General features: G+C 43.2%; 3 protein-coding genes and 1 non-coding gene across 12 annotated transcripts; 3 read left to right on the forward strand and 1 right to left on the reverse strand.

The window, feature by feature from the left end:
• The first annotated feature begins 45,055 nt into the window (after window positions 1–45,055).
• Window positions 45,056–107,138, forward strand: LOC129696220 (solute carrier family 45 member 4-like). 5 transcript variants are annotated; one of them, XM_055633891.1, is made up of 8 exons: window positions 45,056–45,354; window positions 62,685–63,212; window positions 86,123–86,311; window positions 90,872–91,051; window positions 93,585–94,675; window positions 99,844–99,943; window positions 104,173–104,384; window positions 106,127–107,138. In XM_055633891.1, the coding sequence occupies exons 2-8, from the start codon at window positions 62,981–62,983 to the stop codon at window positions 106,484–106,486; spliced, it is 2,364 nt and encodes a 787-aa protein (XP_055489866.1). In that variant the 5' UTR covers window positions 45,056–45,354; window positions 62,685–62,980; the 3' UTR covers window positions 106,487–107,138. The 5 variants fall into 5 exon arrangements, with proteins under 5 accessions (XP_055489866.1, XP_055489867.1, XP_055489868.1 ...); XM_055633892.1 differs by having other exon boundaries at window positions 62,690–63,212; XM_055633893.1 differs by lacking the exon at window positions 45,056–45,354 and adding an exon at window positions 46,340–46,633.
• Window positions 107,139–130,487: 23,349 nt separating this feature from the next.
• Window positions 130,488–223,314, reverse strand: LOC129696221 (DENN domain-containing protein 3-like). 5 transcript variants are annotated; one of them, XM_055633896.1, is made up of 25 exons: window positions 222,916–223,308; window positions 208,901–209,006; window positions 199,690–199,972; window positions 199,036–199,151; window positions 196,496–196,632; window positions 188,144–188,255; window positions 186,564–186,683; window positions 181,378–181,596; window positions 179,281–179,402; window positions 174,753–174,908; window positions 173,421–173,517; window positions 171,885–171,988; window positions 166,253–166,434; window positions 159,629–160,150; window positions 152,212–152,316; window positions 145,544–145,803; window positions 144,243–144,410; window positions 142,832–142,958; window positions 141,883–141,981; window positions 139,481–139,620; window positions 138,431–138,591; window positions 138,101–138,243; window positions 137,176–137,291; window positions 133,526–133,663; window positions 130,488–131,003 (listed from the first exon to the last, which is right to left on the reverse strand). In XM_055633896.1, the coding sequence occupies exons 2-25, from the start codon at window positions 208,982–208,984 to the stop codon at window positions 130,809–130,811; spliced, it is 3,906 nt and encodes a 1,301-aa protein (XP_055489871.1). In that variant the 5' UTR covers window positions 208,985–209,006; window positions 222,916–223,308; the 3' UTR covers window positions 130,488–130,808. The 5 variants fall into 5 exon arrangements, 3 of the variants coding, with proteins under 3 accessions (XP_055489871.1, XP_055489872.1, XP_055489873.1); XR_008723289.1 differs by having other exon boundaries at window positions 130,867–131,003; window positions 137,172–137,291; window positions 222,916–223,313; XM_055633897.1 differs by lacking the exon at window positions 152,212–152,316 and having other exon boundaries at window positions 222,916–223,307.
• LOC129696831 (U2 spliceosomal RNA) lies at window positions 190,006–190,192 on the forward strand. Its single transcript, XR_008723412.1, has one exon. It is a non-coding gene; the product is annotated as a U2 spliceosomal RNA (small nuclear RNA).
• LOC129696035 (uncharacterized) lies at window positions 210,426–239,101 on the forward strand. The gene is made up of 3 exons (XM_055633444.1): window positions 210,426–210,547; window positions 223,162–223,673; window positions 236,964–239,101. The coding sequence occupies exons 1-3, from the start codon at window positions 210,426–210,428 to the stop codon at window positions 237,197–237,199; spliced, it is 870 nt and encodes a 289-aa protein (XP_055489419.1). The 3' UTR covers window positions 237,200–239,101.
• The last annotated feature ends 24,989 nt before the right edge of the window (window positions 239,102–264,090 follow it).

Genomic DNA, 264,090 nt, shown 5'->3' on the forward strand with positions numbered 1-264,090 from the left:
CACCCCCCTGCAGGAACTATACAACAGGAGGTGCAACTCCAGAGCAAACAAAATCATGAGAGACCTCTTCCACCCCTGCAACGGACTGTTCCAGCCGCTACGGTCAGGCAAACGCTTCCGTTGCCATGCAGTGAGAACGGAGAGGTTGAGAAGGAGTTTCTTCCCAGAGGCAATTCGGACTGTAAACGCCTATCTCACCAGGGACTAACTCTACAGAACGTTTTTCCTTCTATTATTTATTATGTAAAAGAATATGTGTGTTATGATTGTGTTTATAATTTGTTTGGTTGTTTTGTTGTTTGTCTTTTGCACAAAAGTCCGCGAGCATTGCCACTCGTATGTGTATGTGTCAAATAAACTTGACTTGACTTGACTTGACTTGACTTGAGGGGGGGGTGTCAGTCTACCCCATGACAAAAGGGGGAGGAGTTGTACAGTTTGATAGGCACAGGGGAAAAGGATCTCCTGTGGCGTTCTTTACTGCATCTTTGGAACCAGTCTATTGCTGAAGGTACTCCTCAGGTTGCACCCTGTACAATGTAATCTGATTTGATCTGTGACTTTAATCAGAGGCCTGAGCTGGCAATCTCAGCTCTCATCACACCAAACCAATTGACAAGACGAGCCAAAGCTTTTTAATTTTAAAAGGTGCTAAGGACATGTAAATGGGACAGGCCCTTAAGCTTAGCTCTTACGGCTAAAGGAGTCAATGGATATGGGGGAAAAGCAAGAACGGGATACTGATTTTAGATGATCATCCATGATCATTTTGAATGACCGAATGGCCTACTCCCACATGTATTTTTTCTATGTTTCTAAAATGTTGGTGAACCACAAAACAAATGTGGTTGCTCATAAAGTTACAATTCGGTCACTTTCAATATTAGTTTCAAGCTGCATATGAGTTGCATGACAAGCGCAAAAGGATGTTCTGCTGACGTTATAGTTTTCTGCAGGAATGTTGAGGTCCCAGATCAACTAACTGACCTTCGTCAACAACTTTGTGGCAGGGCAGTGGTGAAGGGAGAATCCTTTCTGGGGAAACTCATATGGATTCCATGTGTGTCCATTGATTTGTGTGGAAATTGGTGAACAATACAGAAGAAGATTAAATTACAATTTTTTTACTGTTTGTGTTTTATTTCATGATTTGTAAATATTTTAAAACGTTTTCAACAGTAATTTTCAATATTAATTTTTAGGATTATTCATTTCTTTTTTGGGGGGGTACAACGTGGAAACAGGCCTCTCGGCTCACCAAGTCCACGCCGACCAGCACTATCCTACACACCAGGGAGAATTTACAATTTTTACCGAAGCCATTTAACCTACAAACCTGTATGTCTTTGGAGTATAGGAGGAAACCGGAACACCTGGGGAAACCCCACTCAGTCATGGGAAGAAACATAGAAACATAGAAATTAAGTGCAGGAGTAGGCCATTCGGCCCTTCGAGCCTGCACCGCCATTCAATATGATCATGGCTGATCATCCAACTCAGTATCCCGTACCTGCCTTCTCTCCATACCCCCTGATCCCCTTAGCCACAAGGGCCACATCTAACTCCCTCTTAAATATAGCCAATGAACTGGCCTCAACTACCCTCTGTGGCAGAGAGTTCCAGAGATTCACCACTCTCTGTGTGAAAAAAGTTCTTCTCATCTCGGTTTTAAAGGATTTCCCCCTAATCCTTAAGCTGTGACCCCTTGTCCTGGACTTCCCCAACATCGGGAGCAATCTTCCTGCATCTAGCCTGTCCAACCCCTTAGGAATTTTGTAAGTTTCTATAAGATCCCCTCTCAATCTCCTAAATTCTAGAGAATATAAACCAAGTCTATCCAGTCTTTTTTCATAAGACAGTCCTGACATCCCAGGAATCAGTCTGGTGAACCGTCTCTGCACTCCCTCTATGGCAATAATGTCCTTCCTCAGATTTGGAGACCAAAACTGTACGCAATACTCCAGGTGTGGTCTCACCAAGACCCTGTACAACTGCAGTAGAACCTCCCTGCTCCTATACTCAAATCCTTTTGCAATGAAAGCTAACATACCATTCGCTTTCTTTACTGCCTGCTGCACCTGCATGCCTACCTTCAATGACTGGTGTACCATGACACCGAGGTCTCGCTGCATCTCCCCCTTTCCCAATCGGCCACCATTTAGATAATGGTCTGCTTTCCCGTTTTTGCCACCAAAATGGATAACCTCACATTTATCCACATTATACTGCATCTGCCAAACATTTGCCCACTCACCCAGCCTATCCAAGTCACCTTGCAGTCTCCTAGCATCCTCCTCACAGCTAACACTGCCTCCCAGCTTAGTGTCATCCGCAAACTTGGAGATATTGCCTTCAATTCCCTCATCCAGATCATTAATATATATTGTAAATAGCTGGGGTCCCAGCACTGAGCCTTGCGGTACCCCACTAGTCACTGCCTGCCATTGTTGAAAAGGACCTGTTTACTCTTACTCTTTGCAATTAACATTTGCAATTGTATAAACATTGTTGTATGTTTCTGAAGTTCAAAATTATTGGAAAACCTTTCATAGTTTTAACATCTGACAAGGCATAGCTTTGCAAACTACTGAAGCTTCTGAACAGAGTTCATGGGCAGAGCTTATCACCTTTTCTCCAGATATGCTGCCAGACCAGCTGAGTAACTGTGGCACATTGCACTCAAGGCTTTGTTGCTCAATTCAGAAATTGTGTGGACCAGAGGATCCGATCTTCCAGATCAAGAGAAAGTATGTTCAGGGGAAAAGGGAAAGTGAATACGAAAAATGCGACTCCTCTCAGGAAAGTCTAGGCCATTACTTTTTAGACTTTATACTTCAGAGATACAGCGCGGAAACAGTCAAGAATCAAGAGTAAAGAGTGTTTTATTATCATATGTCTCAGATAGGACAATGAAATTCTTACTTCCTGCAGCACAATAGAATATGTAAACATAGTACATAACGGGAGAAAAAAAAGTCCAGTGTGTGTATAAACACATACACACATACTCAACTTCGACTCACCGCAGTCCACACCGACCAGCGATCCCCATACACTAACACTATCCTACACAATAGGAACAATTTACAATTGTCTACTGAAGCCAATTACCTACAAACCTGTACATCTTTGCACTGTGGGAGGAAACTGGAGCACCCTGAGAAAACCCACGTGGTCACAGGGAGAACGTACAAACTCCGTACAGACAACACCCGTGTCAGGATTAAACGCGGGTCTCTGGCGCTGCAAGGCAGCAGCTCGACTATTATGCCACTATGCCGCCCATTATATAGAGCAAAAAATACATGCACAATGGGCACACTGCCTGTTCTGCAATCAACTGGCAAAGTTTAATTACATATCATTCACCTCCCAGTCATTTTCAGGGCATTCAGTTCCAGTCCCATTCTTTGTTTTCACCAAATAAATATCAGAGGTGCCTCAGTAAAGAAACACCTTGAACACTCTGGTCACATGACATCAGAGCACAAGGAACACTTGGGAGATAAGACTCACACTTTGACAGGAAGTCTGTGTCATTTCCCCAGCACCTCAACCCTCTTATCAAGAATGTTTGTTATTCTTACCGCTAGCGTCATAAACAAGTAGCATAAAGAACAGGCCTTGGCTCTTGAATAGATTACCTCTCATCCATTCCTCCCCCACTATACACCCCGGCCAAATCACCATAACTTATGTTTGATTTAGAGACAATAGACAATAGACAATAGACAATAGGTGCAGGAGTAAGCCATTCGGCCCTACAAGCCAGCACCGCCATTCAATGTGATCATGGCTGATCATCCACAATCAGTACCCCGTTCCTGCCTTCTCCCCATATCCACTATCTTTGAAAGCCCTATCGAGCTCTCTCTTGTATCCAGAGAACCGGCCTCCACCGCCCTCTGAGGTAGAGAATTCCACAGACTCACAACTCCTTACCCCTTATTCTTAAACTGTGGCCCCCGGTTCTGGATTCCCCCAACATCGGGAACATGTTCTTAAACTGTGGCCCCTGGGTCTGGACTCCCCCAACATCGGGAACATGTTTCCTGCCTCTAGTGTGTTCAAACCCTTAATAATCTTATATGTTTCAATAAGATCCCCTCTTGTCCTTATAAACTCCAGAGTATTACAAACCCAGCCACTCCATTCTCTCAGCATATGACAGTCCCGCCATCCCGGGAATTAAACTTGTGAACCTAAGCTGCACTCCCTCAAAAGCAAGAATGTCCTTCCTCAAATTTGGAGACTAAAATTGCACACAATACTCCTGGAATGGTCTCACTAGGGCCCGATACAACTGCAGAAGGACCTCTTTGCTCCTATACTCAACTCCTCTTGTTATGAAGGCCAACATGCCATTCGCTTTCTTCACTGCCTGCTGTACCTGCATGCTTACTTTCATTGACTGATGAACAAGGACCCCCAGATCCCATTGTACTTCTGCTTTTCCCAACTTGACACCATTTAGATGGTAATTTGCCTTCCTGTTTTTGCTACCAAAGTGGATAACCACATATTTATCCACGTTAAACTGTATCTGCCATGCATCGGCCCACTCACCCAACCTGTCCAAGTCATCCTGCATTCTCATAGCATCCTCCTCACAGTTTATACTGCCACCCAGCTTTGTGTCATCTGCAAATTTGCTAATGTTACTTTGAATCCCTTCATCTAAATCATTAATGTATGTTGTAAATAGCTGCGGTCCCAGCACCGAGCCTTGCGGTACCCCACTAGTCACTGCTTGCCATTCTGAAAGGGACACGTTAATCCCTATTCCTTGTTTCCTGTCTGCCAACCAATTTTTATCCATGTCAGCATTCTACCCCCAACACCATGTGCCCTAATTTTGCCCACTAATCTCATATGTGGGACCTTATCAAATGCTTTCTGAAAGTCCATGTACACTACATCCATTGGCTCTCCCTTATCCATTTTCCTAGTTACATCCTCCTCCGGGTGGCGCCAGCAATGGCTGCCTCACCAACAGTCTGTCTGTCCCTTCCTTCTTTGTGTTTTAATAGTATGTGTTAAATGTATGTTTTTAGTGTTCTATAGCTTGTTTTATGTGGGGGGTGGGGGAGTGGGTTAGGAGAAACTTTTTCTAATATCTTACCTAGACGGAGGTGTGATTTTTTTCCATATTGTATCTCTGTCCGCACTGCAGCCTAACATCGAGGAGTTGGCAGCCTTTGCTGGAGACTGATTTTGAAAGCTAGGGGTGCCTACGGGACTTTAACATCATGGATCCTGCAATCCCTTTGCCAGGGATCGAACTCCAATCATGGGTGCTTGTGGACTTAACATCACGGAGCTCGCAGTCTCCGGTCAGAGACTGACTTCGGGAACTCCAAGCTGCAGGAGCTTCGACCGCCCCACCGCGAGAGTTTCGATCGCCCCGACGCGAGAGTTTCGATCGCCCCAACACAGGAGCATCGACCGCCGGCTGCGGGAGCTTCGATCACCCTCGACGGATTGTTCGACTGCCCCGACCATGGGAGAATAAAGAGGAAGGAGATTGGACTTTTTTCTCTCGCATCACAGTGAGGAATGCGAGGAATCCGCTGTGGTGGTTGTTTATGTTAACTTTTTTGTAGTTGTGTGTCTTGTTGCTTTTTTTTCATATGGCTGTATGGTAATTCGCATATCACTGTACCTTAATTGGTACATGTGACAATAAAAGACCTTTGAAACCGGGTCTTCGGCCCACCGAGTCTGCACTGACCACAGATCCCCGCACATTAACACAAGTTTGCACGCACTAGGGACAATTTACACTTATACCAAGTATACAAACCCAAGCTAATTAACCTTTGGAGAGTGGGACGAAACCGAAGATCTTGGAGAAAACCCACGCGGTCATGGGGTGAACATACCAACCAAACAGACAGCACCCATAGTCAGGATCGAACCCAGGTCTCTGGTGCTGCAAGCATTGTAAGATTCAGATTCAGATTCAGATTCAACTTTAATTGTCATTGTCAGTGTACTGTACAGAGACAACGAAATGCAGTTAACATCTCCCTGGAAGAGCGACATAGAATATGATGCAGATGGTGCAAATCCCACAACCTCATTCTCAACGTGGGAAAAACTAAGGAGATGGTGGTTGACTTCAGGAGGGCGGGGAAACAACACCATACACCTCTGCACATCGATGGAGCTGATGTGGAAAGGGTCAGCAGCGTGAAGTTCCTAGGACTACATCTGTCTGATGACCTGACGTCCACGGCCAACACCACAGCACTGGTCAAGAGAGCCCAGCAGCGACTACACCCTCTCCGAAGACTACGTAAAGCAGGTCTCCCCACTACACACCTACAGACTTTTTATAGGGGGACAATCGAGAGCACATTGACCTACGGCATCACTTCCTGGTTCGGGAGCTGCAAGGCGTACGAACGGCACCAACTAGACAGGATTGTGAAGACCGCCAGCAGGATTATTGGTGCTCCACTCCCTTTCCTGCTGGACATATACAGGAAGAGATGTATCAGCAGAGCCATCTCCATCATCAAAGACCCCTACCACCCATCGCATCACATATTCTCCATCCTGCCATCTGGGAAGAGGTACAGGAGCATTAGCTGCAAAACCAGCAGGATGCTCCTCAGCTTCTTCCCACAGGCTATAAGACTGCTAAATGGACTTTGCCCCCTGCCAAAGTATCGCGCACCAACCACCAACCTGGACACACTGCAGCAGAGCCACTGTCGTGCCGCTGCCGATCGGAATGCCTGTTGAATGTTTAGTAGAGTGTTAAATTTGTTCATGATATATGTATTTTTATTTCTATTTATTTTTTAATGCACACTGAATGGACACTGGTTGAGCAACGTTTTTTTGTTTCCTCTGGGTATGTGAATACTCAGGAAATGACAATAAAGATATACAATACAATGATTTCAATAAATAAATATATTTACATGTTTACAGACATAGTGTTTTTCCAGTGGGAGGAGTGCCCGGGGGGTGATTGGCAGTCACCGAGGTGCATTGTTGAGTAGTGTGACAGCCGCAGGGAAGAAGCTGTTCCTGGACCTGCTGGTCCGGCAACGGAGAGACCTGTAGCGCCTCCCGGATGGTAGGAAGGTAAACAGTCAATGGTTGGAGTGAGAGCAGTCCTTGGCGATGCTGAGCGCCCTCCGCAGACAACGCTTGCTTTGGACAGACTCAATTGAGGGGAGCGAGGAACCGGTGATGCGTTGGGCAATTTTCACCACCCTCTGCAGTGCTTTCCAGTCGGAGACAGAGCAGTTGCCATACCATACTGTGATACAGTTGATAAGGATGCTCTCGATGGTGCAGCGGTAGAAGTTCACCAGGATCTGCGGAGACAGATGTACCTTCTTCAGTCTCCTCAGGAAGAAGAGACGCTGGTGAGCCTTCTTGACCAAAGTTGAGGTATTGAGGAGATGTTGACCCCCAGGAACCTGAAGCTGGAAACACGTTCCACGTCCGTCCCGTTGATGTGGATGGGGGTGTGCATGCCACCCCTAGACTTCCTGAAGTCTACAATGAGCTCCTTGGTCTTCTTGGAGTTAAGGGCCAGGTTGTTGTCAGCGCACCATGCTGCTAGGGGCTGGATCTCCTCCCTTTGGGCGACTCATCATTGTTGCTGATGAGGCCAATCACCGTTGTATCATCTGCATACTTGATGATGGTGTTAGTACCATGTACAGGTGTGCAGTCGTAGTTGAAGAGGGAGTAGAGGAGGGGGCTCAGCACACAGCCCTGTGGAACGCCGGTGTTCAGGGTGAGGGTTGAAGAGGTGTGCTTGACTAACCTAACAGACTGGGGTCTGTTGGTTAGAAAGTCCAGTATCCAGTTACAGAGGGAGGGGTCGATGCCCAGGTTACTGAGTTTGGTGATCAGTTTAGCGGGTATAATAGTGTTGAATGCTGAGCTGTAATCGATGAACAGCATTCTTACGTAAGTGTCTCTGTTATCGAGGTGGGAGAAGGCGGAGTGAAGTGCCGTTGAGATGGCATCCTCCGTACTCCTATTCTTGCGGTAGACAAACTGATAGGGATCCAGTGTGGGGGGTAGGCAGCTTTTGAGGCGTGCCAGGACCAGCCTCTCGAAGCACTCGGTGATGATGGGGGTAAGTGCAACTGGGCGAAAGTCGTTGAGGCTTGCCGCAGTGGAGTGTTTTGGCACCGGCACGATGGAGGTGGTTAAGGCAGCAACACTACCGCTGTGCCACCGTACCGCCCAGGAATGATGGAAGAAAGTAGCAAGATGCTTTCTTCCCCTCTAAATCTAAAGTAAAACTGAAGTTAATGGGTAAAAGGGAAAACACTGCAGTGATTGAAGTCATACTTCACAAAGAGGAAGATAGTTGTGGATGTTGGAAAACAATCTTCCCAACCTTGGGATGTCAGCTGTTTTATCAGTGACCTTCCTTCCAAAATAAGGATAAAAATGAAATGTTCTTTAAGTACAGTGCTTAAGTAAAGTAGGAACTTCCTCTTCTAGTTTGTGGCGTGCACAGCCTAAAGTTGTAAGTCAACTTGTTCTATTTGATCTATTTGTTTGTGCACATCGGGTTGATTGCATTAGTTGAAACAGGGTAGACCACGTAAAGGTTGCAATCTCCCACCCCAAAGTAGGAACAAACAGGGTCGTAATTTAACATCTCAATTTGAAGGGAGCAGCTACAGTACAATCTCTCAGTACTGTGCTAAAACCTCAGTAGGTGTCTGGTGGGATTTGAACCCAGAACATTCTGATTCAGTGCTACAACTAATTCAAAATAAGCTACTATTGACACTTAACGTTTTGTTGTGAACGTGAACTAGATAGAAAGGGCCATTTACGACATATAAGATTAATTTTAAGACTAGCAAGACCCAGATTGCAAGCAAGCACAGGTGACTGTTTTATTTTCTATTTCATTAGGTTACTATAATTCTCAGATAGACACAAGAAGCTGGAGTAACTCAACAGGTCAGACAGCATCTGTGGAGAAAAAGAATAGGTGACATTTCGGGTCGAGACCCTTCTTCAGACTGAAAGTCAGGGGAAAGGGAAATGAGAGATATAGAGAGATTACAAATGAATGAAAGATATGCAAAAGAGTAACGATGATAAAGGAAACAGACCATTGTTAGCTGTGGGCAAGGTGAAAATGAGTTAAAAACAATGAGACTCAACAAGACGTCTTTGAAACTAGAGCAGCAACTTGGGTGGGGGAGGGATGGAGCGAGAGGGGATGCAAGGGTTACTTGAAGTTAGATAAATCAATATCATACCCCTGGGTTGCAAGCTGCACAAGAGAAGTATGAGGTGCATGTAGATCAGTGTCACTCATGTTATGAGTCATACTTTGTAGATACACCCACTAGTTTAACAGAAAGCTTCTCTGCCCTTTCTCTCTCACTTTTTGAATTATGTGCTAAGATGAAGTGTGAATGTACTTCCGTCTGTGTCCAGCAGCAATAATCCACCTACACCAGCACAACAACCTACTTCTGGAGGGGCTGCTTTGCCAGTGGTGCCGCCCCCATCACCTGCGTCACAGTACCCTGTTTCATCACTGGGAATGCTGGTTTAATCTCCATCACCTGTGAAGCCGCCGGCTCTGTCCCCGGTGGGAAAAACGGAGATGGTCTTTGTTGCACACGTGCTGGTCGTGTTTGCAAGCCCACCGTGAAGTATCCGGGCTTTGTTTGACTTTCCTCAAGCTTATTATCAATTGCTTTGCATGCCTTAATTAGTCAATGGTTTTGTACTGACATTTCATTCTTTAAGAGGGAGGATGTAGATCAGTGTCACTCATGTTATGTCATACTTTGTAGCTCCGCCCGCTAGTTTAACAGAAGGCTTCTCTGCCCTTTCTCTCTCACTTATTGAGTTACGTGCTAAGATGAAGTTACATATTCTGTATCGCTAATAAAGTCTTTGGATCTTTATCACTGTGTGTGACTTAAGTTAGTCCAACAGCAGAAGCTCAACAGTGCAGTTCATTAGATTTCCGCTTGGCCTCACCTCATACCAGCACCTCATATTTCACATGGGAAATAAGGAGAAAACTGAAGCTGAGATCAAGATCAGATCACCCATGATGCATGAGCCAAGAATGTTTAATTATCATTAACGGAACAATGAATGTCTTACCTTCAGCAACAGAACAGGTCTGTAAACACAGTAATGCAAAGATAACATAATTAGAATAGAATAGAAACAAAGAAACATTGGTTCAGGAGTAGGTCATTCAGCCCTACGAGCCAGCACCGCCATTCAATATGGGTGATCATCTAAAATCAGTACCCCGTACCTGCTTTTTCCCCATTGATTCTTTTAGCCGGAAGAGGTAAATCTAACTATCTTTTAAAAAATATCCAGTGAATTAGCTTCCTCTGCCTTCTGTGGCAGAGAATTCCACAGATTCACAACTCTCTGGGTGAAATAATGTTTCCTCATCTCAATCCTAAATTGTCCACCCCTTATTCTTAAACTGTGACCTCTGGTTCTGGACTCCCCCAACATCGGGAACATTTTTCCTGCATCTAGCCTGTCCAATCTAAAATTGCACACAAATACACCAGGTGCGGTCTCACCAAGTGCGGTCTACAGCTGCAGTAGGACCTCCTTGCTCCTAAACTCAAATCCTCTCATAATGAAGGCCAACATGCCATTAGCTTACTTCACTGCCTGCTGTACCTGCACGCTTACTTTCAGTGACTGATGTACAAGCACACCCAGGTCTCGTTGCACCTCCCCTTTTCTGACCCGCGAGGTACTGGCGAGTGAAGCTCTGGGCCGCGAGGTTCCACTGGCGGCCTACAAGGCTTTGTCCTCGGCTTCTCAGCGGCAGCCACGGCTCCTCCAGAAGGCTTCTGCCGCTCGAGGCACCTCCGGAAGGCTTAAAAACAAACCCATAAAAAGAGTTGAATAAATGAAGAAAACAAATATTAGTGCAAATTAGTTCATAGTTCAAAGTTTAGTTGATGTTTGTAGTGTTAAATAGCATAATGAATGTGGGGAAGTAGCTGTTCCTGAACCAGGACATCACAGTTTTCAGACTCCTAAACCTTCTTCCCAAAAGCAGGAGTGAAATGAGAGCATGGCCATGCTGGTGTGGGTCCTTGACGATGCTGGCTGCCTTTTTGAGGCTGACCTCCCTATACTTCCCTCTACAAACACGGGCAAATGGGACTAACTTAGATGGGGCATGGTCAGCACGGACAAGTTGGGCTGAAGGGCCTGTTTCCATGTTGTATGATTCTCTGACATTATCAAATTGGGTCCAGGCACCCCAGTTTTTTATCAATGCACATTAGCAAAAGACAAAAGTGGAGCTATTGCTGTTGTCTCAAAGTACATACAAATTTGAAAAATTATCTTGGTCAATGAAGTGCAGAAGAACAAGAATAACTCTTGCTTCCCATTTGAAATGTCCCTTTTTTAGCACAAATCTATATAATTTCCTTTCAGCTGAGAACAAATACATGATTGTTTGCCACTGAGACCAACTCATAGTATTATCCACAGTCAGTTCAATAGATTAATGGTTTATATCATGAAGCATGTCTGATGACAGGTCACGGCGCTGAAACATTAACAGTGTCTCTATTCGGAGAATCTGCCTGACCTGACCTCAGTATTTTCATTTTTTTATCACAGATTTCCAGCATTTGCAGCATTGTTTATTTGAGCAAAATAGTTTGTTCTTCCTCAATTATGAAGTTCACATCCCTGATATTCATTTTGACCAGTTATTTTTTGGGGTATTCTGTCAAAGAAAAAAATGATTTTAAGTTAAATTTAGCACATTGCATAAACATAGAGCACTTTTTATAAATACCTAATTGCTAATAACGTTTCGACGTTTTATTGCTAGCAAGCTTTTAGGTCTTCTCCTTATTTTCGTGTCCATCTTGTTACAAATGTTGACCTCGCCATCATCGTCCGCCCTGAAAAGAATTTAGGTGTTAAAGAGCTTTATATTTTTGTGTGTAATCTAATGATGTAAAATATTTTGAAACTTTCAAATAATTACCCCCAAAAATACCTGGAAATATAATCTGTCACACATCTATCTATCTATATCTGTACTACAGGTGCACAACCTTTTATCCGGTGTTCCAGAAACCGAAAAGCTCCGAAAACCGGCCATTTTTTCCAGATGTCGTCTGCGCACCAAAGCTCGCGTTTGGCGCCAAACCTGACCCAAAACGACCCACGGTCAACCCAGGTCTGTACTACTGTAGCGGCTGCCTCCTCCCTGGAGACCGGGAGACGCTTAAACATCTGTAAATCATTGCTTAAATGTTAGTCAGTTAGTTTGGAGGGCTTTTATGTGAAGGGGGGTGAAGGGGTAAACTTTAATTCTTAGTCCCCTACCTGGTCGGAGAGGCGGGGAGCGGTCAATGCCTTACCGGGTCGCTGTGCAGTAAGCTCCGCAGCGCTGTGGCCGGTGGGGCCGCGGGCGGCGCCAGTTGTAGCTCCGACCCCGGCAACTCTACCCCTGGCTGCGAGGCGCTCCAAATCCAGCGCGGCCCGCGGCCGGACGCCCCAGCTCCGCGAATGTCGGGAGTCGGCGGCGTCGCAGCGCAATGCCTTACCGGGTCGCCGTGCGGCAAGCTCCGGAGCGCTGTGGCCGCCGACACACAACATCGCGGAGCGTCGCTGGATTTGGAGCCGCGCAGCCAGGGGTAGAGTTGCCCGGGTCGGAGCTACAACCGGCGCCGCCCGCGGCCGGACGGAGCCCCCAGCTCCGCGAGGTTGGGAGTCGCCGACCAGGTAGGTAGGGGACTAAGAATTAAAGTTTCCCCCTTCACCCCTACACCACCACCACCACATAAAATCCCTCCAAACTAACTGACTAACATTTATGCAATGATTCTCCCGGTCTCCGGGGAGGAGGCAGCTGCTCCAGACTTTTCAAACCGCCCGCGCTACCTACCTAATCTACGCTAAAAATCTTCCATTCTGAAATCCGAAAAAGTCCGAAATCCGACAAGTGTCTGGTCCCAAGGCTTTCGGATAAAAGGTTGTGCACCTGTATTATTAAAACTCTCATCTTGACCACTTCCGTTCTGCGTTGTTTTTAAATTTGCACAAAAACGGTACCCTATATCACTAGGATTTTTTCACCTCCTTACTCATCGTTCTCCTCTGCTCCAAGCGCACCGTTTTGTTCCGATCGGTGCAATATTAGAAAAGTTATGAAAGTTATGAAGGATTGGTCTTCTCACCTGTCCATCACCATGAAAATAACGCCCCTTCTAGGGGCGAGGACAATAAATCCCCGAAGGCCGGGCGTGAGTCAGTCAGCCCGGAAGCCGTCAGTGAGAGTTGAGTCCAGAACTGTAAGTCCACAAGACGTTAGTGAGTGATCTGTGAGTCCATAAGCCATGAGTGAGTGAACTGTGAGTCCACAAGCCGTAAACTGCTCACAATAGACTTTGATTTTGTATTTCATGGAATTGTGTAATATCTTCTCTTTATGAAGTCCGCACACAACATTAGAAGTTTTTCAGCCAGAGCTGAGCACACTTCTCGACATCTGCATACAATGGTGTCTGTCTTCCGCTTCTTGTGCTTCTTGTGCGTGGTGGAGGAAAGATTGGTGAAAACAGAGCCACGATGTGAACGCTCTTTCCTTGACCTCATTGTGTAATATAAAATTCCCCTAATGGAATACAAATGTTATGAATCATGCTTTTCGAAAAGCCTATACCACAGATTCTTATATAACTTTTTGTTGATGTAGCCCTAAACCTGTCCCTGTTCACTTGCTTCTTCAAGAAAGCATTTAGACTATGGAATTTAGAGATACAGCACGAAAATAAGCCTTTCGGCCCACCGAGACCGGGCTGACCAATGATCACCCATACACTAGCAGTATCTTACACACTGGGGACAATTTTACAACTTACTGAAACCAATTAATCTACAAACCTCTACTTCTTTGGAATGTGAGAGGAAACCAGAGCGCCCCGAGAAACCCCACGCGGTCACACGGCAAACGTACAAACTCCGTGCAGACAGCACCCATAGTCAGAATCTGGAATTTATCCATGAAGGTCGGAGAGAAGCAGCTCCCAGAAGCAGCGAGAGCGAGTATTGGCTGGAAGTAGGTGAGTCAGAGGGAAAGAAGATTTAAAAAGAGCACCAAAGGCCCGGTTCAAGTGTTTTCCGTGAAGGTGGAAAAGCACCAGCCAGAAGCAGCGAGAGCGAGTTTTGGCTGGAAGTAGGTGAGTCAGAGGGAAAGAAGATTCAAAAAGATCGCCAAAGGCCCAGGTACGAATAATTTACAAATTAGCCCTAAAGTAGTTGGTTAGGTAACAGATAAAGAAGTGCAGCTGCAGAGGAGCGTCCTTATTGAGGTGAAGTGCCTTGGTGAGTAAAGTATGAGTCTTTGGTGAGTAAAGCGTGAGTCTTTGGTGAGTAAAGCGTTCTTTGGTGAGTAAAGCGTGAGTCTTTGGCTTGAGAGTCTTCGACAAGGAGGCTACACTTGATCGAAATTTGTGATTTTTGTCCACTGAAGAAATGGCAGGCAGGTTAGTGCAATGTGTTTCCTGCAGGATGTGGGAAGTCAGGGACACTGCTGGAGCTTCTCGAAACTACACCTGCAGAAATTGTGTCCAGGTGCACTGCTGAATAAACCTGTTGGGGAACTGGAGATGCAACTAAATGACCTCAGGGCCATCTGGGAAAACGAGAGTTTCATGGACAGGACCTATAGTGAGGTTGTCACGCCAAGGATACAGGAAGAGTGAAGGTGGGTGACTGTGAGAAAGGGGAGTAAACGTGGAGTGCAGGAGACCCCGGCGGCTGTGCCTAATGAAAACAGGTACACCCTCTTGGGAGCTGTCGGGGCAGACGATGCTTCCAGTCCAAGCAATGGACAGTTCGGCTCCAATCCTAGCGATGAGATTTGACCGGCGAGACCGACGTCGGTCAGAGCCATAGTGGTGGATGACTCCATTGTCCGAAGTGCGGACAGGAGATTCTATGGCGGGAGGCGAGGCTCGAGGATGGTCTGTTGCCTCCCTGGTGCAGGGTTCAAGATGTCACGGACTGACTTCAGAACATGCTCGAAAGGGAAGGTGAACAGCAGGAAGTAGTTGTGCAATTGGGCACAAACGACGTCGGGAAGAAGAGGAAGGAGGTTCTGCAACGTGAATTTAGAGAATTAGGAAGAAGATTGAAAAGCAGAACTTCTACGGTGGTTATCTCTGGATTGCTTCCTGTACCTCGTGCTGGTGAGGGCAGGAACAGGGAGATAGGGGATCTGAATGTGTGGCTGTGGGGCAGGTGCAGGGAGCAGGGATTTAGATTTATAAACTACTGGGATCTCTTCTGGGATAGGGGTGACCTGTACAAAAGGGACGGGTTACACCTTAACTGGAGGGGGACCGACATTCTGGCAGGCAGGTTTGCTGGTGCTACACGTGTGGGTTTACACTAAGTAGCAGAGGGGAGGGGTTGACAGATTTGGAGTATAAAGATGGAATTGAAGGGGAAGTGAGTACAGGAAAAGTTACAAAAGACTCCCAAATTAATGGGAAGGAAAGTTCGAGAAGAGATAAGAGAGTATGATCAGGGCCAATCGTGACCGGTGTGAGGGGGGACGTGAATACTAAAGTTATAATGTTGTATATGAATGCGTGAAGTATAAGAAATAAAGTGAATGAGCTGGAGGCTCAGTTAGAAATTGGCAAGTATGATGTTGTGGGAATTACAGAGACATGACTGCAAGAGGACCAGGGCTGGGAACTGAATATTCAAGGGTATACGTCCTATCGAAAAGACAGACAGGTGGACAGAGGGGGTGGGGTTGCTCTGTTGATGAGTAATTAAATTCAGTCCCTTGCGAGGGATGACATAGAATCAGGAGATGTAGAGTCAGTATGGATAGAACTGAGGAATTGTAAGGGTAAAACGACCCAAATGGGATTCATCTACAGGCCCCCAATCAGTAGCCTGGATATAGGGTGCAAGTTAAATCAAGAGTTAAAATTGACATGTCGCAAATGCTACGGTGATTATGGGAGATTTCAACATGCGGTTAGACTGGGAAAATCAGGTTGTTACTGGACCCCAAGAAAGGGAGTTTGTAGAGTGCCTCCGAGATGGATTCTTAGAGCAGCTTGTACTGGAGCCTACCAGGGAGAAGGCAATTCTGGATTTAGTGTTGTGTAATGAACTGGATTTGATAAGGGAACTCAAGGTAAAGGAGCCATTAGGAGGTAGTGACCACAATATGACAAATTTTAATCTATAATTTGAGAGGGAGAAGAGAAAATCTGAAGTGTCAATATTACAGTTGAGCAAAGGGGATTATGGAGGCATGAGGGAGGAGCTGGTCAAAGCTGACTGGAAAGAGACCCTAGCAGGGATGACAGTGGAACCACAATGGAAGGTATTTCTGGGAATAATACAGAAGGTGCAGGATCAGTTCATTCCAAAGAGGAAGAAAGATTCTAAGAGGAGTAAGAGGCGACCATGGCTGACAAGGGAAGTCAAAGACAGTATAAAAATAAAAGAGAAAAAGTATAACATAGCAAAGATGAGCAGGAAGCCAGAGGAATGGGAAACTTTTAAAGAGCAACAGAAGATAACTAAAAAGGCAATACGGGGAGAAAAGATGAGGTACGAAGGTAAGCTAGCCAAGAATATAAAAGAGGATAGTAAAAGCTTCTTAGGTATAAAGTCAATAATTGTTATATGGTTATATGGTTATATGGTATGTGAAGAGGACAAAAAATAGTTACGACAAATGTGGGTACCTTGAAGACAGAAACAGGTGAATTTATTATGGGGAACAAAGAAATGGTAGACGAGTTGAACAGGTACTTTAGATCTGTCTTCTCTAAGGAAGACACAAACAATCTCCCATATGTACTAGTGGCCAGAGGACCTAGGGTGATGGAGGAACTGAAGGAAACTCACATTAGGCAGGAAATGGTGTTGGGTAGACTGAAGGGACCAAAGGCTGATAAATCCACAGGGCCTGACAGTCTGCATCCCAGGGTACTTAAGGAAGTGGCTCTAGAAATCGTAGATGCATTTGTGCTCATTTTCCCATGTTCTATAGATTCAGGATCAGTTCCTGGGGATTGGAGGGTAGCTAATGTTATCCCACTTTGTAAGAAAGGAGGGATAGAGAAAACAGGGAATTATAGACCAGTTAGCCTGACATCGGTGGTGGGGAAGATGCATGAGTCAATTATAAAAGATGAAATAGCGGCACAATTGGATAGCAGTAACAGGATCGGTCCAAGTCAGCATGAATTTACGAAGGGGAAATCATGCTTGACTAATCTTCTGGAATTTTTTGAGGATTTAACAAGGAAAATGGACAAGGGAGAGCCAGTGGATGTAGTGTACCTGGACTTTCAGAAAGCCTTTGATATGGTCTCATATAGGAGATTAGTGGGCAACATTAGAGGACATGGTTTTGGGCATAGGGTACTGACATGGATAGAAAAATGGTTGGCAGACAGGAAACAAAGAGTAGGGATTAATGGGTCCCTTTAAGAATGGCAGGCAGTGACTAGTGGGGTACTGCAAGGCTCAGTGCTGGGACTGCAGGTATTTACAATATACATTAATGATTTAGATGAAGGGATTAAAAGTAACATTAGCAAATTTGCAGATGACACAAGGCTGGGTGGCAGTGTGAACTGTGAGGACGATGCGATGAGGATGCAGAGTGACTTGGACAGGTTGGGTGAGTGGTCAGGTGCATAGCAGGTGCAGTTTAAAATGAATAAATGTAAGGTTATCCACTTTGGTGGCAAGAACAGGGAGACAGGTTATTATCTGAATGGTGTCAAGTTACAAAAAGGGGAGGTACAATGAGATCTGGGTGTCCTTGTTCATTAGTCACTGAAAGTAAGCATACAGGTACAGCAGGCAGTGAAGAAAGCCATTGGCATGTTGTCCTTCATAACAAGAGGAGTTGAGTATAGGAGCAAAGAGCTCCTTCTGCAGTTGTACACGGCCCTAATGAGATCACACCTGGAGTAAGGTGTGCCGGTTTGGTCTCCAATTTTTCGAAAGGCCATTCTTTCTATTGAGGGAGGGCAGCTTTGGTTCGCGAGGTTAATTCCCAGGATGGCGGGACTGTATAGACCAATATTCACCTCTCCACCATTCCAATATGGGGGGGGGGGCTTTCTGGAGCGCTTGTATGGGTGTTGTGGGGCTGAAGGGACTGGTTTCCAGAGGGCTAGTATGGACATTATGGGCCAAGTTCATTCTTGTGGTGGCAGCTCAGTCACTCAAGCCTGATGTGCTGGCAGCTCACTCACAGCTGGTGGGCTGGCAGTTGACTCACGGCTATTCTTTGAAATTCCATTTCAAGCAGGGTACAAGGCCACCAAATTCAAATGCAGTTCCTACCACTTCAAGCAGGGTGCAAGTCCACCAAATTCAAGTGCAGTCTCCTACCACTTCAAGCAGGGTGCAATGCCACCAAATTCAAGTGCAGTTTCATACCACTTCAAGCAGGGTGCAAGGCCACCAAATTCAAGTGCAGTTTCCAACCACTTCAAGGAGGGTGCAAGTCCACCAAATTCAAGTGCAGTTTCATACCACTTCAAGCAGGGTGCAATGCCACCAAATTCAAGTGCAGTTTCATACCATTTCATGCAGGGTGAAACCACCATAAAACACCACAAAACACCACATAAACACCACATAAACACCACACTCACAGTTCAGTAGACATTTAGTGTGTTCATTTGATTCACAGCTCAGACAGCGTCGTGACCTCTCCCTCCTCCATCTTGCAGAGACTGAGCCACACCCACACTTCCGGCTTTTATAATTCCTCCCCCCCTCCTAATGAACGGAGGGGGGCTGAGTAAGACGGCCAAAAATCACAGCCGTAAGCGGTAGCGTTTTATCTAAAATCAATATACAGTGCAAACAGGAAGTTGTTAAGTTTAGACTTTTAATCATTTGCCTTAGTTCAAACTAACCACCACAAACCATTTGCTGTGCTTTAGTTCAAACCAACCATATTTTCATTTTCAAACCACATTAAGGGCACTCAAGGTCAGTAAAACCAAACCATTTCAGTAGACATGTGTTCAGTGTTATTCACAGCTCAGACTGAGAGACGTGACCCTCTCACTCCCCCATCTTGCAGAGACTGAATGAGGCACTCAACACTTCCGGGTTTTATAGTCCCTGCGGAAGGGGCGTGGCCTTCAGGAGAGAGAATCTCAACATTTTTTAAACACTAATAACGCTTTTATTTTTCATCGATAGGAAAAATCCTCCTGTCCTGCGCAGCGGAGGGGGACTGAATAAGATGGCCAAAAATCACAGCCATAAGTTGCAGCGTTTTTTCTAAAATCAACATACAGAACAACAGGAAGTGGTCAAGATCAGACTTTTAGTAATATAGATTAAGGGATGGGACACGCTGGAGCCAGGAAACTAGTTTCCTATGTTGGGGTAGTCCAGAATCAGGGGCCACAGTTGAAGAATAAGGGGTAGGCTATTTAGAACAGAGATGAGGAAAAACCTTTTCATCCAGAGAGTTGTGAATTTGTGGAATCCTCTGCCTCCGAAGGCAGTGGAGACCAATTCTCTGGATGTTTACAAGAGAGAGTTAGATAGAATTCTTAAAGATAGCGGAGTCAAGGGAAATGGGGAGAAGGCAGGAACGGGGTACTGATGGTGGATGATCAGCCATGATCACATTGAATGGTGGTGCTGGCTGAAGGGCCGAATGGCCTACTCCTGCACCTATTGTCTATTGTCAAACCCGGATCTCTGGTGTTGCATGGCAACAACTCTAACACTGCGCCACTGTGCTGCCATATTCGAGGGGGGGTGGGGGGGGGGGGGGGGGGGGGGGGGGGGGGGAAAGCGCCTTGATAGAGTAGATGAGGAGAGGATTTGTCCAGTACTGGGAGAGTCGAGGACCAGAACTCACAGCATCAGAATAGAAGGACGTACCTTTAGAATGGAAATGAGGATGAATTTCTTTAGCCAGAGTGTGGTGAATCTGTGGAATTCGTTGGAGCGCAAGTCATTGGTTATTTTTAAAGCAGAGGTTTATAGGTTTTTGATTAATAAGGGTGTCAAAGATTACAGGGAAAAGGCAGGAGAATGGGGTTGAGAGGGGAAAATTGATCGGCCATGATCTGTTTTGAATTAGCAGTTGTTTGCAACAAGCCTTTGACATAAATTATCATATTTCAAGGTTTCAAGGTCAGTTTATTGTCACATGTACCAGTTAAGGTACAGTGAAATTTGAATTACCAAACAACCATACTAAGTGAAAAGCAATAAGCCACACAACCACATAAAAGTGAACATAAACACCCACCACAATGGATTCCACTGTGAACTTCACTGTGAACTTCTCAATAATCCCATTCCATCAGAATAAATCTCTGCTTTCCCATCCCTGGGTACCAGTGCCCAATGAATTGAAACCCTTTTCTCACATCTTTGAACCATGCATTTAACTCTCTGATCTTATGAACCTCATGCCAATTTGCTCATGTTTAACACGATTATCTTTTTGGCTCTGAAATGCTGCTCCTTGAGCTGAAGACGTAGTTTCCATCATCTCTCACATTCCACAGCTGCAACATATTATCTGCCCTGCATTTGTACTTGTTGTTCATAATTTTACATCTCCGATCTAGTTTACTGATGCAGTTCTGTATGTATGTAGGGGATTATAATTTAGAGTGAACGCTTTTAAGAAGGAATAAAGAAAATATGATCCCACCAGATAGATTCACTATCATTTTTAACTCACTGAATGAAATATGAACGTATTTTTAATTCTACTGTTTTCTTTCGATATAAATCTACACTTTTACCAAATCCCTTTTCTTGCCAATGTCCACACTCGTGTAAATGGCAGGATTAACCCTGAATAAAGCATAATTGGAAAACACAGAACTTACTAAGAAAATTAAGTTTGAAAGGTCAAAAGTGATATAAAATATGTAATAGCAACGAGGGATAAATATTTTGCTGCGTCAAAACCTGTTTTAGGTCACTAATCCATTTATAATCATAAACGAGGCACATTGGAGGCCTTTTATAGGTAACTATAAACATGGATATGTGTGAAAGCAATTACTTGTTATGTCCCACATAATTTCCTCTTTCATTAATAAGGCATTAGCATTCTTTTCTTAACCATTTTGTGGTCTGAAATCAGTCATTAATGTGACGAAGCTGAAATGCATTGTGTCATTTCCGGTGCTCTGATTTGACTCCTACCATCGGGAAGAAGTTAGAACAGTCTAAAAATCGTGACCATCAGGTTCGGGAATAGTTTCTTCCCGACAACCAACACTACAACCCGATTAAACACTACATGTCCCACACTACACAACACTAACCTCAACCATGAAATTCAATGAACTGTTATTATTATTATTATTAAACTTTATTTCAGACACAAGGTCCAGACAAGAGACAACATTACATAAAATACATTGCATATAAAAACATAATTTGAAGCTTTGTATATTACTTATGATCATCATAAATTATATACAAAAACACAATACATGATTTAATATCCAGAATAAAAAGAAAGACCAGTGTCCCACATCGAGACAACGTCTCCACAACTGGGTTTGGTAGCGTGTAGTGTTATGTTTGACAAGGCCACGATAATTACATTTTCAGAGTCATTTATCCTGCAAATGAATTTATACATATGATTTCTTAGGATAGCTTCTAAAGTACTGACTCCTGCAGCCACAAACTGTCTTTGTTGCACTAAGGATTTGCACTGGTATTGGGTTATTAATTTTTAAATGTTTTTTATTGTATATTATCTCTATGCATTTTATTTACGCCTGTGATGCTTCTACAAGTAAGAATAAGAATTTCAGTGTTCTGCTGTGGGTACATATGACAATTAACCACTTTTGAGATATGACATAAGTTAAACAAATTTGAATTTGAAAGTGGCAAACAACAAATGCTGCATTAATCTAACACGTAGAAATACAATACAATACAAATACAATACAATACAATACAATACAATACGGTTTTATTTCGTCACATTTGCACATAAAGTGCAAGTGAAATGAATTTGCCAGCAGCGGTACAATGAGAAAGAACACACAAAAACACAATAAAAATTTAACACGAACATCCACCACAGCATTCATCACTGTGGTGGAAGGCACGGAAATTGGCCAGTCCTCCTCCATTTTCCACCGTGGTCGGGATCTCAACCCTCCGCAGCTGCCGCTGCGGGCATCCAGTTGAATGAAAGTCAAGGTAAGTCCTGAAAAGGTGTCACCCCCACCGGAGACCGCGGCTTCAGGTTGGTGTAGGCCGCAGGCCGGCGGTCAGTGATTTAAAGTTTGCGCTGCAGCCAGAAGCACCGCAGACTGCACGGCCGGCAGTCGAAGTCGAAGCTCCCCTCCAGGGATCCCCAGCGAGGGACCCCGCTCCTGATGGTAAGTTCACGCTGCGCCCGAAGTAGAAGTTGGCCACGGGCCGGCAGTCGGAGTGGAAGAGGAATCCCTTCTTCCTCTCCCGGGTCCCCAAATAGGAATCCCAGGCTACAGACGTCGCTCTGGCCCGAGCTTCAGGCTGCCGCGGGCTGGGGATCCGCACCGCACCCAAGGAGTACTTGGTCTCCTCCTCCACCGAGTTGGTATATGGGTCCCTGTTGACGGTGCCCGGGGAGTTCATCCCGCCGGTACGGGGCCAGGTGGAGCATCCTTTGGATGATCTGCAACGTCTTCGGCAGACGGTGGGTCCTTCTGTCCGCACGTCCTCTCTGCTCTGGAGGACTGCCAGTTCGTCTTCCTCTCCATTGATGCTGCCTCACCTGCTGAATTTCTCCAGCATTTTTGTCTACCTTCGATTTTCCAGCATCTGCAGTTCCTTCTTAAACACAATATAACCAGTTGTCTTTGTTCATTTAGCAATCTTCTAAAGATAAAATTGTTTGTTAAAGGTTGAAATTCATGGCTGAGACAAGTTAACTAAATACATGCAAATATTAATCATGCAAAAGCTTTCAAAGAGAAGGCTGTATCTTGTACCTGATTGTGTATACAAGGAATAACAATGGTCATACAACGTTATGCTCTAAAGTAATAAGGCCAATCTATTATCAACATTAAAGTGTATGTCAATTAAAATAGACCTAGAATTAGCAATGCAAATAAAATTGATAAAGGCTAGGATCATGTGGATTTTATACAATCCCAGCACTTAAGGGCCTGTCCCACTGTATGACGTAATTCAAGAGCTCTCCCGAGTTTAAAAACAAATCAAACTCGTGGTAAGCACGTAGAATGTACGCAGCGGGTACGTCGGAGCTCAGGACATCTCTTAGCGGCAGGTACTCGGGAAACGCGGTAAGCTCATGAAGACTCGTGAAGATTTTTCAACATGTTGAAAAATGTCCACGAGAGCCCCGACCGAGTACCTACGAGCGGCTATTACCGTAATTCTCCAAGTTCAATCAGGGGAAACTCGGGAGAACTCTTGAATTAGCTCGTACAGTGGGACAGGCCCTTTACAGCTAAAATAGTGAACCTGTTGAATCGGGATTTGATTGTACCCATTTATATTCAAGGTCGCAAACCCCTCTCACACACATACACACCTCCCCTCCCACCCCCTAGTATTGGGCTACGAATTGGCGTGGTACCTTGAAAGGCAATGCTGGGTAGTAACAGTACTATGCAGTGTAAGTACTGTTCAACGCAGAGGTGAGATTGGCAGATTAACTTTAAAAATCTGCGCTGAGAAGCCAACACTGATATGTGCTGAGGATCAGTACCTTGCAGGTGGGAGGGTTGGAGTCCCGAGGGGTTTGCGTCCATGATTGGTACTGGGCATTGGTACCAAAGATTGGCATAGCTACTGTAAAATTCTGTAAAATTTGTCTGTGATAATTCTAGGACTGTGCTAAATTTTTAGATTCCAAATTTTGCTAACTTTGAAACGCTCATATTGAGTACTTTTGTTTATGATTGTGTGATATGCTCTTGTAATATACTCTTGTAAAAACCATTTGTTTACATTTTGTGATTTATAGACTGATCTTGTATTATAGTACAGGTAGCTGCCTTTATTTGAGTTTGTGGGAGTCTGTTCTTGCAATGTAACTGATTCTGTTCTTGTAATGTAACTAATTCTACTCTTGTGCTGTAGCTATTTGCTCTTAGAACTGTGGGCTTAAATTGTGTAATTTAGAACTGTGTAATTTATGCTTATATATTATATTGTGGTTTGTTTTTGCATTATAATTGTTAGTTGTATTTTCTCTTGCCTGAGTGTGATTTTGCTTTTGTGCTATAACTGTATTTGCCCTTGTTTGAATTCGAATGTTTAAGTTTGAATAATTTGCTGCTGTATTGTAATTGCTTGTTCTTTTGGGAAGGCAGTCCCACCTTAAGTCGGGGTGTGTTTACTACTTTAGTTTACAGTTTTAAAAATCCTGTGTGGATCTGTGTGTGAAGGATCTGTGCATGAATGGTTCTTGGGTACCTGTTTGAAAGGAGATAGAATTGTGTGAAAGACTTACCAGTGTGTTAGAAATGTTGCTATTGTTTTGTGAGTAGACTTGCTAGAGTGTCAGGGATTTTGCCATTGCGGTGTGAATAACTTGATCTATTGTCTATATTGTTAGTTGCAGATGGGAAATCATTTGGATGTTGCAACAGATCCCGAAAGCCCTTTACAGATACTTTGCATGAAATACCCTGAGGAAGCTGAACGATTGAAGCGTTTGTCTAGGACTTTGAATGAACAGTTAGGAGTTAGGAGGGGTTGGAACCATCGGAGGCATAAAATATGTAGAGGAAATAATCTGGAAGTACAGTCAGAATGCTAATGTTAAGAGGTTTATCAGTCTTTGGAGACTACATTATGAAGAGCTTAAGGAGGAAAAAGAAATGGCTATGCTAGAGAATTGGCAGAATGTGGCTTTAAAACTAGGCATAGATTTAGACCAAGAGGGATTGACTAAACCCATGGGACTATTAAAGGAAGAATGTACTTGTGTCTATAAAGAATGTAATGTACGGGATACTAAACACACCCCAGAGGGAATGAAGGAGGATAGGGAGAAAAAGTTGCTTGATAAGATGCATGGCATTGGCTTGGATGAGGGAGATGATGAAGATTTGGAAAATTGGGAAAGTGTCTGATTTATAAACCGTCCGAGATCCCCACCTTATGCACCCGAGGCACCTCCTGCATATGTTGAGTCCGTAGCACCACCCACGGTCCCTGCAACACCCACATAGTTCTGCTCACAGTTCTGTGACCCAATAAAACTAGTGCAAAAGTTCAACATCATTATCAATTAACATTAACATAACCATTAACATCAAAGACTAACTCAAGTTAGATCTTGCAGGCTGCAATTCTGCTTATGTCTGTGGTGGTGCCACCACAGACTGTCTCTGAAAAAAAGAGACATACCAATATTAACTGGAAGGCAAATACAATAAAAATCCTTACAAGCTGTGATTGACAAATAATTTAACGTCCAACTAAACTCACAAAAAGTATTATTAAAATAGATACCTGTTGAGCCTGCAGATGTGGTTGGACCATCATTTAAATCTGTTGTGGTGGCCCCATCACAGACTTTTTTTGCAACACAGACACATAAAGATTAAGTGGAAGACAAATAAATTTAAAGTTTTCACAAGGAGTTGTGTGACAAAGAATTTCAAGTGCAACTCTCAAAACGTATTATAAAATTAGATACCTGATGAGGCTGCAGATGTGGTTGTACCACCAGAGTCATCTGTTGTGGTACCATCTGTTGCTGTTCATGTGTACATTTGGCTGCTGAGTCTGCAACACACGTGAATCCATTGTGATTATTTCAGTTAAAAACACAAATTTTAAGGACAAATATTGAAGTCAAATGTTCTCAAAATTACACAAAAATTAAATAACATATTTACCTGCTTGGAGAAGTCATTTTGCAATGCCACAGCAATCATAGTTTGCGATGTTAATGCCCTTGTCCCATTTAGGAAACCTGAACGGAAACCTCTGGAAATGTTGCGCCCCACCCAAGGTTTCCGTGTAGTTCCCGGAGGTTGCAGGTGGTTGCCGGAGGTTGCAGGTAGTGGAAGCAGGTAGGGAGACTGACAAAAACCTCCAGGAACCGCATGGAAACCATGGGTGGGCCGCAAAGTCTCCAGAGGTTTCCGTTCAGGTTTCCTAAGTGGGACAGGGGCTTTATTACAAAACCTACCTTCAGTGGCGCTGCAGACCTGCCACTGGCTGTGTGTGCGACTCCAGAGCCTTTGGGGGGGTGGGATTAAAATGCAGGTTTGTATCAAAAATCTTATAGCAGAGCAAGATAGACCACTCCTCTCAAAAACACGTAGTATGACGTGTGTGATTGTCGACACCATTTTTTGAGGCATTTTATTGGGTAAGATCTTTGTATTGGGCTGTCATGACGTCCTCATCTAAATTTCATCTCACTGCTCTGCTATCAATTGTTCTAATCGTAAATCTAAACGACCAGATCTGTCATTCTTTAGGTTCCCCAATAAAAAAGAAAGGTAAGAAAATATTATTATTATTTCCTGTCGATATTCTGTCGTGAAAATGTTATTTTCTGTTCTCCCATCAACGGCCATTGGGAAACTGGGTTTGTCGGTACATTAGAAAGTTAGTAGACTTATTTTTAATAGATCTTTACTTACCACAATAATAAAGACAATTTTAACACTTCTGTACGTTTTTGGTTTTGTTCTTGTAAGGGATTGGTCTCCAAAATATGGCCCGCGGGGCACATTGGGCCCAGTGACCACGAGATTTTTCGAGCTCAGATTCGAGTCCGAGAACGCGACGGCTGTTACCCATTATATCCCTCGAATTGTCGAGACATCACAAGCAAAGATCACAAGCCCGCCGTGAAGAACGGTGCAATCAAAGATTATACAACTCTGCTCTATCATCTTTGGGTGCAATGGTGGTCCGAGGGGTTCGCGGGCGGCGGCGGCGGCGGCGGTTGCAATCAAAGATACTAGAGGAGCTCTGCTCTATAATCTTTGGTCGGAATTGGACGGCTGCACGTTATAACATGCTATCGTTCCACCCTCCCTCTCCCCCTTCTCCCTCTCCCCTTCTCCCTCTCCCATCTTCTCCCTCTCCCCCCTTCTCCCTCTCCCCTCTAGATCCCTCTCCCCTCTCGATCCCTCTCCCCTCTCGACCCCTCTCCTTTCTCTCGACCCCTCTCCCCTATCGACCCCACTCCCTTCTCTCGACCCCTCTCAATCCCTCTCCCTTCTCTCGCTCCCTCTCCCTTCTCTCGATCCCTCTCTCCCCTCTCTTCTCTCGATCTCTCTCAACCCCCCTTCTCTCGAATCTCTCTCTCCCTCTCTTCTCTCGATCTCTCTCTCCCTCTCTTCTCTCGATCTCTCTCTCCCTCTCTTCTCTCGATCTCTCTCTCTCCCTCCCTTACCTCTCTCCCTCCCTTACCTCTTTGTGAAAGTTGGCAGCTCTGCTATGGCTTGGATAGAGGATAAAAGAGGATAGAAAGAAAATACTTAATGGTCTTTGTAGGAAGATTTGAATAAGCTCTTCTACATTTAAGGTAAATTGACATATTAGAGGCAAAAAGCATCGTCAATATAGAGGTCTCACACAACTGAAAACAATTGCACTTAACTGATATGTCATCCATTGTGCAGTCATGTAGTTATGATCATTTTTTTCTTATTAGTTATTCCTAAATGATATCTCCTGTAATTTCAGATGTCAACGGTGGGTCCAGAATACTCGTCGACAAGATCTCCTACACCAAACTCCGGAGTACTTGTCAGCCAACTGTTGTCTTTGTTCTTTACACTTTGAACTTGACCAGTTTTCCAACAAGAATACCAAGAACAGGCTAAATTGGAATGCAGTTCCAAACGCTCTTCGACATTCCATCACAACGATGTGCGTATAATGGAAGATTGGATGTAAAATGTAAAGTATGTGTGTTCTTGGGTCTCTTTGTTCGGTCCTGTTATGTGCGCTGAGAACGGCATTTCGGTTGGACCTCAAGGGGTCCAAACTGACAATTAACTAGAAATCTTCAGAATCGTTGCAGATCTGAAGTCTTGCGTATACTATTGAGCGTAGGTGGCCAAAATAATGACAGCAGCCTGGGGTCAGCGGCAGGTTCGCTTCGGAATATCCGCAAGCAACGTTCACCAGAGGACAAAACCGTGGTCACAAGAACAGACTGTCCGCTAGAGATGATCGATTTTTACTGTAGTATATGTGTTTAATCGATATTTTCTAATGTAGTATGCTCGCGAGCCAATTCATGGCACCCTCTTTTCTTGTTATTCTTGATCGGCCCAGTGCCACACCACACATACAGGCAGCGACATTCTACTGCGTACCCGATGCAGACAAGTTCCGCACCGCTGGGAAGAAGGTCCAAGCGTGCTATACCAACACCGAAACACCTGATCTTACATAAAATTCCCCTGAGATCTCAACAAATATCATGTAAATGCCAGCAGAGCTCTGACACGATAGGAAATGCGCAGCGTTACTTCCGACCTCAACGACAACAATAGTAACAACAGATCAATTATCACATGGGAAAGAAGAACTACAGAAAGTAATAAGACATAATCAGTGACTTGATCACGACCGAGGTCTGCTTGTAGATTTTTCAAGGAACTAGCCACTGTCTTCTTTGCGTGCACGTGGTTAAATGAGCGTTGACTGGACGCTATTCCTCTTTTTTTTTTTCTTTTTTGACGTGCAATGAGGTAAGACGGTGGAGTTATCAGGACAAGGTAGTTGCCTTGTCCTCTTAGTAGCCAGCGCCAGAGGTCCCGAAGCATTTATCAGCTTCGGGCCAGGGCAGTTTTCACACGTCCGACAATCTCCAATCACTAGTAGTGCGTGGTTGTGCATTATATGTAGTTTGCAGGCCCTGGGTTTCTCCCCTAATGATCTTTGAACTTTGAATAGACAGGGTTGACGGGGAAGATGTCAAGAAGCGAGATACCTATGTGTAGTGTCTTCTCTTTGACTAGAATGAGAGTGTTACGTCGTCAACGCCTCCTTTAAACAAATTATTTCTGAGGCAGCACCAGTCGAGGCTTGAAGTACTTGGATCTCTCGGGAAGACGGTCAAGGGCCCTGGCCAACAGCTCTTGCTTGTCTCAAGGTTTAGAGGCTTGATGGGGTAGCGAAATTGAGAAGTCAACATGAGGTTACTTATCTCTCACGGGAATGCACAACGCATGAAAAAACTGAAAACATACTCAATGAATGTTTACAGAAGGTGGTAAGGCTAGTGGCATGAACAAGCCTAACGGCCGTTGTTTGTGTGACAAAGATCCAAGGCCCAAGCAATGTTCGACATAAGACTCCCAACATTGGGGTGTGACGGAAAGACATCCTTTCTTCGGTCCATCGAGGGGGAAAAATATCTATTGTCATTGCATGATACAACCTCAATTCTTGTGAACAACACTACTCGATACAAAATCATTGGGTGTAAGGAAGAGGAATCATATGTTTTGTTGAAGCTGTGACCAAGGGAGAAGAGAGGAGTGGCGAGAACAAAAAAACGATTAGTTGACACAAGGGCACCATATTTAGGGCATGTTATGAATCACTGACTTGATCAGTTTGCCCATTAGAAAAGCCCAGCTGAACAACCGTAACCCAGGGGGCCATTTAGGTTTTTTGTTTAGAACAGCTTCTCTAAAACTGATGAAGGTTTCAGATACTACTACGGACCGCATGCCGCAGTCGATTATGCGTCGTAGCGCATTTTCAGTATGTAGCAGCAGGTGGTGTTGTCCTACTAACTTATGCCAACTCTTGGAAAAACGATTGTCTAATATCTCACTGGGGCGAGGTAGTATACTATGACTCAAGCCAGACCCATTAGGTGATAAGTTCCAAAAAGTCAAAAAGTGGCTAGTACCTCATCATGTCAGCGAACTTTGATGAGGGAGTTCCGGGATTATGATATGGCTACAGCAGTCAGATTGGTCAATATTACTAGTCGAGTACAGCATGTGGTGGCGGAGCACAGCAGCTTCGTGACGGTGTGGTTTGCTCCGCTGATGCTGAATTAGTTATCGATGGTCCTTGGTACACATTACAACCAGCAATACGAAAAGCAGAGTTGTGTCTGGCTGAGAATGAGGAAGCGTGTGATCTGGGGTAATCACCAAGTGTGACGAAGCATTGAGGTGTCGGCACCCCCCTTCGCTATCGTCGACCAGAATCTACCCCTCACTTCTGCGAGTGTGTGGGTTAAAACAGTGTGATGGAGGGGCGTCATGACTGTGTATTTAAAGGCCGATTGATCCGGACTTCGAAAATACTAATACACAGATCTGGTTTCATCTCTGTGCTGTTTGTGTTGTCCAAGTGGGTACAATGAGGACCAAGAAGTTGGGTTTCGCGTCCAAGTAGTGAGCAGACGCACGTCGGGCTTATTCTGCAGTCTAGTGCGCACCCCACTGTGAATCTGCTCGTGGGGGCAGTAAGCAAAACGCGCCCAGTGGGTCTAGTTTTTTGATGCCCTTTTGAACGCAGGTGGGGAACTGGACCTACATGCACCATCAGGAAGTGAGCTGATTGAAAATGTCCGTATATAATTTAAAGCAACGTGCCGAAGCCAGTTGGTCGCGCTCCACAGACAACTGTTCCCCTGTAGGTCCTCACCTTTCACCCTACCCAAGCCCTTCACATAGTACACGAAAAGGGAATCATCCGTCAGTGGGCCACCGCCAACGTGAGCCCCAACCAACACTGACGCCACATCTTCCATGCTTGATCGCAATCCTGCCACGTAGTCTGCACTTTGCCGCAAATGATTTATCGGGTGTACAGCTCCCTCCATAACTCCCTTGTCAATTCTTCTTCCCTTCCCTCGCGTACCACACTCCCCTCACCGAGAGCCGCGCCACTATTCTGCACTTCTGCAAACCGATCATAGAGACAGTTGCACACCACGCCTTTGATACTCTTTACCGCCCGACCTCCACGCCACTTACACACATGGGATGGGACACACACCAGCAGTCGTTCAGGTGCACAGAGGGCCTGCTATCCTGACTGCCATAGCTACAATTCTATTGCATGGTGACCGGCTGCTCCTTAGGCATCTGTTCGTCATGAACCAGATCTAGATATCGGTCGCAGGGAGCCACAAGCCGGGAATTGGGTGGCCCCCCCGGATGCGTGCGCATGTTTCCACGAACACCTTCCGCTCGGGCCGCAATAACCAAAATGAACCTCCCGGTGGATCCACGCACCAGCTCACTCCATCCAACTCCGTCCCGACCTCTCTGCTCTGGGTCTCCACTCAATTCCGGTTGCACTAAGGCACTAGAATTTACGTGCCCGATAAGGCGACGCTAGAATAAGGTGTGTTTCGATTCGGAAAAGTGCGAGAACCCGCTCATACGTCTTCACGCTTGGGGGAGATGGTATGACAGTTTACCCTTGTGCGCGTACGGCCGGCCCTTGGGTGCCGAGTGGGGGATGATCTAATCAATCGGAAGTTTCGGCCATTTATGTCCTAGTGCATAGCGCGGGTCTACCTCCACAATTCATCATGTCCCGCGCTCTGCTGGCTCCCTCCATAACATCAGCAAGTTCCGGAGGTATCTCTGACCCGTTGTTTCCGTTTATCTCTTTTCGCTGTTATCCTGCTCTATCCACTAAAAGAGATCATTAGGGCTCTCAACATGTTTTGGGGCCGTTTCTGCCAGGATGCTCTGGAGTGACTTTACTTGACCAGGGATTCATCGTGAACCGCTAGTGGCTGGGCTGGTGTACTTCCTTGTGATTTGGCGTCCTGCCCAGGGCCCAAGAAAATCCATCGGCAACATAGTCCAACTAGCCCTCGGAGAAAATCAGTCACTTCAGGCCCACAACATCCGGCACATCCTAGGCTCGTCAACAGGAGGATACAGTCCGACCCCCCCCCCTAGATGTCGGGCCATGTCATAACTCTCCAGGCAATTGGTCAGGCCAGCTCTATAGTGTATGGAATATGGGTGGACATTGGCTGTGTGAACGTTCTCTCCCTATGCTGTTGAACTATTGGCGCGTGAGGACCCAATGGGGTGAAGTAGTCTCAGTGAGTGGTATAAGTTAGAAATTTTGTCCTTTGTTTGACATGTTATTGGTCGTTGATTTGAAATCTACTTATTATTAGAATTTGATTGGAGATTGCTCAAATCACGTGGATAAGCTCCCGTGTGTGATGTATGATCGTGAGCAACGCAAAGTAGGTGATGATTTGTCCGCGTTTGTAGTCGAGTTGATACAATATATTGTTGCTTGGTATATAGACTTGAGTCAATTTTAAAATCACATCTTGGATTAAATATTGGTTGTTCGCGTGGTGTTAGGGTTATAGCAAAATAATGTTGACCCACCATCTAGATCTGTTGTTTGCTATTCAGACTGACATTCATTATTGAAAAGAATCCAGTGATGTGTGTCTCAAAAAAAGGCAGAGAACCTACATGGTGCCCATGTTATTGAGCAAGCTGGAACCAAAGCGAATATTTAAAAATATACTCGCAAGACCATACACAATACATAACCAGTTTATTTGTCACTTGGATCGACCCTCGATCGAGGTCACCATTACAGAGTTGTTTTCTGCAGTCATACACACCGGATAATCCAAAATGAACCCAAGAAACACATACAAGACAATTTAGCACTAGACTCATCATCACATGGGAATCTCTTCGAGCTGTGAGGAAGGGCAAAAAACAGAATATAATCCCTCTCCACCGTGGGGGCACTCCCATTCCCCTCCGATTGTCAGAGTTAAAAGACCCCGTGGCTAAGGCATGCGCGCTCGCTGCTGAGCTAATTGAGTACGCCGCGACGTATGGGCGGGCGATGCACAGGCCACGACGCTATTGGGTTCCGTGCGTGGTTGGAGCGCCACCGTGTAGGGGCTAGCTAGCAGATATGTGCCGCATGGCGTTGGATAAGCACCGACTGGGCAGACTGAAACGTAAGGCCCACGCCCAGCGTCATCCTCGACCCGCTGCTCGGGGTCGGGAGTATTAGTCTGCCTGTAGTTGCGGGAAGGCACGAAAACCAGCGGTTGCAAGCAGGGACGCAAGCGAGGCTCCAGCATATTTACTGCTGCCACAGCAGGCCCTGTCGGTGGACTGTGCCACCGATCATTCTCACGGGTGGCCTTCGGGTCACAGCCAGCGCATGGGTACATATGTAAGATGTTTGCATAGTTTAGCTCCTAATTCCCTTTGCAATCCATTAATTATATTTGTGGTAAACAGTTGCGGCCCCAACGGACGCAAGCCTTGCGCAGGTCCCATCAGAAAATCCCAGAGCATTAGTCCAACAACAGCGGATTTCCCTTCTTTCAGCATAAGCCTATTGTGACTCTGCGGAACTGCTCTTTTTACTTCGCGACATATAGTTCGCAAATGCTACATAGGATGTATCTGTAATAAATTGACTTCCGAAGCAGCTTGCACACCCACCACGTGCCGGTTACACTGGTCACACTTGTGACAAGCTTCACCGTTTTCCATCTCACCGCTCCTTCTGAATACGTGGATGATAGGCGATTAGCCTTCCTCCAACTAACCAGGGAATCTTAATCGTAATCACATTGTGCCCTCGTTGGATAAGCATATCCAATTAATAGACACATTATATATGTATGGTATAATGCATGAATGTGTCTAATGCATGGTATAGTGTGTATCTCGTATGTATATATACGTATATGTATTAATGTTCTGTGTATAAATGTTCATGCATATAAAGTATCGAATTATGATAGCGTAGCCAGTTGCCGTGTGCATATGCTGGTTGTATGTATGATAGTGAGATGCTCGTATGTAGGTATAGATGTACGTGTTATATTGTGTGATACGAAATATACTAGTAGATATGCAATGTATTTATTGTATGTACTATATAATATTATATATAATTGCCCTTTATGGTTTACTAGACTCCAAGGGCAGACCTGTTGGGTCTGCTCCCCAACGCAGCCGTTCCTTACCCGTGAGACCCCAGGGAAGGACGTTGGTCCTCCAACTCAAGCGGCTCAGAGATGAAGCAGTGCGGCTGGTTTTAAAATGGCGGCTCTTTGAGGCGAGAGTGCGGGTGCTAGCCAGTAGCTCAGTTATGGTCGGGCTGGCCAGGTCAGGAGGCGACAAAATGAGTGAGTTGGGGGGTTGGGGGGATGTCATGAAACAAGTGGGCCACACATAACACAAATCATACGGAAATCTAATGAGGAGTGGATACGTTTTGCGAGTGAAAAGTGAAATGTCTTACTCCAAATGGCTGCTTCCTATGGGTGTAGAAGCCAGTTTATTTTTTGAAATTATTGGGGGTGGGGGGGGGGAGAAGGATTTGATTAAAAAACGAGTACTTAAAACATGACAAAAATGTAATGCGGAGCGATACTTAGAAAGAAGAAAGTGAAATCTCTACACGAATGGCAAAAGATCTCGGCCGCTTTGTGCGTCTGGATTCAGCGTGGGCAAGAAATCAAAGGAAGAAATGCAGCCGTCCTGCCGTACAGGTAGTAAATGGATCCAGTGGCGATTCATGAAAATCAGCTGTTCTTGGCGAGTATCGGCCATTCGATTGGTAGCATACTGCGAGCATTTGGGGCATTTGCGACATCCTACGCACGATGGGACACGAATAAAAAGGCAGGAAAGGCAGGCGGTTTCGGCGCAAGGTCGGGTATGGCACGAGGCGACGAGAGTTTTATATAATAATATGATGTAATAATGATAGATGTAGTATTCTACATCATCTTACAAACTAAATTATCATAAGTGATGATTTTAAATCAAAGTTGCTTCTGATACATGAGAATAAACTTTATTATCTCTAACTTGCCTCTCACACACAGACACACATTCATATAAATATATTAAATATACATACGTTAAATTTAATTATGTGCAGTGTGTGTTAAAGCAGTACAAGGGAAAGGCCTACACAAAGGAGAGGGGGCTGTTCCCGCTACAAGATACTCGAGGATCTTTGCTATGGATCAAAGATTATAGACAAAGATCTTAATTATAGAGGAGCTCTATAATCTTTGCTTTGGATTTCAGCGGGTGGCATACCGGAAGTCGCGTGTCGCATTAAGAAATGGCGGCCGTGATGTTCCGTCACGTACTACACGTCAGTCCATTGGATTTCGGAGGAGTGGTCTATCTTGCTCTGCTATAAGATCTTTGGTTTGTATTGCTTGTCGGAGAAGGATTTCCTCGGGCTGCTAGTTGATGATCGGACTTCCATTCCCGGTTTTAAAAGAAAAAAAAAATTGCTGGACAACTTAATCACTGGATTAAAGTAAAATGCGACTTCTAACGCCCTCAACATCACGGATCGCAATATCAGGCCAAAACAAATGGTAAGTCGTTTATTTCACATATAATCTTGCTTCTTGGGTTGGCTTTAGTCTAATTTTACGATGCAAAAATGTTATGTAGGCCCCATACGAATCGGCAGTGTCTTGCCTGCCGATATGGGCTTTAAATTCACGGCAACAGCAACATTCCAATCGATCACATTCCCGAAACACCCACTCGCAAGATGATTTAAATCCTGCCAGAAACCTGTACATCTTTGGAGTGTGGGACAAAACCTGAGCTCCTGGAGAAAACCCACACAGGTCATGGGGCGAACGTACAAACCCCATACACACAGCATCCGTAGTCAGGATCGAACCTGGGCCTCTGGCGCTGTCAGACAGCAACTTTACCGCTGCACCACCGTGCTGCCCCTACAGTCTATCAGTCTTTTTGTTCAGTTATCAGGATATAGCTGGCACTAGCAAGATCAATATATATTGCCCAACTTGCCCCAAAATATGTGGTAGTGAGCCACCTTCTTGAACCATTGTACCATCAATACACTTGAATAACTGAATTCAGAGGGGAGTTAAGAGTGGACCACATGACCATGATTCTGGAATCACACCTAGACAGACCAAGTAAGGAAAGCAGATGTCCTTACCTTAAAGGGCATAGTATGTTACATTGATATTTAGAACAATTCAGTGATATTTTGGTCACCATTACCAAGGCCAATTTTCGTTTAAAAATGGCAGGTTTTTTAATTAACTGAATTTTGATTTCCCAAGCAAATGGACCAGCGGCACGGTTGGCTGCAGAAGCTGGGTTCCAGTGGCACGGTTAGACGTTACACCTGGAAACTCCCTTGGGTGCAGTGGATGGCCATGTCTTCTTTTGTGCTTTGACATGCCCTTTGCACTCCACAGTTGCATTGCTGAGCCACCCTCTTGGCTATTGAACCTTCCAGTAGATTTCCTCCCCCCCCCCCCCCCCCCGCCCTCAATCCACCGGAGCAAACTTTGCATGCTGGGCTGAGCAAGTCTCTAAACTCACCGAGGGTTTGAGACCCGTCGGCTGCCCGCGCCTGGTTCAGCCCGCCAGTTGAAGTGATTTTCCAGGGTGTGGCCACTGTCGCATGCTAACAGCTTCTTAGAGTTACAGGTGAGAGCTGGGTGCCAGGCAGGGACCAAAGGTGGACAAACTACCCTCAAAGGAGCACAACTTGTCCACCACCAGAGGTGCTACCCCTCTCTGAGCACTCTCATACAAGGATATAAAATCGTCAAATAGCAAATTATACCATTATGTGATTTACTAATCCTGAATATCACAGCCACAGCAGTTAACCATGAAGTCAGTGATCAAGAATGCTGCAGTGCAGTGGTGCAGCTGCTGCCTCACAGCACCAGACACTTTGGTTCGATCCTGACGTTATCTCTGTACTGTACACTGACGATGACAATTAAAATTGAATCTGAATCTGAATCTGACCTCAGGTGTTGTCTGTGTAAATCCTGGCCAAAATGGAGCTGGAATAGAACCAAAGTTTAGCAGCGGATTCATGCATTGCAAGGCCATTTTGGTCAAGTTTGTAATTCTGTGTATAAAAGCCATAAGCTGCTGGCTGGTGCCAGGAAGTCTAGGTCGCAGATCAATGTTGTAAATAAGAAATGTCTTTAATAATTGTCAGTATGAACGAGATTCTTGCAGAGGACCTCCAAAGTAATGTAAATGCATGAGTTTGATTGGATTGCTGCAAAAGAATTGTAAATAATGTAAATAATGTTGCAAGACAGTTACCCTGTTGTTTGTTGATTGGCCAAAGTGTTAAGCTCTGGCAGGATTGTTTTGAATTCCGGGGTAAATGTTGCATTATTCAGCTTCCTTCCAGAAGCTTCTCCAAGAAACAATTTATGGGAGACTCTATAATTGGTTTGGGGAACTGTCAATAATGTATTGATGTAATTAATATGTTTGATTGGACTGTAAAGAGACCACCCCTATGTAGTTCAGCCCCTCAAGGTTCATGGACCTATATAAGGTAGCCCCCACGAGGTCCATCGTCGATCTTCTGGAAGAGTGCTTGGGACTGCGTGACCTTTTGGAGTGTGTCTGCTTGCACGAGGCTGAAAGGCTTGGCCAGACAGAGACAAGGATCAAACCCGCTGTGGTTTAGGTATCACATTAGGGTATTTGCTGTTAAATCTAAAAATAAAGTTTAGTTGTTCCAGTGCTTGAGTCAGTGTTTTTTACTGAACTAGACTAGGGGGGTAAGCTTTAGAAGAGCGTATTTACATCTGTGTGGAGTTTGCACGTTCATCATGTGACCACATAGGATTCCTCCGGATCTACCAAAATACATGCGGGTTTGTAGATTCACCGCCCCCTGTAAAATTGCCTCAAAATATGCAAGGAGAGGATGTGAAAGTGGAATAACATAGAACAAATGTGAACTCGCGATCGATGCGCAGCATGGACTCAGTTGACTGAAGGGCCTGTTTCCATGGCTGTATTTCAAAGCTAAACTAAATATTATTGATCTAGCAAGTTTGATCTATTTATTTGGCTGAACTTCTTTCACATACTGTTTTCTGGCATTGGCTGTACTTGTACTTTGACTGTGTTACTACAATAGCTCATTTATATGTTTTGTCCTCTGCTTCATCTCAAGAAACAATGTAAATTTTAATCCAGTGCATTTTTTTATATTAAAATACAATGAACGCAGATCATAGAAAATAATAAAGCATGACAAGTTAGTTTCAAATCTTCCCTTCATTCCTCCTTTTCCAAAATAAAAATAATGTCAACTGCCTATATAATATCTTTAAAGTAACAAAAACATCTACAGGAATAGTATAAAACTGCAACTGATACAGTACCAAGCCCAAAATGGAGATATTTGGACATATGATTGAAAGCTTGGTTTTAAGATTTTAATAAGGAGAGAGATGTGGAGAGATTAGAAATTTGTGTTCTTGGAGCCTTGGCACTTGAAGACATGACCATCAAGAGTGGAATAATTCAATTTATTGACAAGGTGCTACTTAAGAGCCCAAGTTATTGGAGGACGTTTGTTAGTAGTAGTGTCACATGGAAAACAAATAGTTGGAATAAGTGATTAGATTATTTTTAGGCTTGAGGAATGTAACTAGTGCTGTATCCCAGGGATCAGTTCTTCATCTGCAATTGAATATTATTCACCTAAATAGCCAGGCGGAGGGAACAACTTGTAGGTCTTCCAAGTTTGACAAAGATACAAAAATAAGCAAAAGAGCATGTTACGATGAAGGCATCATGATGCTGCTACAGGATATAGATTGATTGAATGATTGGGCAAACATCTGGTCACATTGGGCCTGTGGGGATGAGGGGGTGGGGGGGGGGGGGGGGGGGAGTGTGAGATCATACTTTTCAGTAAGGGAAATCAAAAGGTGGATTAACTAAATGGAGAGAGACTGCAAATAAGTGACGTTCAGAGGATCTATGTGTTCCAGTGTATGAATCACAAAATGTTAACAAGCAGGTCCAACAGGATGTTGCGATGTTGCTGGATCTACTGAGTTACTCCAGCACTTTGTGTCTTTTTCTGTAAACCAGCATCTGCAGTTCCTTGTTTCTCCAGGAGAGAATAGAAGTCTATTTTTCCAGATCACCGCGAGGTTATTCCACACACTGTTGCCATCCAGAAGAATTAGATGATTACCTTAGAAGGAAACATTCGGAAGACTAGTGGGGATGACTAGTTCAATTTTTGGACTGTTGGATCAAATATTGGAGATGACGAGGACCATAATGTAATCTATCTTCACTAACCTTTATCACCGTCTTTCAGCCAGCACCACATGACCACTTGCATCATTTCATCTCCCCTGTCTGCCACCCTAACACAGACCTTCCCTTATATTCCCCAGGTTGGGAATGTTATTCCCTTTCTCTATAATATTAATCCTGTTTGATTTACAACATTTTCCCAGTTCTGATGAGAAGTCGTTGGATTGAAACATCGATCGATTTCTCCTCTTCACAAAGGCTGCCTGGCCCTGTGGATGATTTCCAATATTTTCTGTTTTATTTCAGATTGTCAATGTCTGCAGTATTTTATTTTTGAGGATTGCTGTTTTGCAGGATATGGTGGTCAGGATTGAAGGGCCAAGAAGTCTTATGCAACCCTGGCAGAAGTGGGTCTCAGCAACTCCACAAACCTGTATGTTATAGTCCTGTGGATCCATGATAGGATTTGAATGTACTGTGCTCCCTCAGGATGTCAATATTTTTCCTCCCACCAAGAACTCTCATGTCCCCACTTGTGGCCCATCTTCAACTGTACCAGACTGTAGCTACTTTTAATGGGACACAGCACACAGATACTTTATAATGGGTGTCTGCGGAATTACACAAGGTTTACATCATAGTGTCTACTAGAACTTAAGAAATAGAAGCAGGTGTAAGCTATTTGCATGCCCCCCTTACCAAATCTGTCTTCCATTCAATAGGGCCACACCAAAATTACAGTAATTATAAATCTCAGTTTGGTTCAGTTAATTTTTATTTCTCTAAATACTCATTTGCAGGATGTGGGCTTTTCTGGCCAGCCCAGCATTTGTTAGGCATTATATATTGCCCCTAAACTGAGTGGTTTGATGGCTCTTTCAGGAGGCACTTAAGAGTCAACTATATAGACAGGGACAGCAGCACATGGTGTTGATGGGACAAATCTGGAGTACTGTAAGCAGATACTGGAATTTTGAAATAAGAGAGATAAGACTGGAAATACCCAGCAGGTTTGACAGCATCTGTGGAAAGAGAAATCTACAATTCACGCTGCCTCAGAAAAGCAGCCAACATTCCTTCTTCTCAATGCCTTTCCAAAAGCTAGGAGCTGTCCCATGAACCTCTAACCCACTGCAGACCTTGGACTTTGTCTATGGATCTGATGCGGTACAATGCTGAAAATTATATTCTGCACTGTATTTTCCCCTTTTTTCTACCCATTATATACATGAGTTTAACTCGACTTGAATGTACTTATATATAGTATTATCTGATCTGATTGGAAAGCACGCAAAACAAAGCTTTTTAGTGGACCTCACATGACAATAAACTAATTAAAGACCAAGATCCTTCATCAGAACTGGGAAAAATCGGAACTAGTCAATTTTCAGTGGCTGGGAAGGTGGGGATGGGATGGAGGGAATATCTCTGATCGGTGGAGTTGAAAGGGGTTAACTGGGCATTTATAAAACACATTATGATTCTTTGTCCATATAATGGATTGCTAATAGCCCAGCTGTGGGGCATGCCCAGCAAAACAACATTGTGAACAGAATAAGACAAGCTAAGCCAAGATGATAATAGGCAGAAATGACCAGTTCTAATGCAGAAAAAAAGGAAGAGTAAACACATGCACTGCCTCAATTGTAATCTACAATTCTTACACTCTTGCACTTAGGTATGATTGTGCTTATGTATAGTAAGATTTTACTGAATTGTATGAGAGAAAAAGTAATTTCATTGAACCTAGGTACACGTGACTATAAAGTACCATTGAACCATTGAACTTCCTAATTTTGGAGAATTTAATTTCACGTCCAGAAGACTGCAATGTGCCCAGACAGAGGATGAAGTATTGTTCCTCAAACATGTATTGGGCCGTGCTGTAACAGTGCAGGAGGCCACAGACGGAAAGGTCAGAGTTGAAATGGGATGGTGGAAAGTTTGGGGTTACTCCTGCAGTCTGAACACAGGTGCTCCATAAAGCAATCACCCAATCTGGTTTCTCCAATGAAGAAAAGGCTGTATTGTGACAATGGAATACAGTATTCTAGACTGGAAACATTACCAACAAATCATTGCTTTCCATACAACCATAGCACTTGTAATACCTTTACTTTCACCTCTACCCTTCCCAACATTCAGGGATCCAAACAGTCCTTCAAATGTGAAGCAACGGTTCACTTGCACTTCAAACCTAATGTACTTTGTTTGATGTTCACATTGTCGTTTCCTCAACAATTAAGAAATCAGAGATTGGATGATAGCTTTGTGAAGACCTGCGTTCAGTTGCAAAAGTGACTCTGAGCTTCGAATTGCCTCCCACTTTAATTCACCCTCACACTCAATATAATCTGCTCACTGGCCTCATGCGCTATTATAATGTGGCCAAATGCAAGTTTAAGGAATAACATTTTACCTTCCACTTGGGTACATTGCAATATTGTGGGCTTGAGGGCGAAATCTTCACTCTTCCTTAGAACTGGTCATTAGAGTCCATCATCATTTAACTAAGATGGTCTTGGTACATTCATATAGCCTGGCGCACTGCACTTGCCCCACAGCTTAGCTATTAGCAATGTAATAGAAAAAGAAGCATAACTTGCTTGTAACTGTCCCCATTATTTCATTTACACTCACCTCATATGGAGATATACTCTTTCTTCTATCCACCTCTCTCCCACTTTCCCACCTTCTGAGCTACTGAAAACGTGTCTTTCTCTATTAGTGTAGAAAAGAACTGCAGATGCTGATTATTTAAGAAGGAACTGCAAATGCTGGAAAATTGAAGGTAGACAATCGAAGGTAACTACACTTTTGTCTATCTGCAAATGCTGATTTATACTGAAGATAGACACAAAGTACTGGAGCAACTCAGCGGGTCAGGCAGCATCTCTGGAGAAAAAGGATGAGTGATGTTTCAGTTCGGATCCCAACACCCAACCTTTTTTGTCCAAAGATGCCGCCTGACCCACTGAGTTACTCCAGCACTTTGTGTGGATCTCTTCTTTCTCTTTTTCTCATGAATGAAGGTTGCAAGACTGGAAATAATGACTGTTTTTTTTCGACAGATGCTGCCTGACATGTCGAATATTTCCAGCATTTACTGTCTTTGTGTTAGATTTCCTGCATATGCAGTTTGTTGATTTGCATCTACAAATTGTTGAAGGTGTTTGCCCATTATCAGGCTGGATGACTCCATATTCTTATAGAGTGCCTTCTAGTAGCTTACTTTGTATAATGCACTGCAAGGGTGATGTTAGTTTAATTTCCCCTTTGACATCAAATGCATCAATAGGAAGTAGTGCTGCGTCAGGTTGGAGAGATAGAGAATGTTACAAATATGAGGAAGTTATGTTGTGCAAATATGGGTGGAAGGTTATGAGTCCAATATGAAGGAAGCTAAAGGAAGGATAAGGGTACTTTGAAAGCAGTCAACAGAACAAGACTGAATTATAATTTTTAAAGAACTGACCTACTTCTTGCAACAGATTTGGTGCAAGTCCATTGTCCTTTTATTATTATTACTACAAGATGAGAGTATCCCAGCATTTACTGCCTGTTCCGCAGTAGATCTTGAGGTGGTGATGGTGAACTATTACTTTGAACAAAAAATAAATAAAATGCTGGAGGAATTCACAGTATAAGCAGCATCTGTGGAAGCTGCGGTGGGAGATAGAAATTTAATGACTATCCTTCAAACTCCATACTTGCTACCTGACCCGCTGAGTTCCCCCAACAGTTTGGTGGTTTCTCCAGATTACAGCATCTGGTGTCTCTGCTGTTTTGAGCAGTTGCATTGTTTGTGTGAAGGTATTCTCTAAATGTTGTCGGTTACTCCCTCACCATTGCTTATGAAATTCCAGGATTTGGACCCTGCAAGCGATAAAGGAACTGTGCTATGTTTCCAAGTCAAGGTGGCGAGTTGCTTGAAGGGGAATCTGCCGGACACCGAGTTCCCTCTTGCTGTCAAAAATATTAACAAAATATCTATTTCATAAACTATTTGTAAGATAAGCATTCCTTGCCTTATGCTGAGGGGTTTTCCTTTAATTCCACAATCTTTCCAGGGTACTTCATGGAGTGTTATTACATCAGGAGCAACCACATACAAATACACTGCAGGACAAAATGTGCACTGAAAGGGAGAAATAGGTCCAAGGGAGGTACAGGAGAGGGGGGGGAGACAACTGAAGAAGTTGGGGTTTCTATTGTTCAGATGGGGTATTGAGATGGGGGAAGAGTAGTGAAAAATGAAATAAGAATGGGGAGAGGAGCTGGGTAAAGGAAAAGAAGTGAGAAACAGTCAGAGGAGAATGCAGTAGAATAGTGAGAGGTGACGCTACTACTAGAGGGGAGAAGGGTGGAGCAGAGTAAAAGAATTAAGTGAAGAAATATTAGGGGGACAGGTTAGTGAAAGGTGGAAGTAAATGAAGAAGGTATTTGGAGAGAATGATGCTGAAGACATGGAGAAGTGTGGTAAGAATGTGAGGTCATAAGAGTTGTTGTGTAAATGAAGGAGAGGGCAGAGTTTGGAGGGCAACAGACAAAATGCTGGAGTAACAGCAGGACAGGCAGCTCTGGATAGAAGGAATGTGTGATGTTTTGGTTCGAAACCCTTCTTCAGACTGAACATCAAGGGAGAGGGAGTTACAGAGATAAAGAAATGTAAGGGATCAAAAGAGATGCAGATCAAGGAAAATGTAGAATAGACCATGGTTAGCTAGGAGAAGGAAACAACAACAAAGCATACAGAGATACAAAGTAATCAAAGGGGCAGTCAGACTGGTCGGAGAACTGGGAAGGAGGGAGGGATGGAGAGAGAGAGAAAGCAAGGGTTACCTGAAGTTAGAAGTCAATATGCATAACACTGGGGTGTAAGCTGCCCAAGTGAAATATGAGGTGCTGTTCCTCCAATTTGCGCTGGGCCTCACTCTGACAATGGAAGAGACCCAAGACAAAGGTCAGTGTGGGAATGGGAGGGTGAGTTAAATTGTTTTGCAACCTGGACATCGAGGAGGTTTAGGCAAAACGATCGCCGAGCCTGCGCTCGGTCTCACCGATATACAGGAGTCCACACCTGGAACCTCAGATATAGTAGATAAAGTTGGAGAAGGTGCAGGTGAACCTCTGCCTCACCTGAAAAGACTTTGGGGGTCCTTGGACGGAGTCATGGGAGGAGGTATAAGTGGGAAGGAGGTGTGGATGGAGGTGATGGGGATGGCCAAGGTTGGAAGAAAATGTAAATGATGGGGATAGGTAGAAGAAAGGTGGGGGTCGAGGAAAACAGGGAAGACGATGTGTGAGGTGTGGGTAGATAGGGAGAAGGGTGGGTAGATAGGTAGGGAGGGGGGAGCGATGAAAAGGTGGGGATGGAAGATGACGGGGGAAGGAAGGGGAGAAGGGCGAGTAGGGTAGGGAGGATGGTGAAGGGTGAGTAGGTAGGGAGGATGGTGAAGGGTGAGTAGGTAGGGAGGATGGTGAAGGGCGAGTAGGTAGGGAGGATGGTGAAGGGCGAGTGAAGGGCGAGTAGGTAGGGAGGATGGTGGAGGGCGAGTAGGTAGGGAGGATGGTGGAGGGCGAGTAGGTAGGGAGGGGGAAGTGGGGATGGAAGATGACGGGGGAAGGAAAGGGAGGGCGAGTAGGTAGGGAGGATGGTGAAGGGCGAGTAGGTAGGGAGGATGGTGAAGGGCGAGTAGGTAGGGAGGATGGTGAAGGGCGAGTAGGTAGGGTGGATGGTGAAGGGCGAGTAGGTAGGGTGGATGGTGAAGGGCGAGTAGGTAGGGAGGATGGTGAAGGGCGAGTAGGTAGGGAGGATGGTGAAGGGTGAGTAGGTAGGGAGGGGGAAGTGGAGGGCAGAGTGAGGGTGACAAGAGGGGGGTGGAGGGATGGAACGCGCCTGCGCCCGCCCAGAGCACCGAGCTGGCCGTCGTCACCGGAAGTTGTCGTTAACGGCTGTCTCTTGTGTTTAAAAGTCGTCCCCCGGCGGAGCGCGGCCCCAGTGACCGGCGGAGAAAGAGAGAGAGAGAGAAAGCAAGCGCCGTCCGCCCGTCCGTCCGCCCGCCCATCCACCCACCGGCTCTGAGCGCGGCCCCAGTGACCGGAGAGAGAGCGCCGTCCGTCCGCCCGCCCGCCAGCCCGGCCGGCCGGCTCCGAGCGCGGTCAGCAGCGCAGCTTGGGCCATCTCTTCACCCACGGGGGGGTCGGGAGACCGAATCCACTCATAGGCCCCGTTTTACCTGTGGACCCGCGTGAAAGGGTGAGCGTCCGCGGACAGCAGGCAACCGGGGATGGATGGATGGATGGAGGGGCGGGCTGGAGGTCGGGTGATGGAGAGGGACATGTATCGCAGGTCACGGCTGGGGCAGGGTCGTTGGGGGATGGAGCCAGTCTGTATACAGAGGGTGGGTGGGAGACGGGTTGCAGGAGGGGGGAGGACAGGTTACAGGCTGTGGGTGGGGGAAGGCTAGGTGGTTGGGCCGGAGGGAGAATGAGAAGGTTGCTGGTTTGGGAGGGACAGGTTGCAGGCTAGGGGTGGGGAAGACTAGAGAAGACGGGTTGCAAGCCAAGGTCAGTGGGGGGCGGGGAGATTGCGGACGAGATAGGGTTGCAGGCCGGGGTTTGGAGGTAGGCAGGTTGCGGTGGGGCGAGGGGACAGGGTTCGTGTTGGGGGACGGGGGAGGTGGAAAACAGGTTGGTGGGGGACAGGTTGCAGACGGAGTGGCAGGTTACAGGCCGAGGGGTGGCAGGCTGGAGGCGGGGTAGATTCCGGAGCTGCTGCGGAAGGTCGAGGAGAAGGGGTGCAAGTTAGCACCAAGGAGGAGTAGAAGAAGGGGACGGAAGAGCAGATGAGGGTATCGGAAGGAGGGGGTGGTGGGGAGAGCAGTGGTGGTAAAGGATGAATGTGAGGGCAGATGAGGGTGGGATAGCAGTGGAGAGAGGATGAGGAGGGTTGAGAGCAGTGCAGCGAGGATTTGAATGGGGGGTGAGAACAGTGGAGAGATGATATTTGGGGCGGGAGCAGTGGGCGTAGAGGAAGAGGCTGGGGGTATGCGAGGGTGGGAGAACAGAGTGGTTGGAGAGAACGAAGTGGAGAATAGGAGGAAAAACGTAGAGGAGGAGCAAGAGCAGTGGCTGGCGGATTTTGGGGTGGGGAGGGAACAGCAGTGGAGGGCGGATTTGGAGGGGAGCTTAGGGGGCGGAGTCCGGCGGCTTTCTTTGGACGTGATCTCTCGGACACCAGATGCAGAGTGTGGATGGAATGGAGCAGAGGGGTCTCGGAGTTGGGGGCACGAGGGGTGAATGAAAGAGAAGGATGGTGATTTGGCATGTGGGGCATAGAAATCTGCAGCAAACCTGTTAGAGGACCGGGATGACAGACTGTCGGGAACCTAGCTGGGCGTGGGGCCGGTGGACGGTTGATTCCTTTTTACTGGAGCAGTGCTGCAGACTTTTCCAGGGAGACGCGTGCTGACTGGAGGAGTGCGATGCTGTTGCCCACTTGGACCTAGCTTCATCAGCCCCGCGGCCAGCCTGTTGTAAGGGCAATGTAAATCCAAACTCATGACTGCGGTGGGGTGGGAACGTCTAATGCAGATGTTTTGTTTGGTGTGAGGGGTGGGGGAACCGCAAGCACGTTGCTGAAGCGCCTAATACATTAAATGTTGCTGTTTGCTTTAATTTGTCTGTTCCCGAAATGATGCTTGTACTAATTCATGATTTTTTCTTGATCTAATGCGCCTGTCTAACCTGTGTCCTTGCAATTGAAGCATGGCAGTATTCATAGACTTGATTATTTGACAGTTGGGCATATTGCGTGTTTTTAAACTGTTACTATTCGATTGTTATTGAATGTTTGATTCCGATTCCGGTTTGATTGTTAATTAACCAAGCTTTTATAATATGTTGAATTGGGTTGCTTGTACATGGAATCTGTACGTTTCAGCTTATTTTAACGAAACTTTCATGATTTCTGTCCCGGGATCTATTTTCCTCGGATAATTTGATAGAATTAAAAAAAACCTCCGTAATTTTTCGACTCCAAAAATTGAAGCCAAGAGACAAGGCACACAAAAATGCTGGAGAAACTCAGCGGGTGCAACACCATCTACGGAGCGAAGGAAATGGGTGACGTTTCGGCCGAAACCCTTCTTCAAACTGAAGAAGGGTTTCGGCCCGAAACGTCACCCATTACCTTCACTCCATTGATGCTGTTGCACCCGCTGAGTTTCTTCAGCATTTTTGTGTACCTTCGATCTTCCAGCAACAGCAGTTCCTTCTTGAAGCCAAGAAACATGTTGATAGTGCGTGCTACTTTTAAAAACCCGGAACAATTGGGTTACACTTGTTTATTAAAATCCTGCCTATTGGGTGTGTTTTTAAATGCAGAGGGTGTGTTTTTAAATACATTTTTGTGCTTCTGTGGGCAAGCAGTGCATTATTTTATTTGTGTCACTTTTGACTGGGATTAGGTTAAACCATTCAGCCATCAAGATGAGGAAACGCTTGCACAAGATCACAATTCTGTTTGCATGATTGTTTACCACAAGAATCTGTTTCTAAACCTTCAATCTGCTGGTTTAGCATAATGTCGCTAACCCTGTGAGGGTTTTATGCACTGGGCTGAAGTGAGAATGCTGAGTAAACAAGAATGGGCTTGTCACTTGATTTAAAAAAAACTTAACTGGGATATAATATTATTGGGGCTACATTGTGGACTTTCCCGGTCCATGTCTGTTCTAGTGCCTTTTTAACTGGTAATAGTAATAGCAAAACACAAACTGCTAGAGTTACTCAGCGGGTCTAACAGCATCTGTGAAGGGAATGGATATGTGATGTTTCAGATGGTTTGCTTTGGCTCCTTAATTGTGATGTTGTATTCCGGTTGTCTTCTGAAATGGAGACATTTTGATCTTGACCCCTCAAATAATGAATAACATAACCATACTAATTAAGGCAAAGTTTATAAAACACTTTAATTTTATTGTCAAATTATAACCTTTTATGGATAATTTTGGAGATCATATATAACTACCTGGTTTCTAATATGCAATATTTTAGCTGATATCTGAATAAGGTCGTAAACCATTTATCAAAAATTCTTAATTATACCACAGATGTCAGATACTTGAATGCATATTTTGTTCCCTATTAGAGTTGAAATGTCTTCCAGAAAAGGACACATAACTATTTGTGTCCTATGCATTCAGATGAATGGGAAGGTTTTTGCACAAAACAGCATTTCCAAAACCTGTCTATGAATGTTTGAGTTGAGAAAACTCTAAGCATAAATTTGTTTTATGCCAAAACGCCCACTTGTTAATGACAACTTAAAGCATCTGTAATTTTGGAATATATGCACAGCTCGCCTTTTGTGCCTCTGAGAAATTTGCAATAGTTGAAAGATAAGCTCCTTAAATCCTCATATCTATCATTGATAATTATAACCAATGGCAGTATTACGTACTTATCCTTGTGTATAAAGCTTTTAGGATCATTTATTAGAATTGTAAATGATAATGTGGTAGGTCTTGAGCTACCAGAAATTGATTTGCTGAAGTCAGCAATAATTTTAATAACAATCCAAATATAATTTTACGGGGATATTTTTACCTAGGTGGTTAGTTTGTGTGGGGAAACTTATCAATAGGTTGGATGGTATTATTAAGGTATCTTGAGGTTTTATGTAGCATTTTCTGTGTTTGATTGACATCACATTTGATAGCTTTACTTTTTGCACTGGGATATTGTCTGTCTGCTCCAATCTAGGCCTTGTCACAAAATTCATAGTGACATTTCTGCACACTGACACAGCTCCTAGAACTGCTACCTCGCAGCTCCAGCAACCAGGTTTCAAATCTGATCTCTGGTAATGTTTGTTTGGAACTCTGAGCCCTTTGGGTTCCTCCTTTATCCCCAAAATGAATGGGTCAGTGGGTTAATTTGACTAATGTAAATACCAATGTATAAATGAGTGGTTAAATCTGGGGTACCTTGATGGGAGACTACAACGGATGAGGGCTGTAATGGTCAATTAATGCTTGATGATGGTCAGTATGGTCTCAGTGGATGGAATAACATGTCTCCATCCTTTATCCCTCCTTGATTCTAATGTACTGCCAATGCATTGCTGCATTACCATACTCTTTTTCGCAGTGCAACTCAAAGTACTTCTGTGAAACATAATGCGTCTAGAATGTATTCCGAGCATCTTGGAAATGCAATTTTCACCAATTATGCCATAATTCCACCTTTAAATTTAAAGTCGTGAGTAAAAGGTGCATGCTGATGTTAAAAAAAAGGGGGGAAAAAAAGAAAATGGATGGTTAAGAACAGTTAAAGTGAAATGTTAGTTCTTTCTCTCTCCATAGGTACTAATTTATGAGTATTTCAGCATTTAGTTTTTATTTTGGATTTCCAATATCTGCAGCTGCTTTTAAACAAGGGCATAGTTTGCTTGGACATCTGTGTGAATAGAATTTGTACAATTTGTTTATATAGGAATTGGAAAGATACTGGTGCTTGTGTTTTTAAAGTCAAAGATATGAAGGGATCATAATCTATTCCATGGTCTTGAATCCATTGATTTGGTCAAGTAGTGTATTGCATAGACAGCACTGTAGTTTTGCTTTGTGTTGTCTTGATCTGAACAAAATACACTTTGGACTTTGGGAGGTCAAATGCAAGGGGAAGGTGTATATTTTGTGGCCAGACCCTCAACAGCAATAATGTGCAGTGGGATGCTGGGTCCAGGTCCATAGCTTCCCTGTAAATGGCAACACAAGTAGATTGTGGTACAGAAGACATGGTATGCTTGCCTTTGTAAATTGAATCATTGAGCATGAATTTGGAAGTCAAAGATGCAGGTTTATGGGTTTTTGGTTAGGCTGCATTTGAAGTATTGTGTGCAGCTCTGGCTGCCCTGCTACAGGAAGGATGTGGAGGCTTTGGAGATTTGTGGTTTGGCAAAAGAGATTTACCAAAATGCTCCCTGGATTAGATGGCAGTAGCTACAAAGAGAAATTGGGCAAACTTGGTTTGTTTGCTCTAGAACACTGGAGGTTGAGGGGAGAGCTGATTGGAAGTGTATAAACTTGAGGGTTATTAATAGGATAGATAGTCAGAACCTTTTTCCCAGGATGGAAATATTGAATACTAGTTTAAAGGACCTGGGCATATATGCATGTGCAAGGTCAGGTACTGTGATTATGGGAACAAAGTTTCATTTAAATTTAAATATATAATGACAATGAATAACCCTTTGTGCATGTGGAAATAAGTTTAAAAGCTGACACTCATTTACATAGATGGATCCAAATTGCCCGAGTTGCTATTTCTGCTGAAAATTGAATCTATTTCTTCCCCACAATGGGAATTTGAATATGAAAACAGTACATAGTCACTTTAAATTATACAAATTCTATGTCCTTTTTTTAATTAAAAAAAACCTAGCTGATTAACCAATGTCACATGAGGATTTAAACCTGATCTTGCAAAATCTATGCCTCGTGTCAATATAGATGCATTTTCACTGTCCCCTGAAAGGTTGAGCAGATCAATCAGTTGATCTAATTTAAGATGTGGCATGAAATTTTCTCTCAAAATTAAGAATGCACTTTTAATGCTGGCTTAATAACAAGTCCTGTGTATTTGTATTTTTGTAAAAATGAAGCAACTAAAGAGTTCCACAACTAACTTAAGCTAGTAGCTTCTGAAGTATGTTATTATATTCTAAGATTGTCGCCTTGGGGGATAAGTGATCATTTTGTGCTATGTCACGGTCACAAGCTTATGGATTAAAGTCCCTTTTAATTTAAGTACAATACAGACTGGTGCTGAGGAGACTATATTTGAGGGGTCCCGTACTTTACATGAGGTGACATAGCAAGGAAGATCCCAGACGGCCAATTTCTCTTGATTTTTGTTATCTCTTAATTTGGCACCTAGAGGTGAGGGAAATGAAACTAGAATCTTGACATTGCAATTTGCATTTGTTATACACTTATTTGCTACCATGTTTCTACAAATAATAATCTTAAATGGCCTAGATTGAAAATTAATCCTAGTAAATCATGGAGTATTTTGGCTAGAGTGGTAGAGAAAACGTCTTATGTAGACGAGGAAGAAATCATGTCTGTAATGGAGAAGCCAGTTAAAAGCTTGGGTAGGTGGTATAACAGGAAGTTGGATGACACTGAACAGCAACTTAGAAAATATTATATTGATGGGTTAGAAAGGATAGAGAATCAGGGCTTCCAGTCAAGTTGAAGTTGTGATGTTTACAATTTGGGCTATTCCCTGGGTTGATGTGGCCATTAACATTATGAGGTGCTCATTTCTATTGGGGCTATTTATGATGTGCTGCCATCGCTGCTGAAATTCAAACAATGGGTAGGTGGGGACTTGTGTTCAGAGGTGGCAACTTTGAGGCATATTTTGTCAGGATGTAAGATTAGTCATTCTCAGCGTCGGTATACTTAGCGGCAGAACTAGATCTTGAAGTATTCAGTAAGCATCAGAACGAAGTGTAGTGATTAATTTTGTCTGAGGGAGGGAAAGGTGGAGGAGGAACGCTTTCAGACGGGTATGAGTTATGTCAGTTAAGGGAGCCAATGATTGTGAGAGGCAGGTAAATTTGGAAAGAAAACTTGCACCACGGGAAATTATTAGTACAAAGGATACAAAAGACATTTATTATCACATACACCAAATGGTGTAGTGAAATTTGACGCCAATGCAGCACATGAATAAAGATAAGACACAACATTAAAGAATTTAACAATAAACAAAAAACATCCCCCACAATGGTTCCCACTGTGGGGGAAGGCAGCAAAGTCCAGTCCCATCACCTGTTCACCCATAATCGGGCCTATTGTGGCCTCCGCAGCCAGTCCGATGTTTTTCAGGCCCCCTTGCCGGAAACCTGGAATTCTGGCGTCGGGTGAACACTCCTCAGCGGCCTGGAAATGTCTGGAGCGGCCACTTCCTCCCTGGAGACCGCGGCGCCCGTAGTCCTCGGGCAGCGCTGGCTGGAGCTCCGACTCTGGCGATCTTGGATCCCAGGCTCCGCGGTGTTTTAAATCCAGCGCCGCCTGCAGCCACAGCTCCTCGGATGTTGGAGTCAGCAGTCACCGCACTCCGGAGCCTATCGCACGGCGACCCGGTAAGGCATCGCCCGCTCCGTGATTGCGTCCCCGCACTGTGCCGCCGCTGAAGTTGCAGTCCCGGCTGGTCCCGACAGGAAAGGCCACTCCAGTCCGATGATAGGCCGCGAGGAGGGGGGCGAAGAAGCAGCTCTGAGGGAAGCTGCCTCTCCGACCTGGTAGGGACCAGGAAATAAAGTTTCCCCCTTCCCCTCCTCCCCACCCACCACATAAAAGACTAATAGGCCTTTCTCACGGGGCGACTTGACGCAAGATGTAACCAGAGTGAAGTGGTCGTGGTCTAGCACGATATCACACGATATAACGGGGGGGTAGACAAAGAGTTCCCACGGTACTCGGCATTTCTGTTATTTGTGCGAGTGACTTGTCCGTCTCCCGAGCTTTCCCGTTAAATCTTGAATGAACGTTGTGAACTGTCAAGTGTAATTAAATCATCACGTGGCACAAATGATGTCACTTTTTTTTTTCACACTATAAATATCCTCCCTTGGTTGAATTGGCTCATTTGGAGACATGCCTGTACTAATGCCGTGACTTTAATGCAGGAAGATGCCACATTAGGAGAGAGGGGGAGAGAGACAGAGAGAGAGGCACAGAGGCAGTGTGATTTACTTCGGGGTGACTGGCGGAAGAGAAAGAGCGCACATGAACTTGGTCTATCTGTGTGTGTGTGGGAGCGAAGAGAGACTAAGCAGAATACATCGGTCTTATTGTGTGTGGGGGGAGAAAGAGAGAGGTGGGGGAGGGGGAGAAATGAGGGGAGACGTGTATATACACACACAAAGAGTTTTACTGTGTATGTGGGAGACACTGATGGACTGAGCACAGTACCTCGGTCTTACTGTGTGTGGGAGAGGGGGAGAAAGAGACGTACACTCACAGAGGCAGAGTCTCAGCCTATGTGAGAGGGTGGGAGTGAGAGAGAGAGGCACACACAAGGTGGATGTGAAATCTCACCTGCCTGTTTCAGTGACAGACACCCGACGCCAGTAAATGAAGACACCCCCATCTGTCTCCCCCTCCTCTCCCCCACATTTCCCCCCCAACTCCAGTCCCGTCCCGACCCCCTGGGAAACTGAAGGGAGCAACAATTAACTGCTGCCTTCCCGCTGACTTAAAGAGTTCCCACGGTAGTAAGACGATGTTAATTGCGCCCAAGTTTAAATTTCCAACGTGTGTTTCAGAGTAAAGAGTCGGCACAGAATCCTTGATAATCAAAAACTGTCTGAATCAGCAAGTTAGACACAAAATGCTGGAGTAACTCAGCGGGCCAAGCAGCATCTCTGGAGAAAAGGAATAGATTCCATTTTTGGTCGGGACCCTTCTTCGGGATGATTGTAGGGGGGAACTGGAAGCAAGAAAAGACCGGGACAAATCAGGGCCAACAACAGATGACCTCAGCAGGGTATTTTGAAGAGGGGTCCCGACCCGAAATGTCGCCTAACCCTTTCCTCCAGAGATGCTGCCTGACCCACTGAGTCACTCCAGCACTTTATGTCTATATTTGGTTCCCTGATAGGCCAATTGTTGGCATGGGATAGTGTGATCCCAAGAGGGAACCATCGTTGCAAACCTTGGACTGGTTAACCGACATTTACTGCATGGGGGAGATGGGGGGGAGGGGGGGCAGGAGGGTGTGGGCGAGGGAGAGAGAGAGAGAGAGAGTGTAAGTTACCTAAAATTAAATAATTCAATGTTCATAGTGAACACAGACACAAAATGTTGGAGTAACTCAATGGGTCAGGCAACATCTCTGGAGAAAATGAACAGGTGGCGTTTGTGTCTATCTTCGGTAAAAACCAGCATCCGCAGTTCCTTCCTGCACAATGGATCTCAGTGTCAAGTCTCTGACTCCCGTTGGCAGGCCATTCGGCCCACAGCCCGCCCAGCGATGACTAACCCATGTCACAGGGGGATGGTGTGAAGGCCAATCACCCCCCCCCCCGGACACTTATTATTTATTTTTTATTCAAATCGTTTGCTATGTCGCTCTTCAAGGGAGATGCTAAATGCATTTCTTTGTCTCTGTACTGTACACTGACAATGACAATTAAAATTGAATCTGAATCTGAATCTGAAGGCGGAGTTAGACAGAGCTTGATTAATGTTACAGTTGGGGAATGGGCCATAATATGGCCAGGGAAACGCTGTTATTCGTGACGCCCCCTCCGCCCTTTCCCAGCTGTTCTCAATCGCACCCCTGGCCACACAAAAATTTATACCTTAAGAAGGAATACACGGAGCATTTAAACTCAGAACGCTTCTAACAGAGTGAGCCATGTGAGCACTTTGATCATTCTCCCTGTATTTGCATTTGACAAAATAGTCGGAAAAAAAGTTTAAAAGTGGTCATACCTTTTGCTATGCCTAATTGGCCCATACCTCTGCGAAAATAGTCTGATATTCGTAGGTGAAATGTCACCAACAATAATTGATTCTATTATTAATTGACTAATAATTGACTCTATTAGCAGAAAGATGCAATTCTGATCTAATATTATAAGTGCCTCTGTCTTTGGAAGCAACACCAGCAATTTATTAAATTTGACTACATGCGGCACAGTGGTAGTTGCTGCCTTACAGCACCAGAGACCGGGGGTTCGATCCTGACCATGGGTGCACCGGTTTCCTCTCACACACCAGAGATTACAGGTTTGTAAGTTATTCGGCTTCGGTAACATTGTAAAATTGTCCCTGGAGTGTATAAGAATAGGTGGTCGGCGCGGACTCGGTGGGCCAAAGGGCCTGTTTACGCGCTATATCTCTAAAATCTGAAGTTAGGTAATGTCTAAAGGAACTGCAGATGCTGGTTAATACGCACAAAAGGACACAAAATGTTGGTGTAACTCAGCAGGTAAGTCAGATCTGGGAAGAAAAACATAAAAAGCTGGAGTAAGTCAGCGTGTCAGGCAGCATCTCTGGAGAAAAAGAATAGGTGGCGATTCGAATCGGAACCCTTCTTCAGACATCCTAATCGGAATTGAGTCTGAAGATGTCTCGTCCCGAAACATCACCTATTTTTCTCCAGAGATGCTGCTTGACTCGGTGAGTTACTCCAGCTTTTTGTGTCTGTTTTCGTTTTAAACCAGCATGTGCAGTTCACTCCTTTACACGGGTCTCTGGAGAACATTGATTGGTAGCGTTCCGGACCCTGCTTCAGGAAAGGCATCGATCGCTGGTCGGCGAGGACTCCGAGCTGTATCTCTCAAAGAAGTACATGTGAAAAATTTCTCACGGACCATAAAAATGCGGGACCTTTCAGTAAAGTCCCTTTTAAAGATTATAGTTATTTTCTTGAATCTCATTAACATAACTCATGAATAAGTTGATGTCCATATGTGGATGCAAATCTTTATTTTTTTTAATTCAATCCCACAGAAGACAATTTTTACTCACCTTCTGTCCCCTCTGTCGAGCTTCCGGGTTCACTGTTCGCAGGAGTTCCCACGGTACACGCAAGAGTCAGTACGGATATCGCACTGGCCACTACGTGCACATAATGTTGCAATGTTCAACCACAAGTGTACAAGTCACTCTTGGAGAAATTCAAGCTTGTTTGAATTTTCTCCCGTGTCACCAAGTTACACGAGTACCTGCCGTTAGCGCCACGGTGGTCCGCGAATGCCGTACGGTTATCGCAAGAGGTTCCCACGATGTTCAACTCTGGTTAACTCTTGCGTCAAGTCGCCCCGTGAGAAAGGGGTTTAAAAGACCTCCAAAACAAACAAACTCGCTAAAAATAAAAAAAAACACAAACTCACACTAAAAAAAAATTTTAAATGGTGAAAAGACTAACAGCTACCGGCAGGGCAGTCATACTCGACAACGCCCCCTACGGACCACTAGTACTAGTTTGGAGCTTGATATAGTGTATGGTCAGTTAGTCAGCGGATAGCGGATTTTATCGAACTGACTGTGCCTTGGGAGAACTTAGTGGATGAGGTTTATGAAAGGAATAATCTTCGATATGTAGATTTTGCGGCCGAAGTTGAGAAGCGAGGATGGAAAGCAAGAGTGTGTCCGGTCGAGGTTGGTAGCAGAGGTTTCATAACGCGATCGACCATGCCGTTATTTGGAAGCTAGGAATTTGTGGGCAGAATTTGCATCGGGTTGTAAAGGCGATTTGTGTCAGAAACAGCAGAGCAAAGCAGTAGGTGGATTTGGTGGAGAAGTAGTAGTGTCGGAAAGCAAATGTATAACAAGTGATATGTGTATTTGTTTGTAAGTGTATTTTGCGCAAGTGTATCCCAGTGTTATGCGAGGTTGATATTTGTGGTGCTACGACTGTTTAATGATGGGTTAGGATAAGTGGAAGACTGTTTAGGATTTGTTTGAGTGAATTAATCGTCTGTAGTTTCCTTTAATTAGTAGAAATTAGTAACATTGCTGGTGAGAGCAAGTATTGGTTCTGGGATGCCAGAACTAAGTGAGCCTTCCCAAGGTATCATAGGCTTAATTCAATGAAACGCCAGTGAAAGAAGGTGCCCACTTGATAACCCCAATGATATACTTGCATCTACACATGCCTGTTAACATGTAGGTAGCTTATTATTGCCTATGGAGTTATTGTCCTGGGCATAACTTTGGCTTTGGGCTTGGCTTGGTTGAGTGCTTATCCTGATGTTATATCATGTAAATTAACTATTAGCCAATGATACTGGTCAGGAAACTTTCTACAGCACCAGAGTAGAAGGATTGAGGGATCCTCAGAGAGACTCTGAATTTCCTCAGCTGCCTCGGGTGGTAAAGGCGCTGCCTTGCTTTTCTCACCAGTGTGTGTTGTCCATGTCAGATCCTCTGTTGTGGACTCCCAGCTATTTAAAGCTGCTCACTCTATCCACAGTAGTCCCACTTATCCCCGGTGGCGTGTTTGTCCTCGGTTGTTGTGCCCTTCTAAAGTCAACTATCAGCTCCTTAGTTTTAGTGACATTCAAGAGGAGGTTGTTATTCTGACACCAGAGTGCCACAACAGCCACCACCTCCCGGTAGACCCTTCCCATCGTTATTGGAGATCAGGCCCACCACCACAGTCATCAGCAAACATGATGATGGAGTTGGAGCTGAACCTGGCCACACAGTCATGTCAGTAGGGGGCTGAGGATGCAACCCTGGGGGGATCCTGTGTTCAGGGTGAGGGGGTTGGAGGTATGTCTCCCCATCTTGACCATCTGGGGCCTGGCGATCAGAAAGTCCAGGACCCAGGCACGCAGGGGAGTGTTCAGTCCCAGTTCCAGCAGCTTCTTAACAAGTCTGGTGGGGGCTATGGTGTTGAAAGCTGAACTGAAATCAATGAACAGCATCCTCACATAGTGCCCCCCCCCCCCCCCCCCCCTTCCTGGCTGTCAAGGTGCGAGAGAGTGGTGTGCAAAACCTGGGAGACCGCATCATTCGTGGATCTGTTTGGACTATGCGAACTGCAGCGGATCCATGCTGCGAGGGAGGAAAGCGCAGATGTAGTCCTTGATCAACCTCTCGAAGCATTTCATGACCATCGAGGTGAGGGCGTAGTCATTCAAACAGGCAGGAGTGGCATTCTTAGGCACGGGCCAATAGTGGATCTCTTAAACGGGTAATGATCATGGATCTCTTGAAGCAGGTAGGGACCATGGATCTCTTGAAGCAGGTAGGGACCAGCGCGCTGACTATGTTGTTGTTAGCCGGCAAGCTAGGGGTGTTGCCCGTCTCAAATCATACATAAAAAGAGTTCAGGTCATTAGCTAATGAGGCGCCGGCACTCCCAGTTGAGCTACTCTGGTAATTTGTTATAGTCCGTAGCCCCTGCCATAGGCATCTGGTGTCACGCTGCTCCATCTGCGACTCCATCCTGTCCCTGTACCTCATTTTTCCGTCCTTCACCGCCCATCTCCACCGTCTACAGGATTCTGCCTTGTAGTCATCCATGTTGCCGGATGCCAGTCCGGAGTTGTAAGCATTTAAAGCAACACGAATGGACCTGTCCACCCAGGGTTTTTGGTTAGGAAAGAGGCTAACCCTTCCCGATGTTGTCGACTATTATTGCTATAAGTCCGTGACAGCTTCCGCAAACTCACTGACGTCTCTGGAACTTGATTGAAACGTATTCCAGTCAACATCACTCATTGCATCCTGTAGCATGGCCTCTGAATGGTTAGACCATCCCGTACTATCCGTTGTTTATACTCCGGCAGCAGGAAAATGACGGCGTGGTCAGATTTTCCAAAAGGAGGGAGCAAAACGACCTTGTATCCTTTCCTGAATGTTGTGAACAGTGGCCCAAAGTTCTTTCCCCCCTGGTGACCCACGTTATGTGTTGGCAGATGTTAGGCATAACTTTTGTGAGGTTTGCCTTATTAAAATCCCCGGCCACCACCATAGCAGCGTCAGGATGCTTGTTCTGATGCCGACATAACACATAGTGTTGGACCGATAGTGCCGTGTCAGTGTCCGCATGCGGTGGTATGTAGACGTCTGTTATGACTGTGCTGAACTCCCGGGGAAGGTAGAATAGACATATGCTGCTTCAGACTGTGATCGTCACGTGCTCCAGGTCCAGCGAGCAGGTGCGAGAAAGCGTCTTAATATTCTTAGGGTTGCACCAGTTGTTGTTGGTCATGAAGCAAACCCCTCCACCTTTTGATTTTCCCGGCTTCTTCCGTTCTGTTCGCACGAAAAACGGAGAAGGACTCGTTTGGGCATATCACTTGATCCGGCACCAGTGGGGTCAGCCATGTCTCCATCAGACAAAAGATGTAACGGTCTCTTGTGTCCCGCCATGTCTCCGTCTCTTGTCTAATCCTTGCCCTGAGGTCATTCATCTTGTTTTCCAGGGGTTGGATATTAGCAAGAAGAATACTGGGCAGAGGTGGACGGTAGGTTTGAGCTCTTGGCCTGCTCTGGATCCTCCCCCCCCACCCCGCTTACCTTGATGTTCTTGCACCTCGGAAAATGTGTGAAAGAAGTGCTGGTTTGTGATGTCCTGAGGTTGTAATGAAATACCTCCAACAAATACAACCAAGATATTATTTCGGTCCTTGGCACGTTTTCCCCTCCATTCGTCAAATGCTCTCTTGATGTCAAGGACTGCTACCGTCCCTCTGGAAGTATAATGTTTCTGGGCAATTAAAAATTTTGGATGTGCAAATATTGAAATCGTGCTAGAACAGCTTGGCTGGAAGTTGGGCGAGTTGTGCAAAACAAGTCTTCGACCTAAAATGTTTGTTGGTCTTATTGCTGTATTCATTGTTCTTCATCTTGATGTCACAGAATTAATTGAATTGGTTGAGAATTAATTGTTCAGAGTTTGGAAAAGAGTGAGGTAGGATTATCCACAATGCTTGACATTTCTCCCTAAATCTTGTTGCAAATGTTTTCAACCTTTTGGCACTGTTCTCTGCTCAGCTACTTAGTCATATGCTGCTTCAGGTTGGTATCTCCAAGTTTAGATATGCCAGTTGCCTTTGTGCAGTCATTGATCTGGAGTTGATCCCATGGCTTGATTGCAGAGGTAGAATGAAGAGTCCTGGGCCTTGGTGCTCTATATTATGGTGGCATATACATTTCTGCTGCTGTTGATCCATACTGCTTCAGTGCCAGATTTTTTTAGCCTTTGTATCGTTTGAGTCCATCAAATTGAGTACAAGATAGTGCCCTGTCATAAGGATAAGGGTGTACAGTGGTTTCATGATTACCATAAACTCTTACTTTAATTTGGTGGTTCAGACAATTATGATTGAAGTTCCCAGATACTTAACAGTTTGTTGTTAACTGTATATATCTTTCCAGATATTACTTGCAGTAAATTTGAGAAATTACCATTTCTGTTTGCACATCCGACTTGGTTTTAGGCATGCATTTAAAGAATGGGTTGTTGGGTGAAGGGTCTGAGCATTATCAAAACTTATAATTGTAACTGTGTAGTTATTTATTGAATCAAGTTACAGCCATATTGAGATCCAGTTACTTGACATAGTCTGTCTGGTTTGTATTATTTTGACCATAAGTTCATCATGTCAATGTGCCACATGTCCATGTAACATAAATTTGTATTACATCTGATGATGCAGATCGTAGATCTTGCAATGGGCTGTACTGAGGTCTATTTGATTACTGTTATGATGATGGGTGGCTGGCTTTGAGGTTGCTGGATTGTCCATTTTACCCAGCTGCCTTTTGGATTCCAGTGTGTTTCGGAAGCATTGCAAATAATTGATCATCAAAGTCAGGGCATCACAGTGGCACATCTAGTAGACCTGCTGTCTCAGATCACCAGAAACCCTAGTTTGATCCTGCCCTCTGGTGTTGGCTGTGTGGAGCTTGCACATTCCCTTTGTGACTTCATGAGTTTCGAGCAAGTGCTCCAGTTTTCTCCCATATCCCAAAGGTGCGCATTTGTGGGTTAATTAGCCTTTGTACACTGTCCCTAGTGTGTGGGCAGTGGATGTGAAAGTGGGATAACATGGAGCTACAGTGAATTGGTGATTGATGTCAGTGTGAATTTGGTGAGCCAAGGGCCATGCTGTGTCTTTCAATCAATCAAAAACAAATGCTCCCTGCAGCTAGTACAAAAACTCATCATAGATTACTTGGAGGCTACATTTTAAATCACTTTGGGGTAATATGAACAATGAAACCTTCAAATATTAGAATTCTACTAGCTGATTGAGGTTAGTGCCAAAGTCTAACTTGTGACCTGCCCTGGGATGCTTGTTTTACTATTTTAGACACTTTTTTTTGTTCAGGTATGTCGGCCTTTTGCTTTTCTAGGGGCTGGATCTGGTTTTAAATTTAGCAAACTTGCTTCAGGTTTGGTTTGTTGGGTGTGATCAAACTGGTGTATCAATGGCATGGCAAAATAACTGCTAAATTGAACTCTGAAATTTAGATTTTAACCTTATTTAATGTTTTGTCGTCTAACGGATGTTATAAAATTTGAATACCAATTAATGTAAGCATTGATTAAACACAAGGTCATAATTGATCGATTTTCTTTTAAGGTAACGTGGGCAAATGGGGGCAATGCATATGATGTCACAAACTAAAGTCGTATGGTAGGTTTATCAAAATGGAAAGTCGGATGGGGTGACAGAGCATCAATTAGCTTACGACACTGGCTCAGTGACAGGAAGTAGTGAGTAGTGCTTTGGTGTCTTTATCTTGAAGATTGACAGTGGGGTCACAAGGCTCGGTACACAATCTGTTGTATATAAAAATAATTTAGACTTTGAGCACATGATAAAGAAGATTGCACTTAAAGGAGAGTTGATTTTGGGAGGATGGGCAGTTTTTCCAGTCGGTCAGTAAAGTGACCATTTAACATGGGGAAATGTGTAACTACAAGTTCTGAAATAAGTAATTATTGGCTATAAGTATGCTTAATGTTTTGTGCTGCTGGGTGTCTATTCTGACAAAATTTCTGGGCAAGTGTCTAAAAGCTACATGGTGTTGTTATCAAACAATAGGATTTAGCACAGAAAGTCAGGGGAATTTATTTTGGGAGATAGCAGTTATAGCGGAGGAGTTGGGGAAAGCAATGGAATATGATAATGGTAAGATGTTAAAACATTTTTTTCACCTGGTGGGTAATGCTAATCACTGAAATTTGACTGATTTTTTTTGTGTTGTAAATGTTTTTAAAAACGTGGTTATAATCAATGGTGCTGAAAATTATAAATCTATTGAATCTGCATAAAGTTGTATTTGTATTGCTTATTTGGAGCAGTTAAAAAAAAAAAAAATTAAAAAAAAAGTTGGCACCCAATATGGGAGGCGGTAGGACAAGTAAACTAAAAGTGGATAGAGGCAAAGAATGTTTCCTTAAAAAAAGAGATGGAGATTAACTGCCATTTGAGGAAATTTTAGAGCTTTGGGCCAAGGCAACTGGGGTCAATTTGTTTTTCCAGTACTAGATGTGTGATGAATGGTATGCTATGAGAAATAATGAAGGGATTAAGTAAAGTGCGTGTGAGACAGCAATGTGACATTAATCAGGCAGAGCTAAATGCAAATTTGGAAAATTGCTGTTATAAACAGTAAGTAGATGATTCAAGCAACTTGGGTGTTGCCTGACCTGCAGACTTTTTCATCATTTTTTCTTTGTATTTGATAAAAATTCTATTGCTTAGAATTGCACTGTCAGAGTTTGTTTCCAGTCTTGCACTGGAGTGGTCCTGATGGTGAAGTAACATTATACACAGGTTGTAGGCGCACAATGCGCTTAATGGTTTGCTGTGGGCTTGCCAATCGTCAAATCAAATTTTCATTAGTGTTACTAAAACTGTTCACAATTATAATCTGTCAAGAAAAATCCTACACTTTGATCATAACTTTTAATCTTTCTTTGGATAGTTTTTTTTATATACTTGATTATATTAAGGAATTTGTAAGTCTTCTACAATGCTTAATAGTTTCCTACTGCGCTAAATGACTAAGATTTGTTTTTTTGTTTCAGAACAGTCGATCGATGGGGAGCAACAGAGAACTACCTCTTTGCGTCACTGCTTCATCTCTGTACTACAGAAACTCCTCAATAATGAAACTGATATTAACTGAATGGCAATTAATATGGATTTTTAATAGACAATAAACAAGCAATAATCCAAAGTTTCTACCAAATAGTTTGCATCTGGTGTATGGTTTTGAGTATACCTTTGAAGGAAATGGTGGAAGAAAACTATTAATCCTACAACTGAAACGGAAAACACAAGGAAAAACAAAAGTTTTTTTCAAAAGCAGATTTATTTTCTTATGGCAGCAATGGCTCCACAGAATGATGATGATACAGGACCTATGCAAACACAAGAATTGCTCACAAAATTGAAAAAGAAAGTCGATGAAAATGGTGATGAAGCAGTTAGTGAGGGATCAATCGATCATATTCCCATCAAATTGTGGGTGATGCATGGTGCAGTGATGTTTGGCAGAGAGTTCTGTTATGCAATGGAAACTGCCTTGGTAACACCAGTATTGTTGCAGATAGGTGAGTGCCAACAATCCAGGCAAGATTACAAAACTTTTCATTTCTCTATAATTTGACGTAACAAGTATTGGGATTGCTCTGATATGTTCTCATTAAGTTGTTTATAAATACTATCCTATACATTTTTGTTGTAAGAGAGTGGCTGTTTTAATGGTACATGAAATGTTTACAATCTCATTACAGCAAATAAACCACTTTGGAAGTGTATCTTATTTTGAAAAAGAAAATGCATGACTATATTGTGAACTTGGTGATGCTTTGTATTTTGTTATAATGTCAGATCCACAGTTTTAGACACTGATGAAACTGCTAACCAGTCCATTCCACTGTTAGAAAGATTGAATCATATACTATTTTGTATCATGGTGTCTAAGTATTTGATTTGTACTTCTGCAACTCTAACATTTTTGTCCACTTTAAAAATTGAATGAATTTACCAAGTAGAGGAACTCTGCACATATTGTGATATATTCAGTGATCATGAGTTCGCTTTTTGTTTGAGGATTGGTATTTGGTGGCATGAATGATTTTGCAAACATGAATGGATTTTAGATTGTTTCGAAGCTTTCACGCAATAAAGTGGTCAGATGATTAGGCATAAAGTTAAATGTAACAAAGCTTAATATTGATAAGTTAAGGGCCTTTAAAGAGTTAGCACTAAAAATCTGATTTGGTTTTTATTGCAAACTATTATTTGGACAAAATTCGTCAATTGAGAAGCTGCATTGTCACTTTCACTCTATTGTCCTTTGCAGAAAAAACCAAGACCCTTGCTTTTTCTACAAAGGAAAATCTAGTGAAAGTGTCATCCAGAAAATGGGAGGCTTTGAGTGATGGTAAGGTTTTACGGTATGCATGTTCCTGGTAAGGCAGGCACGAGTAGGAACCGTGGATGACTAAGGAATTGAGGCTCTGATCTGGAAAAAGGAGTTGCGACTCGGGTATACGCAACTGGGATTGGGATAGGACCTTCACCGTCACAATGAACCAGAGGGCTGTGCAGATCGTTGCAGAGCAGAGCAGAGTGATTTTGTGGTGCTAGTACATGGTCTGAAAGTGGCACTACGGGTCTTAAGGGAGCTTTTTTAGGTACATTGACTTTCATTAAGAAATTACAGGGAATTGTAGGTGTAACCCAGTCTATCACACAGACCAGACTTCCTACCATTGACCTCACCCACACTTTGCACTGGCTCGAAAAAGCAGCTAGCATAATCAAAGATTTGTCCAACCCCAGTCATTGCTTCTCCCTGTTCACAAATGCATTTCATTGTCTCTGTACTGTACACTGACAATGACAATTAAAATTGAATCTGAATCTGAATCTCACGCCGGCAGAAGGTATAGAAGCTTGAAGGGGCGCACAAGCAGACTTGTAATAGCCGCTTCCCCTCTGTTATCAGGCATCTGAATGGTCCTTCCATACTGTCTGATTCATCTCTACACCATTGCAGACATTAGACTGTCCATGGAACTAATGTGCTACAATGCTGAGAAATATATTCTGCACTCGGTATCTTCTCCTTTGCTGTAATGTACTTTAGTTTGGTTTGATTGTATTTAAGCATAGTATTATCCAATTGGATAGCATCATGCAAAACAAAGCTCTTCACTGTACCTCAGTACATGTGACAATAATAAACCTAAATCTTATCAGTTGGAGAATGGAGTTTAGAAGTTGGGACGTTTGTTACAGTTGTACGGTGCAATCGCACATCATTGTTTTTTAGCTTTGGTCACCTTTCTATAGGAAAGATAGCATCAAGCTGGAAAGGGTGCTGAGAAAATGTACAAGAATATTGCTGAGACTCTTGGGTCTTCTCTATAAGAAGAGGTGGGGAAGGTTAGGACTGTATTCCTTGGTGCACAGGAGGCTGAGGGGTGATCTTATAAAAGTGTATAAAATCATGAGGGGAATAGATAGGGTGAATGCTCAGTGTTCCCCTCCTCCCCTCTCCCCGGATAAGGGAATCAAGAACTAGAGAGCATGGGTTGTTTGAGGTGAAAGGAGAAAGAATTAATACGAACCTGTGGTTTTTGTTTTTAAACACAAGATTGAATAAATGGAAGGGGCTGCCAGAGGAAGTAGTTGAGCCGGATAGAATAACATTTAAAAGATATTTGAGCAGGTACGTCAAATGGCTTGTGGAGCTTAATTCAAATAGGTGTGAGGTGTTACATTTTGGGAAGTCAAACCAGCTCTGGACCTTCACAATGAATGGTCAATCCCTGGGGAACGTTATGAAGTATCTTGGTCAGCATGGACAAGTTGGACAAAATAGCCTGTTTCTGTGCTGTATAACTGACTATTTGATTATTCCTGATATTTGTCAACATTTGGTAAACTAGTATTCCAAATAGTTGTTATTTTTCATTTCAACATTGATTTCTGAGTAATGTTTTATCTAGTTATTTAAAGGTTGGGAGATCAGTGATCAAGCTGTCATAAAGGATTTAAAAACTCAACATGCCAAAGTAAACACTCCAAAACGTTATTCTCAAATCTTTTTTAATAACTGATTATTCGCATCTACAAAATGTGATCCTCTTTTTGATTCGCAGCTAGGATGTGAAAAATAGATATTTCTGTTCCTCATGTTCAATGTAAATGCAATATATGGAAATAGTTGCTCTAACCTATCACATCGCAACAATGGAAATAGAGATGAACTGAGCTGTTTTGATTTTTTACTTTTTCCACATTAAAAAAGTTAAATGAAATTATGCTGGTAATATTGTCTCCTTTATAATATATGAAGTTTTACTGCTGTGGTAAATATTGTGATATTCAGATAGTTGCTGGCCATATCCATTTCTGCCTTTCTTGCATTCCACCGTCAAATCATTTGACCATGGCTACCAATACAAATTCAAGTCCACAACAATAGTGCACTACAATATTATCGTTGTTAATCTATTGCCACGTTGTAGTGTTTGTATGGTACAGTGGCACTGACTAGTAGAAATAAACTGCAAACACTCCTGAGCTATGATCTAGTGTTATTTATATTCATTTGCCAGTGTTGTATTTTGAACCAAGTCTTGAAAATGCCAAATGTTTGTGTTGCTGCTTGGTTCTTAGCTAATTATCATGTGTCAAATCGGTCTGTGACACTGAAGCCAAATATAATCCCAATTGTGTAAAAGGTTTTATCTCCTGAACTATCGAGACGATGTATCAAATTTAGCAGGGCAAATGTTCAAGGCTTCAGTCTGAAAATTAATGTTCATTAAGGTCCTGATTTTTATAGAGCAGTGCAGGAATAAACATGTTCAGAACCGACATGTTTTTGCTGATGTTCTTTTTAAGCACGTGTGTTATTCACACTTGGGTTGAACTGAGCTTTGAGAGGGGATTGTCTGACTTCTGGAGCAAGTGATAAAAATAGGTGCAGGAGTAAATCTATCTCATCCCACAAGCCAAGCCCTATCGTTCCACATAACCAAGGTTTATCAATCTTTGGCCTCAACAACTTAATTTACTGATCTTTCAAAATGTATCTTCCTTTTTAAATACCTCCAGTGATTTTTAAACTCCACAACCCTATGGGATAGAGATTTCCAGAGATTTGCCACTCTTTCAGAGAAAACATTGCTCGGTTTAAATATCTGCCTACCTGTAACCATGTCCCCTTATTTGATACTCAACATATACCATGTTGTAGATCGTCGGATCTTTTTTCAATAAGATGACCCATATTCTTTTAAACTCAAATACATTCCTGATATTTTTTGCCATTTTTGGTATTTATTATCATCGCAGGAAATTTGCTTGGTGAATGTATTCTGGACTACCTCCAATGTTACTGCTTTTTATGAAAATGGAGGGAAAGCTGTACAGGGGACCATGTGGCTCTGCCAATGCCTTGTGCAATTGTAATGTACGAATGGGCTAAGCTTGCTTTGTTGTCATCACTAAATAATTGTCTTATTAATGAAAGGAAATGGACAGATAGTTTAATCTGAATGTTTAGTAGATGGAATGTCTGTAATACCAGTGATAGGAAAACAATTGTCAGGGAAGATGAGTGGTAATCTTGTGTTATATTTTGAAGGAGGATGGCAGGAGAGGGAGCGAAGGAATAGGTGACGTTTTGGGTCAAGATCCTTCTTCATACTGATGTGGAGGTAGGGAGCGGGATGAGGCGAAGACAGTAGGCTGTGGGAGAGCTGGGAAGGAGGGAGAAAGCAAGAGCTACCTGAAATTGGAGAAGTCAATGTTCATACCGCTGGGGTGTAAACTGCCCAAGCGAAATATGAGGTGCTGCTCTTCCAATTTACGGTGGGACTCACTCTGGCCATGGAGACCCAGGACAGAAAAGTCTGATTCGGAATGGGAGGGGGAGTTGAAGTGTTGGGCCACCGGGAGATCAGGTTGGTTAGTGCGAACCGCGCGGAGGTGTTGGGCGAAGCGATCGCTAAGCCTATGCTTGGTCTCACCGATGTAGAGCAGCTGACACCTAGAGCAGCGGATGCAATAGATGAGGTTGGAGAAGGTGCAGGTGAACCTCCGCCTCACCTGAAAAGACTGCTTGGGTCCTAGAATGGAGTCAAGGGAGGGGGGGGTAAAGTGACAAGTGTAGCATTTCCTGCAGTTGCAAGGGAAAGTACCAGGGGAGGGGTTGGGAAGGGACGAACTGACCAGGGAGTTACAGTGGTTTCTGTGGAAAACCGAAAGAGGAAGAGATGGGAAGATGTGGCCAGTGGTGGGATCCCGTTAGAGGTGCCGAAAATGTCAGAGGACCTCCCCTTCCCAGCTCTCCCACAGCCTACTGTCTCGGCCTCTTCCATTTCTCTTCTTTCCCCCCCCCCCCCCCACCTCCACATCAGTCTGAAGGTCTCAACCCAAAACATCACCTATTCCTTCACTCCATAGAAGCTGCCTCACTCGCTGAGTTTCTCCAGCATTTTTGTCTACTTTTAAAGATACAGCAAGGACTTTTGGGCCACTGAGTCCAAGCCAACCAGCGATCACCTGTACACTTTCTATTCTACACACCCGGGACAATTTGCCAACCCCAATTAATCTAGAAAACTGCACGTCTTTGGAATGTGGGAGGAAACTGGCGCACCCAGAGAAAACCCATGCAGTATTGGGGAGAAAGTATAAACTCCATATAGACAGCACTCATTGTCAGAATCGTACCTGGGTCTCTGGTGCTGCAAGGCAGAAACTCTACACTGCACCACTGTGCTGCACTTAAACAACTTAATGCTATTCAGTGAAATGGTCATGCTGTTCTGAATCCACAAGATTAGCATCTTGGTTTTCAGCAGCTTTTTTTTTTCTGATTTGAAGATTTATTTGAGGCTTTCTGCATAAGGTGGTGGAAAATTATGGATGGCATTTTGCTTGCCAAGGATAGCAATTGCTCATAATTGAATTTGAATAGCTAGTTGCAGCCAATGGCTTGCCCTCAGATTTACCAAAATTTGCAAATGTATGTCTCCGTGTTCAAAGGAAATAGTTGTGTGCTAATTTGATGTGGAAGGTGTTGTCATAATTCTTCATCTTATGGAATTGGGACAAGAACTTTGGTGTTTTTTTTTTTTAATCAGTTCTGGAAGATTCCATTGAATACTGCAAGGCAAAGTGCTATCACTGATGCATTATTTTGGCTGTTTTGAGGGGATGAATTTTACAATTGCAAGTTAGATATTTTCTAGGTACAGCTTATAACCTTTCCAGGACTATTTATATGCCTGCTGCAAATGAACACTGCATGTTTACATTAGAGATGAATTGGAGATGATGGAGGAGCGAGATGAGATCTCCTGGAAGAGATTGTGTGTCATAGTTGTCTGCAGGGAGGCATCAGCCATGGTTGCAAAAATACATTTGTGCTTGGTAGTTGGATGTTGCTCACATGAAGTTTACTAGCCAAAGACTGTATAGAAGTCTGTCATTGGTCAGAATGTAGGACATTGGTGGAAATCTTGCTCTGTCTCAATTGCAGACACGAGCTGCCGGACCGTGGAGATGGCCTGCTTTTCCATATTCAACAAGTAAGCATTGACAATTAACAGAGTAATCGCCTTTTCATGGTTTAGTGACCATTTGGTGGTTAGAGGTTTTGCAATGTGGATCATACCTCAACAGAATGAACACATTTTGCCTTTTGTAGCACAGAGCATCTTGAAGGAAAATACTTCTGATAACGCTCCATAGTTTGGATGGGTACAGTGTTACATTCCTCCAATCTTATCAAATTTGATGCAACTTAATTAAACCTCTCCTTATTCTTTTTGTCCCTTTGTGGATTGATCAGCATCTCCTTTGAACACAGAAGCAAGGGCTTTTTGAGAAAGGGTCCAGCAGTCTGAGTCATTGCTTCTCATGTATAGATTTGTGCCTTCCATACTCCTGAACATTCACAAGTTCATATGCTGAGAGATCCAGGATGTGGCTGAGTTTGCAACCTAACTTTGAAGGCAAAATTAGAGGAATGGGGAGGGAGGCAGGAAGATGGCAAAAGTCAGGAGGTTTGGAGCAACTAGTTTAATTAGAGGGACAGTAAAGATACTTTGAGTGTCAGTCTATGGAAGTTGTTAGATTCAAGAGCTCTGAGGAAAGTTAAGTGCAGGGAGTTAAACTATATGATGAAGATGTGCGAAGCATGATACAACAGAAGTGTTATCAATCAGTTGATATGTGCATATGGCAATCTGAACTCTACCATATAAGGTCATAAGTGATAGTGGAATTAGGCCATTTGATCATAGCTGGCCCACAATGCCCTCCATAATGTTTGGGACACGACTCAAGAGTGTTTTGTTGTCATATGTCCTAGATAGAGCAATGAAATGAACCTGGACGTTGCAGTTTTTAGGCTCCTGTACCTTCTACCCGATGGCTGTGGTGAAATGAATGTGAGGCCAGGATGGTGTGGTGTGGATGTTGGCTGCTTTTTTGAGGCAGCGACTCCGATAAATCCCTTCGATGGTGGGGAGGTCAGAGCCGGCGATGTACTGGGCAGTGTTTACAACTTTTTGCTGTCTTTTCCGCTCCCGGACATTCAAGTTGCCGAATGACAATGATGCAACCAGTCAATATGCTTTCTACTGTGCACCTGTAGATGTTCAAGAGAATGCTCTTTCACATACTGAATCTCCATAGTCTTCTCAGGAAGTTGAAGCGCTGATGTTCTTTCCTTATAATTGCATCAGTGTGCTGGGTCCAGGAAAGATTTTCAGAAATATGCACGCCAAAGAATTTGATGTTTTTGATTCTCTCCACCATAATCCCATTGATATAAACAGGATTGTGGGTCCTCGCCCTACCTCTTCCAAAGTCCACAATCAGTTCTTTGGTTTTACAGATATTGAGAGCCAGGTTGTTGTACTGGCACCATTTGGACAATTGGTCGATTCCACTTCTACAAACCCATCATTTATTTATTTATTTACCTCTGTACTCCACTATTTAAGATTTCTAAAAAGGAGAAAATCACATGTGGTAAAGTGCACATGGTCAGATTTTAATAAGGGCCATTTTTATACATTTTGGTTTTGCCATGTAGAAATTACAGCTGTGTTATACATAGGTTACCCCCCCCCCCCTTCAGATCAATCTAATGTGGAGTTTTAAGTTTCTACAATTGGAATTCCATGGATTCTGAAGTGCCTGGGATGATTTGGAACCACACTCTGCACAGAATGAGCAGTGAAATGGTGGGTGTGGTGCATTCCTTCCACTGTTTATGCTGGACCTGGGTCTTAATACATAGACTTCAAACGTTCAATGCCATTCTGGATGTGCCACTTTCGTGAGGACATGAGCCAGAAAATTGGTGAGGTTGTTACATTTTCCCCCCTAGAAGGCTTTGAGTTTAATTTATTGTCACTGTATACTGAAAAGCTTTTGTTGCATGCTAACCACACAAGTCTTTTTCCCTAAGAAGACTTTGAGGATGTTCCTTGAATATTGTCTCCTGTTTCGTCAAGTGTTTTATTATCATACGTCCTGAAACAGCACATTGAAATTCTTACGTGCAACAGCACAACAGAATTGTAAATGTATTAATCTGTAAAACCCCAAATAAACAACACCAAAAATCAATATAATATACTTTTTTTTAACCAAGCAGACGAATAGACAATAGTAGTGCAAAGTCAAAAATGTCCCCAAGTTTGCATAGTTTGAAGCCTATTTGGAGGTTGTAGGGAAGTAGCTGTTCCTGAACCTGGATGTTTGTGGGTTCTTACACCATCTTCCCGGTGGCAGGAGTGAAATGACAATGTGGCCAGGATGGTGTGGGTCACACTGATGGTGGGAAGGTCAGCACTCGTGATAGATGGTAGTACAGGTGCACAACCTTTTATCCGAAGATCCAAATAACGAAAACCTCCGAATAGCGGACATTTTTTCAGTCCTTGAAGAAAGGTCCTTGAAAGTTCACCGAGGGCGGCCCACAGAGGTGACAGCGGAACCTCCGGTCAGTCCTCGAAGAAAGGGGAACTAAATCCCCATTCATAAAAGAGAAGGTGATGGTATATTGCGCGGGAGGGTTAATAATTGTCAATATGCTGTTGTCTGCCCGCTGAGTTAAAAAGTTCCCACGGTAGACTCACGATACAGTCTTGCGTGGGAACTTTTTAACTCGGCGGGCAGGGAGCAGCAGATTGTCGCTCCCTTCAGTTTCACCCCACCTACACCCCTCTGCTTCCCGGCCATGTGTGTGACCCCTTCCCTCCCCTCTCCAGCTCCCCGCCCATTGCACCGGCGTGGGGGCTTTGCACTGTCTTCAAGTCGGCGATGCCAGCATACAATGCCAGTCACCGGACACGTCAAGACCAACGGGACACCGACCCCCAGGCCCACTGCAAGCATGGAGATCCCAGAGACCCACAGCCAGCAGCAGCCCAGCCCCGTTACAACTCCAGAGGAAAACTGCAAACTAGCGGGAGACATCAGGACCACCAGAAGCCGCTCCCCGATGGGCCGCTACGGCGACAAGTGGCAGTTCACCCACAGCCCGAGCTGTGCCCCCTCATCAGGACACCGACCCCCAGGCCCACTGCAAGCACGGAGATCCCAGATCAGCAACTCCAGCCCAGCCCCGCTCCAACTCCAGAGGAACACGCTCCCCCTGGGGCAGAAGCTGATGGTGTGCAAGGTACGGTACATCTTGGTCTTGGGGTCGCGCAGCTCGGGCTGTGGGAGAACTGCCACTTGTCGCCGTAGCGGCCCATCGGGGAGCGAATTCCTCTGGAGTTAGAGGGGGGTATTGTGCTGTTTGATCGCCCCTTGCTATCCCAGGGACAGGGAGATAGGACGTTCACCGAGGGCGGCCCCCAGAGGTGACAGCGGAACATCCGGTCGGTCCTCGACGAAAGGGGAATTAAATCCCCATTCATAAAAGAGAAGGTGAGGGTACATTGCGCGGGAGAGTAGGAATCCCAAGACAAAGTTGAGTGAGCGTTCACCGCGGGTGGCCCGCAGATGTGACAGCGGAACCTCCGGTCGGTCCTGGAAGAAAGGGGAACTAAATCCCCTTCATAAAAGGGAAGTGGAGGGTACATTGCCCAGGAGGGTATATCGCCTACCTGGAAGAAACCGGACATTTTTTCCAGGATGTCGTCTGCACACCAAAGCTCACGTTTGGCGCCAAACGCACGTCGCCTCTGCTGCACAAGGATATAAGAGTGTGAAAATGTCGCCTTAGGCCGCCTAAGGGCATGTAGCCCCGCTAGGGTGACATGAGTGCGAGAGGTGATTCAACGCTGCGGTCACATTTACAAATTCAGGAATTCATACAGACATTTATTCTGCAAGAAAAACTACATTGAAGACTCAAACTCGCGACCGAGGAACTGCCGGGATCAAGGCGCAAACTCACGACCTTGCGGATATGAGCCGAGCACTCTACCACTGAGCCAGCCATTAAAATCTATGCAAAAAAAATTCCATTCTGAAGACCGACAAATTCCGAATTACGAAAAGTGTCTGGTCCCAAGGCTGTCGGATAAAAGGTTGTGCACCTGTATTTCAGAGAGGTTGTGATTTATTTCTGAAGTCTGGTGATTAGAGTTAACTGAGTGTAATTAGGACCCTGATGGGGATTTTCTCCTAGAATGGGGCACCGATATTTGCTCACAATACTAGTAGGAGTTTTTTTTTCCAGCAGATCGAAACTACATTGTACTACAGGGACGCTCCTGTAAATCATTGCTTAAGTATCGGTAGGTCAAAAACACCGTGCGTGCCTCCGCATGTGGCCGGTTTTTGTAGCTCCGACAGCTGCGAAAATCCAGCGCGGCCCGCGGCCAGAAGCAAAATGTCGGGTATTGATCTTCAAAGCGCTGTGGCCGCCGACACACAACATCGCCCTTTTCCGGCAGCCAGGGGTTGCCGCAAACCGGCGCCGCCGGCGGCCGGACGGCTCCGCGGCTGCGACGCTGAATGTTGGGAGTCGGCGGCCGCGCTCCGGAGCTTGAATGTGCCCGCTCCCCGCTGCCGACGCCGCCGACTCTCCCGGAGCTGGGACGTCTTGGATTTGGAGCTAGAGTTGCAAAAAGGTGGCTCTAAGAATTAAAGAATTAAAGGCAGTAGCAGTTTGAATATATAGGGATCACTCATTTGAACATGTTAGTCTTGCTGTGTGAATAGGAAAAACTTGTAATTTGTTTTTAAATTAACACTTTTCAAAAGGGAAATTGGGAGATAAATTTTAAGACTGAGGAAATAGATTGAATGTAGCTAACAACTCCTTGATTGATACCCTGTTTCTGCCACATTTTACACTACATTAACTGCATCCGGCTGTTTCCTGTTCAGATTATTAACTGTATTCATAATAGCCAGTAGTACTGAGCTTATTCACCTGCTACTTATCATGGGGCCAACAGGAAATAAAGCGTTTCTTGTGCCAATAGGAAATAATATCATTGTTCTGGCTGAGATGTGGGATGGATAGTTACGAGTAGGCTGTCAGGCACTTTCGAGCCATTCTCTGTGAACTAGACAAACACAATGTGTTTTCCTGCAGTGTGAATTTATGCCGATATTATTGTTTTCAATCAGCAAATTGATGCTCAATACATTCTGTGTTGTGAGAAATGCCATTTCAACTAATCCCACTGCTTTCCAATTGTAGTAAAAGATCAGGCTTTCCTGTTTGTTATGAATCATCCATTTCCATTAAAATGATATAATTGCCATGGCAGATCTCCAAAAGGTGTTTTAAGCTGCTGATTTAGATATTTAAAAAAAAAACAAATCAACCATGGGAAATATCTAAACATTTTAATGAATGTATTTCTGAAATATACAGCTGTTAATGTTTGGGACGGAGACCCATTTATTTATTTGCATCTGTACTTTACAATTTGAGATTTGTAATAGAAAAAAAATCACGTGATTAAGTGCACAGATTTGATTAATGGGTGTTTTTATACATTTTGGTTTCACCATGTAGAAATTACAGCAGTGTTTATACAGTCTTTAATCTCCCCCCATCCCTCCCATTTCAGGGCACCATAATGTTTGGGACACATGGCTTTGCAGGTGTTTGTAATTGCTCAGGTGTGTTTAAATATAAGAGAGCTCTCAGCACCTACTTTTCTCCAGTCTTTCCATCACCTTGGAAACATTTATTGCTGTTTATCAACATGAGGACCAAATTTGTACCAATGAAAGTCAAAGAAGCCATTATGAGACCGAGAAACAAGAATAAAACTGTTAAGAGACATCAGCCAAACCTTAGGCTTACCAAAATCAATTGTTTGGAACATTATTAAGAAGAAAGAGCACTGGTGAGCTTACTAATTGCAAGGGGACTGGCAGGCCAAGGACAACCTCCACAGCTGATGGCAGAAGAATTCTCTCTATAATAAAGAAATCCCCAAACACCCGTCCGACAGATCAGAAACATTCAGGAGACGGGTGTGGATTTGTCAATGACCATTGTCTGCAGAAGACTTCATGAACAGAAATACAGAGGCTACTCTGCAAAAATAGGATGGCCAGGTTACTGTTTGCCAAGAGGTGCTTAAAAGAGCACCCACAGTTTTGGGGAAAAAAGGTCTTGTGGACAGATGAAACTAAGATTAACGTATCGGGAGTGATGGCAAGAGCAAACTATGGAGGAGAGAAGGAACGACTCGAGATCCAAAGCATACCACCTCATCTGAAACACTGGTGGGAGTGTTATGGCTTGGGCATGTATGGCTGCTGAAGGTACTGGCTCATTTATTTTCATTCATGATACAACTGCTGATAAAGTCCCACAAAGGAGATTAATTGGCAAAATTAGAGCACATGGTATTGGGGGTAGGGTACTGACATGGATAGAAAATTTATTGTCAGACAGGAAACAGAGTAGGGATAAATGGATATCTTTTCGGAATGGCAGGCAGTGACTAGTGGGGTACCGCAAGGCTTGGTGTTGGGACCGCGGCTATTTATAATATCCATTAATGATTTAGATGAAGGGATTAAAAATAACATTAGAAAATTGGCAGATGACAGAGCTGGGTGGCAGTGTGAACTGTGAGGGGGATGCAGAGTGATTTTGACAGGTTGGGTGAGTGGGCAGATGCAGTATAACGTGGATAAATGTGAGGTTATCCACTTTGGTAACAAAAACAGGAAAGCAGATTATTATCTGAATGCTGTCAAATTGAGAAAAGGGGAAGTACAGCGAGATCTGGGGGTGGTCCTTGTTCATCAGTCACTGAGAGTAAGCATGCAAATACAGCAGGCAGTGAAGAAAGCGAATGGCATGTTGGCCTTCGTAACAAGAGGAGTTGTGTATAGGAGCAAAGAGGTCCTTCTGCAGTTGTACAGGGCCCTAGTGAGACCACACCTGGAGTATTGTGTACAGCTTTGATCTCCAAATTTGAGGAAGGAGTGTAGCGTAGGTTCGCGAGGTTAATTCCCGGGATGGCAAGACTGTCGTATGTTGATCGAATGGAGCGGCTGGGCTTGTATACTCTGGAAATGAGGATGAGGGGATCTTATTGAAACGTATAAGATTATTAAGGGTTTGGACACGCTGGAGGCATGAAACATGTTCCCGATGTTGGGAGAATCCAGAACTAGAAGCCACAGTTTGCACAGAGAGTGGTGAATCTGTGAAATTCCCTGCCACAGAAGGTAGTTGAGGCCAGTTAATTGGCTATATTTAAGAGGGAGTTAGATGTGGCCCTTGTGGCTAAAGGGATCAGGGGGTATGGAGAGAAGGCAGGGATGGAATACTGAGTTGGATGATCAGCCATGATCATATTGAATGGCGGTGCAGGCTCAAAGGGCCGAATGGCCTACTCCTGCGCCTACAGTGGCTTGCAAAAGTTTTCATACCCCTTGAACTTTTCCACATTTTGTCACGTTACAACCACAAATGTAAATGTATTTTATTGGGATTTTATGTGATAGACCAACACAAAGTGGTGCATAATTGTGAAGTGGAAGGAAAATGATACATGGTTTTCAAATCTTTTTACAAATAAAAAACTGAAAAGTGTGGCGTGCAAAAGTATTCAGTCCCCCTGAGTCAATACTTTGTAGAACCACCTTTCACTGTAATTACAGCTGCAAGTCTTTTGGGGTATGTCTCTACCAGCTTTGCACATCTAGAGACTGAAATATTTGCCCATTCTTGTTTGCAAAATAGCTCAAACTCAGTCAGATTGGATGGAGAGCGTCTGTGAACAGCAATTTTCAAGTCTTGCCAGAGATTCTCAATTGGATTTAGGTCTGGACTTTGACTGGGCCATTCTAACACATGGATATGCTTTGATCTAAACTATTCCATTGTAGCTCTGGCTGTATGTTTAGTGTCGTTGTCCTGCTGGAAGGTGAACCTCCGCCCCAGTCTCAAGTCTTTTGCAGACTCGAACAGGTTTTCTTCCCAAGCCCTGTATTTGGCTCCATCCATCTTTCCCATCAACTCTGACCAGCTTCCCTGTCCCTGCTGAAGAAAAGCATCCCCACAGCATGATGCTGCCACCACCATGTTTCACAGTGGGGATGGTGTGTTCAGGGTGATGTGCATCGTTAGTTTTCCGCCACACATAGTGTTTTGCATTTAGGCCAAAAACTTCAATTTTGGTCTCATCTGACCAGAGCACGTTCCTCCACATGTTTGCTGTGTCCCCCACATGGCTTGTGGCAAACTGCAAACGGGACTTCTTATGGCTTTTTTTTCAACAATGGCTTTCTTCTTGCCACTCTTCCATAAAGGCCCGATTTGTGGAGTGCACGACTAATAGTTGTCCTGTGGACAGATTCTCCCACCTGAGCTGTGGATCTCTGCAGCTCCTCCAGAGTTACCATGGGCCTCGTGGCTGCTTCTCTGATCAATGCTCTCCTTGCCCGGCCTGTCAGTTTAGGTGGACGGCCATGTCCTGGCATGTTTGCAGTTGTGCCATACTCTTTCCATTTTCGGATGATGGATTAAACAGTGCTCCGTGAGATGTTCAAAGCTTGGGATATTTTTTTATAAACTAACCCTGCTTTAAACTTCTCCACAACTTTATCCCTGACCTGTCTGGTATGTTCCTTGGGCTTCATGATGCTGTTTGTTCACTAATGTTCTCTAACAAACCTCTGAGGCCTTCCCAGAACAGCTGTACTTATACTGAGATTAGATTACACACAAGTGGACTCTATTTACTAATTAGGTGACTTCTGAAGGCAATTGGTTGCACTGGATTTTATTTAGGGGTATCAGAGTAAAGGGGGCTGAATACTTTAGCATGCCACACTTTTCAGTTTTTTATTTGTAAAAAAATTTGAAAACCATGTATCATTTTCCTTCCACAATTATGCGCCACTTTGTGTTGGTCTATCACATAAAATCCCAATAAAATACATTTACGTTTGTGGTTGTAACGTGACAAAATGTGGAAAAGTTCAAGGGGTATGAATACTTTTGCAAGCCACTGTATTTTCTATGTTTCTATGTAATAAGGGGTAAGCCATTTAGAATGGAGATGAGGAAAAGCTTTTTCACAGAGTTGTGAATCTGTGGAATGTTCTACCTCAGAAGGCAATTGAGGCCAATTCTCTGGACACTTTCGAGAGCTAGATAGATTTCTTAACGATAGAGGAGTGAAGGGATATGGGGAGATGGCAGGAACGGGGTGCTGATTGTGGATGATCAGCCATGATCGCAGTGAATGGTGGTGCTGGCTCGAAGGTCCGAATGGCCTACTCCTGCACCTATTGTCAATTAATGGTAGTAACACAATGAATTCTGAAGTGTATAGACACATCCTATCTGCTCAAGTTCAACAAATGCCTCAAAACTTATTGGCCGGCGGTTCATTTAAGTCAACTTTATTTGTCACATACACATACTAGATGTTCAGTGAAATGCCTGTGGATTGTGCAAAAACAACAGAATAACAGAACATAATAGAACGGAACCAGTATTTGCATTTTAGATTTATTTTTTATTTTTTAAAGACACAACACAACAGTAAATTAATCCCTGGTGAGATCAGAGTTTACAGTCCTAATGACCTGTGGGAAGAAACTCCATCTCATCCTCTGTTTTCACAGCATGACAGCGGAGGCGCTTGCCTGACCATAGCAGCAGGAACAGTCCGTTACTGGGGTGGTAGGGTCATTTATTATGTTGCTGGCTCTGGATCTGCACCTGGTGTATAGGTCCTGCGGGGGGGGGGGGGGGGGGGGGGGGGGGGGGGGCGCGAGTGTAGCCGAACGCACTACAGAACCTTCCTGCCCTGGGCAGAGCTGTTCCCAAACCAGATTGAGATGTTATCGAACAAGATGCTTTCTACAGCCCCAGAGTAGGAACACTGAAGGATCCTCAGAGAGACTCTGAATTTCCTCAGCTGCCTGTGGTGGTAAAGGCGCTGCCTTGCCTTACTCACCAGTGCGGCAGTGTGTGTTGTCCATGTCAGATCCACTGTGATGTGGACTCGCAGATATTTAAAGCTTCTCACCCTATCCACAGTAGTCTCATTTATCTTCAGGGGCGTGCATTTCCTTTGATGTTGAGCCCTTCTAAAGTCCATAATCAGCTCCTTAGTTTTTGTTACATTCAAGAGGAGGCTGTTGTCCTGACACCAGAGTGCCAGATCAGCCACCTCCTCCCGGTAGGCCTTCTCATCGTTATCGGAGATCAGGCCCACCACCACAGTGTCATCAGCAAACTTGATGATGGAGTTGGAGCTGAACCTGGCTATGCAGTCATGTATCTAGAGGGATTACAGTAGGGGGCTAAGGATGCAACCCTGGGGGGGGATCCTACATTTAGGGTGAGGGGGATAGCGGTATATCTCCCCATCTTGACCACCTGGGGCCTGGCGGTGAGAAAGTCCAGGACCCAGGCACACGGGAGTGTTCAGCCCCAGTTCCAGCAGCTTCTCAGCGAGTCTGGTGAGGACTATGGTATTGAAAGCTGAACTGTAATCAATGAACAGCATCCTCACATAGCCCCCCCCCCTTCTGGCTGTCAAGGTGAGAGAGGGTGGTGTGCAGAACCTGGGAGACCACATCGTCCGTGGATCTGTTTGGACAGTATGCGAACTGTAGCGGGTCCATGATGCGAGGGAGGAAGGCGCAGATGTGGTTCTACAGCAAGACAATGATACCAAACATACTTCTAAAGCAACAAAGGAGTTTTTCAAAGCTTAAAAATGGTCAATTCTTGAGTGGTTAAGTCAATCACATGATCTGAACCCAATTGAGCATGCCTTCTGTATGCTGAAGAGAAAACTGAAGGCGACTAGCCCCTCCAGAACAAGCATAAGCAAAAGATGGCTGCAATACAGGCCCGACAGAGGATCACCAGAGAAGACACCCATGAATCGCAGACTTCAAGCAGTCATTGCATGCAAAGGATATGCAACAAAATACTAAACATGCCTACTTTCATTTAAATGACATTGCTGTGTCCCAAACATTATGGTGCCCTGAAATAGGGGGGACTATGTATAAACCCTGCTGTAATTTCTACATGGTGAAATCAAAAAGTATAAAAATGGCCCTTATTAGAAATCTGACAATGTGTACTTTTAACAACATGTTTTTTCTATTATATTTCTCAAATTGTGGAGTACAGAGGCAAATAAATAAAAGATGGGTCTTTGTCCTGAACATTATGGAGGGCACTGTAGTTCACTATTGTTTGTATATTGAAGGCATATACCGGTAATGACCATTAGAATTCACAATGTTAATATCTCAGCTGTAAGTTATAAGCTAGCTGTAGGTGACTGGAGCTGTCCTGCAAAAAGTGAGGATGTTTAAGATGAGACATTGTAAGGATGTTACAACATTTTGAGATGTTAAAAATCAAGCCTGTAATTTATCCCATCAGATAAAGCATAAAAATAACTTTAATTTGATAGCCAATTCACTGTCATGTCTTCAGTATCAAAAAAGTTATGGTCATTTTCATACTTGGAAATCAGCATCTTGTTCCCTATTGCTTTTCCATTAACTTAACACAAAAGCTGTGATCGAGGACAGTCAATTGACATAAGCCCATAACTTAAAAATTAAGAGAACTGAATGATGTTTTCAGTTATTATAGATTGAAGCATTCTGAAACAAACATGGTACATCTTACTTTGATGACCTGAAATCAAAGTATATAATTAGTTAATTACATAATTAAGTAGCTAATTAAAAAAATAATCGTTGTGACTGAAATAGTAATAAACACCCAGACTGCCTTAAATTCAAAAATGTGATATTCTCAAGATCAGAACTTTAATATTATTATATTAAATGCTGGAAGTCCATAACGGACAGGTAAAGAAATTACAATTTCTAGCAAAAGACCAAGTCTTCATGGAGAATAATCCTCAGACTGCAACCAATAAGCAACTCTGTGCACCTTGTTTTTCCTCAACTTTTGAATTGTGGTATTGTAAACTACACGTTTTTGCTCTTCAAACGATGCATGACACTCTTTTCTGCCCACTACTTTCCCCCATTAAGAATGTCCTGTAGATCATCACAGACTAGTCCAAATTCAGATAATCTCTGCGAATGCTGTCTAAATCGGTTTCTTTCAAATTTGTTTTCCAGTTTTTTCCTCTTTTGTGTCCTGCGCAACTCCTTGTCTTTCTGTCGCTTGGTGATTTCTGCTCTCAATTCTGTCTTTTTTTCTTCCGTCCGTTCCTCTGAACTCTCCCCCATTTCATTGCCTTACAGAGCACCTCCTTCCTATGTTGCCCCTCGAGATTATCAAGGAAGTTGTCTGTTTTATTCTTGCAGGCCAGCATCCTACATGACAAATAACACATGGTGGCATTGGGAGATTTCTGTTTTGATGTGCTAAACATCCCCATTATCTCCTCTGCATCGATGTTGTGTGATCTTGCAGATGCAGTCTCCTCCTTCAGTTTCTCAGTTGCATCAAGTTCAAAGTATTTGCTATACTGCCTTTCCAACACAATGATGACAGCTTGAAGACAGCTCCTCATCATTGAACTGAACTGTGGATATACTGATAGCTCCTGAAGTTTTGTCAATGTGGCATCAAGATGCACCTCCTCACCGAAGAAATCTTCCCTTGCCAATATCAAGTTCTCTGGATTTTCTGTGGCTTCCTTAGGGCAGCAATCACCCCTTTAACCACTTTGATGCCATCAACCTAGTTGATCTGATTCTGGAATTCTTGGAAGATCATCCAAAGCCCAGTCAGATATTTGCCAAGTAAGCCCAATATCTGAAGTTCCACTTTTGCTTCAGCCTGGGTGAAGTCATGGAGGATGGCGCTTCTCAACCCCCCACAGGATGTTCCACTATTCAGCATTATGTTCTATGAGCTTGCCACTAATATGGAAAAATATATGTAATCTGTTGCGACGGTACAGTGGAAGGACACCTCGGGGGATGTTCATTCATCTAAAAATGCAACAACTCCTTTTGGGTCCCCTTTTCCATTGTTGTAACGAAGTTTGTTCATCTGCAGTATGACATTTCCTGCTAGACAGTCCTTCCCAAACAAGACTGCCTCTGGATCATTTGTGCTTTTTGATGGCTGAGCGAACTGATGTTGCGATGGAGTCAAGAGGATGCAAGTCGCAGTAGAGCTCATTCAAAGATTTACCCCACTCGCTGTTCACAATCCTATTAGCAGCATGATTAGCTGCACACCTGTCACTCCGTGTATTTGTAATGTTGTCTATCATATTTTACCTGGTGTCTTGGAAATCTGCTTGTTCATTGAAATAAGTATAAGTTTCACACATTTTCAACAGTATCGCAAATATGTTGCGCATAGTTCTCAGCAGTCCCACCAGCCAATTCATTGACTGCTGCAGAAAGATGTTCATTTGTGGTGGTGAAGTGTGCACTGTTAATATGGGTCTCTTCTTGGGTGGTTGCATCAAAACCAACAGTTAAATCCTTTGTTGCTAGGATCATCTCTGCTGTCTAACTCAGCAATAGCTCCCAATTCTCGGGCATAAGTTCAACTGCACTGCGTTGAGGAACACTATCCAGACAAAGTCCACTTCACTTCTGCAACTGGCTTATCAAGTTTGGAATATTTGCTGTGGGAGTTTTGTTTACAATACAGTCAAACATGTGCATCCTTGTTGTTGAGGAGCAAGTCTTCTGGTCCACCTTTGACTTGACAATACTGGCAGCCTCCAGAGTTTTGATTGTTTCTTTGAGGACTAGATTGTCAAATTCGAAGCGTCTCATCCTCTTCCTTGTCCTTTAGTTTTTTCTGAACTTTTCTGTACTGGTGAATTAAAAGTTTTCCTCTTTTTCTTACTGCCACAAAACTTGAGCAATTGCTGTGTGCTTTTAAGTTTCAAAAACTCTGCCTTGGTTTCAGCAAGCTCTCGTGCCAAAGTATTCCCACGTAATTTGGTTTTGAGTTCCTGAATCTTTGTGTCCTTCAAATCTATTTGGTTTTGCTTTCTCTTTAAGGCTTGATTAACTTCATGTTTGGGAGTTTTCAACTGTCCTAAATTCACTGATTTTGTGCAATACTTTAGTTCAAGAGCGACCATGGATGTAGACAAAGTTGTCGTCTTCATTTTCTGTTTCTTTGGTGTAAGACTTAGAAGTTCTCTGTTACATCTTGTTGAAACACTAGATGTCAATGGCATTGGTTCAGGAGAGGCAGCAGCTATCGTTGGCGCTGCTAGATTCAGTGGAGAATGCAGATTATGACTCATTGCCCATGTCCTCAGTGTCTTGCACTTGGCTTTTGGCAGATGTCAAGGGTCATGAGCACCAGCCAGTGGAATGTCATCTAAAGAAATTTGTTGACTGCCTTCTGGAAGTTTAAAACTTTCATCACAAATTTCCATAAATGTTTCAAGTTTCTTGAGATTGCTGAGTTTTTTAAACTTGAGCAAAGTCTGGTTAATGAGATTCTTCACCCTTGAGTTAACAGCAGCAAATGAATTGCCTTCTGCAAAAAAACACTGAACAGCATTAAGTAAAAACAAGTTTTTATTTGCAGTTTAGGAAAAAAAGTATCAATTATTTTATTCAACAATGCCTAACAAATTAAATGTTAAAACAAATAGCAAATACCCAACAAAGTTCATAATTCATCAGTGTGATCCAATCAATTAAATTCATCTAAATTCAATTACTAGATCTAAACATCTATCCCATTCTTAAGAAAAGGCTAAAATTGAATTTTTAATTAGCCAAAGTATCTATAAAGTATCCAAATAACAAACTGATACCTTTCACACAATAATTCACAATTTAACATGATTTTTAGATCTCACATTTCTATGCCAAATCAGAGGAATTGAATTGAATGTTTACTTCCCATAAATTTTGCTTTGTTGGTTTATAACACTGCAGCAGGCAAGGACCATTTTACACAGATATATGTTCAAAATCACAAACATCCACTCTCAAGATAATCAAAATCATTATTTTTTTGCGCAATCATGTCTTAAGAACATCTAACTTATCTTTATTTGGTGTAATTGTCTATCCATCAATATTGTCGTATTAAATATCTGATTAAAAACTATGTAGTGGAAGTTTTTAGTCATATTTAGTATGCAAATATTGATCATGGATACACAATAACACAAAATATTTGTGGATTATGATACCGCCGCCATGATTTTGCTCACACTCACATTCTCTGCCTGAGAGGGCGGTGGAGGTAGGTTCTCTGGATGCTTTCGAGAGAGCTAGATAGGGCTCTTAAAGAGCGGAGTCATGGAGAGAAGGCAGGAACGGGGTACTGATTGGGGATGATCAGCCATGATCATGGCTCGAATGGCCGAATGGCCTACTCCTGCACCTATTGTCTATTGTCTCAGCCGCAGGCAGGACACAGCCGATATCTGGGCCTAAATAACATATTGCGCATCATCAGATTAAAATGAAATTGCACTGAAAACCAGATAAGATGTTAAATAAACATCCCACAGTATATACCTTTTGTTTTGTCCAAAACTTGCGATCCATGATTTTGAAGGCGTTGAAGTTGGGCCCGACTTTCATCCAGCAATTAAATAGTCAATCAATGTTTTTTTGTTTAAATCGCGAACGGGATGACAGAACAAAATTTCTTCATAAGCTTATCGTACAAGAAAAACCCTCCCTGTCAATCAATAAAAACCTGCATTTTACGCCACACCCAACACAGCTTCTCGAGTCGCAAGCACAGGCACCATGCAGATCTAGAGCGCCACTGATGGCAGGTATTTGTAACGACGCTAGACATTGCTCCTGTATTGATTTTTCTTGTCCAGAATGACAAGAGCATCGTCACATTGGAGCAACAGCTGATTGTACAACTGTATCAATTGCAATACAAAAGCTTTAATATAGGCTGCTATAGTCAGAGGTGAATTGGAGATGCAACGAACTGAAGATGCTGGAATCATGCCTATAATACAAAAGAGAAGGAAGGGGGTCTGAACCAAGATTGGAGACTTCAATATTCATACCATTAGATTGTAAAGCAACACGAAGTGCTGTTCCTCGAGTGCGTGCAGTCTTGCTCTGGCAATGCTGCTGTCCAAATGCATAGTGGAATAAGACCATTTGTAGCTTTGATAGCTTGCATGAAAATACAGCAAAAATAAACTAATTTTGGGGATAATGGGAAGTTTCCTATTTTAATGGACTTCTGTAATGAAAAAGATAATAATAGTATCTGGTGGGCTTGGGGACAGGGTTTAGGGGAAGTGCAATGAAATGGAATTGAAAATGTGATGAAACAAATGCTTCAAGATAGTTAAATATAATTAGATGTTGGATTAGATGAGTTTCTAGAGAGCCAACAGCCATCCATACTTCATTAGAGTTGCGATCACTGTCGTACATGGTATTGTAAGGAATGATGATTAAAACACACACACCAAAATCCTATACTTCCAGTAGCGAAGGTCCGCAGCAACTGGAGGGAAGAGATGTGTGGTGCATTTGTCACCGTTCCCGTCAGAAACCAGCACCACTGCATCGCTAATGTTTTTAATTATGATGAATGAAGATGTTGGAGAGGTGGGACATAAACAGGCCACCAACCATCCTGCTACTTATTTGCCCTTAATCCTAACCTGACCCGCTGTATTCTTCCCACACACCTATTACACTTGGGGCAATTTAGTGGTCAATAAACCCCCCCCCCCCCCCCCCCCATGGGTTTTTGTGGTGTGGGACAAAAATCAAACCACCAGAGGAAATCCACACAATCGCAGGAGAATTCTCATTTTTGTTCCTTGCCATGCACTGAACACGAACAGATGTATGTATCTTTTGCCTGAAATTCCTGCACCGATAACGGCTTCGGAGAGGACTTTTTGAAATTATTAATGTTGGTTCCTAATCCAGATTTGATTTTTTTTAAAGCACAGTCAGCTTCCTTGGATCATTCTACATTAAATTGCATAAGAGTGAGAAAACCTGAAATTGGATGAAAATATTTCTGTAAATGTTTAACTGTTTGTCTACTTGCTCTACTTACGAAGTTTCAATTTTGTTCTCGCAGGTCTTCCAGAACAATATTACAGCCTCACATGGTTTCTAAGCCCAATCCTAGGACTGATCTTCACTCCACTGATAGGTTCGGCTAGTGACCGTTGCACTTTGAGCTGGGGCCGCCGTCGCCCCTTCATCCTAGCTCTTTGTATTGGAGTCCTCTTTGGAGTTGCACTATTCCTAAATGGCTCGATCATAGGTAAATAATGGAACGATTGTACTTCAGTGGTCTCCATCAGCTATATTCATTCATGACATTTTAAATCATTTTGGAATAAGTTGACCACTTTTTTTGATATTGTAGTTATTTAAGCCACTTTATTTTGTAATTTGTTCAATCAACTTGACTACAAAAATTGTGCCAGAGAATCCAAACAACTCTGTGCCAAGCAGCAGAGAAATCAACTGTGCACGTTTGTGACTTGGTAGGCTAATATCCATGGGTTTATAAGAGACTTGCTATTTGGTTTCCATTCTGTTTGGCATATTAAAGACTAAGTAATTTAGATTTAAATATAAGTAGCTTGTGATAAATGTTTGCAGATGATACAAAACGATGGCAGTATGATTGAGTGGGAAGAAGAAAAGCATGGATGATCATGGCAGCTGAACAGTAAAGTGGGAAATGAAATAAAATCCAGTGAAACCTAAATTATTGCTGCTGGGGAGTAAGAAGGGAAATCTACAATAACTGGGAAGATATTGAGAAAAACAGAGGGACCTTTGTCTATGTCCACAGATATTTAAGTGTAGTAGAAGCGGAAGATAAAGTAATTAAAAAAGTATCCATTTTTTTTGTTAGCCAAGGTAGAAACCACAAGAGCAAGCAGTTTATGTTGGAATTGTACATGTTAGGCCACAGCATGAGTTTTGTACTAGGCACCACGTAACAGGAAATGTGTGATCGCACTGCATTGTTTCAAAGTCCCATTTGCCTGTACTTGGCCCATGTCCCTCAACACCCTTCTTATCCACATATCTGACCAAATGTCTTCTTATCCACATATCTGTCTTCTTATCCACATATCTGACCAAATTGTAATTGACTGAAGAAGGGTCTCCATATAATAACCATATAACAATTACAGCACGGAAACAGGCCATCTCGACCCTTCTAGTCCGTGCCAAACACATATTCTCCCCGTCCCATATACCTGCGCTCAGACCATAACCTTCCATTCCCTTCCCGTCCATATAACTATCCAATTTATTTTTAAATGATAAAAACGAACCTGCCTCCACCACCTTCACTGGAAGCTCATTCCACACAGCCACCACTCTCTTGAGTAACGAAGTTCCCCCTCATGTTACCCCTAAACTTCAGTCCCTTAATTCTCAAGTCATGTCCCCTTGTTTGAATCTTCCCTACTCTCAGTGGGAAAAGCTTTTCACATCAACTCTGTCTCGACCCGAAACGTCACCTATTTCTTCGCTCCATAGAAGCTGCCTCACCCGCTGAGTTTCTCCAGCATTTTTGTCTACCTTTGATATTTCCAGCATATGCAGTTCTTTCTTAAACACTTGATAAATTATTGATAATTTTAACAGAAGCAAGTTTGACTGTTGATTTTAAGAACAGACCTGGATATTTGTTACAATTTAGAAAGCTTGTGTCCCTTTCCTCCTTCCAAATAGATTGAGCGCTTTTTTTAATTTTATCTTAATATTCTCTTTCTGCAGCTGACATCCAGATATCTTGCTAGGTACCAATTTTGATTATTTTTCTTATTTAAAAACAGATATTGCTGGAGTAACTCAGCGGGTCAGTCAGCATCTCTGGAGAACATGGATAGTGGCCAGTGGGTTTCATGTTGGGACCCTTCAGATCAGTGTGTAGAAAGGTCCTGTCTTGAAAATGGATGTTTTTCCAACTTGAGGATTTAATATCTTATGATTGCAAGCATAATTCACCATATCCCATAATGTTTTTTTATTAGTCACTTTAATTTGAAAACAAATTACAATAGTGATCATGTATTCCATCAGGTTGGTAGTTTTCAGTCTAATTCATTCACACGCATTGGGGATTCCATAAATCTCTTTCACGTGAGAAAAAAACGGTAGGAAGCAATTCAAAGGAAATGCTTCCTGTTGTTTTCCTTTCATAAAAACTATTCCCAAGCAGCTGTCAAAGGCTATATTATTGGAACACTTGTTTTCTTATCAGATTCAAATCTTTAAAACGCCTCCTGTTTATGATGTTTTGAAAAACAAATAAATACCTTTTTCATATGTGTAAAAACAGGTTACTTTTTTTTCCCATGCCACTTTGGCACCAGTATGATGAACAATGTGTCTGCTGATCTTGTAATGGATGAAATTTCATTCACAATCAATGACTCTGGTTTAGTATAACTTGCTCTAAATATTTAATGTTTCATTAGATTGACTTCTTGCACGATTTAAAAGATCAAATTAAACCATATAAGAATTATAAAATTAAAGTTTTTAAAAATGTTTAAAAATTTGCAGCTATTCCTGGTGGTCAATAAAATTGTTCAAAAGGAAATGTGTCCCTTAAATGTATTTGGAAAATGAATATCAAGTAGATATTCAAGTGGTACTTTGATTAGGCTTTTGGCAGTGGGAGAGGAACAGGGAGTCTTTGAATAAAGTAGTCTTTGATTGGAGTATGCCGTGAACTCTCTCTCAAATCTCTTTAAATTATTTATTTCTGGCCATTCCTCTCAGAATTGGCTTTGATCTTCATCATTATGCTCAATTTGTGGATGTCTATGTCAAGTCCATGATACGACTACTGTATCTATGATACGACTACTGTGTGATTTTGTGAAAAAATTGACACAAAAATGGCATGGCAGGTGACTTTGTTAAACAAAACACAAAATCTTTATTAGTGTCTAATGAGTGAGTAGGGTGGGGAAGGGAGCGAATTCCTGGCCAGGTAAGGAGGAAATATTTTCTTCCCTATAGCACTAAGGCCAACTTCTATAAAATTCCAGATGTTATTAAAATGTCTCAGTTGCCAAGATGGAATTGAAATGTGTATAACTGGTGAATAGTCTAGTATTATTTTCCATGTGCTGCCATGTGCCTGGATTCCTAACTCAAACTTGCCGTGCCACGCAGCAATGTCACGACTGATTGTTTCGATGCCTGATCCTTGTATCCTCCCTGCCCAAAGGAGTCACGTCCTTGACTGTACCCAGACTGATAATCCACAGCCATCTGAGATGGACGATTGCAGTCACTTGTAACTTGTGTTCTTTCTTCTTAAAAGGTTGATCCATTGTCTTCACAACCTCCTCATCTTGGTTTGTGACTTTTGGTGGATGTGAAAACCTGAAGATGTAAACCATTTTGTTTTTCCTCTTAATAAAAATCCCTCTAAAGAGCTCTGTTTTTTCCATACTGGCCATCTAAGCCATGCTTTGGTAATCATAAGATGAGAATGTGTAGATGACTTCAGTTCTCTTATTTGGAATATATTTGGTTATTTATTCATAAACTTATTCAAAACAGCATTGATCAAATTTGCATTATTGAAATTATGATAAATTTTGATCATGGATTATTAGTGCCTTGTTTCTAAGCTGGTGCAACACTTTAATATGAAATATGTTGTTAATTCACCACACTTGTTATTAATTGTTATTAATTGAGTTGACTATCCATTAAGCCAAAAGCAACCTAAAATCCCATTTTGAATGCATTTACGAATGGTTATTTATGCAAAATAATCAACGAAAACATTTGGACATTGCTGATTCATATCTGCAGTCCTTTAAGTGTGAATGAAACCTTTCTAGTATAAGTACCTAATTTGAGGAATATTTTAAAATGGGCAATGAAAGTATTTTTGCAATATCAAAGGACAGCTTAATATCCAAAGATGATAATTGTTGGTTCAGTTCAGTTTAGAGATACAACTTGGCAACAAGCCCTTTGGCCCATCAAGTCCATGCCGACCATAGATCACCCATACGCAAATTTTATCCTATGCACTAGGAACAATATATGGAAGAAGCTAATTAACCTACAGACCTGCATGTCTGAAATGTGCGAGGAAACCAGAGCACCTGGAGAAACCCCATGCAGTCCCAGGGAGAACGGGCAAACTTTGTACAGACAGCGCTCATAGTCAGGATCTAACCCAGGTCTTTGGCATTGTAAGGCAGTAACTTTACCGCTGCATGGTGATGGTGTAGGTATTGAGGAGAGATGTCTAGAAAATGATATTAATCGGCTGGAAAGATGAGCAGTGACTAATGAAATTGTGTTCTAATGTGTAAAGTGATGTCTTTTGGGGGATTTACACCAGAAAGTATTGAGAAACAAAAGAGCCTTTATGTCCAAGTCCCAAGAGCTTGACAAGCATTTGAATCACATAAGCACAGCAGGACAAAACTACTGATAAATGGGATTTATATATGTGTACTTGATGGCTCTGTTGGGCCAAAGGACCTGATTCAGTTCTGTACAACAAGTGAATAATTTGTATTTTGATTTTTTTTTTCATTTAAATTGTGACAAAGCGTGCTACATAATAGTTTCATCTGTGATTGTACTTTAAAGGCAAAAGAGGTATGCAACATTTGATATGTCGACTGTTGAAATATCTAAGCCTGTGTCCTCTTCCCAAATAAAAAAGCTGATTTCAATCAAACTTTGCTGAAAACATTTAAATGTTTTGAATTGAAACATAGCCATTGTGGGTATTAGAAAATAGCGTGATAACTTTAGTGTACGCATGTGTTTCCGGCAATGCTTTTAATATTCAAAAATATCTGTTTCTCAGGTTTAGCCATTGGGGACATCCCTGATCATCAGCCAATTGGCATAGTCCTGACTGTTCTAGGTGTAGTAGTATTGGACTTCTGTGCAGATGCAACAGAGGGACCAATCAGAGCTTACTTGTTGGATGTGGCAGACACAGAGGAACAAGATCTGGCACTCAATATCCATGCATTTTCTGCAGGTTTGAAATTTGTATTTTTATTTAGCTGACCTTTTGGCTATAAAAATAAGACTGATAATTTATGATATCGAAAATAGGTGCAGGAGGAGGCCATTAAGCTCTTTGAGCCAGCACCGCCATTCATTGTTATCATTTTTCCTAATCTGACACCATTGAGATAATAATCTGCCTGGTTCCTGTCGCCAAAGTGGATAACCTCACATTTATCTACATTATACTGCTTCTGCCATGCATCTGCTCACTCGCTCAACCAGTCCAAGTCACCCTGCAACCTCTTAACATCCCCCTCGCAGTTCACGTTGCCACCCAGCTTGTGTCGTCTGCAAATTTGCTAGTGTTACTTTTAATTCCATCATCTAAATCATTAATATATATTGTAAATAGTTGTGGCCCCAGCACCGAGCCTTGCAGCAGTCCACTCGCCACTGCCTGCCATTCTGACAGGGACCCGTTTATTCCTACTATTTATTCCCTGTCTGCCAGCCAATTCTCTATCCATGTCAATACCCTACCCCCAATACCATGTGCTCTAATTTTGCCCACTAATCTCCTGTGTGGGACCTTAGAAAAGGCTTTCTGATAGTCCAGATAAGACTACATCCACTAGATCTCCTTCATCTATTTTACTTGTCACATCCTCAAAAAATCCCAGAAGATTAGTCAAGCAGGATTTCCCCTTCTAAAATCCATGCTGACGTGGACCAATCCTTTTACTGCTATCCTAATGCGCTGTTATTACTTCTTTAATAATTAACTCCAGCATCTTTCCCACCACCGATGTCGAGCTAATTGGTCTTTAATTCCCTGTTTTCTCTCGCTCCTTTCTTGAAAAGTGAGATAACATTAGCTACCCTCCAATCCACAGGAACTGATCCTGAATCTATAAAATTTTGGAAAATGATCACCAGTGGGTCCACAATTTTTAGAACCACCTCCTTGAGTACCCTGGGATGCAGACCATCAGGCCTTGGGGATTTATCAGCATTCAGTCCCATCAGTCTACCCAATACTATTTTTCACCTAATATAAATTTATGTCCATTACTCTGTCTCCCTAGATCCTCTGTCCTCTAGTACCTCTGGGAGATTGTGTCTTCCTTCGTGAAGACAGAACCAAAGTACCTGTTCAACTCTTCTACCATTTCCTTGTTCCCCATAATAATTTCACCTGCCTTCAAGGGACCCACATTTGTCTTTACTAATAATTTTTTCCAAACATAGCTAAAGAAGCTTGTACTATCCTTCTTTATATTCTTTGCGAGCACACTTGTAAACAATGTAATTGATCCATTTGTAACAGGATACAAAATACCAACATTATGAAAGTGTACTGGACTACACGTCTTCCCACCCTGCCCCATGTAAAGACTCCATCCCCTACTCCCAATTCCTCCGCCTACACCGCATCTGCTCCCAGGATGAGACGTTCCACACCAGGGCATCGGAAATGGCCTCGTTCTTCAGGGAACGGGGATTCCCCTCTGCCACCATAGATGAGGCTCGCACCAGGGTCTCATCCATACCCCGCAACACTGCTCTCTCCCATCCCCGCACTCGCAACAAGGGCAGAGTCCCCCTAGTCCTCACCTTTCACCCCACCAGCCGGCAAATACAACAAATAATCCTCCGCCATTTCCGCCACCTCCAACGTGACCCCACCACTCGCCACATCTTCCCACCTCCCCCCATGTCTGCCTTCCGCAAAAACCGCTCCCTCCGCAACTCCCTTGTCAATTCTTCCCTTCCCTCCCGTGCCACCCCCTCCCTGGGCACTTTCCGTTGCAACCGCAAGAAATGCAACACCTGTCCCTTCACCTCCCCCCTCGACTCCATTCAAGGACCCAAGCAGTCGTTCCAGGTGCGACAAAGGTTCACTTGTATCTCCTCCAACCTCATCTACTGCATCCGCTGCTCTAGATGTCGGCTGTCGCTCCTTTCTTGAAAAGTGAGATAACATTAGCTACCCTCGAATCCACAGGAACTGATCCTGAATCTATAAATTCGGGGAGACTAAGCGGAGGTTGGGCGATCGTTCCGCCGAACACCTCCGCTCAGTCCGCAATAACCTACCTGAACCCCCGGTGGCTCAGCACTTCAACTCCCCCTCCCATTCCCAATCCGACCTCTCTGTCCTGGGTCTCCTCCATTGCCAGAGTGAGCAACACCGGAAATTGGAGGAACAGCACCTCATATTCCGCCTGGGTTGCTCTGCTCCATAGATGCTGCTGCACCCGCTGAGTTTCTCCAGCATTTTTGTGTGCCTTATGAAAGTATTACCAGTTTTCTGCTTTTATCAAAGTATATTCTTAAAGCCATTATCTTCGGAATATTTTTTTTCTCTATATTTGAAGTCCATTACTACAATTCTTCCTGCTGATGAAGTACTTGCAACATCTTGACTCTTTTTGCACATGCCCATCATTTTTGTTGAAGTTGCATTTATTGAAGATCTACATTTTTTTTCATGTTATGGATACAAATTAAGAATGTAATTTGCTTTTACATTTGTTTTTTTGCTTTCAATTTCTCTCTAGGCCTTGGTGGAGCTATTGGCTATATGCTGGGTGGCTTAGATTGGACGCAAACTGCTCTGGGCCAGATCTTCAAGTCACAACAACAAGTCCTCTTCTTCTTTGCGGCCATCATCTTTTCTGTCTCTGTTGTTTTACATCTTTTCAGCATCGAGGAGGAGCAGTATAACCCCCAACAAGACCGCATTGATGAAGAAACAGATGCACACTCGAATGCTAATGCAAATGAAAGTCTTTCACCCCTCCCTCGGCTGGACCTGCTCCACAAAGAACGGCATTGCAACACTGCAGTTTTTCCTGATGAAACTTGCTCTATGCAAGATGTCAACCTCGACTTCCTGGATGTAAATATTGGGCGGAGCCAAAGTGACTCTGTTTTGCACATGTCTGATGCGACAATAGAAATTGAATCAGAATTATTTTTTTTGCGAGACATCGAACCTTCTATTTTCCAGGACCATTGTGATAGTCTCTGTCAATCCTCGGCAAGTATACCCAAAAGTTGCAACCATGAGATTATATCCAAGTTCAATCACATCACTAGTTTACTCAGGGAACAAGAATTTGAAGGTGTTTTAAAAGATGATCTTAAAACTTCCAAAGTGGCAAATGGGGTATCTGAAGACGGCACAAATGATAACATTAACCACCATACTTGTATGGTTGGAATGAAACCATCAGCAACCAGCAGTTCCATGCGCAGACGGAGGCATGTGTTCTACCGGCAGTCATCTCACACCTTCTCGTACTACGGCAAGATGGGATCGCATCGTTACCGCTTTCGTCGTGCCAATGCCATTGTCTTGATCAAATCCTCGCGCAGCATGAATGACTTGTACGATCTGCAGAAGAAACAAAGGCAACGTCAGAGACTACGGAACCAGAGTGGGGTGACCAATGCAAGCAGTGATACAGAAAGTGAAGGAGGAGAGTCTGAGACGACTGTAAAGCTTCTGTGGTTGTCTATGCTGAAAATGCCAAAGGAGCTTATGAGGCTATGTATTTGCCATCTGGTAACATGGTTTGCTGTCATTGGAGCTGCTGTTTTCTACACAGACTTTATGGGGCAAGTTATTTATGGAGGAGATCCAAAAGTAAGTTTTAAATCTAGCCATTTTCTTTTTGCAATATTATGTACTGACGAAAGAGAGTTCAGATGATGGAATCTTGAGCAAAACTATGGAATGATGGAGGAACTCAGTGTGTCAGGCAGCATCTATGGCGGGATTTGGAGAGACAGATGGGCCTGTCCCACGTAGGCGATTTTTCAACGGACTGCCGGCGACTTTCAAGTTGCCGGCAGTCGCCTGAAAAACCGGGAACTGGAACTGCGACTGTCAGAGCGGAACACACACACACACATGCAAAGGCCAGGGCCAAGGGGAGCGCTGTCTAAAAAATTCCCACGGTGCAAAGCCAAGGTTAGGGCACACACCATGATGAACAGGAAGGTTGGCGCTGTAATTAAGACAGCTAAAGCACAGTGTACAGCAAGTCCTTTAAAAGAGGGGGGGAGAAGGAGCAGAGACAACATTTAAGAAGCCAGAGATACGCGGTTGTGAAGTTCGGCAGACATTTAACATTACTGGTCCATTCCCAGGTTCTGAAAACTACTGCTTACCTTTAATTCCCCCCCCCCAATTAGCCAATGAAATTCACCGGTCAACACCGGCTCCAACCTACAAGAACCTCTGAGAACCTTCGACCTCCTGGCAACTCACTAGGACCGCTTTGCGACCCACCGACAGCTCGACAATTCTCGCTAATCTCCACAGCGACTTCATTCTAGTCGCCGCTAATTTTTCAACATGTTGAAAAATTCTTGGCAACTATAATGAGGCCGCGACTAATTTCCAAAATGTGGGAACTCCTCACGACCATGAAGGCGACTCCCCGGCAACCACCCGTGAACATGTGGCGACTGCAAAGTCTCCTGCAGTCGCCTAAGTGGGACAGGTCCAAGAAGCTTCCAGACAGGACTCTTCAAACTGCATAAGAGTTCTCACACAAAACATTATCAATCCGTTATTTATGCGCTGCTTTTCAAAATCTAAGCCATTAATCCTGTTTCCATGAAAAATCGGCTTCTGAAAATATCTGGTATTAACTGCTTACATTAGCAGTCTTCGTGTATGTCGTGAGAACAATTTTATTTAGGTGGCCATTGATAAAACGTGTCATCTGTCTAAAAGTTCACCACTAGTTAGCAATGCTAAATACGCCACATAGCAGAATCAGTTTTGTATTGTGTCTCTGATATTTTGTCCAATTGCATTTCATTGACTATAGTACAGATAGCGCTCCCAAGCAGAGTTGAATTTCAGGACAGTCGTGTTACATTTTGGTGGCATTGACCATTCACCTGATTTAGGTGGGATTTTAGTTTTAAATGTTACAAAATTCAAGTTGCACTATTTTCCATCTATTTATATAACCAGAGAATAAATCAAATGAAATAAAAATGGTAAAGGTAAAGATGTGTTATAAGATTAAGAGCTGAGAATGCTCGCACTCATGACATCAAAAATTCTGGTCCATTATACCATCGTATCCCAGAATCTCAATGATTCCAGAATAGAAGGAAGACCTTTGTGTCATTGAATCCATACCGGCTCGAACAACAATGCACTCAGTCCCTCTCCCCATAAATCTGCAGGTTCGTTCCTTTAGCTTCCGTTCTGAATTTACAATTGAATCTGCCAATAATTTGAACCTTGGCAGTGCATTCCAGACCCTATCCATTCACTGTCTTTATGTTTAAAAATATATTTCTTCATGGTCTCTTGGCATCATGATTAGCACGGACATTGTGGCCCAAAGGACTTGTTCTTGTGCTATACTGTTTTATGTTCTACATCACATTTGGCTCTTTATATATTTTTTCCATGCTGCTACTGTTCAATGGCTTTCAGTCTTAATGGAAAGAGGGAAATGTAGTTGGCGTATTACATATTAAATTACTTTTGCAAGTACATGCTTACCGCATCAACCATGCTTTACTGACATTGTTGCTTCATCAAAAGGGTGGCACGGTGGTGCAGCCTGTTGAACTGCTGCCTCACGGTGTCAGAGACGCAGTTCGATCCTGACCTTGGGTGTTGTTTATGTGGAGTCTGCATGTTCTTCATGTGACCCTGTGGGGTTTCCTCCAGGTGCTCTGGTTTTCCCTGGATGTTCAGGATTCCTTCCACATCCCAAGGGCGTGCAGATATGTATGTGGCCTCTGTGAAATATCCCTTAATTTGTCAGGAGGGGAAGGGAAAATGAGATAACATACAACTTGTGTGAACCGGTGGGTAATCAATGGTGGGCATGGACACGTGGACCAAAGGGTTTATTTCTATGTTCTATCTAACAAAAAATCAAATTAATCAAGAATGTTTTGCTTTCACTCAATTCCCTGCTGGTTTTCTTTAAGCCACATATTATTATTTCTCAAACTGAGTGGTTCATAATTTATCACTGTGATTTTGAAAAAGCATGTAATACTTATGGTATTCTGATCAAAATGCACCCCTTTGAACCGACGAATGTTTTGAAGATTATGGGTCGGGACTCTGCAATTTCCTCCTCACTTCCTTCAATGACTTGCCTATCTAGTTAATTTACCCACCTAAAGCTGATAACTTTCCTTGTACTTCATCAATTGTTAGCTTTCCCAGCTATTTGTTTGAATTCAACTGGCTTCTGTTTCCTGTACTCTCACTGTCACCGTCCTGCAGCTTTCTTCCTTGCATCCTTTTTGTATTCGGGGAGGGAGGAGGGGGGGGGAGCTATGTATAAACACAGTTGGAATTTCTACTTGGTGAAACCAAAATGTATAAAAATGGCCTTTAATAAAATCTGACAATATGCACTTTAACCACATGTGATTTTTTTTCTATTACAAATCTCAAATTGTGGAGTACAGAGGCAAATAAATATATGATGGGTCTGTCCCAAACATTATGGAGGGCACTATTGTTTGGAAATTGATACATTTTAGTTCTGCGTTGAGATACTAATTAAGATTCTTGAGGCCACCAAGTTCGGTTCTAGTACAAACTCTAGTACAAAATGAATAGAATTAATGCACCCTTACTTGGACCACAATAAGTTTGTTTTTGTAACTGGTGATTAATCTTCCACCTTCTGTTATTGTAAGTTTTGTAACATAAAAAGTCAGAAAACAGGATGAAATGCAAATGTGTGATTTGACCTTTTACTTCTAATAATATCCATTTTCTTATAACATGAGCTAAGTCAACTATAAAACAATTAATGGACACTTGTTTTGCTGTGAATCTAGATGGTACAATTTGTACACATTCTATCTCAAACCAACTTTGAACTGTTTTTGTACAAAAAACAAACTATTTAACATCACTTATTCAAATCCTCGCCTCATGCCCTATTGCTTCTACTTTTCAAATATGAGTCTTTTTGCCAAGAATAATCTTTTCAAATAAACTCCCAAAAACCATTGGCTGATTTTGCCACCCAAAATAAAGACACAGTAATCCATCACGTGTTGTTGAGCATTTTGAAAATTTGTGAAGGTTGACTTCCTTTATCTCTTGACAAAGAACTAACATCCACTGCATTTCTCAAGGTTATAGGTGAAAACTTGGATGAGAACCACAATGGGAGATTGGTTTGTAGAGCTTATACCAGCATATTTTGGTAACCTAACCTACCTGTCCATCACCCAAAATAAGAGAGCTTGCATTGTCACATCTCGTAAAAAATTATTAAAGTGAATACAACATGCAGCAGCTGATGCCTTTGTTGAGCATTTGGGTCTGACGTAACGGCAGCAGACAGTCAGTGGGCAGTAGGTTAGCCGTGACACTTCACTTTCCTATTCTCTTGACAAACTGAACTAACATCCACTGCATTTCGCTCACAGGTTATAGGTGAAAACTTGGAGCTGAGAACCACAATGGGGAGGAGATGGTGGTTTTCAGTAGAGCGGAGCTTATACCAGCAGGACTACATCTGTTGATGGTAACACCACAGGGTGAGAGCTAACTATGTAGTTTACGGAAGAAGGACATACGTCACTTCCTGGTTCGGGAGCCTGAAACGTTGCCTTTTTGCTGGACATATACCTTCGCTCCATAGATGCAGCTGCACCCGCTGAGTTTCTCCAGCTTTTTTATGTACCTTCGATTTTCCAGCATCTGCAGTTCCTTCTTAAATGCTAACTTAGTTTAGTGCCCAAAAAAGCACTAATTATTTGTTTTTATAAAAAAATAGTTAATTCATGTTAATTTTTATTCATATTTATTATTATTCATATTAAATAATCCTTATTGTCCTGCCTACCATAAATTAATTTAGAACGACTCAAGTGCAAAACGTTGAAGCTCCACAATTTTTTGCCGTGTGCATGGCCAAATTTCATTGGAAGAAATGTTCTGACTAAATAGCAAATTTTCGTGAGCCAGATTTCAGACATTATCTTGGTCTCATCTTCAAATTACAAATTGAACAGTAGAATCTCTAAAATAGAGATTGGAACTACTCAGCAGGTCATGATGTGTCTGCAGAGTGAGATGCATACTAACACCTTGCAACAGAACTTTCCATCTCCAGCATTTTCAGTTTTTAGTTCAGATTTTCAGTGGCGGCAATTTTACTTAGTCCTCTGAAGATTTGCTTTCCTTTCCACAATGTAACACAAAACAGAAAATGGTGGAGAAATTCAGCTGTTCAAGTGTCATCAGTGGAGGAAATGGACAGAAGGCATTTTTGGTTGAAACCCTTCTTCAGATAGATTCTGAAGAAGAGTTTTGACCTGAAACTCCACAGATGCTGCCTGACCCACTGAGTTTAGTTTAGTTTAGAGATACAGCGCAGAAACAGGCTCTTCGGCCCGACGAGTCCGCGCCGACCACCGTTCTCCGCACATGAACACTATTCTACACACACTAGGGACAATTTTTAAACCAAAGACCTCTGAGAAAACCCACTATGCTCACGGGGAGAATGTACAAACTCCGTACAGACAGCACCCCGTAGTCGGGATTGAACACGGGTCTCCGGTGCTGCGAGCGCTTCCTCCAGCACAGTGTTTTGCTCAAGATTAAAGCATCTGCAGTTCCTTTTATCTGTACAGCATTTGATAAGTTGATTTGATTTGTAGATATAGCTCTAAAGCTCATTTATCCGTTCCAACTTTATCCCCTCCCTGCCAGCCCCATATTAAAAGGAGTATAATGAAATATTAATTATTGGTAGTAGGCCAGTCAAAATTTATTAAAATAATTTGTTTCTCCAGGGACCTTCAAATTCTACTGAACTTTGGAACTATAACCTCGGTGTACAGATGGGATGCTGGGGACTTGTTATTTATGCTATTACTGCTGCAATCTGTTCAGGTTAGTATTGAAGATAACTGTACCAGAACTAGAATTAATTTAACGCAGAACACCTTTTGTGTTAAAACCTCAGTCTCCATCCAGCACACCAGTTGTACGATTATGTGGGGACGTTTGGGTTCTAAGACCAATTTAATGTCACATGCGATGCAACAACGGTCAGCTTGAAAGAAAAGTACTTGATCTGTAGTTTTAAGGCCCCAGAGCAATAAAGTGTATATTATAAAGAACAATTAATTGTATGCATTTTACCAGTGACACAAAGCCAAATATTTTCAGAGTTGAACAGGAAACCGTCTTTCTGCCCATCAAACGACTCCAACTGGTCCAGAACGCAGCCGCCCGAATCATCACCCACACCAAATCCTGGCATCACATCACTCCAGTCCTCAAACAACTTCACTGGCTTCCCATCTCCCACCGGATCACCTACAAAATCCTTATCCTCACCTACAAAGCCCTCCACCATCTGGCCCCCACATATCTCACTGACCTCCTCTCCCCCTACCAAACCTCACGGTCCCTCAGATCCACATCAGCCGGTCTCCTCTCCATCCACAAGTCCAACCTCCGCAGTTTTGGGGACAGAGCCTTCTCCAGGGCAGCTCCCAGGCTCTGGAACTCCCTCCCCCAACTGATCCGCAATTCCGTGTCCCTCACCATCTTCCAGTCCTGCCTCAAGACCCATCTCTTCACCTCTGCCTATCCTTAGCCCCACATCCCCCTCCCTTTTCATCTGTGCATTAATTGCCTCATATTGTGTTTTGAATTGAATTCTGTCTTTACTTTGTGTACTAGTCATGTCTCTGCTATTTATTTATTTCATTCCCTTTACATGTTTTTCCTCTACCTGCTAAATTTTTGTAAAGTGTCCTTGAGACTCTTGAAAGGCGCCCATAAATAAAATGTATTATTATTATTATTATTATTATTATTATTATTATTATTATTTGATGTTACATTTGGGAGCCATAAAAAATGTGTTTATTACAAGACTGTTTTAATGTAGCAAAGAATAAGGAAGTATTGTTGTTTTTAGCACAGCAGGGACCAATTTGGCATGAGAAGAAGTCTATTACTAAAACATGTGTTAGCATGCACCTCTTATTCGTATTTTTCTGACTTCATTCTCAATTTTCATTCTGCATGGATGTAGAGTGAGGAAACTTTGTTCCCGCTTATAGGTTTCTCTAGAGATTGCTGCAAGCTGAGTTCCTCCAAGGCAGAAGATGTCTGCAGCCCTGCAGCATTCAGCAAAGCCATCCCTCTGCCTCACAAACACTTGCTTGTATGTACTGACCATACTTAACCTAGGGAAGACCCAGTTTAGATTGTGATCCTGTGTGGAATTGTGGGCCTTTTCCATTTAAATGAAGTGCGCTTCAGAGAATACAATAAAAATCATATCAATTTCTCTCCAGTTGTTTGGGATCCACACTGCGTTCTGTTTCCATTTTTCTTGTTAAACTTTCCGGGGTCTTGTTCCTGTGCACCCATTAAACTCATCTCAATCACAGAAAAATTGAACACAAACTAAAGTTAATGTACAAATTAAACAGTTCTGGAGAATTAATAGGATTGGCTTCTCATGATCCATAAAAACATCCAGTCTGAAGTCCAAAGAGTTTGAATTGATTTAGTTTATTGTCAAGTGTATCATATATTGGGCAATATATCATTTGGTGTTTGCTGTAAAATATATTTTGGTTAACTTACTTCCTTAAATTTTATAAGCAATTTTCTAAAATAGTAATAGCAGTTACTGCTAAAATGCTCCTTCCAGTAATAAGGTCATGTTCAGTAATAATTCTTCCATGTTCATCCATAATTACATAAATATCAAGAGGATAAAATTCAAAATCTATTAGTGGAATGTAAATGTCTCTACGGTTTGAATTGTGCCCCTGCAATGATGTGGATTTGGTAGGAAAATATGTGCATCAAACTGAAGCATGCTAAGTAGAAAGTTCACACTGTATAATTTGCCTTTCCTCCAGTTTGTTACTCATAGTTCATAAAAGAGACGAGTATTCTAGGAATGATGGTCTAAAACTTAAGAGAATATGATTTAATTATTTTCAGATGTTGTCAATTCTTTAACCAAGTGATGGTGGTCAATGATTTCAATGAATCAATGATTTGGATGAGGACATACACGGCAAGATTAGCAAGTTGGTTTCTTCTCCTTCTCCATCAACTCCTCCCACTTCCTCCAAATCCAAGGCGTAGCAATGGGCACTCGCATGGGCCTAAGCTATGCCTGCCTCTTTGTAGGATATGTCGAATAATCCCTGTTCCAGGCGTACACTGGCCATATCCCTGAACTCTACCTCCGCTACATTGACAACTTCATTGGTGCTGCACCCATACAGAACTCACTGACTTCATTAACATCACCACTAATTTCCATCCTGCACTCAAATTCATTTGGATCATCTCCAACATCTCCCTACCGTTTCTAGATCTCACCATCACAGGAAAGACTATTGACCGACATCTACGACAAACCTACTGACTCCCATAGCTATCTTGTCTACACTTCTTCCCACCGTACTTCCTGTAAAGACTCTATCCCCCTACTCCCAATTCCTCCATCTGCGCCCAGGATGAGATGTACCATACCAGGGCATCGGAAATGTCCTCATTCTTTAGGAAACGGGAGTTCCCCTCTTTCATTGCAGATGAGGCTCTCACTAGGGTCTCCTCGATACCTCGCAGCTCCACTCTTACTCCCCTTCACCCCATTCGTAACAAGGACAGTGTCCCCCTTGTCCTCACCTTCCACCCCATCAACCGTCGCATACAGCATATAATCCGCCAACAATTTTGCTACCTCCAACGGGATCCCACTACTAGCCACATCTCCACCCCTTTATGCTTTCCGCAGAGAATGTTCCCTCCGAAACTTCCTGGTCAACTCGTCCCTTCCCACCCAAACCACCCCCTCCCCAGGTACTTTCCCCTGCAGCCACAGGAGATGCAACACCTGTCCCGTTACCTTCCCCCCTTGACTCCCTCCAAGGACCCAGACTGTCTTTCCAGGTGAGGCAGAGGTTTAATTGCACTTCCTCCAACCTCGTCTACTGCATCCGCTGTTCCAGGTGTGAACTTCTCTACATCGGCAAGACCAAGCGCAGGCTCAGCGATTGTTTCACTGAACACCTCCACTCAGTCTGTCTTAGCCTACCCGATTTCCCGGTGACTCAGCACTTCAACTCCCCCTCCCATTCCCAATCTGACATTTCTGTCCTGGGCCACCTCCATTGTCAGGGAGAGGCACAGCGCGAATTGGAGGAACAGCACCTCATATTTTGCTTGGGTAGTTTACACCCCAGCGGTATGAACAATGACGTCTCTAACTTCAGATAGCCCTTGCTTTCTCTCTCCTTCCCCTTCCCTGTTTTCCCAGTAGTCTTACTGTATCCGCCTACATTCTATCTTTGTCCCGCCCCCTCCCCTGACATCAGTCTGCAGAATGGTCTTGACCCGAAAAGTCACCCATTCCTGTTCTCCAGAGATGCTGCCTCACCCGCTGGGTTACTCCAGCATTTTCTGTCGACCAATTGAGTATAGAAAGTGGGAGGTCATGTTGCAGTTGTATAAAGCGTTGGTGAGGCTGCATTTAGAATATGTAGTTCAATTCTGGGCACCGTGTTATAGGAAAGATGTTGTCAAGCTGGGAAGGGTACAGAGAAGATTTACGAGAATGTTGCCAGGAGTAGAGGATGTGAGCTACAGGGAAAGGTTAAGTAGGCTGGGACTCTAATCCTTGGAGTGCAGGAGGATAAGGGGTGATCTTAGAGGTGTATAAGATCACGAGAGATCAAGTAGATGCCCAGAGTAGGTGAATCGAGGACCAAAGGACATATGTTTAAAGTGAAGAGAAAAATATTTAATAGGAATCTGAGGGGTAACTTTTTCACACAAAGGGTGGTGAGTGTATTGGAAAGCTGCCAGAGGAGATAGTTGAGGCAGGGACTATCCCTACATTTAAGAAACAGTTAGACCGGTATATAGATAGGACAAGTTTGGAGGGATATGAACCAAATGCAGGCAGGTGGGATAATTGTAGTTGGGACATGTTGGCTTGTGAGGGCAAGTTGGATTGAAGGGCCTGTTTCCACACTGGATCACTCCATGACTCTAAGTATATTGTGAATGTATTTTACTGTTATAATGTCGTGTTATAAGAACTAAAGAAATAATTCTTGATTTATTTTTCTTGACAGCCATTTTACAGAAGTGCCTGGATAACTACGATTTGAGCATTAAAGTTATCTACATTTTAGGAACACTTGGGTTTTCGATTGGTACTGCTGTGATGGCTATCTTTCCAAATGTTTACGTCTCGATGACAATGATCAGTACAATGGGAATAGTGTCTATGTGTATCTCCTACTGCCCTTATGCTCTACTTGGCCAATACCATGAAAGCAAAACAGTAAGTAGCTTTTTTTATTACCATTTAAAAATGTTAGTCCTTGCCCAAGCTTGCTCCAATAAAGATGGACAAAAGGTGAGCTCTAAACAATTGTATAATTTTAATTACTTTGGGGAAAGATGGTCCGTTATATAAGTAGTGTCAGTTATGTATTCCAGATCATTGTGCAGTGATGGAACACACCACTCGATTGAAGTCTACAGATATAGATTGGGATTAGAATTGTTAAACCTATGATTTAAATGAGCCATGAAATGTAAACCATTCATTCTGTTATTTGTATATGTCTAGTATTCAAGGACTTAAGTTACCATTTGGCTCTGTCAACTATCAGAGAAAGGGAAATGGTTTGGCTATATTTTTGTTGGATTGGCATAAATGTCACCTTTGGAAGCCATTGAACACTTCAGTTTGCCTGATTTTTTTTGTGTTTTATAATTGGTGAGCACACTGCCTATTTTAGTATCATCCCCAAGCCTACTAACCATGTGCCAATATTCATATCCAAATCATTAATATAAATAACAAACAACAGTAGATTGCTGAAACCGCTTATTACAGGACTCATGCCAAAAAGTGCGAAAAAAAGGATTTGACTTATAAGGAGAGGTTGGGTACTTTTTTTTCCCTGGAGGTTCAGAGATGACCTTGTAGGGCTATATAAAAAAATCATGGGGCATAGATGAGGTGAATAGTCAGTCTTTTCCCCCAAGTATGATAGTCTGAAGCTAGAGGCATAAGTTTTGAGGGGAAAAATTAAAAGGAACCTGAAGGACCTTTTGGTGGGTATTATATGGAAAGATTACAATATTTAAAAGACACTTAAGACATGTACATCATGATCAGGAATGGTTTAGAGGGATATACAACAGTATGTTTTCCACCACTCAAATACATAATGAATTTTATTAATCTCGTATATACAATTATACAACAATACAATTTATTGTCATTTGAGCCTCAAGTATGAAGTTCAAACAAAATTTGGTTTCTGCAGTCATGCAACAAGAAAGAACCAAGACACACAACCAACACAATTTACACATCCATCACAGTGAATTACCTCCTCACTGTGATGGAAGGCAAAGTCTTGGCTCTCCACTGTGTTCCATTCTTCTCTCGATGTTAAAGCCCCTGGCGGGCGATGGCAAGTCCCGCGGCCGTTAAGAACGCTCCGGTGGGCGTTGGGCATTGGCAAGTCCCGCGCCGGGCGATGTAAGGCCCCGCTCCGGGTCGTTTTCAATCCCGCAACTCGGGCGGGAAAAGCTGCCGTTGCGGGAGCTCCGAAAAGCGGTCTCCCACCAGGGACCCGCGACCTCCCGATGTTACCGTCCACCAGACCTGCAGCTGGAGCCTCCGAGCTCCGTTGTCGGGTCGCAGCCGCACGCCACCACAGCTTTCCACGCCCCGAAGCCCCCAGGTCGTTCCGGTTAGAGGCCACTCCAATGACAACGGAGACTCGACAGGGAAAAGGTCGGGTCCCCTGTACAGAGAAGTTTCCCCCCCGCCCTCCACATATACACAGCTAAAAACAATATAAAAACCACAACAAACTATACATTCAACGGACAAAAATAAAAAAAAGACGGACGGACTGCAGAGGCCGCTGCGTACGTCGGTCGCATATCTGGGTAGTGATTTGTGAATTCTGTAAGGGTGAATTTCTGTAACCTGAATGACTAATGTGAGGTTTGCTTCTGTGCTAATCAAGATTAGTCAAATATCTTGTTTTGTTTTTACAGTATAGGAATCACAGTCCTGGAAACTCCAAGAGGGGCTTTGGAATAGACTGTGCGATTCTTTCCTGTCAAGTTTATATTTCCCAAATACTGGTAGCATCAGCACTGGGTAGTGTGGTGGAAGCAGTTGGTTCAGTTCGAGTCATCCCGATTGTGGCATCGATTGGTTCTTTCCTTGGCTTTTTATCTGCTTCATTTCTTGTGATATATCCTGGAAATCAAGAAGACCCCGTGGAGGAAGGGAATAAAGACAAGTTAATGGCCTCTTCAGTAAACAATAGGAAAAATACAGAGAAGCCGATTGTTTTGAAGTTGACTCGTAAAGGCGCTGTCTCTGAAGTGGAGATTGAATCGGCTGTTTAATAAAACATTCCAGAAAGAGCATAATCAAAAAACATGCAATAGATTTCCTGTCCTTCATTACTTTTGCTGTCTTAACCCACTTTGTGGAAAAGAAAATGCAAAAACAACCATAATAGATTCTGGTAAACAACTGCTCTGGGAGTGTATATGATGAGCAAAATAGTTTCATGAGTAATTTTTTGTGAAAATTTACATGTCAGGATAAATTTAACAATTTGCTTTTGTGTACCTTTAGGTACAGTAAGGCATTGAGTAAATAGATGGATTTTTGATACATTTAAAATATATTAAACTGCTACCCAAACATGCTGTTTTGTAGCGAGTGAAATGTCTGTTTTGCAGTAAATAAGATACTGCATTCCATAAGCCTTGAATTGCACCGTTGCTGCTTCTCCCAGTTTGAAGTTTTGACTGCAACCATTATAAATAGCTTTATAATGGCAATGGAACTAGATGGATCCTCTGACTTCTCCTAGTTATGGAAATGATAAATCAGTAATAATCTGAACAACGTGATTATTTGTCTGGGCAACTTCAATCTTTCAGACTGCATTATGCAATCATCTTTCCTCGTGACTCACTCGGTTGAAGATACCATATGTACATACTTCATCAAATAAAAAAGAAATAAGCTGCCAAATGTTTCACCTTGGACAGCATATCATGGCTCCCATTTTTTCCCCTGAGAACTCTTATGGGGAAATCCTATACATACTTGGTTGATGAGCTTGGACACGATTAAATTTAATACAATAAGCCCTAGCTAAATGAACTGATCAGTCTTGAGCTATTTTTGTAAGCAATTAAAATATAGGCCTCTAAAGATGTGAACATTGCCTTTCGATACCATTGTGTTAGATGGCAGATGATCAGATTCCTCATTCTATTTTTGAAAACAGATGTGCATTTGCATTTTTTGCAACAACCCTACATTCCTTTTCTTCACTCCATATTTCAAATACAAGAACAAACATCTGATATCAATGCTGCAGCTAAATCGAGTTGATTTGGTCCCAAAGACCAAATTTTAAAACTTGACCCGAGTGCAAGTCACTTATAATGATTGTATGATCTAGATGCTTATGAGTGTTCCTTTATGCTATGGTTTAAGTTGATAGCTGGGGAAGAATGTGCTCAAATTACATTTTTGGTTTTTTTCACCCCTTAAATATTTTCACAGCTGCTTTATGGTCAATGGTCCACTTCTACAAGGTAGAGTAGCCTTCTAGAGTTTCCTTCATTGTCACAGCCTGTTGTTACTGCTTCAACTCTCCCTCTGTGGGTTTGAGATTGGTTGAGTCTAAGACATCAGACTTTGAAACACTTGGTTACTCCAGCAATATTGTACTAGAAGTAACAATCTAGGAAATGTATTATGGAGAAAATTGCTCACCTGAATAATGAAAAACGGGGGGGGGGAAGTAATTAGAGCAGTCCATTTAAAATTGTATTTTAAAGTTGAGAAATACAATATGCCAGCTTTTTGAAAAATTGAACTGGGGCCAAAGAAACCATAACCTAAACATGGCCTGATTGTTACAGCAGTGAAGGAGTAGTTGAAGATTGTGTCTTGGGGAAAAGACAACAGAAATATGGCATACAATAGTGTAATTTCTGTTGCCCAGAAAATCTCCATTCTGAAGTGAAAGCAAAGTACTCAACTTCACCTTGATACTTCTAGAAAATTAGCCTCAGCTTGGCTTAAAATGGAGAAGTGTATTTCTGAATGATTTTCATTGTGATAAGGATGCAGTTTAAAAACTGAGACACGCGACTCCGTTTATTGTTTGTGTGCAGATGATTTGCACGTTGCAATAACTGATCTACCCACCCTTATGAAATAGACATCACAACACATGCAGAAAATTTAATAATGATATTGTGTGCAAAATCTATAGCAAATTACAAGAACCCTTTATTACTTTGATAGGCGGAATCAGTTGTAAGGATGCGCGTGCATGGGACAAAAGGACCATCTTGCCAAAGGAAATAGACTAATAAATAGCAGCAGAATCCTTTATTTAATGTACAAGAACTATACCATCTAGATGTTGACTACTAAAGCAAAACTCTTTGAATGTATTATGCTTTGTTCTTTGAATGCTAAGGCAATCCAGCGGAAAAATTGCACACTGTTCTACATCAGAGACTTTATACACATTTATCATATTTATTTAGCAATTATTGATTTTTTGTTTTGTATTAAAATACTACTGAGCTTAACAGACATGTTCTGGCAAAATGTCAATGTATTTGGTGCAGTGTTTACTTTTATTTCATCCATTTTAGTAATTGTCTTTATTTTTAAAGTGACATTTGTATGCAGAAAAAAGATAATGTATTGGGCCTTAGAATTTTCTGAGCTTGCCAGTTTTATTGCTAACAAATGCCCAACAAAAGTGAAACAACTTCCTGTTTAAATGTGCTTATGAAGGACTTGAGGTGAAGATAATGGGTAAATGCTATATTTTAAGTATATGCAGTTTGTGATAACATCAATTCTATGTCAAGTGCGAAGGGGGGGGGGGGAATCTGTTCAAATGCATGTTTAAATTTACATAAAAACAGTAGCCAAGTCCTGGTCACACCATCTGTAAGTGTCCAGCTAATAAAAAGATCAATATATAACTTATTTTGTGTGAACAGGTCCAAAATGAGATTTGTAATGCTTTCTGTCTGCACATCAAGACTTGCAAGAAAAATATTTTTAGCGTGCCTGGTGTTGCCAGTCTTTGTTCTTAAAGTGCAGCAATGACTGAATTGTCCCATCAACAAAATCAAGTTAACATATGCCAAAACAAGTGGTTGCTCCCAACTTTGCGCAGCATGCACATGTTTATTTCTGTATGTTTTTAAAGGACTGGCCAAATTGTTTGAAATCCCTGGTTTTAGGAGGCATGTCACCATGTAACTGTTGAACTGCACTTGAATGAAATGGAGGCAGAAGAACATTGGATAGCTCCGAATTGTACCATTCACACTATAAAACATCTCATTATAAATATGGTTCCATAGTGAACTGGCTAAAAGACAACTGCTTTTGTAATCAACTTATTAAGTTGGGGCACTAGTAGCTCTTGCTGAGTGGAAATATTAAATGTGTTAAACACATGCTGTAGTTTTAAAAAGGGATAAAAACAAAGAATGTTTAAGAATGATACAAATGACATAATGGCATAGACTTTATATTTTCAAGCTTTTGTGTTGGATAAAAAATGTGAATGAGTCATTGCATGAAACAGTGACTTTGACTATGTTGAGCACTTTCCATTTTAACTGTAAGGTTGATTTTAAAAGAAAATTAGAAAATATTCTATTCTTCCATATAGTGTGTTTCAATATATTTCATGAAAAATAAATTGAAGTGAAATACATGTTTGTGTTCACTTTCTTCTGCTAGTAACTACCTTTGACAGGTGGCAGTTGCAGATTTCTTTAAAATTCAATGCTCCATAGAAACATAAAATATATGGTCATGTCTAATCATCCAAATTCAGTACCCCGTTCCTGCTTTCTCCCCATTTCCCTTGATTCAATTAGCACTAAGAGCTATATCTAACTCTCTTGAAAACATCCAGTGAATAAGCGAAGGTACACAAAAAAAGCTGGAGAAACTCAACGGGTGCAGCAGCATCTATGGATCGAAGGAAATAGGCAACGTTTCAGGCCGAAACCCTTCTTCAGTGAATAAGCGAGTTCGGTATTACAACTGCGCATGCCCAGGTCATGGGTCATTCAGGATAAACATTCTCGCCAGCTGAGCTACTGTGTGTGTATTCACCTCGTTTATACGTATTTTCCAGTTTTGCTTCTTCGATGTAAGAAAATACTGCTTTCAAAACTATTAACAAGGTGTATTAATGGTTCATTTGTACAGAACTACTATGATTTTGGTCGTTTTATTGCTTTATGCTTCGGTGAGCGAGATCGTGACGATGAATAACAACCATTTTTTATTGTTTTTGTTTTGGAGGGGTGGGGGGGGAATGAGAATGCAGTAAGCAGAGTGAATCATCCCAGATGACTTTTCAATGCAAACCCATGGCTTGGGGGGGGGTTTGCCGTATTCTTTCAGAAGGTCTGCTTTCAAAAAACACATTGCCAAATCATCACATACGGGATGAAAGAAGACTTCTTTCAGCCATCTAGCATCAACATAGCTGTAGGCCTTGCCTTCTTTGTAGTCGCTAAGCAGGCCAGACTTCAGTAGCTGGCAGGTTAGCCTCATCATAACTAACAAGATGATTTGACAGCTCAACGATGGATGTGGGAGGTCAGCGGTTTAGTCCTTTCGATTCTCCAAGCCTCCCATCTTTCTGTTCGCTCATGGGATCGGGAATAATCTTTTCTCCACATTTCAAGAGTTCCTTGTATTGATCAGCATGACAATGTTTTTCTTCACTGGCAATCGGCAGCACGGGCTTCTTCATGTACGATGCAGCGTAAGCAACAGCAGCGTCATTCTTTTGTCCTGTCTTTTTCATCCCCCTGTCTGCTTCAAAGCTTCGACTTTCCATCGCAGAAGATCATCCAGTGTCATATCGTCGTAGTTTGGGTCAGCCATAACCAATATAGGATTCTAAGAAGATGAAAACTCAGACAGAAAATGTACTTACAATTTATACAGCGCTGCCTTTGCTTTTTTTTAATCCCGAATAACCTTTAATAAATCCCATGATTTATCCCTTGCATTTATCGAGATACCAAACTCGCTTATTGACCACTGCCTTCTGAAGCATAAATTCCAGATTTACAACTCTGGGTTGGCGGCGGGACCGACGTCGCAGCGGCCTCTGCAGTCCGTCTGTCATTTTTTATTTTATTGTCCTGTTGAGTGTATAGTTTGTGGTGGGTTTTTGACTGTGTATGTGTGGGGGGGGCGGGGGATGGGTGGGGGAAACTTTTAGATCTCTTCCCTGTACGGGGACCCGACCTTTTCCCTGTCGGGTCTCCGTTGCTGTTGGGGCCTAGCACCATGGAGTGGCCTCCAACCGGAACGACAGCTCAATTCATGGTGCCTGCGGAGCTGCGGACTGACCATCATGGGGCTGGCCAGCTTCATAGCGTGGTGAGTTTAGAGCGTGGAGTGCTGCGGTGGCGCGCTGCTGCGACCCGACTCCGATGGATGGTGACACGGGGAGCTCGCGGGTCCCCGGTGGGAGGCTGCTTTGCGGGGCAACGGCGACTTCTCCCGCCCTAATTGCGGGGTTGAGAGTGACCTGGAGCGGGGCCTTACATCGCCCGGCGCGGCTTTAAATGGCCACGCACTTGCTAGCGCCCGCCGGGGCTTTGACTTTAACTTCGGGAGAGGAATGGAGAGCAGGGGAGAGACAAGACTTTGCCTTCCATCACAGTGAGTAGGAGATTCACTGTGATGGATGTTTATGTAAATTGTGTTGGTGTGTGTCTTGGTTCTTTTCTTGTATGATTGCAGAAACCAAATTTCGTTTGAACTTCATGTGAGGTTCAAATGACAAATAAACGGTATTGTATTGTAAAACGTTTTTCCTCATCTCAGTCCGAAATGGCCTACCCCTTATTCTTAAACTGATCCCTGGTTCTGGACTCCCCCAACATCGGTAATATTTTTCCTGCATCTAACCTGTCTAATCAAAGAAAATAGTAACATAGAAAATGGGTGCAGGAGTAGGCTATTCGACCCTTCGAGTCAGCACCGTCATTCAATATGATCATGGCTGATCATCCATAATCAGTACCCCATTCTCGCTTTTTCCCCATATCTGTTGAGGAATTTATGTTTTTTTTAATAAGATTCCCTCTCCTAAATTCCAGTGAATATAATCCCAGTCGAACCATTCTTTCATCATATAGAAACATAGAAATTAGGTGCAGGAGTAGGCCATTCGGCCCTTCGAGCCTGCACCGCCATTCAATATGATCATGGCTGATCATCCAAACTCAGTATCCCGTACCTGCCTTCTCTCCATACCCCCTGATCCCCTTAGCCACAAGGGCCACATCTAACTCCCTCTTAAATATAGCCAATGAACTGGCCTCAACTACCCTCTGTGGCAGAGAGTTCCAGAGATTCACCACTCTCTGCGTGAAAAAAAGTTCTTCTCATCTCGGTTTTAAAGGATTTCCCCTTTATCCTTAAGCTGTGACCCCTTGTCCTGGACTTCCCTAACATCGGGAACAATCTTCCTGCATCTAGCCTGTCCAACCCCTTAAGAATTTTGTAAGTTTCTATAAGATCCCCTCTCAATCTTCTAAATTCTAGAGAGTATAAACCAAGTCTATCCAGTCTTTCTTCATAAGACAGTCCTGACATCCCAGGAATCAGTCTGGTGAACCGTCTCTGCACTCCCTCTATGGCAATAATGTCCTTCCTCAGATTTGGAGACCAAAACTGTACGCAATACTCCAGGTGTGGTCTCACCAAGACCCTGTACAACTGCAGTAGAACCTCTCTGCTCCTATACTCATCCTTTTGCAATGAAAGCTAACATACCATTCGCTTTCTTTACTGCCTGCTGCACCTGCATGCCTACCTTCAATGACTGGTGTACCATGACACCCAGGTCTCGCTGCATCTCCCCCTTTCCCAATCGGCCACCATTTAGATAATAGTCTGCTTTCCCTTTTTTGCCACCAAAATGGATAACCTCACATTTATCCACATTATACTGCATCTGCCAAACATTTGCCCACTCACCCAGCCTATCCAAGTCACCCTGCAGTCTCCTAGCATCCTCCTCACAGCTAACACTGCCCCCCAGCTTAGTGTCATCCGCAAACTTGGAGATATTGCCTTCAATTCCCTCATCCAGATCATTAATATATATTGTAAATAGCTGGGGTCCCAGTACTGAGCCTTGGGGTACCCCACTAGTCACTGCCTGCCATTGTGAAAAGGACCTGTTTACTCCTACTCTTTGCTTCCTGTTTGCCAGCCAGTTCTCTATCCACATCAATACTGAACCCCCAATGCCTTGTGCTTTAAGTTTGTATACTAATCTCTTATGTGGGACCTTGTCGAAAGCCTTCTGAAAGTCCAGATACACCACATCCACTGGTTCTCCCCTATCCACGCTACTAGTTACATCCTCGAAAAATTCTATAAGATTCGTCAGACATGATTTACCTTTCGTAAATCCATGCTGACTTTGTCCAATGATTTCACCACTTTCCAAATGTGCTGCTATCCCATCTTTAATAACTGACTCTAGCAGTTTCCCCACTACCGATGTTAGACTAACTGGTCTGTAATTCCCCATTTTCTCTCTCCCTCCCTTCTTAAAAAGTGGGGTTACGTTTGCTACCCGCCAATCTTCAGGAACTACTCCAGAATCTAAAGAGTTTTGAAAGATTATTACTAATGCATCCACTATTTCTGGAGCTACTTCCTTAAGTACTCTGGGATGCAGCCTATCTGGCCCTGGGGATTTATCGGCCTTTAATCCATTCAATTTACCCAACACCACTTCCCGGCTAACCTGGATTTCACTCAATTCCTCCAACTCCTTTGACCCGCAGTCCCCTGCTATTTCCGGCAAATTATTTATGTCTTCCTTAGTGAAGACGGAACCAAAGTAGTTATTCAATTGGTCCGCCATATCCTTGTTCCCCATGATCAACTCACCTGTTTCTGGCTGCAAGGGACCTACATTTGTTTTAACTAATCTCTTTCTTTTCACATATCTATAAAAACTTTTGCAGTCAGTTTTTATGTTCCCTGCCAGTTTTCTTTCGTAATCTATTTTCCCTTTCCTAATTAAGCCCTTTGTCCTCCTCTGCTGGTCTTTGAATTTCTCCCAGTCCTCCGGTATGCTGCTTTTTCTGGCTAATTTGTACGCATCATCCTTCGCTTTGATACTATCCCTGATTTCCCTTGTTATCCATGGATGTACTACCTTCCCTGATTTATTCTTTTGCCAAACTGGGATGAACAATTTTTGTAGTTCATCCATGCAGTCTTTAAATGTCTTCCATTGCATATCCACCGTCAACCCTTTTAGAATTAATTGCCAGTCAATCTTGGCCAATTCACGTCTCATACCCTCAAAGTTACCTTTCTTTAAGTTCAGAACCATTGTTTCTGAATTAACTATGTCACTCTCCATCCTAATGAAGAACTCAACCATATTATGGTCACTCTTGCCCAAGGGGGCATGTACAACAAGATTGCTAACTAACCCTTCCTCATTACTCAATACCCAGTCTAAAATAGCCTGCTCTCTCGTTGGTTCCTCTACATGTTGATTTAGATAACTATCCCGCATACATTCCAAGAAATCCTCTTCCTCAGCACCCCTGCCAATTTGATTCACCCAATCTATATGTAGATTGAAGTCACCCATTATAACCGTTTTGCCTTTGTCGCACACATTTCTAATTTCCTGTTTGATACCATCTCCAACTTCACTACTACTGTTAGGTGGCCTGTACACAACACCCACCAGCGTTTTCTGCCCCTTAGTGTTTTGCAGCTCTACCCATACCGATTCCACATCCTCCAAACTAATGTCCTTCCTTTCCATTGCATTAATCCCTTCTCTAATCAGTAACGCTACCCCACCTCCTTTTCCTTTCTGTCTATCCCTCCTGCATATATTGAATATCCCTGGATGTTCAGCTCCCAGCCTTGGTCACCCTGGAGCCATGTCTCCGTGATCCCAACTATATCATAGTCATTAATAACTATCTGCACATTCAACTCATCCACCTTATTACGAATGCTCCTTGCATTGAGACACAAAGCCTTCAGGCTTGTTTTTACAACACTCTTACCCCTTATACAATTATGTTGAAAAGTGGCCCTTTTTGATTTTTGCCCTGGTTTTGTCTGCCTGCCACTTTTACTTTTCACCTTGCTACCTATTTCTTCTACCCTCATTTTACACCCTTCGGTCTCTACGCTCACACATTTAAGAAACCCTTTCCCTTTACCTCCATCCTCCACTGTCCCATTCAACACCCCACCCCCCTTATATGCCAGTCCTGCCTCCCAGGAATTAACCTGGTGAATCTATGCTGCATTCGCTCAATAGCAAGAACGTCCTAATTAGGAAACAAACTGCACATAATACTCCAGGTGTGGTCTCACCAGAACCCTCGCTATGAAGGCCAACATGCCATTTGCTTTCTTCACTGCCTGCTGTACCTGCATGCTTACTTTCAGTGACTGATGTACAAGGCCACCCAGGTCTCATTGCACCTTCCCTTTTCTTAATCTGACATCATTCAGATAATACGAAGGTAGACACAAAATGCTGGAGTAACTCAGCGGGACAGGCAGCATCTCTGGAGAGGAATGGATGACGTTTCGGGTTGAGATCCTTCTTCAAACCCATTCCTTCTCTCCAGAGATGCTGCCTGTCCTGCTGAGTTACTCCAGCATTTTGTGTCTACCTTCGATTTAAACCAGCATCTGCAGTTCTTTCCTACCATTCAGATAATAATCTGCTGCCTTGTTCTTGCCACAAAAGTGGTTAACCTCTCATTTATCCACATTGTACTGCATCTGCCCACTCATTGAACCTATCCAAGTCACCCTGCAGCCTTATAGCATCCTCCTCGCAGCTCACACTGCCACCCAGCTTTGTGTCATCTGCAAACTTGGATATGTTACATTTAATTCCTTCTCTGTTGCTATCAGTGATTTCTTCATTATAATTCTACATGGAAATAGGGCTGCACTTACTGAAACCCAAATTAAAAATTACTTGAGTACAAATTCCACTATGACAGCTCTGAATTTAAATCTCGTTGACAATCTGGACTTTAACAAAAGTTAGACTCGCCATAGACATTTTAAACTAACTGTTGAAACTGCAGATGTCATTAAACAAAATGGTTGTATGGGAGGAAATCTGTCCCTGCCTGATCAGATCTACACGTGATTTTAAATCCAGCTCTTAAATGTTCTAGCAAGTCACTTGGTTGAATAGTTACCACGGTCAATTAAATATGGGCAATAAATGCCTACCCTGCCAGTGATATCAAAAATGATATTTAAAAAATCCAAGTGAAAACTTGTATTATAAATTCATAAAATGTATGCGAGGCATAGATAGTGGGGGAAAAAAATCTATCCCCGAGCAGAAATGTTGAATAGTAGAGAGCAGAACATCAAGATGAGGTAGAAAGTTTAAAGGAAGTGTGTGAGATAAGTTTTCTTTACACAGTAGTATGTGCCTGGATCACGTCGGTCGTGGTGGAGGATGTAGATTAAGTAGGCAAAAACAATTTAATTTAGCGTCATGTTTTGCAAACACATCATGGGTTTATGATTGTGCTATGACACTAAACTATGCTTAATTAATCCCCATAAAAGTTAAATTATCCCATAAATCCCAGTCAAGTAGACCACTTTGGACTATATGAAAGTTCAGATCTAAATTGTAAACTTGTTCCACAGATTTGTAACAAATGCCTTGACAATTACAGTGCTCTACTTAGAATTTGGTTTCTCCTACATCACGTAGGTGATGATCTATCCGACACTAGGTACAACTTACAGAAACAAATTAACCTACAAACCTGCACGTCTTTGGAATGTTGGAGGAAATTGGAGCACCTGGGGAAAACCCCCATGCAGTCGCAGGGAGAACGTACACATTCTGTACAGATGGCAGCCGTGGTCAGGATTGAACCCAGTTCTCTGGCGCTGTAAGGCAGCAACTCCACTGCTGCATCACTGTGCTGCCCTTTGTAGCTGAGGTGTTTATATTCCAAGCATGGTATTACCTCAATTTATCTGATTTTTATATTTAGCATTTTTGTAATGCTTTGAGATTTCTTTCTGTAGTATGTAAAACGCCACTCTCATACCACTGTATTAGATAAACAAAAATAATCATCCGTTGCAAACTCCCAATGTTTCAAAGACTTGTGGGTTTATAGCTTAATTGGTCTCTGTGAAATACCTCCCGTGTGTAGGCAGTAGATCAGTAAGTGGGATAAGATAGAACTAATGTGAACAGATGATCGATAGTTGGTGTGGTCTCTGGGCCGAAGAGCCTGTTTCCATGCTGTATCTGTAAACTTTATATTTGGTTCAGGTCACATGTGTTCAAACTAATTCAGAAAATGAACCATCCTGGTAGCAGAGGTTACTCTGTCTTCCCAAGCACACTTCAATGTCAGTAGTATTTTTAAGTAGAAAGAGAAAATTAAGAAATACAATAGGTCAGCTCTTAACTGTCTGTTAAACCTCACATTAGAACTGGGAAAGAATAAGAGGTGTAAGGTTTGCATTGAGCATAGCACAAAAAGGGGGTAATGGCATATAACTGCTCTAAAGGAAGTGGAAGTCACTGCAGAAGAATTACCAGCACATTTTCCAAAGAAAATTTAAAGTGATTGATCTAAAATAGTTACATTTTGGTATGGAAGGTTGTACATAGTCTTAATCTCTTCTGTCTTTTAAATGCGTGTTATCAAAAGCATAAACTTTGCCTTGTACATGTGCAATAAACACTGTATTACTGGATCCACTGCATGGATCAGTACAACAGGCATTGCTCTTTTCTGTGGCATAAAGGAATAATGTCACATTTGGGAAATTGAAAGGGCTTAATGGCCCTGTCTCACGGTGCGATTCCACCCACGAGTGATCCCGAGTTTAAAACAAATCAAACTCGTAATCACGTAGAATTAACGTAGCGGGAATTTCGGAACTCGTAACGCTAACGGCAGGTACTCGGGAAAACTTGTTAACTCGTGAAAATCTTTCAACATGATGATTGATTTCCACGAAATCTTTCAACATGATGAAAGATTTCCACGAGTCAAATTTACTCTTGAATTAAAATGTTTAAACTTAAACTCGTTGTAAGAACATAGTAGCCCGTGAGTTTACCGTAGTGACTCGTGAGTCTACTGTGGGCACTCTTTAACTCAGCGGGACAGGCAGCATCTTTGGAGAGAAGGAATGGGTGACGTCATGACGTTTCCAAAATTCTGCTGCGTCTTTGTGTTACTCCAGCACTGTGTGTTCACTTTTAGTCAACCAACATCTGCCTTTTCTTGTGTATGACATTATTTGTATCCGTGGCAGTTGATTGGCACTCCCTTCAGTTTCCCAGGGGGTCGGGACGGGTCTGGAGTTGGGAGGGGGAGGGAAAGAACAAATATATGAAACACCAAAAACGGACAGCAGAGATGTCTTTGCTATACCGCTACAATAATCGGACGATTGGTACGCTGCTGTTTCCTTGACTACGGTCATGTGAAACGACTCTTGTACATTTAATATACCGACGATGTCTGGCAGTGAATCTCACTCAAATCCGTAGAGAGACACGAAAAGCTGGAGTAACTCAGCGGGTCAGACAGCATCTTTGGAGAAATGGCTGGGCAACTGCAGTCTGAAGAAGGGTCTTGACCCAAAATCTCGCCCATTCCTTTTCTCCAGAAATGCTGCCTGTTCCGCTGAGTTACCCCAGCTTTTTGAGCCTATCTTCGGTTTAAACCAGCAGTTCCTTCCTGCATCTCTCAAATCTGTGCCATTATTCAGTACTCCAATTTTTGTTTTATTTGACTAATTCTGGATAATATCGCCCTGTTCCTTGGTCGTATGCCTCTACCCCACCCCTGGTGCTTTAAGTGCATTTGTTTTTTTCTTTTACCCCCGGGAGGAAAATAAATCTCACCTTTGGAAACGTCAACCCATCACCCATTCCTGCTCTCAAGTGATGCTGCCTGTCCCGCTGAGTTACAGAGTGCCCACGGTAGACTCACGAGTCACTACGGTAAACTCACAGGCTACGACGTTCTTACAACGAGTTTAAAAGTTTAAAATTTTTACTTCAAGAGTAAATTTGACTCGTGGAAATCTTTCATCATGTTGAATGATTTTCACGAGTTAACAAGTCTTCCCGAGTACTTGCCGTTAGTGTTACGAGTTCCGACGTTCCCGCTACGTTAATTCTACGTGATTACCACGAGTTTGATTTGTTTTAAACTCGGGATCACTCGTGGGTGGCCTTGCACCGTGAGACGGGGGTTTTAGGGGTGTCTAACAACTGGTGGCTGCCAGGCACATATATAATGAGAAAAGAACCACCTGACCAGCATACCTGATTCTTTTTCTCTACGTTGTGGCGACTTACTTACTTACTGCCTATTATGCCTCCTGGCATGTAGGGCAACAACGAAGGTCCTCCACTTGGCATTTAGAACTTCCACCTTCCTGCCAGTGGCTTCCTTTCTGCTTTCACCATTGACATTCATCCTAGCATCTGTCGATAGTCCTGGAAGTCCATCACGCCCAGTAGTGTTGATTCTTTCAGTTGCTGTTTTAGTAACATATTTGTCTTACGAGACAGGATTGTTAGCCCTGTACTCAACCTCCACCCTGGAGGACCAGTGGATTGTTCTTCGGCTCGCCTCTACCCTTCGACCTGTCCAACATGGGAGACCCTAACAGGAGACGAATCTCCCGCTGGCATAGCTCTAGGGGTCACTGAGACACACAACCTCTCTGACCACGACAAGGATGCAATCCAACGGGGAGACGTTGTAGTGAACATAGTATTTATTGTAGGTAGACAAACGTGCTGGAGAAACTCAGCGGGTGCAGCAGCATCTATTGTTCATGGGATGATGCTTTCAAGTTCCCCTGGTCTGCAAGTCTTTTGATTAGCATAACCTGACCCTCAAATGCTGCTGTGCGATAATAACAGTGTTTTAAATCATTCATCAATCTAGTACTGGCATTAGAACGTTGTACTGCACTTCCCAACATCAGTGTAGATCCCCACAATGGTGTACAGGTAAAACATTTGCACATTCCATGTTGTGGAAAAGTAGAGTTTACCACTAAAACCTGATCAACTTTTATCCTTCAACCTAAAGCTACCTGGTTTGTTATAATATTGAAATGTTGCTGCTACATGATGCTTAACATGTAAACTGAATGTAGAAAGGCTGCTGTTGTCAGCGTGTCCAGATAAAGGTCTTTTTAAGAGCCCATACCCTTCAGTAGGTTGAAGTAATTCATCAGAGAAGACAAAGTGACAGCCTTCAAAGAGAATGATAAATGCTTTAACGAAGCAATGCTGGGGAAAAAAACTCCAATCCAATTAATCTCATAATTAATTCTATTGACGTGGTAGGTGAGGAAAGGAGGAGGAGGAAAAGGGTAGGGGGTGTATATGGGAAGAACCTTCCAACTAAAGTCACCAGTCCCTGTAATGCTGTTTAGTATTAGTTCCAGGCCAGCACATGCAGCAGCTGGAAGAGCAGTTGCCCCTCAGCATCAGTGACTGGGTTTGATCCCGAGCTCAGGGGCCGTGTGGAATTTGCACGTTCTCCATGACTTCAAGTGCTCAGGTTTCTTCCAACATCCCAAATATGTGTTTGTGGTTTATAGGTTGTGCAGGAAAGAACTGCAGATGTTGGTTTAAATTGAAGGTAGACACAAAATACTAGAGTAACTCAGCTGGACAGACTCTCTGGAGAAGAAATGGTTGAGTTTCAGGTTGAAAAAGGGTCTCTTCCTTCGACGGAGATGTGGCTTTTTCCGTATCGCATCTTAGTCTGCACTGCAGCCTTAACACTGTGGAGCTGACGGTCCCTTTGCTAGGGATCGGCCTCAGGAGCTCCATCCACAGGAGCTTTGACCTCCCCGATCACGGGAGGTTTGATCGCCCTGATGCGGGAGCTTCCATTGCCCAACTGCGGATGTTTCGATCACCCTGACCGCGGGAGAAAAGAAGGAAAAGTTTTCGGCCTTCCATTACTGGGGAATGTGAAGACAAGTTAGACATGCTGCCTGCACTGGTGAGGACTCGGAGGGAGTGCAGTGATCTTGGTGTTTGTGGGGATATCGTGCCATGAGGACATCTGACTGTTTTCTGACTGTTCGGGCGGACAGGGACTGCAGAGAGAGTGACAGTGGTCGGTACAACTCTGGTCACATCATGGTGAAGGAGGGTATGTGTGGCCCGGACATTGGACTGATGGCTGTGGGTCTCCCCTTATGCTGTGTGCCCTGGGGGATTCTCACTCGCCGCTGTGGTGGGTGTTTATGTTTAATCTTTATGTCGTTTTGTATCTTGTTGCTTTTTTTGGTATGACTGTATGGTAAATCAAATTTCACCGTGCCTCAAGGTACACATGACAATAAAGGACCATTGACCATTGAACCATTAATGGTTGACATGGACTCAGTGGGACAAAGGACTTGTTTCAATGCTGTGTATTTCAATCAATCAAAGCCACAAGAGAGAATTTTCATAGCAGATGTAAAACTAAACTTTAAAATATAATCCTTGTTTTTGGGGGGTCTGGTTCAAGATTGATGCTGTGTTTTTCCATTTTGTGAAGTTTGATGCACACTAGTCAAAAATAACAACAGTCTGGTAAAACCTTCAGCTGTTGACTCCATGGTTACTCACATCTGCCTTAATTTGAATATGTTTGTCATATTTTCTCCAGCAAAAGGTCCAACATATACACTTGTAGAATGACCTTTACTCAAATCTTGCACATTAGAAGATTAATCTAATAAATGTTTAGTGTTTTACATCACCTATTAACTCCCAGAACAAGAGCAACAGTGTGAAATAATCAGGATTCTATGTGTCTCCTCAATTTGTAAAGCATCAACTAAAACTCACAACATTATGGCTGTGGTATGATCCAAACTGATTGAAAAGCAAGTTTTTGAATTACACAATGCCTCTTTGGTTCATAAAAAGCAAAAAAATGAAGGATGCAGATACAAATAGTAGGTACATTTTATCAGGATGACAAATGTTGCATTTTTTCTGCATTGTGCTTAGAACACAAAAGTAGCCTTGCAGACATTGGGGCTGTTGGACGTCTGGCCTGTAGTCACCTCGACTTGAGACTTGTTTCTTGGAATATATTGTGGTGGCGATGGGAGGCACAATGAGTAGATTGGCCCCAATACATTTACAGGAATGAGAAATAATCTTATTAATGTACCCAATTTTAAGAGATTGAATTTGAAGGGATGCCAAGAAGCCGCTTCTTCCAGCTAAAGCGCCTGGAGCCAGAGAGCATGTGTTGAGATTGTGGGTTCAGACAGTTAAGGAATTTCGTCTCACAGTTGTAAATTTTGCAATTTATTTTACAGAGTTGTTAAGTATATTGTTAAGTGGGCGGCAGGGTAGCACAGCAGTAGAGTTGCTGCTTTAGTGTGCGAGGATCGCTGGTCGGTGCGGTCTCAGTGGCTGAAGGGCCTGTTTCCATACTGTTATCTCTAAACTAATCTAAAAATTGTGGAAATTAGTAGGCCAAATAGGAAATTAGTAGGGACCATGAAATATGCCTGAAGAATAAGATAATGGAGAATTTTCAAATAACATATAAACTTCAAGTGGGGGCGGTCGAGTCTGGCTGCCCAGCCTGCAGCTGTCCGTACTTTCACCTTTTTTAAACATTTTTTTAGTATGTTAAAAAGTTTCGTTTTGGAGGTCTAATCTTTTTTTATTGGGGGGGGGGGGGGGGGGAGGAAGGGGGAAACTGCATTTCACAGTCCCTACTTGGTCAGAGATGCGGCTTTTCTCCGAGCCGTACCTTCGCCCCCTCCTCGGGGCCTACCAATGGGACTGGAGCGGCGTTTCCTACTGGGACCGGCTGGCCAGAACTTCAGCTTCGGCAGCGGCACAGTGCTGACGGACCATCGCGGAGCGGGCGATGCCTTACCCAGGTCGCCGTATGGTAAGCTCCGGAGTGCTGAGACCGCCGACTCCAACATCGTGGAGCTGCGGGGTCTGCGGAGCTTCCAGCTGCGGTGGCGCTGGGTTTGAACACTGCGGAGCCTGGGATCTCTCTCTGAGATTGCCAGTGTCAGAGCTCCGACCAGCGCAGCCTGTGAACTTTGGGAGCCGCGGTCTCTGGCAGCAAGGGGCCGTTCCAGACACCCCAAGCCGCTGAAGAGTGTTCTCCCGACGTCGGAGCTCCATCAACCGGCGAGAGGGCTTGAAACATCGGGCCGCCATTGTGGCGACTGCGGAGGCCTCAAATAGGCCCCGGCTACGGGGTGAACTAGAGGAAAAGGACTGGACTTTGTTGCCTTCCCTCACAGTGGGAACCATTGTGGGGGGATGTTTTTATGTTTTATGTTAAATTCTCTTTAAGGTGGTGTCTTACTTTTATTGGTGTGCTGCAAATGGCAACTCAAATTTCACACCAGAAATGGTGTATGTAACAATAAATGTCCTTATGTCCTTATCATATTAAGGGCAAGAGGGTAATTAAAGAAAAGTAGGTCCTATTCATGATCAATGCGATGATCCATGGGTGGATTCATGGGAAATGAGTGAGGTCGTAAATTTCTGCATTTAATGTGGATGTCAATTGAAGTTAGTGAGTTGGGTGAAGGGAACAGTAATATCTTATATCGATATTACATGGAGGAGGTGTCTTAGGTCTTCAAAGAAAAGGTGAATAAATCCTAGGGCTTAATGAAGTATGTCTGAGGATGTTCTGATAAAAGAGGAGATCGCAGAGATTTTTTTAAACTTCCTTAGCCATTGGAGAGGTATTGAAAGGTTTGGAGAACAGCTAATGTAGTACCTTTATTCAAGAAATGTAAGATGAACAAGCAAGTTAACTACAGGCCAGTATCAGTCATATTGGTCATATCATATCAGTCAAAAGTATAAGTTATTGGAAGGCATTCTGAAGGGCTTATTTACACCTGGGAAGGAAATGGCTAATTAGTGATTAGCTTTGTGCCACACGCCTTGTTTCAAGAACCTGATAATCGTACTAAAATAGCTGTTCGTCAACCTGGTGGAAATTCGGTCTCACCACTTGAGATTTGTGAGGAGGTAACTAAGAGGATTTACAAGGGCAAGGTGATAGATGTAGCGATGTTACATAACCTACCTTAAGCGGCGCTGCAGATCTGCCATGGGCTGTGCGCGCGACTTTGGCGCCTTTGGGGTGGGGGGGGGGATTAAAGTTTAAAGTGCAGGTTTGTACTGCTTGTCGGAGAGGGATTTCCTCAGGCTGCTAGTCCATGAAGAAGAATCGATCGAACTTCCGTTCCCGTTTTTTTTTAATCGATGGACAATTTAATAGTTGGATTAAAGTAAGATCCGACTTCTAACGCCATCAACGCCTACAACGTGATGGATCGCAAAAGCAGGACAAAACAAAGGGCAAGTAGTTTATTTTACATATAATCCTGCTTCTTGAGGTGGCTTTAAATCTAATTTTACATTAAGAAAATGTTATTTGGGCCCCATATGATTTGGCAGCGTCCTTCCTGCCGAAATGGGGTTAAAATTCACGGCAACCGCAACATTCCAATCGATCGCATTCCAGAAACACCCACTTGCAAGATGATTTAAATCCTCTTTTTTTTGGACAATCATGTCATGAGAGCATCTAAATCGTCTATATTTTGTGTTATTGTCTGTCCATAGTCAATATTTTTATACTAAATATCCACAACAGGGATATTGTGCAAAAAAATGTTAATTTTGATTATATTGAAAGTAGATGTTTCTAGATTAATTTATGGGAAATAAACATTAAATTCCTTCCATCTGGCATAAAAGTTCATGACAGTGAGATTTAAAATTCATGTTAAATTATGAATTCTTGTGTGAATGGGATTAGTTTGTTATATGGATACTTAGGCTATTTAAAAAATATATAATTTTCTTAAGAAATGGATAGATGTTTAAATCTAGTAATTGAATTTAGATGAATTTAATTGATTAGATGAATTTAATTGATTTGATGAAATTGATGAAATTGAATTTTTTGTTGGGTATTTACTATTTGTTTTAGTGTTTAACTTTATAATTTCTACATTTTTTCTAAAACTGCAAATAATAACTCGATTCTGTTAATGCTGTTCAGTGTTTTTTTGTCCTTTACATTTTAAACAGATGTCACCGAAGAATAAATGCAAATTTGTCAATCCAAATGCCCAGCAAAAGAGACTGATTTAGACAGCATTTGCAGAGATTATCCGAATTTGGACTACTCCAAATGTGATGATCTACAGGACATTCTTAATGGGAAAGTAGTGGGCAGAAAGGCATGTCATGCGTGGTTTGAAGAGCAAAAACTTGTAGCTTACAATGCCAAAATTGAAAAGTTGAGGAAAAACAAGGTGTGCAGAGTTGCTTATTGGTTACAATCTGAGGAGTATGATGATGCTACTGATTATGATATGCCAATGTACCAGCTAGCAACTGATCTTCTCCATAAAGACTTGGTCTATTGCTAGAAATTGTAATTTATTTACCTATCTGTTACGGACTTACAGCATATAATACAATAATATTAAAGTTCTGATCTTGAGAATATCACATTTTTGAATTTTCAAGGCAGTCTGGGTGTTTATTACTATTTCCGTCACAACGATCAATTTTGTAATTAGCTACAATTAGGTCACTAACTAATATGTTTTAATTTCAGGTCATCCAAGTAAGATGTTTTTTTATTTGTTTCAGAATGCTTCAATCTATAATAACTGAAAATTTCATTCAGTTCTCTTAAATTTTTAAGAAAGTTATGGGTTTTTCACTGTCCTCGATCACAGCTTTTGTGTTAAGTCAATGGAAAAGTAATAGGGAACAAGATGCTAATTTCCGAGTATGAAAATGGCCATAACTTGTTTAAAACTGAAGATATGAAAGTGAATTAGGTGTCAAATTAAACTTTTTATGCTTTATCTGATGGGATAATTTGCAGACTTGATTTTTAAAATCTCAAACTTATGTAACATTGCTAATGTCTGGTACGGGGGTGGTGGATGCTCAGGAAGGAGGGGGGTATGAGGACTATAGTGTGGGTGGGGAGGAGCTGGGGTCATATCGTTTAATGGGGAAGGGGAAGACCCAGTGGAACACCCACTAAGGTTCCCTGTGTTAGGGGGGGGGGAGCACTAGGACCCAGCGCAGTCAAACCCCGTGGTGTGAGAGTGCAGCGTGGAGACTTCAGGTCTGGTGCTGAGCCTGGGACTCGGGTAAGGTGATGGCTACATTCTGCCGGTGGACTCCCCCTCATGGCCATCTACCTGCTTTAGACCTTTTTATTTTAAACTGCTGGCGGGACATCAACCGCCTCCACTTCTCCACTCCTCTTTCTCACTCTAACCCCCCCCACCCCCCCCCACTCCCTCTGCAACAACCCCTACTGGGTGATCAAACCTGCCGACAACGGAGGTGCCGTGGTAGTCTGGCGCGCTGATCTCTACCGCCAGGCACCAACTCTCGGACCTCCTCCTACTTATGCTTAGACCATGACCCCACAGACCAGCACCCCAGGCCATTATCTCAAACACCATCACGGGCTTCATCACTTCCCGCTCCCTGCCCTCCCAAGCCACCAACCTAATCGTTCCCCAGCCCCGCACGGCCCGATTTTACCTTCTCCCCAAAATCCACAAACCGGACTGTCCTGGCAGACCCATTGTTTCTGCTTGCTCTTGTCCCACCAAACTTATTTCCACAGAGCTCGACTCCATCCTATCCCCCTTGGTCAAATCCCTCCTCACCTATGTCCAAGGCACCTCACATGCTCTTCGTCTCCTCCATGACTTCTGTTTTAGAGGCCCCCCACTTGCTCATCTTCACAATGGACGTCCAGTCACTCTACACCTCCATCCCCCACCAGGAGGGTCTTAAAGCCCTCCGTTTCTTCCTCGACCGCAGAACCAACTAATCCCCGTCTACAAATACTCTCCTCCGCATAGCAGAGCTGGTCCTTACCCTCAACAACTTTTCCTTTGACTCCTCCCATTTCCTCCAAATCCAAGGCGTAGCGTTGGACACGCACATGGGCCTAAGCTATGCCTGCCTCTTTGTAGGGTACATCGAACAATCCTTGTTCGAGGCGTATCAAAGCCCTATCCCCGAACTCTACCTCCGTTACATTGACAACTATCTCCTGCACCCATGCAGAACTCACTGTCTTCATCCATTTCACCACTAACTTCCACCCGGCACTCAAATTCACCTGGACCACTTCCGACATCTCCCTACCGTTTCCTAGACCTCGCTATCTCCATCACAGGTAACAGACTACTGACCGACATCTACTACAAACCCACTGACTCCCATGGCTATCTGGACTACACTTCTTCCCACCCTGCTTCCTGTAAGGACTCTATCCCCCTACTCCCAATTCCTCCGTCTATGCCGCATCTGCACCCAGGATGAGGTGTTCCACACCAGTGCATCGGAGATGTCCTCATTCTTTAGGGAATGGGGGTTCCCCTCTTTGTAACAAGGACTATAGATGAGGCTCTCACCAGGGTCTCCTCTTATCCCATAGCTCCGCTCTCAGTTCCCATCCCCCCACTCGTAACAAGACATAGTCCCCCTCATCCTCACCTTCCACCCCACCAGCCGTCACATACAACAGATAATCCTCCGACATTTTCACCACCTCCAACGGGATCCCACCACTGGACACATCTTTCCATCTCCTCCCCTTTCGGCTTTCAGCAGAGACCGCTCCCTCCGTAACTCCCTGGTCAATTCGTCCCTTCCCATCCAAACCACCCCCTCCCCTGGTACTTTCCCTTGCAACCGCAGGAAATGCTACACTTGTCGCTTTATCTCCCCCCCTCGACTCCATCCAAGGACCCAAGCAGTCTTTCCAGGTGAGGCAGAGGTTCACCTGCACCTCCTCCAACCTCATCTATTGCATCCGCTGTTCTAGGTATCAGCTGCTTTACATCGGTGAGACCAAGCGTAGGATTGGCGATCGCTTCGTCCAACACCTCTGCTGGGTTCGCACTAACCAACCTGATCTCCCGGTGGCCCAGCACTTCAACTCCCCCTCCCATTCTGTCCTGGGCCTCCTCCATGGCCAGAGTGAGTCCCACTGTAAATTGGTGGAGCAGCACCTCATATTTTGCTTGGGTGGTTTACACCCCAGTGGTATGTACATTTCCTTCTCCAATTTCAAGTTGTCCTTGCTTTCTCCCTCCTTCCCCTCCCCTTCCCCGATCTCCCACAGCCTACTGTCTCTGCCTCTTCCTTTCTTCTTCCCTCCCCCCCTCCACATCAGTCTGAAGAAGGGTCTCGACCCAAAACGTCACCTATTCATTCACTCCATAGATGCTCTCACCTGCTGAGTTTCTCCACCTTCGTCTACCTTCGATTTTTGCAGCATCAGCAGTTCTTTCTTAAACATGTAGCAGAGGCAAGTCACTTGCCTCTTTCAGATACTTAAGTGAGCAAGTCAGTGATGGCATGAAGTTCTGCTTTTGAACGTGTGCAAATCCAAGTGATGTCTGCATACTGCACTTCAACCACTGAGGTTCAGTTGACCTCTGTTCTGGAGCGCAGTTGCTGTAGGTTGAAAGTGGTCATGATAACAGCATCTCAGACCCTTTGGCATATCCTTCTTTTCCAGATGTGAAGGATAAAACTGTGGATTTTGGGGATTTCTGCTCCCGAGACTTTGCTAGTTGTGATATGGTCTTTATGACTTCTTGTTGGTCAGGACTGGAGATGCGGCTGCCTAAATATTATGCTGTGGGATAATCACGGGTACTAAAAGTCAAGAATACACTTGTGTTTGAAAAAGCTTAGTAAGAGATTTAGTTTAGAGATACAGCACGGAAACAGGCCATTCGGCCCACTGAATCTGTGCCGACCAGCGATCTTTGTGCACTAACACTATCCCACATACTATGAACAATTTACAATTTTAACCAAAGCCAATTAACCTACACACCTGTATGTCTTTGACGTGAGGGAGGAAACCAGAGCACCCGGGTAAAATCCATGGGGAGAAGGTGCAAACTCCGTGCAGACAGCATCCGTAATCAGGATCAAACTCTGGTCTCTGGCACTGTAAGGCAGCAAGTCTACCACTGCGCCACCCCTTTGTTTTTGCATTGTTCCTTCCAAAAACATTGCTTGCCTCTATACCTGATGCATTCACATTAAATTGCCCTAGCCTCAACTGGCTCTGGCCACTTACTCCACCCTCAATCCCAAAACCCCCAACTGGGTCACCCACAGGGCAAAGTGCTTGGACGGGGTAGAATTTGCTAAATATATAAACAAGAAAGCTTCCTTGATCAATATAGAGGGACCTACTAGAGAGGGCACAACAATGGACTTCTTCTTACGGAACAAGGTAGGGCAAGTGACTGGAATGTTAGTGGGGGATCACTCTGTGACCAGTGACCATAATTAGTTTTAATGTTGAAGAAAGAACTGCAGATGCTGGAGAAATCGAAGGTAGACAAAAATGCTGGACAACCTCAGCGGGTGAGGCAGCATCTATGTTTAGTTTTAAGATAGTTATGGAAAAGATAGGACTGGTTTACAAGCTGAGGTTGTACAGTGAGGCAAGGCCAATTGAAGAGGCATTAGGAGGGAACTCGCAGAGATCAATTGGATGAGTGCGGGAAAAGGGACATCTGGCAAGTGGGCACAAAAAGCTGGAGTAACTCAGCGGTTCAGGCAGCATCTGTGGAGGAGGTGACGTTCTTCAGACTGAGAGTCAAGGGAGAGGGAAACTAGAGGTATGAAAAGATACAGAACAAATCCGAGCTGGCAACGATAACCAAGGAGCCCACAATGGTTCATTGTTGACTATGGAGGTGATAATGAAGGGATACGAACAATGAAACTTGTAGGACGACTCGGGTGGGGGATTGACAGAGAGGGGAATGCAAGAGTTCCTTGAAATTAGAGAAATCGATATTCAAAAGGCTGGCTAGGGAAATTGATCCACTTAAAGATCAGCGTGGCTGTCTATGTTGCACCACAGGACATAGGTAAGATTTTTAACGAACCACCTGCCCCACTGTGAAATAGTCTGGACTCCCACTGGCTTTGTTAGCAAGCTCTGAACCCACTCACATTGACACCAATGCAATGAGTCACCCTCATCTCTGAGGGACTGTCTTTAAAGAAAATTAATATTTTGCATAACTTTTGTAACACCTATTCTATCCTATGACATGATACCCACCATGATCATGGCTGATGATGAACCTGGCAGAACCACAAAAAACATTTGATCTGTTGACAAGATCAGTCTGTATCAGAAAAGATTCCTAGGACTCCAAACAAAAGGGTAATTCTTTAATAAAAACGTTTTCAAATTGGACGTAAAATATTGTCAAAGTTATATACAATTATATACACATCTGATGAAATGTCATCATATTACGTATTTTTATCACTTTGAGATTTCCAGAATCTACAGTAATTTGTCTTTGAAGTAATACTTGCCTCTTCTATGAAATAAACATTTGTACAAAGATCTGAATTAAAATGTGCACAGATGCATAAAGATATAGGATGTTGACTTCCATTTTATTCTCCACTTTGACAGCACAATTGCGTAATGTGTTTAACTCCATATTAAAATGGGTTAAAATTGCAGAAAATTAGTCCACTTTCCAAATGGCAACCTTCCCATCTTCCCTGCCTGCTCCACTAAGAACATATTTGTTTTCAGCAGAGCACAATGCTCGAACCATGTCTACATGAGCCACCAGTTCTTTTTCTACATAGTATTTGTCTGCATCAATCACGTATATTTTCCCATTTGCTTTGTCCAATCCTTTGCTTCCAATCCAGACCTGAAATAATGTTTAAAAATAGCATTAGCCACCATTACTCCTTCGAATACATTATAAGTGTATATCTTTACCAATAGAAATGTTAAATTCTACCTTGGTTTCCCTTGGGCCCTCTTTTTATATGCTGAAAATGTGCCAGTATTGTTAATGACATATTAGTTTCAGTTAATGGCTGGAAGAATCAAATGGAGATTGATCAGAATACTTTTCAGACATAGGAGGAAGAGTGGGATTGAGGCTGGTAGGTTATAGATGGGACCTAATGTGAAGGGGATGATATGCAGATGGAACAAAGTGGGGGTAAGCAATGGGAAAAGTAAACAAAGAAAACTATTAATCAATGAGTGGACGTGAGAGAACACTGGGGGTTGTGGGTTACCCGAATTTGGAAAATTCAATGTTCATACCATTAGGTTGCAAGTATTGCTCTTGTTCCTGCATCTGCACTCTCTTTTATCTTCATAAGGGTAAGGACATTTACTGATCACTCCTAATGTCTTGATTAGATAATGAAGAGATATTTTGATGCACAACGGTATGTGATGAGATACTCTCCGAGTGATGATAGATTTTACTGTTGTAATGGGACAGTGAACCCAGGAGATGATTGTGAATGTAGGAGGAATTATTAGTACATCTGTGGATGATGTGTATGTGGTGGTGTTGTGAACAGCAAGGAAGGTTGTCCAAGTTACAGCAAGATACAGATCACTGTGTCGAGTGTTGACAAATAAAATGCAACACCAATAAAAGTGATGTGATGAATTTTGGGAAGTCAAAGAGGAGTCGGACATACACAGTAAATGGTAGGTTGTTACGGAATGTTGATCAGCAGAGAAATCTTGATGTTTAAGTCTGTGGTCTACTTAAAGTGGCCTCACATGTATATAGAGAAGAGAAAGCAGCATTTGACTTCCTGGAATAGACACAAAATGCTAGAGTAACTCAGTTAGGTATGTCAGGTAGCATCGCTCAAGAAAATGGATAGGTGACGTTTGTTGGAAAAGATGATATCAGATTGTTTAAAAATATGATATCTACAGATTGTCATGCTTATGATATTTGCTGCTCTCTATTGAAGGAAGAAATAAATGTATGCACAAAAAGAGTCAATACTTGTCAACTTCCTGAAACAAGCAGATCCTAGAGTGACTATGTTAATATTGTAGCAACCAGATGCATTGGAAAACAAAACATTTAGCACTAGTTTGATACAGAAGAGATATTTAGGAAGAATGGCAATGATCACCACCAAGGGCGCCACACGATTGGCGGCCCCACCAACACCTATACTGATCTTATTTACCAGCACTTGTTCTGTACCCTCTATGCCTATCCATTTTTAACTTCCACTTCGGGAGAGGCTAGTCAGGAGCTCCAACGGTGCAGAGGCTCGACCAGCCCCGACGCGGGGTCCGATCGCCCGGTGCGGGGGAGCTGACATCCCCCTGATGCAGGAGCTGATTGCCCCGATGCAGAGGGCCCGACCGCAGCTACGGGAGTCAAGATCGTCCTGTCAACGGAAGGCTTGAGTCCCCTGACACGGGAGAAAATTGAAGGGAAGAAATTTGAACTTTTTTCGCCTTCCATCACAGTGAGGAATGCGGAGGATTCTACAGCCCGGGATCTCACGTTGGGGACCCGGGGGGAAGAAGAAGCTTCCACCGCCGGCCCGCAGCCAACTTCTACCGCGGGCGCCGTAGCGACTTACCATCAGGAGCGGGGTCCCTCGCCAGGGATCCCTGGAGAGGAGCTCCAGATCGCCGGCCCTGCAGTATGCGGGGCTTCTGGCTGCGGCGCGAACTTTAAATCTACGACCGCCGGCTTGCGGCCTACACCAACCTGAAGCCGCGACCTCCGGTGGGGAAGAGCTGATTCTGGACTTACCTTGACTTTTACCTTGTCCTTTAACCATCTGGACGCCCGCAGCAACGGCTGCGGAAGGTTGAGGTCCCGACCACAGGGGAAAATGGAGGAGGACTGGCTAATTTTGTGCCTTCCACCACCATGATGATTGCTGTGGTGGATGTTTGTGTTCAATTTTCTACCGTGTATTGTGTGTTCTTTCTCATTGTACCGGTGCTGACAAATTCATTTCACTTGCACTTTATGTGCAATGTGACGAATAAAACTGATTGGATTGATTGTATTGTATTGTAGGAGTCACTGCGGTGGATGTTTATGTTAAAATGTATTTTGTGTGTTCCGTTGCTTTTTATTTGCGTGACTGACTTGGCAAATGAAATTCCTTGTATGTTGCAAAACATACTTCGCTAATAAAGTATTATTCTGATTGTGATTGTGATATGAATTGGCAAAGACATAGAGGCTACAGAACAAGTGCTGGTAAATAAGATCAGTATAGGTGGGCACTTGATAGTTAGTGGGACAAAGAGCCTGTTGCTGAATGATTCAAATACTGTGAGAAGCCAAAACTCATCTGCGATTGCTATCCATTGTATGGTTCTCAATACATTTTTGAACCATCACATAAACTTGAAATGTACATAATGATGTATTACCTGATTTTTGACGAATATCATACAATTAATACTGCTGCAATCCTGAAGCTGAATCTTTTGCAAGGGTTTTGATAGATTTTCCATATCCCAAAAACAAACTTCTCCTTTATCAGCACATCCAGTCACCAGTTGATTTTTCTAACAAGATATTAAAGGAAAGAACATTTGAGATAATGATGTAAATCACTAATTCAAGAGAACAGACTGTGCTGCCAGCATTATAGCTCAATAATGTGCTTACAAGCATGATTGTTGAATGAAGTATTTTTGTTATAATTTTAATAGTTCTTGCAAATACATCTGTTTTTTTCTTTAGTATCATGCTGAACACTGAGGTTTATGCAATGTTTAGTTTCATAATGAGATTTTTTGCCCTCTGCAAGATCTTTCTTGACAGCCAATATCATGCACAGGTGACCCCCCGCGTTAGGATGTGGGTTATATTCCTAGAAAACAGTGCATACTGTGATTTTCTGTAACACAAAGCTGCAGCATCTGCGTTTGCATCAAGAAATGGGAGTTGAAAAAAATATTGACTATTGATTTACTTTATAAAATTAAGTTAGGGCACATTTTCATGCTTTATCCCAGGTCTTATGGTAGGGATTTGTAAATTCCTTAAGGGTTAAATTCAATTACCTGAAATAACATAACGCAAGGCACTCCTGTATTTTTTGCATGTTATCAAACTGCAGACTAATTTCAATACTGATTTCTAATAATTTACAGAATATTTTTCTAAGTGCAAGTTACTTTACAAAGGCACCTTACAGAGATAACGTTTGGAAAATTGATAACAGGGTGAAGAAAAAGATGTCAAGAATGTATTCTCATATGCATTGGGAACAGAACAACAAAATTCTTACTGCAGTTTTACAGGCACATTAATGCAACAACACAGACATTGTAGGCTGAAGGACCCGTGTAGTGGCAGATTTTCATATTGTTTAAGGAATGATTGAAGATAATCGATATGCATTCACGAGCTCTCCATGAGACATTCAATGCCGTCGAAAGATAAATCTTCCAAACACTATCTCTTAATTAATAGTTTCTTTACTGTAGCAGTAAAAACAGTAATATATTCATCCAAATTTCTTTTTGTTTAAGTACATTCTGATCTTACTCGTAGTCAAACTCCTGCATGATCGAAAGCTGTGACCTCTCCCCCATGCTTCTTCAAACTAAACTAAACCAATCATTAGGGTGTCGGCGCGAGAATCCCAGCCGCAAACACGCCTCCGACTACGTATAAATCCCACCCACATAATTACACGCAGATAATCTCGTTGCACATATGTGCAATGACAATAAAATATATTATTATTGTAAAATTTAAAGGTAACTGGTTATAATTATAACATAGTAAGTTAAGCTAAATGGCTACTACAGCCTGTTCAATGTTGCTGAAGGGCTTAGGAAATTAATTTCAGAATGTGAAACAAAAGGCTTGAAGGGATGCTCCCAACAGAGTGACAAACTGTGTGGCCAATCCAAATTGGCCAAATTCAGAGTTCGAGCTTGCAGGGGCTTCATGCAGTGTGCGAGAATGATGGGATTTACAGTAAAAAGGATGCCGAGTATTTTAAATTGGGGACACTGAATGACATGGGCTGCAAAGGGCTGTGGTCCTGGAAGACAATGCAAGACCTGCAGAGTAAAAACCTGCTGTCATCGTATACAAACTCCACTCACTTACACACATACTCCAATCTTTGGATTCACACGTTTTGAGAAAATAATCCATTGTGTGTGCACTGAAAGCAGGAGATAGACACAAAAAGCTGGAGTAACTCAGTGGGACAGGCAGCATCTGGAGTTGGTTTATTTTTGGTGAAAGTTTACTGACTTCATCCATTTCACCATTAACTTCCATCCGGCACTCAAATACACCTGGACCATTTCCGACATCTCCCTACCGTTTCTAGACCTCACTATCTCCATCGCAGGTGACAGACTACTGACCGACATCTACTATAAACCCATTGACTCCCATGGCTATTTGGACTACCCTTCTTCCCACCCATCCTGTAAGGACTCCATTTCCTACTCCCACTTCCTCTGTCTAAGTCGCATCTGCACCCAGGATGAGGTGTTCCAAACCAAGGCATCGGAGATGTCCTCATTCTTCAGGGAATGGGGGTTCCCCTCTTCTACTATAGATGAGGCTCTCACCAGGGTCTCTTCTATATCCCGTAACTTTGCTCTCACTCCCCATACCCCCACTCGTAACAAGGGCACAGTCCCCCTTGTCCTCACCTTCCACCCTACCAGCCGCCACATACAACAAATAATTCTCCTACATTATCGCCACCTCCAATGGGATCCCACCACTGGCCACATCTTCCCATCTCCTCCCCTTTCGGCTTTCTGCAGACGTCGCTCCCTCCGTAACTACCTGGTCAATTCTTCCCTTCCCATCCCAACCTCCTGGTACTTTCCCTTGCAACCGCAGGAAATGCTACACTTGTCACTTTACCTCCCCGCTTGACTCCATTCAAGGACCCAAGCAATCTTTCACCTGCACCTCCTCCAACCTCATATATTGCATCCGCTGCTCTAGGTGTCACCTGCTCTACATCGGTGAGACCAAGTGTAGGCTTGGCGATCGCTTCGCCCAACACCTCCGCTCGGTTCGCAATAACCAACCTGATCTCCCGGTGGCTCAGCACTTCAACTCCCCCTCCCATTCTGAATCTGATCTTTCTGTCCTGGGCCTCCTCCATGGCCAGAGTGAGGCTCACCGTAAATTGGAGAAGCAGCACCTCATATTTCGCTTGGGTAGTTTACACCCCAGCGGTATGAACATTGACTTCTCCAATTTCAGGTAGTCCCGCATTTTCTCCTTTTTTCCCCAACCCTTCCCAGCTCTCCTACAGCCCACTGTCTCCGCCTCTTCCTTTCTTCTCCCCCCCCCCCCCCCCCTCACATCAGTCTGAAGAAGGGCCTCGACCCGAAACGTCGCCTATTTCCGTTGCTCCATAGATGCTGCCTCACCGGATGAGTTTCTTCAGCATTTTTATCTACCTGGGAAATTGGTTAGATAAGTACTGGAATAATTAAACTTGATAAACGTGCTAATCAAGAGTTCAGTTGTCATTAGGCTGAAGAGGAGGTGGTGTTGGATGAGATTAAGGTTGGAAGTCTTTGGTAGTTTTCGTAACTGAAGTACATGAAGTCAGAATTTCTCGAATTAGACAAAAACAGTGCAAGCAATAAAAGATGGGATGGAATTATTGGTCGGAGTAGGACTTTCATTTGAGAACATAAAACAATGAATGACTTTGACAGTTCATTTAATTGATAAAGTGATCATAGTAGTTCACAAACTATTGGAAACATTACTGAAATATATCTTTCCCAGGATGAGAGGCCGGTGAATGATTGATATAGTTCAGCCATATTTACTGACAGGAATCTATATCTGCTGTCATCTGATACACACTCCATTCACTTGCACACATACTCCATTCCTTGGATTCACAAATTTTGAGAAGATAATCGATTGTGTGGGCACTGAAAGCAAGTTAGATGAACGAAAGAAAATGTTTCCTTCAGTATTGTTACTGCATAGCTCTAATATTAAAATGTTAATAAATAACAATAAAACTCAACCAGAAGTACTTAATACAAATATCTTACTAACCTACCCCAGGAAGGACAAGGAAACAGCTAAAAAAGGCTCGACTGCCATTTGGATTTTCTAGTATCAACGTACGAAAAACTTGTCCAGTTTTTTTCACCTCCAGCAATGCATCTCCTACACCTTGTTGAGTCGATGTGGATATGAAGTATTAACAGTACGAACATTTAACAGACAAACAAAATAACGTATTGGGCAAAAAACACAGGAAAATTGGTCCAGCCGTGGCTATCAAGAGTTGTTAAAGTTAGTATTAGATCAAAGAAAAAACTTACGATGATCCCAGGAAAAAGCAGTAAACCAGAAGGTTGGGAAATTTTCAGAATCCAATAAAAAACCAAAGCATTGATTAGAAGAGGAAAACTAAAATACAAGAGAAAATAGGACACTATTAAGGTACTGACTGCATTTGCGGACTTTCAAAGTAATAGTCAGAAAGGACTTGGTTAAGACAGGAGATACATTAAAGATTTATAAGAGGGATATATTAGAAAAGTTGGCTGAACCTAAAGTAGATACATTGACTGATGGGATGCCCCCAAAGGATTTAATGTACTGGAATCTTTGGAAATCACTGGCAAGAGGGCGACAGAAATGTAATCTCTGTCTATATTTAAAACAGGTTGATAGATAATTTGATATTAAGGGATGCAGGTATATTGGGTTATTGCTGGAATGTGGTGTGGAATAGATCAGCCAAGGCCTTAAGAACAGAGCACACAACTGGGACCAAATGGCTTTATTCGTGCTTCCATTTCTTTTGTTTCTTTACAAAGTTTACATAACAACATACCTCTACAGCAATTTTAAAAATAATTATAATACAGCTTGCCCAGTAAAACAATGCAGTAATATTTATCATACCCTCATATTTTTCTCTGATATTAATTTACCACGGATTTTTTTTTGAAAGCATTATCTTTAATACTCACAGCACCAGAGCATACAGTTATGGAGTTGAATGGCAATTAGTCCGTGGCAGTTGGACAACTGAAAATGAGTCTTTATCTGCAAAGTGCTCACATCCCAGCAAATGACACTTCCATCTAGACTGCATGAATACACGCATTTTTGACTAGAAATGCAAAAGAATTTTCAGTTTAACAAAATCTTAGTTCCATAATCTGTATTTACAAGTGCATATTAAAATATAATTAAATCCAATTTAATTCATTCAGTCTTCACATTTCATTTTCAAATCCTGAAATGTTTTCAAAGTATAAACTTCCAGACATCCGAATTATACGTGCAAAGCATGATACCTGAGAGTGGAGCCTTGATCCTCCAAGACCATGTCAGTGACATCAGTGCAGTGTTCAGTCAGCTGTTTATTGCAGGACATACTGTAAGTATTTATTATGTAAATACAGGAATCTTGTGAACCTATCCACAGTTGGCTGGAATCCACTCCCAACATACAGTTCTAAAAATAAATGTTTAATTTAAGTCGCTTATTTCAATAAAGAATATATTTAGTTTCACAGATTAAAAATAAAAATGCACCTCAGAATGATTCATCTCTGCTCTGTTAAAGGAACAGTAGGAACACATTTTAAACTTCAATGTTTGTACAGTTATAAATGTTAATCGACATCCCACCTCTGGAGACCAGTTGGTTCAGGACTCCCTGAATATTGTATGATGCAACTAATCCAGCTGAAATAATTTAATTTGAAATAGCCGGTGTAAATGACATGTGCATGTACCTTTAATATAGTGACCTCACCACTACTAACCACTCCTCATATCAGAAGTATAATTGCAACCTCCCCACCCATTGATCTCTCACTAGCTCCTGTGACAGACCATGTACAGCTAGGGCAGCAACGTTTGTGTATTATCAATAAATAGTAGTAAAGACACAGTGTGTTTATGACTCCTCTTTACAGCCGGCTACAACCACAGACCCACTTATTATCCTTCATGGACTCCAGCCCAAGGAAAAGCTGTCTAACACGCAGAAACCGTAATACTAACCAAATATTCTGCTGACTTTGTAATTGAAAATGGGACAAGAATCCTGCAATAATTCTTCTGAATTAAGCAGGATTTTATTAAAATAATTGAACAAATTGTCACCTTGACAATGCAGTTTTATTACCTCTGATGGATTATTCTAAGTGCATTTCACATATCCTTAATGCACTTTATCAGGGGATAAGGGGAGAAGGCAGGAACGGGGTACTGATTGTGGATGATCAGCCATGATCACATTGAATGGCGGTGCTGGCTCAAAGGGTCGAATGGCCAACTCCTGCACCTTTTGTCTATTTATCCCCCCCCCATTGAAAGTAGTTTTGCGTTAAACTCACCAATTTTGAGTTTCCCACTTGAATGCAATGTTGCTGAATGCACCAGGATGCTGCATCTATGAGCACTACTTTTCCTTCACTTAAAGCACACCATAACTTTGGATTTGCATTGGCGCCCTCTTCTGGGTAATTTGGATTACCTAACAAAATGTATTTAATTAACAATTTCATATGTGGATAAATAAAAAAACAAAAATAATGAAACTTTTTGCTATTTCTATCATCACAATGGTTTCAATTTAATGATATAGAAGAAAGATTATACCAAGTCAAAGTGTAAGCACAATAAGCGAGTTTGGTATTCCGAAAAAAGCAAGGTAATCATGGGATTTGTAAAAGGTAAAAGGGGGGGGAAGACTGGACCGGTGAAAAGACATTCTCGGCAGCTGCACACACACAGACCAGCGCTTCGTCCGCAGCCAGGATCGAACCTGGTACCCGCTGCCACTTCATCCACAACCCTGAGGAGGAGCAACAGCCCCGGCCTCCCCTGCGCCAGAGAGCCAGCCTGGGCTCGGCCTCCTCTGGCCTGGTGCTCGAATGGGCCGCGCTGCAGGCGGCCTTCAGCCCCGACCTGGAGTTGGAGCTGGCCTGGACTCTGGGCTTGGGGCTGGGCAAGGGAGAGGGAGGAGGTTGCTGCTGCTGCCACCACCATCTTTACCAACAACACCAGCAGCTCCAGCGGGCGTCCGGCCGCAGACTCTCTCTCCGACCAGGACAACTCCAGCAGCAGTGGCTCCGAATCGCCCGTCTTTGAGCAGGGCCGGCGGCTGCCCATTTTCAGCAGGATCTCGGTGGAGGTGGAGGGCTGCCGGCCAACAAGGCGGGACAGGCAGAGCCGAGCTGGAGCCAGCCCAGGGCCACCCCGGACACCTCCGGACAGGGATGGGACACCCGGGAGGGGACGGGAACAGCCCAGCAGCAACTCAACAGTGGCCAGAGAGCCAGGCCCAACCCTGACCACGGACGAAACGCAAGACTGCACACAATGCGGCACCACAGTTGCCAAGACTGTTTATAACAAGTGACCTATGACCTGGGCATGCGCAGTCGGAATACCGAACTTGCTTATTTTAGCTTACAACATAATTGTTCACTCTAACTTGATAATTCACAAGAGATGATTCAAGCTTCAAAAATAATGCTGGTTTTAAAAAAAAAGACAAAGTACTGGAGTAACTCAGTGGGAGGGTGGGGGGTGGGGGGTGGTAGAAGGGAGGAGGAGAAGGGAGAAGGGAGAGCCTGGCAGGAAATAGGTTGCTACAGGTAAGGGGAGTTTTTGATAGGCAGATAGTTGGACAAAGGTCAGAGATGAAAAGACAGAGGTGCAAGATGAAGGAATATAGGTGCAATGGGAGGAGTGTAGTGTCCATTTAGCTTAACTCAGTATGTTATAAACTATAAGCAGTTATGACCAGTTACCTTTAAATTTTATCTGCCTGTAATTATGTGGATGGGATTTATTACGTAGTCGGGAGGTGTGTTTGTGGCTGGGATTTTCACGCAGGCGCGCTAGTAATGGTTAGTTAGTCTTGAAGAAGCATGGGGGAAGGTCACAGCTTTCGACCATCCATGGAGTTCATCCATGCACGAGTTTGACTACGAGTAAGATCAAAACGTACTTAAACAAGAAGAAGTTTGGATGAATATCTCACTGTTTTCACTACTACAATAAATAAACTATTATTCAAGAGACTGTGTTTTGAAGATGTATCTTTCGACGGCATTGAATGTCTCGTGGAGAGCTTGTAAATGTGAAAAATAAACTATCTCCTTACCCCTGTCTTCAATCATAGTGGCTAGAGGAAAAAATTCCTTGAACGATATAATAATCGGCCACTACAAGGAGGAGGGGAGAAATAGGTGCGAGTCCATATGGGAACAAGGGAAAGATGGTGGGTGCAGGGAAATTAGGGTGGGTGTAGTTGAATCCTTGTACTCTTAATTTAAGTTAGAGATAGAAATTAATACTTAAAATTAACATTACACATAACCAAGCAAACGGTGAGATTTCCTCAACCTCCCCACTGCTTATATGTATTTTTCTTGGTTTCCTCTCCTCAACCAGGCAAATGTAAGCTAGAGCTCAAGGTCAATAAAGAGTTTGTACATCCTTTCTTATTAAACAAAGTACAAGATAGAGCATGGATATTTTCACAGTGAGATGCTGATACAACCAAATCCATACAAGTAAGTAATAATAGATAATAAACCACAACTAGTCACATTTATTTTCTTCCTTGCACCTGAATCAGTGCTCATGCAGTTTAAGAGTGATTTATTTTCATCACCGCAGATTTGGTAATATTCCATGAAGACAAAAAAGTACTATTTTAGGTCTTACAATTATATCAAGTAGTTTTAAAGTATCTAATAACTTCAAAAAAAGGATGCATTTTTACCTGGTGCATACAAAAGCGCATTCACAGCTTGGGGACTAGTTTGATCAGCAGAAGGATTTATCTTGTGTTTTAAAGTCTCCAAAGTTGTTTTTGGAACCACTAGAATAAATTTACAATAAAACAGAAACTGAACAAAAAACACATCAAATTAGTCAGTATCTGTAACTAAAGACTGACCACATATGAGTTTAGAATTCCACGCACAGAAACATTAATTATCGAATCACAAATGTCCAAGAGTGAGGATAGAATGCAGGAGGAACGGAGCAAAGTGTGGTGAGGGAGTACAGCGAGAACAGGATCAATGGTGCCGATGGAACACAATTGGGATCGAGGCCAATTGTGCACATGGATCCTGAACATGGGGAGGAGTGTAGTTGGGAAACGGGCACCAAAATGTGGCCAAGATCTGTAACCAGAGAAGCTGCCACAAAGGAGAAGAGTTTTGGGATGTGGTGGACTCCAAGTGTAAGAGGTCAAGGGGAAGATGGTTGAGGGAATAGGTAAGTGGGACGGGTGGCAGTAGACAAGGGCACAAAATCTACATATTTGTGAGAGATGCATATGAATGCAGTTGGCACAATTGCATCATTGTGCAACATTGTGTTGCTTTAAATTGGCAGTTAATTTAGCTGTCTTGTGGAAGGATTTTTTAGCATATCTCCCCCCCCCCCCCCCTTGAAAAACAGTGAGAGCCACTTGTGCAGTTCATTATTTTTTATGTTAGAATGAACATATAATATTGTCATAATTTAGATATGATAATGAAAATGTATATGGATTAATTATGGGCCTATTATTAAGTATTATTACTCTATGTTTCAAACCCATATTTGTGCTTCAAATGATCTATTCTGAGTAATAAACAATGTCATTGCAAAGTCTGGAAAAAAACTATTAAAAATAAGATTGAAAAATCAAAAAAATTTGAAAGAATGTTAGTTCCTACCCAAATTCCTCATTTGGTCAAAATAAGCCAATTTAGAAGCAGCATAAATGGCTCGTGAATGCGTGCATCCAACCACAGCATCCATCAACAAAACATTTGTCAATGCTTCCTGAATGTACTGTGGATCCTAAAACAGCAAGTTAAAATATTTACTAAAGTTATGCAACCGAACAGCTGTGATATTGAAGAATAATTACACAGTAAAACAAACGCTTTAACATTACAGAAATTAAGATAGCAACATTTTAGAATTTTGAAATTTTATTTTTCTCCTTTATACTTTTATCTACTTATGCAATAAAATAATCTGAAAGCCACCATGAATGATTGTGACTAATGAATGATCTCCCCAGCTTCTTGCCTATTGTTTGTTGCAATTTACTGTGTCATCAGCATACAAAACCCGGCTTCAGTCTGAAGAAAGGTCTCGACCAAAAACGTCATCCATTCCTTCTCTCCGGAGATGCTGCCTGTCCCGCTGAGTTTCCAGCTTCAAATTGTTTGCTCAAGAGAGTTTCCATTTTTTGTTATTTAGAAGAAGACAACACAATTTCAATATTGGGATTTCCTCTCAATTTGTAAAATATTTACCTTGCTAACCCCATTCCTTTCTTAAAGTCCTAGAGTCCTAAAGTCTTAGGGGTGGCATAGACATACATGTTTGCAGATTAATGGGCTTGGGTAAAATTGTAAATTGTCCCTAGTATGTAGGATACTGTTCATGTATGGGGTGATTGCTGATCAGCATGGATTCTGTGGGCCAAAGGGTATGTTTCCATGCAATCTAAAGTCTAAAGCTACACAACACAGAAATAGGACTTTTGGCCAAACCTGTCCATGGGGACCTTGTTGCCTAACTGACCTAATGCCACTTATTTGCACCTGGCCCAAATTCCTCCAAACCTTTCCCATCTATATACGTGTCCATCAAATCTATCAACCCCAGTTGACCTGTTGTCAAATCTAACCAATTTTTAAATTCCATTTAAATTGAAATCATTGGGGTTTCTGCAATCATTGCAACCATGGACTCTCTTAAAGACATGTCTTCATATATAAACCTAATTATTTATAGCGAAGAGAGACACAAAATGCTGGAGTAACCCAGCGTGACAGGCAGCATCTCTCGAGAGAAGGAATGGGTGACGTTTTGGGTCGAGACCCTTCTTCAGTCCCATTGAGTTACTCGAACATTTTATGTCTATCTTCGGTTTAAACCAGAATCTGTAGTTCCTTCATACACATATTTATTTATAGATCCTCAAGAAAGCAAAAGATTGCTATAAACATAGTTTCTCGAGAATCTTACCAAATCCGTTAAAGTTGATCAAGGGTTTAGATTATTAGAGTTTTATAAAAACAACTCTAAAATAGTCAGCATCCAAAACTCAAAATTAAAAAAGAATCAAACCTTGTGCTTATCTGCCATCGTTCTCCCAGCCCACATCTCTTTCACAATCAGTTGCCAAAGATCACGTTCGGTTTTCAGGTTTCCAACAAATGGCTCTTTCAGTGCAGTTTTAATTTTGAGAGCTGGGATTCGAAGTGGGAAAAACATCACTGATACGTTTTCAACTTCCTGACAAAAGAGGGAGAAAATACTACATATCAACATTTAAAAAAAAAAATTACTTCAGTGGTGGCTTACAGTTTACATGTTCCAAATTCACCTCCTCTCAATGGTCCTTCCCTTGTTCTCATCTCCAGAATCTTGTGTCCCTGTCCTAACTCACAACAAGTCCTGCTTACCCCTCATCTGTCAATGCTGAACTACAAACTAAGACGATTAAAAAATTCTCATCCTTGCATTCAAATTCTGCCATAGTCTTGCCCTTCCATCCTTCTGTAATCTCTTCACATCTTCAGAGCTTCCACATTCATGAGTTTTCTAACATCATTAGAATTGACCACATCATCATTAGCGTTGATGCCTTTAGCTGAAAATCTTAAACTCTGAATTTTCTCCCAATTCCTAACTTTATCCTCCTTTAAGATAAAGCTAACCTCAAACCCAGCTTTGACAATTTTCCAAATATCTCAGATATTTCAAATCACAATAATTTTGTTTCATAGTGCTCCTTAGAAACATATTTAGAAATGTTCTCTAATATACTTCCTAATCAGAAGTGTTTTGAGAATACAGATAACCTTACTTTATATCAAGAATCGAATAAAAAGCCTCAAGAAAATGAAGCATCAAAATGTTCACCATCCCCTCATTTTGAATTGTAAGTGACAATATTGCTGAGTAAGCCATTTTAAAAACAATTTATTTACCTCTCATCTCCAGAGGTCAAATTTGATGATCAGTGCATCTCAATAGTCAACTAATTAATATATTAACCATCCTATCTGTTGTTTGCTATTGAATATAGAATATATTCTTTTTTTTTTAATCTAACTGAATGAAAGAAAGAAAATATATTTTTAGGGGGCATTAATTTAAGTGCTAATAAACATACTATACTTGTTTAAGAAAGAACTGCAGATGCTGGAAAAATCTATGGGCAACATCAATGGAGAGAAGAAATTTGCGACATTTCGGGTTTGATCATTTGTTATGTGAATCAACCAATGATACAAGAGAAAGGTTTATGATTAATTAATTGGGCAGCAGGTCTGCTTCAAACTATGCATGACAAATTATAAACAACAAAAAGCACCAAGCATTCAAAAAGCTTGGCCATAATAACAACAATTCCAAGGTAGTACCATTATGTCTCTGAATTTGCTGATTTCAACATAGCCAGGTCTGCCCTCCTTAAGAAGAAAAAGTCGTTTCTGTGTCAATGCAATTTTACCAACACCATAGTTGGTCTTCACAGCTGATGACAATTTAAAGACACTCTCGTTTTTATCCAGATATTCTATCACTTCCAGAGGAAGGTTAACTTCGTGGGCTTCAGCTTCTGATTCTTTCCAAAAATTGTAGAAGTCTCTAAATGTCTCAGGATCAATCTGTTTCAGGTGTCCTTCAATACAAACAAAATTAAAATTATCAATGAATGATTATTCATTAACTGAATATCCCTTTCAAAAATTACAAAAAATTCAAAATAGAATTAAAAGATTCTCCACAGACATTGGATGTCTTCCAAGAGAAAAGCTTTTAATTAATTAATTAATTTCCCAAATTGTCATTTTTAATGCAACGTACATCACAGTTATGAAATTAATTATCATTACATGTTAAAAATATACAATTTGAGTAAAATACATACATACAAATACAAGATTCCAGTTGGAAAGCTTAATCGAGGGAGTCATAGAGTAAATAAACAGGCCCTAAAGGCCTAACTTGTCCACGGCTAACAAGATGCCTCATACCAACCAGGCACTGTGCGAAAAACTACCCCTTAATTTTCGATTAAATCATTCTCCTCTCATTGTAAATCTATCTCCTCTAGTTCTTAATTCCCCTGAAAATCTATGAAGATCACCTCTCAGCCTCCTTTGCTTCTAGGAATAAAGTCCAAACCTGCCCAACCACTCCCTATCAGCTTAGATCCAAGTCTTAGCAACATCCTCATATTCTCTGCATCCTTTCCATCTAATTGGCATCTTTCCTATAGCAGAATGACCAACCCCAAGCATAATACTCCAATTTCTTATACCACTATAACAGAGTGCTCCAAATTTTATACTCAATTCCCAGCAACATGCCTAAAGCTTTCTTCACCATCCTATCTCCCGAGATGCCACTTCCAGGGTACTATGTACTTGTACTCTGAGATCCCTCTGCTCTACAACTTTCCCCAGGGTCCCAGCATTAACTGTATGATTCTCAAACTGCAACACTTCACACTTATCCGAATTAACCTCCAATTGCATTCCTCCGTCCTCTTGCCCAGCTGTTCAAGATGCCAGTGTAATTATCGATAATCATTTTCACTTGTCTAAAATGCAACCTATTTTAGTGTGATCTTCAAACTTACTGATCTTGCCTTGTACCGTCTCATCCAAATCATTGATATAGATGACAAATGGGCTCAGCACTGTTCACTAAGGCACATCATAGCGATAGGCACCCAGTCTGAAAAACAACATTCCACTCTTCTTCCAACCATTAATCTAATTCTGTATCCAGTAGCCGAGTCTCCCTGAACCTTTCAGAGCAGTCTACTATGCAGAACCATATCAAAACCATTGAAGTCCATATAAAATATGTCTATGGCCTTGCCCTCAACGACCTTCTTGGTCACTTCTTCAAAGAAAAACTCAATTAAGTTCATGAAACATATTCTCCCATGCACAAAACCATGCTGACTATCTCAAATCAACCCTTGTCCATCCATCCAAATGCATGTATATCATGTTCCTCAGAACTCTCTCCAGTAACTTTCCTACCATAGATGTTAGGCTTACTGGTCTATAGTTCTTAAGCTTTTATTATATTTACCCATATGAAGTAAAGAGAAATCGTGGCCATTTGCCACAAGATTTTCTTTTCCTTAAAATCCATGCAGAATTGTGATTTGCCATAACAAACAAAACTTAAAACTCTTAAATTCATAACGATGATTTAAAAAAATCATAACAGCGTAGTAATGTTGCATGTTATACAGCACGCCGATGCACCAAGATGTATTATAACGTACAGACGTATAGACGTACAGGATTCGGGATCAATTGCATTTGGCCGAAATATCAATTGTTCTGCAAAATTGCCCAATGCAGAAAGATCTTCCTCACAAGCAGTTAAAGAGAGAAAATAATAGTTGAAGCGAAGCAACATATCAAGCCAAGAAAGCTGCTTGAAATCATTAACACAACATAATCATAAATATGCATCATAATCTATTTCAATATAGTGTGTATCATTGGTAAAGCAGATAAAGCATGGATCAGTGCATGGAACACTGTGGCCATTACAAAGACAATGTTTGCAAGAGGGATAGAATTGGCACTTCAGCATTCCAGAGTTCCAATGTTTCAAATGTGCATTGGTGGGAGCCTAAAGTGAAGGAATTTGCATTGGTAATCAGGAGAAATGTCACAGTTGCATTTTGAGAGACATGCTGGAGGCTTCATCCATTGAGGAAATATTGGGAGCACTTAAAAATAAGAACGATACAATCACTCTAGTGGGATTATACTATAAGTCTCCCAATAGCCAGCAGGAGATAGAGGAACAGATTCAAAAAGATATAAAAACAATATGGGTGTTGTATTGGGTGGCTTTAAATTCTTCATTATGGACTAGGACTTCCTCATTCCAAGGAGCTTTCATGGGACAGAATTTGTTCGATGTATCCAAATTGGTTTCTTGAAATAGTTTGTGGATAGTCCAACTAGAGGAAGGACCATCCTTGATCTTTTACAAGGAAGCAAACCTGGCCAGGTGACTGTTGTTTCTGTACGAGAGCATTTTGGGGACAGTGATGGCAACTCCATAAGTTTTAAGATAGTTATGAATAAGGGCAAGTCTGGACCGTGGGGGAAGGATTAGATTAGGTAGGGCAAATTATAACGTTATTAGGGTGGAGCTAGGGAGAGTAAGCTAGGAGCAGCTGTTATTGGATAAGCCCACATTTGTCATGAGGGAGTCATTTAAATACAAGCTGATCAGAGCTCAGGACCAGCATGTTCCAAGTAAGGAGGTGGGATAAGGATGGCAAGATAAGGAAACTTTGGATGTTGAGAGAGGTTGTAAATTTGGTCAGAAAGAAAAATGGAAGCATATGCAAGGTTCAGGAAGATGAAATCAGGGCCTTTGAGGAATATAAAAAAAGCGGGAGAGAACTCAAGCACTGAATTAGGAGGGCCAAAAGGGGTCATGTAATGTAATTGGAACGTGTGATTGAAGAGAAGCCTAAGGCAATTTATACATACATAAAAAACACAAGGGTAGCTAGAGGGCGGATGGGACAACTCAAAGCAAAAGGAGGGAATTGATGCCATGAGCCAGAGTAAATGGTCATGGTATTCACTGTGGTGAAGGATATGGCAGATAATGAGATCAGTGCAGGATAGATATACCTTAATATGCTAAAGTATTTTAGGATCAAGAAGGTGGTGTTTGATCTCTTGATGAGTATTAAGGTGGATAAGTTCCCAGGGCCTTATTTTTGGATAGTGGCAAGAGAGGAGATTGTTGGGGCCTTGACAAAGATCTTTGTATCCTCTCCAGCCACACAAAAGATTCAGGTCATGTGGAAGCAGATATGATAGTAGCATTTAAGAGGCTTTTAGATAGGCACATAAAAATGCTGAGAATGGAGGGACATGGATCACGAGTAGGTATGTTTAATCTGGCATTTGTTTGTCACGGACATTGTGGGCCAAAGGGCCTGTTCCTGTGCTGAACTGATCCACGTTCTATAAGAGGCAGCATTTAGTCTTTCATTCCTTTATCAGATCCCCAAACAGCTTTCAGCACAATCTGCAGATTTGCAAATTTAGCAGATGCATTAGCAAATTTGCAGATGACACAAAGCTGGGTGGCAGTGTGAACTGTGGGGAGGATGCTATAAGAAAGCAGGTTGACTTGGACAGGTTGGGGGAGTGGGCAGATGCACGGCAGATGAAGTTTAATGTGGATAAATGTGAGGTTATCCACTTTGGTATAAAAAACAGGAAGGCAGGTCACTATCTAAATGGCGTCAAGTTGGGAAAAGGGGAAGTACAACGGGATCTGGGGGTCCTTGTTCATCAGTCCATGAAAGTAAGCATGCAGGTACAGCAGGCAGTGAAGAAAGAGAATGGCATGTTGGCCTTCATAACAAGAGGAGTCGAGTATAGGAGCAAAGAGGTCCTTCTGCAGTTGTAGAGGGCCCTAGTGAGACCACACCTGGAGTATTGTGTGCAGTTTTGGTCCCCTAATTTGAGGAAGGACATTCTTGCTATTGAGGGAGTGCAGGGTAGGTTTACAAGGTTAATTCCCGGGATGGCGGTACTGTCATATGCTGAGAGAATGGAGCGGCTGGGCTTGTACACTCTGGAGTTTAGAAGGATAAGAGGGGATCTTATTGAAACATATAAGATTGTTAAGGGTTTGGATACGCTAGAGGCAGGAAACTTGTTCCCGATGTTGGGGGGGGGGGGGAGGAGCAGCGTTCAATTATACCTCACGTTCATGCTTCAAGTTCATTCATAGCCCTGTATAAGGAACATTGCCTTACAAACTCAGCCTTGATATCCTAGCAGCAATCAGTCCACCCCACCCCACCACCACCACGGCCATTCAGTCAGCCATTACCTGCCCTATTTGTAATGGAGTCTATGATTTCCACATAAGCATTTCTGTACCCACAAAAGCAGAAAGGTAGTGAAAACAAGAACAGCGGAAGCATTTCCCATAAGGAACATTTTCATTTTTAGCATTGTCAATTCTGTTTCTGTGCAAAATCTCCTCTATCAATTTTTTAATAATGTGAAGTGAAAATATTTAAAATTTTATCAAATTCATACTTCTCTCTGAAGAAAGTTGCGAACTGCACATTAGCGTTAGGACAACATTTTCATCTCAGAGCAGATTACAGTGCAGGTCAAAAGTCTTACCCCAAAAATATTACATAATTTAGTCATTCCTCAAACCATATATTGAGGGCACCTATCCAAGCAGTATCTTTTGGATATGATTGAAATAAAATAGCATGTCTTCATGAGAACACTATTTAAAGAGAAGGTTCTTTCTGGGGGCATTACCAATACAGTATTTAGTTCTCAGGAAAAAAAATCACTAAAATAGATATCTTCTTCCTAAAGTTTGAAAAATTAATGTATTTCCAATAACTTTTACCTATCAAATGTTCTATTTAATTCCAAATTGCAATGAACAGAAATAATCATACAAAGAAACTAAAATCTGAAGACATTTTGTGTAAGCAATAAACATCTGCAGTTACTTATCAATTAGTACAAAGACAGTATAGGATGAAATGGATATTACCAGTTTAAAAGTACACCATAAACCTGTCCAAAAAGACTAAAGTTAGAAAGACCCAGAAACATGCAACTTTGAGTAGCACTAGGAGCATTGTAGTGTTCGGACAATATCAAACGCTTAATAATTTTTATGTGGAACAGCTGCTCTCTAGTCTTTCTCTGAGATATAATGCACTGTCTTCCTAAAATCTTCCAACCCTTATCCTTCCAAAGGTATAGAGAATAGAACAACAATGAAATTTAAAAAGGATGAAAGACCTAACTGGACCAGCCATATAAATTGCAGGGTTACTACACCCCAGCAAAATGCTATTTATATTGAAATAAGTACACCTCCCGACTCCCAAATCGTTACCTATAATCCAGAAGGACCTAGTATGCTAGAATGTTCTCAACTTACTCAATGAGTTCAACTGCAGCAACATTCAAAAAGCTTGACATTGCCAAAGTCAAAGCACATGATTGTCACCACTGTTCATCAGCTTCAACATCCATACCTTCCTCTAATGTATTATGTATAGTATATCCAATACTTGCAATTCGTACTGCACATGATCAACAAGGCTTCTTCACCAGTACCCAAAAACTATAATGCTTTGAACAAGCACAAGAAGGGCTTGTGAATACTGCGCACTTTTAATGTTTCACCAAATCACACTCTGACATGAATATATTCCTTGATACCCAATGATTCAAAGTACAGGTCGTTCTGCTATAACACAAGTCAACTTCCTAAGAAACTTAACGTTATACAAAAACTTGTTCCAAAAACAATTGTGTCAATGGGTAAAAGTGGTTAGCAGCTGGAGGTTTCAGGCTTTCAAAACAACATTATTTTTCACTGTAGAATTTTCAAAAAGGCATTTTTAAAAGATGCGTGTATTTTTTATTACTGCATATTAAATAATACTAAAGGCTGTATGTGAGAATCATTGTACAAATGTCAATAGAAGTCAATTTCACTGGCCTCCTGGTGAAACTAGCTGCTGTGTTCTTAAGATTCAATGGTGTCTGATTACTGCAGAATGGTTACATGTAAAGAGGCTTTCTGACAATAAGTTACATGCAAAGGTTTTTTTCTCATGCTACTTTGGAAATTAAGCAGGGAAAAAAAACTATCATAAGTGCTTGTCTGGTCCAGATCAAAATCTTGTTATAATCAATTTGGCCCGCGTAATACAGATAGTGTTTGCAAATTCATTAATTGTATTATGGAAACGCACATTAGAGCAGCACTACCTGTACTGAAATTAGCTATCTGAAGGAAACCCCAAGCAGTGCAACAGTCCAGGAAGCCAGAGCTGAACACTACCTTTAAAAAAAAAAGATAATGAGAGGAATATTAATTGCCTGCTTTACCAGAAAAAGGTTGAAAGGAAATTTAACTTCAATAGATGAGTATTTAAAGACTCTGGCCATGGTAGTTAAAAAAAAAAAGATCATGAATGTTAGTGTTAGTTTACAGAGATGGGCTGGCATTATATTCTGCTTACCAGTCTCAGCCGATAAATAAAACACTGATCTTGAAACCACTTTAGCTGTTGTAATTTGCTCCGTTGTCATGTCACGATATTTAAGTTTGTTCTTTTCAGAATTAACTGAGGGAAAACAATATAGATAAAACAAAGGAGAGGTGTTTTGAGAATTAAATGAAAGATTACCTCCCTATTTCAGTAACTCAATAGAAAATGAAGTCACATGTTATTATGATCGAACATTCAGGGTCAATTTAAAGGAGATGGAAATGTACAATAGCAAAACTTCAGCTGACAATGACAAAAATACTTACCTGGAAACTAGCCACCAGTAAATGTATCATTATTTAATTGCTTTTTTGCAGCATAACAGTGAAGCAATCAAAAATTCCTTAAAAGTTCCATAGATGTAAACAGATAACTGAATCCACACGTTTAAATGAGGAAATTAGAAAATAGTCATTTTGTCCCGCCCTTTGCAATCATTACAAAATTAAATCTTAACGAAAGTCTCATTATTCGAACACATGAAGGTATTTGTTGTTCTATCTCCTTTTCAAATTTAACATTGAATTTGATCATATTATGACTCCTTTGGATAAACATTCCTTACATCAGATTATTAACCATGTTTGGGCCATTAAGGAAGTTATAAGCCCAGATCATCATGGGCTTGCCACTTTCTTCCATACAGTCCGTATTCAAGGTGCATTGCATCAGGAAGGCTGGAAGTATCATGAAGGGTGTCCAATACCCTGCCTATTCCGCCTGAAATCTAGGATGTCCAGATTTAGGATCAGTTTTTCCCCCATTGCTACCCAACATCCTCTTCACATCCCATTCCTAAATGGCCTGCCCCACTGTACGAGATAATTCAAGAGTTCTCCCGAGTTTCCCCTGATTCGAACTCGGAGAATGTTCGTAGCAGGTCCGTAGGAGTTCGTGGATGTTTCGTAGCGGCTCGTACGAGTAAAAAGTAACCATTTTTTCCATCACAGGTATTTTTTTACTCGTGAACATTTTCCAGTGTTGAAAAAATGGCACGAGTTTACCGGATTTCCCGAGTACCTACCGTTACTCGTCCGAGCCGCTTTGAGACATCCACAAACTCCTACGGACCCGCTATGGACATTCTCCGAGGTCGAATCAGGGGAAAACCCAGGAGAGCTCTTGAATTACCTCGTACAGTGGGACAGGCCCTTAACGCTACCACATACTCCAATTCATAACTCTACCTTGGTCAATTATTCTGTTAATGTATTTTTATATTCTTTTACACAACTTGAAATTTGTACTACAATCAAGCAATATTTTGCCTTTTTGCAATAGTTGTAATTATCCTTGCATTTATCACTACTGTATGTATAGTGTTTACACTGTGACCTAAAAGGGGCTGTCCCACTTGGGCGACCTAATTGGAGAGTTTAGAAGAGTTTAGGAGAGTTTGAAAAAATGTCATGTTGAAGACTTCCTTTGACTATGTAGAAGACCTCCTTTGACTATGTTGAAGACTAGCTTCGAGAAAATTGGACACCGAATAGTGGAGAGTGAAGACGACCTCTTTCGACCTCCCTTCGATTATGATGAGGACTATCTACGACTACCTTCGACTACCCTCGATTACCTATGACTAACATGCTGACCTACTACGACTAAACCTACAAGTAAAAATAGTATAGATTTTTTTCCCATGGCGACCTTATTTTACTCGCGGACATTTTTTAACATGTTGAAAAATACGCCGTGACCTAGCTGAGGCCTCGAGTACACGGGGACTACTCTCGTGCATGAAGGAGAGTTATAAAGACCTCCAACAACCTCGTGGGGACCATGCTGCGAGTATGAGTCGAGGGCAAACTCGCCAGAACTCGCGGATTAGGTCGCCCAAGTGGGACAGCCCCTTTATGTGAACTAGGAATTTAATTGCAACCTGCTGTATATGACAATGAGTCATACTGCACAAAAACAGGCAATTGAGCCTAACTCATCCTTGACGGCCAAGATGACCATCTAGTCTCATTTTCCTACATTTGGCCCATATCCTTTTCCTGTCCTTTGTTATTGTACCTGTCTCAACTACTTCCTCTGCTACATGTTCCATACACTTACTGTCCTCTCTGAAAATGTTGCCCCTCAGATTCTTATTAAATCTTTCTCCTGTCACCTTATACCTCTAGTTCTTGAGGCCCCTGCTCTGCGAAAAAGTGCGCATTTCCCCTTTCCATGCCCTTCATTATTTAATGCACTTTTAGAAGATCACTCCTCAGTCTCCAAAGGATGAAGATCCATGGATGAATGGATGAAGACATAACCTGCCCAGGCCCTCAAATCCTTGGCAACATCCTAGGAAATCTTTTATACATCCTTTCCAGATTAAAGGCATCTTTCCTGTAGCAGGGTGATCAAAATTGAACACAATATTCCCATGTATGGCCTCACTAATGTCTTATACAACTGAAACTTAACATCCCAAATTTCTGGACTCAATGCCCTAACTGATGAAGGCCAACATGCCAAAATACTTTTTCACCCCCTTGTCTACCTGTGTGAAATTATGTAGCTATACTCTCTGTTCTACAACACTGTCCAGGGCCCTACTGTTCACTGTGAAAGTCCTACCCTGATTTGATTTTCCAAAATGCATACCTCATACCCATCTGATTTTGTCACATTTATCCATTTGCCATTCCTTGACTCACTTACCCAGTTGATGATGATGATGTTGCAATTCTTGATAACGTTCCTTACTGTCTACAATAACACTTATTTTATTGTAAACTGCATACTTGCCGAGTATATTTCTCAACCAAATCATTGATATGTATGACAAACAACAATAGTGAGATACACCACTAGTCACGGGCCTCCAATCCAAACTACAGCCTTCCACCCACTGCTTGCTGAAAGCCAATTATGTATCCAATTAACTCTCTCTCTGGATCCCATGCAATCCAGAGCAGCCTACCCCGTCAAACCCTATTAAAAGCCTTACTGAAGTCCATGTAGACTACATCTATTGGCCTGACTTCATCAACCTCCTTAAATATTTCTTTAAAATAAAATGAAATCAAATTTGTGAGACACAATCTCAAATGCACAAAGCCCTCCCGACTACGCAGAATCAAAACAAGATAAATATTTATTAACAAACTCGTCCAATTCCTGCTGCTCCACTCATAGATGTCCACTTTGGTCTTAGCGAGCCCTTATTCGCTCCCTCCTTACTCTTTTTCCTTTTTAATATACTGATAACATCTCTTTAGACTCTCCTTGTTTTTCTCTGCCAAAGCTATTTCATGGGCTTTTTTCCAAATTCCTTCCTCAAAGGTTTCAATGGTCTTTTATTATCACATGTACCAATTAAGGTACAGTGATATGCGAATTACCATACAGCCATATGAAAACAAAAGCAACAAGACATACAACTACATAAAAGTTAACATAAACATCCACCACAGCAGATTCCCACAATCCTCACTGTGATGGAAGGCTAAAACGTCCAATCATCTTCCTCTTTATTCTTCAGTATACTCCTGCGTCTTCTATACTCCTCCAGGGATTCACTTGATCCCAGCTGCTTGTATCTGAATCTCGTCTGCCTCCCTTTTATGAACAGAGACTCTGTATCCCTTGTCATCCAGCATAGCGTTCCTTAAAGTTAGATTAAATTTGTAGAAACTTGATCAAAACGTAAAGTACTGGAGGAACTCAGCAAGTCAGGCAGATTCTGTTGAGGGTAAACAAAAGCAAAAGTAGCAGGAGTCAGAGGCAAAGCAGTGAGAGAGGGTCTCACAGAAGCCCCATCGAAGAAAAGGAAGAAATCTTGAGGAGAATACGTAGAAACATAGAATCATAGAAAATAGGTGCAGGAGTAGGCCATTCAGCCCTAGGAGCCTGCACCGCCATTCAATATGATCATGGCTGATCATCCAACTCAGTATCCCATCCTTGCCTTCTCTCCATACCCCCTGATCCCTTTAGCCACAAGGGCCACATCTAACTCCCTCTTAAATATAGCCAATGAACTGGCCTCAACTACCTTCTGTGGCAGAGAATTCCACATTCCACAGAGGAGCAGTAAAGTGGAGACACAAGGAACTGCTGACCCTGGAATCGTGAGCAAGGCACAAAATGCTGGAGCAACTCAGTAGGTCAGGCAGTATCTGTGGATGGTCAGCCATGATCATATTGAATGGCGGTGTGGGCTCGAAGGGCCGAATGGCCTACTCCTATTGTCTATAGTCTGAAAAGGATCCTGATTTGAAATCACGACTGTCCATTTTCTCACCAGATGCTGCCTGACCCGCTGAGTACGTCCAGAACTTTGTGCTTTCTCATGACATTGACAGCATTAGCACAACAAAATTCTCATCATCACTAACCTGAAAGTTATCATCAATGAGAGACTGAACAGGACCAGCTCATCTCCCAACCTCCCAAAATCCTTTCAACATCTTAAAGACAAATTCAGGAGTATAGCAGAAGTCCTTCTATTTTTCTGTTAATGCAGCTTCAAAAACATTCAATATAATTTAACACATCCAGATAAACTATTTATCACATTAGACATTTACTTAGAAACATAGAAACATAGAAATTAGGTACAGGAATAGGCCATTCGGCCCTTCGAGCCTGCACCGCCATTCAATATGATCATGGCTGATCATCCAACTCAGTATCCCGTACCTGCCTTCTCTCCATACCCCCTGATCCCCTTAGCCACAAGGGCCACATCTAACTCCCTCTTAAATATAGCCAATGAACTGGCCTCAACTACCCTCTGTGGCAGAGAGTTCCAGAGATTCACCACTCTCTGTGTGAAAAAAGTTCTTCTCATCTCGGTTTTAAAGGATTTCCCCCTTATCCTTAAGCTGTGACCGGTCCTGGACTTCCCTAACATCGGGAACAATCTTCCTGCATCTAGCCTGTCCAACCCCTTAAGAATTTTGTAAGTTTCTATAAGATCCCCTCTCAATCTCCTAAATCATCAATTTAGGAGTGTACTTCCATTACACTGGAACATCATGATTGCTGTGCATACCCAACTGCACGCTGCATTGCTGCAACAGATCAAGGTTTTTTTCTACGACAGCCAAAAAAACAAATCAATTTATTGCTTAGGAGGATGAGGGCAGTATGGGCATTGTTATACTATCAGTCATGTTTCTCACGAGAAATAAATCTAGTTCATTTTACGCATGTTGGTCAAAATCTGAGAATTCCTCATCCAACAGCTTTATGAGAGTATCTGCATATAGAAACAGTTGTCCAAGTGGCACAGAACCACTGTCTCAAAAGCAATTTAAAGTAAGTCATTAAATATTGACATGGTCAGTAATCCCCTCATCCCCCGTGAGATAAAAGTGAAATATTGGAAATCATTCTGGTGATCTATAAGAAACATGGGAATGCTCCTGCATTATCTTCATTTGCTTCATTAATTACTTTCATAAATTACTTGGAAGATGGAATTATGCAAGTTATTATGATTTGCCACTATTCCTAAATTGTATCAATATACACAAATGCAAAATGAAACAGGAAAGATATATTTCAAAACTGGTGACAGATGTTACATGATCAACAGGAATAAAATCCTTAATCCATAGAACACTTTTCACCAACTTGAAGTCAAGTTGGTGAAACAGAGTGTGAAACAGATAAAATGTAATTTATAACATTGAGGCATATTTGTTTCACAATGGAAATGGTAGGCAAATTCTTAAGGGGTTGGAAAATTCTTAAGGGGTTGGACAGGCTAGATGCAGGAAGATTGTTCCCGATGTTGGGGAAGTCCAGGACAAGGGGTCACAGGTTAAGGATAGAGGGGAAATCCTTTAAGACTGAGATGAGAAGAAGTTTTTTCACACAGAGAGTGGTGAGTGGCAGAGAGTTCCAGAGATTCATCACTCTCTGCGTGAAAAATGTTTTTTTCATCTCGGTTCTGAAGGATTTCCCCTCTATCCTTAAGCTGTGACCCCTTGTCCTGGACTTCCCCAACTTCAGGAACAATCTTCCTGCATCTAGCCTGTCCAATCCCTTAAGAATTTTATATGTTTCTATAAGATCCCCCCTCAATCTCTTAAATTCTAGCAAGTACAATCCGAGTCTATCCAGTCTTTCTTCATAAGAAAGTCCTGACATTCCAGGAATCAGTCTGGTGAACCTTCACCGCACTCCCTCTATGGCAATAATGTCCTTCCTCAGATTTGGAGACCAAAATTGTACGCAATACTCTAGGTGTGATCTCACCAAGACCCTGTACAACTGCAGCAGAACCTCCCTGCTCCTATACTCAAATCCTTTTGCTATGAATGCCAACATACCATTCGCTTTCTTTACTGCCTGCTGCACCTGCATCCCTACTTTCAATGACTGGTGTACCATGACACTCAGGTCTCGTTGCAACATATAAGATTGTTAAGGGTTTGGACACGCTGGAGGCAGGAAACACGTTCCCGATGTTGGGGCAGTCCAGAACCAGGGGCCACAGTTTAAAAATAAGGGGTAAGCCATTTAGAACTTAGACGTGGAAACACTTTTTCTCACAGAGTTGTGAGTGTATGGAATTCTCTGCCTCAGAGGGCGGTGGAGGCAGGTTCTTTGGATGCTTTCAAGAGAGCTGGATAGGGCACTTAAAGATAGCGTAGTCAGGGGATATGGGGAAAGGCAGGAACAGGGTATTGATTGGGGATGATCAGCCATGATCACATTGAATGGCAATGCTGGCTCGAAGGGCCGAATGACCTACTCCTGCACCTATTGTCTATCTAGCAATTGAAGTGCAATTTGGATTTTTGCACTTCACGTTAATGCAGATTTGAAGAAATACTTATTTTAAAATTTATATAGAACTGAAAGTAAATCAAGATGGCAATGTATCAGTGAATATAGTCAGAAAGATGGACAGAGAAATAAAGAAAAAATGAAAAGAATCAAGAAACAGAGATCAAAATTAAAGATGACATCAAACTCATAGTCGATGCAAAGGTAGGGTAGTAACCTGATCTCGTAAGTCTCAGGCTGACCGAATTAAGTTGCGATTACATTGATAAGCGATTTTTTTTCCTCCTGTTTGCTGCTGGTGCATGAGCTATGACAACCATATTATTGGTTTACCCAAGATGCTGGTACCTCCAGCTGGAAATCAATCAAACAAACATTGGAAATGCAATAATCCTTCCATTTCTCAAATTAAACGGAAATGCAAGAAACTTCATATTATCCTACAAAGCATCCTGAGTTACATGTGTTCAGTCCTCGTGGATGGAATTCAAATTCATGGAAATATGATGACAAAAGCCACCCCAAAATCTCAGAGAAAAAAAAAATGTTTTAAGATAATACAGATATGTTTGAGGCTGAACTTTGGAATGAGAGACATTTCCCAAATGTAATAACAAAAGACAAATATGTGGTCAAGTACATCACAAACCTATAGTTAGAGCATCGAATAGCCGAAGAATGGTACCGACATCTTTCACAATTCCAGATTCCTGGATCCTTTTCAGAAAATCTTCTTTGTGCATATGTGTTTTAGGCAGTTCAAATTTTTTCACATGTTCATCAGATGCCGTTACATTTTGTTCCTTCTCTAGCATTATGCTTATAAGCCGTTTTAATTCTGGTTTCTGACCTGCTTGACTGTGTTGATCTGGAGGCAACACACCTATCACTTTCTTTACAAGTTCTTTGGGGAAAATGTCAAGGTCAGTCTTGTACAGGTTCTGGAAATCTGATAGTGCTTCAAGATATTTTTCCTGCATCAAATAAGCCAACCCACGGAGGTAGTAATATCTTGCCAACAGACTTGAGCATTCCTGTCCTGTGGCATTTATGGCTTTGCTCAGTAGGTTGATGAAATCTGTATACCATGCAATAACACTGGAATAATTAAGTGGGGACCTAAACTCTGGCAGCTTGAGAGTTGTCACTGATTTTGTGCTTTTCTTCATTGCTGAAAAAAATATTTATGAAATTAGTAACAAATTAAGCAATATCAAAGTAATTCTCAAACCTGCATCTATTTTTGCAGTGTGTGTGTTAATTACCTATGCTCACAAACTTTCTAAAATTAAGTTTTCTTATTTTAAAACCACTCCAACTTTAGAACAGGATGCAACTTTACATAAACTTCCATTTCAGACTGAACGATGCACAATCAAATACACTGTAATAGCTTTTAATGCAAGTAAGCTATTGTTTTTAGAGTAGAGTTCCAAACATAATATCTGCATGTTAGAATACGATAACAGGGTTTTCAGAAATGAAGGTGATGGAAAGTCTCGACCCATTAACAAGATATGCACCGTTGGGAGGTCATGTTGCAGATGTATAAGATGTTGATGAGGCCGCATTTAGAGTATTGTGTTCCATTCTGGGCTCTGTGTTATAGGAAAGATGTTGTCATGCTGGAAACGGTGCAGAGAAGATTTACGAGAATGTTGCCAGGACTAGAGGGTCTGAGCTATAGGCAGAGGTTGAGTAGGCTGGGACTCTATTCCTTGTAGCGCAGGCGAATGAGAGGTGATCTTTAAGAGGTGTATCATGAGAGATATAGATCAGGTACATGCACAGAGTCTCTTGCCCAGAGTAGTTTAATCGAGAACCAGAGGACATAGGTTTAAAGTGAAGGGGAAAAGATTTAATAGGAATCCGAGGGGTAACTTTTTCACGCAAAGGGTGGTGGATGTATGGAACAAGCTGCCAGAAGAGGTAGTTGAGGCTGGGATTTTCCCAACATCTAAGAAACAGGTACATGGATAGGACAGGTTTGGAGGGATTATGGGCCAAATGCAGGCAGGTGGGACTAATATAGCAGGGACAAGTTGGCTGGAGTGGGCAAGTTGGGCCGATGGGCCTGTTTTCATAATGTATCACTCTGTGACTCGATGACCTCTAACTTTTACAAATAAATCAGTATGTCAAAATAGGGTGGCCTGAAGTGTCATCAAATCAAATCTATTAAAAGTCCCCCCTTTTAAAATTAATGTCAATTTACCAATCACAGCAGGAAATGGAAAAAATATCCTATGGCATATCATATGGTTAGGTTTGAGTTAAAATTTGTAGCAGAGGAGTTTTATTCTGTATTTGTGTGTTTCACCTATTCTGAGAGACCTTGTTGCTGGGTGTATTAAGCTCCATATTCAAATTTATCTTGATCAATGGCAGTACCACTCAATGCCACTTCTTCCTAGTCTGGAAATAGATCAAAACCCCAACTTCAGAATGATTGTATATAATGTTGACTTTTATCCATTGCAAAAAATAAATTCCCATTCCAGAGGAGGCGAAAATATACTGGCCCTCATCATGCATTGTGTTTCTATGGGGTATTGCTACCTTCCCCCTGCTGTCCAGTTCACTTATGTGCGCCTGATCTCCCAGTCTGTGACTAGACCAACTAATAAGCACAGAAGAAGAGCACTGAATGGAATCACTCAGAGGTAAAAAGCTAAGCACATTTAAGTGGTTGACTTATTATTCTTGATTTTATTTTATATGTGTTACTTAATTTCAAGGTTTTCAAGATGTTCAAGTTTTATTAAAATTATTTAAATCAACTTGGATTTTAAATTACTTCAAAGCACCATTAGTAGACGAAACCTGATGTCTAGTCGCCACTCCATCTTGTCAGTAGGTTCCTGGAACTGTAGGATTAGCTCTACTGACGTCCTGTATCCACATCAGGTTAAGGCAACATGGGGCAGCAAGTTCAGGGAGTAATCCTAAACTTCCAACCCACTTTATTGCAGAATTTGCATTTTAAAATCTGTACTTTCATTGTGACTGTAACACGATAACGCTGTAACATTAAATTCTACACTCTGCTATTTTCTCTTTACACTACCAGTTGTGCTTTTTGTGTGTCTTGGTTGTACTTGTACATGGCTTGATTATACTCATGTAAATTGTGACTTGACTGAATAGCACACAAACAAAGCTTTTCACTAACATACTATATACTAATATATTCAAAGAATTTCAATCTGTGCCAACAGATTTTAGAAATAAATGGATGCGCAGCAAAATATGAAAAGTTAAATGTTGCTTCCAATCTATATACTTTTATTATATTTAAGTTTCATTTTCAATCCACACAAGTACATAATGTAAATTATGTTTCCCGGTCCAAATAAGTTTAAGCTAGTTTTGGATGTAGTCATTCTGCACTACTATGTAGCTGAAGTTATATATAAATTAGTGCAAAGAACTAGGGTGCACATGCCAATTTGTAATGCTAATGTATACTCGACAATGAGAATGAATCCCAATAAATAAGCCAATTCTACTAGTCTATGCTCAATGATTTGCCGACGACTCTCTGCTGACCTCCACAGGACATTTTAATTAGTTAAATTAGCAGAAATGTCCAGGTTGTTCTATTTCTTGCAGCAAAGTACTGCTTTCATCCAGTTTTGATCTCAAAGATCCACAAGGAACTGCTTTCAATATCTTGTGAATCTGAACCTCCAAAACTCACTAATCTACCATATCACCCAGATACTCACTAATCTACGAAATTATTGCTATTTACGTACCCATTTTATTATCACATACTTGGATTTCATGTGCCCCTTGTTGAACCTAACAGTTACTAAATGAATTTACTTCAATTTATTAATTTTGGATGAAATAGAACCACTATCCATAAATATTACAGAAACATAGAAAATAGGTGCAGGAAAAGGCCATTTGGCCTTTCGAGCCTGCACTGCCATTCATTGTGATCATGGCTGATCATCCACAATCAGTTACCCATGCCTGCCTTCTCCTCATATCCCTTAATTCTGCTAACCACTAGAGCTCTAACTCTCTTTTAAATCCATCCAGTGAATTAGCCTCTACTGCCTTCTGTGGCAGAGAATTCCACAAATTCACAACTCTCTGGGTGAAAAAGTTTTTTTCTCATCTGTTTTAAATGGCCTCCCATTTTTTCGTAGACTGTGGCCCCTAGTTCTGGACTCCCTCAACATAGGTAACATTTTTCCTGCATCTAGCTTGTCCAGTCCTTTTATAATTTTCTATAATAAAGCCTCTCATCCTTTTAAATTCCAGTGAATACAAGCCCAGTCTTTCCAATCTTTCCTCATATGACAGTCCCGCCATCCCGGGGATTAACCTCATGAACCTTTGCTGCACTGCCTCAATAGCAAGGATGTCTTTCCTCTAATTAGGAGACCAAAACTGCACACAATACTCCGGATGTGGTCTCACCAGAGCTCTGTACAACTACAGAAGGACCTTGTCACTCGTATACTAAAATCTTCTTGTTTTGAAAGCCATCATGCAATTAGGTTTCTTCACTACCTGCTGTACCTGCATGTTTACTTTCAGTGACTAGTGTACAAGGACACCCAGGTCTCGTTGCACTTCCCTTTTTTCCTAATCTGACACCATTGAGATAATAAATCTGCCTCCTTGTTCTTGTTGCCAAAGTGAATAACCTCACATTTATCTACACTATACGGCAACTGCCATGCATTTGCCCACTCACTCAACCTGTTCCAAGTCACCCTGCAATCTCCTCGCATCCTCTTCACAATTCACACTGCCACTCAGCTTTGTGTCATCTGCAAATTTGCTAGTGTTACTTTTAATCCCATCATCTAAATCATTAATATATATTGTAAATAGTTGCGGCTCCAACACTGAGCCTTGCGGCACTCCACTCGCCACTTCCTGCCATTCTGACAGGGACATGTTTATTCTACTCTTTATTTCCTCTATGACAACCAATTCTCAAACCATGTCAATATCCTACCCCAATACCATGTGCTCTAATTTTGCCCACTAATCTCCTGTGTGGAACCTTATCAAAGGCTTTCTCAAAGTCCAGATACACTATATCCACTGGCTCTCCACCCCATTTTACTTGTCACATCCTCAAAAAATTCCAGAAGATTAGTCAAGCAGGATTTCCCCTTCATAAATCCATGCTGATGGACCAATCATTTTACTGCTATCTAAATGCACCGTTATTACTTTTTAATAATTGACTCCAGCATCTTCCCCACCACCGACGTCAGCTCTATAATTCCCCGTTTTCTCTCTCACGCCTTTTGCGAAAAGTGGGATAACATTAGCTACCCTCCAACCCTGAATCAGTTCAGAATCAGAATCAGTGAACATTGGAAAATGATCACCAATGCGTCCATGATTTCTAGAGCAACCTCCTTGAGTATACTGGGATGCAGACCATTAGGTCCTGGGGATTTATCAGCCTGCAGTCCCATCAGTCTACCCAATACTATTTCTTGTCTAATGCAAATTTCTTTCAGTTCCTCGGTCTCCCTCTGTCCTCTAGTACATCTGGAAGATTGGTTCTGTCTTCACTAAGGAAGACACAAACAAAGTACCTGTTCAACTCTTCATTATTTTTGATAAAATTAATTAAAGACTAAGAAAAAAGATGCAAGAGCACAAAATTGCAGCAACTATAAAATAATGCAAGTAAAGGGATCTGGCTGCCCTCATGCCTGGAATACAGAGAGCTAGCATTAAAATGCAGCAAAAATTAGGAAACCATATGGAATGTTGGCCTTCACTGCAAAGATAATAGAGAGTAAACGTTTTGCTGCAACTTTGCAAGGGATTATTAGGACCACAGACAGAGCAACATGTACTGTTTTGGTCTCTTTACTGCAGCAGGAATTTACTTACAATGCATACAGGTCAGAGAAGGTCTACCTTACTGATTCTTGAGATGAAAGTTTTGTCGTACAAGGAAGCTTGAGCAGATTGGGCCCATATTCACTGAGGTTAGGAGAGCAAATGATGATCCTACAAAACTATGTGGGTCCGACAGGGATGATGAAAGGATACAAAAATCTGAAACTAAGGTGTTCAATTACAGAATAAGGAATCACGCATTTAATCCAAGGATGAGGATGAATTTCTTCTCTTAGAAGTATGTGAATCCTTTGAAATTTCTATCCTAAAGAGTTGTGCAGGCTGATTCAATGTATACATTCACCAAACTGATCAGAATTTTTATCTATAAGGGAATTGAAAGTTACAGGGAACAGGAAATCAAGTTTTCTGATGAGCTACCACCTTATTTAATGGAGACGCAGACATGAAGGATTAGATAGCTCCAACTCCTATATATTATTATTTTTTAAAGATAAAGGTCAATAGACAATAGGTGCAGGAGTAGGCCATTCGACCCTTTGAACCAACACCGCCATTCAATATGATCAAGGCTGATCATCCACAATCAGTACCCCGTTCCTGCCTTCTCCCCATTTCCCCTGACTCCGCTATCTTAAAGAGCTCCATCTAACTCTCTCTTGAAAGCATCCAGCGAATTGGCCTACACTGCCTTCTGAGGCAGAGAATTCTAGATTCATAACCCTCTGTATGATAAAGTTTTTCCTCATCTCCGTTCTTAATGGCTTAACTTTTATTAACTTAACTGTGCCCTGGTTCTGGACTCCCCCAACATCGGGAACATGTTTCCTGCCTTTAGTGTGTCCAAACCCTTAATAATCTTATATGTTTCAATTAGATTCCCTCTCATCCTTGTCACTGCAATCTCAGAAAAAAAAGTAGTTTACTGGCTGTACATCGTACAATGTAAGTACAAGTTTACGAATGCCAATATACAAGTCTACAATTCAAATAATTCCAATCATTAATCGATTTTTCTATTGCTGCAATTCATTGTTGTTCCACTCTCTCCAGCAAAGAGTGCAGACAGTTAAAATCACTGGCTTTATGAAATCTGCCAAGATTCACCTAGAATATTTTTACAGTCAGGTCTAGCACAAAATACCACTGTCTACCCAAGGTAAAGTAGTGAGTGTTACAAAACATATGACGGCCTATATTAAAACCAACAAATATTGAATAGCCAAGATTGAATGTATGCCAATTCCAGTGCTTAAGCCTGAACATCAAATGGAATTTTATGTTAATTGAAAAATGATTATAATTAAATTATTTTAAAAATACAATGGGAAACTGAATAACAAACATCCTTCATTACAATGAACAGAAAAACTTTAAAAAAGGAATATTAGAACTAACTGAAATTTTGCAAATAATTCAGCACCATTTTCAGACTTGTTCTTCCTTATAGACAGATGCTCAGCTGAAAAATCTTGGCAGATGTCTACTGGTAGATTTGGCATGCTTGCAGCAAATCGTTTAGTCACTAAATGGTCAAAATGATATTCTCTCCTCATGACCATCTGCTCCATTGTAGGCCTCCGAGGATTATCTCGCATCTTTACCCTAGAACAACATCATCAATCAATATGTTAATGTTTGCAACAATGGAGAATTTACAATTCAGAATGTTAACAAACGTGAATGAGGCAAGTAAAATAATTTTGTTTTTAAGTGTTAAACCTAATGCGAATTAAGGAATTAGAATGAATTTATGAAGGTAGTATATCGGACTGATGGATTCTAAAGTGTAAAACAAAGGGAGTTACTCTCAAAAATCAAAATGAACATCTTCCTGTAAACAAAACATCTTCCTGTAAACAAAAAGATTTAGATTGGTATCATGACAAAAAATGAAACTACACTAAGCAGGAAACGTTTGGTCCCAGTCACACGGGAGGCCTGGTCCCCCAATGCAACCCATTCCCCAATGCAATGTTCCACCATGGTGTGGGAGAGGGGGTGGTGTGGAGGGGGAGGGGGGGAGGGTGTGGGGAGGGGAGGTGGTGTGGGGGGAGGGAGGAGGTGGTGTGGGGGAGGGAGGTGGTGTGGGGGGAGGGAGGCGATGTGGGTGAGGGGGGCGATGTGTGGGAGAGGGGGGCGATGTGGGGGAGGGGGGTGTGGGGGAGGGATGGTGTGGGGGGGGGGGGGGGTGTGGGGGAGGGGGATTGTGTGTGGAGAGGGGGATTGTGTGGTGGAGGGGGGTTGTGTGTGGGGGAGGGGTGGTGGTGTGGGGGAGCGGGGTTGGTGTAGGGGAGGAGGGTGTGTGTGAGGGAGGGGGGTGTGACGGTGTGGGGTGTGGGGTGTGGGGGGGGGTGGGGGGGTGGTGTGGTGTGGTGTGGGGGGGGGGGGGTGGGGGGAGGGGGGGAGGGGGAAGGGGAGGGGAGTGGGGGTGTGTGTGGGAGGGGAGGGACGCCCCTCAGTGGCCACCGACCACGGCACCACACAGCACCTGTCTCCCGATACGGTGAGTAAGGTGGCGAAAAAATCATAGCGATATATGGTAGTGTTTTTGCGCAAATTTAATTACAACGTCGACCGGAAGTGGTCAAGATGAGAGTTTTAGTAATAGTATTGCTAAAAGTATAATCAAACAGGACAAGAACCATAAATTCAATCCTATCCATTATTGCAATAAAGATGTTAAATTTCTTCACAGGTAAGGCAATTTAAAAAAACGTCTGCGTCTGAACATTCGAACTAGTTGTTGCAGAATATTTGGGAGAAAATTGATACATGTGTCAGGATTCTTCAAGGCTGGAGTAGAGGGGAGATGGTTGCGGAAAGAAGGGAGGAAAAAGGGTTGGTTAAGAGCTGGCAAGCGATAAGTGGATCTAGGTAGGGAGGTAGACACAACATGTTGGGAGTATCAGCGGCTCAGGGGGGTCTGGAGAAAAGGAATAGTTGACATTTTGGGTCGAGACCCTTCTTCAGACTAGGGAGAAATTGAATGGCAGATGAATAAGGTGGGGAAGAAAAGAATGGTGATAATCACAAAGGCTGAAGGTAACAAGGGCTTCAGCTAAAGAAGGCGAGTGAAATGTAGAACCAAGGGAGGGATGGTAGGTGAATAACATTGGGAAAGGGGGAGGGATCTGGAGGTGGGTGATGAGTAGGATAAGGGGGGAAAGGAACTTGGTGACATGGAGGATAGGGCAAGAGGGAGTGGAAAGTAAGGTGTGTATGAGAGAGAACCTGGATAGATTAGAAAGAGAGAGAAGGCATGGGGGGGGGGAGATTGCAATTGGAGAATTCACTGCTCATGTCATTGAATTGTACTTTACCCAATTGAAATACGAGGTGATGTTCCTCCAGTTTGAGTGTCTCCTCACTCTGACAATGAAGGTGGCTTAGATCACACAGAACGGGAATGGGAAAGAAAATGAATGTGGCTTGCAGCCAGGAGCTGTAGTTGGCCCTGCAGACAGAGCGCATGTGTTTGGTGAATCGTTTGCCTGGTGAACGTTTGGTGTCAACAATGTGTGACAGCTTTTTCATTGCTATCCACAACTCCAATTATTGTGTCGTCTGCAAGCTTACTAATTAGCCCACCTACATTTTCATCCAAATATATAAATCACAAACAGAGGTCCTAGCAATAATCTTTGTTGAACGCCATTGGTCAGACCTAAAAATGAATTGAATTTCCTTTATTGTCAGTCAAACAAGTTTGAACAAAATTTCGTACCATGCAGTCATGACAGTAAAAAGCAACAAAACACACAATTAACACAATTTAACACTCTCCAGGCACCTCCTCACTGCGATGGAAGGCAAAAAGTTTTATCTCTTCCCTGCTTCTTCTCCCGTGGTCAGGCAGTCAAGCTGTTGCGATCGAGGCTCTCGATGTTGAAACCCTCGCTGGGCGATGGTAGATCCCGCGGCCGATTTTAAGCCGCAGAGGTCGATGAAAAGCCCCGTGAAAATCGGTCACCAACCAGGGACCTGCGAGCTCCTGATGTTACCATCCACAGGGCCCGCGGCCGAAGTCTCCGAAGCTCCGAAGTCGGGTCGGAGCCACAGTGCCACCACAGCCTCCGAAGTCAGCCAGCTCCGCGATAGTAAGTCCACAGGCTCTGCGACCGGAGCCCTCAAGGTCGATTCCAGTTGGAGGCCGCCAGCTCCACAATGTTAGGCCTCAACGCAAACGGAGATATGACAAGGAAAAAGTCGCATCCCCGTTGAAGGAAGAGATTAAAAAAAAGTTTCCCCACCCTCCACATATACACAACTAAAAATAGACTAAAACATACATCTAACAAGACAAAAAGACAAAAAGAAGAAATACAGACGGATTGCAGGCGAGCCGCAGCTGCTTGGGCAGCACCGCCACTCCAGAATAATTATCCTCCATAATTATCCTCCACCACTCACCGTGTTCTATAGCCAAGCCAATTTTGACTAATCCGTTAAATCTCCATAGATTTCAATCTGGATTAGTCGATCATGAAAGACATAGTTAAAGGCTTTATTAAATTCTATGTGGACAATATCCACTGCCCGACATTCAATCAATCATCTTCCACATCTTCTTAATACACCCAGTCAAAAACTCTCCAGCACAAAGCCATGCTCGCTTTCCCAAACAAGTCAATGCTTTGCCAGATGAGAGAAAATCCCCTTGAGAATCTTCTCCAATAATTTCCCTACCATTGATAAAAATGTCAGCGCCTTTAATTTCACGGTTTGTCCCTATTGCCCCTCTTAAACAGAGGAATTATATTGGCTATCATTAAATCCTCTGGGTCCTTGCCTGTGACAAAAGACGATACAAAAATCTTCATTAAGATGCCAGCGATCTCTTCACTTGTGGCTTTCAATAACCTGAGGTAGATCCTGGGGTCGTATATACCTCAATGCTCTTCAAGACAATCAAAACCACCACAATATCAACATTATCAAACTCTAGAGCATTGACATGGGACTGATCTCTCTATACTCCATGGACTTATTAATGAATTCTGATGGGAAGTATTCATTTAATACCTCACCCATTTCCTTTGGCTATATAAATAAATTCACTCCTTTGTTTGTGAGTGGCCCTGCCCTCTCCTTAGCTATCCATATTATTAATTTTTAACAGATATATAAAATGCCGGGATTCGTTTTAACCCCCCTCTTCAGGGAAATGTTATGCCCCAATTTTAGCCTTCCTGATTCCTTGTTTTAAGTTATTTCTAGCTTCCTTTATATTCCTTAAAAGACCTATCCGTTTAGTTTTGTAATTGAATATCACTGTACCTTAATTGGCACACATGACAATAAAAGACCTTTGAACCTTTGCACGTTCTTACTTATTTTTACAACTAAATTTATAACTAAATCTCGTCAACCACGATTCCCAAACCTTGCCATCCTCGTCTTTCTTCCTTATTGCAACATGTTGGCACTGAATTCTGACTAGCTAATCTTTAAATGACTCCTACATATTAGATATGGACTTACCCGATAAAAGCTGCTTATAATCTACTCTTCCCGGCATCTGCCAAATATTGTTGTGATCACCTTTTCTCGCCCCCCCCCCCCCCCCCCCCCCCCCTCCCCACCCACCTCTCAAAGTCCACATCTGTTCCTGTGAATTAAATTGGCTATTGGGAGGCCTATAGTATCTCCCATGATAGGATTCCACTTTCTTATTCCTGAGTTCTCCCCATTCGACCTTAAGTTCACCCAATTCTCTGTAATTATTATTGAATAGGAAAGGTAGATGTTAAACTCCATTTTTTTCTCGTCTAAGTATAAAACGCCACCCTATTTACGTTGGCTGAAAAATTAATCTATTTTTCAAGTGTAATTGTCTTCAATTAGATAAAAGGCATAAATAGTGACTCGTTGACAAAATAATTGTCCTCACTATATGGCATAGATTAATGGATCTAGAGAGTTATGATAGAATTTCTTCCCAGGATTCTCTGAAGAATCCAACCTTATTACTGGAATAACCAGAATCACTCAATTATTTTCCATTTGACAGTTAAGTTGTAGGGAGAAGAATTGGGCCATTTGGCCCATCAAGTCTACTGCGCCATCCAATCATGGCTGATCTATCTTTCCCTCTCAAACCCATTACCCTACCTTGTCCCCATAACCCTTGACACCCTTACCAGTCAAGAACCTATCAATCTCCACCCTAAAAATATCCAATGACTTGGTTTCTGTGACTTCTGTGCCGATGAATTTCGCAGATTCACCACCCTCTTACCAAAGAAATTCCTCCCAATCTCCTTTCTAAAGGTGCATCCTTTTATTCTGAGGCATTTGCCTCTGGTCCTAGACTCTCCCATGAGTGAAAACATGCACTCCACATCCACTCTATCCAGCCCTTTCACTATTCGGTAAGTTTCAATGAGGCCCCCCTCATCCTATCCCAATCATCCTTGGGATAATTCTCGTAAACCTCCTCTGGACCCTCTCCAATGTCAGCACGCCTTTCCTCAGATTTATGGCCCAAAACTGTTCACAATACTCCAAATGCAGTCTGACCAGTGCGTTATAAAGCCTCAGCATTACATCCCTGTTTTTGTATTTGAGCCCTCTCTAAATAAATGCTAGCATTGCATTCGGTTTCCTTACTACTGATTCCACTTGCAAATCAACCTTTTGGGGATCACGCACCAGCACTCCCAAGTCCCTTTGAACCTCTGAATTCTCTCACCATTTAGAAAATAGTCAACACCTTTATTCCTACTATTACTACCAAAATGCATTACTCCACACTTTGCTGTGCAATATTCCATCTGCCACTTCTCAGTTCACTTTCCCAACATGCCCCTCCACCTATCTTCTTATCCTGCCTACCCAAGTTAGCATTTATTCCAATGGTCTACATTGTCTGTACATACCTTTAGTAGTTACAATTCTTCAAAAGAAACAATGTGAAATTCATTGTTGAATGTCAGAGCTAAATGTGCATGAGAATTTTGACAGCTAATTATACCCAAACATCTAAGAGGCAAGTATGACAAATAGACTGTTTTTTGCATTACTTCACCAAAGGCAAATCTTTTTGAGTTTACCTGTTACTTTCAGGACAGATACGAAGTTCCATGTGGCTGAAGGCATCCATTTTTCTACTCAAACGTGCTTTCAGGAATGAATGGAATATATAGGTTTCCAATACCTACAAAATGTAATAAAATGAAATGTAATAAAAAAGCAACTTAAACAATTGCTTTACATTTTTTGATCTATCACAAAATCAGAGATCAAAACCTATTTGAATAAGCACCATTGATTTAAAAGGCTGATGACAATTATCATCCAGATCCCCAAGCTCATCAATTCTGTTATTTAGGAAGGTTTTCACCACTCCCTCAAATTTGTACTTTCCAACATATCAAGGTAAAGATGTATAAAATGAATAAAGAAGTCTTTTGATAAATCATGGCAGGAAAATTAGATTTATGTCCAAAAAAAAATGGTGCAGTTGCAGTCAGTGAGAAAATCTGCCAAAGTATACCAGGGCTCGAAATTAACGGTTGCCCGGGTGCCATTGACCACTCAAAGCGCCGCCGGGCAACCTAAACACCGAGTTATTTTGCCCGGCTTGGCAACCAGATACTGGTTTGTACCGAAGATAGACACAAAAAACTGGAGTAACTCCGCGGGTCAGGCAACATCTCTGGAGAAAAGAAACACGATGTTTTGTGTCAGCGGTGACGGCTGTATTGCGTGGGAAAGATACTAGGTGCGGGGTGAGGAAGGGTCGCAGCGAATGACGGGCGCTGAACAGCGAGCGTCAGCGGCTTCATCTCCTCCTCCTCCCGCCCCCCGCCCGCCCTGATAAGGGCCGCTGCTTGCAAACCCGCGCTTTCAATACAAACCCTCCCGCACGCCAAGGCTGGGAGGAGGGAGGGAGGGGGAGGCCTCGGCGTGCGGGAGGGTTTGTATTGAAAGCGCGGGTTTGCAAGCAGCGGCCCTTATCAGGGTGGACAGGCGGGCGGGCGGGGTCGGGAGGAGGAGGAGATGAAGCATTATCACATTATCGCATGCGTCATGCAAGCCATCTTAAATGACCACCTAAACTGTCATTTGGCAACCTAAAACGTTGCCAAGGTTGCCCGGCTGGCAACAGGGGAAAAAATGTTCTTGGTTCACGTGAACTCTTACCAGTTCCCTGTACAATTTTCAGGCTGAAAATTTGTAACACTGATACTTCAGAAATAACAACAGAGAAATAACGAGAAAAATTAAATGAGGAACAGATAAAATAAATTGATGGTGTTCAAAATAAGTATTTAATTATTTTAACAGTTAAATTATAATGATAAATGTAAATCGCAATATAGCAAATCACCAGGGATCCTAATCTACTAAATACATTTCGTGTTTTTCAGGTTTATCATAAATATTTTAGAAACCTAATCTTGTCACCCAAGAAAAAGCAGATTTGTTTAATATACGAGTCAAGGAAACAGGCAAAATTAAATTAGAGCAGATGGCTGTCGAAGAAAGCAGAATAAATATGAATAATTTAGTTCTAGAAGTCTGCAATACAAGCATAAAACATTCATAGTTCATCGGTGTAATTTTTACACTGTGCACATTCTTACTTTTTTGTAAAAAGGCTGGTCAGAAACTGTTCTGGTCTTCAAAAATTCTTCACTGTTAAAGACACGATATTCATAATTTAAATAGTCTGATACATCCCTGCAATAAAATAGATTTTGTCAATTCAATTCAATCCGGATACACTTACGAGAGTGCACTTGGAAACCCCCTCTCTCCCAAAAATGTGGCCCCTAAGCCAGGTGAGGTGGCCGATCTCAACCTCATCAGGACTTCCGTGCCAATCAGTTGGTTAAAATTTGCCCCCTGCAACCAGAGCCAATATATACATTCCCATATCTAACTTTGTAGGCCAATATCTCGCCCTCTACCCCTCACCAACCCGAGGCCATGACCTCTGTTGGTCCGGCAAACTGGTTAATCCCGAAAGGCCCTGGAATCAAGAGTGCGATGAAAATCGCTAGTGGACCTTCATTAGAAACAAGAGAGATACAACAGAAACAGGCCCTTTGGCCCACTTAGTCCATATCAACCACTAAACACTTATTTTTACACTAAACCCACCATAAACCATTTTATTCACCCCACATTGGCATAAATTTCACCCCTATAGTCTACCACATATCTACATGTTTTAGCTTTAATTTTAGAGACACAGCGCAGAAACAGGCCCTTCGGCCACTGGGTGAGCGCCGACCAGCAATCCCCATATATTAACACTATGCTACACATTAGGGACATTTTTTACATTTGCAAAGCCAATTTACCTACAAAACTATACGTCTTTGGAGTGTGGGAGGAAACCAAACATCTTGGAGAAAACCAATGCAGGTCACGGGGAGAACGTACAAACTCCGTACCGACAGCAAGGACTCCGGCGCTGCAATGTAGCAACTTTACCGCTGTGCCACCGTGACTCCCTTGAAATTGTATTTAATCATTAGCTGTTATCTTTGTATCTGAAGGATATGCAGACTCAACGTACATAGAGTTCAGGCAGATTTATCCACCAGGTCTCGCCTGGATGTTTGCTTATGCTGAACTAAGGCCTAATACATTTACAGCTCCAGACATAGTGTGACTCTCAAAGTCAAGACTGCCTGTGTACATCTCACATAATTCAGTCAAACCACAGCAAAAAAATAACACATTGGGCAAGTTGGGCACACAAGTAATGGTATTAATGGTATAAACAACATATTAACATTCAAATGATTTGAAACTGGTAAATCCAAAAAAGCAACTGAGTTGATGGAAGCCACACCCCATTGTAATTTCTGGGCTAGAGACTTTACATTTAATTTTTAAAGGTTATAAATGAATGTTCATTAGTCAAAGCCGATAAAGAATAAAACACGCTAAGTTGCCATTCACACCTGAACATGTTAACAACCAGCACCAAGAATAACTCCTGAATCGCCAAGTTTAAATTCTGCTGCCAATTCCTTCTGCGCATTCGTAAATTTGAAATATCTGAGGAGGATCCTAAGTGGGATAATTCCAGATCATAATGTAATTGTAGACTTTCAATCCTGGAAAAGAAAAATAATTTTTTCACTAAAGTAAATTTATTTTCTAGCAGAAGAATCGTTTAGTAAGGTCTCCTTTAAAAAGGATGCATTCTTCAGATATAAACTCAGTTTGACAAGATTAAATTATGCAAAATATATTTAAGGGTTAGTAATTTCAAGAAGTTATGCAAATAACTTTTCTCACTCAACTCAAATATTCATGACAATGAACAAAGTTAAAATAATAGTTTAAGCTCTAAGAAAATTGCAACCTATTAAAAAAAAACATTAAAATAGGTTTAATGTTCATTGTTGAAGTGAGGATTAAACAAGCAACTTTGGCCCTTTGAAGTGCAATAGATGTAACACTTGTCATGTCACATTTCTCCTTCCCACCATCCAGAGATCCAAACAGTCTTTCTAGGTGAAGCAGCAGTTGATTTGCACTACTTCTAACCTAGTCTACTGCTCTGTTGAACATCTCATTCAGTCTACAGATGTGACCTTGAATTTACCACTGGCGGTCACTTTAATTCTCCATCCCACCCCAACTCTGATTTATCAATCTTGGGCCTCCTGAACAATGAGGCTGAACACAACGTTGAAAACAAAAACACCTCATCTTCACTTCTTGACGCCTCTTGGTGATCTATTCACTTCGCCCAACAATTACGCACAGTTCGCAATAACCAACCTGATCTCCCGGTGGCTCAGCACTTCAACTCCCCCTCCCATTCCGAATCCGACCTTTCTGTCCTGGGCCTCCTCCATGGCCAGAGTGAGTCCCACCATAAATTGGAGGAGCAGCGCCTCATATTTCACTTGGGCAGTCTACACCCCAGCGGTATGAACATTGACGTCTCCAATTTCAGGTAGTCCTTGCTTTCTCCCTCTTTCCCCTCCCCTTCCCAGCTCTCCCACAGCCCACTGCCTCTGTCTCTTCCTTTCTTCTTCCTGCCCCCCCCCTTTCCCTATCCCCACATCAGTCTGAAGAAGGGTCTCAACCCGAAATGTCACCTATTCCTTCACTCCATAGATGCTGCCTCACCCGCTGAGTTTCTCAAGCATTTTTATCTACTTTCATCTTCCCTCAGGGCACTTAGCAGCCCTCTGGTCATGACATTGAATTCAATACCTTCAGGTAACTACTTATTTCTATATCAATCATCTATCTGTGAGATTAGCTCAGGTTTATCTTTTTTCCTATGGTAGTGGTGGATGTGCCTAGCATGAACTGCTGGGCATGTTTTCCTGCTCAGCATTTAGCAATTCCTATAGTCTTTTGTCTATGTTCTCGCTCTCCTGCTTACATCCACCCTCGTTTGCACCTTATCTGTGTGATCACTCGGGTTTTACTCTATTAAAGACATCCCCTCCCTGCGGATTAGCAAGCTTCTTTTGTCTCCCTCCCAATTTTGATGAAGAATCTTTGACTTGAAATGTTAACTATTTCTCCTCCCACAGGCCTGAGCTCACAATTTCCAGGTTTTTCTATTTTGATTATTGTCATAGAAATCATGTTTTAGGAGAAATGAATAATTATGCAAAAAAAATCTTAAAGGAACTAAATCGATGTGAAACAACATGTTCTACTACATAAAAAGAATGCTGTAATAATAACTTTAAATTCTATGCATATATTTGTAGCTGGGATAAGCGTTTTCTCTTTAAAGTGCACGTGATACAACACATGCCACACCATCTTTTCCCAACCTCCGACTCAAACACAGTCTTTCCAGGTGAAGTAGTGGTTCACTTGTGCTTCTTCTAATCTAGTGTGCATTTGGTGTTCACAAACACAGATTAGATGAGCGCTTTGTGGAACATGTGCATTCAGTCTGTAGAGGTGACCCTAAGTTTTCCATTGTACACAGAACACAGAACACGATAGTCTTTAACATAAACATCGCCACACAGCAGAATCAAACTGTGAGGGAAGGCACTAAAGTTCAGTCATCCTCCTCTTTGTTGGTCACCCGTGGTCGGGGCCTCCCGAGCCCTCCGCAGTCGCCGCTACAAGTGGCCTGATGTTCAGGCCCTCTCGCCGGGATGATGGAACTCCGACGTCGGAACGGAAGAACACCCTCAGCGGCTTGGACTTACGTATCAGCACCTTCTTACCACAGACAGCAGCTCCTGAAGTCCACAGGCCAAGCTGGGCAGAGATTCACACTGACGGCCCTCGGCAAAGGACCCCAGGCTCCGCAATGTTGAAGTCAGCAGCGCCTGCAGCGGGGAGCTCCGCAACCACAGCTACACGATGTAGAAGCAACAGGCCCAACACTCCGGTGCTTCAAACGGCAATCCCATGTAAGGCATCGCCCGCTCAGCGATGAATCCAGTGCTGCGCCGCTGCTGCAGCTCTGGTCCGGTCTTTGGCAGGAAAGGCCGCGCCAATCCAGTCGGTAGGCCGCGAGGGGGAGGGTGGGGGGAGGGGGGCGAAGACGCGACTCGGAGAATAGTCATGTCCTCGCCAGGAAGTTTCCCCCTTACCCTACCCACCTCCCCCCACATTAAAATACTAAGAAACGCCAACACATACTTTTTAAACAGACTAAAAATTTAAAAAAGATGGAAAAACAGACAGACTGTAGGCAGAGGCTGCCATCATGCGGCGCCCCTAGTGGCCATCATGTAGCGCCACTACAGCACCGTGAATTACTTTTTAATGGACCTACTGAATTTGTATTACTAAAATAACCTGCAAATCTCAAATACCATACCACATATTGTAGCAATGTTACAAAATGTTGAGATTTTAAAAATCAAGTCTGCAATTTATCCCATCGGATAAAGCATAAAAAGAAGTTTAATTTGTTACCTAATTCACTTTCATATCTTCAGTATTAAAAAAAGTTATGGCCATTTTCATACTCGGAAATTAGCACCTTGTTCCCTATTGCTTTTCCATTGACTGAACTTAAAAGCTGTGATCGAGGACAGTCAAAAGCCCATGACTTTCTTAAAAATTAAGAGAACTGAAAAAAAATGTCAGTTATTGTAGATTGAAGCATTCTGAAACAAATATAAAACATCTTACTTGGATGACCCGAAAATAAAGCATATAATTAGTTAATTATCTAATTGTAGTCAATTACAAAATTGACCGTTGTGACGGAAATAGTAATAAACACCAAGACTGCCTTGAAAATTCAAAAATGTGATATTCTCAAGATCAGAACTTTAATATTATTGTATTATATGCTGTAAGTCCGTAACAGATAGGTAAATAAATTACAATTTCTAGCAATAGACAAAGTCTTTATGGAGAAGATCAGATGCTAGCTGGTACATTGGCATATCATAATCAGTAGCATCATCATACTCCTCAGATTGTAACCAATAAGCAACTCTGTACACCTTGTTTTTCCTCAACATTTCAATTTTGGCATTGTAAGCTACAAGTTTTTGCTCTTCAAACCACGCATGACATGCCTTTCTGTCCACTACTTTCCCATTAAGAATGTCCTGTAGATTCCATTTCTTAAGATTTTTTTTAAAAATAGCCTAAGTATCCAAATAACAAACTAATCCCATTCACACAAGAATTCCCAATATAACATGATTTTTAAATCTCACTGTCATTAATTCATATGCCAGATGGAAGGAATTTGATGTTTAATTCCCATAAATTAATCTAGAAACATCCACTCAATATAATTTTTTTTTTTTTTTTTTTTTGCACAATACATGGGACTAAAACGGATATTTAGTATAAAAATATTGACTATGGATAGACAATAACACAAAATATAGACGATTTAGATGTTCTTATGACATGATTGTCCAAAAAAAAGAGCATTGAAATCATCTTGCGAGTGAGCTTTTCTGGAACGTGATCGATTGGAACATTGCATTTGCGGTGAATTTGAACCCCATATCAGCAGGAAAAACACTGCCGGTTCGTATGGGGCAGTGTTTTTGCATTTTTGCAATGTAAAATTTGATTAAAGCCATCCCAAGAAGCAAGTATATATGTAAAATAGACGACTTACACCGTGTTTTGTCCTGTTCTTGAGATCCGTCACGTTGTAGGCGTTAGAAGTAGCTTTTTATTTTAATCCAGCGATTAAATTGTCCAGCGATTTAAAAAAAAACATATCGAGAACGGAAGTCCGGTCAATTTTTCATCAGCAGCTAGCAAACCGAGGAAGTCCGCCTCCGACAGGCAGCAGAAAACGGCATTTTAACCCACCCCCCCACCAAAGGCGCCAAAGTGCGCACACGGCCAGTGGAAGAACTGCAGCGCCGCTGAAGGTAAGTTTTGTAACATCGCTACATATTGTCTCATAAAAACTAATATTTCATAAAATTCTAAAGCATTCTAAATTTTGTCCGATTTACTGAAACATTCTCGATGAAAAGTTGTTCAAGTAACCATATCTGTATTTACCTTTGTGCAAAACATTCTGCAGCTTGTGAAGGCATTTCAGGTATATCTGGCTCAGTAGCTGCCAAGTTTGAAAATGAAATTGTCCCTTCATCAATGTTCACCAATATTAAGCCTTCAATTTCCTATTTAATTAATAGCAAATAAACAAGGTTACATTCAGGCATAGTACGTAATGTAAAAACAGCCCAAATGATACTGGTCCAAACCCAATGTCTGGAGACATTGTCCACACACTGCCTTGCTTATAATCTACGCAGTGTTCAGCGACGAAACGTTGCCTTAGGTGTAGCTCTATATGTGGTTAAGTTCAAATTGTCACAGAATTATTGCCATTTAATTGGCTAAAAAACAATTAGTATCAAAACCACTGCCTTTTGCCAGAGACCAAGCTTAATTTGCTGAAATTATATTTAAACATTTTCCATATTTCAATAATTAATCCAATTTACTCCTGTTTGATTGTAAATTAGAGACCAGTTTGTTGGGAACAGGAGAAAGATTTTAATTTCAGTGACGATGAAGACATCTCAGTGCACTGTAATCTTATTTTATGCTTTATTGCTTGGTAGGCCCATTTCAGTGGATAATGAAAACTATCTATTATCTATTATCTATCAGACTATTATCTAAATGGTGGCCGATTGGGAAAGGGGGAGATGCAGCGAGACCTGGGTGTCATGGTACACCAGTCATTGAAGGTAGGCATGCAGGTGCAGCAGGCAGTAAAGAAAGCGAATGGTATGTTAGCTTTCATTGCAAAAGGATTTGAGTATAGGAGCAGAGAGGTTCTACTGCAGTTGTACAGGGTCTTGGTGAGACCACACCTGGAGTATTGCGTACAGTTTTGGTCTCCAAATCTGAGGAAGGACATTATTGCCATAGAGGGGAGTGCAGAGACGGTTCACCAGACTGATTCCTGGGATGTCAGGACTGTCTTATGAAGAAAGACTGGATAGACTTGGTTTATACTCTCTAGAATTTAGAAGATTGAGAGGGGATCTTATAGAAACTTACAAAATTCTTAAGGGGTTGGACAGGCTAGATGCAGGAAGATTGTTCCCGATGTTAGGGAAGTCCAGGACAAGGGGTCACAGCTTAAGGATAAAGGGGAAATCCTTTAAAACCGAGATGAGAAGAACTTTTTTCACGCAGAGAGTGGTGAATCTCTGGAACTCTCTGCCACAGAGGGTAGTTGAGGTCACTTCATTGGCTATATTTAAGAGGGAGTTAGATGTGGCCCTTGTGGCTAAGGGGATCAGGGGGTATGGAGAGAAGGCAGGTACGGGATACTGAGTTGGATGATCAGCCATGATCATATTGAATGGCGGTGCAGGCTCGAAGGGCCGAATGGCCTACTCCTGCACCTAATTTCTATGTTTCTATGTTTCTATCCCAAATGATTAATGACCAAATTCCAACACTAATTTATTTTATTAGTTTTAAATGAACTACTTTTCAAACTACTGCACCTCACTTGAGCAGCACTCCCTTCTATTTCCCTGCCCAGAGCAACAAGGTCAGATACACTTGAACTATTAATATACTGGCTTGATCCTCTATCCTGCATTTGCCCTTGATTGCAACTGCCAGGCTTTATTTAGCAATTCATCGTAGATTGGTTTTCTCCTGCCAGTGGCAGACATCCATCACAGCCATCCATTCAGGACACCATTTCCAGAACACATCAAGCAGACCTCATTGCATACTCAGCAACAAAGGAATAGGCAAGTTATGCATTGATGATGCTGTTGATAGCACTGTTGAGATAAACATTACATCGAGAATCAGGGAGAGCAAGCAAAAATTCCACACCACTCATTCCTGGGAGATAAATAATGGCTTCTATTTAGGTTTCTGAGTGTGGAAGTTCTTAGCAGATGCCTGAATTAAAGCTAAAGACAACAAATCACATGTGCAGGATTAAATCAGAAATAAATGAGCAAAACATGCTGTCAATCACGATTCCTGCGAGTTTCTTATTTCGTGCCTATTAGGAATAATGGAGGAAATGTCAGCAGTTAATTAATGTGTAATGGCACAAAATTAATATTCGTTAATATGTAATTAATATTCGTTTTAGAGATGATTACTACTTACAGACTTAACTTCTTTAAAGTAATCAATGTGGCAACCCATGAGAAAAGCTGTTGGAGCCATCAAAAAATCCATCATTTCTTTGGACAGGATAGGAACATAGGTGTGTTGCCACTGAAGTGGGTGAAGGTAAAGAATAAAACATTCTGCAACAAGTGTCAGCAAAGCCCAATCAGCTGAAAGAAAGACTATCCTCTGTTCCATTAAAATACATGTCAGGATCTATGGAGGAAAAAGAAAGTTTGAGACATTGTAGGAACAAGGAAACTTTACTAAGGAAAGATACAAAATGCTGGAGTGACTCAGCAGGTTAGACAGCATCCCTGGAGAACATGGACAGGCAACGTTTTTGGTCTAAACCCAAAATGGTGCCTGTCCATGTTCCCCAGGGATGCTGCTTGACCAGCTGAGTTACTCCAGCAGCTAATTTTGAGATATTATGCACTTTCAGCATTTATCATCCACTGTATTTAATTTGGCTTAAAAATTATTTATTTATATCAAAATAGTTAATAGAGCTATTGACAAAAAATATGCTGGTCATGTTCTATGCTTTGTTTTTTATAGATTACATTTTTTGTTGGATGATGTACATTTGAAGAAAGCTCTCTGCTTAGCTGAAGGATCTGAGAACCGTGCAGCCTTGAAATGCAATACTAGCATCTTTTTTTAAAAGCATTAAATCATGCACAGTATTTCAAACACAGATACCATCATGCTCAAAATGTCCTTACATTAAACCTCCCCCCCCCCCACTTAATTACCCCCCCCCCCCCTGAACTTGCGAGTTCAGTCTGAAGAAGGGTCTCAACCCGAAACTTCGCCCATTCCTTCTCTCCAATTTTGTGAATGATCCATGACAACATAAATAGTGTCATAGTGAAAGATTAATCTTTATTCCATAAATAATCCAGAACATTTAAACTGCCAGTCATTCATATCCAGCTCGGCGTGGATTCTGAGAGCTGCTTGACCTTGTTAGTGTAATACCGTATAGTACCGTAATATCATGTAATGGGTGGCATGCATATTTGTGTAGGAAGCAAAGCATATATAAAGTGGTTAGTGGAGTATAAATTGTGAAACATCAGTATCAGGTGTGTGTATTTCTTATTTTACTTGTACATGCTTGTGCATATATGAGCGCATAAAACAAAACGGGTCATGCACAGTTCAAGTATAGTCGGTGAACTTTCCAATCAGCGGGTTCGGCTTGCAGACATGACCTACACATGCACGGTAGTACTCCTCGTGCGCCTCAGCCTTCCCTGAGGAAGCAAGCCCCTTATCGGGTGAACGTGGAGGAGAAGACATCGGTGGAGATGGGGGCACCGGGGAAGGCAGGAATGACGCTGGCACCGGTAGAGGAATCACTGGAGCAGCATTCGTGGAGCATGAGGGAAGACCGGCAGGCTGGTCAGGGTAAGAACGGGAAGGTGCCGGTTCGTTAACCGGGAGGAGGTGTTGGCGGGTGCGTCGATAGATGCCGCTGTCAACACTGACCAGGTATGAGCGTGGCTCCGCGGTTGACCCCAGAATGACTCCGAGGCGGTCAAAGTCTCTGAGCGACCGTAAGCGGACAACCTGTCCCTTGTTGAGCAGTTGAAGCGGAGAGCTGGTTTTATCATATCTCCTTTGTATGTCGCGACGGTGTTGGAGCTGGGATTGGATCGCCTACGGCTCGCGAACTTGTGGTTCTAGCAGTTGCTTGGTCATAGGCAGGGTGGAGCGGGTTCGCCGTGACATGAGTTGTTTGACCGAAGATCCCAGGAGAGGGTCGCAGACAATGTTTCATATGTTAAGTGGGTCGAGATAGACATCAGAGCCCGCCTTGTGTGAGCGTTCCATAAGTTCTTTTGAACTTCTTACCGTGCGCTCAGCCAGGCCGTTGGACTGCGGGTACTCGGGGCTACTGGTGGTGTGGTGAAAATCCCAGCGTTTCGCGAAATCCTTGAAGAGTTGACTGGAGAATTGAGTTCCATTGTCTGAAAGTAGCTTGAGGGGTGCTCCATGGACAGAAAAGTGGTGAGTGAGTTTTTGAATGACCATGGCTGAGGTCAGGCTACTGAGCAGGTCGATTTCGAACCATCCTGAGTAGGAATCGACTAGAACCACATATTGTTTGCCGTGTCACTCAAAGAAGTCGGCTGCTTCTGTGGACAATGGTTGTTCGGTGTGGGGTGCGGGAGAAGTGGTTGTTTCTATTGGTGGGGGGTCAGGCTGTTGCAAATCAGGCAAGCAGCAACTTTCTCGAGAATGTAGTCAGCCATGTCAGGCCAGAAAAGCAGACCTTTTACATGTTGGAGGGTTATTTCTGCAGCAGGATGGCCCCAATGGACAATAGCAAAGTACTTGTTGCAAAGAGACTGCCTTATGCCAGCAGCAGGTCGTGCTGTTTGGCTGGCCAGCCGCTGCGGATGACAGTGGCAAGTGATATAGCGTTTCGTCTGCAGCTGTTTATGCCACTAGGCTGTCTAAGCCCGCGGATGGAGGCAGGGAACCATCATAACCGTATACCCCTCGTGATCATTATCAGACAGGTGTTTTTCGCAGGTTGGGTGAGGTGCCCGTGAAAGGGTGCCAGCTTAGTGCATGTCCTTACCGTGTTTGTAGGTTAGTCTGTTGTCATACTTCTGTAGTTCCATCATCATGCGTTGTAAGCGTGCTGGTGCCGTGTGGATTGGTTTACTGAGGATACTGACTAGGGACTGGTGGTCGGTTTTCAATCGTGATCGGGTTGCCAAAGTCCTTGAATTTCTTACAGGCAGAAGTTACCGCGAGTAACGCCTTCTCGATTTGAGCGGAGCGCTGTTCAGTGTCAGTCATGGTACGGGAGGCATAGGCAACTGGTCTGGGACGTCTTGTAGGCAAGCAGCACCCAGTCCATACTGGGAGGCATCACAGGTGAGGGTGACGGGTAACCCGGCATCGAAGAATGCGAGCGTTGGGGAACAAGACATTAGTTGTTCAAATGCCCTCTGCTGGTGCTGGTGCCAGGACCAGTGCGTATCCTTGTGGGTCAGTTGTTGCAGCGCGGCTGACTGCCCGCTGAAGTTTGGGATGAATTTTCCCAGGTAGTTTACCATGCCTAGAAATCGTTGTAGAGCTGTCACATCCGTAGGTGCTGGCATTTCATTGATAGCAATGGTTTTAGAAGGGTCTGGACTGAGGCCGTTGTTAGTGAACGCGTGTCTCGCGTATGTCACTTCATCGACCCAAAACCTGCACTTGAGAGGGCTGAGTTTGAGGTTTACCTCCCTGGCACGATACAGGTTTGAGTCATGTTCTTGTGCGTGGCGTCTGGCGATCAGGATGTCGTCCATGATTATGTCGGATGGGTAGCCAGTAAAGAGTTGCTCCATAGTACGTTGGAAAACTTCACTGGCTGAATTGATACCAAATGGCATTTGTCAAAACCGGCAGCGTCCGAAGGGCATTGCGATTGTGGTTAACATGGAGATGCATGGTCTAGCAGTATTTGTCAAAAGGAGTTCTTTGCATCTAGGACAGAAAAGACTGTGGCTTTACCCAGGTTGGCTGCGACCTCTTCCACCGTTCGCACCAGGTGGTATGGTCATTTGATGGTAGTGTTTAAATCTTTATGGTTGATGCAAATCCTTATTTCGTCTTTGTTCTTCATGACTGCTGCGACCATCGTGGAGACCCACGAGTTGTTGGGTGGGACTTTTAGTGGTAGATAGTTGGTACAGTTTTGCCGAAGGTGACTGGGCCCATATCATGGCATGCATCAATGCCCAGAAGGAGGGGCACTTCCCCTCTAACGATGAAAAAATCCAGATTGTAAACTTGATTGCATTGTAGTGTGACTTTACCAACTGGTTGCAACTCCCCCCCCATCAAATGGATGTAACTTGGAGTTTTTTTTCATCACAGTTTCATTTGTGAATTCTTTGGAAGTCCGATAAGGACAGAACATTGCACCGTGCCCCACTATCTATTTTTGCAGCGACTTTGGTACTGATGATACTGAGCATTGTCATGGAAACACTGTTTTTAGACGGTGAGTCGGGTATACAGGAATGTATGTTTTGGCTGTCTTCTTGCAGGTGCTGTGGTTGTGGTTCTGCTGGAGCTGTTATTTCAGGCAGTACCTCGTGGGCAAGTGTGGGCTCGAGCGCATAGAGAGATTGTTGTGGCTGGGCCCTGTTACCACGAGTGCAGCAACACCGGATAATGTGGTTTTTCTTTTTACAGTAGTGGCAAGTTTTGACGTAAGCGAGACATTGCTCATGGAATTTTGGGTGCGAGCCGCCGCAATTGCCACAGTTATGGACCAGAGGGTCGGTTATTGACCCTCTGGGGCTGTAGGTGGTTGTCGAAGGGTTGTTAATGTTTGTCGAGGGAACCTATAGAAGCCATGGACAATGTAGGCAGAGTGGGGTCCCAATCCCAGGGATTTGGTATGGGTGTCAGTGAACTCTGCAACCCGGCAGGAACGTTCAACCCTAACTATTCTGCTGTATTCCACTTGTCGTTGTATTCACTAATATATTTATTGTTATATTTACTATTAATTTACTGTTTACTCCATGAGCTTCAAGGAAGCTTCAAACAAGGAATTTCCTTGTATATGATGATTAGCTAATCTGAAGGTCATTTGCAATCTCTCCCTTTTTAAATAATCCATTTTGCATCCTCTTACTAAAGCGTATGACCTCACATTTCCACTCATTAAACTCCATTTGCCAGGTTTTCACTACATGGGACACTATAAAATCACAATATCCTCATCATAACATGCTTTTTCCACCTATTTTGTTTGCTCCTCTAGGTTATTAATGTAAATAACAAACAATAGAGGGCCAAGTACCGATCCCTGCAGTACATTAGTTACATCACTCGTGTGAAAGGAGGCATTTTATTCCAACTCCCAATCCCAACAGTTTTCAATCCGATAATGACAGTTTTCAATCCCAGCTGAGAATCAAATGCTCTTTGCTTTCCCCTCTCTCAACTTCATAGGCCACAATGAATGGTCTTATAGCTAACACCTTATCAAATTCTGCCTTTTGTAAGGGACTCATGTTGCAGGCTCCCCTCTCTCAACCCTTCCTGAAATTTAGCCAACAATGAATGGTAAAACCAACTAGCCAAAAATAAGGAGATACAAATAAAACTAGATAAAAATAAGGAGATACAAATGCATGATGAAACTTCAGACTAATTACCTGCAGAATACATTTTGGCTTGAAGCAAAGCAAAGGGAGATGAATGTCCAAGTCTGCCACTGGATAATTAGGGTCTTCCCTTGAAGGCAATACAATCAGCAGAGGATTTAGGTTAAATACCTGAGAGAATATACAAAAAGGTTTCTAATTATAAAATGAAGTTATTTCAATTGATCAATAATATGAAATATGACATTCTGAATAAATGGCAGGAAAGAAGGTGAACGCGGCAAATAAATCTTCAAAAAAGTTTTCAGCAATGCATAATACTGTCAGAGTTACTCAGACCATGACCTAATGGAAAAAAATCCACCTGTATCATACATTTGTGGGGGGGGGGGGGGGGCATATGCGGCGACAGGCAGAAGATAGGACTGTTCGGTGACCTTTTGTGACTTTGTCGGCACCAAAAACATGGCAACACTAGTGTACTGCCAAGGTGAGGTCTGATATATGATTTTACCGGCAAAACAAAGCATTTCACTGTACATATGTACATATGACGATAACGTATCATTGAATTTGGACAGGTTCATCGATAGGAAACGTTTAGAGGGATATGGGCCAATGTAATCACATGGGACAAGTTCAGGAAGTCACTCATAACATTAAATTAGGTGGAATTCTGAGCTGTTAGGATGATGGAAAGATGATTCAAGATGATTAGGACAATTTGGATGAGTTTGTAAATGCATGACAATTGCAGTATGATGTGGATATTGTGTGCAGTTTTGGTCTCCTTAGAAAGGATACATTTGCCATACAGGGAATGCCACAAAGATTCACCATGCTGATTCTGCGTTTGCCAGTTTATTTCTACTAAAAATAATTGGATCACCTAGATATCTATTCATTAACATTTGGAATAATGGGAGGAGTGCTCATTGAAATGTACAACATTATTATCAGGCCTTATCAGGCTGGATGCACGGAGGATGTTTTCCCTGGATGGGAGTTCTAAACCAGAGGTCAAAATGTCAAGAAATGGGGAAAGATATTTAGGATTGGGAAAAGGAGAAATTACAAAGAATGGTGAACCATTGGAATTCTCTATTACAGAAGGCCGTGGACACCAAGTGGCCAAATATATTACTGAAGATAGACAATTGACAAGAGACAATAGACAATAGGTGCAGGAGTAGGTCATTTGGCCCTTCGAGCCAGCACCACCATTCAATGTGATCATGACTGATCATCCTCAATCAGTACCCCGTTCCTGCCTTCTCCCCATATCCCCTGACTCCGCTATCTTTAAGAGCCCTGTTAAGCTCTCTCTTGAAAGTTTCCAGAGAACCGGCCTCTACCGCCCACTGAGGCAGAGAATTCCAGACTCACAACTCACTGTGTGAAAAAATCTTTCCTCATCTCCATTCTAAATGCCTTACCCCTTATTCTTAAACTGTGGCCCCCTGGTTCTGGACAGATTTCTCGATACAAAAGACATCAAAGCATAGAGAGAAAGAAGGAATCTGGCACTGTAATAGAGGATCAGCCACCCTGGTATGGAATGGTATCAAAGTTCTAAATGCTATTTTTCTACGTTTTTACATATTTATTAAGGTAAATGTACAATGACTTACCAAATGAAGAGTTCCAGATGGTGGACTGGGCACCAAGGCTAATTTTGCTGCAAACTGTCTCACTTTATGATCAAAATCCAGCTCTTGACATGTTTTTACATGCACCATCAGGCTAAAAGAGACGACATACCTTGTAAATAAGATAAACAGAACAACGCAGTTCCCAATTAATTTTTTGTCCAAGCTTCCCTTGCAAGTGGAATCAACCAACCCCATACAACTAACGTATAAGAGTAGGAAGAGGCCCTATATCGCACGAGTCAACTGGTCACCCTCTAATCATTTAGTGCCTCTACACTATATTATGCTAATGTAGGAAATTACCTAAATGGGGTATGTTTATAATGATGGTCAAGAAACTCAATACCTTCTAGGGCAAACCAGTCTGTCAGAACAGCACTTGTGTCTTAGGTCACTTCATTATTTCACCATCAAGAGTTAAAAGTCACAAATTTCCACCATATATTATTGGGTGAAAGAGATCTAGAATCATCTCCAGGGAGTTATTAGAGACAAATATCTCATTGAATATTGTCCATTCCTTAATGAGCTCAACCAAATAAATGAGTTCTGCTTTGCTTGTAATTGTAATTGCTATGAGAAGTCACATCCTTTAAACAATTCATGTACACTTCACAAATTCTATTCCTGTATTAGATCCCAACTATATGAAAGGTAAGTTAAAATAAAATGTAGCCACAAGATCCAAGGATGTTATTGAATGGGGGAAGGGTAGGCTTAGATGACAGAACAATATTGATGTGTTGATAAAATGGGGAGAGAATTGCCAGATGAATTTAATCCTGAAATATGTAAATGTCATGCATTTACATTGTACGATATACAGTCAGTAAACTACTTTTTTTACTGAGATTGCAGTGACAAGGATGAGAGGGTATTTTATTGAAACATATAAGATTATTAAAGGTTTGGACATGCTAGAGGCAGGAAACATGTTCCCGATGTTGGGGGAGTCCAGAACCATGGTCCAGTTTACGAATAAGGGGTAAGCTATTTAGAACGGAGATGAGGGAAAACTTTTTCACACAGGGAGTTGTGAGTTTGTGGAATTCTCTGCCTCAGAGGGTGGTGGAGGCTCGTTCTCTGGATGCTTTCAAGAGAGAGCTAGACAGAGCTCTTAAAGATAGTGGAGTCAAGGAGATATGGGGAGAAGGCAGGAACAGGATACTAATTGTGGATGATCAGCCATGATCACATTGAATGGCGGTCCTGGCTCGAGGGGCCGAATGGCCTACTCCTGCACCTATTGTCTATTGATGTTGCCCAAGATGGAGCATTTCAGGTAGGAGGTCAGATTAGATATCCCTGAGGTCAAGGGAGAAATTGGTGAGTTATACAAAAAATTATGAGGAGCAAAATAATGTAGATAGTGGGAAACCTTTCTCCTTAGCCCAGCCGCACATAGCCAGAGAACATATTGGGATAAGGCCTAGAAGATTTTAGGTTCCCCCCCCCCATATAAAAGGTAATTGAAATATGGAACATACCATCTGAGGGACAGGTGGAGGTAGGTACCCTCATACACTTATTTATTTAGATGAGCATGCAAAACCTATGGCATAGAAACCCATGTCCAAATATTGGACAATGGGATTAGTATTGGTAGGTACAGGTGCACAACCTTTCATCCGAAAGCCTTGGGACCAGGCACTTCTCGGATTTCGGAATTTTTCGGATTTCCGAATGGAAGATTTTTAGCGTAGATTAGGTAGGTAGCGCGGGCGGCTTGAAAAGTCTGGAGCGGCTGCCTCCTCCCCGGAGACCGGGGAATCATTGTAGCCGCGCTGGATTTGGAGCGCCACGCAGCCAGGGGTAGAGTTACCGGGGTTGGAGCTACAACCGGCGCTTCTCGGCCTTTTGGCTAAGATCAAGTGTAGTATCTGTTCTTATCAGTGGTAAAAGAGAACATCTGTTCTTATTAGAACAGTGAAAGGGGCTATCTGTTCTTGTTAGAACAGTCCTGGCGGTCCATTAAGGACAAGAGCTGCAGATTGCGGTGTAGAATCATAGCAATGGCAGCTGCAATTGGAGCGGGAGGACAGAGTATCCGCAATACCCTGAGGATTAGTGTAAAGGACCTCAGCAAGGGCATTCCCTTCTCACGAGACCTGTTCGTGGAGAAGGTCTTGCTGGAGACCTGCAAGTTTGAGGCCAAAGACATCTACTGCCTCCAGGACTTCCCGGGTAACGGATACTTCGATGTTACCTTCATGCATCCGACGGGATGGCAAAAGTTTATGAAAGATTTCCAGAAGGGGAATGAAGCTCCGCTGTCGTTGCTGAAAGTGCAGCCACTCTTCACCCTCCCAAACCAGAAAGAAAGGATGATCATGGTGCACATGTTCAACCCACATGTGCCCGTAGTGGATGTCCTCACCTTCCTTGCTCGCTACGTCGAAGGAGCAGGGAACTGCGTGGACGTGAAGGACCTGCATGGGATTTGGACGAGCAAGCGGCAGGTCAAGGTAAAGCTGAGGGTGGACAAGGAAGGAGCTCTCCTCCACCCTCCCTCGGTGTTCGCAATTGGAGGAAACCGAGGTTATTTGAGTTACGTGGGGCAGCCCAGACTATGCAGAAGATGTAACAAGCCTGGGCATGTGATGGCCCAATGCACTGCAGTGGTCTGCAAAAAAAAGACGGAGGGCCAGCAAGAACTGCAACCTGTGTGGGGAGGGAGGCCACCTTTACAGGGCCTGCCCAAAAAGAGCCTGCACTTACGCACAGGCGACAAGAGGGGCGGCTTCCAGAACCCCCAGGGTGGGTGAGACACCCACTACCACTGCCAAGTCCCCAGCAGAAAGGGGGAACAGGAATGAGGACAGCCTAACCACCTCGAGCCCCCAAGTGCCAGGAGAACTCCAGCACCAAGCCCAGGAGGGAGAGTTGATGGAGGAGGGGGGAGAGCAGAATTGGACGATGGTGACGTATGGAAAACAACAGAGGGGTCAGCACAAGGAGCAGAGGCCAGAAGGGGTTGGCAAGCCCAAAAACCCCCCAAAAAACGGTCTCTCTCCCTGACGGAAGGCAGCAACCTCTCCTCGTCGGAGGATGAGGCGAACGGGAAACCCCACAGGAAGAAAACCGGGGAGGAAAGGAGAAGGTCCAGGCCGATTGTCCACCAGCACCAGGAGACTGAGAGCAGAGCAGCGGTCGAGGGGCTCCAGCCCCAGGACATCGGGAGCAGTACAGCAGCAGCCGTTGGGCCCCAGCCCCTGGAGACCGGGATCGTTGCAGCAGCCGATGGGGCCCAGGCTCCAGGGCATCGGGAGCAGTGCAGTGGCCGTTGGGCCCCAGCTCTGGGCAACCGGGAGCAGTGCAGCGGCCAATGGGCCTCAGCTCCGAATTTCCAGGAGCAGTAAGCCTGTCACTGTGCCCCAGCCACGAGACATGGGGGAAGCGGCGCACCCAGAAGGGGGTGAAACGAGCAGCCCCCCCTCCCCCCAACGACACCTTGGGTTACGACACGGGAAACCCAACCCGTTGAGGATGCCGTGTACCTGAGCCCAGGAAAGGTGAGGCAATTCACCGAAGCGGTGGGCATGAGGGAACACGAAAATGGTCAGTGACTCTAAAAGACAATGGAGCTCAAACTGGCATCTTTAAACGTGCGCAGTGTGAAGAGCACTGCGTGATGTGTTAATGCCTTACAGTACCTGGTCAAGGTCAAGGCAGATGTGACTTTTCTCCAGCAGTGCGGGTTGCCACACCTCCGCTGCTATCGGAGGTGGTCGCGATGGTGGCCCCCGCGGACTGTCGGTGAGGTCGGGGGGCAATGACTGTCGTGCTTCCGGTCTGGGGATCTTGCTGCGGGGAGGGAACTTCGCCATCACTGAGGTCAGGGAGGTGGTTGTGGGGCGTCTCCTCGTGGTGGATGTTATGTACCGTGGTTCTCCGCTCCGGCTGATTAATGTGTATGCCTCACCCGTGCGGAGCGAGCGGCTGGCCGTTCTCCAGCAGCTCCCAGTGCTGTTGGCCACGTCCCGGCAGCTCGTTCTGGCCGGTGACTTCAACTGCATCATTGATGCGGCTGGACGATCCGGCAGTGCCGACAACAGACTGGACAGCACGTCCAAGTTCCTGATTGAAACGGTTAAAGACGCAAAGTTGCACGATGCCTTCAGCGACCCTGCAGCCGGGTCCCAGCCGCGGTTCACCTGGTCGAGATCGGACGGTTCAGCCCGATCCCGGATAGACTTCGTCTTCACGACGAAGGCCGTCACGGTGAGACACACCGACCTCACGCCGGTGTTCTTCTCTGACCACTGCCTCCTTCAGGCTTCCTGTCACCTACAGGAGGACCGGAAGGCAGGCAGAGGGACGTGGAAGTTAAACGTGAAGCTGTTGGCCCCAGAGAACGTTGAGGAGCTAAAGAGGGACTATACACGTTGGAGAACGGTGAGGCCCCTCTTTGACTCCCCGACACTCTGGTGGGAAGCAAACAAGGAGAACATTAAGAGGTTCTTCATAGTCAAAGGGGTTCAGAGAGCAAGACAGAGTCAGAGGGAATTGTGCCAACTCCAGACAGATTTGCAACAACTGCTCCTTCTGCAGTCGAGGGGGGTGGATGTGAGGGAGGAACTTAGAGAGGTGAAGGACCGGCAAGCTCGGCTCTTTACCTCTGAATCCTCCAAGATCATCTTCCGATCCAGGGTCCGCCATGTGGAGCAGGATGAGACGTGCTCACATTTCTTCTTCCATAAGGTTCACAGGGGGAGCTCTGTGATCAACAGCCTTAGGGAGGAGGACGGCTCGGTAGCATCCTCGCAGACAGACATGCTGAGGGTCTGCAAATCCTTTTACACGGAATTGTATGACAGAAAGGCCACAGACAGCACCGCCTCCCAGAACTTCCTGTCCTCTATCACGGAGGTCTTGGAGGACAGCAAGCGGGAGAGTCTGGACCAACCACTGACCCTAGAGGAGCTGACTGGCTCCATCCGCTCCTTTGACTCGAGTAAAACTCCCGGAAGCGATGGCTTACCGGCTGAGTTGTATTCGGCTCTGTGGGACTGGGTGGGCCCAGACCTGCTGGAAGTGTACAACGACATGCTTCTAGCCGGCAGCATGTCAGACTCCATGAGGAAGGGCAGCATCACCCTAATCTACAAGCAGAAGGGGGAGATGAAGGATATAAAGAATTGGAGACCCATAACATTGTTGAATGTAGATTACAAGATCCTGTCTAAGGCCATCGCCAACCGGGTCAAGTCTGCTCTGGGACAGGTGATCTACCCAGACCAAACCTGTGCTGTACCTGGCAGGAAAATATCAGACAGCCTAGCGCTGCTGAGAGATACCATGGCCTACGTGCAGGACAGACAGGTGGATGCCTGCCTAGTCAGCTTGGACCAGGAGAAGGCCTTCGACAGGATATCGCACACGTACATGAGGGACTTGCTCTCCAAAATGGGTTTTGGGGAGAGAATCCGAAATTGGATCAAAATGCTCTACACCAATATCCGTAGTGCAGTCCAAATCAATGGGTGGGAATCAGACAGTTTCCCTGTAAGGTCTGGAGTCAGGCAGGGTTGCCCTCTCTCTCCTGTCTTGTTTGTCTGCTGTATTGAACCTTTTGCCGAGTCCATCAGGAAGGATGCGAGCATAAGAGGAGTGACATTGCCAGGCAGTGGGGGCATTCAAGTCAAAACCTCCCTGTACATGGACGATGTCGCCGTCTTCTGCTCGGATCCAAGGTCGGTCCGCAGATTGATCAGCATCTGCGACCAGTTTGAGTCGGCCACGGGAGCCAGGGTGAACCGCAGGAAGAGCGAGGCCATGTTCTTTGGCAACTGGCCCGACCGATCTTCCGTCCCCTTCACCATCAAGCCTGACTTCTTGAAGGTGCTGGGGATCTGGTTCGGGGGGGCTGAGGCGAGTAACAAGAATTGGCTGGAGTGGATAGCCAAGGTGGGGAAGAAGCTGGAGCTGTGGAGGCAACGCTCCCTCTCCATAACCGGTAAAAATTTGGTCATCAGGTGTGAGGTGCTCTCGGGGTTGCTGTACTTGGCACAAGTGTGGCCTGTCCCTCCCTCCTACGCCACAGGGATCACCCGGGCCGTCTTCCAGTTCATCTGGGGGTCGAGGATGGACCGGGTGCGACGGGCCACAATGTACAAGTCTGCAGACAACGGGGGTAAAAGCGTGCCCAACGTCGCCCTCACCCTGATAGCCACCTTTGTGTATGGCTGCATCAGGCGGAGTGTAGAGCCAAGGCACGTGGGCACCAAGTGTCATTACCTGCTGAGGTTCTACCTGTCACCGGTGTTGCGAAGGATGGGCCTGGCGCAGATGCCACCCAATGTGCCAGTCAGCTGGACATTGCTGCCCCAGCTGTCGTCTGTGGAAAGGTTCTTCCGGAACAACACCTTTGACCACAAGTCCATCGGGCAGTGGTCAGCACGGAATGTCCTGCAGGCACTTCAGGGAAAGGACTCGATGGATCCGGTGGCGTGGTTCCCAGAGCAGACTGCCCAGCTTGTCTGGCAAAATGCCTCATCGCCAGAACTGACCAACAAGCACCAAGACCTGGCTTGGCTGGCGGTGAGGGGAGCCCTCCCAGTTAAATCCTCCCTCACATTCGGAACCTCACTACCAGCGCACGCTGCCCTCGGGACGGCTGCTATGGAGAGGAGACGGTTGCCCACCTCTTTGCAGAGTGTGGATTTGCAAAAAGAGTCTGGAGAAGTATGAAAGGGTTCCCTGAACGATTTATCCCGAACAGCTCCGTCACAGAGGACTCTGTGATTTACGGACTGTTCCCAGGGACACATTCAGAGGCTGACATCGAGTGCTGCTGGAGGGTCATCAACTCGGTGAAAGACACTCTTTGGTCTGCCCGAGCGTTGCTCACCACCCAGCAGAGCGAGATGTCCATCAGGGAATGTTGCCGACTGGCCCACTGCAGACTGCAGGAGTACGTGCTAAGGGACTCGCTGAAGCTTGGTGCAGCCAACGCCAAGGCTCGGTGGGGGAGGGCCACAGTCTAGGGTCCTTCCGCTGCTGGACATGGGGGGCACGGTATGGTGGAGACGCCCCTCAAATTAAATTAAGGGAAGGTATCCCACACCAGGGGGCCACATGAGTGGCACGGGTGGGGGACATTTTTGTGGAATTTAAAAGACATAAACTGTATTGAACAATCTCTATAGCCTACAAAAATGTTGGATGGAATTTTCGAACTGTGCACACATTGTATATATTTATTACTTGGACAGGGGCCACAGAGTGGCACGGGTGGGGGACAGTTTTGGTGGCATTTGACAAATGTAAAAATATTGTACTGAAATAAATTTGTATAGTCTCCGAAAATGGCAGATGAATTTTTTGTTCGAATGGTTCATGAATTGTATATATTTATCAATTGAATAAAGTCTATTTTGAAATTAAAAAAAAAGTGAACCTCCTCCTCACTGTGATGGAAGGCAAATTATTTTCTCTCCCCTGCTCTCCATTTTTCTCCCGATGTTGAAGCCCGATGTTGAAGTCCCAGGCGGGCGATGGTAAGTCCCACGACCATTAAAGCCGCGCCGGGCGATGCACGGCCCCGCTCTGCGTCGTTCCAACTCCGCAACACAGGCGGGAGAAGTCGCGTTGCGGGAGCTCCGGAAAGCGGTCTCCCACCCGGACCCGCGAGCTCCCGATGTCCCAGTCCACCGAACCTGCGGCTGCAGCTGCAGCCTACGAGCTCCGGGGTCGGGCCGCAGCAACGAGCCACCACCGCTCCCCACGGTTCGAGGCTGGTCAGCCCCACAATGGTAAGTCCGCAGCTCCGCAGGCTCCGCGACTGGAGCCCTCAGGTCGTTCCGGCTGAAGGCCGCTCCACGGTACTAGGCTCCAACGACAACGGAGACCCGACAGGAAAAAGGTCGGGTCTCCCGTGCAGATTTTTTAAAGTTTCCCCCTCCCCCCCACATAAACACAGTTAAAAACAGTATTAAAAAACACAACTACATTTAACTAGACAAAAAAATAAAAAATAGACAGACAGGCTGTTGTGTCGCGCCGCATTTGTCGAACAGTTTCCAGCATTCTGCTTGACCAGCTGAGTTCCTCCAGCAGTTTGTTTTTTAGTCAAGATTCCAGCTTCTGAAATCTCTTTTGTCTCAAAAATAGAATACATTTTCAGTTTAAGTCATAAACATGTGCTTTTTTTGTTTTTCCATGCCATCCCATCTTTCAAAATATTCAGAGCATAAAATAAAACGTATGCCAAATAATGATAGAAAAGTCTTTCTATTGAACTGGATCTTGCCACACCCAGCAGTTAAAATATACAGGGTGTGAATTCAATTCAATTCAAAATTAAAATTGCAACTATTTCCTCATGCTTACCTGGAAAGACAATCCTTAAAGGCTGTATAATAAGGAAATTTGGAGATCACACAGACACTGAAGGGAGCATACAGTGTAGACATCCTTTGATTGTGCACATTCCAATTTGTTTGTCCATGTTGGAAACTGTTTCCTTCCTGGAAATAAAGAATGCATTGTTCATCCTAAAGCTCATCTTTATTGAAATGTCTATTTTGCAACAAAATAATTCATAGAATTATAAATCTGAATTTATGACTGAATATGTGTTACCCATCAGAATATTTTCCTTAAATGGAATTTATATCAAAGGATAAAAATCATTCATGCCCACAGGATTAATTTCCACAGAGAGCATAATTTCTCCAAAAGCAACAAATATGAAGTATTCATCGGTGTAAAGGAAAACCCTAAAAAATGTAGAAATAAGGATATGGAAAGGTCAAAGACAAAATACACTTTTTATAGAGAAGAGAGAAGATGAGTGGTAACTTAATATAATATTGTCAAAGATCATATACCTACCCTTATAAAATGCCAAATAGAATGCCAGGAAAAGAATGCCAAAGAAGGAGGCTGAGGCATGGGCATGGTGTAACATGCACATTGCAGAAAACATTTATAGAATTATGGAAATTTACAGCAAAGATTGCAGCTAATCCTACTCCCTAACATTTGGACACAGCCTTGTAGACTACCATTCTTCGAGGGGTCATCAAGCAGTATTTTAAAATGGTTGCAAATGTTTTTATGTAAAGAAACTAGACAATTGCGTGTAAATATATAATTCCAAAGAAAGCAAGCTCAAAATGTGCATACCGAGAAATATAACTACTGGAAAGATCAGAGGTCAGTTATGCCAGATCAATAAATATACTCCAGATCACTCACTTTCATTGTACATGATATCCTTACCAGTAATGAAACCTGAATTTTCATCCTTACAAAAAAACACTTTACGTCTCTAAGTTCTATGTCTACAACTGCAACATATCTCCCAGTTCCAAAAATATCTTGTTTTCAGCTTTTCACAACATGACCACCATGAACTTTCTATCATAATTAGTCATAGTGGTAACTCCAAACCTTTTCTGAGGTAATTAAATAATTGAGACCACAAGCAGACATCAGAAAATAAAAAGAGAGAAGTGAAAATGCAATTAAAACAGTTAAGGGTACCATATCTTAATTTTTTTAAAGTGATATTTTACTGGGTTAAACCAACCTCAGTGATCGGGGTAATTAGTAAATATAAATGATGAAAAATTATTAAAATTAAAACAAAATGTAGAGGGCGTTTAGAGAGTTTGACTGGAAATTTGCTAAATAAAACTGTAAAGATGTGTTAAAGATATTTAAAATAAGGAACGTTTTTGATAAGGATAAAAATCAGGAAAACTTTCGGTGGGCAGTAATTAGAAAAAAAATTAAACTGCAAATAGCAAAGGAATAGGGGTGGATTTTTTTTAATCCAAAAAGGAATAGTCAATCATAACGAATCTGAAAAATAAAAATATTAACAGATATGGGGAAAGATCATGTTGCGGCACCTAATTAATAGCTCTATTACCAAACTTAAAATTGATAATCTAAAAACATTTGCTGGCATATTTTGCAAAATTTTATTTGCAGTTTTATCTGTAAGAATTACCAGGTATCAGACTAGTGAGATCACCCCAGTTGTTTATTTTCCCTGTAAGAATGCCTTACTTATACATAAAAGTGATAACTTTTTACCGTTTACTCCGCCCTTTCTCATATTATCAACCCTTACCAAACATCAATAATTCTCTATTAACATGATCAGCATCCCAACTACAGGTGCTGTCTGTACGGAGATTATATGTTCTCCCCGTGACTATGGGGGTTTTCTCCGAGATCTTCAGTTTCCTCCCTCACGCCAAAGACGTAAAGATTTGTAGGTTAATTGGCTTGGTTTAAGTGTAAATTGTCCCTCGTGTGTGTAGGATAGTGTTAATCTGTGGGGCCCGCTGGTCAGTGCAGACTCGGTGGGCCGAAGGGCCTGTTTCCGCGCCGTATCTCTAAATTAAACTAAACTAACCCGATATCAGTTTTTAACCAAAAAACATCAATAAAATTATGCAGGATGCTTGAAATCTAAAATTAAAAATGTGGGACCACATAAATAGTGAGACAAAATTTACTATTAATTCCATTTATACACAAGAAAATAATCAATTTTGCATGTCATTTTGAGAAAAGCGTTGGAGGAAATAAGAAATAGCCTAATGATAATTCCTCTGGAAATCTGCAACTGACAATCTACATATCATTTTTCCAAATTAAATAATCATTACAGTATCACCCATGTGCTGGATTAACTCAGCAGGCCAGACAGCATCTATGGAGGAAATGGATAGATGACAATTCAACTTGGGACCCTTCTTCACATTCTGACGGGTCCCGACATGAATCTTTGCCTGTCAATTTTCTCCACAGATGCTGCCTGACCCACTGAGTTACTCCTGCATTTTTTGTTTTGCTCAAGATTGCAGTATTCGCAATTCCTTATGTCTCCAATTATAGTTTATTTTATATACCTCAATAAGCCTGTAGAACTGTACTGCCACACCATAAGTCCTTGTTCCAAAAACATCTGTGAACACCAAGAAATGATAGCGGTCCTCCTTTGCTTCCGTTTCTATTTGCAATTCTCCTATAAATTAAAGAAAAAAGTATTCTGCATGATTCTTAGGCAGATTTATTAAACCCCTCCCCTGGCACACACACTCACAATTTATATATATAATCTGAGCAAAAGTGCCATCAATCATACAGTTAAACAATGGGTTTTTCTCATTGTTCAAAATATTTACAGCTTGACTAAAAGGATTCTGATGGTTCATTTTTTTTGTTCAGTTTGTTACAAAGTATAATTATTCTTCAAGCATTATTGTCAGCAAAACCATTTATTATCTTCCTGAAGCGTGAGGGGATGAATTCATGCCCACATGATTGCCAATTGTTTTCAAACCATAACTGTAATGTTATCAAGACAATAGAAAATCTGTCATTTTTATCTAAATAAACTTTGGTTATAACTGCAGAATAAACAAGTGGAGGCAATGCAAAGTCTTGAAGGCACACAAGAACATGTACCTCAGCACGCCACATATTTTGGGTTAAATTTTTACATCCAAGCAAGGCAAGGAGCTCAAGAGAATAAAAGTGATCTTCAAATATAAACAACTTACCTGGGAAACATAATTGAGGTAGTCCTTGGAGATCTATGTTACTTGGAATGCTAAACTCCTCACTCTGTGACTCTATGTGACCTGCATTTGCATTGGTTGCGGCAGGATTTGTGTGCTTCAATTCCTTTTTCTTTTTGAATGAACGCCGTCTAGAAATTCTCGTAAAACTTTGATCAGAATTACCAAAACGACTGTCCTCTTTACTAACAAAGGGGGGAACATGAACCGATCGAATCTCTGGGCTAAGGTAACAATGTGATCGAATACCATCTTTCGGGAATGCCTGAAAAGAGAGAAAGAAACTAATGATCTATACAAGCATACAGTAAGTATAACTGATAGGACTAAAGGACAATGAATATTGTTGACATTAAATCATAAACTAAATGCTGTTTTCTTTGCGATGATATTTACAAGAGGATAGGATAGATTATTGGATTAATGATCAGGAGATACAACTTCAAACTCCATTAGCGCAGCAGGGGAATTAAAAAAAAAGAAAATAACAGAATTAAATTAATCGGAATCACTGTACAATCATTAACTGGTTTTCCAATTATAACAAACATATTTCCGGAAATAAACCCCACATACATTTCACAAATAATTCTCTTTGTTTGTCAACAAGAGCTTTGCTACTTGCGAACAGTACCGAGTGAACAAAAAGGGTGTTTAACTGGGGACTATGAGAAGTTTAATTTAGTTTAGAGATACAACATGGAAAAAGGCCCTTTGGCCCACTGAAAGAATGCTGACCATCAATCACCCACTAGTTCAAGTTCAAGTTCATATTTATTGTCACATGCACCAATTGATGCAGTGAAATTTGAGTTACCATACAGCCATACGAATAAAAAGAGCACAACACACGATAGAATTTAACATAAACATCCCCACACAGCGGAATCAAAGTTTCCCACTGGGAGGGAAGGCAACAAAGTTCAGTCACCTTCCTCTTTGTTTACCCATGATTGAGGCCTCCGCAGTCGCTGCAACGGTGGCCCGATGTTCAGGCCCCCCTCGCCGAATGATGGAACTGTGGCGTTGGAAGAATACTATGTTCTATGTTATCCCACTTGCGCACCCACTCCCTACATACAAGGGGCAATTTACAGAGGCCAATTATGAACCCACATGCATTTGGAATGCGGGAGGAAACCATGGAGGCAAAGGGCATGGATGGAAATAAATCGCAGGGCGATAGAATAATGGGAGTGTTTGAATTGCCTGGTTGGGGGCTGGGATAGACATGATGGATCAAGTAGATTGAACGGCCCCTCCATACGTAACTATACTTGCTGCATATGTTGGAAGATTTTATGCTTGAAAATTGCAACTATGGCGATTTCTGTCTAAAATTATCTAGAGTTAAAGAAATTATCTAGAGTTAAAGATTATGTAATACTTAAACAGTAGCGTGAATTACAAATAAAACACAAAGTACTTGTGCTATAACTCCAGGATAAGCACTCAACTAAGAAAACCAAGCCCAAAGCCAAAGTACTGTCTAACTATCTAACTGAATATGCCAACTTATGCCAAGGACAACTCCATATGCCATAAATAGCTACCTACATGTTGAATAGCTCATTAAAAAAAAACTGATCATACAGATGCATGTATATCATTAAGGTTATCAAGTGTGCACCTCCCTTCACTGGTGTTTCATCGAGTTAGGCCCACGAAAACCTCGGGAAGGTTCAACCCCCCAGAACAACCCCCTTCAATACCTGCTCTCACCACCTATGTTTCCAGTATCTACCAAATAACTCACTCTAACACATGCTAAACATCTGCATCCTATCTTCCACTTATCCTAGCCCATCATTAAACTTGTAACATCACGAATATCATCCTTGCATAAAACCGGGATACACTTACACAGACTACAATTACTAAGAAATACATATACTGCATGTCGTACGTTTTCTTTCTGCCCCAACTAACACCATTGCTTCTCCACCAAATCCACCTTGCTCTGCTGCCTCCGACATCTGCTTTACAGCCTGACGCATATTCTGTCCATAAATTCCAAGATCTCCAAATAGCAATGTGGTTGATCTCGCTATGAAACCTCAACAACCGACCGCTCCCGGATGTACTCTTGTTCTCCATCCTCGTTGCTCAACTTCTACCGCCAACACTACATATCTAAGCTTTTTCCTTTCATAAGCCTCATCCACTAAGTTCTCCCAAGGTACCATTAGATCTATAAAATACACTATCCGCCGACTAACTGAGCATTACACTATATCAGCCCTCAAACTAGTTATTTCCTGCGGAACAACAAGCTTTCATCCCAAATCTACCTGCATCTCCCAATCATTGGCTCCCCATAACTGGCCGAACTCATACCCGTCTGAAAACTTCCCTCCTCTACTTTTCTCTCCCTCACGGACAAAATGAATTGTTGCACTCTCAGTCCTGATACCTAGTGAATTCACCTGTGCTCTCCTCCTCTCAACTGCTGCAGCTATGCACTTCAACCTGGTTATGCCACTAAGTATACCGACCCTGAGATAAAACTAGTCTAACATCCTGACTATGCCAAACTATGCCTCAACGTTGCCACCTCTGAACACAGGGGACTCGCCGGGACCCCACCCATTGTTTGAGGTTCTGTGGTGATGGCAGCACAAGCACATCATAAATTGACCTTACAAGGAAACTTACATGATCCATCTCCATGCACCATAGGTCCCTCCAGCTAAACCTCCTCTTTTCTACACTTTCCCAGTTCATCCACTGTTCCTGCTTAATCTGGGCGACTGCTCTTACACATCTCATTGCTTCCTCCTGATGACATACCTGCTCTACAACCAATTTCCTCCTCTCTGCTAAAACTGCCTTACTCCACATTGTTTTCCCTGTGCTGAGCCCTAAGCCTTCTTTCCCTTGCTGCACCCTACCAACAATGTCTGTATGCCTCAGAGCTGCTTGTGTTGCCTGCTTTGAGTTCCACTTCCTCCCTCTAGTTATACTTGGCACCAGATTACTAACCAAGGTATCCTTGCTCCCTAATAATCTCAACTCTAACCTCACCTTAGCACACTTAAACTCCTCTGTTAGGCTTGGCTATGGTAAATGGAGAATACCTTTCCCATTCAAGCCATATTACTAAGACACTGTAGAACTCTAAACCATTCCCTAATATGAACTAACCAATCTCTCTAACCTTTTCACCTTAGAAATTGGCACCTTCATATTCTGTCAATGGCCACATTAACCAAGGGAATAGCCCAAACTGCAAACACCACAACTTCAACTTACTTGGAAGCCCTGACTCTGTATCGTTTCTAACCCGTCAATAACATATTTTCTAAGTTGCTGAACCTGTTCCGTCATCCAACTTCCTGCTATACCACCTACCCAAACTTTGAACTGGTTTCTCCATTATAGATGGCATTGCTTCCTCATCTACATAAAATCTTTTCTCTACTACCTTTCCTCTTGTCAAAGAAATACTCCAAGACTTACTAGGCTTAATTTTCAATCTAGCCCATTTAAGATTATAATTTATCTTCTATAATAACCTTCTTGTAAAAGCTACTGTTGTGGTCACCAAGGTCATGGGATCCATATAGGCCCTGATTGGAGGGAGGCACAGTCTGGCCTGCTGTCTCCCTGCCGATGATCCACTGTGATGCTCTAATCACTGGCTCCATTGCCATTGTTAAGCTAACGGGGAAATAGTACACCCTGCCATAATGCCCATCTCTAGACTCTGCCATGCTGTTGTGAAGTCTGCTGTACCAAAACACATACAGACATCTTGGAAATATGCTTTCACTAAATTGATCCTAGAACTCTAAAGAAATCAAAAGCACTCTAAATAAGACAATGTGGTACAGAGCCAAACGCATTTGCCAGGTCCAAAAACACAACATGCAAATCTCTTCTCTTGAGCTTGGCTGTCTGAATCTGGTGCCATATTATACTAATGTGTTCCAAGCAACTTGCAAAACCTGGGATTCCTGCTTTCTGCACTGTGGTATCTATTAGCCTGTTCCTTTCTAAATAACTTGCCACATGCCACTATGCTAAAGAAAATTTTGCCTTCTATATTTGGAGACATATAGGCCTAAACCGATTAACTCTGAAGGCTCTTTCTCCTTGGGAATGAAAACTCCCCCTGCTCTACGCCAAAGCGTTGGTATGACTTGCTTCTCCCTAACTATTCACAAGAGCCTCCACAAGAATCTAAGCATATCAGGTGCACCTTTATATACCCAGTAAGGGACTCCATTTGGCCCTGGTGCCGAAGAATCCTTTGCATGCCTTATTACTGCATCCACTTCCTTCCACTTCGGTGGCAAAATTTCTAACTAAAGGACCTGTCCCATTTAGCCGATTTTTTAGGCGACTGTCATAGTCGTAGCAGGTCTCCGTAAAACCGACGACTGGACCCCCCCTACGACAATGTCTACGAAAATGTCTACAAGCTACAACAACCTACCACCTAGTTAACGGCAAGCTACCGACAACCGACGATCCAATAAGACGTCCAACTATGACCACACCTACGACAACCTACAACCACACAGGCGACAACCTATGACAACCGAAGTCAACCTACGTCCACCCGCGACAAGCTACGACCCTGTCGGCGACAACTGAAGACAATTCAGTCGCCGGTACCTGTCAACGGTTGACGTAGGTAGTCGCCAATGGAATTCACCAAAATCAGCACCGGCGACAACCTGCGTCACTTGGTGACAGCCTACGACAGCACCTATGTCAGGAGAAATCTAGCTACGCTCATTGTCGTCAACTCACTGTCGCCGCAAAATGTTGAACATGTTGAAAATCCAGCGACGACCAGAAAGACGCTACGAGTCTTTGGGCGACTGAGGAGTCTACTCCTGACCACACAGGCGAGACCCCAGCGACCATGTGGCGACAGCCTAGTCACCTGTAGTCACCTAAAAAATAGCCTAAGTGGGACAGGCCCTTAATGCTCTATCTCTCCTAAGGGTTGTATATTTGCAGGGAAACCCATTCCCCTTTTCTTTACTGGATTTGAGTATGTCCTTTTTAAATATTCCTCTAACTCTTCCTTTGAAGCTTTGAGCTTTCCACTCTTTTCATGACTAAACATTCTTTTAACAAATTTAAATGGATCCCTATAAAATGCTGACCTGACTCGCTCCTTTATCTTTCTCTTCCTGCTAAGGTGTTCTGCCCTCCTTAATATTGCTAACCGATTTCTTAAGTCTTCTTGCAAAACATTAATTCCTTCTCTCTCATTAACTGTAGCCTTTCTCCACTGCTTTCTTAACTGTCTCCTCTCCTTCACTAATGTCTCGATTTTTCTCTCTCGTCTAGATCCAACTATCTGTAGAGCCTACAAATGGAACCACCCCTTTAAAAAAGAATCCATACCGCGAGCTAGTTAAGCTATGAACATGGAGGTCCTAATGGAATAGAATAGTTTATATCAAACCTGAACAGTTTATGTCAAACCTTCAGTAATTTCATATTACATCTTGTGACATTATTTGCAGTGTTGCATGGTTTTTAACCGTCTTTGTAAACATTTCCTAGGTCGTACTGCTTTAAGAACCTTGACTAGTTTTCACCATCTGTATACATGTCCATTGAACTCAGAGGATGGGAATCTAGAAACCATCTACTACTTGGGTGTGCATGAGGCACAGATGGGGGAAGTGCAATGATGGGTCATAATAGCCAGTTCTCATATCTGTGGCCACTCAGGTGTGATGGCCATGGAAGACCAATCATGAATCTGATTGTAGGAGAAAGGGAAATATCCATTGGACAAAGGAATTTCACATGCAATTTCTCTATGCTTTGGGAGGATTTGCAAGATACATGCTGGTTAGAGAATAAGCAATTTTTGTTCATGTGCACGTGGGTATTTACATTAATGAAATGGAATGAGAAGCATTAGGATCAAGGGTCTCGACCCAAAACGTTACCCATTCCTTTTCTCCAGAAATGCTGCCTGTCCCACTGAGTTACTCAAGCATTTTGTGTCTATCTTCGATTTAAACCAGCATCTGCAGCTCTTTCCTAAGCATTAGGATCAATCTGTATGAAAGCAAATTGCTTTGTGATAGATTTAGTCAATCAATGCACATGAAAGACAGAGACAAACAGTGTGTTCTGCTAGATGGGCAAGGAACGTTGAGTGCAACCTAAGAAAGAGAGTATAAAACTGAGGGGCATTAGTGTAAAGAAATCCAAAGCTACTCTATTCCAGGAGAGGTTGGGGCGCTGTTGTTTTTCGCCACACCAAAATAATTTAGTAGAGAATGCTAAGAGGCAGCAATAAGAGAGCCTTTGACAGGGTCCATAGGAACCATACCATTTCTCTGAAGAAGGAGATTTCTGGATGAGAGCAAAGTTCCCTATGGGCCAAGGGATTTTAAGACCCGGCAACACAGGCAACTAACTGATTTGGCCTGTTAGGAAACTGGGTGGTCATAGAGAATAATAATTAATAAACAAGATCATTTCAGTGGGTGTCTCATCTACTAGGGTAGACTTAATCAGGGGCACATCAGACTCAGAAGCAATATACAGTATATAGTGTTGGATATTTCTAACAGGTTTTGGTCTATTCGTATGAGAGAGAATCAATACAAATTTGCCTTTACCGTTAAGGTTTAGGAGTACACTGGGCTTCTCCACCACAAGGGGGCAGCAGTACACTTGTACTTGTCTGCCAGAAGGGTCCGTAATAGACCATAGATTTTTTGCCAATGAAATATCAAAGTATAGAGAAGAAATTTCTGAGAAGGGAGAAGTTGATGCAATACATGGATGATATTTTGCTCTTCACATATATATATATATATTCACCACCTCCAACAGGATCCCAACAATAGTCACATCTACCGATCTCCACCTTCTGCAGAGTCCGTTCCCTCCGCAACTCTCTGGTTAACATCCCTTCCCATCCAAACCACCCCCTCCACAGGTACCTTCCCCTGCAACCTCAGGAGATGCGACACCTGTCCCACCTGTCGAGGGGCCCGGACAGTCCTTTCAGGTTAGGCAGAGGTTCATTTGCACCTCCTCCAACCTCATCTACTGTATGTGTTGTTCAAGATGTGAACCTCGTTGAGTCCAAATGTAGACTGGGCAATCTTTTCGCTGAACACCTTTGCTTAGTCTGCCTGGACCTGATCTCCTGGTTGCCAAACATTTTGATTCCTCTTCCCATTCCCACCTTTCTGTCGTAGGCCTCCTTCATTTTCAGAGTGAGGCTAAACGCAAAGTGGAGGAACAGCATCCCATATTTCACTTGGGCAGCTTACAACCCAGTGGCATGAATATTGTCTGAATGTAAGCCAGTCTGAAGAACATCACCCATTCCTTCCCTCCAGAGATGCTGCAACAAAGTTACTCCAACACTGTGTTTATCTTCGGTTTAAACCAGCATCTGCAGGTCCATCCTACACGGTATTAGGCGCTCATGTTAAGACCAAGGAGCATAGAAAGAGGTAGTACAGGAGTTACCGATGCCCAAGGGTGTTTTATCTTTAAGATTATTTCTGGATCTTACATATTACATATTATTGCCTTGAGTCTTTCGAGGTTTAGGCAGGTATAGCCTGATTTTATAGACTCCTCCTGTGCAAAGGAATGTGAGAAAACTTTCAATGTTCTTAAGGAAAAGCTACTCACAGCTACAACTCTGATATCAATCAACGTGTAGGATTTCTGACTACAATGTGCAGCCACCTTGGTCAGGTGTTAATAAACCCTTTTTTTTTTAAAAAAAGTAGTCAATCCTCATTTTAATGGACCTCTTTATAACAGATTTTAGTTATAGAAACATAGAAAATAGGTGCAGGAGTAGGCCATTCAGCCCTTCGAGCCTGCACCGCCATTCAATATGATCATGGCGATGTGGAAGCATCTACCGACTCCACCCCCAGCTCGCACTGCCTCCATTCCACTTACTGTCCCGGCTTCCAACGCCATCCACATGTTGCAAGGTGCACAAACAAGCCCTTCTTCACCCACTGCTCGGTCTGGTTGACATGGCCGTTGTTGCAGCTCACATTGTAGCCCCAGGGGACAATGCTTTCTTTGGTCTGTTGCTACCGACAGGACGTGCTCAGTCACCGTGGGGCTCTCTTCCCTCTCACCTGCTGCTGCTTCTTCCTGTTGGCCGCTTTGTCCACTCGGCCTCTCTCTTTCTCTTCTCTCACCCCCACCCCCCTCCCCCCCCCCCCCCCCCCCCCCCCACCCACCCCCCCCCCCCCCTCCATTGCCACCTCCTTCATCCTCTCCCCCAGAGTCACCGACATACCCCACATTGGAAGATGTTGGCGATTGCAGTGGAGAAGGAGGAGGCGGCAGTGAAGTGGACAAAGCCACGGGGAAAGGAGGAGGTAGCAATAGCATTGGAGCGGACAAAGTGAAGGAACAAACGGCAGCTGGTGAGAGGGGAAGGAGCCCCACAGTGACTGAACACGTCACGTCATTGGTAGCGGCCAGGGGCTACAATGTGAGCCGCAACAATAGCCGCATGAACCGGTAAAGAAGGGCTATTTGGTAGGGACAGTGGCATCAGCGCCTAGTTTTAAGGTGAAACATAAAGTGCTGGAGTAACTCAGCAGACAGTATCAGTTCGAAGAAGGGTCCCAATGTCACCTATCCATGTTCTCCAGAGATGCTACCCGACCCACTGAGTTACTCCAGCAGTTTGTCTCCTTTTGTGTATTAACCATCATCTGCAGTTCTTTGTTTCAACTACATACAATAACGGACATCATTTCTTTCCCCCCCCCCCCATGGTCTGTTATTAGGGGGGTTTACTGTCCTGGGTTTTGTTGCTCTGAGTGCACAGAATGAATAATTGGCTGCTGTAGCATTTGCTACAACAAATGCAGACTATCAAAAATAACTTTACTAACAAAATAACAACTTAATTATCCTATGAATTGAGCTTTCAAACAATTTGAATTGCTATTAAAGAAATATTGATTTTAAACTAATAGAGGGATATAGGGAAAGTACAATTCAAAATTGTGTTATAAATCTTGATCATTGAACACAATTATAACGAGCAACTATCAGAAGCATTGTAAAAAAATATACAGGAAAGCCATCCTCATGCTATCAGGCACCTCCAACATAAGAGTGAAAATATGATCCTCATTGACCAGGAATAGGTTACTCACCACTGTTTAATAATTATCATCAGAAACAATTTTCAAATGAAAAAATAACTTGCCTGGCAAATTTCCTTCAGTTTTTCATGTGACGCTCCCACAACTACACAAATTTCCAATATTCCATGAGGCAGAACTTCAGCCATAACTGGCTTTTCTTCTGTGGTTCTATGAGTTATACAGGAAAGAAAGAAAAAAAATTAAAAACCAACGGTGATTTACATTAATCAAAATCTTCACCAAGTTGCAAACAAATTATGTTAAATATACAAAAAGCCAGAATTTAGAGATCAGCAATAAATGCTGCATTCCCTGGCGGTGCCGAAAATAAGAATAAAACGAGAAGTTACCAACTCTGATAGCAACTAAAAATGAAACTGTCAAAATTTAAAAAGACCAAGTCATGCAGCCACATGGTATAGTGATCCCTAAGATTAAATGTCCGATGGTATAGATACAAAACGTGAACCACTGATTAAAAGGAAAAAGAAAGGAAATTATAGGCCAATTAATCTAATTTCTGTGATTGGTAAAATTTTAGAGTCAATTATTAAGGATCAGGTTTCCGGGCATTTGGAAGAACGTGATAAAATAGGCCAAAGTTAGCATGGTTACAGTGCCCTCCATAATGTATGGGACATAGACCCATCATTTATTTATTTGCCTCTGTGCTCCACAATTTGAGATTTGTAATAGAAAAGAAAAATCACATGTTGTAGCGCGATGATAATCCCGAAAAGAAGGCGAGGAGCCAGGTGTTTTGGGAGGTATTTTTAATCGCTGTCCTTCTCCTGACCAGACGAGTCTGAAAGAGAAAGACGGCACCTAAACCCCTGCCCTATATTCCTCTAGCTAGGGGCCGCCTCCAGACTCATCCATTCCCATGCCGAGGGGTTTGATAGTGGAGCTGCCACAGGAACCCCCCCCCCCCCCCCCCCCCCCCCAGAGCCAGAGGCACGAAACGCACTGGCGGGCGTACAACTAAGGGGCTGGCGGAGGCACAGGTCGAGGGACAGGCGGAAGGACAGGTGGAGGGAGTCGCGAAGGGGGGCGACCTCGCAGCCGAGGCTGGGCAACCAGCACTGGCTGGTCAATGTCCAAATGTGCCTGCTTCAAGCGGTCAATCGGCATGGCTTCCGGCCCGCCCCCCATGCCCAGCAAGACCTATGGCAGTTCATCCATCCAGTCCGGGCTGAAGAGTCGCGCCTTCAGCGCTGCCTTGAGCTGCTGGTGGAACCTCTCCACCAGGCCATTTGCCTGCGGGTGATAAGCCATGGTGTGGTGCAGCCGCACACCCAACAATTGAGCCATGGCCGACCACAGCTCAGAAGTGAACTGTGGCCCCCGGTCCGAGGAGATGTCCGCCAGCACCCCAAAGCGAGCAATCCAGTGCGCGGACAACGCACGAGCGCATGTAGCCACTGAGTTATCGGCCAGTGGTATGGCCTCCAGCCATCGCGTGAAGCGGTCCACCATCGTGAGGAGGTGGGTGATGCCCCGGGACGGTGGGAGAGGCCCCACAATGTCCACGTGTAGATGGTCGAAACGCCGGTGTGGTAGACCAAACTCCTGGAGGGGCGCCCGGACATGACGCTGGATTTTCGCCGTCTGGAAAGAATGCAGGTCCGGGCCCAGTGGCCAACCTGGTGGCGCAGGCCGTGCAACATGAACCGAGCAGCCACAAGTGCCATCGTCGCCCGGATGGATGGGTGAGCCAGCCCGTGGATCATGTTGAAAACTCTCCGGCGCCAGGTGGCAGGGACGATGGGGCACGGCTGACCGGACGAAACATCGCAGAGGATCGTTGCTCCTCCAGGGCCGAGAGGGACATCCTCAAGGCGAAGGCCGGAGACGGCAGTCCGGTAGGCGGGCATCTCACTGTCCATAAGCTAAGCCTACGCCAGGGCTAAATAGTCAATTCTGGGCGCTACCTCGAAACGGCGTAGACGGCGGGGTGGGACAACGCGTCGGCCACCCGGTTCTCTTTCCCCTTGATGTAGCGGATGGAGGTGGTGTATTCGAAGATGTACCCCAACTGCCGGTGCTGGCTTGCGGACCAGGGGTCGGAAACCTTTGCCAGGGCAAATGTGAGCGTCTTGTGGTCTGTGTAAGCGGTGAATGGGCGGCCCTCCAAGAAGTAACGGAAGTGGCGCACCGCCAAGTACAGAGCCAGGTGCTCGCGGTCGAAAGCACTGTACTTTGTCTGGGCCTTGTTGAGGTGCCCGCATTTGTTTGAACTTGAGCAAATTCGATGTGTCTATACACTTCAGAATTCATTATGCTACTACTATCAGTATAATCATTGAAGATAAGTGAACCTTCAGCAGCCATACATGCCCAGGCCATAACACCTCCACCACCGTGATTTACAGATGAGGTGGTATGGTTTGGATCTTGGGCAGTTCCTTCTCTCATCCATGTTTTGCTCTTGCCATAACTCTGATATAAGTTATTCTTCCTCATCTGTCCACAAAACCTTTTTCAAGAACTGTGGTTGCTCCTTTAAGTACTGCTTGGCAAACTGTAACCTGGCCATCTTATTTTTGCGGCTAACCAGTGGTTTGCATCTTGCAGTCACCTCTGTATTTCTGTTCATGAAGTCTTCTGCGGACAGTGGTCATTGACAAATCCACACCCGACTCCTGAAGAGTGTTTCTGATCTGTCGGACAGGTGTTTGGCGATTTTTCTTTATTATAGAGAGAATTCTTCTGTCATCAGCTGTGGAGCTCTTCCTTGGCCTGCTAGTCCCTTTACGATTAGTAAGCTCACCAGTGCTCTTTCTTCTTAATGATGTTCCAAACAGTTGATGTTGGTAAGCCTAAGGTTCGGCTGATGTCTCTAACAGTTTTGAGGAAATATTATACAATAGAACCACTCGGATAGTGACTTTTATATAAGCTACGTAATTTGCAAGAGAAAAGCTTAAGGCTTTCAGAAACACATGTATCCTAAAGAAAAAAAGTACAAAGAAACACATACAGCGAACAGATGAATCAAAACATAGAAACGCTAATCTGAACCTGCATAGCTTAGAGGCAATTATAACGCTGGAGGAAATTGTATTTGATATGATTTTGTGTTGAAGAATGGATAGCTGAATACGGTCTCTGACAGAATTCAAGGCTGAGGGATAATAGACTCTGTGGTTAGCTTTGGTTATGTTAAATTATAATGAGGTTGAGATAAGGGATCGAGAAGCTGTACTTTTGAGGTAATGGTCTGAAGTAAATTTACCCTGTGTTCTATAATATTTGTAAAAGACCTTGCAGAGATTGAAAATCCATCTCCCAGAGATAGCAGGAAAGGGAGGCTGTAATGCAGAATGAAGCTGTATCCTGGCACAAAACACTTATCAATTAAGTTGACAGATTTACGACCCATGTATGCTTTATAGTTGGGAGTTCGGCGAACTCATATAATTAATGTTTTTAATACATAGCTAATGGTATTTTAAATTGTGTAAAATTGTAGTGAAACCATTTATGAAATGTATTGTGTCTTAGTAGGACTGTAAACATTAGACTTTTAGATTTATAGAAATATCTTTCTTCTTGGTATGGAAAGTGTGTTTGTTTGTATGACTGGTGTGATCATTGTATTATATGTGTGTATCATATTTTGAGAAGTGGTCTTTGATAATTGAGCCTATTGTAGTTTTGGTGTGTTGAAATAAAATAATTCTAAACAAAGTTAAACCACGGGCAAACTAGTTTGTCATACCCTCTGTATCTGAAATGTCTAATACCTATATAAATGCCATGAGTATGTATCAAAGTTACTAAATTCTCTGGACCCGCCCCAGAGCTTCCAGCTCTGTGTTGGAAGGTTCAGAGACTCGTCTTAGCTGAATAAAGAATCGATTTCAACAGCTACAAGCGTTTGAGGCGTTGACTTTAGATTGAAAAAATAACACAGTTTAACAGTTTTTTTCTTGTTTCTCAGTCTCATAATGGCTTCTTTGACTTTCATTGGCACAATTTTGGTCCTCATGTTGATAAACAGCAATAAAAGTTTCCAAAGGTGATGGAAAGACTGGAGGAAAGGCTAGGTGCTGAGAGCTCTCTTATACCTGCATTAAGGAGGCATTTAAACACACCTGAGCCATTACTAACGCCTGTGAAGCCCTGTGTCCCAAACATTATGGTTCCCTGAAATGGGGGGACCATGTATAAACACAGCTGTAATTTCTATACGGTGAAACCAAAATATATAAAAATACCCTTTAATAAAATCTGACAACGTGCACTTTAACCACATGTGATTTTGTTTCTATTACAAATCTCAAATTGTGGAGTACAGAGGCAAATAAATATATGATGGGTCTTTGTCCCAAACATTATGGAGGGCACTGTATGTTAAGGGGGAGGGGAATCTTGCCTGACAAATCTGTTGGTATTCTTTGAGGCAGTAACAAGCAGGACAGACAAAGGAGTCAGTGAATGATGTTTACATGGATTTTCAGAAGGTTGCTGGTGTGGTGCCTATCGCAAGGCTGCTTAACAAGATAGGAACCAACAAGGTGCTATAATGGATAAAAGATTGGCTGACTGACAGAAGGCAAAGAGTGTAAATATATGTGGAGAGTCAGGTAGTGTTGAGGAGACAGGGAGTCTATAGAAAGACTTGAACAGGTCGGGAGAGAGGCAAAGAATGCCTCCCGAGGGGCCGTGGAGTAGCTGAGGCCGAACCCCCACGGGTCAAAGCCCGCAGCCTAGGTCGAAGCCCGCGACCTTGGTCGGAGACCAAGGCTGACGGAGCACCTGGCTGTCGGAGCCTGGGTCGGTGGAGCCCGCGGCTGAGGTCGGGGTCAACACGCCACGAGTCGACAGAGCCTGGGGCTGGGTCAGCATCATGGAGGACTCCGGAGATTATCCGGCATCGTTAGTGGAGAGGTCAGTGCGGCAGTCGACGTAACCTACCAGATAATGAAAGTCCCAGATGGACTGGACATGAAAATAATGTTTCCAGCAATGGGAGAGTTCAGAACCAAAGGGCACAGGCTCAGAATAAAAGGACATACTTTTAGAATGGAGATGGGGAGGAATGGCAAATTAGTCAGAGGGTGATGAATCTGTGGAATTCATTACCAAAGATGGCTGTGGAGGCCGATATTGGGTATTTTTCAAGCGGAGATTGAAAGGTTTTAAATTAGTAAAGGTGGCAAAGGTTACGGGAGAAGACAGGAGAATGGGGTTGAGAGGGGAAAATAAATCAGAATTGATCAAATGCACAATAGACTCAATGGGCTGAATGCCTTATTCTGCTCCTATGTCTTATGGTCTAATACATATCCACTAGTCCTCAAAGAAAAAAAGTAGATATCTATTTTTCCCTTTATGAGATTATGCACGGGAACTAAATGCATCCCCACAAGAAACTGAAAGACAATACATATAGCGTAAATGTTTAATACTGACTGTTTATATACTTAAAGCTTAACTCCAAAAACCTTGGAAGAATATACCACCCCTTCTTTCATCTCTGTAAATACCCCAAATAAAGTGGGAATAAGAATATTTCACACAAAGCTCCAGGCATTACTCTGGCAGGGTTAAATTACAATGGATCAACCAACCCATTCATTCAACCAACAATTTTCATTCATTCAACCCAACATCCCGCCTCCACTTACTGGTAAATCACAGTTGCAAAGGCACCACAGGGTGTTGTTTTTACAAGTCTGCTTGTTAAGGTTCATTTACTTAAAATAGCCAACTTACAATAAGTTAGGTAAAACCAACACAAGCTTTACTGATCATTTAGCCAGCGAGAGTGCTAGGAGATACAAAGTCAAGCATACAGCAGATACTTAACTCCTCCTAGGCCATCATTCTACTGAATGAAGACATACAGCATCTTTTTATAGTATTTCGGAAACATAGTCACATGTTTATACAGAGTTGTAGAAATGACGTCTAACATACCAATCACTGCTCTACCAATTCAAAGCATGCTTGTCACTAATACAATACTTCTCATTCTATGGTTATATTGATCACAAACTTTAGTTACAAAACCCCCAAATAACAAGAAGTTAGTCAAAGGTCTATCGTTTGCAGTACCTTCTTAAACAATGTAAGGATCTTTATCAATTGCCCACAGAAGTTTCTGTATACAGAAACTTCCAACGTTTCAGAAAGCTTATCCTCTTTTTAGGCTTGTTTACAGAAGTCAGAACCTTCTCAGGAAGTACATCCACTCTCACCATTGTCAATATCTTTTGCTTGGGCACAACAGGAAGCAGCTTGGATGCAGTTTGAATGCCGGCCTCCAATTTTCTGATTACCCAGCCCTTCTACAAAACCCAAATTTCAAAGCTTTCATTTACTCAGAACCCAAAACCCAAAGAAGTCAAATTAATCTTTACTTAATAAAATACATAAAATATTCCATTATTAACTAGGATATTATCATGCTATGTTTCCAAGTGAGTTTGGCAGGCCATGTTGCCATTCATCCAAATCCTTGTTGGCTGGTATATTGTGCAAACAATGGTGAAATCAGCAAATTCACTTCCTCTTCAATAATTACTGCACCATCAACCTCCAAAATAAAACTCAACTAGGGACTCCCAGGGAAAGGCCAGAGCTGCATTGCTAAATCGCAAAGGTTTTCTGTCTATGTAAGGGCTACAGATCTAATTTTCAGCAGCAGTGCAAGAAACCAGCTTAATCATGATCCAACAATTGAGCACTGCTATCATGACAATCAGCACGATTCTCTGTTGATCCGATCAACTCCTGAGGTGGAAACAAAGTCCCAGTATTAACTCCCTATCATCAAATAACATTTCTCCCCAACACAGGTTCATAATAATATCCTTCTGTCAATATCTTCTTATGTTCTAATTCATCACTTTCTGCTAGACAACTACAGTCTTCGACAGTCTGAAGAAGGATCCTGACACCAAAAATCGCCCATCCATGTTCTCCAGGAAGACTGCCTGACCCGCTGAGTTACTCCGGCATTGTGTCCTTTTTATCCATTACATCAATTACTTTATCCCAGATAAATGTTGATAAATTCAGGAATTCCCAGTATCTTCATCACTTTTTACATAATAAGAATTCGTGCTTAAAGATGCAAAACAAGAAGATCTTGAAGCACAGCTGAATCATCAGGTGGGATGTGCTGCGTGCAGTACTGATGATTGAATCGGAACAGGAAAAAGGCCTCTTTTTTTTTAAAGAGGGACAATGCCTTTGGATAAGAAATACCTTATCATTTCAATATAATTTTTGATTCTGGAAACGGAAAACCCAGGACCCAAGCAATTTGCTACTTCATGCCAGGTTAATTGCTGGAAGAACATCTTTAGAAAAAGGGTCTCAACTCAAAACATTGTCTGTCTATTACTCTCTGCAAATGTTGCTCCAGCAGTTTGTATTTTACTCAAGATTCCAGCATCTGCAGTCTCTTGTGCCTGTCTTAGTTGAAAATTCAAATGAAAAGGAATGTTCTTTTTAGATACTACTGCTCTAAGCAGCTGAACAATGTGGTAACTCAAACCCTTTTCCCCAGTTACAAAAGAACTCTTAAACAGTAAAGTTGGACACAAAAGGCTGGAGTAACTCAGCAGGACAGGCGGCATCTCTGGATAGAAGGAATGAGTGACCTTTTGGGTAGAGACCCGAATATGCACAAAAAAATGTCACCTTAAAAGACACACTGTATTTTGTAGGATTTGAAATAATATTTGCTGTATTTAAAATATATTCAGGTTTCCACAGTAATTGAATTCTCATGCTGCAAAATATTTTCATATTTACCAAAGAAGCTGGCCAGGAGTTTATTTCATACCTCAAGTTGAATCATTAGCAGGACTCAAAATTAGCGGTTGCCCGGGTGCCATTGGCCACCCAAAGTGCCGCCGGGCAACCGGGAAGACTTGGCATTTTGCCCGACTTGGCAAGCAACTTTGCCTCGTGAATATAAGCCCACCTCCCTGCGCGTTAAACTGTTAAATTGCTATTACTATGGGGATCATGACAGAAGCCTCCTAGTGGCGATCCCTGGAAGCAACAATGCAACGCACTATGTGACTCGTCGGGCGATTCTATCGTTTTTAAGGTAGACATAAATGCTGGTGAAACTCGGCGGGCGAGGCAGCAAGCATCTATGGAGCGAAGGAAAACGGCGACATTTCGGATCGAGACCCTTCTTCAGACTTCATTGTTTTTAATGCATGCCTTTATTTTGATCATGTATATGTACTAATGAATGTGATTGTTAACTGATCTTGTGTGTGTGTGTGTTTCGTTATTCTGTACTTCTCCAAGATAAAAACATTAAAATGTTGTTATATATTTTATGTTGTATTTTTTAAATAATATATTCATTTTCAGATTTTGCATGAATATTTCTCCAAGCAGGAAGGGCCCAATGAATCCCTCCTGGTCTGTCTCACCATTTTCTTTTCTGCAAGGTTTGCGCAGCAAACAAAACTGTTATCGTTCAATGCAAAGCAATGGGAGCTGGGCAGGAAACAAAACATTCTGTAAAACAAAGCTACCATCAAACTGTCATTGCAACTCCCATTTCCTCCTCTCCTTAAGTTTTGTCAGGTCTCAACTTTCATTCAAATCATCTGCGAACCCTTAATTCCTCTTCTAATTTTCAAACCCCAAGGTAACAACACCATCCTACCTTGGATAGCAAACCTGCACCTAACCCCCAATGCCTTCTGTTTTGTTTGTTTGCACCCTCTAGTCCCAGCCCATCTGACACCACATCTTGGCTTCCTCTCATAGGGGAAAGAAGAGGGAGGGAGAGGTGAGGGAGGGAGTGGAGGAGGGGAGGAGAGGGAAGAGAAGAAGGAGGGTTAAGAGATGGGGGGGGGGGGGGAGCATTGGGCGATGAGGGGGAATGGAGGATAGGGTAGGTAGAGGGATGGCAAGACGCAGTTGAGGAGGGTTGCCGTGACTTGCGTCACAACGGGAACCCGTCAGCCATGCCTGTGCAGTTGGGGGCTATGGGTGAGTGTGTATTTATTTTGTTGTGCTGTCACATCTTGTCAAAAAAACAACGTGCTAACGGTAAAACGTTCACATATTCCGATAGAGATTTATCCCCTGGTCCGAAATCACCTTATCTGAAAATGTTGAACTTTATTTCTCGAGATATTTATAAAATAAATCTGAAATAACTTTGAAAATAAACGTGATAGTCTCGCTGATGTCATCACAATAACTCTGCTCCCCGCGGCCTGCTGCGCTGTTGTTCCATGCGCTGCGAGTGACGTCACCCCTTCGACTCGCAGTCGTTTGGTTGCCGCCCGCTCACCGGCCGCCCTGCCCACTCGCCGCCCTTTCTTGACGCACCTGCGGGTTGGGGGCTATGAGTGAGATGGGGGTAAAAGGAGTAAATTAATAATATTATAATATCAAGGGGCATGGTGTGGGAGGTGGTTAGTGTGTATGTGACACCGCAGGCCCCCCTCCCTCGACCGCGCGTTTACAGGACGGGACCCAATGGGTCCCACTTGGTCTAGTATGTTACTAAAACTCTCATCTTGTACAGTGGCGGCGCCTAACGGCAGCGGCTCGACTACAGTCGTCTGTCTTTTTTAATTTTTGTCTTGTTAAATGTATGTCTTGAGTTAGTTTTTATTTTTTTTTAGCTGTGTATATGTGGGGGTGGTGGGGGGGCTGTGGGGAAAAACATTTTAAATCTCTTCCCTGTGCGGAGACCCGACTATTCCCTGTCGGGTCTCGGATGTCGTTGGGCCTAACATCGTGGAGCCGGCGGCGACCTCCGGCCGGGACTAACCTGAGGGCTCCAGTTGTAGAGCCTACGGAACTGACATCGCGGAGCTGGCCAACTTCGCAGTGGGAAGAGCTGTGGTGGCATGCGGCTGCGACCCGACTTTTGGAGTTCGGAGGCACTGGCCGCAGACCCAGTGGACGGAAACATTGGGAGCTCGCAGGTCCCTGGTGGGAGACCGCTTTTCCGAGCTCCGCAACTGCGACTTCTCCCGCTGGAATTGCGGGTTTAAGGACATGGAGCCGGGGCCTAACATCACCCGGCGTGGCTTAAACGGCCTCAGGACTTACCATCGCCCACCGGGGCTTTAACATCGGAGCCCCAGTTCGCCTCGACACTGCAGTTGGACTGCTGAACCACGGGGGAAGGAATAAAGGGAAGAGATAAAGACTTTGCCTTCCATCACAGTGAGGAGATGTTGGAGACTCACTGTGATGGATGTTTATGTAAACTGTGTTAAGTGTGGGTCTTGGATGGTTTTGTAATGTAAAAAACTGTAAAAATTATATTTCGTTCAAACCTAGGTTTCAATGACAATAAATTGCAGTCTATTCTATTCTATCTTATTTGTGATTCTGTGTGTCTGCGTGCGTGCCCATGTGCTCCCCGAACTACGCCAAAATGGTACACGATAGCGCTACAATTTTTGCACCACCCTACTTACAATTGTCCTGTGGTGTATTTTTTAAATCAAGTTTCATTCAGATTGATGTTATAATTTAAAAGATATTCACATTTTAAACTTTACTTTTCTCAAACCCCACTTTGAGAAAAATCACTTGAACTTGCAGTGGCAGGTAGCAGGGTATGATGCCACAATGGCATCTAATTTACATAAACTGCCCATCAGCAGTGCCCCACAATTACATCACAATAACATTGTATTTAATTTACATTAAAAAAACAGCAGCTTCCACCTCACAATGAGAGGGATTATGGAGGGAGGGAGGAAGTGTAGGGGAAAGGAGAGGGAGGAAGAGGTGAGGGAGTGGAGAGGGGAGAGAAGATGGAGGGTGAAGAGGAGGGGGGAGTGTTGGGGATGAGGGTAATGAGCTGTGCCTGTGCAGTTGGGGGCTATGGGTGAGAGGTGGAATATTGTGTTAGGTCAACTGGTTGCGTTGGGGGAACGGGTGAGTGGTGGAAACGGGTTGCATTGGGGGAACGTGTGAGTGGTGAAATATTGTGTTGGGGAATGGGGCCCCAACGGCTCCCACTTGGTTTGGTTCCTACTAAACCTTTCTCCTCTCACCTTAAACCTATGCCTTCAAGTTCTTGATTTTACTGCATAGAAAAAAGTTGCTGTGCTTTCACCCTTTTCCCCTTGTGATTTTATACACCTCTGTATGTTCATCTCTAGTTGTTCTGTACTCCAAGGAATAGTCCTAGCCTGCCCAACCTCTCCCTTGTAGTGCAGACCCTCTAGTCATGGCAACAGAAATCTTCTCCACTCCTTCCAATTCAATGACATCTTTCCTATATGCCATCTGTCATTTCCTATATGTACTTCTATGACTCCCCAAAGTGCAACACCTCACACTCATCTGAATTAAAGTCTATTTGCCATTCTTCAGCCCACTTGACACCCTGTCTAGATATCACCCATTTTAGTTTAATCTGCAACTTACTTATCATGCCATATACACTCATCCTATTTGTTGATATAAACAAGCAGTAACGGGCCCCAGCACCTACCCTCAAAATCACCAGTCTCATTAAAAACAACCTTCCACCAACATTTTCTACGTCCCACCAATATGAACCAATTCTCTATCCAGTTAGTTAGGTCTACCTGGATACCATGTGTTCAAACCTTCCAGCAGTTTAGAAGAAGCTAGAAAGGAAAATGATCCAAGATGATGAGTGTAAAGGAGTATGGAATAAGTAACATTATCATGCTAATGATTTGAAGCTGGATGGATAATGATAATATAGGAATGTAATAAGAACAGAAGGTAATACAAGATGTTGGAAACAATGTAAAGTGGACGGGTGATGACTATAGATAGCTATTTTTGTTTGCTCTAATTGTAGTATAAATAAAGTGCCTTGGAAATGTCTTGTAGATTTCTGGGTAATAGATAGAATGAGGTGAGATATATTACTGGGGATGATGCCATGAGTCTCCTTGTAGACAGTAAGTACATAAGCGGGCTTTTGTGCGTCTTGACCTCAGCGACTCCCTGTTAAGGCGATTTAACATATTGGTGACACTTGACTGTCTTCGGTAGTCGTTATTAACAAACCGGGCTGCACGCCTCTGAACCTTGTCAAGGGTGTCAATGTTATTTTTCTGGTGAGGGTCCAATATTGCCTGGTAATATTCCAACAGTGCGCGGACAAGTGCTTTGTACGCTACCTCCTTATTGGGTTTGTCAAAACCAGATAAGTTTCACCGGAGAAAACCCAAATTTCCGTTTGCTTTTGTGGCAATCTGGCTTATGTGTCTGTTAAGGCCATACACTTTGGAAAAGCAATTAAAATAGGAAATTGCTGAAATGTATTCACTGAACTATGGAATTGTAAACGTGAAATTTATATTGGGACTATTATCAGCCTTTACTGTCCAAGGAGTATGTATGTGACAGATGGAAGGCAGAGGAGATTAAATGACAAGGGAGATGTGAGAACAAGGTGAAAGAGAGGGCTGATGGAAAAAAGAAAGGATTAAATGGCGCCATTGTTTGAGCTTGTATTGAATTTCCTTGAAACACAGCCGGAGACTGAGAACAGAAGTTGGGAGAGTAATGGAGAACGAAAGAGATTTCTGAAATAGTTAGCTTTCGACGTTAAACAAACGGAACCCTGCGCAATCCAGTGGCCGTAAAAACAGTGACTCCAATGTTATGAAACAGCACTTCCTAATAATAGGTATGTTGCAAAACTTACCTTCAGCGGCGCTGCAATTCTGCCGCTGCCCGTGTGCGCGACTTTGGCGCCTTTGAGAGGGGGGGCGGGTTTAAAGCGCCGTTTTCTCTAGGCTGATGAAATCAATGTTGTTCAGCCTACTTAGTTGCTGATGAAAAATCACTGGGAAATTTGTTCGCTGCAGCTATTTTATAACTAAATTGGGTTGTTTAATTGTTATAGTAGATTAAAAATCATCCTCTAATGCCGGGAACGCCGACAACGGGACGGATGTTATGTAGGGGACAAGGCAAGGTAGGTTGTTTATTTTTACATTAAAAAGGTCTTCTTAAGATCCCTTTATTCAAAATTTTAAGTTGCGAATACGCGACTTGGGGGCCTATTCAATCCCGCAGTATCTTTCATGCCGCATATGGGCTTCAAATCCATCGCAATGGCAACATTCCAAACCATCGCATTCGAGAAAAACCCACTCGCAAGCTGATTTAAAAGGCCATTAATTTACAGCAATTGAACACTAAATCCCTTCCATTTGGCCTATAAATTAATGTCAATGAGATTTAAAAATCATGTTTTATTGTGAATTCTTGTGTGAATGTTCTTTGGACACTTAGGCTATTTAAAAATGTTAATCTTTTCTTAAGAAATGGATAGATGTTTAGATCTAGTAATTGAATTTTGGAATTAGCTACAATTGGGTAACTAACTAATTATATGCTTTAATTTCAGGTCATCCAAGTAAGATTGTTTAATATTTGTTTCAGAATGCTTCAATCTATAATAACTGAAAATGTCTTTCAGTTCTCTTAATTTTTTTATAAAGTTATTGTCATTTCACTGTCCTTGATCACAACTTTTGTGTTAAGTCAATGGAAAATCAATAGGGAACAGGATGCTAATTTCCGAGTATGAAAATGGCCATAACGTTTTTAATACTGAAGATATGAAAGTGAATTAGGTATCAAATTAAACTTCTTTTTATGCTTTATCTGATGGGATAAATTGCAGACTAGATTTTTTAAATCTCAAAATGTTGTAACATTGCTACTAATAACAAGTATTAAGTTCTACAGCATAATTTCCTAATTTGCTTTAATGAACAGCATATTTCTTGGAGATTGCAGCTCAATCCTATTTTAATACATGAAACTTCCTCAGAGATATAAAAGTAATGTTTTTACAAAAGCCTGAGATTTTACATGTTTCATGATTCCGACCAGCAGTTCCTTGCGTCTGTCATTTTCTTGTGTTCATTTCCTTCTCGAAGAAAATGCTTCAGGCCAAGTGAAATCTAAATCTAAAGTCTAAAGATAACAGAGTTTAAACCAGAATAAACAAGCTGCACCCCGCACAGGGTCTCATCGTCACGCCAAAAAAAAAAACAAACAAGGGGAGATCATCAGCAGTTTGGATGGAAGATGTGACAAATAGATAGGATTAAACACTTACGATGTCTAACGGCTGTGGATCGCCGTGCACAGGATCCGAAGGATTTTGCACAGGGTTGTGCTTTTTTTCAGGCAGTAGTGAGGGGGGTAAAGAATGGCAACGCATCCACTCCAGCTCCGGGATCAGGGATCAGGCACGCAAATTCCGCCACGCATGGGGAAGGTGAGATGGCACCAAAGATCCTATAGCAAAGGTTCTTTGGTTGGCACGGCCGGAGCCTCCCCTCACACACACCGCATCTCACAGAAAACAAAAAGAAAGTTTCCTCAGCAAATCACCTGACAACTTCTTTTTGTTCAAAGAATTCTGGGAATGTCGGCTGTTTATTTTAGTTTCCACCAGCCCACGTAAACACCCTTATTTCCCCCATCCCAACATCATTTCCTTCCACAACAGCTCAGCTGTTCACGGTGACGATTCGCCACCTCCTGGAGAAGCCGGCACGCGCCCCGCAAACACACGCAGCGCAACGGGCGCGCTCACGAGGGCGCGCGCTGCAACGTCCTGCAGCGTGACGTTGGGGGCGCTGCGCTACGCGGCCGGCCTGACCTTCGACGCATGCGTTCGCGTGCGCGCCAATTTAAACGGGCGGAGGCGCCGCCGTGCGCGGCCCCGCTCTTTGTTGGGGGTGCGCGGCCCCGCTCTTTGTTGGGGGTGCGCGGCCCCGCTCTTTGTTGGGGGTGCGCGGCCCGCTCTTTGTTGGGGGTGCGCGGCCCCGCTCTTTGTTGGGGTGCCCGAGGCGTCGGGAACGCACACGGGTAGGTGGACTGTGTACATACAACATCATTCCGTAAAGCAGACAAACCTGGAGATGGTCACAAACGATGTCAAAGGATCGTCAGATATTCAGCTGATCGCCTGGGATATGGATAGTGTAACGCATCGCAGATGAGCGTTAGTGGTAACTCCAAAGCAAAGTAGGCGAGAGTAGGTGCGTTAGCCAGCTGCAATTTGAGAGTGTCAAAAGCTCTTTGGTGCTGCGGATGCCAGGACTATGCAGCGTCCGAGTACTTGTGTGTCAGTTATCGCTGGGGGGCAGATATGTCGTGAGGTTGGGAATACATTTTCCCAGGTGGTTGACCATTCCGAGGACCTTTGTAAACTTCTGACACCATGTAATGAGCCGACTGGAACACACATCAAGATACAACACATCTATCTATCTATCTATCTATCTATCTATCTATCTATCTATCTATCTATTAAAACTGTGTGTGTGTGTCTCTCTCTCTCTATCCCCCTCTCTCTCTCTCTCTCCCTCTCTCCTCCCCCCTCTCTCTCCCCCCCCTCTCTCTCCTTCTCCTCTCCTCCACCCCCTCTCCCCCTGTCTCTTGCCCTTCTGTCTCTGCCTCCCTCACTGTCAAGTCAAGTCAAGTTTATTTGTCACATACACATACGAGATGTGCAGTGAAATGAAAGTGGCAATGCTCGCGGACTTTTGTGCAAAAGACAAACAACAAAACAACCAAACAAATTATAAACACAATCATAACACACATATTCTTTTACATAATAAATAATAGAAGGAAAAACGTTCTGTAGAGTTAGTCCCTGGTGAGATAGGCGTTTACAGTCCGAATTGCCTCTGGGAACAAACTCCTTCTCAACCTCTCCGTTCTCACTGCATGGCAACGGAGGCGTTTGCCTGACCGTAGCAGCTGGAACAGTCCGTTGCAGGGGTGGAAGAGGTCTCTCATGATTTTGTTTGCTCTGGAGTTGCACCTCCTGATGTATAGTTCCTGCAGGGGGGTGAGTGAAGTTCCCATAGTGCGTTCGGCCGAACACACTACTCTCTGCAGAGCCTTCTTGTCCTTGGCAGAGCAATTCCCAAACCAGATGGTAATGTTTCCGGACAAGATGCTTTCCACCGCCGCTGCGTAGAAGCACTGGAGGATCCTCGGAGACACTCTGAATTTCCTCAATTGCCTGAGGTGGTAAATGCGCTGCCTTGCCTTACTCACCAGTGCTGAGGCACATGATGACCATGTCATATCCTCAGAGATGTGGACTCCCAGATATTTAAAACAGCTCACCCTATCCACAGGATCCCCATTTATACTCAATGGAGTGTACGTCCTCGGATGATGTGCCCTCCTAAAGTCCATGATCAGCTCCTTCGTTTTTTTGATGTTCAAGAGGAGGCTGTTCTCCTGGCACCAGAGTGCTAGATCAGCCACCTCCTCCCGGTAGGCCTTCTCATCATTGTCTGAGATCAGGCCCACCACCACAGTGTCATCAGCAAACTTAATTATTGAATTGGAGCTGAACCTAGCCACACAGTCATGTGTGTGTACAGGGAGTACAATAGGGGGCTGAGGACGCAACCCTGGGGCGATCCCCATTCTCTCTCTGCCCTCGCTCTCTCCCCCCCCCTTCTCTAGACGCGCTTGCGAGTTGGGGGCTATGCGTCAGTGGATAGGGCGGTTATGCGTCAGTGGATAGGGCGGTTATGAGGTAAAAGGATCTAATAAATAATATTAATATAATATCAAGGGGGTAGTTGGTGTGGGTGTGGTTAGTGTGTGTGATGCCGCCCCGCACCTCCCCCCCCCTCCACAAACGCGCGCATTTAGACATTTTTCTGTACACATTTTTTAAATCCTTCCCCCCTCCACTCACTCATTTTTTTGCCTCCTACTGGCCAGCCACCATAACGGCTGCTGCCTCCAAAAACGGCGACATTTTTCACATTTTGCTAGCAATTTTCCCTGCAGCCGCCCGGCTCTCCACTTCCACACCCCCACACCCCCCCCCCCCCCTTTCCCCGGACCGGCTCTGTCGCTCTAGCTCAAGCAAAAGATTCGCTGTTCCCCCAGTGGTTTTCGCCCTCTCTGTCCGAGCTTGCCGAAAAGCAGCGGGGGAACAGCCGATTTTTGACAGAGCCGGCGCTTCAACAGCCTGTTGGAATTGATGGAGAGGTGGGATATTGCATTGGGGGACCAGCCCTCCTGTGTAAACATGGGACACAACGGGCCCCACTTAGTCTAGTATAGGGTGATTTCACCAAAGGTCAAATGAGCGTAGATCCCCCCTCACGTGACCGAAAATTTTAACTGGAGGACATATGTCAGTTCGGTACATGTTAGTGAATGGGGAAACACGCACTTTCCCACCCGTTAAAAACATGGAAAACGGCCGATTTTTGAGCTGAAATTTTCTGTGCTAGTCGGGGTGACCGTGAAGCACAGCGACCTAAATTTTCAGGCAAAAAAAAAGATAGAAAGTAAGGTAATTACAAGAGGGAACTGAAGGTAGAAAGCAGCGGAAGTGAACAGCCGACATTTGCCGTGGAGATTTAAAGATCCAAAATATCGGGAATTATCGCGTTTGCTCGCTGAATTTCATCAAAAGTAAGTTAATAATGCCTTACTTTTGATGAAATTCAGCGAGCAAACGCGATAATTCCCGATATTTTGGATCTTTAAATCTCCACGGCAAATGTCGGTTCAATAGCTTAATGGCTGTGGGGAAGAATCTGTTTCTGAACCTGGACGTTGTAGTCTTCAGGCTCCACTTCCTTCTACCTGAAGGTAACGGGGAGATGAGTGTGTGGCCAGGATGATGTGGGTCTTTGATGATGCTGCCAGCCTTTTTGAGGCAGCGACTGCAATAAATCCCCTCGATGGTTGGGAGGTCATAGCCGATGATGGGCAGTGTTTACCACTTTTTGTAGTGTTTTTCACTCCTGGGCACTGCTGAACCAAGCCACGATGCAACCGGTCAGCATGCTCTCTATGTGCACCTGTAGAAGTTAGAGAGAGTCCTCCTTGACATACCGACTCTCCATAATCTTCTCAGGAAGTAGAGGCACTGATGTGCTTTCTAAATAATAACATCAGTGTTCTCGGACCAGGAGAGATCTTCAGAGATGTGCACACCCAGGAATTTGAAGCTCTTGACCCTTTCCACCCGTTATATATCGACCCGTTGATATAAACGGGACTGTGAGTCCCCAACCTACCCCTTCCAAAGTCCACAATCAGTTCCTTGGTTTTGCTGGTGTTGAGGGCCAGGTTATTGTGCTGGCACCATTTGGTCAGTTGGTCGATCTCACTTCTATACTCTGACTCGTCCCCATCAGTGATACGTCCCACAACAGTGGTGTCGTCAGCGAACTTGATGATGGAGTTCGCACTATGACCGGCTACGCACTCATGAGTATAGAGTGAGTACAAAGCAGGCACGTGCCGTCAGGGTATGCAAGGTAGGCACTGCCTACCCTGACTAAAATTGTGACATGGTTATCATTAAATATAAATAGTAGAAGCATGGGAGAATTATGCCTATTTAAGAGATCGATCTCTTAGGTAGGCATAATTCTCCGTGCCTTTCAACCACAGCACTTGTAACATGTGAAAGTCTGTGCAGCCCACGTGCGGACCGCGCTGCTTGAAGCCGTCAATTTCAAGCAAAGCTGAAGGAGGCAGAAATTCTGCCTTTGCTGTAGCGCAAGTTTCTTGGCGGGTTTTTCAAATATGGATTGCCATTATCTGAAGGGTATGTTAGGAAACAAAGAGAGAAGAATGGAGTTCATGTACCAATACTGTGGTAAGTACATTTCTAGGTACTTTATGTTTTTAAATACTGTCCCAGGGTGGGTGGAGGGAAGAGCTCCTTTCACAATGTTTGTGGAGTTTGGCCCGGGGTAAAGTTGTGGGGAAGGCAGGAGCGTTGTGAATTAGTTCGGGTGGCTGCCGCAGCGCTCCGGGTACGGACAGCAGAACTGGCCGCCACCTCCGAGGAAGGAAGCAGCTCGGGTGACTGCAAGCAGCCGCTGGGACCAGACAGCAGAATCGGCTGCCACTTCAGCCACTTCTGCTGGTCCCCGCTCACCTCTGGACGTGCTCTCCATCTAAACACCTCTCTCCTGCCGCTCGCCGGCCGGCTTCCCGCAAATCCTTAAATTCCGACAGCGCGCTCAAGGGACCAATTGAGGTTACTCGAGTTTGCAGGAAGCAACTGACATGAGTGAAGCCGGCGAGCGGCAGGTGAGAGGTGTTCAGCCGGCGAGCACTGCCAGAGGTGAGCGGGGACCAGCAGAAGGCGCTGAAGTGGCAGCCGGTTCTGCAGTCGGGTCCCGGCGGCCGCTCGCAGTCACCCGAGCTGCTTCCTTCCCTGGAAGTGGCGGCCAGTTCTGCTGTCCGTGCCCGGAGCGCTGCGGCAGCGGTGAGTGAGTCTGACATGATCTCCGACCTTCTCCTTCTCAACACTCCTGCCCTCCCCGTATCTTTAACCCCTGGCACACACTCTCCACACACTGTGAAAGGAACTCTCCCTCCAATTGGTCCCTTGAATTAGTATTGTCATTCAATAAGATGACAACTGATTCAATGTGCTCCCGTTTTTCCCACCATCTCTCCACCTGCCTTCATTCACCGCCCCCCACCCATTCACTAATTAAAAAATGAAGGAGATTTAGAAGCCTTGGGCAATTTGAATTGTTACTTATTTTTATTTTTTATTTTTAGGGAGAGAACAATCTGCGCATGCGCGGTTTAAGATTTTTTTTTAAAGCCGCCTGCCTACCTTGAGTAATTACTCACAGCGTGTGCCTGGTACAGAGTGAGTACTCTGTTGCCCCTAGATCCCGTTGTGCTTCCCCTTTTCCCAACTTGATGCCATTTAGAAAGTAATCTGCCTTCTTGTTTTTGCTACCAAAGTGGATAACCTAACATTTATCCGAATTAAACTTCATCTGCCATGCATCTGCCCACTCACCCAACCTGTCCAAGTCACCCTGCATTCTCATAGCATCCTCCTCATAGTTCACACTGCCACCCAGCTTTGTGTCATCTGCAAATTTGCTAATGTTACTTTGAATCCCTTCATCCAAATCATTGATGTATATTGTAAATACAGGTGCACAACCTTTTATCCGAAAGCCTTGGGACCAGACACTTTCCGTAATTCAGAATTTTTCGGCTTTCGGAATGGAAGATTTTTAGCGTAGATTTTAACGGCTGGCTCAGTGGTAGAGTGCTCGGCTCATATCCGCAAGGTCGCGAGTTTGCGCCTCGATCCCGGCAGTTACTCGATCGCGAGTTTGAGTCTTCAATGTAGTTTTTTCTTGCAGAATAGGAGAGAATAGGGAGGGTTAGGCTGGGATCATTCTCTGCGAGATAATCTTAGTGCGGGAGACAAGTGTAGGAGAGGTGTACTGACTGTGTGGGCAGAACTTTGGAAGTGATTGCCCACCAATCTCAAAAGCCGCTGTGTCTCCCTGTCCCTCCAACTCCAGAGGAATCCGCTGCCCGATGGGCCGCTACGGCGACAAGTGGCAGTTCGCCCACAGCCCGAGCTGCGCCCCCTCATCCGCAACCCGGGTTCCTCTGGAGTTGGAGCGGGGCTGGGCTAGAGTTGCTGCTGGCTGTGAGTCTCTGGGATCTCCGTGCTTGCAGTGGGCCTGGGGGTCGGTGTCCCGATGAGGGGGCGCAGCACGGGCTGTGGGCGAACTGCCACTTGTCGCTGTAGCGGCGCATCGGGGAGCGGCTTCTGGTGGTCCTGACGTCTCTCAGCTCCTGTCCAGGGGGGTGGCCGGAGACGTCAGGACCAACAGGAACCCGCTCCCCGATGGGCCGCTACAGCGACAAGTGGCAGTTCGCCCACAGCCCGAGCTGCGGCCCCTCATCCGCAACCCGGGTTCCTCTGGAGTTGGAGCGGGGCTGGGCTAGAGTTGCTGCTGGCTGTGAGTCTATGGGATCTCCGTGCTTGCAGTCGGTGTCCCGTTGGTCCTGACGTCTCCGGTCACCCCCCTGGAATGGAGCTGAGACTGGGAACTGTACCGCCCTTGCCCCCTCCCTCTGCAACTGCAAACAACTCCACAGTTCCCAGCCTCAGCTCCTGTACAGGGGGGTGGCCGGAGACGTCACAGCCCGAGCTGCGCCCCCTCATCATCAACCTCAAGACCAAGACGCACCTTGCACCTTGCACCATCAGCTTCGGTCCGTACGGGGAGCGTGTTCCTCTGGAATTGGAACGGGGCTGGGCTGCTGCTGGCTGTGGGTCTCTGGGTTCTCCGTGCTTGCAGTGGGCCTGGGGGTCGGTGCCCCGTTGGTCCTGACGTCTCCGGTGATTGGCACTAGCTCCGACGTGAAGACAGTGCAAAACCCCCGCGCCGGTGCAATGGGCGGGGAGCTGGAGAGGGGAGGGAAGGGGTCACACACATGGCCGGGAAGCAGAGGGGTGTAGGTGGGGTGAAACTTAAGGGAGCGACAATTTGCTGCTGCCTGCCCGCTGAGTTAAAAAGTTCTCATGCAAGACTCACGATACACTGTGTATCGTGTCTACCGTGGGAACTTTTTAACTCAGCGGGCAGGCAGCAGCAGATTGTCAATTATTAACCCTCCCGCGCAATATACCCTCACCTTCTCTTTTATGAATGGGGATTTAGTTCCCCTTTCTTCGAGGACCGACCGGAGGTTCCGCTGTCACCTCTGCGGGCCGCCCTCGGTGAACGTTTTCAAGGACCTTTCTTCAAGGACTGAAAAAATGTCGCTATTCGGAGGTTTTCGTTATTTGGAACTTCGGATAAAAGGTTGTGCACCTGTAGCTGCGGTCCCAGCACCGACAATTGCGGTACCCCACTAGTCACTGCCTGCCATCCTGAAAGGGACCCGTTAATCCCTACTCTTTGTTTCCTGTCTGCCAACCACTTCTCTATCCATGTCAGCACTCTACCGCAAATACCATGTGCGCTAATATTGCTCACTAATCTCCTATGTGGGACCTTATCAAATGCTTTCTGAAAGTCCAGGTACACTACATCCACTGGCTCTCCCTTGTCCATTTTCTTAGTTACATCTTCAAAAAATTCCAGAAGATTAGGCAAGCATGATTTCCCCTTCGTAAATCCACGCTGACTCGGACCGATCCTTTTACTGCTATCCAAATGTGCGGCTATCTTATCTTTTATAATTGACTCCAGCATCTTCCCCACCACTGATGTCAGGCTGAAGGTACACAAAATTGCTGGAGAAACTCAGCGGGTGCAGCAGCATCTATGGAGCGAAGGAAATAGGCGACGTTTCGGGCCAAAACCCTTCTTCAGACTGATGGGGGGTGGAGGGGGAGAAGGAAGGAAAAGGGGAGGAGGAGGAGCCCGAGGGCGGGCGGATGGGAGGGTGGGAGGAGACAGCTAGAGGGTTAAGGAAGGGGAGGAGACAGCAAGGTCTAGCAAAATTGGGAGAATTCAATGTTAATGCCATCCGGACGCAAGGTCCCCAGGCGGAATATGAGGTGCTGTTCCTCCAATTTCCGCTGTTGCTCACTCTGGCAATGGAGGAGACCCAGGACAGAGAGGTCGGATTGGGAATGGGAGGGGGAGTTGAAGTGCTGAGCCACCGGGAGGTCAGGTTGGTTATTGCGGACTGAGCGGAGGTGTTCAGCGAAACGATCGCCCAACCTACGCTTAGTCTCCCCGATGTAAATCAGCTGACACCTAGAGCAGCGGATGCAGTAGATGAGGTTGGAGGAGATGCAGGTGAACCTTTGTCGCACCTGGAACGATTGCTTGGGTCCTTGAATGGAGTCGAGGGGGGAGGTGAAGGGACAGGTGTTGCATTTCCTGCGGTTGCAACGGAAAGTGCCCGGGGAGGGGGTGGTGCAGGAGGGAAGGGAAGAATTGACAAGGGAGTTGCAGAAGGAGCGGTCTTTGCGGAAGGCAGACATGGGGGGAGATGGGAAGATGTGGCGGGTGGTGGGGTCACGTTGGAGGTGGGAGAAATGGCGGAGGATTATGTGTTGTATTTGCCGGCTGGTGGGGTGAAAGGTGAGGACCAGAGGGACTCTTCCCTTGTTGCGAGTGCGGGGATGGGGAGAGAGAGCAGTGGATGAGACCCCTGGTATGACTTGAAAACACTGATGTCAGGCTAACTGGTCTATAATAATAATGTAATTTGTTTATAGGGACAGTGCATATTAATTAACATTTGTATGTAAATATGCGAGATTGTAGCTAATCAGTAGCTAATTTCCATCTCTAGTCCCAGAGCAAAGGTAGGTGAAGTGTCTTGCCCAAGGACACAACGACAGTACACACTCCAAGCAGGATTCGAACCGGCCACCTTCAGGTTGCCAGCCGAACACTTAGCCCATTGCACCATCTGTCGTCCTTGTTCTCTGTTTTCTCTCTCACGCGTTTCTTAAAAAGTGGGATAACATTAGCTACCCTCCAATCCACAGGAACTGATCCTGAGTCTATAGAACATTGGAAAATTATCACCAATGCATCCACGATTTCTAGCCACTTCCTTAAGTACCATGGGATGCAGACCATCAGGCCCTGGGGATTTATCAGCCGTCAGTCCCATCAGTCTATCCAACACCATTTCCTGCCTAATGTGGATTTCCCTCAGTTCCTCTTGTCACCCCAGATTCTCAGGCCACTACTATATCAGGAAGATTGTTTGTGTCCTCCTTAGTGAAGACAGATCCAAAGTACCTGTTCAACTCATCTGCCATTTCCTTGTTCCCCATAATAAATTCACCTTTTTATTAATTCACCTTCAAGGGTCCAACTTTGGTCTTAACTAATTTTTTCCTCTTCATGTACCTAAAGAAGCTTTTACTATCCTGCTTTATATTCTTGGCTATCTTACCTTCGTACCTCATCTTTTCTCCCCGTATTGTCTTTATGGTTATCTTCTGTTGTTCTTTAAACATTACCCAATCCTCTTGCTTCCCGCTCATCTTTGCTACGTTGTACTTCTTCGCTTTAATTTTTATACTGTCCCTGATGTCCCTTGTCAGCCATGGCCGTCCCTTTCTCCCCTTGGAATCTTTCTTCCTCCTAGGAATGAACTGATCCTGCACCTTCTGTATTATTCCTAGAAACACCTGCCATTTTTGTTCCACTGTCATCCCTGCTAGTGTATCTTTCCAGTCAACTTTGGCCAGCTCCTCCCTCATGGTCCCATAGTCCCCTTTATTCAACTGCAACACTGACACCTCCGATCTACTCTTCTCCCTCTCCAATTGTAGATTAAACCTGACCATGTTATGGTCACTGCCTCTTAATGGCTCATTAATTTCGAGGTCCTTTATCAAATCCGGTTCATTACCTAACACTAAATCCAGAATTGCCTTCTCCCTGGTAGGCTCCAATATAAGCTGTTCAAAGAATCCATCACAAAGGCACTCTGCAAAGTCCCTTTCTTGGGGTCTAGTACCAACCTGGTGAACATCTTGAACATCTATTTATGTTCTCCTTTAATGCTGTCTGAACTGCTTAGTTAAGCCTCTGTTCCACTTAGGGATTTTTTTTGGCGATGAGTGTCTCCGCATGGTCGCGGGGTGACACCTGTATGGTCGTGAGTAGTCTCCTCACGTCGTCTAAAGAGTCGTAACGTTTTTCAGGTCGCCGCTGGATTTTGAAATGTTCAAAACTTTTCGACGACTGTGGGCTTGACGTAGCTTGTCTTCTCCTGTCGTAGGTGCTGTCGTAGGTTGTCGCCAGGTGACATTGGTTGTTGCCGGGTGCTGACCAGTGAATTCCATTGGCGACTACCTACGTCAATTGGCGACTGAATTGTCTGGTTGACGTAAGTTGACTTTGGTTGTCGTAGGTGAACGTCCTAATGGGTCGCCAGTTGTCGGTAGCTTGCCGTAGCTTGCCATCGTCTCGGTGGTAGGTTGTCGTAGCTTGCCGTAGACATTGTCGTGGGGGGGGGGGGGGGGGTCCAGTCGTCGCTATTTCAGCGACCTGATAGAACTGTGACAATCGCTGGCAGTCGCTGAAAAAATTGCCTTAGTGGGACAGGCCCTTTAGTCCTGCACGTGTCCTTTTGTGTATTTACCAGCATCTGCAGTTCTTTGTTTCAGGAACAATATTAATATGCAGAAACAAGGAACTGGGAATGCTGTTTTGAGTCTTATTTTAATGTTAATGTACATTGTGTTCTCAATTGAAACATTTCTTCCTAATTTAGTTTAATTAATTCTCTCCTCGGGTGTATGATAACTTTCATTTAATAATCTCTCCATCGGGTGGCGCCACCGCGGTGGCTGCCTCGCCAACAGTCTGTCAGTCCCCTCTCTGTTATTATTATTTTAAGTATGTTTTAAAAGTATGATTTCGTTTTTCTTGGTTTGTATTATGTGGGGGTTGGGGGGAGGGGAACCGGAGGAAACCTTTTTCAGTCACTTACTTCGACAGAGATACGATTTTTCTCTGTGTCGCATCTCCGCCCCCCCCTGCGGCCTACAACGTGGAGTGGTGCGGCCTTTCCTGGAGACCAGCCCGCAGCTTCAAGCCGCGGGCGTGACGTGGCGCAGACTTTAGCATTGGGAGCTGCGATCCTTTGCCGAGGGATGTCAGCGGAGCTCCAACAGGGCCTGTGGACATTAACACCGTGAAGCCGCCCGGGGTCTCCGGTAAGAAGCCGACTCGGGAGCTCCATGCCGTGGAGTGTTCCAATCCATCCCAACGTCGGAGTTTCGACCATCCTAACGAGAGGGCTTGAACATCAGATCATCGGCAGCGGCAAGTGCGGAGGGTTCAAAGGCCCCGATCTAGGGTGAACAGTGGAAGATGACTGAACTTTATTGCCTTCCATCACAGTGAGGAATGTGATTCCACTGTGATGTTGTTTATGTTCAATTTTATTTTATGTGTCTGTGTATATTGTTGCTTTTCACTTAGTATGGTTGTATGGTAACTCAAATTTCACTGTACCTTAGTTGGTTAAGTGATAATAAATGCAAACTTGAACTTGAATACACAATGGCAAGGCAAAATAATAATTCTACACCATTAACTCCTTGTATATTTTAGAAAAAAGGGAAGTAATGATGACTACCGCCTTTGTCACCAGTTACTTTCAACAGAGCCACTTTGAATGGGGTGTTATGACCAGGAATCTCCTTGCCAAGGCTTCCCATCTTTTACCACTGGGTGACTTACAGTCTTCTATCCTTTGATACCTGTTCCGGCCAAGCCCATTTGTACAATCCACATGACCCATTGCCAAAACTAATTGCACCCCTGAGAGAGACTATTTTACATATCAAGTTCAAGTTCAAGTGAGTTTATTGTCATGTGTCCCTGATAGGACAATGAAATTCTTGCTTTGCTTCAGCACAACAGAACATAGTAGGCATTGACTACAAAACAGATCAGTGTGTCCATATACCATTATATAAATATATACACACATGAATAAATTGATAAAGTGCAAATAACAGATAATGGACTATTAAAGTTCAGAGTTTTGTTCGAGCCAAGTTTAATAGCCTGATGGCTGTGGGGAAGTAGCTATTCCTGAACCTGGTCGTTGCAGTCTTCAGGCTCCTGTACCTTCTACCTGAAGATGAGTGTGTGGTCAGGATGGTGCGGGTCCTTGATGATACTGCCAACCTTTTTGAGGCAGCGACTGCGATAGATCCCCTCAATGGAAGGGAGGTCAGAGCCGATGATGGACTGGGCAGTGTTTACTACTTTTTGTAGTCTTTTCCTCTCCAGGGCGCTCATGTTGCCGAACCAAGCCACGATGCAACCGGTCAGCATGCTCTCTACTGTGCTTCTGTAGAAGTTAGAGAGAGTCCTCCTTGACAAACTGACTCACCGTAATCTTCTCAGGAAGTAGAGGCGCTGATGAGCTTTCTTAATAATTGCATCAGTGTTCTCGCACCAGGAAAGATCTTCAGAGATGTGCACGCCCAGGAATTTGAAGCTCTTCAACCATCGACCCGTTAATATAAACGGGATTGTAGGTCCCCATCCTACTCCTTCCAAAATCCACAATCAGTTCCTTGGTTTTGCTGGTGTTGAGGTGGTGCTAAATAGTGATATTTAGCCCCATCACTACACTTGTCGATACTCTGCTTGTTTCTTAAACTATCAATGCTTCAAGCAATTTCAAAATTGCTTGAAATCGCTCATTTGTTAATCCATTTATCAATATAAAAAATTAAAGTTGCACTTTTTAGCCAGTCTCTTTAGTATTTTGAGAACCTGTTTAGAAGGGTCTCGACCCGATACATCACCCATCCTTTTTCTTCAGAGATGCTGCCTGACCAGCTGAGTTTCTCTAGCACCTTGTGTCCATCTTTGGTCTTAAGCTTGATTAAGCAACAGGCAAACATGTTTTCAAGTCCTCGGTATTACATGCTATACTTGTAATAATCTCTGAAGGCATTAAATTATAATATTCCTTCAGATTTTTACAATGGCTTTGTAAAAGACTGCATCAATTCCAGAACATCAGGAAGGAAAAGGTCCCTTAGGAACGCAAAAAGTGTTGGGGAAATGTGAAATCACCACCAAACACATGTTTTCTTTTCCTCCCAGAGGCAGCATATAGTTGAGTAAAAAGGGGGAGGTTAAGGTTAGATTTTTGGCAGACGAGAGAAGCAACAGTATGTGAACTAGGTCACTGCTCGAGATTCTTTAACAAGCTACAAAGGATTTAGCTAATTTTAGCAAACAATTGTAATTGATATGTACAATTCATTTAAAAGTTAAATGGGTAAGGACAAAGAAAGTAACAACAGTAATTAAATGTAACACTTTGAATATTCATATTATTACCTATATCTTTTCGAAAATCATTCAACAAGTATTTAACACATCTGGAAGCAGCTACGCGAAATGTTAGCTGCTTTTCCTTCCACTGATTCTGACCGGCCTGCTGAGTTTCCAGCATCTCTAGTTTTTGCTTTTCGATCATAGCTCAAGTGTCGACAAATTCTAGAGGAAAGCTTTCATTACTTATAAGAAACGCACGTAGTTTCAGAACGAGTTTTAACTGTCGCTCAATCCCAATTCATTTAATTAGATGAAATGTAATCGAAATGCTCCACCTTTCGGAAAATGGGAATTACTGTTCCCCAGGCCACGTTCTAAGTGTGTGGGGAGGGCTGAAACATTTGTATTTGATAGAAGCCTGCAAAGGCATACACGCCAAGGAACATAAAACTTCCGGTATTTTAATAACCCGAGACCTGGGATTCTGGGAATGAAGCGCCCGACAAGGAACCGCAGTTTCACCTGCATATAAAATGCACGTCAATATATTTGTTTAATGTTTGTACTTATTGATACTTTGTTGCAGAGCTGCGAGTCGCAAAGATCTCGAATACGGATTTCTTGATGAGGTTGGCAAGGCAATATTTTCCTTCACAACACGGATGTTTGGCATTGATGGGGGTGGAGGGGAAGCGCCCGGATATCCTGCTGCTGTTGCTTTTCCTGACCCAGTTTCCTACCCCGCCACTTGCCAGAGCAATGTTACATGAGAACGCTCAAGGTTGGGTGAACTGCCATGGTCTGGGACATCTGGAATGCTAACAAAAGCCAAATTTTAGCCGGTGCTTTGACGTAGTCCGAGCGGGATCTCAGCAATGCCAATTTTTTTAACGCTCGCTTTGCAGACTTATCACACACAGGCAGCTTTCCAGCACTGCATTCTGCTGTCTATTTTTTCCGCAGCAGGCATCCGTGTTGAACCAACGTATGTCCTCGGTATTTAAATAGACTGATCTGGCAAACAGTACTTCCCAAACTCCACAGAGTTAGCACAACAGACATTGCAACTTCTTGCAATGAATGGACAGAGCGATGGGCCCGCAAAAGAAAGGTCTTGGAGTACACTTGAATTTATAAGTCCCGCCACCACCCATACAGAAACATCCACGTGAATATTAAATAATGACGTTTTTAACAAATGTAACATTTAAACTATCAGCAATGTCAGCATAATTTAGACAAACAGCTACGTCTGATATTTAATTTACACTGATGGAAAATGTTCAACTTGTCTCTAAATTGTATGTGACAAATGTGTATGTGACAATTAACCGTGACTTGACTTAATTGACCTCTATTGTTGATATAGAATATCTAATCTCATGTTCATTAAAAATCATTTTATGCATTATGAGATAAAAAATGTTTTAAGAAAAATTGAGAGTATTAAAGTACTAGTAACGATAGGTTGAAACTATCACTGGCTCCGTTTTTGACGGGAAGCCAATCCAGCAAAAGGGTTAATAATCTCGCTACACGTTTTGTTGCCCACGATGAAATGTTATCTTCTTAAATGTTATATTTTAATTTAAAAAAGGTCGATTTTAGTTACTTTGTAATTTTAAAATAAACGTAAAGTGCCTAGTAATCGCATTATGTTTGGCAGGAAAGACCAGCAAAGATAATGGCTTCCTTTCGAAGCAATATAACGGAAGTTTGTGGTAGCAGTCTTTTAACAGAGGAAACTGAGATTAGCCACAGATAATGGTTACAGTGGTAATACAAGTGAAAAAAAAAGAACCACAGTGAAATTAGTGGAAGAAGCTAACATTAATAATATATTAATTCAGGAATTGAACATACCTGAGGAGACAATGCGTCGTAAAACTCAAATGTATATATTTTTATTCACATGGAAAGGTTACATTTTATTGGTAGGTAAAATGAATTTAGCGTTCTCAGCTCAAATCCACCTAATTCCCTGTGTTTAACAAGAATATTTACATTTTTGACTGCTTCAGTTCCATCGGCATTTAGCTTGCATCTTTGATAGTGTATTCCATAAAATAACATGGGCTTGCTTCCTTTGTACCATGATGATTATGAAAAGAAAATTGCCTGCTGCCTTGTCCTAAGATCTCCACACTCATTATTTCTGTGCTTAATGACTGACATTAGGACAGATTAAACTACAACTCAAAATGTTTATCCTTTCTGAAGGGATTTGAACTGTTTTCCCCTTCCTATTACTTTAATATCCCCGACCACTCACTGAAATATTTAATCTTCAGAAATTCCACAAGCTTGTGCATTCATCATTTATTATTCCCATCACCAGTGGCATTGCATTCAACTGTTTTAAGTGAAAATGAAATGTCTGAAATGTCTTTTCTAAACTTAAACTTCTATGCCTGGCTGCATTTGCGTCCTCCTTTAAGATGCTTCTTAAAAACACCTGAATATCATATATGATGGGATAATTCTGCTATGAAGCACCTTGGAACATCTACATTGTGAAAGGAGCTGTTAATGCAGGTTATTTTTAATTGCAAAACAATTGTTAATAACAAACCACAAAGTAAATGTGGTAAATGACATAATCTATTTAAGTTATTAAGTGATGATTCATTCCTAATGGTTTATTCATGTTCTCCAATATATTAACTGCTGCTTACATGCAGCAAAGGGACAATGCAGGTGTGAATGGTTTCATTCTTGATTTTTTTAATTAAAATATAATCATCATGATATCTGAGTATATGTTTGCTAACAGTAATTACATACATAGTAGACATGTACTTAAATCTGTCTTAACTATTGCAGGTAAAAGGTGAATAGCCATTGTCTTTTTCCCAGGTAGGAGAGTCTGCAACTTGAGGGTATTTGTATGAGGTGGGGGGAAAGATTAAAAAGGGATCTGAGGGACAATTTTTCAACAGAGGGTATTATATATGTAGAAGAGGAAGAGGTAGATGCAGGTACAATTACAACTTTTTAAAGATATTTGGACAGGTTCATTCATGGAAAAGAAAGGTTTGGAGGGATCAAGTGCAAGCAACTGGAGCTAGCTTGGTTAAGTAACTTGGACGAATTGAGCCGAAGAGCCTGTTTCTGTGCTGTACATGATTAAATATTAAAGGCAAGACCACTGTTCAATTGCCAATCCTCACATGCCCTTTAATTGAGTGGCTTTCAGAAAGTAGTTAATAGTCAACTTCTTTATTCTGAGTCTGAAGCCACATGTCAGTAGACCAGGTAAGGACAATAGATTTATTTTCCAAATGGACATCAGTGGGCTTTTATGACTTGCAGATTGTTCAATGTACACCATGATACACACAGACTTTTGATTCCAAATTAATTATCCGTTACAAATCTTATTTATTACATGTAATAGTTTAATCCATAGACACAAATTGTAACCACAAAGTCATAAATGCAATCTCCAATCTTTACCCCTGGTCATCTCCAATCATCTGAGCCTTACTAACAGTTAACTTTAACAGTTAACTTGAAGATCAATATGTTTGGCTTTCAAATCAGATAAAGATTTACTTTATTGGGTATAGTCCAGCAAATGTCCAGTCAATATACTGTATTAGATGAAATGCACAGTATTGATTCCATTAAACTGTCTCTATTTTGTCTATCACTTGGGATTGCGTTTAATACTTTGTCGTAGGGAGCTCAGCCTAAAATTCTGTTTAATTTTCTTAATAGTTGGGATTATGAATTAGGCCAAATGTTCATCCCCATTATATGAACCTAGGTTCTTCATAGTCTGAAGAAGGGTCCTGAGCCGACACGTCCCCTACCCAGGTTGTCCAGAGATGCTGCCTGACCCTCTGAGTTACTCCATTACTTTATTTTGTGTAAACAAATACCAGGACTTCCTTTTTTCTCCATTCTTTGTTATCATCACGTGCATTGTTGGATGGATCACATGATAAAGTAAGCAAATTTTAAATTTCGAAGATTATTTTCACATTTGTAATTACTTTTCTCTTAAAAATTCCAAAAGTACTCTTAAATCTTATCTTTTTAATGACCACCATCACTTCCCCATCTCCAACATTTGCAGCCACACTATTTCCTTTTCTTCTAACTTTGCAAAGAAGATTTTGGAAGGAATTAGACCATTAAGAACTTTTGGAAACACATCAGAAAATGTCGACATCTGATTCAAAATGAAAAATAGCAACAAACTTCCTTTTCCACGGACAGCTTTTTTCACTTTCAACAGCACCGTCATTTGAAAGAGATCAATATCTGCTCTTTCACCATCCGCAGGCTAGTGGCATGAATTGAATAGTGATTTAATTGTACTTTTAAGGTGAGTTAATGGATTCTGTATTTGATGAGCATAATGCAATCGACTGAACACAGGTAAGACCAAAAGTTGGTGGGAAGCATTTTTCAGAATGTTTCCATTCAGTCTGTATGTGATAGTGATATTCCGAATGCTTGTGACTTTAATGGTAAGGTTAAACGAGTACTTACCAGTACGAAGTTTGATCTGTATTTTATGAGGAGTTACGATGAGGGATTACGTGAAGAACCCACCCAGTGCGCAGGCGCGGCATACTTCCAAGCAGCGGTGTGGAATCACAGGTAGACACAATATTTGAAGTAAAGATAGTAAAGATTAAAGAGACATCAGTTTCTAGTTTGATCCATATACTGAGGGTGGGAGCGGAGGGCACGTAATCCCTCATCGTAACTCCTCATAAAATACAGATCAAACTTCGTACTGGTAAGTACTCGTTTAATCTTACTATTTTACTTCGGAGTCACGTGAGTGACTACGTGAAGACTTCAAAGGTCTGTGATTTCAAACCGTGTAACAGCTATATCACTCGCTGCCGAAGTTTTCGAGGGAGGAAGTGGTATCTAAAGACCAACGAATCTGTTTGTTTTTTGAAACAAAAATGTTTATTAAACAATAACAAATCAAAATAGCTCCCTTGGGCTTAAATTATAAATTTGCAGTTTCTAAAATCTTTTCTGCAAACAAATCTTTTTTCATCAGCGGTTTGTTATAGAATATCCGGAACGTCGACTCCCTTGACCATCCTGCTGTGCTTAGGATGTGGTCTATGGGAACATCCATCCGTTCCGCCGCTGACGTAGATGCTGCCCTGATAGAATGGGATTTAAAAACGTCAGTGTTAATCCCTGCAGCTTTCAGGACCTGTTTTAACCACCTAGATATAGTTTGGCTGGTTACCTGTCCAAAAGGTTTCTTGTGGCTGACCCATAAGGCTTTTTCACTCCCTCTAAGTGTATGGGTTGTGTCTACATAGTTGTATATATGGGTCACTACACACAGCCTAGGTTCTGGAGGGTAGGCCCGGAAGATTAATGGTGAGTTGGGCATACCTGGCCTGCTTTGTTTAACTAACCCCGGCATAATGAATGTGATGCAGTCTGGGGTAGTTACCATGTTGTCCAGTCGTAGTTGATGTAGCGACTGGACCCTTTGTGCAGAGACGAGCGCCATTAGCATGAGGGTCTTGAGCGTAGATTGCTCTAGACTGAGGGATCCCGCCGGTGGCCATCCTCTGAGGTGTGATAACACGACACTTATATCCCATACATGGGTATATCTGGGTGTAGGGGGTTTGTTATTGTAAATCCCCTTGAGGAGCTTTATGACTAGCGGGTGGGACCCTATGCTATGGTGTCCTGTTGGCATGAGGTAAGCAGACAGGGCACTTCGTGCTGCATTAACGGCACTGTAGCTCATCTTCTGGTCATGGTGTAAGTGGGCCAGGAACTCCAACACGTCGGTGATTGAGGCTGTCTTATACGACGTCCCTGCGTCCAAGCAGTATTGCTCCCATTTCTTGACGTATGTCAGGTACTGCTTCTTAGTTGAGTCTCGCAGGGATGCCGACATGGTGGTGATTGTTCGTTCTGATAGACCCAGTCCCTGGTAAGGCCTGGTTAAAACCTACAAACCAGGAGTTTTAAATTTTGATGGCATGGATGACTTATGCCGGATACTGGGTGAGTCAATAGTTGTGGGTGACTATGAAAGACCATAGGTGACTCAACCACCATGTCGTGAAAGACTGGGAACCATGGTTGGGTAGGCCAGTCGGGTACGACCAAAATACCTGAAGCAGAGTCTGACTGTATTTTCTGGAGTACCCGACTGATGAGGCAGAAGGGAGGGAAAGCATAGAAGAAGAAATTTCCCCAATCCAGCGTGAAGGCATCTACCGCTGCTGCCTCTGGGTCTGGTTCCCAAGCCACATACATGGGTAACTGGTGATTCAATCTAGACGCAAACAAATCTATATCTGGCGTTCCATATTGCTTAATAATTTTTGCAAACATTTTTGGATCTAACATCCATTCGATGTTATCATTGAATTTTCGTGACCTGGTGTCTGCCACTGTGTTTAGCTTACCTGGTAGATAGGCAGCTGATAACCAAATATGTCTCTTGACACACCATTGCCAGATTGTATTAGCCAATTTGTCGCATGATAATGATTTTATGCCACCCATGTGCTTGATGTAAGCCACCACCGTTGTATTGTCAATCAGTAACCTAACATGCACGTGCTGCATCTTAGATGCATATGCTTTTAGCCCATAAAAGGCGGCCAGCATTTCCAAATAATTTATGCCTAGTGAGTGTAGTAGCGATGACTCTGAATTAGTCCATCTGCCACCTGTGCTGGATATAGAGTTAGTAGCTCCCCAGCCTAAAGCACTGGCATCCGTCGTGATGACTAAGTTAGGATTAGTGATGACAATGGGACTGTAACTGTGCCAAACATTTTCTGACCACCACTGAAGTTCTGATATAGCTTCAGTGGGTAAATACATTGTTCGGTCATAATGCCCCCTACTTTGATGTAGTGCATGTGCCCTTGCTCTTTGCAAATTTTGATAATGCAAGGGTCCAAATTGTGTAGCTGGAAATGCTGCTACAATACTTCCAATTACTCTGGCAACATGCCGGATCCTTGGTTGTTTATTAACGATTAAATTGTTGCATGCTTGTGCTAATGCAACCTTTGTATCCCTTGGCAGAGTAACAGTCATGTGGATTGAATCAATGGTGAAGCCTAGATAGTCCATGTTAGTTGACGGATTCAATTTTGATTTATCTGGGTGTAGAACAAATCCCAACGTTTCAAGGAGCTGTTTGGTAGCTAAAACTGCTGCGACAGCTAATTCCTTGTTTCTTCCCAATATGAGAATATCGTCCAGATAAGCCATGACTAGGTATTTTTGTTCTCTTAATATTTTCATGGCTACTTTAAGAATTTTGGGTGAATAATCTGGGAGCTGTCGTTAAGCCATTGGGCAGTGTTCTATACTGCCATAGTTGCCCCATCCAGATAAATTTTAGGTATCTAAAATGATCCTTGTGAATGGGTACTAAATAGTAAGCATCTTTGATATCTATGCTTGCCATGAAGTATCCCTTTGAGATCAGTTGTCTGGCAGTGACAAATGTCTCCATTTTGAAATGTAGATACTCAACAGATTGATTTAGTGATGTTAGATCAATGATGATGCGACATCCACCATCTTTTTTGGTTTTAGTAAATATGTTTGATACAAATTCCAATGGCTCATGTCTGGTCCTTTCAATGACTCCTTTAGACATGAGCCTTTCTAGTTCAGCCTGTCCTTCCCGCTTTTCTTTTTCAGTGGGAAGGAATACCCTTTGGGGTATATGCTGAACCGGCGGTATTATGCCTGTTTTAAATTCAATTTTGTATCCACTAATACTGTTGAGTATGTATTTGTTGTTAGTGATAGTACACCAAACATGTTTGAACAAACGTAATCGCCCTCCTGTTAATAAAACACCCTTGTTCAGTGTATGTTGACAGGAACCAGACCCACCTACCTCCAAGTTCATTTTTGGGAGCGTCTCCGTTTGTAGGTTTGGGTCGAGGGCGTTCTTGATGGTGCTGTCACGGGGCGGCGTATCTTTCCACGGCTCCGCTCTGGGCCCTTCTCTAAAAAAGAGCTGTGGGGGTAGTGAGGAGCGGTCGCCAGGCTTTCACCAGTCCGGTATCTGCTGGTGGATGCCGAGGGGTGCTGCCAACTGGGTGTCTTCGCCCTGCTCGGCGCTGGTCCTGCCCTCATGAGGCCCACAGGTTTGGCAGCCTCTTCGAGTTCCTTCAGCCTTTTCCCGAGGTCAGCCCCAAATAGCAGTGCCTCTTTCTCTGGCGCAGGGGCTCTACATAGCCCCGCATATTTGGGGTTGAGGGCAGGCCTAATGTTTTCCCGCCTCAAATTGTTCATTTCGAAGTGGGTGTTGCACATAAGTGCAAGGACATCCTGTTGGGGTGTAGTGAGGTCCATATCCTCAGCGGACCGAGCAAAGGCGGTGATGGCTGCGGTATGGAGCTTCAAGATGCGCTGCATCTTTAGCTCTTGGCTTCTAATGTGTTGGCCTAGCTGGCTCCATATTTGGCCATTGACAGTCTTGACCCGCAGCGCCTCACAGTTCTCGGGTGCCGTATAGGTGTCGAGTGCCTCTTGGAGTACTTTCTCCTGGAGGGGCTTGTTAGAGAGCCGGTTTATACTTGCCGCCATTTTCGGGTTCAGCATTCTCCCGGCCCTCGGGGGCGCCGCATATCGGTCTACTACACCCAGCAGCTCTTCTTCCTCCTGCTCCCCTGGCATACTTGCACAGTCGTCCGCCTGCCCATGTGATAAGCCAGCCCAGTCCTGGCCTCCCTTGCTGACCTCAAACAAGGAGGGAGCAGAGGGGTGAGGTGACATTTTGGAGGAGGCCTCAGCCCGTCCTCCGTGGTGATGCTTTGCCTGCATCTCCTGCTCGAGCATTTGCTCGAGGAGCTGCCTCATGCAGCTCAAGCGGCTGTCTCCCCGTTTAGCCGGTGGAGAGCGTTCCCGTTCCTCCGACGAGTCGGAGACCACCGGCCGGTCCGTTTTGCGGGTGGATTTCCTCCCTGTGCGAGGTGTTGAAGTCGGCGGCACAGGGAGCGGCTCGGGGTCGGGTGTATGGGAGCGTTCAAACTGCTCCCCCGCCGCCAGTGGCTGCCGCCCAGATGTCGAACCCTCCTCGGGGGGAGTTGGGCAGGCAGTCCGTTTAGTTTGTCGCTTGCGGGTTGCCATGTTAGCGACTTCTCTGCAATACAAAAGACTCACTTACCTGAGGTCTTGTCTTTATCCTGCAGCTGGAGAGCCTGACTCCAGCTGCCGCCGCTGTTGCGCTGCTGGCGTAATGCCGCGCCTGCGCACTGGGTGGGTTCTTCACGTAGTCACTCACGTGACCCGAAGTAAAATTTTTTATTTCATTCTAATTTCTTTATGTCTTGTCTTCTATGCAATAACGATGAAGCTTAAGGAACAACAATGCATTATGTAGTTTGGTATTCTACAATCTCTTGATAACTTTTTTTAAAATGTCATAGTGCATGGCAATAGATACATACTTACATAATTATCATGTAACCTCTTATGATTCTACCATTCTACCTGAAAAACCCCGGGCATCCCCTCCATGTAATTCTGGAGAGTCAAAAGAGCACTCGGAACAACAACGGGCTCCTCTCCCTGCCCTGTAGAACGGAGCGGTTCAGGAGATCCTTCACCCCTGCAACCATTAGATTTTATAATTCGGACCGCTAGGCTGTAGGAGGATGCATTCTTGCAATTTTTAATTTTTAATTGTTAATTATTGGTCTTTTTAAGTATTTATTGCTCCCAGGTAATGTCCACAGTGTATTCTATGTATTTTCTGTCTGCGTTCGTTTTGAATCTGTGGGTTTGTTGGTTGGGGGCTTCTGGACATTTGAATTTCCCTGAGGGGATCAATAAAGTATTTATAAAAAAAATAAAAAAAAAGTTCCATTATTGGCTCATCACTATTTTTTGTCTTTCTTTATCGTTTCATCACTATTGTGTTGTACCAGCATCGGGATTGTCATATTTTCATTCTACCCCCCCATCCCATTAAATATATTTGTTGGTGTATTCTATTATTAATTAATGATCACATTAAATATTTTTGTTGGTGTATTCTATTCATATAACTTTCTCCTAAAAGTTGTGTTTCTACCATTCTGCACTTCCTTAAGGACCTGTCCCACTAACACGACTTTTCAGCAACTGTCTTGAAAAACCTCGAGCTGGATCGACCGTCAGCGATGAAACCACGAGCCGGATCGACCGTCTGCACACACAAACACATTGCAAAGGCGGGGTCCAGGGAAAGCGGGGGAGCGCTGTCTGAAATTCACACCCGCGATGAACAGGAAGGTAAAAGACGGCTGGCACAGTGTACGGTAAGTCATTTAGAGAGCGGGGGGGGGGGGGGGGGAGGAGAGAGGAGAGAAGAGAAGGGAAGGGAGAGGGGGGGGGAGAAGGAGTGGGTACACTTTTAAGAAGCCAGACGACTTTTAATAAAGTTTAGCAGGCATTTAACATTACCGGTCAGTTTTCCTTGGTTCTGAAAACTCCAATGAGCCAATGCCCGGTCAGCAAAGGAGATTGCCTACGGTTACCTAGACTGCTTATAACTACATAGCGACCCAGCTCCACTACACTACAAGTTCAAAAGAACCATACCGACCAATTTTTACTCGCGGAAAATTTTTCAGCATGATGAAAAGATTTTCTCGATCAAACTGAGGCATGAAGTACATGAAGGAGAGTAACAGTGACCTCCTAGGACCAAGTGTCGACCATGCCGCGAGTTTGAGTTGAGCGCAAACTCTTCTTAACTCGCCAATTAGGTTCCTACAGTGGGACAGGCCCTTTAGAAACAGTTAAATCTAAAACATCTTCAAAGTCTACAGATAGGTGATTATTACTCGATCCATTGATGCCACCTGATCTTTTAAGTGTTTATCGGTATTTTCTATGTTCATTTCCTGCATAAATATTATTTTGTTTTTGCTTAACTAAACTCTACATCAGTCAATAGTGTGGGTATCCGTTCTTGGGCTTTTACCATATTGCTCCTATGACATGCCTTTGTATGGTAATTTGTTTATAACTTGTACTTTCTTCTGGCATTATTTCAAATTCCTGAACTAACCAAGATTGGTTTATCATAATTTAGAGTAGTTTTACATGGTAAAATATAATTTGGTTGAGAATAATTCATTAAGAAATGTGTGGAGAACAAAAACCTTCCGAGTGTTTTCTAACCAGACGCCTTGGATTAACCATGCGATCCGCATTCTTCTGAAGACCAGATCCCGGGCATTGAGGTCTGGAGATGCAGAGGTCTACAAGAAGTCCAGATACGACCTTGGTAAGGCCATGAAAAAGGCCAAAAGGACTTCCGCACCAAGCTGTAGGATGAGACGGATGTTCAACTACTGTGGCGGGGCTTGAATACCATCACCTCCTACAAGGGCAAATCAGGAGGCAGCTCAAATGTCAGCGAAGCATCACTCCCTGACGAGCTCAATGCGTTCTATGCTCGCTTTGATAGGGAGAACACTGATGTGCCTTCCCGAGCCCCCATTCGCCGTAATGGTATTTCAGTCAGTCACAGAGGCCGACGTCAGAAGATCCTTCAGAGGGGTTAACCCTCGGAAAGCGCCTGGACCTGATGGTATACCTGGTCGTGCTCTCAAAACCTGTGCGGACCAACTGGCTGGAGTTTTTACGGACATTTTCAACCTCTCACTTCTGAGGTTCCCACCGGTGCCCAAGAAGAGCAAGGTGACGTGCCTCAATGACTATCGACCAGTGGCACTAACGTTTGTGGTGATGAAGTGCTTTGAGAGGTTGATTATGGCGCATATCAACTCCTACCTCGACAAGAACCTCGACCCTCTGCAGTTCGCTTACCGCCACAACAGTCAACGGTGGATGTGATCTCACGGCTCTCCACTCCGCTCTGGACCACTTGGACAACAGAAACTCATATGTCAGGCTGTTGTTCATAGACTACAGCTCGACGTTTAATACCATCATCCCCTCCAAGCTGGTTACGATGGGGACCTGGGGTGGAGGGTATTGCACCAAGGTGTTCCCTGCAACCTGTTTCTCTCGCGGTTCACAGACTCGCCAGCCGCCTGCCACTTTTGCGGGCTGGAAGAGTCTGTGTACCACGTGTACATGGAGTGCGTGAGGCTGCAGCCACTGTTTGAATATCTAAAGGGGCTGCTCCTTGCCTTCTGGCTGCATTTTTCACCCACCATCCTCATCTTTGGACACCCTGTGCGTAGGGGAGAGGGTAGGGCTGAAGATGTCCTGGTTGGGTTGCTCCTGGGCCTGGCCAAGCTGGCCATCCGCGAGTCACGGCGCCAGACGGTGGAGGGCTCTACCCGAGCCAGCTGCCTGCCCCTTTTCCGGGGTTACGTCCGTGCCCGGGTGGGATTAGAAAGGGAATACGCCCTGTCTGTGGGCACCCTGAGGGAGTTCCGGGACCGCTGGGCTCCGCAGGGTGTTGAATGTATCCTCAATAAGGATTGTATCATAGTTGTATAGTAGTTTATTATGGATACATGTTTGTATTGTATTATGGTGGTGGGTTCTGGCTTGTTTTATTGTAGTGTAAATATTATTTTTAATAATTGAATACATCTTGTTGTAATAAAAAAATGTTTTTAAAAAAAAAGCTGGTTACCATGGGGACCTGGGATGGAGTGTATTGCACCGAGGAGTTCCCTGCAACCTGTTTCTCTCGCGGTTCACATACTCGCCAGTCACCTGTCAACCTTGCGGGCTGGAAGAGTCTGTGTACCAGGTGTATATGGAGTGTGTGAGGCTGCAGCCACTGTTCCAATACCTAAAGGGGCTGCCCCTTGCCTCCTGGCTGTAGTTTTCACCCACCATCCTTATCTCTGGACACCCTGTGCTTAGGGGAGAGGGTAGGGCTGAAGATGTCCTGGTTGGGTTGCTCCTGGGCCTGGCCAAGCTGGCCATCCGCGAGTCACGGCACCAGGCGGAAGAGGGCTCTGCCCGAGCCAGCTGCCTGCCCTTTTCCGGGGATATGTCCACGCACGGGTGGTACTGCAGAGGGACTACTCGCTGTCCATGGGCACCTTCGAGGATTTCCGGGACCGTTGGACACCGAGGGGGGTTAGGTGTATCCTGGACTAGGATTGTAATATAGCTGTTTAGTAGTTTATTTGGTATATTTGTTTTGCCTTGTACTATGGTGGTGGGTTCTGTTTTGTTTTATTATGTTGTAAATACTATTTTAATGTTTGAATAAATATTTTTGATTTGAAAAAAAAAAGCTGGTTATCAAGCTCACGGACCTGTGTCTCTGCGCATCGCTCTGCAATTGGACCCTCGACATCCTCATTCACAGACCACAGTCTGTCCATATTGGTGGAAACATGTCATCCTCGATAACAATCAGCACGGGAGCACCTCAAGGCTGCGTGCTCAGCCCCCTGCTGTACTCACTCTATACTCATGACTGTAGCTGGACATAGTGCGAACTCCATCATCAAGTTTGCCGACGACACCACTGTTGTGGGACGAATCGCTGATGGTGATGAGTCAGAGTATAGAAGTGAGATCGACCGATTGACCAAATGGTGACAGCACAACAACCTGGCTCTCAACACCAGCAAGGAACTGATTGTGGACTTTGGGAATGGTAGGATAGGGACCCACAATCCCGTTTATATTAACGGGTGGTGGAAAGGGTCAAATTCCTGGGCGTGCATATTTCCGAAGATCTTTCCTGGTCCCAGCACACTGATGCAATTATAAAGAAGGCACATCAGCGTGTCTAACTCCTGAGAAGATTACGGAGAGTCGGTATGTCAAGGAGGACTCTCTCGAACCTCTACAGGTGCACAGTAGAGGGTATATTGACTGGCTGCATCGTGGCTTGCTTCGGCAACTTGAATGTCCAGGAATGGAAAAATATGCAGAAAGTTGTGACCACTGCCCAGTCCATCATCGGCTATGACCTCCACACTATCGAGGGGATCTATCACAGTCGCTGCCTCAAAAAGGCTGCCAACATCATCAAAGACCCACACCATCCTGGCCACACACTCATCTCTCCGCTGCCATCAGGTAGAAGGTACAGGAGCCCGAAATCTGGTACATCCAGGTTCAGGAACAGCTTCCCCACAGCCATCAGGCTATTAAACTCGCCATCAAACAAACTCTGAACTATGACAGCCTATTGCTCTTTATCGTGAGATCAGCAGATTGGTCTTCTCGCCTGTCAGTCACCATGAAGGTAACGCTCCTTCCGGCACCCGCTGAAGAATAAAGCCCCAGAGGCAGGACTGGGTAAACAAGCCGTGCTGATTGAGTCCACAAGAGTGGAGCCGGGAAAGCCGCTGTGTGAAGTCGGGAAAGCTGCTGTGTGGTCGAGAAACCGCTGTGTGGAGTCGGGAGGTGTGGAGTCGGGAGGTGCTGTGTGGTGCCGCGGCCGGTGGCCGGTGAGTGGAGTCGCTCCCTCCCCACATCCCCCGTCCTCCACAAGAACCCCCTCCCCCACATCACTCCCCACACCCCTCCCCCACACCATCCCCTCTCCCACACCATGGTGGAATATTGCATTGGGGAATGGGTTGCATTGTGGGTCCAGGCCACCCATGTGACTGGGACCCAACTGGCATCATACAGCATCAAACAAGCTCTGAACAATAACAGTCTATTTTTACTATTGCACTTTATCTGTTTATTTATTGTGTATATATATATGGACTATGGTATATAGACACACTGTTCTTTTATCTCCTGTTCTGTATTACGTTTACATATTCAGTTGTGCTGCAGCAAGCAAGAATTTCATTGTCCTATCTGGGACACATGACAATAAAACTCTCTTGAATCTTGACTTGACTTGAATAACATAAGTTTGACTAATTCCAACATTAATGACATTATAGAATGGACTGTTCACATGAGAATATCTCATTTAAAACGGAAACAGAAAACATTGAAACATGAATCAATAGTTTCCTTTAAAATCTTGACCTTGTAATGTTTCTATGTTTGAACTGTATCTCACAAAATTTAGTCCAATTATTGGAAATGGTTTCCAGTTTTGCTACAAATAACTGAGATTAAATCACCCTTGCCTTTAAGTAAGAATGGCACAAACATACACAGGGATTGTTTATACCATCTTAGCTTTATTGCTCTTCGATCCCATAGAAATGTTTCACCCTCAGTAGTGTATGGATATTACTTTCAGATATTAGAAAAGGATATTAGGAGTTTATTAATAAGCCCTGTGGGTCCTAAGACACTAAGATTAAAGTATGAGGATTGTTTAATGGTTCTGATCCTGTACTCACTGGAGTTTAGAAGGATGAGGGGATATCTCATTGAAACCTTCCGAATTATGAAAGACCTGGATAGATGGATATGGAGATGATGTTTCCAGTAGAAGCGTAGGACCAGAGGGCATCGCCTCAGAATAAAAGGACATACCTTTAGAATGGAGATGCGGAAAAATGTATTTAGCCAAGAGGGTGGGGAATCTGTGGAATTCATTGTCAGAATCTGCTGTGGAAGCAATGTCATTGGGTATTTGTAAAGTGGAGATTGATAGGCTTGTGATTAGTACGGACGTTAAAGGTTATGGGGAGAAGGCCATGATCGAATGACGGAGCAGACTTGGTGAGCCAAATACCTTATGCATTTCGTTGTCTCTGTACTATACAATGACAATTAGATTGAATTTACTTAGATCTTCATCTTGACTGCTATATTGAGGCCCTATTCCTGTATTCTGTTTAAACTCATGGGCGTCCCAGATCCACACTCCTTTTAGCTCACTGGGTCCCTGGTTCCCAAGCCACTTAGAAACTCACCTGGTTTTGCATCCCACACTGCCTTGAAACTCACCGGTTCTGTTTCCTGGAACTCCTCGTAAACTTGTGGGTCACTGGAAAATGCTGCTACAATACTGCTACTGGAAAATACAACTACAATATGTAACATCTAAAATGTCAATCACATGTATGGAGTATTCATTGAAATACTGTCAAATAGTCCAGAAAATGTACACGTCTGGCACCACGTTCTGAGTGTATAGGTGTAACAGAGTTTCACTGTATTTTTTTTAAATTTCAGGTTTTCTAAATTTGCAGTACTTTGCTTGTTGATATTTCTCCCCTCTTGTTGAAGAATGGTAGCATCCATTCTCATTGTTTTAGCAGTTTAGAATACTCTGAGGCAAGAAGGTTTTCAGGTTTGATCAGAATCAAAAGGACAACATTTCCATTTCTACATAAAATGCTCTATATCATTGTTCAAATGCTTTAGAGATTGTAAAAGTAACTTTTTCAACCATTCATGACAGAGAGTAATGAGTCCTTGGAATTCGCTACGAGGCCATGGAAGCTCTGTTGCTGAACATATTCAATAGATAAATCAATAGATCTTTAGAGTGTTACAGAATCAATCGATATGCGGTTAGTACAGGAAAGGGACACTGAAGATCAGCCACAATCATATCGAATGGTGGATCAGATGCAAGGGACTTAATAGCCTAATCCTACTTTTTATGCTCTTATCCAAAGTGTTTTAAATTATCTAAGAATACCAAATTTTCGACCTAATCCTTGAGTCCCAATTCTAACTGATCTACTTCCAATTTTTATTATTCTAGCTGTCCATTTGCCCATCACTGCTATTTTCCTGATGAAACTTGATTTAAAATTTTTGGCCCATCTAATTCTTCCACCTGCAGCTTCTGTTTCTCGTGGTCCTGAACCTCATCATGCAAAATGTTATTAAAAATTTTTAAAGCAGTAACATAAATAATCAAAGAATACAGAAAATGAAATTGCTGGACTGTTGGAATAAAGATAATATTATTTCCTCTGGTTGAACCAGGCCAGATAAATATTTTAAGGTATGATTACTGACATCACAATGAAACAACAAGCTCAATTTCATGTAACTTCATGCTTTAACACCATCTTTAACCTCCCGTAGGTTTCAACTGTACTCTGAATTCATGCATAAAATGTATTCTGATGTTGCTATGGTTTCAAAGCTGAATTTCAGAAACCCAGGAAACACATTGAGGTTTGACAACTTTAGTTACCAGTTAAAATACTGGTGTAAATCAGTTATTTAAATATTCAGATTGGTAACTCACCTAACCAGGTGTGCATGTACAAAAAGTCATCTTAGTTTCTGCGGTGTAATTCATAAATTACAATTCCTTGAAGTTAAATGCTACAGAAACTAGAGATGTAACAGACCAGTTGACATTGATGCGTGGCATACTGCTTTGTAAATCTGCTGCATTGGAGCAAATCTAACTGATGACACATCGGATTACAAAATATTGTCATATATATTTGAAACCATCTTGGTTAAGATTAACTGCGACAAATTTAGATTATTGATGATGCAAATCTGTAGCCAATTTTTTAGAGATACTTAAATAGAATGGGTATCAGAATTGCAATACACCATATTATTTGCAACTTAACAAAGCTTTTAAAAATATGGTAGAGATTTAATGAATATTAAAGGTAATACTTGTCTGTAAGCCACTGAACAGAACAGCGCAGGAATTGGCTGATTTCCTCTGCTTGCATGTGATTCATATCCCTCTATTCCCTGCATGTTCATCTGTCTATCTACAAGCCTCTTAAATACCACTATCGTATCTGTATCTGCTCCATTGCCCCTGGCAGCGTTCCAGGCACCCACCATTCTCTCTGTAAAAAACTTGTCCCACATAACTCTTTTAAACTTTATCCCTCTGATCACTAAGCTATGCATTATATTCTTTGACATTTCCACCATGGGTAAAACGTTCTGACTGTCTCCTTATCTATGCCTTTCATAATTGTATACACTTCTAACAGGTGTTAGACTCCAACGCCCCCAGAGAAAACAATCCAAGTTTGCTCTATACCTTCTGATCCAGGCAAACTCCTCATTAACCTCGTTTTCACCCTTTCCAAAGTCTCGACATTCTTCTGTAATAGGACGACCAGAAATGCACCAATTCTCCAAATGTAGCCAAACCAAAGTCCTATAAAGCTGCAATATGACTTCCTGACTCTTATACTCAAAGCCCTGACATGAAGTCAAGGGTACACTTTCTTTACTACTCTATCTATTCATGTTGCCCCAAGATACCTTTGTACATCAATGCTATCAACGGTCTTGTCATGAACTGTATACCTTCCCTGTACCTCCCAACATGCAATATCTCACATTGGATTAAACTCCATCTGTCATATCTTCTCCCATATCTGCAGCTGATCTTTAACCTGCCATATTCCTCAACAGCCGTACTCACTGCCTGGAACTCTACTGATTTTGGTGTCATTTGCAAGCTGATTAAGCAACCCATCTACATTTTCATCCAAGTCATTTATGTATATCACTAACAGAGGTCCCATCATAGATCCCTGTGGAATATCACTTGTCACAGGCATCCAGCAAGAATAATGCCCTTCCACAACCACCCTCTGTCTTCTATGGGAAGCCAATTCTGAATCCAAACTACTAATTCAGCATGAATCCCATGTAACTTAATATTTGGATCAGCCTACCATGTGGAACTTTATCAAATGCATTACTAAAATTTATGTGAGACAGTTTCTTCCCAGCTGTTATCAGGCAAGTGAATCATTCTACCACAACCAGAGAGTAGTGCTGAACTACTCTTGACTATCCTTGATTAGACTTTGTCGGCTTTATCTTACACTAAATGTTAATGTATTGTCTTTCTGTTAACTAGATAGCATGCAACACAAGCTTTTCACTGTACCTCAGTACACATGGCGATAAACTAACTAACTAACAACATTCACTTCCTGTCCTCGTCAAATCACATTAATCTCACTGGCTCACCACTCCGCTCTGGACCACTTAAACAACAAAACTCGTATGTCAGGCTGTTGTTCATAGACTACAGCTCGCCGTTTAATACTATCATCCCCTCCAAACTGGTTACCAAGCTCACAGATCTGGGCCTCTGCGCATCCCTCTCCAATTGGATCCTCGACTTCCTCATCCACAGACTACAGTCTGTCCGTATTGGTGGAAATGTGTCATCCTCGATAACAATCAGCATGGGAGCACCTCAAGGCTGCCTGCTCAGCCCCCTGCTGTACTCATTCTACACTCATGACTGTGTAGCCGGACATAGTGCGAACTCCATCATCAAGTTCGCCGATGACACCACTGTTGTGGGACATATCACTGACGGGGACGAGTCAGAGTATAGAAGTGAGATGGACCGATTGACCAAATAGTGCCAGCACAATAACCTGGCTCTCAACACCAGAAAAACCAAGGAACTGATTGTGGACTTCGGAAGGGGTAGGATGGGGTCCCACAGTCCCATTTATATCAACTGGGTCGATGGCAGAAAGGGTCAAGATCTTCAAATTCCTGGGCGTGCATATTTCTGAAGATCTCTCCTGGTCCAAGAACACTGATGCAATCATAAAGAAAGCACATCAGCGCCTCTACTTCCTGAGAAGATTACGGAGAGTCAGGATGTCAAGGAGGACTCTCTCGAGCTTCTACAGGTGCACAGTAGAGAGCATGCTGACCAGTTGCATCGTGGCTTGGTTCGGCAACCTGCGCGTCCAGGAGCAGAAAAAGGCTGCAAAAAGTCGTAACCACTGCCCAGTCCATCATCGGTTCTGACCTCCCTACCATCGAGGGGATCTATCGCAGTTGCTGCCTCAAAAAGGCTGCCAGTATCATCAAGGATCCACACCATCCTGGCCACACACTCATCTCCGCTGCCATCGGGTAGAAGGTACAGGAGCCTGAAATCTGCAACATCCAGATTCAGATACAGCTTCTTCCCCACAGCCATCAGGCTATTAAACACTTCAAACAAACTCTGAAGTATAACAACCTTTTGCACTTTATCTGTTTACTGATGTGTGTGTGTATATATATATTCTATGGTATATGGTCAGACTGATCTGATCTGTATTTATGACTACAATATTCTGTTGTGCTGCAGCAAAGCAAGAATTTCATTGTCCTATCTGGGACACATGACAATAAACTCTCTTGACTCTTGACTCATCAGGACATGACTGGCGGCAGACAAAGACATGCTGATTGTCCCTATTTAGCCCATTCTCTTCCAGATACAGTATTCCTCTCCAAATGCTATCTACTATTGATGTGAGCCTCCCTGGCCTATAATTTTGTGGATTATCCTATTTTTTCCTTTTAAACAAAGGAGCAACATTGACTACTCTCCAATCAACGAGGACATCGCCTGAGGAGATACAATGATCTTTGTCAAGGCCACAGCAATCTCCTGTAATAAATCCCATCAGGCTCGGTGGATTTACTCACCTTAATGCTTTTCAGCTTGAAATCAAACTGCCCTTGCACTCTAGTACATCCCACACTTTCCCCACTATCCTCCATGTCCTCTTCTTTCGTTTAGAACCTTGCCTAGATAATCTGACACCAAGTTTTAATTCCCTCCTTTATATACGAGTGTTCCTACCTTCTACCTTGTTACCCTCTTCTTTTTAATATACTGCCGAAAAGCTTTGGGATTTTCCTTAATTTGTTTTACTAATACACATTTCTTCACCCTGTCTGGCCCTTCTAGTTACTTGCAGGAATTGGCTGATTTAATTTTGAAAGATTCTTTATTTCTGCAGGTAACTGTAATTCAAAAATGCAACCATTTTTACAATAGTATTCATTTCTATTATTGCAATTTTGTTTGATCAGTTAGTTTAAACAATGTGTTATATATATACAATTCTCTTCTTTTGCATAAATCCTTATTATTATTCTATCAGCATTTTGTTATCCCTATAGTTTAAAATAATACAAAATTAATCTCTGTGGTGCAAGCAAGTATTCTGTTAGTGGTGAATCCGTTTTGTTTCAAAATATTATTGGCCAAAGGTTTTCTTTCAGGTTTTTTTATTTCTCCTTTTTAAAATTTCAGAAATAAACTTTATTCACAATGAAAAAAAAACAAAGCAAAAACCAGGCAAAAGTTCTGAATACATTCTTAGTATCCACACATTCAATACTGCCAGTGTAATATTCAGTAGTGTCACATCTGTCTTCACACAAAACATCTGTAATATTCATGTGGCCCTTGGGATGATATCCCTTCCCTTGTTTGAGGGGTGTCCTTGCCAGACTCAGCCCCTCAACATCTAGCAGCATAAGGACCCTAGATTGTGATCCTCCCCTTTTATTTTTTTAATTAAAAAAATAACCTTTATTCAGAATTTAAAAACAAAAGCTGCGCAAAATCTCCCCCTTAATTAACACAGTATTCTCTGATCAAAACCTGTCATTTTCTGTGTGATGTTACAGATCACTTATGTTGCTATCTCCCTTAAGTTATGCTTGACCATATGAAATCCTATACATTACCAATATGTTTATGAGGGAAGGATAATATTAAGCAGATGAAAGGTTTTGTCAAAGGCAACCCTTTTGCTTAGTTGTCAAGGGAACACAAATCTGTTCTAAGCTTTTCACCCACAATCCTCTCCATCAATCATCCTGTCTAAATCTAACACTTTAATGCAGGACATATCTGCTCCTAGCTCAATCCATATATGGTTTTCAAACCTTATCCATTCTACTTAGTCTTAATGTACTCCAGTGCCGCACTGGTCACCTTGCCAATCTGTACCCTCCACAAACTTCAGCTAAGCCTGCTATCTCTATCCTACCCTGTCATTGATGGTCTATGTTGGCTCCACTTCTTTAAAGCTGAAACTTTAAATTCTCACCTTCTAGGCCAAGCCAAAGAGTAGCGAATGGATGGTGTATAGGAAGGAACTGCAGACGCTGCTTTAAACCGAAGATAGATACAAAATGCTGGAGTAACTTAAGCATCTCTGGAGAGAAGGAATGTGTGACGTTTGGGTCAGACCGTTCTTCAGACTGAGAGTCGGGGGAGGGGAAGATACAGAGATAAGGAAGTGTAAGGTGTGAGAACGAGGCAGCAAAGGGGGTGGAGATCAAGGAACGTGTAGAATAGTTAGTTAGGAGAGGTAACAACAAAGCAAACAGATTACATGTAATCACGGAAGTCAGATTGGTCAGAGAACTGGGAAGGGGGAGGGATGGATGGAGAGAGGTAAAGCAAGGGTTACTTGGTTAGAGAAGTCAATAGTCATACAACTGGGCTGTAAGCTGCCAAAGGGAAATATGAGGTGCTGTTCCTCCAATTTGCGCTGAGTCTCACTCTGACAATGGAGGAGGACCAGGACTCAAACGTCAATGTGGGAATGGGAGGGGGAGTTAAAGCGTTTAGCAACTGGGAGATCAAGTAGGTTAGGTTCTGGTGATGGGAAATTTAGACAGTTAAGGAGAAAAGACAAGGCAACATTGCATAGAGGCATTTGAGTAGCCAGAGTCTGTGTGAACAATGCAAAATGTAAAATTATGGCTTCAAATACAGTCAAAGCAGAGGAAAATGGGGGAAAAAACTAAATTAAAAGCTCTTTATTTGAAATTAAACAACATTCATTGTAAAATAAGTAAATTAATTGCATGAATAGAAATATGAATGCAATTTATGAGCCATTTTGGTCCATGGTTGGGAATCAAATATTCCTGGATATTCTACCTCTAATAAACTGGATCAGTAGCATAATTTCTACTCCCCACAATGCTACCTGATCTTCTAGGTATTTCCAGCATTCTCTTCTGCAAGCAGCTCTTTATTCCATATCACAGTTTGACCATGTCTATTTTTTTCTCTCTGCACCACTTTCATTCACTTTCCCCTATTAAAAGTCCTCCAAATAGATAAGCTATGAATAAAAAAACATTAATTTTCTATTCTTAGATGGCATCAAACGCAATCTCAAAATGAATTTTTGGAAGTGAAATCATGCTTACTTCACCTGTTATGTGTTTTGTGGAGTAAACCAGCAGAATATGTAAAGAGGAGCCAGATGCTGCACGTATAATTATTAAACAAAATGGAATTCAGTAATGCGGTAATATACCGGTATGGATTGAGGATTGGTGAACAGACAGGAAAATGCAGTAGGAATTAAAGTGAGTTATTTTTTGATTAGGAAGCTACAAATAGTTTGCTGCCATATGAATTGGTGTTGGGGCACCAGCTGTTCACAATCTATATCAATGATTTGCATAAAAAGATCAAGTGTGTGATAATAAATCTTGGTTTACTGTTAATATAAAGCTGAGTGGCAGTGTAGGCAATAAGGATGCAAAGAGGCATTAAAAAAGTAGTAAATGAACAAGCATAGGCAGATGGAAAATTCATCAAATATGTGTAGTTGTAGAAACGTGGAATATTTTTTTTTAAATGAAAGTAAAAGCTACTGTTGTTCAAAGCAACAATTCAATTCAATTCAATTCAATTCAACTTTAATGTCATTGCACAAATACGAGTATGGGTACAACGAAATGCAGTTTAGCGTCAGTCCGTAGTATAGTGCAATATAGAAATAAAAATAAAAATACAGAATAATCAAACAATAATCGAACAATGTGGACGGAGAGACTGGAGAAGTCTATCGGCGGGACTCCGAGTTCAGCAATGTGATGGTATTATTGTAGAAGCTGTTCCTCATCCTACTGGTACGAGACCTGAGGCTCCTGTACTACCTCCCTGATGGGAGGAGGGCAAACAGTCCATGGTTGGGGTGGGAGGGGTCTTTAATGATCTTCCCGGCCCGTCTCAGACACCGTTTTCGGTGGAGGGCATCCATGGCAGGGAGCGGGGCACCGATGATGTACTGCGCGGTTTTCACCACCCGTTGTAGTGCATTCCTGTCCGCTACGGTGCAACTGCTGTACCATACCGTGAAGCAGGTGGTCAGGATGCTTTCGATGGTACAGCAGTAAAAGTTGGTCAGGATCTGGGGGGACAGGTGAGCTTTCTTGAGCCTCCTCAGGAAGTAAAGGCGCTGCTGCGCCTTTTTGATCAGCTTGGAGGTGTTGAGGGACCAGGACAGATCCTCCGAGATGTGTACCCCGAGGAATTTGTAGTTGGAGACGCGCTCCACCTCAGTCCCGTTTATATGGATGGGGGTATGTCTGCCCCCTCTGATCTTCCTGAAGTCAACAATAATTTCCTTCGTCTTCTTGGAGTTGAGGACGAGGTCATTGTTGGCACACCAGGTTGTCAGGTGCTGGACCTCATCCCTGTAGGCTGACTCGTCGTTGTCGCTGATCAGTCCTACTACCGTGGTGTCGTCGGCAAACTTAATGATGGCGTTGGAGTCATTCTTAGGGATGCAGTCATGGGTGAAGAGGGAGTAGAGGAGAGGGCTGAGCACACAGCCCTGAGGCACGCCGGTGTTCAATGTTACAGTGGAGGAGGTGAGGTTGTTGACCCTAACAGACTGCGGTCTGTTGGTGAGGAAATCCAGTGTCCAATTGCAGAGGGAGGTGGAGATGCCAAGTCCGCTGAGTTTGGTGATCAAGCTGGCGGGTTGACAGTGTTAAAGGCGGAGCTGAAATCAATAAACAGCATCCTGATGTAGGTGTTATTGCTATCCAGGTGGGTCAGGGCCTCTGTGTCCTCTGTAGACCTGTTGGTCCGGTAGGCAAACTGATGGGGGTCCAGTGTGGGGGGGAGGCTTGCTTTGAGGTGAGCCAAGATCAGCCGCTCAAAGCACTTAGCAATGACAGGGGTGAGTGCCACTGGGCGGAAATCGTTGAGACTCCCTGTGGCTGATTGTTTGGGCACTGGCACGATGGTTGATGTCTTGAGGCAAGTGGGGACAACACCCTGGGCCAGTGACAGATTGAAAATGTCAGTGAGGACTGGGGATAGTTGTCCAGCACATGCCCTGAGCACCCGCCCGGGGATGCCATCGGGGCCAGCAGCTTTGTGCTCATTCACCTTGCTCAGTGCATCTTGTACAGCAGAGGTGGAGAGACTGAGGGGTTGTTCATTCGGGGGTGGAGCAACTTTGGTGGCTGGAGTTTTGTTGTCCCGGTCAAAGCGAGCATAGAAATGGTTTAGCTCGTCCTGGATGTCCTTGCACATAAATCACTGAACGTTGATAGGTGACCTCACCAAAGAATTCCAAGGACAGGTGGTATATCCAGCTTTATTGCAAATACATTTGAGTACAACAATGAAGATTTCTTCTTCAAAATATAGGGCCCAAGTGAGAACACATCCGGAATATTGTGTGGAGGACTGGTCTCTCAGCCTAAGAAATGATACAATAGAGGGAGGCAGCAAAGGTTCACTAGATTGTTTTGATGAGATTATGAATATGTCATGTGCTGTGAGATTAAACAAAGTGATTTTATACTCTCTTGAGTTTGGAAGAATAAGAGATTATCTAATTGGAATGCAAAATATCCTTCCAATCTTGATTGGGAAAGCACAGTAATGTCATGCTGTTAATTCCTCGGAAAGCCATGGGGGTCATTGTGATATGGAGATTTTATTGGAGATTTTTACTTTTTGCTAGGCTTGTAGTTGACCAACACTTCCTGGCTCATCAGGCTCTGCAATAGGTAATACTCAGTTTCCACCTTTTGTTAATATAAAACATATTGGCTGCAAAGAAAATTGCTCCTGGACTGTTGATATCAAATGGAGCAGAAGTGCAGCCCTATTCTCCAAAAGAAAAACCAAGTTAGGAGGCCAGGGAGGGGTGGCTGAAAGCAAGTCTAACAATTGTGTGTTAATGGAAGAAGGGAAATAAGAAGAAAAAAAAAATGACCTTAATAACAGGTCACTTGAACCCAGCCACGAAAGAATCTTGAGAAGTGTCAAATTTATTTGCTGCAAATACATTAATGATAAAGATAATTTTTTAAACTTAATATATGAGGAAGGAACTACAGATGCAGGTTTGAATCAAAGACAGACACAAAATGCTGGAGTAACTCAGCGAGTCAGGCAGCATCTCTGAAGAAAAGCAATAGGTGAAGTTTTGGGTCGAAACCCTTCAGACCCGTTTCGGGTTGAGACAATTTTTCGGACTCTGAAAAAGAATCTGAATCCGTGTTGGGAAAGTTCTTATGGATAGTTTAATCAGAAAATTGATGACAAAACATTTCAGAAGCTGGTTTATTTGTTGAGGACTCACTTTACCCAAATGAGATAGTGCAAAGATTTAAGTTTGTCTAACAGTTACAAAAAGATAAAACAGTGGCTAGATTTGAGGTCAAGCTGAAGAAAAGTATCACAAGTCTGTAATTATGACAAAGGGGTAGGTTTGGGTACAGGATTTGTGATGACAGGATTCAGAGAAGGTTGTTACCATTATACGACCAAGTGCTGGAAGATGAGATTAAAACGGATGGCCGGTCATAGGTTGGCATGGATGTTCTGGGGTGAGCGGCATGATTGTATGCTGCTTCACTCTAAAATAACATTTGCTAAAGATAGAACTATTTGCCACATCTTGGAAGCCACCTCTCAAAAAAGCCATACATGGTTGACAAACCTTACTTCAATATGCCTTGGTGATTTGGAGATAAGGTGTTTGAAGATCAAAATCTCAAACACAGCACAAAACTTCACTTTATGAATGCAGAAATGACCCTTGCTCTCTGTATTCTTCTAAGTTTAATCCAGATAAAACATGTTCCTCAATTATCTCCATGAAATACTCCAAACCCTCTTCGGGATAAGTGAATCAATCTCTCCCAGTCAACATTCCCAGCAATAAAGATTTAATTACTCTCAAACACTTTCAGCGGGTGGACTCAACTTTCACCACCCAACACCAGATTCCTAAAACACTCAATTCTGAACTTTATCAATGGAAAAGATTACCAGAAGACAGAGGAAAAGATTTAAGGAAGTGCTCAAGACCTCCATGGAAAAAGTATAAGATCCCTTTATCTCCCGGAATTCCCAAGCCCTAGTGAACTCAAAATGGAGAAGGAACGCAGACCCCACTCGCTGTACACAGCACCCGCTCACAGAACACAGAACACAGCACCCGCTCGCACTTTGTTCACTATGCTCCTTCAGCTTCATTCTCGCGACTGTTGATTGATAGCAGGTGCCAGAAGGAGTATCGCCATCCTGGCGAATAACAGACCAATACCTTTTCTAATATTTCACCAATCGGAACAAAACTTATTTGACTTGCAGCAGAGGAGAATGGTGGGTAAGGTAGCGAAAAAACGTAGCGCTATGGGGGATCGTTTTGCGCAAACTTAATTACAATGCAGACCGGAAGTGGTCAAGATGAGAGTTTTAGTGATAGGATAGATCGATAGATGGATAGATAGATAGATAGATAGATAGATAGATAGATAGATAGATAGAGTCCCGGGCATTCGTCGGAAGCGTTGCGCTACTGCCGTGAGAGTCTCTGTGCCGAATTCACCCTGGTGACCGGCATGGACCAGGCTGTGGCTCGGTGCATCCTGGAGGACAACCAGTGGCTGCTGGAGGTAGGTATCAAGCACTTGTTAGAATATAGTGGCCTTCAAATGGGGGTGGTTGGAGAAAGCATCCTGCTTGTCTGGTAGATTTTCATTTACTGTAACTGCAGGAAAAATGTTCCCGATGTTGGGGAACTTCAGAACCTGGGGTCACACAGTTTAATAATAAGGGTAGGCCATTTAGGACTGAGATGAGAACAAACTTTCTTCACCCAGAAAGTTTTGAATCTGTGGAATTCTCTGCCACAGACTGCAGTGGAGGCCAATTCACTGGATGATTTCACTTGTAATTAGTTGACAAAACCTTAATTTATTAATCCAGAATATCCAGGGGGATGGGATAAGTGTAATATTAAAATGACATGCAAGGTGTCAGGCTGTCTGTCACAACATACAGCCCCGATAACCCATTATTTCCTTCAGTTAAATATTGG

This window comes from Leucoraja erinacea, chromosome 4 (assembly GCF_028641065.1).
Source record: "Leucoraja erinacea ecotype New England chromosome 4, Leri_hhj_1, whole genome shotgun sequence".
Taxonomy (NCBI): Eukaryota; Metazoa; Chordata; class Chondrichthyes; order Rajiformes; family Rajidae; genus Leucoraja; species Leucoraja erinaceus.

Coding starts and splice junctions, on each gene's coding strand:
- LOC129696221 (XM_055633896.1), bottom strand. CDS start 208,984: ATGGCTGAAGTTCTGCCTCATGGAATATTGGAAATTTGTGTAGTTGTG. Junction 174,909..179,280: donor GCAGAATGTTTTGCACAAAG/GTAAATACAGAT, acceptor TTTCTTTTCCAG/GATTGAAAGTCTACAATTAC. Junction 141,982..142,831: donor TGACCAAATGAGGAATTTGG/GTAGGAACTAAC, acceptor AATTTATTCTAG/TGGTTCCAAAAACAACTTTG.
- LOC129696220 (XM_055633891.1), top strand. CDS start 62,981: ATGGCAGCAATGGCTCCACAGAATGATGATGATACAGGACCTATGCAA. Junction 94,676..99,843: donor TTTATGGAGGAGATCCAAAA/GTAAGTTTTAAA, acceptor TTGTTTCTCCAG/GGACCTTCAAATTCTACTGA. Junction 99,944..104,172: donor TACTGCTGCAATCTGTTCAG/GTTAGTATTGAA, acceptor TTTTCTTGACAG/CCATTTTACAGAAGTGCCTG.
- LOC129696035 (XM_055633444.1), top strand. CDS start 210,426: ATGACGCTGGATTTTCGCCGTCTGGAAAGAATGCAGGTCCGGGCCCAG. Junction 210,548..223,161: donor ATCGTCGCCCGGATGGATGG/GTGAGCCAGCCC, acceptor CGCATCTCACAG/AAAACAAAAAGAAAGTTTCC. Junction 223,674..236,963: donor GGCGTCGGGAACGCACACGG/GTAGGTGGACTG, acceptor ACTTTGTTGCAG/AGCTGCGAGTCGCAAAGATC.